This window comes from Suncus etruscus, chromosome 6, assembly GCF_024139225.1.
Source record: "Suncus etruscus isolate mSunEtr1 chromosome 6, mSunEtr1.pri.cur, whole genome shotgun sequence".
Taxonomy (NCBI): Eukaryota; Metazoa; Chordata; class Mammalia; order Eulipotyphla; family Soricidae; genus Suncus; species Suncus etruscus.
Genome location: NC_064853.1, coordinates 100,881,444 through 101,169,801, shown reverse-complemented (window position 1 = coordinate 101,169,801; position 288,358 = coordinate 100,881,444). Strand labels below are relative to the sequence as shown.

Sequence of the window (288,358 nt, the reverse complement as noted above, 5' to 3'; positions counted from 1 at the left end):
GGCCTGTAGAGCCTGGTGCATATTCCTGATGAACATATATTGCAGGAATAACAGAACAAATAAATGGCAGAAAAGAAGATATGTGGGTCAGACAGACTTTATAGGAATTTCAAACTCAACCACATGTTTAGATACAACAATAATTTCCACCAATACTGGTTACCATTGAACACTCACACAGTGTTTGAAACATTGTACCGGGGCTGGGCGGTGGCGCTGGAGGTAAGGTGCCTGCCTTACCTGCGCTAGCCTAGGAGACGGACCGCGGTTCGATCCCCCGGCGTCCCATATGGTCCCCCAAGCCAGGAGCGACTTCTGAGCGCATAGCCAGGAGTAACCCCTGAGCGTTACCGGGTGTGGCCCAAAAACCAAAAAAAAAAAAAAAAAAAAGAAACATTGTACCAGAGATTCATATAACTTGTTTAATGTAAGTTAATAAAATGACACCTACAAATGCCAAGAGGTACTTTTAAACTGTTGAAAAAAACTATTGTGAAAAAACTGATATTTGGAGAGTTTAGATAACCAACACCCAAAAATTCACACAAATTTTTAAATGGTGCTCACCACTTATAAATGGTGATCTCAATGTATGGATGCTTTCCTCCCATCAAACTGTCATCAAGCATTTTCTTTCACTAGGAAATATTTTTTTCTTCCACTTTTTGGCATCAATATCTATAGTATTCAAAATACCACTTCTAGAAATCTCTTTATCTTTTTCTCATTTTTTAATGTGAAAAGAGTGTTTCATGCTATGCTTAGGAGTCTATAAAGTTCCAGGAATCAAACTCAGAGTTCCCAGATGCAAAGCATGTGCAGTTTTTGTTTGTTTGTTTGTGTTATTTTTTGAGACATCTCCTTGGCACCTATTAACCCTTTTCTAACACAAAAAAACTAACAGGGTCCCAAGCCCCCTGTAAATTTGGAATGTATTGAATTGACAAGAGCGACAATATGACAGAAGAGATTTGGAAAATGGCAGAGACTGGCTCTACAGTATGAATAAGAATCAGTATCAAGAGAAAGAGAAAGAAAATTATTCACAACAGTCAGAATCCAGAAACAACCCAAGTGCCCAACAACAGAGAAGTTAATAAAGAAACTATGGTATTTCTACACAATGGAATACTATGCAGCTGTTAGGAAAAATGAAGTCATGAAATATGCTTATACATGGATAGACTTGAAGAGTATTATGCTGAATGAAATGAGTCAAAGGAGACGGACAGACAGAGAATGATTTCACATATTTGTGGAATATAAAACTAACCTACCTAATATAAGAATATTACCCAATTACAATAGAAATGAGGGGAGATGAATTACAGTTAGAATACAGAAGAGATAACTATGACAACAATAGTTATAAATGATCACTCTAGACAAGAATTGGATGCTCACTTAGTTCAGGGGAACAAGATCCCCCCCCCCATACCAGGCGGGTCTTCAGGGCCATGCCTGGTTAATCGGGCCCTAGGGAGAGGGGGTGAGAAATTCCTCCCTATGCATCCAAAAACAGCAGAGGCTCGGCTGGGCTCAGAACACTCCGCATGCCAGGATTTCTGGTGCCTTTGACTGGTATGTTGAGGGCTCTGGGCAGGACAGCTAGCCATAGGCCCCCTGGGCTGACCACTTAGTCCAGGGGAACAGATCCCCCCCCACACCAGGCGGGTCTTCAGGGCCACGCCTGGTTAATCGGGCCCTGGGGGGAGGGGTGAGAAATTCCTCCCTATGCATCCAAAAACTACAGAACTGCGGGGGGGGGCATGAGCCCCCGCGTGTACTTCATTCATTGAGAGTATGTTTTGCATATCTAGAATGTTTTATTTTTTTTATTCTGCCCTTTCACACACCCCTACAAAGCTCTCTTTTACTCCTTAACTCTCTAACCCCCCCAAACGTCACTAACCTACATTACTCTTTTTAACTTCAGTAGTGTACAATACTAATCACAGACCAAACCATGCATTGTGTGTAACAACCCCAAACTGTTTCAAGACACATAAAATGGACACGTATTTCTTTAGAATATTTTGTGTTTTTTCTCTGACAACTATAATTCTTACTAAATGTTGTCTTATACAATGACGATTCTAACCACTTTTTATCTTCTCTTTTTGAGCTGTTTAACAAGGAATTTTGGTGAAAGAGTCTCCCAGTTTAATGCTTATGATTGAACCATATCATGGGAATTGTTGGAATTGTTCCTATGGCCCCCATATGCGCCAATAACACCACGTGGCATTGCTCCTTTTTTGCATAGGCACATTAAAATGGGAAAATACTATACATACAAATAAGATCCTATCTAATAGAGATTGGAACACACAAATCTTGTAGTGCAAGGGGACCTTACACCCTGAACATTGACCTGGCACAGACCTCAGAAGAAAGGGCATTTTCCATTCACCCCTGAACCAGGGAAGCCATCCACGAAACATCCAGGCTTGTCTATAACATCACCTGGAAGTAATCCTCTACCACGGAAGACCCTACACTGCTCATACATCAACCTGCTCAAAATAGACTTCCCTTAACACTGAGAAGACTTAACAACAACAACGACCTGCTTACAGGGCAGGGCTCCCTGCATTGCCCTTTGATTGTGAGGTGAAACGAGAGGACGCTCCACATCCTGACTTCAATGTAGGATATGCAGATTCCAGGATCTTTAATACAGAAACATGATACCAACAACAGAGTCTGTGTGAAAAATAAAAGTGTGTTGGCACTACAGACGATGTCTTGGATTGGACGATCTAGCTTGCCTGGAGCTTAGAGAGTTGGTCTTGTGCCAGGAAACTTCAGGGGTCGGGTCTCTTTGTATTTAGGCCAAGGTTATTTCTTTCCATGTCCCTCATATTTTGATGGGCCTATGCAAACAACAATTGCCACTCTAACACCATTTTACTGTGCTCCTTTGACTCTAATCCTTAAAAAGAACCCACTTAAAATTTGAGGTTAACTTAAGCTAATATGCATGTATATGGAAATTAAAAAAATACTATGCCTGTAATGTTTAAGGAGTTATGTAAGTTTTATGGCTCTAGATTGCCTTGTATGCTGTTAAGAAATATTATAATGTGTTACAATCTGGGGACTTGAGGGACAAAGTAATTGTACATGGATTCTGTCTTATTTATCTTAATGTTCTTTGGTTCTTTGGCTGAAATTTCAAAGTTAAGATATCATCAAGGGGACTTCTGAGAATTATGTTATGGGTGATTGTCCTTTCACTGTAACTTTACCTTGTCCTCTTTCTTTGCATCCTTGTTCTCATAATTAAAAATAAAAAAATTAAAAAAAAAAGAATTGGATGCTAAAAGGAGGTAAAGTTATATGCATGATAGAATAATTGTACTCATTTGTGGAATTGATAAAAATAGTATGATGATAATACCAAAGACAATAGAGATGAGGGTCAAGAGGACTGATCCATGGTTGGAAGTTTGCCACTAAGAGTATGGAGCATAGTTAGGGCAGAGAAGGGACCACCATGATAATGATACTTGGAAATGTTCACTCTGTGCAAGAACAAGGTGCTAAAAGGAGGTAAAAATAATATGCATGTAACAATACTTGAGTAACAATACTGCTGTATTGTTCAGTAACAGTACTGCAAGCCACAGTTTTTAAAAGGGGAAAAGGAAGAAAGAGGGAGAGGGAAAAGGAGAGGGAAAGAGAGGGAGAGAGAGAGAGAGAGAGAGAGAGAGAGAGAGAGAGAGAGAGAGAGAGAGAGAGAGAAGAGAAATGTCTGTCATAAAGGCAAGCTGGGGGTGAGACAGCAGGGAGGACAGGAAGCAAACTGGGGACATTGGTGGTAGGAAATGTGCACTGGTGAAAGGATAGGTATTGGACATTGTATGACTGAAACTCAATCATAAACAACTGTGTAATTTCATTTAATGGTAACCCAATTAAAATTTTTATTTTAAAAAATGTTATATATATGATAGATTTTCAGTAACAGTATTGCAAACCACTGTCTATAAGGAAAATAGGTAAGAGAGAGAAATAAAAAGTGAGAGAAGAAAAGTGCTGCCATAAAGGCAGACTGAGCTGGGGGCTAGAATAAGAGAAAAATTAGGGAAATTGGTGGCTGGAAATGAACACTGGTGAAGGGACAGGTATTGAAACATTGTGTGCCTGAAACTCAACTCTCAACAACTTTTTAACTGTATTTCACAGTGATTAAATTCAAAAAAATTTAAAGATATTTAAGGATTTAAGGACTCCCCAACTTTTTAATTAATGTCTATACCAAAAGTCACTTCACTAACTTCAGATATGTATCAGGTAATATAGTCCAAAGCCCCTTGGCTCCATGTGACCCTAGCAGCTTCATGGCCTTCTAACTGTCTTTCATTCTTGCAAAGAAGTTGCTTACCATCTTCTTTTGTTATGTTTGGGTCTTGGCATCTGTTTATATGAAGTCACTACCCTTATGACCACAACTATAATTTGTATTGGTTTCTCCTGGGGCAGGCCTGACCCTGGACTGTAGGTTGGAATAAAGGGCTACCTACAAGACATGGCTGCATTTTTGCTATAGAAATAAAATACTTTGTTAAATTAACAAATCATAACAATTCATCTCAAATTATTACACATAACAATTTATTATAAAATTTAGAGCAAGATTTGAAAAACATATTTATTATCTCTTTATTAATAATTATTTACTAAATATAATCTTGGCACTTCTCATAGCTTAAACTAGAACTCACCTCTTTTTTTTTTTCATTTTGAGCTACACCTGGCAGTGTTCAGTGCTTACTCTTGGTTCTGGCTCAGGAATTACTCCGGGCAATGCATATGGGATGCCTGGAATTAAATTTAGGCCAGCTGCATGCAAGAGAAGTGTCCTACCTACTGTACTATTATTCCTGCTCTCTCTTTTTTTTCTTAGAGTTTAAATCTTTTGGAGTTGGCATTGGCTATTTTTTACTTTGGAACATTAGAGATTTGTAGCACCAACAAATATTTCACTTGGTTTTCTCTCCGGCTTTTCACAATGGTGGCGGCTGTCTTCACACAGATTATAAGTGAGAAGGTGCCCTGCTGGAGTCTTAGCATTCTAATTAACAGTCTTGCTGCCTAATCACTCTGTTCATCTGCATGAGAGACTGACCTTCTACACCACACCATTTGCCAACAGCCAAGAAAAGAAAGTGATTATATAATGTTCATTGTGTAGAACACACATACATACACACACATATGCGCGCGTGTGCGCGCGCACACACACACACACACACACACACACACACACACAGACACGTACGAAGGGGATGACTTGATACAAAGAAGGCCTTTGTTCAGGAATCAGTCCTTCAGTCTCAGTCAACCATTATCTTACTTTCTTGTTTTTTGAATGACAAAAGACCTTCAACTCACTACAATCCTCAGTCTACTTAAATAGAAGTAATATTTTTAAGCCAAGATTGAGAGAAGCTTTTTTACAATACTTTATTTTAGTAAGTTGTCAGATCTAAAGCTAAAACTATTCCTATGTACAAAAATAGAATTCAAAATTTGTACCTCATGGGAATCGTCTCTGTCTGAGTTTTATGAAGAAAAGTTGCTCTTACAACAAAATCAGAATCACAGGGAATGCCAAATGCTGACTGGTAAATGAGTGGAGTGCTGGAGTTGAGAAACATCATTTTGCAACCATCAGGGCCAAGATAGGTTCAAGCAAGAATCTTCAATAGTTGCTAAATCTGGAGGGAAATGTTGACAAGGAGCAGAATATTTGTACGGTCTTAAAAAATATCTTTACAGGTGGGTGAACAAAATTAGCATCACCAATAACAGGCAGATGGACTTGTGTGCCTCCAGATGTGCTTCCATCTGAGGATTATGCCTGGAATATATAACCTGAATCTAATTCTCAGGAAATGTCAGAAAAATCCAAAATTAAGAGTATTTTTTAATTGAAACCTTCAAAATGCCAATGTTTTCAAAGACAAATAAAAGCTATGGAAATGATCCAGATTAAATAAAGCCAAAAAGACTTAACTAAATGCACTCTCTGATCCTACATTAGATCCAACACTAGAGTAGGCCAGCTGAAAAGTTAGGTTATAGGAGATAGATTAATTTAGTATTCAATATTAAACTTAGTAGAATTGATAATATATGTAGCTAAGAAGCTCTATTACTCTTGGGAAATAGACAACAAAGACTTTAGAGATCGGTAAGAGGCCATATATTTACAACATCTATTCAAATTGTTGAGAAAAAAAATTCTGGGTATGTGTTTATGTTCTAACAATCAAACAAATCTATTAACTTCACACTGGAAAATATGAGGAAAGAGTTTAAGAAAATTATGAATTCTGTTCTTATTATTCAGATTTACTATAAATTTTAAATGAAAATGAAAATTTAGAAACTATGAAAGAGAGGGAAGTGATATATAAGTGGTGTTATAAGAGAAAACTCCATTTCAGAAAGAATAAACATTTCTATGCACAATCCACTTCAAGTTTGGGGTTTTGGGGAGGGTTGGGGGTTTTTTTTGTTTGTTTGTTTTGGTTTTTGGTTTGGGGGCCACACCCAGTGGTGCTCAGGTAAGGTTACTGCCCTCAGAAATCTCTCCTGGCAGGCTCAGGGGATTCTAGGGGGACTAGAAAGATGCTGGAGATCAAATCCAGGCTTGCCACATGCAAGGCAATAAATAACCCTACCCCAATGTGCTATCGCTCTGGCCTCCACTCCAAGTCTTTAAACCCTGCTTTCCACTCAGCCCTCACTCCTCTGAGAGAAGACCACTATTAATTACCTCAGTAACATGTTGCTCTCCCTATCATTTTTCTTTTGGTCCAGGTGAATAAGGGTGAAACCATTTTCTCAGGATCTTTATCTTTGAAAAACCTATGGGAAAAGAAAACAAAAAGGATTGAAAACACAGTACCAAAACAGGCAAAGTTACAGGCAAATTTTTCATCTTTAGATTAACAAGTGCCTGACAAAATTATTTACCAGTGCCATTTACTGGATTCAACTAAATTCACCTACTTATATGACTTGCTCAGAACTAATGTGCAGTCTTCTACTTTTCTCAGCAAGCTTTGGACCTACATTGCTAGTGACCATGTGACTTTTATGACCAATGCCATCAACCAGAACACTTCCTGCCTTATATAAATGACCTATCTTTTCCCTAATAGCTGGTGTGCTCACCAGTGATTAGTAATAAGGTGCAGATCCTCAAGCTGCACCTCTTGTTCACCTCTTGTTCACTCACAAGAGCAAATTCAATGTCATAGTGGCTTAATGTAAATAGATGAGAATTTTACCCAAACTCATGAATAGTGCAAAACTGACCTACTACTAAGTTTAATTAATTATAGTTCTATTTTATGAGATAAATCTGAAAATGATTGAATAATATCTAGTGTTTAATTAAAATATTTATTCTTTAATTTTTCAAAAATTAATGATCAATGAGAAATTACCTCACACAGGTGAAAATGGTCTATATCAAAAGGAACCAGAATTGTGCTAGTGGGATGGATGCTTTAAAAAAAAAATGAAGAAGAATGTTGATTTTCTGTTTGTGGAATTATAAACTGCTTCAGCATCTGTGAAAAATAATATGAAAATTTTTCAAAAAATTTTAAATATGTCCTTGGCATGTATGTATTCCAACAACACAAAAACTTATGCATACCTATATTATATCATTATATAATATTATATATAATCACATGTAATATAAATATATAACAGACACTTATTATATATATAAATATATTTGAATATATTATGTGTATTATATAATTTATTTATATATGTTATATATAATTTATAATAAATTTATGGTTTGTAATTATATGTAATGTTTTATATATTATTATAGTACTATTTACAATAACCATGATCTGAAAACAATCCATATACCTAATAACAAATGAATTAATAAATTGTGGTATATATACACAATAGAGTAGTACTCAGCTGTAAGAGACAAAGAAATCTTGAATTTTGCCACAACACAGATCGATCCTGTGGGGGTTATGCTAAGTAAACTAAATAAATCAGAAGGAGAAAACAAATACCAGTTTATCTCACTCCTATGTGGAATATAAACAAACAGATCAAGTGAATAGACAATATCAAATAGAGAAAATAAGAAACCTTAGATTCTGTAAACAGAACTGAATTGGTCTAGGGATAGCAAGTGATTGGGAAGGGTCCTATTGACATTAGTGGGGCAATATTTTCACTTTGGTTGTAAGAATTATATGGAATTTTGTACCCCTAAGCATAAATATTTACACTCTTGTAAACCATAACTACATTAATGTGTTGCAAGCAGTCAACCTGGGTTCAATCCCCAGTACCTGACATGGTCACAAAAACCATGCCAGGAGTAATCAATCCCTGAGTGCAGAACTAGCAGTAAATCCTGACCACCTTTGTGTGTATCCCAAACAAATACATCAGAGTATCTATAGAACCAATAAGTTCCTATATTTTTTATTTATTTTAATAGATACATTTTTATTTCTTTTTTAATTAAATTCTTTATTTAAACACCATGATTGCAAGCATGATTGTAGTTGGTTTCCAGTCATAAACAGAATACCCCCTTCACCAGTAAACATTCTCATCACCAATGTCCCCCTCCCTCCTTCCCAACCCTACCTGTATTTGAGTTAGGCATTCTACTTCTCTCACTCATTAAGATTGTCATGATAATTGTTAGTGTAGGTATTTCCCCAACTGCACCACTAATCTTTGTGGTGAGCTTCATATTGTGCCAGAGATATACATTTACAAAGTTGTTTGTGATTGAGTTTCAGTCATACAAAGCACAACACCCTTCACCAGTGCACATCTCTCTCTCCCTCTTTCTCCCTCTCTCCCTCTCTCTCTCTCTCTTTCTCTCTCTCTCTCTCTCTCTCTCTCTCTTTCTCTCTCTCTCTCAGGTTCCTGTTTATTGTCTATGAAAGAACACACAAGAACACACAATCATTGGCAGCACAGAGATAATAGAAATACTCAGGATCACTGGCCAATCCTGTGTCATGCATCATCTCTGTCCTCTTGTCCTGGTGCTTTTAAGGACATTCTATGGTTCATTAATTGCCCCATTTCCACTGCCATACTCTCACTATTTATATCTATTCCTTCACCTCAACACCAAGACCACAGCAAAAAATGGCAAATGTTTTACTCATATACACAACAATAAAATGAAAGCTATACAGTCCCAAACCTCATTAAGCAGATGCCTCATTCTCAGATACTGATTTAATATTATTCTCAATCCTAGGTCCTTCAATACAACTCATGCTCTAGTTTTTTTTTATCTTTATGTCTAGCTTGAACTTAAACTAGTGATAGTATATTTAATATTATCTCCACTAAAACTTAAATGGCATATTTTCAAAAATATGCTGCTAAAATTTTATGGACCCATACACAACACTTTCTAAATAGCTAAAGCGAAGCTGAGATAAAAGATCAGAAGCATTGCAGTCCCTGGCTTCAAACTATACTATAAAGCAATAGTAACCAGAACAGAATGGTAGTAGAATAAAGGCAGACTTTTAGATGAATAGAATAGAACTGAGACCCTAGAAGTAAACCCCCCAGATGTATGGGCAGTTAATTAACAAGAAAAAGATGCTACATGCATCAAGTTGAGCCTTTTCAACAAGTACTGTTGGGAAAATTAGATAGTCATATGCCAAATATATAAAATCAAAACCCAATCTCAACACCATACACAAATGTTCCTTCAATGGTTTTATAAACTTTGATAGTAGACTAAAAACTTTTTGAATGCGTTGAGGAGATCATAGGCAGAAATCTCTAGGCAATCAACCTCACAGTTGCTTTCAGTGAGTCTGCTCTACTAGCAAAGAAAACAAAAGTAAATTTACTCACATTATAACCTAAGAAAAACGTTTCTAGGTTAGCAGAGTTGCTAAATCAGCAGTATCCACATCTCCAGGAATTTGTTAGCAAAATTTTTGACACTACACAGATTCACTGATTCAGGCACTCTCTACTGAACCTAAAACATGAATGTCAATAAACCCACTGGATAATTCAGGTGTTTACTAAAGCGTTAGACCCACTCTTCTGGACAGAGAGGAACCTCAGCTCTAAGACAAGTTGGTTTCTACAATGTCCCTTCCCACCCCCACTTCCATGATATTAAATTCTTGATTTATTCTTAAGTAGTAGATAAATCTTTTCTGATCCCTCTCCACACAGACAGTTTACTATGTCTCACTCTTAATTGGTACCCACTCCTAAGTTGGCTGGTTTGGTAAAAAAAAGTCCCAATATGTATGTTCAAGCAGAAAACGGAAATCCCACTTCTTAGCTGAAGAATCCCAGTATATGGACAACCCTGCCTTTAACAGAACACACCACAGTGTCACCATGGGGATTTGATTTCCAATTTATTGTTCCTTGTATATTCAGCTTCCTTGAAACATTGTCGGGAGAAAGAGTGCTTGTCATGTCAAGATAGGGATGTGTTGGCCCCTGGATGAATGATCTTATAATATCATCAACATTTTACTGAGTGTTGAGCATCATTGAGCATGACATTTACCATATCATTAGGGCTTATATTAAATGTATCTTGCTTATCAAATATCCACCCCTCTTATATAAACTAACTTTGTTTACTCACACCTCCACCTATATGATCAGCATGGTCAGGGAACAGGTATATTTAATACTCTATGTGCTGAGTGTACTATGCTAGGAAGTCCATGTGTGAGCAGTGAGTACCACTCTGAGACTCAGAAGTAGAATCCTGTGACCTTAATCAATAGAGCTCTAGGATTGTCCTTTATCAGAAATAAAATAAGGAAGTGCTAAATATGTCATATATCCTGGTGTGAATGGTACAGAGGCCAAACATGTGATTCTATCATCCATGCTCAACCTAAATACATTTCTAGAAACAGAGAAATAAATCTCTCACACTGTCTTCCTTTCTGCAACAGAGGGGAGAAATCAAGAAAAACTTAACAGAAAACCCAGAGCTAAGTTTTTAGAAACCAAATTAAAATTGTTGGGTATTTTTGTTGGAACATCTCTACCTTTGAAATCTAATTTCTTGCAACTTTCCATATAGGATCCTGTGTTGTATTATTTATAAGAAAATAATATTCTGCCTTCCCTTGACAGCATTTCCTGACAGCAGAAACCACTGCAGCTATGGAGTAACAGAATGATTTTGGTAATGTTTCCATAGCTACCTTGCTTCAAAGAGAGGTTTATTTTGTTTTAAAGTCTACTGACCTAGTCATATCCTTATTTGAAGTATTTTCTATCTAATCCCTTGTCTACCTATTATTGTCTAATGTTTTTGTGGTTCCTATATTTAAGGAGGTCCTAGTTGCATAAATATATGGTAATCAGGTCCTACAGTTTAGATATAACAATCTAATGGATTTTTTTCCTCCTTTTTTTTTTTTTTAATTCTTTTCAGATGCAATGTGAATTCCGTGCCGTTCCTGCCCTTGCAATGCTGGAAAATGTTTCCAAGGTTTTTGAAGGTAAAGTCTGTTTAAGATACTCTGGTGCCCTCTCGTGGTCTCTTCTGTAACAAGTTCTAGTAGACCATTTGTTTTTGCAATCCCTCAAAATACCATTGCTAATTGACATTGGTAGACTTATATGGCTATCTTTTGCTCCTTTCAAGAATGAAAATCTGTCAAGATAAACAAACAACATCATCTAGGTGGCAATGCAATCCTGAACATTACAAAAATATTAAAAAACTCAGAGGCCTCTTACTAAAGAATAATACTTAAGGAGTATAATTCCTTAGAAAGGGACCAAGGACATATATCAAAGGAAGGTGACACACCAAACAAATCTCAGAGGGACTTTAATAAAGAAAACCACTGAAAGGGGCTATGGGCTTTGCCTCAACAGAACACTGTCTCCACTCAAAAATGAGAGCAAAGAACAGATATTACTAATCACTGTTAACTTAGGCATTCGTGCTGAGTGAGAAGTTAAGGCCAAACAATCAATAAAATTTCAGTTGATACAAAGCACTGACATTTTATTTAATAAACATGACAGGAACAATATAAAATATGATTGCAGCATTGTTCATTAGGACTTTCCATAATGGTACATGTCTATTGATGCTACCCAATGCAATATCCACTAACTATTTGGGCTAAGGAGAACTTGAAAAGTGTGCAATTGAACTGAGATGTGTGAGCCCAGCCACTTCTTCTAGTCAAGGAGTTCCACCACAACACTTAAAAAATTGCAGCAGGGGCCATAGCAGTGGCGCAGCGATAGGGCATTTGGTTTGCACGTGGCTGACCTAGGACAGACCCGCAATTCGATCCCCCAGCATCCCATATGGTCCCCCAAGCCAGGATCGATTGCTGAGCACAGAGCCAGGAGTAGCCTCTGAGCATCAAAGGGTGTGGCCCAATTCCCTCCCCCCCAAATTGCAGCACACTACTATGGTCACAATGGGAAAACAATGCAGAAAACCACCACACCTTGTAACTGAAGATTAAAACCTCTTAACAAGATGGGAATGAAAGGAACTTTTTTCAATATAGTCAAGGCCACTTAACACAAGCCAATGACAAATATTAAGTTAAATGGGAGAAAATTAAAAGCCTTTCCTCTAAGATATGGTATAAGACAAGGTTGCCCCTTTTGCTATTTCTATTCAACATATATGGAAATACTTGGCATAGCAATCAGGCAAGAAGATATCAAGAGCATTCAGATAGGAAAGAAAGAAATCAAGCACACTCTGCAGATGACATGATGCTATATTTAAAAAATCCTAAAGACTACTAAAAAGCTTCTTGAAACAATAAATATGTATATAAAGTGGAGGCTACAAAATTTAAATGCAAAAATCCATAACTTTTTAAATATACAAATAATGAAAGAGAAAAAAGAGACATTTAAAAAACAATTCCATTCATTGTATTACATACAATCTAAGTGTTTAAAAGGGAAAAAATGAAGAGAGAAATAGAGAATCTTGGATTACACAGACTTCGATAGCCACTGGCCAGCCATAAGAGGGCTCAGGAATCAGTTAGGAGAGACCCCTTGTAACTGCCATTTAGTGGCAGTTTCCCTGCAAGTATATAAGTTCCTGACTGGAGTGTAGATGCTGACCGTTTTTCCTTGACTGATTCACTGGATGGTTGCTGCCAGCCTACAGGAAAAACTGTTGATTGGACTCACTATTTCTGTTGCACTGTTGCTTCTCCTGCTTTTCCCTTTCCTCTGGCCCTCTCTCTGACTCTCACCTTGGATCCAATCTTAGCTCTCTCCCTTTCCCAGCCTAGGGGTTGACAGTCCTGGCTTCCCTACGTTGCCTGTTCCCCTATTAAACCTGGTCTCCAAAATACCTTTTTCTTGTCAAGGTTATGACTTGGCCTTGACAGAGAGAGAGGAAAAAGAATGTATGACCCAGAAACAGAAAGGGGAGAGAGCATGGGGGAAGGTGAGAGGAAAACTGGGGATATTGGTGACTAAAAATGTGCACTGGTGAAGGTTTTATTGTACATTGTATGGCTGTAACTCAATCATGAACAACTTTATCTGTGGGGGGGAAAAAGCTGTATTATGAACAGCCTTGTGAGGAAGGCGGTCCCTTTGTCTGTGAAGTCAGGTGGGAGGAATCTGGCCCTGCTGTGAAATTACCAATTGGGAGAGACTGTGCGTGTCATCTGTGCATGTTTCTCTACTGTTCTGTGTCCTGAACCTCTCCTGAGTGGGCCGAGAAGGGCCCAGCAAAATTGCTCTCCTTGAATTGCCCAGGCCAAAAAGCCAAGGAAGACTGAGTTCGTGAGTGAAAACCTGCTATCAGCGATAACTTGCAGAAAGGCAGATCCTCTGTCTGTGACATCAGCCCCGTGGAATCTGCCCCTTCTGTGTGATTACCAATTAGGAGAAACTGTGCATGTCGCCTGTGCATGTTTCTCTATTGTTCTGTGTCCTGAACCTCTCCTGAGTGGGCCGAGAAGGACCCAGCAAAATCGCTCTCCTAGAGGTTCCTTTTTGCTTCACAGCCACACACTCTTTCTAACAAATGACCCCACCACAACATGCAGAAAAAGTAACACTACAAGCATGACAATGGGAAACCTTGCAGGCAAACACCATGCTCAGAGAATGAAGATGATAGCTCTGATGACCCAAAAAATACCAACCATCTGACTAACCTCTCAGATAAGGAGTTTAGAATAGAAATATGGAGGATCCTCATGGAAATCAAGGAAAACATAGCTCTAGCTGAACAGAACACAAAGACAGAAATCAGAAAACTCCAAATTGAAATAACAGATCTGAAAAACACAGTAGAGATACTCCTCGCTTAATGGCCCACCTGTTTGGCATTTTTCACGCTTACAACCATCTCTTCACCATTATTTATTTTATTTTAAATATTCTTTTTCCATATTGTACACTCTACAGTACAGTACTGTGGTTTTTGGTGCTATAAAAATGGTTGTAAATTATACAACCTATGCAAATTAAAACAAGAGGAAGTATTCAGTTTGATCTTTCTCATGATTTTACTTATTCAGAATACTGTATTTAAAGTACTATGTATATATTGTACTACTATGCATATACTGTATACAGTACATGCAATTCCTCATTTAACAACCAATTCGCTTAACGACCAAGTCTTTGAAATGGAACTTGGTCGTTAAGTGAGGACTATCTGTAGCTCAACTGAAAAGCTCAATAGAAAGCCTCTCCAGCAGGGTAACTGTAGCTGAGGAAAGAATCAGTGAACTAGAAGATTAAATGCCAAACAACTCTATACAGCAGAAGAGATTGGAAAAGAAATTTAAAGCAAATGATCATACAATGGAAAAAGTACTCAAAGAATGTGAATAGATGAAAATAGAAGTCTTTGATAAACTCAACAAAAATGACATAAGGATCATAGGAGTCCCAGAGGCCCAGGAAGAGGATCCACAGGAAGAATCAACAGTCAAAGTCATCATCACAGAGAAAATCCCAGAGCTAAAGACTGCAGGCAATCAAATCCTGCATGCCAGAGGAGTACCAACTGAAAGAGACCCGAAGAAAGAAAAACACCCCAAGACACATCCTAGTCACAATGACAAAGCCTATAGATAGAGACAAAATACTAAAAGCAGCAAGATCAAAAAGGGAAATTACATTAAAAGGAGATTTACAGCAGACATGTCACAAGAAACTCTCAAGGCCAGAAGTGAGATATTGTGACAAGATTGAATGAAATGTAGGCTTTACCTAGAATACTGCACCCAGTCCAACTCACATTCAGGTTTGAAGGAAGATTACATAGCTTCATGGACAATCAACAGCTCAGAAACTTTACAAATGCAAAACCAGCCTTAAAGGAAAAACTGAAAGGTCTACTTTAAGACAAGACAGACCACTAGACATGCCAAACTTATACACAAAGATGACATTAAATCCCATGATAATCATCTCCCTCAATGTCAATAGACTAAATGCACCCGTTAAGAAACACAGAATGGCTAAAAGGATCAAAAATATGAAACCAACCTTCTGCTGCCTACAAAAAAACACAGCTGAATAGTCAGAACAAACATAGACTCAAAATCAAAGGCTGGAGGAAAATCATCCAAGCAAACAACACCCTTAAAAAAGCTGGGGTGTGGGCCCGGAGAGATAGCACAGTGGCGTTTGCCTTGCAAGCAGCCAATCCAGGACCAAAGGTGGTTGGTTCAAATCCCGGTGTCCCATATGGTCCCCCGTGCCTGCCAGGAGCTATTTCTGAGCAGACAGCCAGGAGTAACCCCTGAGCACCGCCGGGTGTGACCCAAAAACCAAAAAAAAAAAAAAAAAAAAAAAAAAAAAAAAAAAAAAGCTGGGGTGGCCATATTAATATTTGATGACAGTTTCAGAAAAGTTGTAAGGGACAAAGATGGACACTTTGTGCTAATCAGGGTATATGTGCAACAGGAAAAAAATCATGCTACAAAACATATATGCACCCAATGAGAGACCAGAAAATTATCCAATACAATTATTAACAAATTTGAAAAAGGACATCAATAATAACACAATAATTGTGGGAGACCTCAACATGGCCCTGTCAACACTTGATAAGTCAACCAGACTGAAACCCAACAAAAATATACTAGCTCTGAAAAGAGAAATAGAAGAAAGAGGCCTAGTAGATATATATAGGACACTCCATCTGGATACACCTGGATACACATTCTTCTCCAACATACATGGGTCATTCTCCAAGATAGACCACATGCTGGCACATAAAACATATCTCCAATCAAGAGGATAAAAATTTTGCAGACTACCTTTACTGACCACAAGGCTCTGAAATTAGATGTGAACTACAAAGGGACACAGAAGAAGAACGTTAACAAATGGAAATTAAACAGCCTGCTACTGAACAAACAGTGGGTCCGAGATGAAATCAAGAGGAAATCAAAACTATTTTGGAAACAAATGACAATAGAGACACAATTGTCAGAATCTATGGGACACAGCAAAAGCAGTACTGACAGAAAAATTTATAGCTTTGCAAGCACACATTTGGAAGGAAGAAGAGGCATACCTCAATAGCCTAATAACACAGCTCATAAAATTAGGAAATGATCAACAAAACGAACCAAAAATAGGGAGACAGAAGGAAATAACAAAGCTTAGAGCAGAAATCAATGAAGTGGAAACCCAAAAAACAATCCAAAACATCAACAAAAGCAGAAGTTGATTCTTTGAAAAACTAAACAAGATTGATAGACCATTGGCAAAACTCAATAGAAAGAGAGAAAGAGAGATAAATTTGATAACCCATATTAGAAAGGAAAAGTGAGAGATTACTACAGATATTGCATAGATTCAAAGAATAATCAGAGACTACTTTGAGAAACTCTATGCCACCAAATATGAGACTCTGGAAGAAATGGATAAATTCTTGGACTCCTATAACCATCCACAGTTGAATAAGGAAGATGTAGCATATCTAAACACCCCCATCACCATTGAGGAATAAGCTGGAGTACTCAGAGAATGTTCCCCAGACATACAATCACCTAATTTTTGATAAAGGAGCAAGAAATCCTAATTGGAGCAAGGATAGCCTCTTCAATAGGTGGTGTTGGCACAACTGGTTAGCCACCTGCAAAAAAGCAAACTCAAACCCCAAGCTAACACCATGTACAAAGGTAAAATCCAAGTGGATTAAAGACCTTGATATCAGACCTGAAACCATAAGGTATATAGAACAACTTGTAGGTAAAACACTTCATGACATTGAGACTAAAGGCATCTTTAAGGAGAAAACAGCACTCTCCAAACAAATGAAAGCAGAGGTAAACAGATGTAATATATTAAGCTGAGAAGCTTCTGCACCTTAGTGCCCAGGATATAAGAGCCACCCACTGAGTAGGAGAAACTATTCACTCAATACTCATCAAATAAGGGGCTAATATCCAAAATATACAAGGCACTGACAGAACTTTACAAGAACAAAACATCTAATCTCGTCCAAAAAAATAGGAGAAGTAAACAGACACTTTGATAATGAAGAAATACAAATGGCCAAAAGGTACATGAAAAAATACTCCACAACACTAATCATCAGGGAAATGCAAACCAAAACAACTAGGAGGTACCATCTCATGCTACAGAGATTGGCGCATATCACAAAGAATGAGAACAAGCAGTGCTGGGGGGATGTGGAGAAAAAGGAACTCTTATTCACTGCTGGTAGTAATGCCATCTAGTCCAGCCTTTATGAAAGCGATATGGGGATTCCTCCAAAACCTGGAAATTGAGTTCCCAGATGATCCAGCTATACCACTCCTAGGGATATACCCTAGGAACACAAAAATACAATACAAAATCCCTTCTTTACACCTATATTCATTGAAGTGCTATTTACAGTAGCCAGAGTCTGTAAACAACTAAAATGCCCTTCAACAGATGAATGGCTAAAGAAACTGTGGTACATATACACAATGGAATATTATGCAGCCATCAGGAGAGATGAAGTCATGGAATTCTCCTATACATGGATGTACATGGAATCTATTATGCTAATTTAAATAAGTCAGAGGGAGAGAGATAGACACAGATAGATATTCATCTGTGGGTTTTAAAAAAAAATAAAAGACATTTTTACAATAATCCTCAGAGACAAAGAGAGGAGGTCTGGAAGGGCCAGCTCATGACATGAAGCTCACCACAAAGAGTGATGAGTGCAGTTAGAGAAATAACTACACTGAGAACTATCATAACAATGTGAATGAATGAGGGAAGTGGAAATCCTGTCTAGAGTACAGGTGGGAGTAGGGTAGGGAGGAAGGATATTTGGAACATTGGTAGTAGCAATGTTGCATCATTGAAAGGGGGTGCTCTTTATATGACTGAAACCCAACTACAATCATATTTGTAATCAAGGTGCTTAAATAAAGATATTAATATAAAAAAGAAGAGCCTTGTATCCAATGTGTTTAAATAAAATAAATTTTACATTTTAAATTTTTCTAAAAATAATTAAATGTAAGTGTGACTAGTAAAACAGAGAAATTAAATTTCTAATTTTATTTCATTTTAATTCACCTAAATTCAAATATCCACTAGTGACTACTATATTATATATATACAACCCTTGGAAGACAGAGAAGACTAGAACATAGATAACTTACAAATGCTTACAATATAAGCATTTTGTGTATAGGAAAGAATAAATAAGTTCCTTAGTGCAAGGTATAAATAGAAAGGAGAAGAAAAATGTTCCTAATATTGGAGCTAAGACTTGAAAAATGTATTCATGTGATGGCCGCCATTGGTGAGGAGAGCATTTCAAGTGACAAGTGCAGCACTAGCTAAGGCCTAAAAGTAGAAAACCGAGGTAGAGGTCTGAATCATAGCACATCAGTAGGGTGTTTGCCTTGCACGTAGCCAACCTGGGTTTGATTCCTGGCATCCCATATGGTCCCCCAGGTCAGACAGTGGCAATTTCTGGGTGCAGGTTCATGAGTAACCCCTGAGTGGCTCCAGGTGTGGCCAAAAAAAAACAAAAACAAAAACAAAAAGCCAAAATAAATGTTCAAGGAACAGAGGTGTAGAATACATATGACTGCAAAGAACATTAGAGACATAGATTGGAGTAAATTAGAATATGAAGCTATGAAGATTTTGAAAGGTAGTTTAATTAAAACCAATAGTCAAAGAACATGTAACTAGTCCCTCAATGAAAGAGGCTAGAAGTGAAATTCAGACCCTGTTCTAATTCTATGGGCCTTGTGTTGAAGGGGCCAAAAGCTTTGCCATTGAAACGCTATTGACATCAGAGTCTATTAGGCCAATTAATTCAATGGTTGCCTTGGAGCAGAGGCTTTAGTCAGAGTGCCAATTGGAAATGGTTGTAACAGTTAGTCCTGAGAAACAGGGATGTTGATGAGGAAGAGAAGCTAGGTAAGTCTCCCCCACATGATGCCTCACAGAACTAGCAATTGTAAACTTAGTGAAATCTAAGATTAACTTCATTATATGCTAAGACTCAGTCATCCAAAAATCAAAGGGAATTCTATGATAGCTTGAATTATTTCTTGCATTTAATACATCTGCTCTATGTCATACCCTGGCACCCTGTAAAAGACATTCTCTTTCCATTTCCTCAGTTCTCACACCTCTCTCTAGAATGCCTAGAAATTTCCATCTCAAAATTCCTTCCTCTTGTCTCCAGATTTCTCTCCATTCCCAGGCTTTACAATGTGTTCTAAAGCACTAGCTCCCTTCCTCCTGTGAGAGCAAAATCAGGGCACACAAGGTAAGAACAAATTATATGGCAGGGAATTTATATAGATTCAACTCCACCCCTCAAAATGACTACTCCATAAACAAATGTATACCATAGACATTTCAAAGAGATGTTTCCATCCCTCCTCTTCCCTTCCCCTAATCCCTTAACTTGTAATATTTTCAGGATAGATATGCTTTGACCAGTGCACTGCAGGAGCTAGGAGTTTGTCAAGAATGCAAATTTATGAGACCCTCACTCCCAACTGGCAAAGGCCTGTCAATATTAATTTACTCTCCCCTCTCTACAAGGGTCTTGTATGAGGCATTATTTCTTAATCTCTTGACCATTGTGGCTCACAAGGAAAATGAGAGGATTTGAGGTCATGAACACCAGGACAAAGGAGAGAAGAGTGTACCTGGCAAGAAGCAGTCATAAGACTTTCCTGTTTGCCTTAATAAAAGTACAAAGAGAGACCATCTCCTAAGACTCAAATGCTGGGTTCTATCTCAGCCACATTGGGGCTCAAAACAAATGCCAGAGTGAGACACTTAAATGACTGCCCAGTCTTGCAGCAGGCCCATTATGCCATATAAGAAGCACAGGAAAGGGAAACAATTTCTAGTTCAGACTCTAAACTACCTCCAAGGTGGGAACCAAGGGAGTCCTTAAATATGGATATTATAATCTACTTCTTTCCCTAAATGTGAGCTGAGTTGAGGATTTTTTCCAGGGCACCTTGATCATTTTCTTTTCTTTTCTTTTTTTAACCTCACTCCCCCTGATCATTTTCTGCTTCTGCATTCAGTTTGGGAGTCTCTTGTCTATATAAGGTCTTTTGATCCCATTTCATGGTAATTACTAATCTGACCTCCCTTTCTCTTAACAGAAGTATGACATCATTATCCTGGCTAAACCTGCTCCCCTTAATTCTCCTGTTGCTTAGCAAGGTGCTACTGATGTGCTTTTCTAGTTAAAACACAGCAAAACTGACCTCTTTATCATGATTGTATGTTTATGAATCCTACATGGAAACTGAAGCTATCTTCCTCTTTGTCACATATTCAAAAGCAGATTAACAGACAGTGCTGCTCAGAAAACCCTCACAAAGAAGATGACATCTCTGCCTTTCTGCCAGCTCGACCTTAATTGATTCCTAATGTGTTATACTTTGTTATTACTCTTTTCTAATGTTTTCTTCTACTGTTCACAGATTAGAATGCTTTTTGAAGTACCAAATGTATAAAAGCTTTCAGTCACATTTTTACAGATTTCTAACTGATCAGCTCATATAGTCTTCCTGCCAGTAAAGTTTTGATATTTGAGATCTGTGACTCACTAGGAGGCATATGTTTGAGAACCATTACTCTTTTATACCTGTGGAGGTGTTGTCAAGTGAGTATAATGTAATTATATGGTTGAATAAAATGTATTATATTAAGTTTATTAATTCAATTATTAAAAGTTTCTAAAGGAGTTTTCTAAGACTGTATATTTTATCTATAAAACTTTAAAATCTAGGGGTCAGAGCGGAGGTGCAAGCGATAAGGCATCTGCCTTGCCTCGCTAACCTAGGACAGACCGCAGTTCGATCCCCCAGCGACCCATATGGTCCTCCAAGCCAGGAGCAATTTCTGAGTGCATAGCCAGGAGTAACCCCTGAGTGTAACTGGGTGTGCTCCCCCAACAAAATCCTTTAAAATCTATTGTGTAGTTAAAACATGTTTTTATAATTTTGACATGTGATTGAATAGTTTGAGGATATGTTATTAGCTACATCTTAAGTTTTAAATTGTTATTCCTAATGAATCTTTCTTTTATCACTACATGGAAACACTATGCAATATATATAATAACACTTTTAATAATATGCATTTCTCAAACATTTTGATTTTTTATATAATCACTTAATTTAAACACTGTGGTTACAAAATTGGTCATGGTTGAGTTTCAGTAATAAAATGTACGGGACACTTCACCAGTGTATATTTCCTGCCACCAATATCCCCAGTTTCCTCCACTCCCACACATCCCCACCTGCCTCTAGGGCAGGCATTTTACTTCTCTCTCCCTCTCTCTTCCCCTCTCTTCCCCTCTCTTCCTCTCTCTTCCCCTCTCTCTCTCTCTCCTCTCTCTCTCTCTTCTCTCTCTCTCTTCTCTCTCTCTCTTCTCTCTCTCTCTCTCTTCCCTCCAATACTGTGATTTGCACTATTTCTAATGAAGAGGTTCCATGCATATCACTTTATCCCCTTTCAGCATTCAGTTCAGATCAGTCCATAGTGATCAGTTCAACTATCATTGTCACAGTGATACCCAGCTTACCACCCTACCTGCATTCATAACTCTGTGGCAAGCTTCCTATCATGAACTGGTCCTCCTGATCCTCATCTCTATTGTCTTCGGATATTATTACCATGCTGTCTTATATCCCACAAATAAGCGAGATTATTCTATGTCTATCCCTCTCTCTTTGAATTATTTCACTAAGCATAATGACTTTTGTATACATTCAACATATTTTGATTTGTCTAACCTTTTGTTCTGGGCGTTGGGAGGGATCATGAATGGTACTCGGGAGTCCTAGAGCCCTTCCGAACTACTCAGCCAACCTCGGCAGCAGGTCAATACAGAGTCCCCAGGATGTGGTGCTGCTTGAGCCCTGTTGTACTAGACCATCTTGGTGGTGTTCAGGGACTCCAGGCTTTTACAGTAATACATTAGGGAGAAACCATGTGGTACAAAGGATCAAAATGGAGTTGATCAAATGTAATGCACACATCTTTACTATATTTTTTATTATTTCAACATTTTTACTATCCTTGTATTTCAGATTTGTCTCTTATACACAGATATCTCTCTTTTTTTTTTTTTTTTTTTTTTGGTTTTTGGGCCACAGCCGGTGACACTCAGGGGTTATTCCTGGCTATGTGCTCAGAAATAGCTCCTGGCTTGAAGGACCATATGGGATGCCAGAGATCAAACACAGGTCCATATTGGGTAGCTGCTTGCAAGGCAAATGCCCTACTGCTGTGCTATCTCTTTGGCCTCTATTTATTTTTTTTAATTTTAACAATTAACAGTACCTTGAGCAAATTTTGTACATTTACACTTATTGTGGTTACTGATAATACTATTTTATCTTCATCATTTTTGTACTTCTACTTGTTCTAATTTTTCTATAAAATTTTTCTTCTTTTTTCTTTTATTGAATTGTCTCACTTAGTATCTATTTTCCTTTTACTACTTTATAATTTCTAGATTTTGTTTTTGTTTTTTCTTTTATTTTCTACCCAATTTTTGTCAAAAAATTAGCCATTTGGAGGCCAGAGCAATATCATAGTGGGGAGGGAGTTTGCCTTGCATGTGGCTGACCCAGTTCTATTCTCAGCTACCTATATGGTCCCCCAAGCTTGCCGGTAGTAATTTCTGAGCCCAGAGCCAGGAGAAACCTCTGAACACTACCGGGTGTGGCCCCAAAACTAAACTAAACAAAATAAATTAGTCATTTTATTGAGGTTTACAATACTGCTAATTATACTTTACTTACATACATCATTCCAATTCAACATTCATCACCAGAGTGTCCACTTCCTTTCGCCAATGTCCCAGGGACCCTTTCCACCCATGTTAGATCAGTTCCATAAACTAAACCTCTAGTTCTGATTAATTTGGCCATTCACTATTCCTTTACGATGTTTCTTTATAGTCCACATATGAGAGACGTTTTTTCAAATTTATTGTGGAGTGATGACACAATATATGTTGATACAAATGAGATTATTAAAGCTAAATTCTTGAAGTTTCTCCAAACTGTAAATTAATAGTAAATTTATAAAATTTTCAAGAATAGTATATTTTTGTTTTGTGAGTATATAGATTTTTTAAATAATAGCATTCATAAGTCCTAGTATTTTTTGTTTTGTTTTGTTTTTGGGTCAAACCCGGCAGTACTCTGGCTCTATGCTCAGAAATCGCCCTTGGCATAGGGGAACCCTATGGGATACCGGGATTAGAACCACCATCCTTCTGCATGAAAAGCAAACACCTTACCTCCATGCTATCTCTCAAGCCCCTCCTAGTACATTTTAAATTTAATCTGAAATAGATAAATCTGAAAAAAATATATTATTTAGTAAGAGTGAAAACAGAATAATTAAGAAAATTTTAAATGAAAATCTGAATAGGCCCATAAAAGTATTATAGTGTGTTTTATCCTAAAAGTGAAATAGTAGCTTTATGTTGGAAAATATTATATTTTAGATAATGTGTAAGCATCTGCATTAATAAGTAAAAGATTATAATAAAAATCTCTATAGGTGTAAAAAAAACCTGAATAGACATAGAACATTCAATATAAATGAAACATTAATTTAATATTGCAAAAAGTATAAACTTTAGCAAGCTAGGAATAAACAGACCTTTCTTAACCATGTAGAGGGCAACCAGAAGTACCATGAGTTGATGATTTAATGGCAAATTGCTGAGAAGTTTGTCTTGTCTTTTGAAGAAGCGCCTTTAACACTTCTTGCAAACTAGTCTCAAGGCTATGAAATCCCTAAGCTGTTGCCTGTCCATGAAGTTCTGTTTCATTCCTTAAAATCCTAAGAAATTGATTAGAGGTGACTCTTGCAGCATTCAATCACTACAAAGCTTTGGTCAAGAAAGATTACTACAATTGTGGTAATATGACTTTGTGGGTGCCCTTTAGGTGCCTGTAGCTATTTAGAGAATGTGGGAAAATAGAAAATTGTGTTTACTATGCCCATCACCAACATTTTCTTTCGTGTAAAGAGCTTGGAACCAATTAAATAATTAAAATTGACAAAGATAATCAATGTTTATCAAGTGATATCTATAGGTCATACTCATGCTATGCCTTTTCCATGCTTATACTCAACTTCCCAATGAAGTCAAAACTTCTCATTATTCTCAGCTTAAACAATTAGAAACTATGACAGAAAGACTAAGAAACTTACCCAACATGGCATAACAAAAAATGATTAACTCTTAACTGCTTAATTGTGTACTTTTGGAGGGAGGGGAGAAGGGAGTCAAACCCTGCAGTGCTGGGGGCTTACTCTGTTCAGGGATCACTGGGTCCTGACTCTGTGCACAGGGTCGCTGTGGGCTTGGGGGATTACATGGGGCGCTTTTTGCAAGTTAGTGCCTTAACCACTATACTATTTCTTTCACTGCTGCTTAAGTGTGTTGTTTTAACCTCTGTGCTCTGTTGTCCACTTTTACTCTAAACTTTTCTTTTTTTTTTTTTTTTTTTGGTTTTGGTTTTTGGTTCACACTCGGCAGCGCTCAGGGGTTACTCCTGGCTCTATGATCAGAAATCGCTCCAGGCATGTCCAGGGGACCATATGGGATGCCGGGATTCGAACCACCGTCCTTCTGCATGCAAGGCAAATGCCTTACCTTCATGCTATCTCTTCAGCCCTCTTCTTTCATTCTACCACTTTCCTCTTTTATTTTTCTCACTTTTATATTTTTCCACAGGGTTAAAATAAGTCCTCTTAGCTGACTTGTATGAAAAAGAAAGACTAAACTTGAAATTTAGATCACTAGACTGGGATGTGTACTCTATGTTAATATGTTTGTAAGTTGGAGATAATGGTTTTTCTCATAAATATTAAATGAGTACACTGTGTTAGGTATTGGAGGTACATCAGTGAACAGTAATAATTATTTGCCAGCAATTGTGAGAGGTACTACAAAAGGAAATACAGAGTACTCTCCATTCCTAGAGGGAGTTTAGAATTTGCCATTGTATGTGAGAAAAATATATACTTGAAGATCATTTTTATTTATGCAATATTTTATGTAATTTATGTAATAAATTTATTTTTATATAATAAATTATAAATAAAATACATAAATAAATATATGTAATATTTTATTTGCTTATACTTATGTGGTAATTCTATTTTTTAGTTTTTTATTAAATAACTGTGAGATACTGGAGAGGGAGGCTGCAGCTAGACCCAGACGATCCCACATGACAGGATTCCTGCTCCTCTCTTACAGGTATGGCTGGGAATCTGGGCAGACAGCTGGCCAATGGCCTCCTGGGCTGACCACTTAGTCCAAGAGACCGAGATCCCCTCATGCCATACTGGTCTTCAGGGCCATGTCTGGCAACTGGACTCTGGGGGGAGGGGGGAGGAGGGAAACTCCAATCCCATGCTTTTTCAAAGTGGAGAGGAAGACTGCAGCTGGACCCAGAAGATCCCACATGCCAGGATTCCTGCTCCTCTTCTACTGGCATGGCTGGGAATCTGGACAGACAGCTGGCCAAAGGCCTCCAGGACTGACCAGTTAGTCCTGGAGACTGAGAGCCCCCCACGCCAGGTTGGCTTTCAAGGCAAGGTCTGGCATCTGAGCTCTGGGGGTATGGGGAGGGGCAAACCCCTCCCCCATGCTTTTTCATACTGGAGAGGGAGGCTGAAGCTGGACCCAGACGATCCCACATGACAGGATACCTGCTCCTCTCCTATGGGTATGGCTGGGAATCTGGGCAGACAGCTGGCCAATGGCCTCCTGGGTTGACCACTTAGTCCAGGCAACCGAGATCCCCCCCCCATGCCAAACTGGTCTTCAGGGCCAGGTCTGGCAACTGGACTCTGAGGAGAGGGGGGAGGAAGGAAACTCCTCCCATATTCGTACTGGACCCCTTGCAGTGGTGTCTTTTCTTACTAATACTCATTTTTATAACTGCACAGTGCAAATGCATTCGTGTGACAAATATACTTTTTAAGCATTATCAAAAAATGTTCTTTATTCTAGATGGTTCCTAGGAAAGGGAACAGAATACCAAAGATTTGGATGATAACACCCAAATAGATCTTTAAAGTCAGTCTTTATGGACGTGACGTACTGACTCCAAGCCGAAATCACAAACAATTCATATGTATATATTGTATATAGCCCCTGTCATGTATTGCCTCTCCCCTATTCCTGTGTCTCTTCTATCCCCTCATCTCCCAATCCTGATCCATTATCTTCCCCTAATTTAACCCTCTTTACCTTCAGTTCTTAACTTGGTAGGCACCAAGATTGACCTCCTGGACCCAGAGAGATAGCACAGTGGCGTTTGCCTTGCAAGCAGCCGATCCAGGACCAAAGGTGATTGGTTTGAATCCCAGTGTCCCATATGGTCCCCTGTGCCTGCCAGGAGCTATTTCTGAGCAGACAGCCAGGAGTAACCCCTGAGCACCGCCAGGTGTGGGCCAAAAAACAATATATATATGTATGTATGTATGTATGTATGTATATATATATATATATTAACCTTTTGCCCCAACAGACCACCTTTCAGCTCCTCAGTGAAAGACACCCTCTGGGTTCCCATTCTCATGCCTTGGCAAAGAACTACAACCAGCACGCCTGATGACTCGTGCTTGATGGCCCCTCTCACCTCCACCAAATCGTGGACTGTTGCACGATACAGGAATTGGCCTCAGCAAAACTCCCAGCTCAAAGACACTATATGGTCTCGTAATGCAGCAAAGCATCTCTCAAACTCAATTCCAAGGCCTGTGAATCAAAAAGTTCCTTGGCTTTTACTCCCCACAAGAATATATCATAAGACTTAATTGGGAGTCTTATATTGCCTATAGAAGCTCAATACCTGTATAACAATACATCTTAAGATGTGTATTCCTAAATATACAAGTAGCCTCCTCCACCACTTCTTTTATTTGAACACTTTTTCTTTTTAACTCAGTTTTACTTATTTGTTCTATTTTAATATATACACTTTTTCTCTATCCTTACCATTTTTGGTGCTGCTTGGTACAAAAAGCCTTGACTGGGATAAAAGCTCAGAACAAAAGCAGACGACAGAGACTGTGTGTTCAGCCTGTCATCCTTACCCAGAATAGCACCAGCAACACAGTATGATACCATACGTTTTTGCATGGGCACAGACACAAGATCTTATTTTCTAGGGATAAGAACTCACTTTTTATAGCAGAAGGGTGCCCTCCCATCCTGAACATGTGTCATGTGGATACAACCAGTCCACAGGAGATTGGACAGTATTAGTCCAATCCGAAACCCCGATGTAGAAATGATACAGCTCCGGGCAACACCACCAGGAACTAAGCTCCATTGGGAGATTTATAACACTACTCTGACACCAACTTGTGCCAGTTTTGATATGACAATGAGAAAAGAAAATCTTGACCTAAGACCAGGCTGTCCTATCACATCACCTAACACTAAATGGAAATCAGAAGAGATATCGTCTTTTGAACTGTGAAAAATAAGAGCACCAATAACAGAAAACTGACTTTGACAACCGTGACTGAACAGAACCTACCTTAGGACTAATAAGGAAAACCCTACCCTAGGCTGTAGCCCAGGACACATAAACAACAACAACAAGATGTCTTATTGTAGAGGTCCAACTTGGACAACAGAGACTGAGCTGAACCTTTGTATCCATAATATCCTAGGCTTCGGCTTAGGGACTGAAAAAAAAAAAAAAACAGGGAGCAAGTGTTACAGAAAACTGAACACAACAACAATGATGGATAGGAACCTAGAACCTAGAGTCTCTATCCGGTCACCTGGACCTTTGGGTGACCTAGAGCAGCCTACCCCTCTGAGCCCCGGAGTGAACCTGGGACTCCCCAAGGGCTGAGGGCAGCTACTGGGTGGGTTTGGCTGCAGGAATTTTTTTCTGCTGAGGCTTGGAGGGAGCGGAGCTCCATTGACTCCAAATTAGGTGAGGGAGGATAGCGAACTAGGCTCAACAGTGCCAGCAACCATTGTGGTCAAGAGCAGAACTGCACCGGCTGACAGGAATAAGGAGAAGGAAATTGACAAGACCCACTGAAGGAAGGCTGACCTCTAGGTAGCAAAGTGGGGGAGAAAGAGCTAAGCTCAACAGCGCCCTCCACCATTGTGGACAGAAGAGGACCTGCACTAGTAGACAACAAAAGGGAAAAGCAACAGATTAGGCCACATAAAGAGCACAGGAGGAGCCAAACCTCAGCGAGCTCACCTAACAGCCCCCTCTAGAACCACCCTCAGGGAGGGGACCCATCCCCATGCCACAGGGGACCAAAGCAGGCTGAATTTAGAAAGCACAGCACTCCAAACCACACCAATAAATGCAAAAAAATATGGGTAAATCAAGGAGAACCCTAATATCTGGATATACAGAGACAAACCCTAGCAAGTTTCCAAGTCCACCAAAATGCACAGATCCATGGAAAGGAGACCTAAAAGCAGCCATGAGGAAGGAAATGCAAGAATTGATAAAAGAAATGAAAGAAATGCTAGCTACCGAGTATAAGAAATCTATGGATGAACAAATCAGCCAAATTAAAGAAGAAATGTTAAAGAACATGAGAGGTTCCATACAAAAAGACTTGAAGGAATTAAAAGACAAAGTAACAAGCCTTACGAGCAGAAACAGAGTTGGAGAAGCACATTGAGGAACTTGAAGGAAAACTGCAAACAAAAAATGATCAAGAAACCAACAAAGAAATAAAAGGAAAAGCACTGGAAGGAAAAGTCCAGTATCTAATGAACAAGGACAAAAGAAACAATCTAAGAATTGTGGGTATATCAGAAGGGAAGGAAATAGGAAAAAGAGAAGAACAAGTAGTCAGGGAAATAATAGCAGAGAACTTTCCCACCCTCTGGAAAGAAACTTCAGTGCAAATTCAGGAAGTGAAAAGAGTCCCTAATAAAATAGACCCTAATAAACCAACACCAAGACATATAGTAATCCAAATGGCAAAAAAACAGAGAAAGAGAAACTCCTCAAAGCAATAAGGCAGAAAAAAACCTCAAGTACAAAGGAAAGGACATAAGAATCAAACCAGATCTCCCATTTGAAATAATTCAAGCAAGAAGACGTGGAATGACATATTTAAACGACTGAATGAAAGAAATTTTCAACCTAGAGTCCAATACCCAGCAAAACTATCATTCATATGGGAGGGCAGACTAAAAACATTCTCAAAAAAGAACAAACTTGAACTATTTGTGCAAACAAAGCTGATCCTAGACAACCTACTCAGAGACGAATTACACAATCCATCCCCTGATTGTAACAACAACCACTCAACACAACACAACTGCACAATAGTCCTCTCTCTCAATAATCTCCCTAAATGTTAATGGACTAAACTCTCCAATTAAAAGACACATAGTAGAGAACTGGATTAGAAAAAAAAACCGGACTTCTGCTGTCTGCAAGAAACATGCCTACAACTACAGGATAAGCACAGGCTTAGAATAAAAGAATGGAAATTAATTATTCAGGCCAATGGAAAACAAAAAAGAGCAGGGACAGCCATTCTTATATCAGACCAAATTGCATTCAACCTCAAGAAAATGATCAGAGACAAAGAGGATCACTACTTACTGATCAGGGGAACACTAGATCAAGAGATACTAACCCTGGTCAATATTTATGCACCTAATGTAGAGCCAGCAAAATATGAGAGGCAACTGCTCTCAAATCTGGAGAAACACATGAGGGGAAATGTGATAATAATATGAGATCTCAATACTCCACTACCACTGGACAGATTCACCAAACAGAAAAATAACAAAGAAATAAGAGCCCTAAATGAAAAATTAGAAGATCTAGGGCTAATAGACTTATATAGGACCCTCCATCCCCAGAAAGCAGAATACACATTCTTCTCAAGCCCACATGGAACCTTCTCCAGAATAGACCACATTCTAGGATACAATTCGAACCTTTATAAGACCACAAATGTAAGGATCATTAGAAGTACCCTATCAGATCACTATGCAACAGAGGTCAAAATTGACTTCAAGAAGAAGCAATGGAGAAAAACTAATACCTGGAGATTAAACAACATGCTGCTCAACAACATAAACAAATGGGACTACATCAAACTAAAAAGCTTCTGCATGGCAAAAGAAACCCTACTTAACACAAGAAGACAGTTAACAGAATGGGAAAAAATCTTTTCACTCGACATATCAGATAAAGGGCTGATATCTAGAACATACAAAACACTCAGAAAGCTGAGCCCCCCAAAACCAAACAAAGCCATTAAAAATGGGAAGAGAAAATGAATAGACACTTTCTGAGGAAGACAGAAGGATGGCCAACAAACACATGAAAACATGCTCACCTTCACTCATCATCAGGGAGATCCAAATCAAGACAACAATGAGAGACCACCTTACACTAGTGAGGATGGCTCACATCAAAAATAATGGGAACAACCTCTGTTGGTGGGGATGCAGTATGAAGGCACTCTCATCCACTGCTGGTGAGAATGCCCCCTAGTCCAACACCTATGAAGAACAGTCTGGAGAGTGCTCAAAGAACTCAGAACTGAGCTGCCATTTGACCCAGCAATTGCTCTTCTAGGTATATACCCCCAAGTTGGAAGGACATTCATTCCAAAATACGTGTGCACCCCACTATTTATCGCAGCACTCAGTATAATAGCCAAGTCTTGGAACCAACCTAGATGTCCAACAACAATGAATGGATCATTAAGATGTGGTATTTATACACAATGGAATACTACATGGCAGTCAGAAATGATACAATCACAGACTTTGCAGCAACATGGATGGACCTAGAACATATTATGTTAAATGAAGTAAGGCAGAAGACTAAAAATAAACACAGAATGATAGCACTATTCTGAAGCACCTAGAACATACACCTTATATACAACTAATACTCAACAATCAAATAACAGGGTAGAAACTCCAAACACAGTAATACTCAATGTATACTCGGGAGCAGTGCCCAAAATACATGAAAAAGGAACAACACAAACATTTAACTACACATTATACCACAAAGAAACCAGCAACTGTAGAAACAGCAGCATAGAGAGAACAGGTAAGTAATCAGCCTTCTACTACAAAGGCCCATAATAATCCCTTAGGGATCTTATACAGGATCACAGGTAAAGTATACCATGGGAAATCACTGACTCCAAAGAAAACATCCCATAACACTATGTTTTAATGCCTTAATCTTACTATATTTAAAATAACCTCTCAGCTTTTCTGTCCACAGGCGTTCTTGGATACAAAGGGTGGACAAACTAAGATGGCATCTCAGGGCTCAGTCACACGAGATACCATACCCAGCTTGCACTATGAGAATGTCCCGAGAAAACTTTTTAACATACACTTTATCTCTAGGTTATACCTTCTTTTAGGATTTGAAGCATGTGACAAGTGAGACCATCGAAGCAGCAACTGACATACAGACTTATACTAAAGGCCCTACTCATCGAAAACATTCAAGCAAACTAGCATTACCTTGCTATTTTCTCCTCTCTTCTCACTACTTTCTTTTTTCTTTTTCTTTTCTTCTCTTTTCTTTTCTTCTTTTCCCTTCTCCCTTTCTTTCTAATGTATTTTCTCTTTTTTTCTTTCCTACCCCTTCCATAAACTTTCCCTTTCCCCCCTTTGGAAATCCAACGATCCCTTCACCCCTCAATCCCATCCAGACATCCCACTGTATTAAAACTCTTCACCCTTAGTTCTTAATCCATTAGGCATCAAGACTGACCTCCTACCGCAACAAACCAGTACCCAGCACCCAAGCAAAGGGACACCCAGTCAAACCCACACCTTGCCCCCCCGCAAGAAAAGGCAACCAACTCCCCTCCGGACTCATGTTGAACGGCCCTCCCTACCAAATCCCCCTACCGTGGACTGTTACTTGAAACCAGACTTTGCTCTTAAAAGTATCCGCAATGCAAGAACTCTTACAAGACCTCCCTGCCGCAAATCCTTTGCCAATCTCAAGAAGGTCAGGGGGCGTGATGGAAAGGTGCCTGGGAACACACACACCACAGCAAAATCCTAAAAGACAATGGGGAAATCTATACTTCCAACATAAGTATAAGACCGGTATTGCACCACCTCTTTACCTGCTTTTCCTCAAAAATAAGGTAGTCTCATGCATCACATGGTTCCTTCAATTATTTTGTTAATTCATTTTTTAAATGTTTGTTCTACATATACATATGTGAGCACATATACTTTTATTCCTATTTTTATCTTGTTTGGATGTATGACTTGTTTCTATTTTCTTCTCTGTCCACCCCCAAATGCACCGACAATATAAAGTAGCACCATTTCTCCCTGCAAAGGCACACTAAAAAAAGGGGGAAATCTTACATATAAAAAAGAGCTCTTATCTACTAGAGATAAGAACTCATATTTGTTTACAATACAGGGATACCTCCCACCTTGAAAATATGTCACGCAGACCCAACTTAGACCTCAGGTGATTAGACACCATCTGTCCAGCCTTGAATCCTGGATCGCAGACATAGAATTGACACAGTTCTTCACAACAGCTACAGGAAACAAATCCCATCTGGGACATCCTTAATACCACTGGGCCACCAACAAGTGCCAACTCTAATATGATATCCTGACAACAAAGTAAACGGGAACAACTTGACATAAGAACAGGTTATCCTACCTCACCAGCTAACGATAAGACAAATCAAACTTGTCACCCTTTGGTCGGTCCAAAAGCCAAGATGGCGATTTACAGATGACTGGCTGCTAGAACCATGACTGGACTGAATATATATTGAGACCAATAAAAAAGCCCTAGTCTAGGGTTTGAACTACAACCCGCACAACAACCATGATCCCCAGTTCCAAAGGTCTGGCAGAGACAATTGCAATGGAATGGGGCTCCTGGAAACACAATGAAAGACGCTATCCTAGGTTCCATCCTAGAATCAGAGCAAAGACCAAGACCACCAACCACAGAAGATGGACTAAAATGACACTGAGGGAACAGAACTAGAACCACAAAGAAAGACTTCATCATAAATCCCACTCCTTGGACCTGTGCAGATACTGAGATCTCGAGATACAGAGGTCTGATTTCATCACCCAGGACAGAGCAGAAGTTTTCCAAACACCATGAAAGCACCACCGGTAGAGTAAATGAACCTGAACGGAGTCTATAGTTAATCCCGTGACAATATACTCCAAGGGTGGAGAAACCCCATAATGCTTAGGCCAAGTGAAATCCTTTTCGAATGACCCCAATATTTACTGTGTCAGTGCAGGAGGGGAAAAAAGGCAAAAAGCACAAAACATTTTTTATCTTTTATATATTATTTTTTCTTCATTTATTATTATCATTATTTTTATTTTTATTTACCTATCTACTTTTTGTCAATTTCTTTGTTTCAGTGTTGTTATTGAAGTTGTCCCCATTTATATTTATATTGGTTTTCTCCTTCTTTTCTTTTCTTTCTTTGGGTACTCTGCCATGTTTTTTATATCAAGACCATAGCTTTTTTTTTTTTGTGGTGCCTATTGTTATCACTGGAGTGCTCATTGGATATTTGACACTTCTTTTTATACTGTTGGGGTGTTTCACCTCCTTTTTCTCCTTTATCTCTCAAACCGACGATGAGAGCCTCTAGAAGGATTCCGCCCATTTTCAGCGTATTAGACTTTTACCTCAGTTTATTACTTTTCTCTTCTTCAAATAAAGCCACATAACTTGAACAATGTAGTCCTTCCTCCCAGTTAAAGGGGGAAATAAGGGAGGCACCAAGACCAAGACTACTAAGTAGTAAGCTAGGTACAGAAGGGACCACATATTCTCATAGCCCCAGGGGTGAGGGAGGAGGATATGGGAGGTAGGACAAACACGGAGGTGTAGGGAGGACAAATCGGTGATGGGAACCCCCCTGATTTTATGTAAATATGTACCTATAATATTATTGTCAACAATATGTAAACCACTACGATAAAAATAAAAATTATATTAAAAAAACCCATAGATGAGTGAGACTATTCTGTGACTATCTATCCCCCCTCTGACTTATTTCACTCAGCATGATAGATTCCATGTACAACCATGTATTGGAAAATTTCATGACTTCATTTTTCCTGACGACTGCATAATATTCCATTGTGTATATGTAACACAGTTTCTTTAGCCATTCATCTGTTGAAGGGCATCTTGGTTGTCTACAGAGCCTGGCTATTGTGAATAGTACTGCAATAAATGTAGATGTAGGAAGGGATTTTTGTATTGTATTCTTGTGTTCCTGGGGTATATCCCTTGAAGTGGAATAGGTAGGTCAAATGGGACCTCAATTTCCAGATTTTGGAGGAATCTCCATATTGCTTTCCATAGAAGTTGGACTAGACGACATTCCCACCAGCAGTGGATAAGAGTTCCTTTTTCTCCACATCCCTGCCAGCACTGATTGTTCTCATTCTTTGTGATGTGTGCAATCTCTGTGGTGTTAGATGGTATCTCATCATTGTTTTGATTTGCATCTCCCTGATGATTAGTAAGAGGAGCATTTTTATGTGCCTTTTGGCCATTTAATTTCTTTTTTTATCAAACTACATTTCTTCTCCCCCATTTTTTGATGGGATTAGATGTTTTTTTCTTGTAAAATTCTGTCAGTGCCCTGTATGTTTTGGATATTAGCCCTTTATCTAATGGATATTGGTGAACAATTTCTCCCACTTGGTGGGTGACTCTTGTATTCTGGGCACTATTTTTTTTGAGGTGCAGAAGCTTCTCAGATTAATGTATTCCCATTTGTTTATCTCTGTTTCCAATTGTTTGGAAAGTGCAGTTTCCTCCCTGAAGATGCCTTTAGTCTCAATGTCATGGACTGTTTTACCTACATGTTGCTCTATATACCTTATGGTATCAGGTCTGATATCAAGGTCTTTAATTCACTTGGATTTTACCTTTTTACATGGTGTTAACTGGGGGTCTATGTTCGCTTTTTTGCAAGTGGCTAACCAGTTCTGCCAGCATCATTGTTTGAAGAGGTTTCCCCTACTCCACTTAAGATTTCTTGCTCCTTTGTCAAAAATTAGGTGCTTGTATGTCTGTGAAACGTTCTCTGATAACTCAAGCCTATTCCACTGATCTGAGGGTCTGTCTTTATTCCAATACCATGCTGTTTTGATAACTATTGCTTTATAGTACAGTTTGAAGTTGGGGAAAGTAATGCCTCCCATATTCCTTTTCATTAGGAGTGCTTTAGCTATTCGAGGGTGTTTATTGTTCCAGATGAACTTCTTAAGTGTTTGATCCACTTCTTTGAAGAATGTCATGGGTATCTTTAGAGGGATCGCATTAAATCTGTATAATGTTTTGGAGAGTATTGCCATTTTAATGATGTTAATCCTGCCAATCCATGAGCAGGGTATGTGTTTCCATTTCCATGTGTCTTCTCTTATTTATTGAAGCAGGGCTTTGTAGTTTTCTTTGTATAGGTCCTTCACGTCTTTGGTCAAGTTGACTCCAAGATATTTGAGTTTGTGTGGCACAAGTGTGAATGGGATTGCCTTCTTAACGTCCATCTCTTCCCTATCATTATTGGTGTGTAAAAAGGCTTTTGATTTCTGTGTGTTAATTTTGTAGCCTGCCACCTTGCTAAATGCATCTATTGTTTCTAGAAGCTTTTTGGTAGAGTCTTTAGGGTTTTCTACGTAGAGTATCATGTCATCTGCAAACAGTGAGAGTTTGTCTTCTCCTTTCCTATCTGAATTTCCTTGATATCTTTTTCTTGCCTGATCGCTATAGCAAGTACTTCCAGTACTATGTTGAAGAGGAGTGGTGTGAGCGGACACCCTTGTCTTGCACCAGAATTAGCGAAAAGGCTTTTAGTTTTTCTCCATTGAGGATCATATTTGCCATTGGCTTGTGGTAGATGGCTTCAACTAGATTGAGAAAGGTTCCTTTCATTCCCATCTTGCTGAGAGTTTTGATCAAGAATGGGTGTTGGACCTTATCAAATGCTTTCTCTGCATCTATTGATATGATCATGTGATTTTTATTTTTCTTGTTGTTGATGTTGTGTATGATGTTGATAGATTTATGGATGTTAAACCATCCTTGCATTCCTGGGATGAAACCTACTTGGTCATAGTGTATGATTTTCTTTTTTTCTCTCTCTTTTTTTATTTAACCAACTTTATTACATACATGATTCTATTTGGGTTTCAGTCATGTAGAGAACACCACCCATCACCAGTGCAACATTCCCATCACCAATGTCCCAAATCTCCCTCCTCCCCACCCAACCCCCACCTGTACTCTAGACAGGCTTTCTAGTTCCCTTGTACATTCTCATTATTAGGATAGTTCAAAACGTAGTTATTTCTCTAATTAAGCTCACCCCTGTTTGTGGTGAGCTTCATGAGGTGAACTGTAACTTCCAGCTGTTTTCTCTTTTGTGTCTGAAAATTATTATTGCGGCAGACCTCTGCATGTGCCAGCGGCCTCTTGGCCCAGCCTAGGGTAGGGGGGCCCGGACCTGGGTCACCCGACCCCCCTCTCCCCCTTTCCTCCGGATCTCCAGGTGGGTTCCTGGAAGGAGCTGATGGGGCACCCTGGGTTTTCCCCACTTAGGGGGTGGAGTTTGATCTGGGGGGTGGCAGATAGGTGCTCAGCTATTCTCAGGCTGTCACTGGCAATTTCATACCAGTCTACATTTTGCAAACCGCCCCCGCGTGAACATATGCTCCTCCCAACCATCAGTACCCCAGATTTACCCTTCTTAACTTCAGTAACACAGAGTTCTATTCTCTGACCAAAGACATATAGTAGATCTAACAAATCCCAGAACTATTTATAAGGACACAAATTGCACACATATATCTTTTGAATTTTTTATGGGTATTTTCTTTAACTGATGTAACTCTCTATATATTCTTCTACCATGATGTTTCTATCCACTTTTCATCTTGTCTTTTCTTTGTAAGCTGTTCAGTAAGGATTGTTGGTGGAACTGTCCCTCAGTTTGATGCCTATGATTGAACTATGTCATGGAAATTGCTGGTCTTGTTCCTATTGCCTCCAGATGCACCAATAACGCTTCATGGCATTGATCCTTGTTTGCATAGACACATTAAAATGGGAAAACACTATACATACAGATAAGTTCTTATCTAATAAATCTCAGTACAATGTACCTTACACCCTGAACATTGATATAACGACCTGGCACAGGCCTCAGAAGAATGGGCATCCTCCATTCACGCCGGAACCAGGCAAGCTATCTACGAAACATCCAAGGTCTTTTATAGCAACAGCTGGAAGCAGTCCTCTACCAGGAAAGACACTACCAAGGGTCTGACATCGACCTCCTAAAAAGAGACTTCCGTTTACACTGAGAAGACCTGCTCTACAGGTCATGGTTCTCTCTAGTGCCCCTCAAGTGTGAGGTGAAACGAGAGGAAGCTATGCACCATCCTGACTGCAATATGGGATATGCAGACTCCAGGATCTTTAATACAGAAGCATGATACCAACAACAGAGACTATGTGAGGAATGGAGGTGTATTGCCACTACAGACGATGACTTGAATTGGACAAACTAGTTTGCCTGGAGCCTAGAGTCAGTCCTGTGCCAGGAAACTTCAGGGGTAGGGTCTCCTTGTATTTAGACCATAATTTGTCTTTCCATGTCCCTTATGTTTTGGTGGGCCTATGCAAACAAATGCCACTTTAATACCGTTTTTTACTATGTTCCCTTGACTCCAATCCTTAAGAAAAACAACCCACTAAAACTTTTGAGGTTAACTTAAACTAGTAAGCATGTGCATGGAACTAGAGAAATGTACTTTGCCCTCAATGTTTAAAGAGTTACATAAGTCTAATGTCTTTAGATTATATTGTGTGCTGCTAAGAAATAGTATGTACTACAACTGGGGATTTGAGGGACAAAGTAATTGTATTGTACATGGGTTCAGTTTTGTTTTTCTTAATGTTCTTTGGCCGAAAGTTCAAGGCTGGGATATTATCGTTGGGACTACCGAGAATTCTGTTTATGGGTGATTGGGCTTCCACTGTAACTTTACCCTGTCCTCTTTCTTTGCATCTTTGTTGTTATAATTAAAATAATAAAAAAAAGAAAATTATTATTGCAAGAATGTCTTTCATTTTTCTTAAAACCCATAGATGAGTGAGACCATTCTGAGTCTCTCTCTCTGTCTCTCTCTCTGTCTCTCTCTCTGTCTCTGTCTCTCTCTCTCTCTCTCTCTGACTTATTTCACTCAGCTTATTTCATTTCTGCTTTTGTTGATCTTTCGGATTGTTTTTTGGGTTTCCACTTCATTGATTTCCGCTTTCAGTTTTGTTATTTCCTTCTGTCTTTCTATTTTTCGTTCCTTTTGTTGGTCATTTTCTAATTTTGTGAGGTGCGTCATTAAGTTATTCAGGTATGCCCCTTCTTCTTTTCTAATGTGTGCTTGCAAAGCTATATTTTCCTCTCAGGACGGCTTTTGCTGTGTCTCATAGATTCTGGCAGTTTGTGTCTTCATTATCATTTGTTTCCAGAAAAGTTTTGATTTCCTTTTTTATTTCAGCCTGGAACCACTGGTTGTTCAATAGCAGACTGTTTAATTTCCAATTGTTAAAGTTTTTCTTCTGTGTTCCTTTGTAGTTCACATCTAATTTCAGAGCCTTATGATCAGCAAAGGTAGCCTGCAAGATTTCTATCCTCTTGATTTTATGAAGGTATGTTTTATGTGTCAGCATGTGGTCTATCCTGGAGAGTGACCCATGCACACTGGAGAAGAATGTGTATCCAGGTTTTTGGGGGTGGAGTGTCCTATATATATCTACTAGTCCTCTTTCTTCAATTTCTCTTCTCAGAGCTAGTATGTTTTTCTTGGGTTTCATCTTGTTGATCTATTAAGTGTTGACAGGGCCATGTTGAGGTCTCCCACAATTATTGTATTATTATTGATGTCTTCTTTGAGATTTGTCAATAATTGTATTAGATAGTTTGCTGGTCTCAATGGGTGCATATATGTTTAATAGTCTGATTTCTTCTTGTTGTACATATCCCTTTATTAGTACAAAGTGTCCATCTTTGTCCCTTACCACTTTTCTGAGTATAAAGTTGGTGTCATCAGATATTAATATGGCCACCCCAGCTTTTTTAAGGGTGTTGTTTGCTTGTATGATTTTCCTCCAGCCGTTGATTTTGAGTCTAAGTTTGTTCTGATTATTCAGGTGTGTTTCTTGTAGGCAGCAAAAGGTTGGATTTATCTTTTTGACCCAGTTTGCCACTCTGTGTCTTTTAATTGGTGAATTTAGTTCATTGACATTGAGGCTGATGATTGTCATAGAATTTAATGTCATCTTTGTAGATAAGTTTGCTGTGTTTGTTGGTCTCTCTTGTCTTAAAGTAGACCTTTCAGTATTTCCTTTAAGGCTGGTTTTTCATCTGTGAAGTTTCTGAGCTGTTGTTTATCCAGGAAGCTATGTATCCTTCCTTCAAACCTGAACGTGAGTTGGGCTGGGTGTAGTATTCTCTGTGAGGCATCCATTTCATTCAGTCTTGTCACAATATCCCACCACTCTCTTCTGACCTTAAGAGTTTCTTGTGGCATGTCTGCTGTGAGTTTTAAGAATGTTCCTTTGAATATAATTTCCCTTTTTGATCTTGCTGCTTTCAGTATTTTATCTCTATCTGTGGGGTTTGTCATTGTAACGAGGATGTGTCTTGGGGTGTTTTGTCGGGTCTCTTTTAGCTGATACTCTTCAGGCATGCAGGAATTAATTGCATGTAGTGTTTAACTCTGGGAGTATCTCTTTGATGATGTCTTTCACACTTGATTCTTCCTGGGGATCTCCTACCTGGGTTCTGGGACTCTAATGATTCTTATATTGTTTCTGTTGAGTTTATCAAAGACTTTTATTTTCATCTGTTCACATTCCTTGAGTACTTTTTCCATTGCCTGATCGCTTGTCTTGGGGTTCCTTTCCAATTTCTTCTGCTGTGTTGAGTTTTTCTGCATCTCATCTTCCAGCACATTGATTCTGTCCTCAGCTGCTGTTAACCTGTTGGAGAGGCCATCCACTGAGTTGTTCAGTTGAGCTACCGTGTTTTTCAGATCTGTTATTTCAGTTTGGAGTTTTCTGATTTCTGTCTTTGTGTGTTCTGTTCAGATATATGCTTTCTTTGAGTTTTATGAACATCTTCCATATTTCTATTCTAAGCTCCTTATCCGAGAGGTTAATCAGATGGTTGAAATTTTTTGGGTCATCCGAACTATTGTCTCCATTCTTTGTGCATGGTGTTTGCCTGCGAGGTTTCCCCATTGTCAATTTAGCCATTCATTTGTTGAAGGGCATCTTGGTTGTTTCCAAAGTCTGGCTATTGTAAATAGCACAGCAATGAATATAGGTGTGAGGAAGGGATTTTTGTATTGTATTTTTGTGTTCCTAGGGTATATCCCTAGGAGTGGTATAGCTGGATCATATGGGAACTCAATTTTCAGGTTTAGGAGGAATCTCCATATCGCTTTCCATAAAGGTTGGACTAGACAGTATTCCTACTAGCAGTGAAAAGAGAGTTCCTTTTTTTCCACATCCCCACCAGCACTGCTTGTTCTCATTCTTTGTGATATGCGTCAATCTCTGTAGTATGAGATGGTACCTCCTAGTTGTTTTGATTTGCATCTCCCTAATGATTAGTGATGTGGAGCATTTTCTCATGTGCCTTTTGGCCATTTGTATTTCTTCCTTATCAAAGTGTCTGTTCATTTCTTCTCCCCATTTTTTTGACGAGATTAGATGGGTTTTTTTTTTTTGTAAAGTTCTGTCAGTGCCTTGTATATTTTGGAAATTAGCCCCTTATCTGATGGGTATTGGGTGAATATTTTCTCCCACTCAGTAGGTGGCTCTTGTATCCTAGACACTATTTCCTTTGAGGTGCAGAAGCTTCTCAGCTTAATATATTCCCATCTGCTTATCTCTGCTTCTACTTGTTCGAAGAGTGTTATTTCCTCTTTAAAGATGACTTTAGTCTCAATGTCATGGACTGTTTTACATATGTGTTGTTCTAGATACCTTATGGTAGAAGGTCTGATATCAAGGTCTTTAATCCATTTGGATTTTACCTTTGTACATGGTGTTAGCTGGTGGTCTGAGTTTGCTTTTTTGCAAGTGGCTAGCCAGTTGTCCCAACACCACTTGTTGAAGAGGCTTTCCTTGCTCCATTTAGAATTTCTTGTTCCTTTATCAAAAATTAGGTGATTGTGTGTCTGGGGAACATTCTCTGAGTACTTAATAGGAGTAATTTCTGATTGCAGAGCCAAGAGCAAGACTTTAGTTCTGCTGGATATGCCCCCACTCCAAAGAAATTTGAATGAGAAGGATTGGAACATATACACAAAGGAATACTATTTGGCACTGAGAAAAAGGGATATCTTGCCATTTGCAACAGAATGGTTAACACTTGAAGGCATTTTTCTAAATGAAGTAAGTCAGAGAAATACCAACACTACATCACTACACCACTAAATTTAGAGTGGACTCTAAAAAAGCTGAACTGGAAAGATAGTAAGAGGTTAAGTTCCCCATACAAGCATCTCAACTAAAAGAATGTATAAGCACCATGGACAGTAGTATAATGCTCTGGTGAGAACTCATTTGAACACAAGTAAAGGAGTTCAAATTATAGGCAAGCACTATATCCAAATATGTAAGCACCACAACCAGGCTTGGGTGAAAGCCCCAATAATTGCAACAACATAAAGCAGGTGGATGAAAGGAAAAATAAATCAAAGGTAAAAAGCACTTATGTGTGAGTTATATCTTCTTTCATATGTGGGCTATAAACAATCATAGTAAAGTAATAACAAATAGCCAAAGGCAACAGAGCCTGAGACTTGGTCTATAGAACTAACAATATTGTAGTGGAAGCACTGCATCTCCAGCCTCCGCTGATCAGAAGCCCCCTCCATCTGGCTAAGGTAAGCTGGGTGCGAAGCCCCCCTATAAGCATCATCACCCCACACTTGGGGACCCTACCTTAGTGGGGGTGAAATGCCAGGAATCTAAGGGAAGGTTTTAAACCAGACCACGTGCCCCTCTCCAACCTGCCTCCACCATGTCTCCAGCCACTGCTAGTCTGAGGCCCATACTCCTGTTCAGGAAAGGTTAGTGGGATCTGTACATGCACACTGTGGCCATAGTCCTGCTACCCCAACAGACATCGCTGACACTTCAGTTTATACCAGACAGTCCTAGGCAAATCAGGCCCAACTTCTTTCTCCCTTAGAAAATATATAACCTTGGAAACTAAACAGATCACTACTGAACAACCAGTGGGTCAGAGATGAATTCAAAAAGGAAATCAAGACATTTCTGAAAACAAATGACAATGAAGACACAAATTGTCAGAATTTATGGGACACAACAAAAGCAGTACTAAGAGAAAAATTTATAGCCTTGCAAGCACACATCAGAAAAGAAGAGGGGGCCTATATAAAAAACAATGGCACAGCATTTACCATTAGAAAATGATCAACAAAAGGAACCAAAAATAGGTAGGCAGAAGAAAATAGCAAAGCTTAGAGAAGAAATCAATGAAATGGAAATCCAAAGAACAATCGAAAGATCAACAAAAGCAGAAGTTGGTTCTTTAAAAAATAAAAAAGATTGATAAACCACTAGCAAAACTGACAAATAAACAGAGAGAGATAAATCTAATAAACTGGATTAGGAATTAAAAAGGGGAGATCACCACAGAAACTGTGGAGATTCAAAGGATAATTAGAAACTACTTTGAGAAACTCTATGCCACAAAACATGAAAACCTGGAAGAAATGGATAAATTCTTGGATGTCTATAATCTTCCATGGTTAAACCAGGATGATCTAGCATATCTAAACAGACCCATCACTACAGAGAAAATTAAAATGGTCAGCAAGAATCTTCCCAAAAACAAAAGCCTGGGCCCAGATGGTTTTACTAATGAATTCTTTCAAACCTTTCAAGAGGAACTACAACCAATCCTCTTCAGGCTCTTTCATAAAATTGAAAAATCATAAATACTCCCAAATAGTTTTTATGAAGTTAACATCACCTTAATACCAAAACCAGACAGAGATGCTGCAAAAAAAGAAAACTACAGACCAAATATCCCTGATGAACACAGATGCAAAGATCGTCAACAAAATTCTGGCAAATAGGATCTAATGCCTCATCAAGAAGGTCATACATCACGACCAAGTGGGATTCATTCCAGAAATGCAAGACTGGTTTAACATCCATAAATTAATCAACATAATACATCATATCAAAAAAAAAAGAAAAAGAAAAACCACATGATCATATCAATAGATGTAGAGAAAGTATTTAATAAGGTCCAAGAACCATTCTTGATAAAAACTCATCATGATGGGAATGGAAGGAACTTTTCTCAAAATAGTCAAGGCTATCAACCACAAGCCAATGGCAAATATTATTTTCAATGGAGAAAAATTAAAAGCCTTTCCTATAAAATCTGGTACAGGACAAGGCTGCCCTCTCTCACCACTACTATTCAACATAGTGCTGGAAGTTCTTGCCATAGCAATTAGACAAGAAAAAGATATCAAGGGCATCCAGATAGGAAAGAAAGAAGTCAAGCTCTCACTGTTTGCAGATGACATGATACTATACTAGGAAAACCCTAAAGACTCTACCAAAAAGCTTCTAGAAACAATAGCTCATATAGCAAACTGGCAGGCTACAAAATTAATACACAAAAATCAATGGCTTTCTTATACACTAATAATGATAGAGAAGAAATGGAGAATAAAAACAATCCCATTCACATTTGTGCCCACAAACTCAAATTTCTTGAAGTCAACTTAACTAAAGAGGTAGACTTATACAAAGAAAACTTCAAAACCCAGCTTCAAGAAATAAGAGAGGACACTAGGAAACAGAAACACATACCCTGCTCATGGACTGGCAGGATTAACATCATTAAAATGCCAATACTCCCCAAAGCATTGACATATTTAATGCAACCTCTCTAAAGATACCATGACATTCTTCAAAGAAGTGGATCAAAACTCCTGAAATTCATCTGGAACAATAAAAACTGCAAATAGCTAGAGCAATCCTTGGGAAAAGGAATATGGGAGGTATTACTTTCCCCAATTTAAATTGTATCATGAAGCTATCATCATTAAAACAGCATAATATTGGAATAAAGACAAACCCTTAGATCAGTGGAATAGTCTAGAGTATTCAGAAAATGCTCCCTAGATATACAATCAATTAATCTTTGATAAAGGGGCAATAAGTGCAAAAGGGAACAAAGAAAGCCTCTTCAACAAGTGGAGTTGGGACAACTGACCAGCACTTAAAAAAAAAAAAAAAAAAGAACTCAAATCTCCTTTTAACACTCCTCCCTGCACAAAGGTCAAATGCAAATGGATTAAAGATCTTGATATCAGACCCTGAAATCATAAAGCATATAGAACAATATGCAAGTAAAACACTCTAGGACATTGAAACTAAAGACATCTTCAAGGAAGAAACAGCACTCTCCAAACAAGTTGAAGCAAAGATAAACAAATGGGACTATATTAAGCTAAGAAATCTTTTCACTTCAAATAAAATAATGCCTAGGATATGAAAGCCACCCACAGAATGGGAGAAACTATTCACCCTGTACCCATCAGATAAGGGGTTAATAACTAGGATATACAAGATATTGACAGAACTGAACAAGATAACATCTAATCCCATCAAAAATGAGAAGAAATGAACAACTTCTCAAAGAAGAAATACAAATGGCCAAGACACATGAAGAAATGCTCCACATCACTAACATCAGGGAGATGCAAATCAAAACAACAATGAGGTACCATCTCACACCACAGACTGACACACATCACAAAGAGCATGAACTATCAGTGCTGGTGGGGATATGGGGAAAAAGGAACTCTCATTCTCTGCTGGTGGTAATGCTGTCTAGTCCAGCCCTTATGGAAAACAATATGGAGATTCCTCAAAAAACTGGAAATTGTATTTGATTCAGCTTTACAACTTGTAGGGATATACCCTAGGCACTCAAAAACTCAATATAAAAATCCCTTCCTCACACCTATATTTATAGCGGCACAATTTACAATAGCCGTACTCTAAAAACAACCAAAATGCCCTTCAACAGATGAATAGCTAAAGAAACTGTGGTATATATACACAATAAAATATTATGCAGCCGTCAGGAGAGAAGAAATCATGAAATCCTCTTATACATGGATGTACATGAAATCTATTATGCACAGTAAAATAAGTCAGAGGGAAAGAGTTAGACATAGAATAGGCTCACTCATTTATGTGTTTTAAAAAAAATTAAAGACTTTGATATAATTCCCAGAGATTAGGGCCAGAAGGACTGGCTCTAGATATGAAGCTCACCACAAAGAGTGGTGAGTGCAAGTAGAGAAATAACTATGCTGAGAACTATCACAACAATGTCATTGAGTGAGGGATGTAGAAAGCCTGTCTCAAATACAGGCGGGGGGGTGAGGGAGGGAGGAGATGGGAGCATTGGTGGTGGGAATGTTGCATTGGTGAAGGGGGGGGTGTTCATTTATGAGTGAAACCCAACTACAATTATGTTTGTGATCACAGTGTTTAAATAACGATATTATTATATAAAAATAAATAAGAAAAAGAAAATATATAGGCCTAAAACCAAAAGAAAAAACAAACAAACTAGTCTGCAACATCTGTACCATACTTGGGTAACCTTGCTTACATAGACTAAATAAACCTAAAACAGATCTACCTCCAACCACCCCCCTATACAATTAAAGAGACCACTTCTTTCAAAATACCCTGGAACCCAAGCACTCCAACCCACCCTATGCAAAGAGCAATGGGGAAACTAATGGAGAAAACAGCAGCTGGGAATATGGAGAGAAATCCTATTAGATGTCCAAGTACTTCAAAATTAAACTTCATAAATGAGAACCTAAAATTAGTATTTAATGGCTTAACAATAGAATTCAAAGAAAAACTAACAAAAAATTAAGAAATTCGTAGATGAACCATATATCCAATTCAAAGAAGAACTCTATCAGAAGATGAGAGTCCATATAAATGAAAATAAGGGAATGAAAAAACATGCTAAGAATCCACAGTAGCAGAATTGTAAACAAAGATAATCACATGTATAAACTTGAAGACAAAATGCAAGCCAGCAACAACAAAGTCAATAAATAAATGAGAGACAAAACATTGAAAAAAATGTAAGATACTGAATGAACAAAGACAAAATAAATAAGCTACGACTTAAGGAATACCAGAAGTGGAGGAAAAATGGAAAGGAAAAGAACAAGTAGTGAGGGAAATAATAGCAGAAAATTTCCCAATCTCTGGAAAGAGTCTGCTGTACAAATCCAAGAGACTAAAATAGTTCCAAATAAAATAGACCCTAATATATCAACACCAAGACATATAGTAATCCAAACGGCAAAATAAAAAGAGGGATGAAGGAAAGAAACTTCCAACCTAGCATTCACTACCCAGAAAAACTCTCATTTACATGGGAGGGAAAACTAAAAATATTCTCAGATAAAAAAAGACCTTTCAATATTTGCATTAATCAAACTGACTCTAAATGAACTACTCAGAGATCAACTACACAACCCAAACATCCAATTGTAGCAAGAACAATCCTACACAATATAACAGCACAATAACGCTTTCTGTCAATCAGGACACCAGAAGATAAGCACCAGAAGCTGTCAACAATCTGGACAATCTGTCAATAATCTTTCAATAAGCTGTACTCCAGGATCTGATTTTTTGAAAGAATAAACAAGATAGACAAACCACTGGCAAGACTCACAAGGAAAATAAAGGGGGAAACACTCAAATAAATTACAAATGAAAGAGTAGAGATTACAACGGAACTTCAATAAATACAACACATCATGAGAGCCTATTATGAACAACTGTACCCAGTTAAGCTAGAAAAAACAAAAACAAAAAAATGGACAAATTCCTGGAAAAATATCATCTCCAGAGACTTAATATGGAGGAAGTACAAAGCCTAAACAGGTCAATCACATGTAAGGAAATTAAAACAGAAATTAAGAAACTCTCCAAGAAACTCTCAAACACTCAGAAAAGAATTATTACCGTTGATCCTTAGACTTCCAAAAAATTGAAAAGACAGGTATCCCCTCTAATTCCTTTAATGAGGCTAATATCACACTCATTCCCAAAGCTTACTAAGATACCACCAAGAAAGAAAACTACAGATCAATCTCACTAATAAACATGAATGCAAAAATCCTTAAAAATATCTTAGCAATGGGGCCGGGAAGGTGGCGCTAGAGCTAAGGTGTCTGCCTTACAAGCGCTAGCCAAGGAACGGACCGCGGTTCGATCCCCTGGCGTCCCATATGGTCCCCCCAAGCCAGGGGTGATTTCTGAGCACATAGCCAGGAGTAACCCCTGAGCGTCAAACGGGTGTGGCCCAAAAACCAAAAAAAAAAAAAAAAATATCTTAGCAAATCAAATCCAACAGCACATCAAAAATATCATTCATCATAATCAAATGGGCTTCATCCCAGGGATCCAAGAATGGTTCAACATACTCAAATCAATCAACATCATATACCACATCAACAAAAAGAAAAAAAAAACCACATCAATTGATTCAGAGAAGGCATTGAACAAAATCCAACACCCATCCATGATAAAAAAAAAAAAACACTCAGCAAAATAGGGCTGGAAGAAACCTTCCCCCAAGATAGCTACAGCTATTCATAAGAAGCCCACAGCCAACATTATCCTTAATGGGAAAAAACTGAAAGCATTTTCCACTAAGGTCAGGCACTAGGCAAGGCTGTCCACTGTCTCCTTTCTTATTCAACATAGAATTAGAAGTTCTAGCAGTAGCAATCAGACAAGAGAAGGGAACCAGAGTAATTTTAATAGGGAAAGAGAAAGTCAAACTATCTCTATTTGCAAATGATATGATGATATACATAGAAAGCCCTAAAGAGTTCACAGAAAAACTCCTGGAAACAATAAGCCAATACAGCAAAGTGGCCGGCTACAAAGTCAATACACAAAAGACAATAGCATTGCCTCCCCTTTTTTTTTTTTGGCTGAAGAACACTTTTAATCAATTTGATCTGACACACTAAAATCTTGTGTATAGAAAGAAGTACTTATCTGATAGGGGTAAGAACTCATGAATTTTATAATGCAGGGGCACCATCCACCCTGAACAATCCTTATGGGAACTTGACTTCGACCCCATGTGATCGAACATTGACCACCCAACCCCAATCCCCAGACCTCAACCTTAGAACTGGCACCGTTCCCTGCACCAGCACCAGGAATCAAACTCCCCCCAGAAAGACCTTAATACTGGCTCTGGCACTAGTGTTCCAGGGTAGATTCGTATGACACCCTGACAACAAGGAAGCAGCAACAACTTGATCTAAGGGTAGGTTTCCCTACTTCACCAACCAGCTGTGATATGAAATCGGAAGATGCTCCATCCTAGGATCTGTGCAAAAAAAACAAGATCTCTAATTACAGAAGACTGACTATGACAACCTCAACTGAGCAGAACTTTTCCCGGGACTATAAGAAAGACTGTGGGGTTTGACAACTAACATGCCCAGAGCCTATAATCAGTCTCATGACAATATGCTTCAAGGGTAAAGACACCTGTATTTCTTAGGCCAAGTAAATTTTCTTTCTAATTTCCCCAACATTTACTGAGCCTATGCCAAAAAGAAAATAAAGTACTTGCCCCCCTTTTATTCTTTTTTCTTTTTCTTTCTTGGTTTATTTTTAATTTTTTTATATTTATAGCTTCTATATAAGGGCCTCTGCCTTTTTCCCCTATACTTCCCATATTGTTTAATCAAGCTATTGTTATTGTCAATAGACATGCAGGTAAATAAAATAGATTTTTACTTGTATTAACAATACTTAAAATATATTTGAGATACCTAAACTTAACTCATAATATGGTTTTATGTACAAGTCTGCTTGGCAATTGAATAGCCTTAGAATGAGAATCTTACTTTTTTTTGGTATTCTAGGACTTCAGTGTAGAAATTTTTAATTAGTATCTTTATTTAAGCACCATAATTACAAACATGTTTGTAGTTGGGTTTCAGTTATAAAAAGGATGCCCCCCTCCTTCACCAGTGCAACATTCCCAACAACAACATCATCTCCCTCTTCCCCAACCCCCTGCCTGTATTTGAGATAGGCATTCTATTTCTCTCACTCACTACCATTGTAATGATAGGTGTCAGTGTAGTTATTTCTGTAACTGAATTCACCACTCTTTGTGGTAAGCTTCATACCGTGGACCAGTCCTTCCAGCTCTCATCTCTATTGTCTCTGTGTATTATTACAATAATGTCTTTTTTTTTTTCTTAAATCCCACAGATGAATGAACCATTGAATATGAATTATCTGGTTCTGCCTCACATTTATATGTCTCCCTACAAACTGAGTAAAGGAAAAAATAAAGTGGATGGAACCCAGGGGCCAAATGGTCCCAGAAGCATAGAGTGGAAATAAAAAATGGTCAGCCCTAAATACCCAAACCAATGTCAACGATAGTAGAACCAAGAGACCCAAACTATAACAAGCTATACACAAAATGAACCTGTTACACTAGCAGTCTTGAGGGCTATGGGTGGAGGTATGGAATTCATGCTGGGAACTATGGTGGAAGAAGGTCAACACTGGTGGTGGGAATGGCCCTAATTCACTGCCGCCATGTTACTAAAAAATACAATTGTGAAAAACTTGTAAAAAAAAATTTTAGAGGATATCACTGAGTGGTAACTGGGATGTCTGGGGGGGGGGCAGGGTAGCTGGCCTGAACCTTAGAGCAGGAATAATATGGGACCCCCAAGCCAGGCCTTTACAGTAAGGCCAGGAAGCCGGGTCCCTGGGGGTATGGGGGAAGGGAACAAGTGCATAAATCGGGCTAGGCTGGCGACTTACTCCTCAGACCCCAGATACCAGAATATCACCATTCCTCTCACAACTAATAACTGGGATGTCTCTGTGAGGGAAGGGAGGAGGAGTTGGCAGACAGGACCCCTGTACTGAACCCTAGAGCAGAGATATGTAGCCCCTCCCACGGCCATAAACAGGGCTGTGCAGCTGACCTCCTTGTACTGTGGTCCTTTCTCATCAGTCCTCATTTCTCAAAACTGTACTTAGTTTACCATGATACCACAATGCTCATAATTTTAGATTGTTCCTAGGAAAAGAAACATAATGCCCAAGACTCGCTGGATAATACTCCATGTGCTTAACTCCTCACAAAGCAGAACATCCTTCCCACCCCAACCAGAAGTCAACCAGCCCCCAAACTGAAAAGATAGATTCCTTGAAGGAGAAAAACCGACACTCACCTGCTATTGATTCCCTCGGATGGCCCCTCGCCCTTCACCTCCCTTCACCATGGACTTTTGCTTGCTACCAGATTCCATGGCTGAGAAGCCCTGTGCTTGAGGATACTTCCTGATATGTGACTGCTGGGAGCCATCTTCTCTAAACTTCAAAAACCAACTCACAGGTTGAAGCTGAGTTCTGGATCTTACTCCTTCCCTGTCTATTTCAAAAGACTTAAAAAGGACATACAGATCTCCTTTGAATATCTCTTTACTTACATTCCTTCAATAAGCATATCCGTGGCTGAATATCTTCTCATGTAGTGACAAGTTCCCCCATCCCGGGATCTGTTTAGTACAGAATTCTAGTAGAAAAGTCTTTGTCTAGAGGCCATGTAAGAAAATGTTATGAGAATTGTTGTTCTTGATACACCCACATGCACCAGTAATACCTTGTGGCATTCTTCCTTTTTACATAGGTACATTAAAATGGGAAATGATTACACATGCAAACAAGTTCTTATCTAATAGAGATGGGAGCACAACATTTTCTTTTCTTTTTTTTTTATCATTTTTTTTCTTTTTTTTTTTAATTTCTTTTTTTATTTTAATTATGACAACAAAGATGTAAAGAAGAGGACAGGGTAAAGTTACAGTGGAAGCCCAATCACCCATAAACAGAATTCTCGGTAGTCCCATCGATATCCCAGCCTTGAACTTTCAGCCAAAGAGCATTAATAAAAACAAAACTGAACCCATGTACAATACAATTCCTTGTCCCTCAAATCCCCAGTTGTAGTACATACTATTTCTTAGCAGCACACAATATAATCTAAAGACATTATACTTATGTAGCTCCTTACACATTGAGGGCACAGTACATTTCTCTAGTTCCATGTACATACAAACTAGTTTAAGTTAACCTCGAAAGTTTTAGTGGCTTGTTTTTCTTAAGAATTAGAGTCAAGGGAGCATAGTAAAAAATGGTATTAAAGTGGCATTTGTTTGCATAGGCCCATCAAAACATAAGGGACATGGAAAGACAAATTATGGTCTAAATACAAGGAGACCCTACCCCTGAAGTTTCCTGGCACAGGACTGACTCTAGGCTCCAGGCGAATTAGTTTGTCCAATTCGAGTCATCGTCTGTAGTGGCAATACACCTCCATTCCTCACATAGTCTCTGTTGTTGGTATCATGCTTCTGTATTAAAGATCCTGGAGTCTGCATATCCCATATTGCAGTCAGGATGGTGCATAGCTTCCTCTCGTTTCACCTCACACTTAAGGGGCACTAGAGAGAACCATGTCCTATAGAGCAGGTCATTGATGTTGTCAAGTCTTCTCAGTGTAAACGGAAGTCTCTTTTTAGGGGGTCGATGTCAGACCCTTGATAGTGTCTTTCCTGGTAGAAGACTGCTTCCAGCTGTTGCTGTAAAAGACCTTGGATGTTTCGTAGATAGCTTGCCTGGTTCCGGCGTGAATGGAGGATGCCCATTCTTCTGATGCCTGTGCCAGGTCATTATATCAATGTTCAGGGTGTAAGGTACATTGTACTGAGATTTATTAGATAAGAACTTATCTGTATGTATGGTGTTTTCCCATTTTAATGTGTCTATGCAAACAAGGATCAATGCCATGGGGCGTTATTGGTGCATCTGGAGGCAATAGGAACAAGACCAGCAATTTCCATGACATAGTTCAATCATAGGCATCAAACTGAGGGACAGTTCCACCAACAATCCTTACTGTACAGCTTACAAAGAATAGACAAGATGAAAAGTGAATAGAAACATCATGGTAGAAGAATATATAGAGAGTTACATCAGTTAAAGAAAATACCCATAAAAAATTCAAAAGATATATGTGTTCAATTTGTGTCCTTCTAAATAGTTCTGTGATTTGTTAGATATACTGTATGTCTTAGGTCAGAGATTAGAACTATGTGTTACTGAAGTTAAGAAGGGTAAATCTGGGGTAGTGATGGTTGGAAGGAGCATATGTTCACGCGGGGGCACTAGCCCCCGCGCGGTTTGCAAAATGTAGACTGGTATGAAATTACCAGTGACAGACTGAGTATAGCTGAGCAGCTATCTGCCACCCAACAGATCGAACTCTACCCCCTAAGCCCCACCCTAGGCCAGTGTCCCAGCCCGGCCTGGGAGTGGGGAAAACCCAGGGTGCCCCGTCAGCTCCTCCCAGAAACCCACCTGGAGATCCGGAGGAATGGGGGAGAGGGGGGTCGGGTGACCCAAGTCCGGGCCCCCCTGACCCTAGGCCGGACAAAAAGGCCGCTGGCCCATGGGGGGCCTGCCAGCTGCCCGTCCGGGCCGGCTGAAAATCCTGGGAGCACAACATTTTCAACTGCAGTGGGACCTTACCCCCTGAACTCCTGGCATAGTGACTTGGCTTAGACTTTAGCTGATTGGACATTGACCATCCACCCCTGAACCGTGAATATCACCTGTGGAAACAAACATGGTTTCCTACAACATTACCAGGAATAAGAACTCTTAACAAGGAAGGCTCCACTACCATCAGGGCACTGACTTACTCCAAAGATGGTACTTATGACTCCATGACAACCTAGGAGCAGCAACAGTCGGCTTTTAGGGCAGGATTCTCCGCAATGCTACCTAATGGTGAGACCAAACCAGAAGATGCTGTACACCACATAGCCTTCAACATAGGACCTGTACAGAAACCAGGATCTATAACTACAGAAATCTGACTGCAACAACTATGATGGTGAAGAACTGTTTCTGGGATCACAGAGAATGTCTAAGGGGTCGGACAACTTAGTAGGCTTGGAGCCCAAAGTTGGTCTTATGCCTAAATATTTCAGGGGTAAGATTTCCCAATTTTTAGGCCAAAGGTTTCTTTTTCCAATTTCTCCCACATTTTGCTATGCCTATGCAGACAAAAACAACTGCCACACACACACACATACACACACACACACACACAACTTTCTTTTCTTCTAGTCCATCTACTACCTTAAAGAAAGAGCATACTAAAGCGTCTCCTATTGTATTAAAGACTTTATTGGTGATACAATAATTGTCACAAATATAACTACTAATGAACTCTCTTCTTTTTCTAATTCTTCTTATTTTAGATCTCCTATTTTCTTTATATTTTTTATAACTTTGCTTCCTGTCATCCTGAAACAATGTATTATGATCAGTTACATCAACTGATGCTTTTTATTTTAATAAATTAATTTAAAAAATTTTAAATACAGAAACCATGGGGGAAAAATTTTAAATACATTTCAAAGCAGAGAAAATATAGTGGAAGGTTAAATAAAGGGGAAGGTTACACTAAGCAGAGTTGACAGTTTGGTACAGGGTGTGGTGTTGACACATTGTACACATGAGACTACCAAATTTTAGATTACGGTACCTACATTTTAAAAATACTAAAAAAAAAAAACATTCTCACTAAAGGGCTAGAGATTTAGGAACTTATTCACTCACAGATTCTGGCAAGATTAACTCACAAAAGCTTAGGCACTATGATGCACACAGCCAACTCTGGTCTAATTCCTAACCATGTGTGTTGTTCCCTTGGCACTGCTGAGAATTTCTCTGAATAGAGTCAGGATTAATCCCTGAGCACTGCCAGGTGTGACTGAGCATCCCTCAAGATTTCTCCCCAAAATGTTAAAGTTATGAGGTGATGTGTTAACTATGTTTATCATTTAATCTTTTTGTTTGTTTGTTGGGGGGGACACATCTGGCAGTACTTTGGGCTTACTACTCACTCTGCTCAGGGATCATTCTTGGCAATGCTTCAGGGATCATGTGTAGTGCCAGGGCTAGAACGGTGTCAGTCATATACAAGGCCTATTTACTCTACATCTCCAGGCCATCTATGTTATCATCTTTGCAATATCTATGTGTATCAAGTAATCATATATATACCTTAAACATAGCTGTGTTTATTTTAATAAATTAAATTTTATTTCAATAAAGCTAAAAAATAAGCTACTAGATGGTAATATAATCAAAATTGGCTCCATTTAAAAGGAAAGTGGTAGACTGGGGCTGGAGTGATAGCACAGCAGGTAGGGCATTTGCTTGCTGACCCAGATTTGATCCCTGACATCCCATATGGTCCCCTAAGCCTGCCAGGAGTACTTTCTGAGCACAGAGTCAGGAGTAATCCCTGGGCACCACCAGATGTGGACCAAAAACAAACAAACAAACAAACAAAAAGAGTGGTAGAATTCAGAGTATGAGACTAGAGATGTATCTTCAAGGATTTTTTTAAGTAGACATTGTACTTTTTAATATTTTAATAAGATAAGCATTTATTCAGCATTCATTGAATATTTTTGTATCTACTAGATGTTGTGTTAAATACAAAGAAAAAAGATTTATGTTCTTTCCTTCAGTGAGCACACATCTGGATAGGAGAAGCGAATGCATGTATTGAGTAATGAGTGATAAGGGAAGAATTGCTGAGGGAGAACAGAGGAGCTCCCACCTGGAGTGACAGGCCTCTATAGAGGTCTGAGCTGAGTCACATCTTCTAGAAGGAATTACTCAGCTGGTTAAATTCAAGGAAACACATATTACCTCCAATCACATATAATAGTAGGCTGGAGCAGTGACAGTCTATAAGAATATAGGTAGATTCTCTATCACGCTGAATGAAATAAGTCAGAGGGAGAGAGATAGACACAGAATAGTCTCACTCATCTATGGGTTTTAAGAAAAATAATAGACATTTTTGCAACAATCCCCAGAGACAAAGAGAGGAGGGCTGGAACTTCCAGCTCACTTCATGAAGCTCACCACAAAGAGTAATGAGTGCAGTTAGAGAAATAACTACACTGAGAACTATCCTAATCATGTGAATGAATGAGGGAACTGGAAAGCCTGTCTAGGGGGTAGGGTGGGTGGGGTGGAGGGATATTTGGAACATTGGTGGTGGGAATGTTGCACTGGTGAAGGGGGGTGTTCTTTACATGACTGAAACCTAATCACAATCATGTTTGTAATCAAGGTGTTTAAATATATTATTTTAAAAAAAGAATATAGATAGATTCCTTCAACAGTCCAAAGACCACACATCCTTTCTCTTCTAGAGAAACCACAGAGGGAGAACACAAGATGGCAGTGGTGCAATGGAGTGTACAAATCAGGAAGCCTTGAGGCATCAGACAGGAAGTGCAAATTCTAATATAAGTGGATAGGAAAAGGGATACACTTGCCCAGAGAAGGATTAAAAGTGGCAAGACCTTCATAGAGAAAAGGCAGCAATATGTATCAAAGGCCCTAAAAATGTCCATAGTCTTTGATCTACAAATTTATCTTTTAGAAATTGTGCTCAGGTATCATTCAGGCTTAGGGGACCATATGTGGTGTCAAGGATAGAACCCAGGTCTGCTGCATGCATGGTAACCACTGAACCATCTCTCCTGCCCCTGGATATTGATCTTAAGTGGAGTTTTCACCCAAGGGAGTTTATAGGAAGTAAAGCCCCCAACACTATTATTTTCAAATATCTAAAGACTGGAAACAAGCCAACTAATGGTGAGATGTACTGTGGAACAGCAGAATGGCAGCTAGACGTTTATAATCTTGTTCTTGAAGAGCATTTAATAATAAAGAAAAATATTATGAGGTGGTATTACATACAAAATATAGGAAGTGAAATTACATATATGGTATGACTCACATTATTAAAAATTATTATTTATGAAGTGTCTGTGAGAATAAAAAGGACTAGAAGAAGAAACATCAGTAGTTGTTGAACTACATGAAGGTTTGGAGGCAGGGTTGGAAACATTTTTTTGAGACACATCTGATCATATATGGGAATTATTAAGTGCTGTGGATCAAAGTCAGAGCTCCTGCTTGTAAAGCATGCACTTCAGTCCTTTGGGCTATTTCCTTAGCCTTTGATTTCATTCTTTAATTTTTCTCTCTATATTTAAATTTTAATCCTATATATGCCCTACTATTATCAGAGAAAAATAATAAATGTTACAAAAGAAAATGCTAACGGGGACTTTTTAAAGACAGGTCAGTGTTGACTTTTTTTAATTCACTAAGGTTTTCAAAATAGTTTTCAAACTTCAGACTATGACTAGATATGGCTCTTTAAAAGAAATCACTGAAGAGCCTTTTAAACTAGGAACTCAGAATGCTTAAGGGAACAAGCTGCTATTTTAAGGGATTAGTGATTAAGTCACCTGCTGGGAACAGGTGTCAGCTTAGTAGAGAATGACATGCTCCCTCCCCTACCCCCAGGACCCCAGGACCTCCCATTGCCCTACCACCTTTTCTGCTCCACTACAGGACTTTGAAGAATGGGAAATTGGCAGGGGTTTTGACCTTGATTGGCAACCTGCAAATATAACTGTTATGCCTTTTCTCTATGCCCAAGCAATAAGAGGGTTTGCGGGTGGAGGGCAAAGTCAACCCACTCAGTTTAGTAGATAATCTCAGAATACTAGGTGAAGTCCACACAAAGAACATCTTCTCTCTCTCTCTCTTTTTGTTTAGTCCTCACCATTTTTTTCTCACCAAGTTAATCTTTTTTTTTCCAGCAATCATGTCCCTGAGAACAATATACTTGAAACCTAGCTTGTATCTCCTATTTTCCCTTCCCCTTTGTGTGCTGTTGGGCTCTATAGCATTTGAACAGCATTATCTAGCTGGAGGCAACAACAGCAATATCCAATATATTTATATTCCCTTGGTTTTTGTCATCTGAAAACACTACAGGTCTCCAACTTCTTGCTCCAAACAAAGTTTTGAAAAGCCTTTTTCTTGTCTTTAACTTGCTTTTCCCCACAAGCTTTGGCTTGTTGGGAGCTTTACCCTTCCTGATAGTCTTTGCACAGCTATGACAGGCCTGGGCCAGCCACTGGTTGCCACTGCACAGCATCTCTGACAATTCAGGTTTACCTCACTGTGTAAAAATGGTGAGGGCATTTTGTTTGTGTCTCAGATTCTACATCAAGCTGAGCAGATGTGGATACTGCCTCTAACCTGTGTACTGGTTTTGCTGCTAAAAGTAGCTCTAGTTTATTATTTGTTTTGAGCTACAGTGGTCCCTAAGATAACCACGATATGGTTTAATTAACCCAATCTCTCACTTGTTTTCCAATTTGAGTAGGAATCTCTCAATCAGTTAGGTGTTTCCTGTCAAACAGGTCTTCCCAGGTTTAGTGCAGAGTAACCATAATCTCTGCCTGAAGTGCTTGTATCAAAAGTCATAATCAAAGCATGTAGTTAGTACCCATGAGTAGCCAATACTTCCATTTTCCTTCCTGTAATTCACCTTTCAATGGAAGGTGGTAAGTCCATGACCTCCTTTATTCTTAGCTTTCTAAAGGTGTTGGAAGCCAGTAAAGAGCTATATGGCAGCCTTCTTCTCCAGGGCCTTTTCCTTTACATGGAAATCTACAGATGTGAGTATATAGCTCAAAGAACTGAAAAGCAGGGGTGGGTTCAGCCACATCCTGCTTGCCTGTGTGCTCCACCTCTGCCTGTATCAGGTTACCAAATTAGTCACCAGCCTCCATGATTCACACTGGGAAGAGCAGTCTTCTTGACTTCCATTGCTACAGTGTCCTTCAGAGCAAGGTAATGAGCTGGAGTGAAAAGCTGCCTCTTTGGCCCCAGGTACATGTAGTTGCCTCTCCAGCAGCTCCTCCACTGGATCATTGTTTGCTCAAGTTTCTGGAAACTGGCTTAACTCTTCTCTTAAAACAGTAGTCTAGCTCTCTGTCTGGCAGTGGTCTTCCCCACAGTCTAAGCATACTTTCTCCTTTCTAGGATAGGGGGAGCCTTTCACCTTCTCTACAAACAGGGAGAGCCCATGGTGTGTTTGTAGCAGGTACAGTAAGCCCTGGGACGTTCTGCCACAATTCTCAAGGCTTTTGGAGTTGCTGTGGCGAGAGTCCCTTGTGGCACTCCCTGTGAAAATGTGCTGGTTCGTCAGATAGTTCTCTGGAAATCTTCAAAGCTTTCCTATGAAAGCACCTGTAAAATAGATTTACTCGGCATAAATCAACTGCCTTTCACTGTTAATAATTAACTTTGGCAACTTCTCAAGTTTAAATATTTAAGAAGCAACAAACTCAAAAGACACATAGGCAGCTACTCACACACAGGTCATGATTTCTCCACCCAGTGCTTCCCACCCCACTTGCTAGATGGTTCCTATAACCAGGCCCTTGGTAGGGGTTCTGAGTGCTTCCAACTCCTCCCAATTAGGAACTTAGGATCTGTTGGTTTTTCTCACTGCTAAGAGTGTTTTTGGGACCTTAAAATCAAGAAACTCAACTAGCTGCACACTCAACCCATTTCCCGTAACTTCACCTAGGGATATCAGTCAGATTAAGTAAATAAGAATAAAGAATTTGTTAGATTTGAATTTATGGGGAGGAAGGGGAGGAAAAAAAAAACATCTTTTGGGGGGGGGGGGCTCACACCCGGCAGCGCTCAGGGGTTACTACTGGCTCTATGCTTAGAAATCACGCTTGGCAGGCTTGGGGGACCATGTGGGATGCTGAGATTTGAACCATCGTCCTTCTGCCTGCAAGGCAAACACACTACCTCCAGGCTATCTCTCTGGCCCCAGAAACATTTTTTTTAATCTGACCTATCAGTAGCCTTTTCCTGGTACTTTCTGGGGGAAGTAGGAGTGGAGGAAACATAATGTCCAAGACTTTCTCATAAACAGAAAGAGAAAATAAAGAGAAATTTCTAATGTGAATAATATTCAAAAACACTTTTTTGATTTTGTTTTGATTTAGGGTTACACCCAACTATGTTCAGTGATCACTCCTGGCAGAGTTTAAGGAATGATATATGTGTGGGGGACCAAATCTGGGTCAGCTACGTGCCTTACTTACTATCCTAGCTCTCCAGCTCACAAATTACTTATTTTTTTGCAGTGGGTGTCATAGTCAAAGGCCCAGTCTTCCCTTTGCAATACAGTCTTATCAAAAGTCCCTCCCTGTAATCAGTATGCAGTAGTTTTTGGGGGGAGGGTGATAAGCAGAGTAAAAATATTTGTGGTTAAAAACTTTCTGAAGATGTGCAGAGGAAATAATTGTGCACCAACCACTATATTTTTAATGCTGTTGAACAGCACACTTAAAATGGCTCAAATAGTACCGTATAATGCTGTGTATATTCTTTTTTGTTTTGTTTTTGTTTTGGGCCCTCACCCAGGCAGTACTCAGGGCTTACTCCTGGCTCTGAGCTCAAGGATTGCTCCTGGTGATGCTTCAGGGGACCATAGAAGAGAGAGATAGAACTCAGGCTGACAACAAGCAAGGCAAGCATCCTACCCACTGTATTATCTCTACAGACTATTTTGTGCATATTATAAAATTTTGTGTATATATATAAAAATTTCCAGGGAGAGAACAAAGTCTGTATTATCAAATAATAGATTAAAGAGTTGGGATCTGTCAGCCTCTGCTAACAACAGCTTCAGGAGAAAAAAACCCACAACTACTAGGTGCTATCCTAGAAAGTTAAAGGTCCTCTGGGAGAAATTCGGTAAACATCTCTCAAACTTCATTGGCTCCAGTTAGATCCTATGCCCAATCTTGACCCAATGACTGACAAGGGGATGTCCTATTAGTCCAATCAAGCTCAGCTGTGGAACTGAGGGCCTATCTCTATTAAGTTATAGATGGGTGATAGAAAAGCAGTGGAGAGATGGTATGGAAATTAAAGTGGACTATTAAGAAGCAGAATTGGGAAGTGGAGGAGGCATTGGGTAAAGAATCCCAGTATCTGGTACTTGGAGGTGGAGCTGAAGTGCTCTGCCTGGCCTCTTCAGGATGAGAGCTGCTCACAGGGAGAAACCAAAGCTGTCTTCCTTCCCTTTGCAAAATTAAAAGAGTCTCTTCTCATCAAGCAGCTGAATTCAATTCACCTCTTCAAATCTGACTCATATGTATTCTAGATCTTTCTAATTATCCCTATCCTTGTCTCAGTCCCCTTGGAGCCAGTTTTGCCCGGATATTTCCTGGTGGCCCCTATATAAAACATTTCTTCTGTAAGGAATGGGTCTTCCCTTTCTAAAATAAAACACCTGCTAGGCTGATGTGGTAATGAAGGAAGCCTCTTTTAACTCCAAAAATAGAAAAAATGTTATTAAATTGATTGGATAGACACTAAACATTTGGAGTAAAATATGAGACAAAATTATATAGAGTTGGAAGAAACCTAAAATAAATATGGAAAACCAAAATGTTATCACCCACCCAGAAGCAATAAAATACAGTGGAAAATAGGGTTTGGTGCAAAAGGAAAGAGGTTCTAAAAAAAAGTTTTGAAACCCCAGAGAAATTTGTTCAAGTGTCTCTAATCCAGCAGAGAGTCTTTCTAAAATAAGAAGTGAACACTCAGCTTCCCTAAGGGAAAGATGGAACTTTTCTAGTAATATTTGAGTTTAAGTTTACAGGTGCAGAAATGGAAGGGGGTCTGGAAATGTAGTTAAAGTTGTCATGCTGTGCAACAAACACAACAGATGTGAGTGAGTTAACACTGTGGAGAACTTGATACCTTACCCCCTCCATAGCAAATATGCCACACATCCTTTAAATACATTTGTATGTTTAAAATTCCATTTTTAGAGTGTCTATAATATGGTGATATGTACCTTTTACTTAGTAAAATGTATGAATCATTTCATCAACAAACATTTCTCAACCTACTCTAGATCAGGAACTGCATTGATAAGTATGTATCAAAAATGTAGTATTATAAATATTTTAAAACTATCTGAGGGAGGAATATACTCCTTAAATAAATCTATAGCAATGCCTTGAGATTAGTTTTTACTTGATAGTTTCTTTCCTTGTTTACTTAGTCATAAAACAGTTTGAAATTTTAAGGTTTTAGCGAAATTGTACCAACAACAAAGCAATATCTCAAAGAAATCTTACCAACAACAAAGCAATATCTCAAAGTAATTGTAAAATAATAAAGAAGAAAGGAAACTAGGAAAAGAATAGAAATGTTTTTAGTTGAGTGTTCTTTCTCGTTATTGAATAAGAATAAGATAAATAATATAAATTCCATGTCATTCATTTTCACTCATAAAAAATATATATTATAAAAATCCAGTTCTGTCTACTGATCAGTTGGATAAGATGCTGTTTTATTTCCATATTACTTAAATTGAGAATTATTTTACAAATGTAAATTGGCTTCTTATGCTATCTAATCTTTACTTATAAATAAAATGCTACATTTTACTGTTTTGTAACCTTTCACAAATTAAATTTCACATTATCAAATTTAATCAATGTGAATTATAATTGTGTTGTCTAAGAAAATGATTTGATTGAAGTTAGATTTTGAAAAAGTAGCCATAAATTAAATGACATTATTTTTATTTTTTTATTTTTTGACATTAGTTTTAAATGGACTTACTCCATCATGGATTTTATTATGCCACTAAATTAATAGTACATATAGAAATTACACATGGTGAGTATAATCATTTTATTTAATTATATTTCATCATTGCCAATACACAATGGCCATACCTGTCTTAATATAACAAACCTTTTTTAAATGCTATTTTGAATCAATCCCAGATTGACTCAATTGTGTGATCTTGATGCAATGTATTATTTGTTTTGTTTGAGGGCCATATCCAGTGGATCTCATAGCTTATTCTTGGAAGTCTCAGTAGACCATGTGCAGTTCCAGGGACTCAACCAGGGTTAACTGTGTGCAAGACAGAAGAAAATAATGCCCACAGGTACGTCCCAGATAGTTTGTCCAGCCTGATACAACAGTGACATTCTACAAAGGAGGGGGGCAGATTTTCCTTTTTGCATAAACTAAAACATCCCAACGACAGCCCCACACCCTCCAACAGTAAGGGCCCAGCTCTATGATTTGATATTATCCAACTTCCAGGCCACCAAATTTGTTTTAGATCATAATCCTGAACCTTAATATCCTGTAGTATCAGCTCAGTAGTATAGCAGGAAATATGATTGGAAAGTTACATTATTTCCTATCTGCTTCAGTAAGCCTAACCAGTAGTACAGAATGCTCAATTAGCACCACACCACAGCACAGTAAATCCTTATACACTGACTTTAGCAAAATATAGAGAGATATAACAATCATTTCAAATTGACCTGTGTTGATCTAAGATTTTTTTTTGGTTTTTGGGGTCAAACCCATTTGATACTCAGGGGTTACTCCTGGATAAGCACTCAGAAATTGCCCCTGGCTTGGGGGGACCATATGGGACGCCGGGGGATCAAACCGAGGTTCTTCCTTGGCTAGCGCTTGCAAGGCAGACACCTTACCTCTAGCACCACCTCACTGGCCCCTAAGATTTTATCATTCTAAATGACTTTGTGTTGTAACAAATATATGAAGTAAGTTTGTTTGTGCCTGCATAGAGGCAGACTATGGTATTGAATGGGTGACTGGGATACTGATGAAGCTGAAAGGTCACACTGGTGGTGGATTGGTGTTTGGACATTTAATGCCTATATTGTGAACAACTTGATATATCATGGTGTTATAATAAAAGTTAGGGAACATTTGTGCAAGGAAAGCACCTTAACCATCTCTCTGCTTCCTGGAACAAAACCAAGTCAGAAAAAAAAGCATGCATATGTGTGACAATTGGGTGGGTACTTGAAACCAGAATAAAATTGTGCTTCTTGGTCCTTTTGGTAACAGACAAGTTTACTGCTATCCCTATATCTTTAAATATCCCCCTTTTTTTTCAGGGTGTGATAGTGGTTGGGTCACACCTGGGGTGCTCAGGATTTACTCCAGGCTCTGTGTTCATGGGCTATCCTGGCAGGGCTCAAGGAACCATATTAGATTCCTGAGGTTGGCTGTGTAGGTAGGCAAGCACCCTATTCCCTGTAATACCACTCTGGTCCCTTTAAGTGTATTTCTAAGTCTGTGCATTCCTGTGTTCATTGAAGCATTTTTCACAGTAGCCAAGAGTTGAAAACAATATTTATGATTATCAATAGATAATTAAATGAATGTAAATGATATATACATAATGGAATAGTATTTAGTTGGGTTTTCTTTAGAAAATGAAATCCTATCATGTAAAAAAAACATGCACAAACTTAGAGAATAAGATGCTTATTGAATTAAATCAGACAAAACAAAAACCATCTGATCTTACTTTTATGTGGTATAAAGAAAGCCCAAATAAATGGATAAACTAAATAAAACAAAAATAAAAATTTTAATTGTAAGACTAGTTAGAGGTTAGGGAAGGGGGAAGGGCAGTGGACAAATATGATGAAACAAAGCCTGTTGTGTGGTGAAAAATAGAACTAAACTTTTAGTGGTGAATTTAATGTGGTGTATATTTTTATTTATGTCCACCTAAAACTTATAATAATGTAAAGCAATGTTTGTATTTAATAAAAATAAATATTCTGAGACTTACCACTGGTATCTGGGAATACAATATGACAAGAATCAGAACACTGGAAGCAAAATCTCCTATCTCAGTAGCCTGAAAGGAGAGAAAATTGCAATCTGATGGAGGCTGTAGTTGGATTACTCAAGGATTGGATTTTATCCTCATTTTGACATATTGTTAGTAAAGTGATGAAAGGGGATCAACAGAGAGTTGCTGGAAATAAAGGGACTGTACACACCACCTTGGTTATGTGTTGCCACATATTTAGTTCAAATCATAGGTAAAACTTGCACGGTCTCAATGATCTTAGACATCTTGGACTCTGGATGCAAATAACTAATATTTGCATCTTTCCCCTTTAATACAGACCCCTCCTCTGCTCTCTCAAGTTACCCTCTTCTTCATTTTCTGGCTATTGGTAATCCTATAGGAAGGTTAATTTTTCTCAGGATTTGATTGGTAGTGGGATATAGAAGAAAAAGTAAATTTTTTCATTTAAAATACCTGGATTTGTATTTCATTTCATCACACTTCAATTTAGGAAAGTTACCTACCTTCTTAATTTCCTCATTGACAAAGTGACATAATAATAATATGGGAGCAATGATAAAATATTAGCAGCTATGAGACAAAAGAGTCCATTCTCCATTGCTTTCCCGCCTACTGGCTGATTGATAGTAGTTTCTGTGAGACAGAGAAAGAGACTTTTCTCAGTTTGTTTTGGCTCCTAAATGTTTTTTCTTATAAAAATTCTGGTGATTTTTAAATATTAAAAATAAAATCAAAAAATTATAAATATTTAATGAATTTCAGAATTAAAATTTTTTTTATTTTTGATTTTTGGGTCACACCCAACAGTGCTCAGGGGGTTACTCCTGGCTCTACACTCAGAAATCACACCTGGCAGGCACAGGGGTCATATGGGATGCCGGATTTCAACCACCGTCCTTCTGCATGCAAGGCAAAGGCCTTACCTCCATGCTATTTCTCTGGCCCCTAGAAGTTCTTTTCAATGCATAATTATATTGATAAAAAAAAACAAAAAGAAATCACTTTTATTTAAATTCCTGCTGTAATAAAACTAACATTCTTGCTATTCTCATTTGTATTCTCTTCCAGCTAAACTACAGATAATTTTTCTGTCATTCCTTTAAAATTTTTATTAATAAGTTGACTAGGATCATGTTAACCTTATGTAAGCTCTTTGAAACCAAGGCCTTTTAGGGAAGCAAAGATTTTTGTAAGCAAATGTCTGCTTACAAAATATTATTCCCAAACACATATAAGTATCCTTCCCTGCAAATGAAGCTTCAAATGATATTTAACATCCATGTTCTAGAGAGGAGAGGGAGAGAGGAGCTGAGAAATAACACTGAGTGACTTTACTTGAAAGTCACTATGAAAGTCACTATGTTTGCTATGAATTCTCCCTGTAAAAAGACTCAGAGGCAGGAGCTATATCTGTAAGCACCTGTGTGTGCCTGGTCATAAGACAACATGATACACTCTGCTCCTCTTTGTATCAGGCAATCAAAGAACTTGAACATTTGGGAGACTTGCAGAAAACCCTTGAAAAACTGTGCCTTGAAGAAAAAAAGAGTCTAGAATAACCAGTAGAGTAGTGGTCTTATGGGAAACCCCTTACATATGTGTTTGAACGTTGCATACAAGGGCTGTCATATGCAAAGGTTGTTACTAACCCAGTAGCTATGCTCCCTTCTTCACAGCTGACTGAACAACAGATTTGTTCTGACAGTCATGTTCCCATAACCCATGGATGAATCATGTTTGATATAACACCATCATAGCCATTGCAGTTGGCCTGGTGGTAAACATGACTCAGTTTTGACCAATGACTCTTTATAGAGAAGTCAGCTAGAGGAATTTCTAGAGGGGAAAATTGTCTAGTTTTATGGCCAGAAAAATAATATAATGGATAAGGTTTGATCCACATACGAGAGTATGTTCCTTCGATTAGAATCTCAGACTTGGTATGTTGTGTGCCTTTGGTTAGAGATAACATTTCTTTGGCTTCTGTACTCTTCTTGCTTAAGGAAGTTAACTGCTATAAGCCTGACTTTGCTGTGAACTTACGTGCAGCCATGACAGTTTTAAGGTAGAAAGACTAGGCCCAGAAGAACAGCCAGTTCTTGGAACCAGACCCTAGGAGTAAACACCAGAAAATACATCCATTTAAGGCTAAACAGCAGCTGACAATCAGCCAGATGATAACTGCATCCTGAGTGCAGCAATGGACAGATAGCTAGATGACACTGCACCCTGGATCTGGGGGCACACAGCCCACCAAGCCATCTGTCTGATACTACATTTAAACTACAACCAATCCTATTCCAATCTTCTACTAAGGATCAATAATTTTAAAAGGTCAATACCCAGAGGCGGGGATCCCCTAAACTAATCCCTAGGTACTCCTTTAAATTTGGCCTGTGAGACATTCTCTGGGTCCTTATTTCTTAGGAAATATTGGGCTCCAGCATGATAGAATAAACTCTATTGTATTTATATTACTTCCTCTCTCCCTGGCGGTCTTTGGGGTGGCAGATCCTAAATTCCAAACTAAACACCTCAAGCACTACCAAGTGTGATTGCTTGGAGTAATCCCTGAGAAAATGACAAATAAATGAATAAATAAATAAAACAAACAAACCGTTGTGAGAAGAGAGCTGTTTTGCTGCTCTTCTTTCTTATTTGCCTTTAATCTAGTGGTATTGGACTACTTAGAGTTGTGCTTCTTCAAAATGTACATTCCCACGGCCAGAGCAATTCATGTTGCAAGAGAAAATATGAAGAAAAAGCCAAAATTCTTGTTGATTTTGCTTTGTGTGCTAATGCTCTACACTTAAGCTAATGCAACACACCTAGAAGAGCCTTTTTCTGAGCTAATAATGGAAGAGAGCTAAATATCCTTATCACTTCAACCATTGTTACTTCAGTTCTTATTACTTACAGATAAAAGGGTTTCTAACCCATAGGGCACTAAAAATTAAAAAAAAAAGCTGGGCATTGTAAATTGGTTTATTCCTGATTGAATACCTGTGAGGCAAAAGATGTCACTAGAAGCTAAAGGACAAGCAAGAATCTGCATTAACATATAAAATATGTACTAATATGAATGTGACCTTCCTCAATCTCATGGACAGAGTCCTAGACATACTCAAGTTATAGCTACAAATTATTTTTCCTCTTCAAACCACTTTGCTTTGAGAACTAACATTTTTAAATATACTGTTTTCCCTCTTAGATAGTGCATTTGTCAATGTTATGTCTTGTATTCCTAAATTTTACATATTTTTGTCATATGAGCCCAACTCTCTTCTTGTTAAATCTACTCCTATGTACTTTGTGTTTAGGACTCTCATCTTTCCCAAGATGAGTTCCCTGGGAATCTTTCTTCTGAACCCTTTCATCCCACAATTTTCCTAAATAATGCCACCTCACCCTGCCTTTTCTCCAACTTCTCCTTCAAGCTGATCTTTATCCTTCCAAATATACTTAACTTTCCAGGTACATAGACTTTTACTTAGGCTGTATTTTGGAGGTAACAGAACTCTGATTGACAGAAAAAGGTAACATTTAGAATTCAGTGAGCTTGAGGTTAAAACATGTCATGTCGGCAATTGCTAAACAACAGAACATCAGATTAGGTCAAGAATTTGTGAAATATTTGTGCCAAGTGAAATGTCAAAGCCCAAAGTGTGTAAAAGAAAAAATTCTCTGTGCTAGTAAAAATGTCATTCTGTCTTACAGCAAGTAATTTATCCCACTCTGTCTTTATTGCTGTTCTTGTTCCAAACGTGCTAATGTTACCACTAAATAATTGAAATTAATATCAGTGGTTATGGGTAAAAACTAAAGAACTAATTTAGAATCATTCAACTTGGGCTCATTTTGAAAATGAAACTTGTTAACCAGCCTTTTAAATAAGCCCAAACCTGATGTACCGTTTGATTTAAAGCATTAATACCGCAGCCATAATTTGTTCTGTTAATTTTTGTGGTACATAAAAAGAAGGGCACAAAAATAGTAAAGAATATGCCTATTCAAATTGCTATACCAAAGAAATTCCAAACAAGACAGAAAAGCTATGTAAATGATTACTAAATCCAGGTAGCCCTCCAAAAAATGAATTCCAATAGCTTATTTAGTTGATTATTAAATGAAACTCTATAATGTTCATTACTATTTTCCTACTGGTTTTAAGTTCTAAATTGGCAGAACTTCCCAGAACATGGCTCTTCTCCATGGCATTTGCTTCTCAGAGAGCAGCTTTCTGTTGCACAGCCAACAATGGGAAAATGATTCTTCTTGATGCTACAGCTGCCTACTTAATAAACTAAAATGCTTCTCTATAGGTCACAGGGCCAGGACTAGGGTGAGCCAACCAAAGTGCCCTTGTTCTCAGGGCCACCTGCATTCACATGGTCTGAAAAGTGAGCTTCCTTATAGGTAAATACCTCATTTTCCTCCACCTTGTCCTAGCCATGGTAGGCAGTATTGCTGCCCTTGGAATCAAAGAAAAGAATCTAGAGAAAAAGGACTCTATAAACTGCTGGTCATATGATAACTGAATTTCTACTCAATTATATTAATTTCATAACTAACTTTTTACACTATGAATTTAAATACTAAATGAGAAAAAGAAATCTCACAAAAGGATCCAATTAGTGACTCAAAATGGGCCAAAAAGTATGAAATAATCATATGGGAACATTATGATTCAGATGTGGGACTTCAAGATTTTATATTTTTAGTTCAACATTATTACAAAGAGAGATAGATTGAAAGAAATTGCAAGGAGAATGACAAATAATCCAGAAATCCAATTGGCTAAGTTTGTGTTGTAGATATTTTACAGTAACAATGCTCTAGTGTTCAATGTTCAGGACACACACCCCTCAATAGAATCAGGGCATGGGAACAAAGTATTAGTCATCTAATGGCTATAAATGACCATGTAAAGAAGACAAAAAGGAAGGATGTCAATGGTAGTAACATTTCACCCAGGCCAAGGAAAAGTCCTGCCTCTCCCCAGCATATTCTGTGTGTCTATAAACTCAATAAATAAATTGTGTACACCCTGTGCTCAGAAAGCTCTGTTCGCATTTCTTTTCAAGTGAATTTTTAAAAGCAGAGCTTCCTGTCATCTCCAAAGTATGCTCTCTCGCTCGCCCCCCCAACCCATCTATCTTTCTATCTCTGTGTCTGTCTCTCTCTCTCAATTCCCATCACAGTTCATCGCATTCACATTACTATATTTACAATAATGATCCAGGGTCACCCCACAAATGCCTTTGCCTTAGATGCTCCACACGTACCTCTCCAACTTGATCAATTTATTCTCAAATATCTACATGGCTCTCTGTTTAATATCAATGCCTAAATATCAATGCTTAACTAGACTGGCATGCAGAAGTATCCATGACTACTCTATTTAAAATAATACTTCTCCATCATTTTCTATGTCCTCAGCCTATAGTAATTTTCTTTAACCAGCTACAAGTTTTTTCTCTCCCCCAAGCAAAAATGGGAGACTGGACTAGCACAGAGAATGAGAAACAGTGTGGAACTCTCCCTCTGCACTGTTTCTTTATAATCCCACTGGCAATGCTGATCTATAAATGAGGTTTCCATTTCAACTCCATCTCCCTTCCAGATCCCATCACTGCTATGAAAACAAAGAATTCCAACACCACAGCCACAACACCACCTGCTAACCCAGATTCATAACAGAAATATTCTTCAAGAAACCAGGGCAAAAAAAGAGATGGAATTCCTCAAAGAAAGTGTCAGCTCTCCAGATCAAATTTAAAGACAGAATGAGAGAAAGTAACAGACAAATAAAAGAACCATCACAACAAAACCCAGAATATTTCAACTGGACACAGAGAAGCAAGCAAAATTAAAATATTATTTTAAAAGACTACAATGAACATAAGGAGTACTTCACCTAAGAGATTGAATATATTTTTTAAATTACAAATAAAGAGAGTGAATTTGGATGCTCAAGAGCACATTCTAGGACTGAGAAATGGCTACATAAAGTTCCTGCCTTGCAAGAGGGAAGCCACAAATTCAATGCCTAGTGCTATTCATATGAGCTGAGCTCAATCTTTGGCAGCTCTGCTGTTCCAGTTCTCAAAACCACAGCAATTTCTAGCTGCTACACCACAGCCAGGCATATATAAGCACACCAACTAAAAGCCTACAATCACCCATTAGTTGCATCACTACTGAAAATGTGTGCAAGCATCATGACAATGAATATGATCCTAGTGATCGTTGCAGAAACCCACTGCTAGTACTATATTCAGAATGTGCATGATGATCACAAACAGAGATATTAATATGAATGTGACCTTCCTCAATCCCCATTGGCTGTGAAGCATAAAGACAATCAAGATACAGCTAAAATTATTTTTCTTCTCAAAATACTTAATTTTGAGAAGAACTGAATCACTTATTATCAGGGAAATATAGATCAAACCACAATGAAATATCAGCTCACATTTGTGATAATGGTCTATGGAAACAAGTATTGGCTAAAAGGTAGAGAACAAAAACTCTGGTACAATGTTGATGTAGAATGACGGATGCTTAATGAAAATGTATATGATTCTTTAAAAATTGAAAAATGGGGATCCGGGGCCGGGCGGTGGCGCAAGAGGTAAGGTGCCTGCCTTGCCTGCGCTAGCCTTGGACGGACCGCGGTTCGATCCCCCGGTGTCCCATATGGTCCCCCAAGCCAGGAGCGACTTCTGAGCACATAGCCAGGAGTAACCCCTGAGCGTTACCGGGTGTGGCCCAAAAACCAAAAAAAAAAAAGAAAAGAAAAGAAAAATGGGGATCCATGAAAATAGTACAGAGTAGGGTGTTTGCCTTGCAAGCAGTTGACCCAGGTTCAATACCCAGAGCTCCATATTCATTGAGCCCAGAGTCATTGAGCACTATCAGGAGTGATCCCCAAGTACAAAGCAAGGAATAAGCCCTGAACACTCAGTCATGACCTAATATTTTTTATTTTAATGGAAATTCCATCTAATTTAGTAGCTAACACAATGGATTTTTATCTTGTTTAATTCATTTAAATTTCAGTCGGGTTCTATGAAACTAGTGAGGCTATAAGATCAAGCATATAAAACAACTGACCAAGTAACATACCCTTTTGAACAGTGGCCAGGTTTCCCATATGTCCTTGATATGAAGACTCATGCTTGCTCAGCTCCCCATATTAAAGGAGACTCTCCACTTTTTATACCTTTTGAATATAAAATAGAAACCTCATGGTATTCTATTATTGCAACAAATTACCACAAACTTCAGAAATTAAGCCAATAAATATTTATTGTTTCAGTGTCTATGATCAAAGTACAAAGAATATTGTTCAACTGGGTTCTCTACTTAGTGTAAGAAGAACTACATTTCATTTTGGAGCTTCTGGGAAAGAACTCTTGTTAAGGTTCTTGAGCCCCATTCCAATGTAGATAGGAGTGGAGGTTTCCCCCAGCAATCAATTCTCAAATGTCAGCAGTTTTCAGGAATTTAATTCAGCTCTGATGCTATCAACCCAGAGATCAGATTCCATGGGTTCAGAGCTCAGTCTCCCAAGACCACTCTACTTCAGATGCCAGTCGCATGCCCTGTGTTTCTGACTAACCAGGTACCTATCAAACATTTCCATTACTCTCTCTTTCACTTTCATTAATATTCTACAAGGGATCATAGAACTCAGGAAATATATTAACTAAATCACCAATTAGGTACAAAGGATATAACTCATAACAGCGAGGTGGAAGCAATGAAAAGGGCAATGTGGAAAAAAAAGGACACAGAGTTTCCACACCTTCTCAAGATACCACTGACTCCAAATTTTCATGGGCTCATCAACCAGGAAACTCCCCCCAAATATCTATTTTTGGACTTTTGTGGAATCTTCGTTACATAGGAATGAATGAATAAATATATGTTATTGGCAATTAAATGCAAACTTTTACCAATTCTCTGCATTTCCACTTCCCACTCCTGCCCTGCTCTAGGAAATCAGGATGTGGGAATAAAAATATCACCTTCTAATTCTGGCATCTAGCCATAAATGTTTCACAAAAGGTACCTCATTTACTCTCTATACTAGTTATTTCAAGCCTTTGGGAAACTGTAAGTCAGGAACTGTAAATAAATCCCCAGCTGCATATAATACATATATTTCAGTCATCTAAACAATGATCAAATATTTCTTTGCAAATTAAAATATCACAACCCACTTCCAGGCTTGTTCAAGTTACTAATAGCATTCAATTCCCTGCTTTCATAAAACTGAGGTCTTTACTTTCCTTTTAGTTGTCAGCTGGGGGCTACCTTAACTCTACAGGACCCCAGATGACCCCACTGTCATGAGCCAAACAACAGAAAATAATATCTTCTTAGGTTTGAACTGTCTCTACTTTCCTTTTCTGCCTTCGGTTAGCATGGATTCACATAACCCACTCTGATAATCTTTCTCAAGATCACTTCTACAAAGCTTCTTTCGCCAATTAATAAAGCATTATCAAAGAAGAAATATTAGGAAATAAAAATCTTGGACTCAGAACTTTGCCTATCACAACCAAAAAGGAAAAGGTATAGGAAATCATTAAACAACAACTTGTAGGGGCCAGAATGGTGGTGCAAGCGGAAGGGCATCTGCCTTGCATACACTAATCTATGTTAGACCACGGTTCGATCCCCCAGTGTCCCATATAGTCCCACAAGCCAGGAGCGATTTCTGAGTGCATAGCCAGGAGTAACCCCTGAGAGTCACCGTGTGTACCCTCCCCTAAAAATAACACAAAACGTGTAATTTTTTGAACAGGAAACAAACAAAAAAAGGATTTGTTGGACAATAGAAATTAAGGGTAAAATTCTACCAACAACTTTCTCTCCATAAAGTTGAGTTACTTCTTAAAAGATGTTGGCCAAGAATCTAGAAGCAACCCAGGTGCCCAAACACAGATAAGTGGCTAAAAAAATATAGTATATCTACACAATGGAATACTATGCAGCCATTAGAAAAAAAAATGAAGTCATGAAATTTGCTTGCACATGGCAGGACATGGAGCTTATTGTGCTAAGTGAAATGAGTCAAAGGGAGAGGGATAAACAGAATAATCTCACTCATCTGTGGGATCTAAGGAAAATAAAAGACAGTGTGGGGATAATATCCAGTGACAATAGAGATGAGGATGACTGAGGACCAGTCCTTTGTAGGAAGCTTGCCACAAAGTGCAGAGAGTGCAGTTAGAGATGAGTCTACTATGAAAGGAACATGCATGGTATTATTAACAGCTTTATTAACAGCAAGTAGTATAAACCACGGTGTCAAAAAGAAAAGAGAAGGAGAGAATGTGAGAGAGAGGGGGGGGGGCGTAAAATGCCTGCCCCAGAGACAGGTGGGAGAGGGTGGATGTGAGGGAAGAGGCATCAGGGATGGTGAGAGGGAAATTGTTGATACTTGTGGTGGAAATGAGCACTGGTGAAGGTTGTTGAACATTGTATAATTGTAACTTAATGGTGAACTACTTTGCCTGTGTGGAGTGGAACTGTATTTTGAATACCCTTATAACCACGGTATTTTGATTTTTTTTTAAATATTTTTATAAAGAGGCCAGAGAGATAGCACAGTGGTAGGGCGTTTGCCTTGCATGCAGCTGACCCAGGACAGATGATGGTCTAAATCCTGGCATCCCATATGGTCTCCGGAACCTGCCAGGAGCGATTTCTGAGCACAGAGCCAGGAGTAAGCCCTGAGCACCACCAGGTGTGACCAAAAAACAAACAAACAAAAACATTTAAATAAAGAATTGTTAAAGGTAACAAAAATAATAAAATGTTATTGACATATATACATATATATGTGTGTATATATATATATATATATATATATATATATATATATATATATATATATTTGGCCATGTATAGCCATCCCTGATTTCTATCAAGGAGCTCCAACAATTCTAATTACACTTCTTGGAGGCTCTAACTCTTCAGACAAGAAGCTGCCAACAAAGAGAAGAGAGCAGCTAGGATACCTGAAGGTCCTTTTCCATGGCAGCACAACCTACAGCAGTTTCCCAGGGTTTTTCTGGTTTAGCCAGTGCTGTTAGATATTAAGTCAGGATAAGGACAATGCAACCTGGAGGCTGTTAATTAATGAGCAAGCCTAGGATGCAAAGGAAGCTGCTCAGCCCCAGTTAGCAAATTTCAATGAGAAATAAAGTGAATGGAAAAATACCTCCTTCTAATTAGTTGAATAAAGACACAAAATTTCAAGTCCAAACAAAGAGGTGCTTTGTATTTGTCCCCTGCCTGGGAAAAGAAAGGAAAATATCTGGGAGGAATTCAGAGAGAAAGTGAGTTGAGTGAGAGCCAGTTGTTACCTGCAAAACAAGTTGATAATTTTTTTTTCAAGAATAAATGTACAAAGTCCTAGAAGAGAAGCTGCCCATTTAGTATTGTTACCTGGCAGCCCAAGTCTATCCACGTAATGCTCTTCATTCAGCCCATTGTATCCAGAACTACATAAAATGTTAGTTAAGCCCCTTTGCAGACTCTGGATGCTGTTTTTTGCTTGTTACATTTGGGGGTCATACCCAAGGGTGTCAGGGCTTACTCCTAACTAGACTCCAGTGGTGTGAATTAAACCCAAGCCAGCTCCATGCAAAGCAAGTACCTTACTGGTGTATGGATGCTGTGTTTTGACTGTAAATAGCAATAAAAATAGAGAGGCAAAGAAGATCATTTTGTTTTGTTTTGTTTTGGGGGCCACACCCGGTGACACTCAGGCTATGTGCTCAGAAATCGCTACTGGCTTGGGGGACCATATGGGACTCTGGGGGGTCAAACTGTGGTCCGTCCTAGGTTAGCATGTGCAAGACAAACGCTCTACCACTTGCGCCACCACTCCGGCCCCCAAAGAAAATCTTCTATCTCACTGCTCCCACTACTCCCAGAAGTTCTTTCAGACATATTTCATATTTTAATAGCTAGTGAAGCTGAGGATAAGGCCCAGGCCAAGGGTTGGCAAGGGGGTAGTTTAAAAAGCAAACAAACCTCTCCTTAAAAAATAAGGGGGTCAGAATGATAGCATAATGGGTAAAGCACTTGCCTTGCATGTGGCTGACCTGGGTTTGATCCCTGTCATCTCCCATGGTCTCTGAGCTCACCAGCAGAGATTCCTGAGGGAAAAGCCTAGAGTAACCCCTGACCACCACCAGGTGTGGCCCAAAAACAAAAACTAAAACTAAAATAGGAGACCCATAATAGGGAAAAAGAAGAAAATAAGAGAAAAGGAGAAAAGCAGTACAGTAGGAATGTAGTGTCTTAAAGGTGGCAAAAGAGGCAACAAAAGATTTCTTAAGAAGAGGATTCTGAGTTAATGCTACCATCCACATGTAGTGCAGAACTATCACAGCAGCAGACGTTCTATAGCACATTGTTAACTGCTGCAAGTGGAATTTTCAGATAAAACCATGGAAACGGAGAGGGATCCTATGATTAGGTCCAATTGATATGAAAAGGTACTCAACCAAAGCTGGGAATCAGAGCAGCAGAGACTGAAGAAAGCCCAAGTTCACAGAACTGCATAAACTTTAGGAAGGCTCTATGCTTTGGCCACTATGGGAAGGAGCCAGTCACAACAGACACATGGGGCAGAGTGACACTAGTTGACATCTGCGCCACAAAATGATTACATCGATCACTGTCAGTTTGTATGTATCTTGCTGCTTTTCCTGTCTTGATTTCAAATTGTTCCTCAAAGTATGAGCTTGCAATTTTTCCCTCTCAGCCAAGTTCCTATGCATATTTAAATTCCCAGTAACTGATCTGCCCAGTACAAAATTGGGAAAGATGTACTAACCAAGAAAAACAATATTTGGAAGATGTGTTCTGCCATGACTAAGACTCTTGGAAGTTTATTTCATGGTCACCAGCTCAAGTTGAGTTGGTCAAAGCGTTTAGGTACTGAATTTTTATTTTTCCTAACACTGAGACTTCTATGGCTGAGGTCCAAGCATATGAGGGGACACCAAGAATGAGGTTGTGTGACTATGGCAGAAAGGCATATGACATGCACAGGGAGGTCCTAGCAATATGGATTAAGAAAGCTACTCATGAATGTTGTAAACCATTAAGATTCAGAAACTCAGGCCCAAAGAAGAATGAATGTGCCCCTCCTCATTCCCATATCCCATTGCAAAAGGAGACTTCTGTGGAACAAATAAAGGTCATGATAAGCATATGGTGAGAAGGTCTAGAGAGATAGTATACCAGGTAAGGTGCTTGCCTTGCATGCTGCTGACCAAGGTTCAATCCATGCACCCCACACGGAACCCCAAGTCCACCAGAATCATCCCTGAGCACAAAGCCAGGAGTAAACATTGAGTACTGCCAGATATGGCCCCAAGCCCTTCACCAAAATGAGCATGAAAGACCACAAAAAGTTTCAAGTTCTTCCCCTTGATGACACTCTAGCAACAGATGTTTGTCTGCATAGAAAGTCTCAAGAAGGGGCCGGAGAGATAGCATGGAGGTAAGGCATTTGCCTTTCATGCAGGAGGTCATCGGTTCGAATCCCGGCGCCCCATATGGTCCCCCGTGCCTGCCAGGAGCAATTTCTGAGCCTGGAGCCAGGAAAAACCCCTGAGCGCTGCCGGGTGTGACCCAAAAAATCCAAAAAAAAAAAAAAAGAAAGTCTCAAGAAGAGCCTAGTTTGTAAACATTCTATAGAATTAACTTTGCTGAGATGAAATAACTATGTATCAAAACCACAGGAATCAACACTATTGTAAGCATGTGACCCAAAACATAATAAGAAAAAAATTAAGAATTTTTCTAAGAAGGCGAGGTGCAGAAAAATGAAGGAGACCTTGGCTCATTTGTGGAGGGAATAATAAAAATGGTGATGGGGGGGAGACGGAGAGATAGCATGGAGGTAGGGCTTTGCCTTGCATGCTGAAGGACAGTGGTTCGAATTCTGACATCCCATATGGTCCCCCGAGCCTGCCAGGAGCGATTTCTGAGTGTAGAGATAGGAATAACGCCTGAGCACTGCTGGGTATGACCCAAAAACAAACAAACAAAAAAAAGGTAATGGGGGCCAGAGAGGTGGCACAATCAGTAAGGTGTCTGCCTTGCAAGCACTAGCCTAGGACGGTTTCCTATGTGGTTCCCCAAGCCTAGGACGGACCAAGATCCGATCCCCCGGCTTCCCATATGGTTCCCCAGGCCAGGAGCAATTTCTAAGCACATAGCTAGGAGTTACCCCAGAGTGTCACCAGGTGTGGCCCAAAAACCAAAAAAAAAAAAAAAAAATGGTGATGGGGTTGGAATTGGAACATTGTCTGAAACTCTGTTATCAATAGCTTTATAGGCCCTATGAATATTTTTTTAATTTTAAACTAATTTTACAGAAACAAGTGGGGTAAATTTCTCATATTGAGGGTTGACCGTGTCTCAACTTAGGAGATATGGATAGAGTTGGTCACCTACCTTTCAGCTTCTCAACTGCAGATGTGTACTCTCAACTCTCTCCCCTCTGAATAAACTCACATTATTTCTAGGAGTGGTTCTTTTTTTTTCTCTCCCTATATGTTTCCTAAATAAAGATATTTTATTTTATCATTCAACTTCTTCCTGAAATTCTTTTCTAAAAGAAAGTAGAACAATAAACCTGGAAACTAGCAAGTGGGTGGAAGTCAGTGGAGGCCAAGACGCACTTCTCCTTTCCAGCAAAGTTATCCTTCCCTCCAACCTGAGACCTCAATTTCAAAGAACTCAGTTGGTAGAGACCTTGTAAAGTTTGAGAACATACATGATCCTGGTGGGTACAACAGGAAGGTGGCAATACTCTCCTATTTTTGAGGCTACTACCTCCTTCACTCCCCTTTTCACTTAAGTCACCAATTATCATTAGGTAAGTCATGACTCAAGTATCCTTTAACACCCATAAGACCTAATTCTTTTGGCAGAGCCATTTTTCCCACTTAAATCATCACCATCAAAAGAATATTTGGGCTATTTTTTAGAATTGGTACCCAGAAATATTTCCCTTGCAGACTTGAGAGCAATTTTTAGATTCAGGCCAACCATTCTACCATCTTTACATCATGCTAAAGCACAAAATCTTACAGTCCTGTTACAGCTCGTTGGGATCCTGAGAGAAGCCTAACATAGGAAACCAAATTATAATGGCAGGCAGTCCCTGACCTAAAATACCACCTAGCACCCTCTCTTTGTAGATTTAGAAACCCTTTATGCTAGAGGCCCAGACATACTCTCCAGAATACTTATTTCTGCTTCACTACTGCCACTGTTTGCCTCATTCTGAATGCTAGGCCATTTATTTACCACCATTTCTATCCTCCCCTTGGCTTATTCAAAGTTATAAGCCATGAGTTGAAGGGCAACAAGTAGAGCCTCTCAACAAATGGGTGTCAACAGAGTGAGAATCACTATGTAGGAAAGTGACTGAATGAAGCACAGAAAATTAAGTATCTGCTCAAGAAACAGACCTAACAAGATCAAGGCATATTTGTACATCTGGCTGACATCTAAGTACAAGATCTTCAATCTCCTATACCATCTGGAATGCCACTGACATGGAAACCAGACATAAAATGGCTAGGAAGGAGCTAGTTATCTCCAAGAGGACAACTAAAGGGAATCTGGTACCTTTCTTGCAGAATTAAAAACAGCCAAAAAAATATTATGACAAAATCTCAGTGATTTATGGGATACAGACTAACTGATCTATAACCTTTTTGTATAAAGATTGACATTCACTAGCTTTGATTATCTGTAATAGCAAAAACTAATGATACTTCATTCATTCATTCCTAGATCATTTACTAGAAATATAATGTATGATGAATTCAGAATTATGTGCAAGGAAACAAAGATAAGTATGACAAGGACACCAATATTATCCTATATGTATGCATGTTTCCTCTCTATATACCAACTCCCCCAGAAGACTTCTCTGCTGACGACAATAAAAAAAAAAGATTGAAGGAAGTAAAGGGAGACCAAATAATAAAGAATTGAACCAGAAATGACTAGAGGAAGTGGTGTAAAAAATAAAAAGACAGGGAAAGAGAGATAGTAGAGGGAGAGGGACCTTGTCTTGCATGCAGCTAGCTGACCCCAGTTTGATTCCCAGCACCAAATAGTATCCCTTGAACACTGCCAGGAGTGGTCTCTTAGCACCACACCAGGAGTAAACATTGAGTACCACTAAATGTGCCCCCCTCATTTTTAATAGCATGACAAAGAATAAATGTGTGCAACTAGAAATAAGATAATTAAAAATTGGGAGCAAATGGGTTAATCAGTGCTATCAGGAAAATGGCAGTAAGTGAAAATAGCACTCTGTGTGTGTGTGTGTGTGTGTGTGTGTGTGTGTGTGTGTGTACAATATTGACATTTGTGCCATTGGTTCCTTGGAGACTTTGTCCATATCTTTGCAATTGGAATTGTGTCTTACTATTATATGCCACACAATAACAAAGCCAGATAATCTGACTTTGGACTTGAGAGGATTACAAAGTCAGACACAGTCCTTCCTTTAAATGCTCAGTCAAATTGAGAGAACCGACATCTTGTGTGCAGCAACACAGGGAAAGTGTGTGTGCTTTGTCAGTCTTATAGAGGGTGGAGGGGTGGCCAATTAGGGAGAGGTTACCTACTTAACCTCTAGCAATATAAGAGTTCGAAAGGCCAGTGGAATTTAGGAGATTCCTTTTGCAATCATTTACCAGAACTACCCATGCCTCAGTCCTGTATAAGAAGCAAAATCTTTACATTCCCTACTCAAACTGATCACAATTTCATAACCTCTAGAGGTCACCTGATTGACAGGAAGCAAAACAGTGGGCTTCCTTTCTTTGTTTGACCAAGAGCTCCTTGGGCTGAGCTTGTCCTTTCCACTCCAATATTAACTAACAACAAGAAAACGAACATAGGAGATGTCAGCATAAAAATTCTGTAGCAAATCATGTAAACATAGGAGGGAAAAACAGAGGAAATGGTAAATGAAGCCTGAAATGATATAAGTGAGACACAAAGCCAGCCCCCAGCAGCTGCAATATCATGGTGTAGGTTTGCATTAAGTTTGTTACCCCTAGGCAAAGGGAGGACTTTGAGTTTCCAAGCTGGGCTGAAGTAATAACTAAAGTGGTTAGTGCCAGCCAAGTGACTCACTCTCAAACCTGTTTAATATGAAACAACATAGGCAACTGAATATAGCCTCAGGGAGATCAGCTGCTAACCAGCTCAGATTATAGCTGCAATCCTTCCAATGCAGCCATTTAAAGTCTCTGCACATGTCTTTAGAGGCACACCATACCATATAGGAAAGGGACTGTGCAAATAGAAAGATCAGAGTTCAGGTTACCATCTCCTGGCAGTTCAGCATAAAATGTCATGTCAATGTCATCCGAAAAATGAGACATGTCTTGTCCATAAAAAGGATAAACACTGTCCTTGCAGTCATTTATGAATCCAATAAGAAGTACACCAGGTATCATTACACACTGGTATTGTAAGTTTCCTTTTATACTTCCATTGTACTATGAGGAATTTCTTTAAATAGAAAGAATGAGGAAATAAGCATAAGATTTTGTTTCCTACTTTAATATTAACAGCATTGGAAGTACCAGTCCAGCTATTTATTGTGCACTTTTGTTAGCTAGGCAGTAAATTGGAGTCTTCTCACCAAGGCGAGAGTTTCCCTCTTCAGTGTCAGCGAGGCAGGCTCTATGATTTTCTGCAAGAACTTTAAAAGGATCCATGCTGGGGAAAGTTATGGAGCTATTTCTCCCATCTACAATTATGTGTCTTAGAAAATAAATAAAAGGTTTTTTCCAGTGTAAGAGTGGGACATTGTCACTGTCTAAAAAATTAAAAATTAAGATAACTTTTTTAATTTTATTTAAACACTATGGTTTACCAGTGTCTTAATAAACATCTTTTTTTAAAAAAGGAAAAGAAAATATTGGTGGGGAGGTCAGAGCAGTGGCACAGGTGGTAGGGAGTTTGCCTTGCATGTGCTAATCCCCCCATTTCTCATATGGTCCCCCAAGCCAGGAGTGATTTATGAGCACATAGCCAAGAGTAACCACTGAGTGTCACCAGTTGTGCCCTCCCCCCAAAAAAGAAAATAGTGGTGGGGGCAGCAAGTAAAACCAATAGGGTAGATTCAAATTATGAAAGTTAAAGAAGTAGAGAGTGTTGGATGGAAAAACTGAATGTAGATGAGAGCTCTTGCCTGCATAGTAAGAAGTTCAAGCTTTGCTCAAATTAACTTTATAGACTTATTATTTACTGATAAAAATAGTAATGTATGTTTATCTACTTTTTTTTTTTTTGGTGGTTTTTGGGTCACACCCGGCAGTGCTCAGGGGTTTTTCCTGGCTCTGTGCTCAGAAACTGCTCCTGGCAGGCACAGGGGACCATATGGGACGCCGGGATTCGAACCGATGACCTTCTGCATGAAAGGTAAACGCCTTACCTCCATGCCATCTCTCCAGCCCCTGTTTATCTACTTTTAATTCCCTCTTATGCTTCTCTGAGGAAGACCAACAGGCACATAAAAAAATGCTCATCATCACTTACTATTAGGGAAATCCAAATCCATATAATAATGAGCTATCTTCTTACCCCAACGAGAATGACACATATAAAAAACACTGGGAACAATCTGTATTGGCAGGGATGTGGTGAAAAAATAACTCTTATCCACTGCTGGTGGGAATCTTTTCTGGTCCAACCCTTGTGGAAAACAGTATAGAGGGTACTCAGTAAACTTAGAATTTAGCTGCTATATGACCCAAAAGTCCCACTTTTGTGTATCTATGCACAGGACAGAAAAATATGCATTCAGAATGATGTATGTATACCATTAATTATTGCAGCACTCAGCACAATAGCTAAGATTTGGAATAAATCTAAATGTCCAATGATAGATGAGTAGATAAGGAAGTAGATAAGGAAGTATAAAGGGCATGATAATGGTAGTGAGTGAAAGAAATAGAATGCCTGTCTGGAAGACAAGCAGGGGGATGGGGGAGGAGGGAGATGGGGGACATTGGAGATGGGGGACATTGGTGATGGAAAAGTTGCACTGGTGAAGAAGGGTGTACTTTTTTTATAACTGAAACCCAACAATGTAATATTACCCCACAGTGTAATATTACTCAGCTATTAGGGATAATAAAATCATGCATTTTCTGTAACATCGATGAAACTGGAAGATATGTTAAATAAGCCAGAAGAAGGATAAACACAAGATGATATCACTTACATGTGGTATTATAATAACTGGATGAACAAATGTTATGACTTAAAGGATTGTTGTACCCAGATCATCCTTGGCCCCACAATACATGGAGGAGAAGGAAGGAAATAAAGTGGAGAGGAGGGGGAAAAACACATTGTATGTCTAAAATTCAACTATGAATAACTTTGTAGATCATGGTGCTTTAATAAAAGAAAGTTAGATTCAATTTTAAGATTCTTTTTAAGATTCTTCCTTATGTAACAAAAACATTACTAAGAAAAAATAAATAAATACCAGAGTGTTTACAAAGTTGTTCATAATACAATTGTTTCAGGCATTCTATGTCCCAACACCATTCCCACCACCAGTGAGACCTTTCCTTCTCCACCATTGTCCCCAGTTTTCCCATGTGTCCCTCCTCCAAGCCTGCCCACTTGGAAGACACAGTAATTTAATTTATATTGGTTGTTACAACAAAATGACTAATAGAAGTCTCAAAAAAAAAAAAGAAAATTATTATATTACATAGTGGGGTCATTAAAGTCATTGCCTGAGGATTTACTTGGCTATTTGTTGCTAGTTGAGTCTTCTGTGTAATTGTTTCTGTTTATTGAGTTTAGATGAGTTCTATACTACTTTCCCATGTAATTTGATGACTGGTCTATCAGTATTTTATTTATTTATTATTTATTAAAACTTTTTATTTCAAGACAAACACCTGGTAATGTTCAGAGCTTTCCTACATTGAAGTCAAATGCCCTAACTGCTATACTATTGCCCCCAATTTATTGTTTGTTTAGGTTTTCTTTGAACACAGGGCCAGGAGTAAGTCCTAAACACTGTCAAGTATGCCCTCCCCCAAAAATAAGTAAAACAAAAACATTTGTTTAGAAGTCATCTTCCTGCTCCTAAACACAGGCTCTATGATTTCATGGCTTTTTCTCTTTACTCTTTAACAACAGATAAGTCCTACAACCATTTTAAGATATAAAAAAAAACCCTCACTTTGACAATTAACTGTACAAATGCTAAAAAGAATCAAAACTTACAACTTAGTGGTAAATCTCCCCTCCCTGGTAGCCTTCAGTAGGTTAAGAAAGGGCATGATAATGGTAGTGAGTGAAAGAAATGAAGGCCTATCTGGAAGACAGGCAGGGGGTAGGAGAGGAGGGAGTTGGGGGACATTGGTGATGGAAATGGAAAAGTTGCACTGGGTGGAAAAGGGTGTACTTTTTTATATCTGAAACCCAACTACAAACATGTTTATAATCATAGTGCTTAAATAAATATATTTTTAAAAATACAGATGGAAAAAAAAGGGCCTGACTTTCCCTGACTTTCTCTACTTCTCTCTGCTCACCAGTCCTTACCTGTGCTTCTTTCTCCCTCAAAGCTTCAGGAAAGGAAGAGACTAACTCACTCTTCACTTTTTCTGGGCCAAAAAATTATAAATAGGGATCTTTCTGGAGTATCTTAATTGGTTCATCAGAGATTCCTTCTCTCCTTAGGCATCTAAAATGTTTGTCCCATCTGAGTAGTAAATGCATGGCTGTTTCTTATTAATTAATAATTTTGTATGCTTTTTACATTTTTTTATTTCTATTTTGTTTGCTTGTGTTTGAGCCATATCTGGTGATGCTCAGGGCTTACTTGTGGCTCTGCACTCAAGAATCACTCAATTCTGGCAGTGCTCAATAATGCTGGGAATCAACTTGGGTCAGTTACATACAAGGCATGCACCTAATCCACTATACTATTTCTCTGACCCTTATTTTTTATTTCTTAATTTTAAAAAAGTACCAGGAGAGAAAATAAGGAAGAAAAATCCTAATTACAGAAAAAAAGAAACATTAGGTAAATTGAAATTTGACTCTTATTACCTCTCTTTCTGACACACATTTTCCTATCAGCATTTTAGTTCTCCTGACCTTAATTTTTGTTCGTTTGTTTTTTGGGTCACATCTGGCAGTGCTCAGGGGTTACTCCTGGTTCTACTCTCAGAAATCGCTCCTGACAGGCTCGGGAGACCACATGGGATGCCGGAATTTGAACCACTGTCCTTCTGCATGCAAGGCAAATGCCCTACCTCCATGCTATCTCTCTGCCCCCTGACCTTAATTTTTTTTATCACCAATAAAGACTTACAAAAAAGTAAAAGTTTATCCCTGGGGCCTGAGCACTGCCAGTTTGGGTTCGATCCCTGGCATCCCATATGGTCCCCAAGACTGCCAGGAGTGATATATGAACATAGAGCCAGGAGTAACCCCTGAGCACTGCCAGGTGTGGCACCAAAACAAAACTTTGTCCCTTGCCCTGTTACTAGTTTCATGATTATTTCTTCTGAATTAGCAGAATGATAGCTCAATGATTTCTAATTTATTTGAGGATAAATGACCCTGGCCAGAATCCAGTCTACTTCCAGTCCCCTGGGAATCAGTCAACAGGACAGAACATCTTTGCTCTTGACCTCTAGAGTGGAAATCAACAATAATTCATCAGCAAGAAAAGCACAGCAAAAGCAGCAGTGTTGCCAAAGGCAGAAAGCACATCTTGTTCTCGAGATGTGCTTTCTTAGAGTCACACTGCACTGCCTGCCTCTCCAGGCATTGAGACTGAAGAGAAAAGATTGTTGTAGAGGCTAAATAGTTGTCCCCACTTTAGTAAAATAATTACATTCATTGTTTAACTCACAATACTGACAACATATTGCTTATACCCTCAAAGGCTCATTTTTTCATATCAAAGTCTTCAATATTGTTCTGTATCAGTAGTTTCTCAATGTTTGCCCTATTTTGTATTCTAAGTTCCTATATGGTATCCTATGGACCACCAGAATATTCGAAGGGGTCACAGATGAAAATTATATTTAGGGGGGGGCACAGCACTAGATCCAAGGTCCAATTTGTAGAGAGTCCATAGGAAGGAAATAGGGTTAGAAGGCAGTCATGGTGATAAGAAGCTGAAAAGCATGCTATAGATGTTGGAGCTGAAGACAGTTTAAAGCTTTTCATTTGGCCTGGCTAGGTCAAGGTATCTTAGAGCAAACAATTTCCCATCATAACAAATTTCAGGATCTTAAGAAGGAAAGATTAACTAGCTATGAGCAGGTCTTGCAGATAAATCAACAAAGCACAGAGGAAAATAGAGTCCAAGTCCTCTGTGACTAAGACTGGTTTTCACAGTTGAGGGATTCTTGCGAAAGCACACTGGGTTGGGAGACAAAAATGTGAGTTGGGGTAACTGAAGGGTGTGAGGTGAAGAGATGGGCATCATCAGTTCCAGGAGTCAAATCTACTCAGATTGGCACCCTGTATTCCCCTCAATCTCCTAAAACTCAGCCCAGGGGATTCCTGAAAAATGAATAGGAAATAATGGTATATGACAGATTTAATTTCTAAAATTAAAATGTGTGCGAGGACCAAAATTGTAGTACAGGGTAGGACATTTTCCTTGCATGTGGCTGACCCAGAAGAGATGTGGGTTTCTATCTCCAGTATCCCATATGGTCACCCAAGCCAGGACCAATTTCTGAGAGAACAGCCAGGAGTAACCCCTAAGTACTGCTGAGTATGGCCCCCCCAAAAAAAAATTTAATAAAAAAATAAAAAATAAAATAAAATATCTCACAGAAGTGGAAGTTCATTGTCATGAACTCAGGTTGCATATTTATTTTCAACAACCCATAATTTAAAATATAACTAATTTTTTTCACAGAAATGGAGGCAATGTACCATAGAAAAATTAGTAGTAACCAGTTTGTTGTCAATTAGACACACAGATATTTTCAATTAACTTTATGGTTGTAAATATCTTGAAATATCTTTTTTGCTCATTACTTTTAACTTATTCCTCTGAATCTATCACTAGATTTTGTCTGTTGACTAAGAATATATCAATATACTACACATTTTAAAATATTTTGACAACTATACTTCAGTAGTTTTCTTTGCAATTCTATGTATTTCATTAATAGAGTTTAGAACATTATTCTAAACAAGAGATCACAGTTTTTATGAGACTGCCAAAGGAATATGTGGGAAGAAAAAGACTAGAATTCTTTCATTAGACAATTTATAAACTAGTTGGAATACACAATATCGAAATCCAAAAACACTGTGCAAAAGGTTTTAGAAAAAAAGGGGGGTCCGGGAATAAAGGCATACATACAGTTCACTATTTCATGTATATTCAAATGAAAATTATTTGGATTCCATTTGAAAGGCATTTAAACTCTGTCTTAAACTCTGGTATGGAAACTAATAATAATAACAAATTTTGTAGACAACCTCCACTTAGCCAAGTTATTAAATTAACATTCTCTATTCCTTCTGTAAAACTGACCACTAGCCCAAAGGCTTTCTGGACACCTATAGTCAATTAATCTCTAATATTCTGGAACTTTCACAACTCAATAATAAGAGCACAAACAACTCAAAATGTGAAAAACACTCAGTAATTCAGTAATTATTAATGCGATGATGATGTCACAGAGTAATCAGAACAATGTACTATTATCAAAGGAGTAACTAATGAAATGTTCTGATCAATAGAACAAAGGAGAGAACCAAAAGACTGTTTTGTTTTGTTTCTTCTTTGTTTGTTTGTCTGTTTTTCATTTTTGGGTCACACCTGGCAGCACTTAGGAGTTACTACTGACTCTATGCTCAGAAATCAATCCTGGCAGGCTCAGGGGACCATATGGGGTGCCGGGATTTGAACCACCGCCCTTCTGCATGCAAGGCAAACACCCTACCTCCATGCTATCTCTCCGACCCCACATTTTGTTTCTTTGTCTGGGGTCAGCAGTGCACAGAGATTACTTCTGGCTCTACACTCACAAGCACCCCACCTGCTGTATATTCATTCCAACCCTAGATAGGATTTGTTGAGAACCACTTTATGTTTGCAGAAAAAAAAAAAGTAGAGAGCATAGGATTTTCCCATATACTATAAACATCTCCCTGGCTATTAATATATAATTGGTATTTTTGTTGTGAGAAAAATAATAAAAATGAATATGTGTTGTTTTTCACAATCTTTTAAAAATGTTTGCTCTCTCTCTCTCTCTTTTGGTTGGGTCACATCTAGCTGTGCAAGGACTTGCTTCTGGCTGTGTACTCAGAGATCACTCCTTATGGTGCTAGGGGCCATATGGGCTGCCAAAGTTCAATTCCAGGTCAGCTATGTGCAAGGCAAGTGCTTTACCCACTGTCCTACCTCTCCAGCCTCATGATCTTGACAGTTTTAGGAACATCGGTCATATATTATTTGGGATAATATACTTGGGACTAGCTGTTGTTATTTTACATTTTTCTTTCAGGCTGATGGCAAAAATAAAAATAGGGGTGATAGACCAGGGATGTAGCTCAGTGGTAAGAGTGCTTGTCTTATATCTGTGTAGTTCTGAGTTCAATCCTTATGACTGAAGAGAAAAAGAAAGGTTTGCATGATAGGTTAAGGGGCAAAAGAGCTAATGTGCCATTTTTATTACAATCTAAAGATCAACATATTATTAACATGATGTATGACTGTCATTGTTGACTTTGATCACCTGATTATGGCAATATTTGTCATATTCCCATTGTAAAGTTCTTTTCTCATTTTCCAGATTACTGTTTGGAAGACAGTCATATGCACAGCTTATATCTAAGGAGAGGGGATTGTGTTCCTGTCTTTAAAGACAAAGTATATGCATCTATTATTTAGAATTCTATATAAAGGATTTGTCTATTCTCACCAATTCATTATTCAATGATTATCTTATTATATATTTATAGATTTTTCTGTATTTTGAACAATAATCTAACACCTTTATTTTATGGTTCTAACACTTAGAGTTCTTCCATTTGCTTACTTTGGCATTCCCCATCAATGTGCGGTTTTTTTTAGCCCTTTGCTTGCATTTGTGGGGTGTGGGGGCTCAACACCTTGTTGAGAACACCTTGTTCTCAGATCTTACTTTACTCCTGGCTGAGGGATCACTACTGACAGGGTTCAGGAGACCATCTGAGGTGCCAGGCAACTAACCTGAGTTGGCTACATGCAAGGCAAGCACTTTATCCAACTATTATTTATTGAACCCCACCCTTTCTTTCTAATACTAGGAAATATCCCATAATTATTTCCTATATTTCCTTACCAATCCCATATACAATTATTTCTCTAAGGAATCCTATTTTATTGGAGAAACCACAATCTGGACTAGTGTATACTTGTTGCCATCAGAATGTCAAATGATTTCTGGCAAACAATGAAAAACAAGTTAGCAGAGAAATATTATTTTTTGTTTGTTTTTGCTTGGCTTTTTTGGGTCACACCCAGCAGCACTCAGGGGTTACTCCTGGCTCTCAGAAATCTCCCCTGGCAGGCACTGGGGATCATATGGGATGCCAGGATTCGAACCACCGTTCTTCCACATGTGCTATCTTTCCGGCCCCGAGAAATATTATTTCAACAATTCATACTATGGAATTGATCATTCATTGACCAAAAATAAGTACGTAAATCACATAAGCCCTAAGCAGCCCCACATCCTTATGCTCTCACATTAAATCGCCAGCCCAGCTGACTGAGAATGACTAGAAGTGGCCCTCATACTCCCTTAGCATTGCTTGGAAAGCTAAAAAGATAAACACATAGAAATTCCTCAATCTAAAACTTTTATATTTTGTTAAATTAAATGATAATAAATCACAGATATAATGTAAAACTGTAAACTTTTAGAGAAGAGAAAAACAGAAGATCTTCAGGATCAAGAAAAGGCACGTGGTTCTAAGTTTTAACACCAAAAGCAAAATCTATTTAAGCTGGCCAAGAGAAACAGTACAGTGGGGAGGAGCTTACATTGCATGTAGCTGATCCAGGTTCAACTCCCAGTCCCAAACATTTCTCTGAACTCTGAGCTCCAAGCTTCACCAGAAGTGATCCCAAAGTGCAGATCCAAGAGTAAGTCCTGAGCACCACTGAGTATGGCCTACAAACAAAACAAATGTATAAAAGGAAAAAAGTGATAAATTGAACATCAAAATTAGAAATTAAAAGTTTTTGTGCTACACACAAGAATTACATAAAGAATAAAAAGTAGAGCCGGAGAGATAGCATGGAGGTAAGGTGTTTGCCTTTCATGCAGGAGGTCATCGGTTCAAATCCTGGCGTCCCATATGGTTCCCCAATCCTGCCAGGAGCAATTTCTGAGCATGGAGCCAGGAATAACCCCTGAGCACTGCCGGGTGTGACCCCCCCCAAAAAAAAAACACAAAAAAAAAAGAATAAAAAGTGATTCTAATTAGCAAAAAATACTAACAAAATATTAATATATCTAGTATATAGAGAAATATCAAATTCCATTGCAAAAAAAGACACAATGTAACCAGAAAATAAGCAAAGCAAGAACATTTTACCAAATGGGATATACAATTAGGAAATAAGAACATGAAAAAAATGTTCTACCTCACTAGCCATTAGAAAACTGAAAAAAAAAATTTTTTTTGTTTTTGTTTTTGGGTCACACCTGGCAGTGCTCAGGGGTTACTCCTGGCTCTGTGCTCAGAAATTGCTTCCAGTAGGCATGAGGGATGATATGGGATGCCACGATTCGAACCACCATTCGTCCTAAATAGGCTGCATGCAAGTCAAATGCCCTACCGCTGTGTTATCTCTCCAGCCCCAAAAAACTGAAATTTTTAAGTACAACTACATATCACTACACAGAAATTGTAACATATTTCTCAAAAAAGTACATATGAATGTTTCTAGTAACTTTTCTTTAATCCCATGCCAAATCTGAAAATAGCTTGGGTATTCTATTACAGATGAATTGACAAAACTATGGTACATCCATACAATTGGATACTACCCAGGGATAAAATTGAAAAAGCTAATGATATACTTGACAATTTTAATGCATATCTATAGAATTATAAAGAAATTGGTGATTACCAAGAGGTGGGACTGGAGGTAAAAGAGGAGAAATTGACTGTAAAGGAGTAGTGGCACAAAGAAATTTCGAAGGATGATGAGAATTTCTGTCTGTTAAATACTGTAAGAGTTACATAACTGCAAGTATATATCAAAGCCTATAAGATTGTGCACTCAAAAGGGAAGATTTTATTGTATATAAATTATGACTCAATCTGGAGGGGTACAGGAGAGTAGACCACACTCAGTAGCACTCAGGGGTTATTCATGGCTGTACTTGGGAAACATGTGGTGCCAAATAAAAAACCTAGGATTTCTGCATGCAAGGCTTGTACTCAGCCCATTGAACTCTCTCTCTTTCTCTGGCCTTTTAAAAATAGTTTTAATTAAAAGTAGATATAAAAAATTGCAAGGTGGGCCTCAGTGTTAGCACAGCAGGTAGGGCATTTGCCTTATACAAGGTCAACTTGGGTTCAATTTCCTGCATTCTTTATGGTCCACTGAGCCTGCTAGGGTAATTTCTGAGTGCAGAGCCTGAGCACTGCCAGGTGTGTCCCCAAAACAAAAACAAAACAAAAGATTACAAGATGACATATACTATACTCAGTACAAATTTACATTGCTTTGCATGTTTTGTTTTGTTTTGTTTGTTTGTTTTGGGGCCACACCCAGTAACGCTCAGGGCTTACTCCTGGCTATGCCCTCAGAAATCGCTCCTGGCTTGGGGACCATATGGGACACAGGGAGATCAAACTTCGGTCTGTCCTAGGTTAGCCCATTCAAGGCAAATGCCCTACCGCTTGCGTCACAACTCCAGCCCCTACTTTGCATGGTTTTTAATTTAATTTTAATATAATCTAGAAATCTCAGAGGACAAATCAGGTTTGTGGTTTATGTAAACTATGTGTCTTAGAGCTTCAATGAAAAGATTCATACTCTAAGAAAAGGTATATAGAGCAAGTGTAGTTGTGTGTTATAAACTAAAAATGTATATGTTTAGTTCTGAACATTTAACTTAAAATATTAAATTATGAATGAAATATATTTATGATTCATCATTTTAGCCAAATTTTTTAGTCACACTTACACAATCTCCAAATAGGTGTGAATTACTCAAGAATTACTCAAACCTAAGGCTTAGCACTTTTTCTGTTGAGTTCAAGAATGTTACTTTTAATCATCATAGCAATTTAAGTGTATTTTGTTTGACAGATGAGGTACTTGAAATGTTAAATGTGTGCCTGTGATTTTCATTTAAAATGTTCAAAAGAATTTAATAGTAGATTCGGGATTTTACTCCAAGATGTGTAAAGTTGAATTGATTATGTTTGTAAACTTGGTTTGCATTTTTCAAAGAAATTTGAGGTAATAAATCTATAACTTTTGAGATATTAGATTTGTAAACAATTTAAGTGCTTTAGGAATATTGGCTTATTAGATCTGTAAGCTTGTTTGTTGAATTCTGAAATGCTTTAGAGAATTAAAATATATTATATTCATAGTTGTAGTCTAAGGTTTAGTTAAGCTAATAATAAACATCAAGGGAACTATATATATAATATTTGTAAGCTAATTTTGAGTTAATACAATACAATAAATCTATAGATAAAATTATAAATTTAAAGTAAAGGAATTTAAATTCCTAAGAAAAACTAGATTTTAAAACTGAATATTTTTAGGTGACTATTCTGTAAATAAAAGTTTACCTCATATGTCAAAAAAAGTCAAAGGTCCCTGAACCTGACCACTGCAGATGGCTCTGATGGCCCCAGGAACAAGGAAGCTACAATTGCACTGCATCACTGTCCCACCTCAAAAGTCTAATTTGATAATGAAACAACTTTTCACATGTTTTAATTCTCACATAAATCATTTCTTTAATCTTTAAATGAAGAAAAAATTTAATACTTTAATCACAGACTTTAATATATGACCCAGAAATTCCAGTTAAACAATCAAGGAAAATAATGATATATAACCATACAAAGATATACTAAAATGATCATAGAAATCCTCTGTTGTTGTTTTATTACTTACTTAATTTTGGTGTTTGGGCCACACCCAGCTGTGCTCAGAGCTTACCCCTGACGTTTAGCTTGGGAATCACCCCTGACTGGCCCTCTATACTATCTCTGACCTCCAGAAACCTTACATGTTTACATAGCCCAAAACTGGAAGTCACTCCAAGTGACCCTGAACAGATGAATGGATAAATAATTTATAGTATAGCCATATAATAGAATATTATTCAGTAACTAAAATGATACACAGATAAGTATAGGATAAAATTTGAAATCATTATGCTGCATATATAAAAAGACACAAAAGATACATATTATTTATGAATCTATTTCTATTAAAAATTTGAAACGGGCCCGGAGAGATAGCACAGTGGCGTTTGCCTTGCAAGCAGCCGATCCAGGACCAAAGGTGGTTGGTTCGAATCCCGGTGTCCCATATGGTCCCCCGTGCCTGCCAAGAGCTGTTTCTGAGCAGACAGCCAGGAGTAACCCCTGAGCAAGGCCGGGTGTGGCCCAAAAACCAAAAAAAAAAAAAAAAAAAAAAAAATTTGAAACAACAAAAAAAATTACCAGTTGCCTATGACTGGGGGGAGGAAGATAAACAGACCTAGAGAGTCACTAACAGAGATGGATGCAGTTTCTTTTTTTTTTTTTTTTTTTTTTTTTGGTTTTTGGGCCACACCCGGTAACGCTCAGGGGTTACTCCTGGCTATGCGCTCAGAAGTTGCTCCTGGCTTGGGGGACCATATGGGACACCGGGGGATCGAACCGCGGTCCGTCCAAGGCTAGCGCAGGCAAGTGACTTTTACATTTCAAATAGGTCCATTTTATGGTATATGTATTACACCTCAAGAAAGCTGGTAAGGAAGGAAGGAGGGAAGGAAGAAGAGAAGGAAAACAAGAGAAAAATCTGGAAGGAAGGGAAGAAGGAAAATAAACATTAGACCTTTCAGAAATCTCAAAAATCACACATTCTTGTGGCAATGAATCAGGATCTCCGTACATCTCTTACACATGTATGTATAAAGACTATACTCTTTGAACTGTGCTGGGGAACCAAGCAACTTCAAAAAGGTAAGGAAAGTGGGTTCTGAGTTCTTGGCAGGAATGAGGGCCTGTAAGAGCAGAGGGTTTTTTCCCCAAAAATAATGAAAATAATGAAACAAAAGTAGAGAAACTCTGAGAATGTAGCAATTTGTTCAATTCACTCAGCCATAGGAGAAAGTAAGTTTAAGGAGGACAAAATTGAATGCAAAGGGACCAATTAGGGGCTGCTACAAACCCACAAAGAGATGCCCTAAAGTACTGTTGACAAAATCAGAGATTAGAGTCAGAGAGGACTGAACACATGTGAAAAGAAATTTAAAAGAAAAATTAGCAGAACTTGGCATTGATTCCTTAGAGATATGAGGAAAAAGGAAAAATTAAGAATTTCTGGCTTACAGTAGGACCAGCTTACCACAAAGAATAAGTGCAGTTAGAGAAATAACTGCACAAACAGCAATCATGACAAGATAGAGCAATACAATGCCTGTCTCCAAGACTGGTAGGCGGCGTGGGAAGAGGGAGGAGGGAAATTGGAGGACATTGGTTGACTGGCAAGAGGTGTGGGAAGAGGGAGAAAGGAAATTGGGGGGTGGGGGGGTGGAGAAATAGCACAGTGGCGTTTGCCTTGCAAGCAGCCAATCCAGGACCAAAGGTGGTTGGTTCGAATCCCGGTGTCCCATATGGTCCCCCGTGACTGCCAGGAGCTATTTTTGAGCAGATAGCCAGGAGTAACCCCTGAGCACTGCCGGGTGTGGCCCAAAAACCAAAAAAAAAAAAAAAAAAAGAAAGAAAGAAAGGAAATGGGGGACCTTGGTTTCGAGAAAGTTGCACTGGTGAAGGAGGTGTGTGCATTTTATGGCTGAAACCCAATTACAAATATGTTTGTAACCATGGTATTTAAATAAGTGTTATTAAAAATTAAAAAAAGGGGCTGGAGAGATAGCACAACAGTATTTGCCTTGCAAGCAGCTGATCCAGGACCTAAGGTGGTTGGTTCAAATCCCGGTGTCCCATATGGTCCCCAGTGCCTGCCAGGAGCTATTTCTGAGCAGATAGCCAGGAGTAACCCCTGAGCACAGCCGGGTGTGACTCCAAAACCAAAAATAAATAAATAAATAAATAAATAAATAAATAAATAAATAAATAAATAAAATAAAAATAAAAACAAAAAACAAAAGAAGAAAGGAAGGAAGGAAGGAAGGAAGGAAGGAAGGAAGGAAGGAAGGAAGGAAGGAAGGAAGGAAGGAAGGAAGGAAGGAAGGAAGGAAGGAAGGAAGGAAGGAAGGAAGGAAGGAAGGAAGGAAGGAAGGAAGGAAGGAAGGAAGGAAGGAAGGAAAGGAAGGAAGGAAGAAAGAGAAAGAAAGAAAGAAAGAAAGAAAGAAAGAAAGAAAGAAAGAAAGAAAGAAAGAAAGAAAGAAAGAGAGAGAGAGAGAGAGAGAGAAGAAAGAAAGAAAGAAAGAAAGAAAGAAAGAAAGAAAGAAAGAAAGAAAGAAAGAAAGAAAGAAAGAAAGAAAGAAAGAAAGAAAGAAAGAAAGAAAGAAAGAAAAAAAGAAAAGAAAAGAAAAGAAAAGAAAAGAAAAGAAAAGAAAAGAAAAGAAAAGAAAAGAAAAGAAAAAAAACCGGTAATCTGGTTTAGGAGCCAGAGCAATAGCACAGCAGGTAGGGCATTTACATTGCACAAGGCCAACCCAGTTCAATCCCCTGAATCCTATATATTTCCGGAGCCTGCCAGGAGTAATTTCTGAGTGTAGAGCCATGAGTAACCCCTAAGCATCACTGTTATGGCCTAAAAACAAACAAACAACAAAAAGAAATTCTAGCTTAAATAATTTAATGGATAATTAAGTCAGACATTAAAGCAACACAGAGGAATAACAAGTTTAGGAGATAGGCGAGGGAGGAGGGAATATTTTGAGTTCTAGACATGCTATTGGCAATCTCATATAATTGTGGTTAACAAAGCATACTTTGTAGAGTTTTGTATGATTTGAGCCTTTTGGTTTATTGAACTTTTATTTTATAGTATAAAATCTGTTCCATCTTTGTAAATATTCAATATCAATATTGGACCACGTGCCCTACAAATAGTAATTAGGTGAAGTTATTTGGGAGAGCTATTCAGTCTTCCGTCACTTTGCTGATTTTCTTTTTATATGTTCTGTCAATGGCTGAGGGAAGGATATTGAACTCTATAATTGTGCATTTGTCTATTTCTACTTTCTCTCTCCTAGTTATACATGTACTTCAAGTTTCTACTAAGTATATAGACAATTAGAGTTACTATTTCCTCTTGATAAATTGACATCCTTTTACTATGAAATGACCTCCTTTAACATTAATAATATTCTTAAATCTTTTTAACTATTTTTCTTTGTACAGTTATCTCTTTCTATCCTCTTTTATTTGTGTTTTTGTATTTAAAGTGCTTTCTTTGTAAGTAATGCACTGCTTTTTTAATCCAACCTATACCTTTTAATTCAAAATATTTAATTCATTTATATTTAATGTGATTATTGATAGTTTTGTTTGCTCTATCATATTATTGTTTCTCTTGCCAGTTTCTATTCTTTTTTTCTATCTTCTCTTTGATTAACTGATATTTTTGTTATTTTATTTTCTTTTAATTATTTCTTTTCCTTCATAGTTTATTGTCAAATTTTAGTAGTTGACAATATCCTAAAGATTTAAATTTTTAATAACTCATTAAATCTATCAAGAGATTTTTTTTTTACCTTTCTTCCTTTGTTTCTTTCTGTTGCACATAAAATTTCTTTTTTTAATATAAATTCTTTTTTTTATGGTTTTTGGGTCACACCCGGCAGTGCTCAGGGGTTATTCCTGGCTCCAGGCTCAGAAATTTCTCCTGGCAGGCACAGGGGACCATATGGGACGCCAGGATTCGAACCAATGACCTCCTGCATGAAAGGCAAATGCCTTACCTCCATGCTATCTCTCTAGCCCTAATATAAATTCTTTATTAAGGAGCCCGGAGAGATAGCACAGCAGCGTTTGCTTTGCAAGCAGCAGATCCAGGACCTAAGGTGGTTGGTTCAAATCCCGGTGTCCCACCTGGTCCCCCGTGCCTGCCAGGGACTATTTCTGAGCAGACAGCCAGGAATAACCCCTGAGCACCGCCGGGTGTGGCCAAAAAAAAAAAAACAACAAAAGAAAAAGTTCTTTATTAAGCACCATGATTACAAATATGATTGTAGTTGGGTTTCAGACATAAACAGAACACCCCCCTTCACCAGTGTAACATTTCCACCACCAATGCCCTCTCTTCCTTCCTCCCATCCCCTGCCTGTATTCGAGACAGGCATTTTACTACAGTTATTTTATTTAAGTTTAGTAAGCTGTTTTTTTTTTTCTTAAAGGATAAGCGTTAAAGAGAAAAATACAGTAGTATCAATATGAGAGTGGATAGGCCCAACAAAATATAGGGAAACAGAAAAAAAAAAAAAACCAACAAAGAAAAACCTTGGCCTAATTACAAGGAGGCATCACCCCTTAAGTTTTCTGGCATAAGACTGACTCTGGGCTCCAGGCATACCAGACTGCCCAACCCCTGAGTCATTCTCCTTGGTCCCAGTGAAACTTTTTCACTCTTTAGCTGTTGGTTAGCTGTCAGGTTCCTGTCGTTAAAGATTCTGGATTCTGTGCATTTCCTTCATTGAAGTTAGTCTGATGTGGAGAATCCTCTAGTTTCACCTCACCATTAGAAGCAGAGAGACCTTCCCTGCAAGCAGGTGGTTGCTGTTGGTAAGTTGTCTGGATGTTAAGAGATTACTCTTTGGAGTAAGTCAATGCCAGAGCAGTGGTAGGGTCTTCCTTGTAGATGTTTGCATCCTGGTAATGTTATAGACAATTGTGGGGTTTTTTTCATAGATGGTATCCATGATTAAAGGGTGTTTGGGCAATGCCCATTTTTCTGAGGCCTGAGCTAAGTCATTATGCCAATGTTCAGGGTATAAGGTCTAACTGCATTACAAAATTTGTGTTCCCATCTCTATTAGATAAGAACTTGTTTGCATATGTAATATTTTCCCATTTTAATGTGCCTATGCAAAAGAGGAACAATGCCACAAGGTATTATTGGTGCATCTGGGGACAAGTCCAACCTTCCCCGTAACTTGGTTCTAACATGAATTCTAAACAGAGAGACTCTTCTACCAAAATTTCTTATTGAACAGATCCCAAAGGGGAAAAACAAACAAACACAAAAACCAGTGGGCAAAATTGTCACTATATGAGGATATTCAAAAAGAATTATAGATGTTAAGGGAATACATCTAAGATATACAAAGGAGATACACATGTCCTTTATAGTGTTGCACATAAAATTTCTTATTTTTCACTACTTGTAAGATTTTTTTTCTCTCCTATCTGGTTTGGGGAACACAACAGTGATGGTCTTAGAATTTGAGGACTACCCTGGTTTGGTGTTCAGGGGTCTTTCTCAGCAATGTGGGGGGACCTAGACAGGTTTCCCACATACAAAACATGCCCTCCATTTGTTGTTGTTGTTGCTGTTGCTTTTAATGTCTTCCAGTTTTTTAACCTATCTCCTTGGCCCTGATTTCGAATACTTTTATTATAATATCCTGTTCATGTGGTTTTCCTTCAGTTTCTTATGAAGTCAGAGTAGATCAATTTTCTTATATGTGTATATACAAAGTTTTCAATTTGGAACGTTTTTGCCATTATTAATTCCAATATTTTTGTCTCTGTTTTGTTTCTTTGGATGTCTCATTTAGATAATATATGTTATACAATTATATAATTTATAATCATAATGTTTTATGTTATATCAAATAATGTATTAATACATTAATTAATGTGTTAATATATTAAACAATATAATTATAGTATATAATGATAATAATTATACATATATTAATGTATAATTAATTATATTATGATTCAATATTTTCATATATTATTTATTTTATTTTATTTATTTATATATACTTATATAAAATTTACATGTTATATAATATATAAATATAATAAATATATTTGTTTATATGAATATAAAAATAAATATATAAACTATATAATATATAAATACATAAATATGTTCATACAAATATATTATACAAAATATATAATATATGCTTATATACTATATATCACATAAATTATAGTAAATATATTATATATTGTAGTGATATAATTTATATTATATATTTATATAAATATAGAAAATAATGTGTTTATATATATTTATATATTTTATATATAATTACAATATAATCATAAATATATATTTATATGATGTACATATTAATATATAACTAATCAATTATCATGATATGCAATGATATATTATATGACATAATATGATACTACATCATTACATACCATTATATATTATATAATATGTTATTGTATACTATATGACAATATATATGTTATATTATGTATGTTACATATCATATATAATACATTGCATGTATATATTATATTATGATTGATAATAATTAAATAATAATATTAATATCTTGACTAATATGTAATTATAATATATAGTTATTATATACTATAATAAATAAGCTCCATTTATATAGTAAATCCCACAGATCAAGTGGCACTATCTTCTTGTTTCTTTTTTCATTTTCTTTCTTTTTGTGTGTGTGTGTTTTGATTTTGTTTTCTTTTGGGTCACACCGGCAGCTCTCAGAGGTTACTCCTGGCTCTACGCTCAGAAATCGCTCCCGGCAGGCACGGGGAACCATATGGGATGCCAGGATTCGAACCACCGTCCTTCTGCATGCAAGGCAAATGCTCTACCTCCATGCTATCTCCGGCCCCTCTTTTTTTATTTTCTTGGAAGGTGTGTGTCCACACCCAGTAGTGCTCAGGAGTTACTCCTGAAAAGCTCAGTGGACCATACAAGATGCTGGGCTTGAATCATGTGCAAAGGCCAGTCAAGTGCAAATGCTCTATCCACTGTACTATCACTCCAGCCCCAACACTGCTTTTAAATATTTTGCCCTATGCATATCAATTTGTCATCAACTTTATCTGATGAAACTTAATTCAACTATTTTTATCTCGAGTTCAATTTGGGTGCTTTTTTTTGGGGGGGGGTCACACCTGGTAGTGCTCAGGGGTTACTCCTGGCTCTATGCTCAGAAATCGCTCCTGGCAGGCTCAGGAGACCATATGGGATGCCAGGATTTGAACCAATGACCTTCTGCATGAAAGGCAAGCACCCTACCTCCATGCTATCTCTCCGGCCCTCTTTTTAATTTCTACATTTTTGCTTAACTTTTGAACATTTGAAATATATATTTAGTAACTGTTTTAATTTCTTTATCTCCTAGTACTAATATTGATGGAAGTTCTGAGTCTGATTTTCCTTGACTTTTTTTTATTATGGATTGCCGTCTATAGACTGTCATTTATCAATTGTCATTTTCCTAAGCCTGGTTGAGCCTCTAGATCTACCACTGTTTTATAAGAAATCCAGCAGTACAACAGCATGCTAACCATCACCACAAGTATGCAATCAGCAAAATACCAGTCAGAAACTCCAGAGGACAAGTTATCAATTTATTCATCGCATAAAGTAAAGGGAAAATAAAAGGTCTGAAACATTTTAGCCAAAAATGCAATGTGAGGACATTACTTGAATCCTGAATTGATTCAGGATTACACATTATATATTTATAGATGTTTAATATAATATGTTAATGAGATATCTATATACTATATAATATAATTAATGTATTAATATTGATGTATTATATTTGTGATACACAATATAAATAGTACAAAAATACAATATTGTATATATTAATATAGACCATATATTAATGTGTAACATATATTAATATTTGATTAATATATTAATACAAAATATGTTATTTTATATGAGATCATATTGAATTACGAATGATTAAGAGAAATTTAAACATTGATGTTAATTAAGAAATCTTAAATAGGGGCCGGTGAGGTGGCGCTAGAGGTAAGGTGTCTGCCTTGCAAGCGCTAGCCAAGGAAGGACCACGGTTCGATCCCCTGGTGTCCCATATGGTCCCCTAAAGCCAGGGGCAATTTCTGAGCGCTTAGCCAGGAGTAACACCTGAGCATCAGACGGGTGTGGCCGGAAAAAATAACAAAACAAGAAATCTTCAATATATTTAAAGAATATTTGGTTTTTTTAATAGACTTTAAGTTTTAGATATACATAATAATATATTTGTGAGTAAAATAATATCTACTTGTGACTTGTTTCAAAATAATCCAGAATAGGATTGGAGCAATAGCACAGCTGTAGGGCATTTGCCTTGCACGCGGCTGCCCTGGACAAGCCTAGGTTTGATCCCTGGTGTCCCATATGGTCCCCCAAGCCAGGAGCGATTTCTGAGCGCATAGCCAAGAGTAACCCCTGAGCGTCACTGGGTGTGGCCCAAAAACCAAAAAATAAAATGAAATTTAAAAAAAACCCAGAATAGAGGGGCAGAAAGACAGAATAGCCAGTAAGGTGCTGTAAACCATGGTTTACAATTAAATTAAATTAAAATTTATAAAAAGAAATGGCTGGGAGAGAGTCCAAGGTCTTGGAATACATCTTTTGCTTTTGAGGCTCTAGGTTTGATCTACTGAGCATCATTTACCATGTAATTTTGGGGATTCTCAAAATAAAACAAAAACAAATTATTACATGTCTTTTTCTGTGAAAATAGGTGCCCCCCCCCCATCAATACATGAAATAGTCAATGAAGTCCAGGGCTGTTCTACCATCCAAACAAATTAAATATTCATTTATTTTCAAATCTTTGTCCTTAATTCTACCTTAAGAATAATAATTGTTTCTTACTCTTTATTTCTCCTTTCTATTTCTTTCTATTCTTACCATCCAAAACAGTCATGATGTCCAATAAAAGGTAGTGAGTTATGGGGCCAGAAGAGATAGCACAGCGGTGTTTGCCTTGCAAGCAGCCGATCCAGGAGTTAAGGTGGTTGGTTTGAATCCCGGCATCCCATATGGTCCCTCGTGCCTGCCAGGAGCTATTTCTGAGCAGATAACCAGAAGTAACCCCTGAGCACAGCCTGGTGTGGCTCCAAAACCAAAAATAAATAAATAAAATAAAATAAATAAAAACAAAAAACAAAAGCAGAAAGAAGGAAGGAAAGGAAGGAAGGAAGGAAGGAAGGAAGGAAGGAAGGAAGGAAGGAAGGAAGAAAGGAAGGAAGGAAGGAAGGAAGGAAGGAAGGAAGGAAGGAAGGAAGGGGAAAGAAAGAAAGAAAGAAAGAAAGAAAGAAAGAAAGAAAGAAAGAAAGAAAGAAAGAAAGAAAGAAAGAAAGAAAGAAAGAAAGAAAGAAAGAAAGAAAGAAAGAAAGAAAGAAAGAAAGAAAGAAACACAAAACAAGGGGCCGGAGAGATAGCATGAAGGTAAGGCGTTTGCCTTTCATGCAGAAGGTCATCAGTTCGAATCCGGCTTCCCATATGGTTCCCCCGTGCCTGCAGGAGCAATTTCTGAGCATGGAGCCAGGAGTTTCCCCTGAGCACTGCCGGGTGTGACCCAAAAACCACACACACACACACAAAAAAAAGAAAAACAAAACAAAACAAAAGGTAGTGAGTTGGCAGCTCTAGTCTCAATTGTCTCAAGTGGTCTTGCATTGTAAAAATTTTACAGATAGGTGTTGAGTCTTTTTATAAGTTCACGTTATACTGAATAACATAAATATAAATATTTATAAATATAAATAACATATATGGCAAAGGAGCCAACAGTGTTGTGTTTTGAAAACAGAGAAAGTAAGACAGAAACAAACAAAAAAAGACCCTCCAGGCAATAAAATTGTCAAGACACGAGGAATTCAGCAGGACTGGCTATGTCAGCAGTCTTGGACTTGTTTTATAGAACTATAAACAACTATGTACTTCCCCTTCTTACGTGTATGTGTTACACTGTGACCTTTGAAAAGTCTTCAGTCCTGGCCTGGCTTTCTCACAGTCCTACTCCAAGTCTCTAATTTAAGATACATGAAAAGACCCTTCTTTGACTCTTCCCAAGGCATGAGGGTATCTCACAGAACTCATTATTTTAGCTGCTCAAGTCGAGAAAGAAATGACCTTGGATAAAACTGTTCATAAGCAGAACCAGTTTGGGCATGATATATATGTATATATATGTATGTATAGATATATATATACTGTGTGTATACACATGCATGCATATATACATGCAGACATACATGCTTCTTTTCTTGAACTATAAACACATAAACTGAACTAACTTGGTCCTGTGCTAGTGGCACAGAGGGAGGACAGACAGTCCAGGTGCCCAGAACCTTCCTCACAGGACAGCTAATCCTGGCCTATTTTTGTCTTTGCATACTTCCCATCCTCAACTCTGACATGCCCTTACTCCTTTGAGACTCAATCTCCTGACTGACTTATTTATTGTTCTTTGCATGCTTATGTATTTCCTGATTTGCCTTTTAACTTAAGAACTTTTGAAACACTCTTCCTAATTACTCCCTAATTCTAGGGGTAAATTTCCAGCTTTCCAATAGCTTCTTGGAAAGCGGAATGAGTAGGAGCAGAGGGACTTAGAGCTCCTGTAGTCATTCTAGACGAAGTCCCTTCCAGCCTGTATCCTACCAGCAAGAGAAGGGAATGGATGTTGTCCTGTCTTCCTTCAGACATTGCCGTGCTGTTAAAGGCAATGTCTGCTTCAAGAATTCCTTACGTTGTGCCACGGTTTTTCTCTGGCTTCTTTTATTTGTAAACGTAAGACAAACGTCTTTGCTTTCAAACCTTGCTGGCTGCTTTCCCGGGGAAAGGGCCCCTGGTGCTGGTGGCCCCGGACCGCGGAATAAGTAAGGCTTGGGGTGTTTTGGCTCCTCGATCTAAGCGGCAAACCGGCGGCCAATCAATCGCAAGCAAGCAAGCAAGCAAGCCAGCCAGCCAGCCAGCCAACCAGCACGACGTTCTAGCAATGGAGATGAGGACGGCTGTCGGGGAAGTACGTGCCGCCGACATTCGCATCCCTCAGACACTGCCGAGCGCTGTTGACGACGCTCCAGCCGAGCCGCCGGGAGGCGGTGGGCGGGGCGGGACCGGGGCTAAGGAGCGGGGCCTAGGCGGAGGGGCGTGGCCACTGTGGGGGCGGAGCTAAGGACCAGCGCGGGGCGGGCTGTGGGCGGGGCCATGCGGGGGCGGGGCGGGCCCGGGGCTGAGGGCCAGCGTTGGGGCGGGGCTGTGGGCGGGGCCAGGCGTAGGGGAGGGCGGGGCCTAGGCTGAGGCCCAGCGCTGGGCGTGGCCGTGGGCGGGGCCATGCGGAGGGGCGGGGCCGGAGGGAATCGCGGGCGCTGGGCGGGTGCGCTCGGCCTCATCTCCTCACGCGCCTCCCTCGCAGCCTCAGTCGGCGCGCCGCGGGGAGTCCCGGCGGCCGGCGCAGTCCGCGAGCCCACGCCGTGGCCGGAGGAGGAGCCGCGGGCGCGAGGTAGGCGCGGGGACGCTCGCCGCGCGGCCGGGCACCCCTGAGTGCCCGCGGGCCGACCCTCGGGCAGCAGCGAGGCGGGGGGCGGCGCGCGGAGGCCGGCGGGCGGGGCCAGAGGCGGGGACCAGGCGGCCAGGCCCGCGGGGCCCGAGCGGCGGAGCTGAGGGAGTCGGGCTGTGGGAGCGGGCCGGGCCGGGCCGGCGGCTCTGGTAGCGTCGCGTCGCGGCCGCCGAGACCGAGGCCGAGGCTGAGGGGAGGGGGCGGGGCCTGGCCGGCCAGTCGGTCCCTCTCGCTTCCGGGGGGCTCCGGGCCTCTCGGGAACTGGCCGGCGAGCCAGCTTGGCCGCGAAGCCCACGGCGACGTGTGGAAGGACGGAGCGTCGCGAGGCGTGGCGTGGCGTGGCGTGGCGTGGTGTGGTGGGCGCGGAGGCTTCTCGCCCTGCCCCGCCTCCCGTCGGCCCTGGCCCCGGGGATGGATGTGCCCCCCCCCCGCCCCCGCCGGGCAGCACCTGCGACCAGGTGAAAGGGGCCCGGCCCCGCCTCGAGGGGCTCCCCTCTGGGCACCTCCCGGCGGAGACCAGCTGGCCCGGCTTGCTGCTGAACCCTCCGCCGCTCACATTGTTCCCCGGCCTGTCACCCTGGGAAAGCTGTCGGAAATTCTACCGCAAATAAAGCAAGAAAGGGTGACTTGCTCTTTGTAGATGGAAGATGGGCTGAGAACACAAAATAAAGATTATTTACATGTCAACCCTCCCCCCCCCCAAAAAAAGAGTGATTTGCACTGCCTTACAAAAATCTCAGATGTGCAAAACATCCCCCCCCCCACCCACCCTCCAACCCATTGGTTGCCAGGCCTTTTTCTTTGTTCTTCATTAGTCTCAGTCCTCAGTTTCTTGTAAACAGCACCCCGGTGCTGCTGAGACCCTGCGAATTGCCATACTAGGTCAGAACATGTGCATCCTGCTCAGTAGGCAGCAGGCCTGTGTTGGATAGAGTGAGAGACGGATTTTCTTTCTTTCTTCCTTTCTTTCTGTCGTAAACCATTAGCAGAGATCTCAGTTTCATTCCTTTCCAGCGTAACTGAGACTTTTAATGAAAGCCTTTTAAAATCCTATAGCCACACCTAATTTATGCATTCAGTTCATTCACAATTGCATCCAAATGGTTCCCCTATCCTCCTTGGCAGACGCACTTACAGTATGAGATACTCGTGAAAAAATGTGGATCTTTTTATACAGTCTGGGAGCTCAGAAATTGAGGTCAGGGAAAACCAAGTTTTTCCTCAAATGTGAAGATTTGGAGAAGTCTTTAACCAGGATTAATCGGGCTGTTGAGTTCCATACTACCTATATCTACTACTTTCCTGAAAATTAACCAGGAAAAGACTTTATTTGGGGTATTTGAGAGATGGTACATGGGTTAGTTTGCACAGCACTGGACTGAATTCACCCCTGGTCCTTCCAACCATTCTCAGAGGTGAAACTGGTGGTCCCCTGTACCCTACCTAGAGTTTAAGCAGCCTTCACATCCTTGGGCCCTTGCACTGAATTCCAGTGGAGTATCAGTGGGAGTGGCCTTGGAGCCCTGAGCAGGGCTTGGAAAGAACAAAAATAAATAAATAAAAGAATTCATTTGTTTTGCTATGTTGTTGCATATTTTAAAATTTTTCTGGCAAAGTGATTTAGTCTTTGTTTCGTTTGTTTTCATTTTGGGCCCAACCCTTAGCGCTCAGGGCTTATTCCTGTCTCTGCATTCAGTTATCTACTCCTGGTGGGGATCAGAGGCCCACATGTGATATCAGAAATGCATCTTGGCTGAATTATTTGCCATAGTTAGTGGCGCCTCCAGCCTCCTTCCATTTTCTTCAAGTCAAACATGTTGGCAATGTAATTTTTTGAAGGGTCAGTATATTAGTTTTGACTCTATTATAAGTATCTGAACCTTAATTTCTAATAGACTAGGAAAGACTTGGTCCAGTGACAGGAGTTAAAATTTTGTGATACACTTAAACTAAAGGACTCAAAGAAATCAAGGACAACATGAAGAGCAAAGAGTATGGCATTGTCCCTTCTACCAGCATAATTTTCTCTTCACTAGTCTCATTCTCAGGATGAGCCCCACTTCTGAAGGGCTTCCTCTACCTGCTGTACTATATCTCCAATCCTAGAGTGATTTTTGTCTTTTCTGACTTTTCGTCTGAATTTAGTTTTAGTGTTTAGCTGAAACCAGCTGCTCCAAGGACAAGTTTGTTTCCATAAGAATAAAGGATATACGGGGGCGGAGCAGTAGTACCAACGGTAGGGCACTTGCCTTGTACGAAGCTGGCCCAGGTTTAATCCCCAGTATCCCACCAGGAGTAACTCCTGAGTGCTGCTAGGTGTGGCCCATAAACAAACAAACAAATTTAATTTAAAATAATGGATATGACTGATTTTGTGTAGAGGGCACCTGTTCAACCATAACTTTGGCTCTTAAACTCTTCAGAGGCTCCGAATTACAATGTAATTGTAATTACCTTTCAGACATAAAGAGCCACTTGGACCCGTTTCCGAAGGAAACTGGGAGCCGCAAAACCATTGCAACATTTAAAACAAATATAACACTGCATATATTGTTTCTTACCTTAATGCTATATACGTCACCAGGTACGGCTGCCTCCATTGGCTCCGCTCCTCAGCTCCGCCTCACTGCTATAGATATAGCGGAGAGAAGCGGAGCTGAGATTAAAGCAGTATTTTTTTTTTCTGACATCGGCTCCGGAGCCGCGGCAAGCCTTCAAAAGAGCCGCATGCGGCTCCGGAGCCGCAGGTTGCCGACACCTGAGTCCTAAGTGGTCATCTGTAATTTGTACCCTTGCCACCTCTCAACTTCTAGCCAAACTTTATTTAATCTCTGACGCCTCTCTTAATCTTCCCTTCGCCCCACCCCCCAAAAAATAATCTCAGAAATAAACTCTAAAAATTCACTTCATTGCCTAGAGTAGATCATATTTACATTATTTTTATCCTTTAAGTTAGAGGTTTTCATCTTTGGCCCCACTGACATTTGGACCAGATAATTCTTTGTTGTGCAGGGCTGTCTGGTGTGTCATAGGATGTTCAACAGCATTTTTCAACCTTTTCTTACAGATACTAGTAGTACACCACCCCTGCAGTTTTGATCGTCAAAATGCTTTAGTCACATAGACACTTCAAGGTGCGACAATCAGAAATGTTTCCGGATATTCCTAGGCATTGTGAACCACTGTACCAATTAAACAACTGCTTTAGCTCCAGTGAGAATCAGTCCATTGTTCTTACTTTCTTTATGTGTCCGTTTTCTACTCTGTCCAGCTTGAAAGTCAGGAGCGTCATTTAACAAACATTACTCTCAGCTAAGCTGATTAAGGTTTGGTACTACAGTGGTATATACAACAAATGGAATTTTTCAGATACTACTGTATAATTAATTATACAATGACTTCATTATAAGTATGATAAAATTTGAAAGTGTTGGTTGCTCTGAACATATTAAGTGGGTCCTGTACTGTTTAGAAACTAGGGAAAGTTTTCTTTGGAAATGCCTTTTAAGGTAAGGCGGATTTTGAAAGATTAATAGAAAGTACTAGATGAAGTTTAGAGATATGAACCCTGTAGAAAGAATGGCTCTTTATGGGAACTCAAAGTCTAGTGTGGCCACAGCCTGGAATGTGATAGAAACAGTATGCTAATACAAAAGGAAACTTAGAAAGTAAGGGAAGGTTATTGTGAGAAGTTTTTGTTTTTTTGTTCTTGTTGCCTAGTGGTTTTGGAGTAGTGGCCCCTTGTAGTGTTAAATAATCCCCTAATCCCAGGCCTGTGCTCAAAGATAGCCTCAGTGATGCTAGGTGCTATGTGGTACCAGCTAGTTCATTAGAATCCCAGTAGGAACTTAAAGTAGTAGAATGCCTAAATCTTACCCATTAAGTTAGGATGTCTACAGCAGGTTCTACCCCTGTCATTTTCCCCATGTCTTTCAAAGGGATAACCTTTTATTTATTAATCTTTTTTAATCATTCTAGACATTTTCTGTGGGCACTTAATCAAATGTGTAATTTTCTTCCTATTGTTTATACAAATGGCAATATATTATATACCTTTTTCAGTCTTTGTGCTTTTAACAATGTCCTAGGAATCTTTCCATTTCAATATATGGTTTACACAGCAGTTAAATAACTGTATTCTGTTGTATGACTACAACACAGATTATCTAACCATGTTATAATGAAAATTTATACTTCCCATTTCTTTATTATAAGCAATACACATGCTAGATCATGTGTTTGGGAATATATTGTAGAATAAATCCCTAAAGGTAGAACTATTGTGTCAAAATGTATACACACATATTTATAAATATTTGTGCTGTTAAAAAAATTAGTTAGAACTGAAATGTGACTCAAATGATGTGCTATCCCTAGGCTGAGTTCCTGTAACTTTCTTCTTCTATGCCATCCCTTCATCCCAGCACCTCTAGGTATGGTCCTGGTAGTCCTACAATACTTTTTTTTAAGTCTGGTTGTATTATACAGAATGACTTAGAAGGAAACAAGAATGAACATGGAAGACAGCTAACTCTAATCAAAGTTAATTCTGCACTGTTAAATGAACTGTTTTTTCCTCATAAAGGAGAAAGATGGGTCATCAATAGTCCAGAGTTCTCACTAGAAACCAATTATGTTGCACCTTAATCTGGAATTTCTCAGCTCTAGAGCTGTTTGAAAATTAATGTTGTTTGAGCCAGTCTAGGGTATAGAGGTTTACTAAGTCTTCTGATAAACTGCAGAAGTGTAAAAAAGATGGTATTGGTGGGGTAGAGCAATAGTACAGTGGTTAGAGCACTTGTCTTGCATGCAGCCAATGGGGGTTGATTCCCCTACACCCCAGGTGGTCCCCTGAGCCCACCAGGAGTGATTTCCAGGAGTAACCCCAGAGCAGTGTGGCCCCAAAACAAACAACAAAAATGGTAACTGGAACCAAGATGGTAGTGGAAGAAATGGAGATGTGAGGCATATTTACAAGACATAATGATAAGATTTGGTGATTGATTTGTTATTGGGGGAGAGAAGAATAAATAAGTTCCCAAATTCATTTTCAGCCAAATGAATAGTAGAGTGGGTACCTGAGATAGAGAATACTGGAAGGATAAATTATTTTGAGATGTTCAAATCACAGTTCACTCTGAAACTGGTGAGACTTTCAAGTGGTGCTGTCACATAAGTATTTAATGATTAAAACTCACAGTGAAGAGCAGTGGGCTAAACCAAGGACACAGATTTTTAGTTGCATATTGAAAGTTTTGAAATATCTGGAGTAGAAGTAACAAATTTGCACCCCACAGCTGAATCTGGCTTACAGATGTTTTATTTTTCCCATCCAGTGATTTTTGTTATTGTTTAATTGTGAGTTGTCAGTAATTAAAAATCTGAAGATTTTTCCATGAAAACACAAATTTTGGGTTTTAAAAAAAGAAATGTGCCACTACTGAGGTGACTTTCAATATGGCAGTAGTTGATTGGAAAAATAACCCAGCTAATCCCATCAGCTTTCTAATTAATCAGAAAACCTTAAAATCTATAAGTAGTCTGCTTTGTCTAGTCCCATTTCTAACCCTGTATATATTTGAATGTGTACTCCCTGCCGTAGGAAGAGACTAGTAGAACAATGATTCTCAATTTTGTTGCATATTGGAAACATTGAATAATTAAAACTAATTTAGGGCCCACACCCAAAATTTTGCTTCCTGTTTAGTTGATCAAAATTGTAGCCTGGGGTACTTTTTAGAGCCTTTCAGTTGATTCTTCTTTTTTTTTTGGTTTTTGGGTCACACCCAGTGACGCTCAGGGGTTACTCCTGGCTATGCGCTCAGAAGTCACTCCTGGCTTGGGGGACCATATGGGACGCCGGGGGATCGAACTGTGGTCCGTCCTAGGCTAGCGCAGGCAAGGCAGGCACCTTACCTTTAGCGCCACCGCCCGGCCCCTCAGTTGATTCTTCTAAGTATTGGAGGCCAAGAGCTACAGATTGAAATTAAGAAAATAAGAGGTCTCAGGTTCAGCATTTCAAAGTTGTATAGAAGAGAGGCTGGAGAGGTAGAACAGTAGGGAAGGTGCTTGAAACTTGCTCATAGCAATCCAGGTTCAATTCCATCACTCCACTTGATTTCCCCCTGCCCAATCTTGCAGGAGCAAGCCCTATGTACAACTGGGGGTGGCTCAAAAGCCAAAACTAAAAGTTGTATAGAGGAGAATAGCCCTCTGAAAGGAGTCAGGTGAACAAAGACCTATAGGGGAATAGCAGTTTGCTTGCAGTTAAGGTTTACTCTTAGTCCAATAATACTTGAATATCTTTTTAATTAGATGAGAGAGGTAAGCTTTATTTTGCATATGTATTTAATAAATATCAGTCATTACTACAGAGATTTATATACACAAAAGCAGGCATTCTGTACTCAGTGATTCACTTTAAAGGATTTTAAGTGAACTATCCTTAATTCTTGTCTTAGATACTTGCTTTGAGATCTCTCTAGTCCAGTTTAAGATATGTCATAAAAAGCAAGGGAAGATACTGTATTTCAAAAAGAAAAATCTGGGGCTTGAGGAATAGTACATCAGGTAGAGTGTTTACCTTGCATACAGTCAACCTTTGTTCAATCTCTGGTATTCTATATGGTTTCCTCAAGCCTTCCAGGAGTAATTTCTGAGAGCAAAGCCAGGAGTAACCACTGAGTGCCACCTAGTGTAGTCCAAAATAAAAATTAAAACAACAACAACAAAGGAATCTATCAAGTAAAGATGTATACTGAAAACAATATGTTGAATTTAGTAAGATGCCATCTTTGATCTCTGTGAGAACTATTTTAGATTAGAAGAGACAGAAACCAAATTAAAATGAGTTGTAAATAAGAAAATGCAAATGGTGACTATTGGAAAGTCTTTAAAGCAGTTTATTCCAAAGAGGTATATATTACTTTTATGTAGTAGTTGCTCTGTCTGAACAGATAGATAGCTTAATGTTTATTACTACCCCACTTCCCATCAGAAAGATCTTGTTTATATTGTTTTATATTTGTTCTTTTCACTGTGCTATATTTTCTAGGACCCTTAAAGACTAATGTTGGTGATTAGTCTCTTGTCTGAATACTATAGAGCTCCTAATGGTCCACAATCATCTGGGCTTCAATGACCTTGACATCATCCTTCCATTTTTGAACAAAGACCAGATTGTTGGCATGTTGAAATGGAATACTTGACTGTATCAGGGAATATGTATCTAGCTACCAGATTCTCAGGAGTAGTTTATGCAGCTGTTTTCTTTTTTTCTTCCTTAGTTAATATTTATAGTTTGGTTTGCATGTTGCATGCTAATGTTTTTCATACTTCAAAATCTTTGTTATTGATGGCAATTTAAAAGTATAAATAAAAGTTAGAGTTCACTCCTGTAGAGTTCAGAGAGAAGAGAACAATGAGCAAATTTTTATTTCCAAGAGGTTATATGAATGGAGTTAATTTAAAGATACTGGGTTAGAGAAACTTTCTAGAAGGATTGTCTTGCAAAAGGTTTTTATTGCCAGCCTGCAATTGGGTCAGAGGTAGATGTAAGAACAATGGTGGAGGGGCCGGGCGGTGGCGCTAAAGGTAAGGTGCCTGCCTTACCTGCGCTAGCCTAGGACGGACCACGGTTCGATCCCCCGGCGTCCCATATGGTCCCCCAAGCCAGGAGCGACTTCTGAGAGCATAGCCAGGAGTAACCCCTGAGCGTCACCGGGTGTGGCCCAAAAACCAAAAAAAAAAAAAAAAAAAAAAGAACAATGGTGGAGGATCCTGAGCACTTTGTAGTGGTGATGTGCAGTACATCAACTTATAATACCTCAATACTATAAATTTTAATATCATTTATTGAAAGAACTGTTTTATCCAGATCTCAGGTCCTGAGTTTTGTCATTTGTGAAATGAAAGTGATTAAAAAAATAGTTGCCTTCCAAAGATGATGTAAGATTGAAAAAATAAAACCTGTATGTGTGCTGACTTTGAACTGTATAAATCATTAACATGTTTATGATTATTATTGTTTTGCCACATAAAGGCTTCATTAGTATATAACCCCCAAAGTTAGTCTTTCAGTAACTACAAAAAGCCTTTCATTCCATTATATAGACAGTTTCATTACATAGCTGGAACGCTGAAATATTTTGTATCCCTGTGTACAGTAATAGGACTCATTACAGTTGAATAGATTATACCTATCCAGAATTAAAATAATATATTTTCTTGTAGACATGTGCTTGGCACATGGTGCTGTTCCTCTAAGATTTATAGTTCTTATATTTTAGCTGTGCAAGTAATAGTAAAGTTTTTAAAATGAAAGAGTTGTCAGTCATAGTAGAAAAATAATGGTAATTCTTTTTTGTTGAACCTTTAACATCTTTACTTTCGGGGACCAAAGAAATAGTACAGTGAGTAGGACCTCAAAGCTGACCCAGGATCTATTGCCATACCATTTGGTTGCCCAAGCACCACCAGGAGTGATTCCTGAGTGCAGAACTGGGACTAATCCCTGAGCACTTCAGGGTGTAACCCAAAAAAACAAACCAACAGGCAACAACAAAACCCTTATATTTTACTGTCAACTTTAAACTTCTAGAACTAAGACTGTTGCCTAACTCAGTGATTTTTTTTTTTACTTCACTTAGCTAACTAAGAAATATTTATTGAGTTATCATGTGCTAGGCTCTGTACCAGATAGATAATAGAGGTGCATTGCTTTTCTGTTTTCTTACTCACTGACTTGGGCCTCCCTTCAGTCCATGCTGATCAGGTCTTTTACTGAAGACCCACATTGCTAAATCTAGTGAATCCATCTTGGTCTTTTACTTAATATTTCAGCAAGATTTTGCATAGTTAATTGTTTCTTTGAAATGCTTTTTTCTTTTATCAATTCAGAATGTTATATTCTCTGGATTTCCTTCTATTTCCTTGGATGTTATTATTTTTACTAACTCTTCATTATCCATTTGAGATCTAAAAATTGGAATAAATCATTTTTTAAACCTTTATTCTTTATCAATTCTATTTTCATGGCATTTCACCCAATCCCATGACTGTAATTAAACTCTCCACAACTACATGTCCAGGAACAACAAATCTTAGTTTCATTTATATTTTCCCTCTGAATCCCATTCTAATATCAAAGATATCTTTATTTGGATGTCTAATATACATTCCAAAATGGCACTGCTTATTTTCTCCTTAAGAACTCTCTTCCTACCATCTATTCTCAATTTCAGTAAATTAGCATCTCCCTGCCTTCAATAGTCAGGATAAAAAAACTTTAGAATCACCCTTAATTCTTCTATCCAATAAACCTCAGCTAACCCTGCTGTCTCCACCTTTAATGTAGAATTAATACTTAGTATCTACTGTTTCCATCTTGACCACACCTTCATTATATCTGGATTTTTACCAGCTTCACACTTTCCAAAGTCTGCTTCTGTCCTTACTCTCCTAGATTCTATTCTCAACACAGTATTGGGAGGAACAAGTTCTCAACTCAGAAACTTACCTAGAAGGCCCTACATAATTAATACTCTCTGACCTCATCTCCTATAATCTTCACTTTGTCGGATTCACTAATAGTTTTGTTCTTGCTCTTAACAAACCAGCTAACTTCCTACTTCAGGACCTTTGAATTCTTGTGAATTATACAAAACTACCTCCTTAATTTTTGTCAGGTCTTTGTGAGAATTTCTTTTCCCCAATAATTTTTCTCTTTCAGTTTCTGCTTTTAAGAGCTCTTGGGAGTCTAGATGTTCCTACTAACCCACATACACCAAAACTGACCAATAAAGCTATTCCTTGCTCCCATTTGAGCATTCATCTTTAAGCTTTCATTTAAATAATCTCTTCAGTTTAAAAAGCAGTTTGAAAACTACTTGTGTGAGATTGAAAACAAAAAGCAGAGGTTAGTGACTATAAATTGATACATTTTTAATTATTAATAGCAAGAAATCACAGCAAGTTCACACTTAAGTTTTAAATCGTAATAGTCTTGAAATGATGTTTTGGATCTTAATAGTCTTGAAATGAAGTCCCAGAATACTTAAAATTTAAATCAAACCATAGTGCCAAGTGTGTCCCAGGTGTTTAATATTTTGCCATCATTCAACACAGTAATATCTTCATAAATGTGGAATTCTATTTTCATGATGTGCCCTTAGTTTGCGAGGGCTAACATGCTAACAGCAATAGCAGGATCCATATACTAAGAGCAGTTAAGGCTTCCCCATACAGAAGAGAAGGAGTGGGGCCGGGCGGTGGCGCTCGAGGTAAGGTGCCTGCCTTACCTGCGCTAGCCTAGGAGACGGACCGCGGTTCGATCCCCCGGCGTCCCATATGGTCCCCCAAGCCAGGAGCGACTTCTGAGCGCATAGCCAGGAGTAACCCCTGAGCGTCACCGGGTGTGGCCCAAAAACCAAAAAAAAAAAAAAAAAAAAGAAGAGAAGGAGTTCGTTCTTCAATGAAATACTTAGACCCTAAAATAAGGGCAAACAGATCGCGTCCTCTAACAGTCTCTGTGGTTCAAAGGTTTTCTTCTGGGTTCATCTTTCTCAGACTGTCTGCAAACTTGGAGTCTTTCCTGAAGGATTTATTCTGGTTCATGTTATTAAAGATTAGACCTATGTCTGTTTCGATTCATGGTTTTAAAAGATAACATACTATTTTTAACTCATCTTTGAACAAATAAATATTATATAAATATTTATTTCCTTTCTGTGCCCTTTTCTCAGATGAGCTAATTTTTTAAATGATAAACAAGTAGAAAATAATGCGATTTAAGATTGCACTGTGAAGAAAATTAAGTAGGGATATAGTCATTATGACCACTGAATTGTTTCAAATTTGTTCCTCTTTTGGTGAGGTGCTGCACACTCATTTGTGATCAGGGATGATTCCTGGCTATGCATTTATAAATTACTCCTGGTAGGGCTTAGGGGAACTGTAAGGGGTGCCTGGATCAAACCTAGGTTGGATTGTTCATGAAAGACAAGTGCCCTACCCATTGTACTACCTTTCCAACTCTTTGTTCCTCTCTCTCTTTTTTAATTTGGAGAAATCTCTAATATATTTTATTACTTTATTTAAACACCCTGGTCTACAAAGTTGTTCATAGTACAGTAGTTTCTGTCATTTGGCGTTCCAACACCAGTCCAATCATCAGTGTAACATTTTCTCTACCTTTCTCTCCCAATTTCCAAGTTACTTTGAAACTGCCCCCTTGGCAGGCACAGTTATGTTCCTCTGATAAATACAATGGTAGTGGATATCCTTGTATTTAGATAAATGTATATTGATATTTTATGGATCATTAAAAATATAATTACATCTAGATTATAATCACATAACAAAATTATAATAGATACTGTCAAATTAGTGCTCTTGGCATACCAAACAAAAATTATAATATAAAATTAGATATGGGAATAATACTTTTTGGCTTTTAATCATAGCTTTATTTTTCTCCTGATTTTTTAATATTTTTATTTAAACACCTTGACTACAAACATAATTGTAGTTGAATTTCATTCATAAAAAGAATACCCCTCTTCACCAGTGCAACATTCCCATCTCCAGTGTCCCCATCTTTCTCTTCCCCGCAACTGTATTTGAGACAGGCTTTCTACTTCCCTCACACATTGACATTGTTATGATATTTGTCAGTGTAGTTCAGTGGTCGGCAACCTTTTGTTCCAACTGAGCCAAATCTCGCCAAAACCACGATTGAAATTTATTTTGAGAGCCACACAGGGCGCGCACTGACAGAGGCTAGGAGCAGAGTCCTGACTCCTGGAGCAGCCCCCCAGCACACAGAAAAGCCAAATTAAAAGTTTCAAGGGCCACATGTGGCTCGCGAGCTGCAGGTTGCCAACAACTGGTGTAGTTATTTCTATAACTGCACTTGGCATTCTTTTGGTGAGCTTCATATCATGAGCTGGTCCTTCCAGCCCTAATCTCTGTTTTCTCTGGGCATTATTACAATAATGTCTTTTATTTATCTTGAAAGCCATAGAAGAGTAATGCTATTCTGTGTCTATTTCTCTTTCTCTGACTTATTTCACTCAGCATAATAGATTCCATGTCCGTCCATGTATAGGAAAATTTCATGACTTCATCTCTCCTGGACGGCTGCATAATATTTCATTGTGTATATGTACCACAGTTTCTTTGGCCATTCATCTGTTGAAGGGAATCTTGTTTGTTTCCAGAGTCTAGCTCTGGGGTCCTCAAACTTTTAAACAGGGAGCCAGTTCACTGTCCTTCAGACTGTTGGAGGGCCAGCTTATAGTAAAAACAAAAATTATGAACAAATTTCTATGCACATTGCATATATCTTATTTAGAAGTGAAGAAACAAAATGGGAATAAATACAATACGTGGCCTGCAGGCCATAGTTTGAAGACCCCTAGCTATTGAAAATAGCGCTACAGTGAATATAGGTATGAGGAAGGCATTTCTTTATTGCGTTTTTGTATTCCTAGTATATATCCCTAGATTGGTATAGCTGGATCATATGGGAGCTTCATTTCCAGTTTTTTGAGGAATCTCCATATTGTTTTCCATAAAGGCTGGACTAGATGACATTTCCTCCAGCAGTAAATGAGTGTTCCTTTCTCTCCACATCCCTGCCAGCACGGATTGTTCTTGTTCTTTGTGATGTGTGCCAGTGTCTGTGGTGTGAGATGGTATCTCGTTGTTTTGATTTATATCTCTCTGATGATTAGTGATACGGAGCATTTTTTCATGTGCCTTTTGGACATTTGTATTTCTTCTTTGAGAAATTGTTCATTTCTTCTCCCCATTTTTTAATGGGATTAGATGGTTTTTTCTTGTTAAGTTCTATCAGTACCTTGTATATCTTCGATATTAACCCCTTATCTGATGGGTATTGAGTGAAAAGTTTCTCCCATTCTGTGGGTAGGTTTTGTATCCTAAGCACTATTTCCTTTGAGGTGTAGAAGCTTCTCAGCTTAATATAGTCCCATCTGTTTATCTCTGCTTCCACTTGTTTGGAGAGTGATGTTTCCTCCTGAAGATGCCTTTAGTCTCAATGTCATGGAGTGCCTTACCTACATGTTTTTCTATATACCTTATAGTTTTGGGTCTGATATCAAGGTCTTTAATTCATTTTTATTTGACCTTTGTTTATGGTGTTAGATGGAGGTCTGAGTTTGTTTTTGTTTTTGTTTTTGTTTTTGTAAGTGGCTGACCAGTTGTGCCAACACCACTTGTTGAAGAGGCTTTCCTTGCTCCATTTTGCATATATTGCCCCTTTATCAAAAATTGATTGTATATCTGGGAAACATTCTCTGAATACTCAAGTTTAGTCCAGTTATCTGGGGATCTGTCTTTATTCTAATACCATGCTGTCTTAATGACTATAGCTTTATAATACAAAATTTAAAGTTGGGGAAAGTGATGCCTCCCATATTCCTTTTCCCAAAGGTTGCACTAGCTGTTCGTGAGTATTTATTGTTCCAAATGAATTTTAAGAGTGTTTGATCCACTTCTTTGAAATATGTCATGGGTACCTTTAGAGGGATTGCATTAAATCTGTACAATGCTTTGGGGAATATTGCTATTTTAATAATGTTAATCCTCCCAATCCATGATCCTATTTGCCATGGTATGTGTTTCCATTTCCTTGTGTTCTCTTTTATGCCTTGAAGCAGTGTTTTGTAGTTTTCTTTGTATAGTCCTTCGCTTCTTTGGTTGACACTAAGGTATTTGAGTTTATGTGGCACTAATGTGAATAGGATTTTTTAATGACCATTTTTTGTCATTATTGTCATTATTGGTGTACAAGAAGGCCATTACATTAAGCATCTGCACCCCAAATAAATAATAATAGGATACAATGTCAGGACACAGGATGGGAGAAATTATTTATTCAACACTCATCTGATAAAGGATTAATATTAAAGATATATAAGGCACTGATAGAACATCCAACTCCATACAAAAAATAGATGAACAGAAACTTATAGGAGAAATACAAATGTCCAGAAAGCACATAAAAATAATGCTCTGTATTCTGATCATCAGGAAAATGAAAATTATAACAATGACATCTCTCTCTTTCTCTCTCTCTCTCACTCTCTCTCTCTCACACACACCACACACACACACACACACACACACACACACACACACAACCAATGCTGGCAAGGATTGGAGAAAAAGGGACTCTCATTGCTGGTGGGAATGTCGACTGGAACAGACCTTCTGGAAAACATATAGAGATTCCTAAAAACATCTAGAAATTGAGCTTCTATTTAAGTCTGCAATTCAACTTCTTGGTATATTCCTCAAAATTGAGACGACATTTGTACCCCTATGTTCCTTGCAGCACTATCCACAAACCTTTCTTTTAGCCCAAACCTAAAAGAACCCCAGTGTCTGAGAATAGATGACTAGATAAAGAAAATATGGGTACATATACATGATAGAAGATAAAGTTATACAGTTTATTGCTACATGGAGGAACCTAGAAAGCATCATGCTAAGTGAAGTTAGTCAGATCAACACAGAATGATCTCTCCAGATGCAGGGCATAAAGAAACATAATATATTAATGAATATCTAAAAATGATCAAAAAAAAAAAAAACGTATCTGGTATTCAGGAGGAAATACGTCCCTTGAGATATCTGGGGATAGGACAAGGAAAAAGGAAGGAAAGGGAAAGGAAATTGTTCAACCAGAGTAGTTAGTGCTGAAAGGTGCTAAAATTTTTTGTATGAAACCCTATCAGTAACAGTATTGTTAACCATAGTGCAAATATTTAAAAACATCTCTTGTAGAATCATACTGGTTGGGAGGGAGACAAAGGGATGGTAGAGTACTGGTGCAGGGAAGTGGACATTGCTGAAGGGATTGATGTTGAAACACTGAATACCTAAGTAACTTTATGATTTCACAGTGACTAAATTTTTGTTAAATCTCGTCCATCACTTAGAGAAATGCAAATTAAAACTATCAGTCACCTCACATAGGCAGTAATATGGTTATGTGAAAAAAATGTAACAGTAACTGGATAGATAATACATTTGGTAGGGCTAACTTGCCTTGTATACTGCTGATCCTGGTTCAATCTCCAGAATTCCATATGGAATTTTATTTAAAAGAGATAATTATGTTGATTTTATTTGCTAACAAATTTTAATCACTATATATTAACAACTATAAGAAAATATACTAAAATTTCTTTTTTTTTTCTTTTTTTTCTTTTGACCATATTGGCTTACATATCTTTCACAGTAAAATTTCAGGTACATATTAACATAGAATCAGGGGGAATTCCTACCACTAAATTTGTCTTCCCTCCATATTCATTTCCATCTTGCATCCCATATTCCCCACCCTCACCCCCCAGGCTGCTAGAACAAGTGGTCCCCTCTGTGTCTAGCTTACTACTTAGTGATCATACATCTGTTTGGTCCTGGTACCCTTCTTTATTTCCCCCTCTATTTGAGAGGCGGAATTAGATAGTTCAAGTTATGTGGTTCTGTTTGAAGAAAAGAAAAGCAATAAAATGGGGTAAAAATCAAATAACCGAAAATGGGTGGAGTCCTTCTAGAGGCTCTCAACCTCAGTTTGAGAGAGGAAAGGAAAAAAGGAATTGAAACACCACAACAATACAAAAAGAAATGTCAAATAAAATATCCAGTAAGCACTACAGCAATAAAGACAAGCACCACATAATAGTCTCGGTTCTGAAATAAAAACATGCCAGAGCCCATAAAGAAGGAAATAGATAAAATGAAATAAAATAAAATTGGAGACATCAACTTCAATATCTACACCAAAACACAAAAGTCAAAAATAAATAAATAGATAAATATATGAGATTATTTGTGCTCTTTTTTTTTCCTGCATAGACACAGTAAATATTGGGGACATTAAAGAGGGAATTCCCTTCACCTAAGAGATACAGGGTTTCTCCACCCTTGATGTACTGTCATGGGATTAACTATAGACTCCTTGCATGTTCATTTTCTCTCCCCTCGGTGCTTTTGTGGTGTATGGAAGACTTCTGCTTTGTCATGGGTGATAAAATCAGACCTCTGTATCTAGAGATCTTGGTGTCTGCACAGGTCAAGGGGTGGTGCTTATGATGAAGTCTTTCTTTGTGGTTCTAGCAGTTCTGTTCCTTCATTGTCATTTTAATTCATCTTCTGTAGTTGGTGGTCTTGCTCTTCGTTATGTTTCCAGATGAACCCGTTCAGTTGTGATTGTCCCGGTGAGACCTCTGGAATTAGCAATCTTGTTTGTTGTACAGATCGTTGACCAAAACCTAGGCTAGGGCTTTTTTCTTGGTCTGGGATACGTGCTGTCCAGTCATGATTGTTTCAGCCAGTCATCTGTAGATAGCGATCTTGGCTTTTGCACAGATCAAAGAGTGGCAAGTCTTCTGATTTTGTCTTATCGTTGGCTGGTGAGGACAACCTGTTCTTAGATCAAGTTGTTCCTATTTCCTCGTTGTCAGGATATCATATTAGACCTGGCACATGTTGGTGTCAGAGCAGTATTAAGGATGGCCCCGAGGGAATTTGGTTCCTGGAGCTATTGTGTAGAACTGTGTCTTTCTATGTCTGGGATTCAGGGTTCAAGGCTGGACAGTTAATGTCTAATCCCCTGGGGTCTAAGTTGGGTCCCCATGACATATATATATATGTACATATATATATATATATGCACACACATATATACACTAAAATTTGTAACTGATATATTCAGAGTAAATCTACTCATCTGCAGCTTTTCATGTAAGAGCTGTCATACTAAGGGCCAGGTGGCACCTTCTGCAGAAACTCATGCAGCCATCACCAACATACTTCCTCTTACCTTATGCTTATATATGAGATGTGGAGAGAAGTTGGGGTAAAGACAGAAACATATGGATATTCAATTAATCCTTCTTATCTGGAATTCTCAAAAGGAAGATTGATGCTCATTTCATTATTTTATTTGATTTTTTATTTTGAGGCCACTCCTAGTGATGCTTAGGGGTTTTCCTAAGCTATGCAAGCAGGAATTACTCCAGACAGTGCACAGAGATTGATATGGGAGAACCCAGGTAGGCTGCATACAAGGCAAGTGTCCAGCCCATTGTACTGTCACTCCAGCCCCTCATACCATCATTTTAAAGTACTTATGGATGATAGATTCTGTGCAGACTTTTAAATCTAATTCAATTACTATGAAAGCATTAAAGATAGTATTGTTCAATGGAATACTACATAGCTGTTAGGAAAAATTAAGTCATAAAATTTTCTTATTCATGGAAGGACATAAAGAATATTATGCTAAGCAAAATGAGTCATAGAGAGGGATAGATATAGAATTATTGTACACATTGTGGAATATAAAAAAGATAGTATGGTATTAATATCCAGAGACAATAGACATGAAGGCCAAGAGGATCAGACCATGGTAGGAAGCTTGCCACAAATAGAAAGGAAGCACAGTTAGAGCAGAGAAGGGACCACTCTGACTATGATAGTTGGACATGATCACTCTTGAACAAGAACTGGGTGCTGAGAGGAGATAGAGGGATATGCATCATACCCCTTCAGTAACAATATTGTAAATCACAGTGACTAAAAGGAAAAAAGGGAAGAGAGAGAAAAATGTCAAAAGAAGCAGGCAGGAGAAAAGGTAGGGGGTGAAGGCAGAAAGACATTGGTGGTGGAAAACTGCACTGGTGAAGAGTGTAGTACATTGTATAACTGAAACTCAAATCATGAACAACTTTGTAACTGTATCTCACGGTGATTTGATTAAAGAATTTTTTTAAGTTAGTGTTGCCTCCATTTCTCTTATGACAAAACTGAGAAGAACACAGTTAAAGAAAAACATTTATTTTACACATACACAAAAATGGATAAACAGTGATTTGATCCCAAGCTTCTCCCTCATCAAAACCTCCCCTATACCATATATGCATTAAGTCTAAACAAGCTCAAATAGTACCAGAATCCCTTACATATTTCCAGATTTTTCTCAACTTCTAGGGAAGAAATAGTCTCAAAATGCTAGTGGACATAAGGAAAAGAAAGGATTAAAAAAATGCCAAAAAGAAGTAGGGATGAAATCTATAGAACACTAAAAGTCATTTTAGCATTATGGACAGAAAGAACAAGTTGTTTGTTTTGCCTTTATTTCTATCTCAATTTTGCTTTTCAGCAAAAAACCTGTTATTACATTTATTGGAGACCCCTGAAATTGTGACATATATAATAGTATCTTTCAAACAAGTTAATGGAGTAAAATATAAAGATAAAATTTTAAAAACCAATGAATAATATTAAATGTTTCCAACTTTTTGAGAATAAAACAATGAGCTTAGCTTGTTCAGAAATTAAACTAAAACATAAATAAAAGTATATAAGTGAAATCATATTCAAATAACATATATAGAAGATATGTCATTAGGCCAAGGACAAAGCTTATTTATTTTTGGAACAAGTGACCTGTGAGATTAAATCAACAGGGGGGAATGGAAATGCAGGTTTTTTAATCTCCTGCAATTGTCAGGGCAAGAAGCAATTAAACTTTAAAGTAAAACATAAATTTGATTTGGAGAAAGCATATATGCAAAGATTCGGTGAGAATCTGAACAAAAGAAACAGGAGTGGTTTCCATTTATTCACAAAATATTATTTACAAATTATAGTACTGTTAACGTTTTTCAGGAAGGTGGATGATGGGATTTGGGTGGTAATCAAGGAAACACATGCAAAGATTAATCAGAAAACCATTGCAGGAAACTAATCCACATATCCCTAACTCAGTGTTTCCTAAAGTGAGTAATATCCACCACCACCCTCAGCCATGGTAATTAAATGATAGGGCATTGGGCTGTTAGTAGTCTCCAGTGCAACTGGGGGAGGGGACACTTTATGTTAATTTATTTCAAACAAGTAGATTTCTAGAGTGTACTGGGTGATTTTTTTTATAAAAGGGGGATAGTAGATCAAGTAAGTTTGGGAATTTCTAATATAGCAGTGCACAACATAAAATAGAAATTAAATAATTTTTCTTAATGCATATACTGTCAAATGCTGTGAAACATACCCAAAATTTAGCTGAGATAGAAAAAAGGAACACAAGTCCCATGGAAGTATTTCCAGGTTTAAAAGAAACATTATTTTCAACTGACAATTGTCACAACTTTTATAGCTATTACCAACTAAACCTAATACTTAGCATTTTGAAGTTTCTTTTGTGGATAAATCTTTGGTATCTTTCTTGGTCTCATTTTCTGCTCTGTTTAATTAAAGATGATTGTGTCTAAATAAGGTTTTACCACAAATAAGATTATTAAAGACCATTAGTTATTTTTGCACTGATCTATTTCTGAGTTGTTCTCTAGCAGTATCCATGAAACACTTCTATGTCTACAAGACAATTTTAGGTAAAAAGTTGTGGACCTTGGACATAACTTGTCAGACTGAGCTGAAAAGTTCAAATCCAGGCTGGGTTTGGATATCTCCTAAGCCTGACTTAGCAACTTCAATAGTCATTAAGTCTCAAATATTTCAGTAGTTATTGACAACCCAGAGAAATTAAAATTTCTTAATTATTTCATAGTCTACATACAGGAAGGTCTGAGGAAATCCTTAATTCCAGCAATTAAGGTCCAGCAATTGTTTGTTATTATTAAAAGCTTATTGGATAGGGAGACATCTTGAAAACCTAGTACATATATAGCAGAGTGCTTACAATAGAAATTTTTTTTCGGGCCACACCCGTTTGATGCTCAGGGGTTACTCCTGGCTAAGTGCTCAGAAATTGCCCCTGGCTTGGGGGGACCATATGGGACACCGGGGGATCGAACCGAACCGTGGTCCTTCCTTGGCTAGCGCTTGCAAGGCAGACACCTTGCCTCTAGCGCCACCTCGCTGGCCCCATACAATAGAATTTTTAATAGACACCTTGGTAGATGTTTGGAAATCCATGAAAGTAGAATGGCTATCTGCCATATTTGCAGGCTATATCACTGAGTAAGATCTGTCACTTCTGTCACATGTCTCTCAATTTTTGGCCTTCTAGTTGGTCTCTTCATTTTTCACTAATTCATCACCACACTGATGTCATTGTCTAAATAGCACAAACAGAGTAAGATAAGCATAGTAAACCATTCTACTCACTAACTTGCTGCAGTGGAAACATTTTAAAGAGGTTTGAAGCTGTATGCTTAAAACACAAAGTATTAAAAATTAAATTACCGGGACCGGAGAGATAGCATGGAGGTAAGGCGTTTGCCTTTCATGCAGAAGGACGGTGGTTCGAATCCCGGCATCCCATATGGTTCCCCATGCCTGTACGGGTTGATTTCTGAGCATAGAGCCAGGAGTAACCCCTAAGCGCTTCCGGGTGTGACCCTAAACCCCAAACACCCCCCCAAAAAATGAAATTACCTCAATAAAAATTAAAGTATACATATAGACGCTGGTGTAGGGTCTTGGATGTGTTAGTGGAGGTGAGGTGAAGTAGATAGATCAAAACCATAAGCATTAAATATCACTGTAAACATGTGACCCTCCCTACAAATATTAAAAAGAAATGTTCATGAAAGGAACAGGGTGGGAATATAGGATGAGGCCTTAGTGGAAGCATACTTACACTAGTGGTGAGAATGGAGCTGGACCACTATTTACCTGAAACTTTAGTGTTAACAAAATTGCAAATCATGTGCCAAATAAAAAACCTAAAATCTGTGGGGTTGAGGTGCTAGAATCGTTCCTGTATGAAAAGCTGCTGATAAGTTTGTCAATCATAGTATCAAAAAATAACAAACCTCAAATATTTAAGTATACTTAAAAATTAAATACATATGATAAAAATAAAACGTCTCAATCCTTAGGCTGGAGAGATGTACAGAGTAAGGTACTTGCCATATAGATGGCTGACCTGAGTTTTATCCCTCACAACAAATATGGTCCCCTTAGTGATACTTAAATGCAGAGCCAGGAGTGAGTCCCAAACATCACAAGGTACTGATCTCAAAACAAAAAAGTTTCAAAGCAACCTATTCTGTTTTGAATAAAACCTAAATTAACCAGGCTGGAGTGATAGTACAGTGGGTAGGGCACTTACCTAGCACACAACTACCCAGGTTCAAACCCTGGCATCTCATATGTTCCCTTTGTATCAGCAGGAGTAGTTCCTGGGTGCAGAGTCAGAAATAATAAAGCCATAAGTGCTTCTGGGTGTGGCCCCAAAATAAAAGTACATTAAAAACTCCTCTATGGTCTAATAGAGCTCCAAACTGTGAAGACTGTCCCACCCCATTTCATCTCCTCCATTCCTCCATCTCACTACTCTTCCTCATTGTTCATTTTCTTTCCTGTACATAACTCATTAATACCTAAAAAATATTTTGGTGTTAACACATTTACTTTATCCACACATTAGAATGTGTACTCTATCAAGTCAAAGGTCTAGTTTGCATTGTTTACCATAGTACTCCAGTACTAGAGCAGTAACTGCCACGAACGAAGTCTTTACTGAGGAAGGGAAAAGAGACAGCAGAAGGAATGCAGTTTACTGTTGAACTATCATTTCTGTTAACTTGGTGCAAGACCTAGATTGGCTGGGGTGGGTAGGGGAAAATCACCGTTTATAACTAATTTGAGGAGGGAATTATTTTTCCTGATAAAAGGTTTAGAATCAACTTTGAACCTATGACTAGCATGACTGGTTTCTCTCACAGCACAGCTTACCCAAACCACTGCCCAGATCTTCCTGACTTGAGCTCCTGGTTGCTGCCAGGTTTACAGGAACTTGATTCACAGGTGCCCCTGGTTATGTGTGAATTTGAATCCCTAGTCACTGTACATGTCTACTCAAACTCGGTGCGACAAGAGCAAGGCACATACACTGAATCTCCCAATTGTCCCAACTAAGTTCACATTGAGGCTAATATGTCGTGGCTCAAACTACAGGCCACTAGCCCTTCCCACTCTCTCTTGGACTATCAGACACAATGGGGAATTGGGAGTTATCACTGACACTAATAGACCAGACAACAGTCTGGAAAGAACTTTAATATAAGAGCTATGCAAGCTACCTGAAGAAGACTCTTAAGAAACAATTATAACAATGATAACTAAAATGAGATCAGTGAAAAAAGAATGTCAAGGAGAAAGTCTGAAAGAAAAAAAAAAAAACCAACAGACTTCATGGAGCTAAAGATGTAGAACCTGTACTAAAAATAACTATAACACAATGGCTCACAACTGAATGAAGATGAAAATTAAAGCATTGAGCTCTCAGTAAAGTAGCAGGTAATAGTGGTTAAAAAAAAAAGAAAGAATTAAAAAACAATCAAGAGTAGGGGGTTGGAGCAATAATACAGCAAGTAGTGCATTTGCCTTGCATGCATCCAACCTGGGTTCGATCCCATGCATCCCATATGGTCCCCCAAGCCTGCCAGGAGCGATTTCTGAGCACAGAGTCAAAGTAACCCTGAGTGCCACCAGGTGTGGCTCAGAAACTAAAAAGCAAAACAAAAAAAAATGCTGCCAAAAATGGAAAAGAGTAAAACTTAATTTATAGAGGGGCCAAAGAGATAGCATGGAGGTGGGCATTTGCCTTGCATGCAGAAGGATGGTGGTTCAAATCCCAGCATCCCATATGGTCCCTCAAGCCTGCCAGGAGTGATTTCTGAGCGTAGAGCCAGAAGTAACCTCTGAGCGCTGCTGGGTGTGACCAAAAAAATTATTTCATGGAGCCAGTATAAGACCAAAACCAGTCAGGTCAGGTATATTAAAATCAAGGAAATTTATAGCACTATCCTAGATAACACAACCACAAAAGCTGTCAGCAAAATATTAGCAAACTGGGGCCAGAACAGTAGTACAGCAGGTAGGGTGCTTGTCAGTTCAGTATGCAGCATTCTATTTGGTCCTTTGAGTCAATCAAGAGTGATTCATGAGTGTAGAGCCAGGAGTAACCCCTGAGCACTACTGGTTGTGGCCAAAAAAGAAAAAAGAAAAAGAAAAGAAAAGAAAAGGGGCCGGGCGGTGGCACTAAAGGTAAGGTGCCTGCCTTGCCTGCGCTAGCCTTGAGCGGACCGCGGTTCGATCCCCCGGTGTCCCATATGGTCCCCCAAGCCAGGAGCAACTTCTGAGCACATAGCCAGGAGTAACCCCTGAGCATTACCGGGTGTGGCCCAAAAACCAAAAAAAAGAAAAGAAAAGAAAAAAAGGCAAACTGAATTCAACCATGTGTTAAAGGATCATATATAAAATATTACTGTGAAAGTTTGTTATTCACTTTTTGGTCACAATAAAAAAAAATTTTTTTTTGGTTTTTGAGTCACACCCATCAGCGCTAAGGGGTTACTCCTGGCCCTATGCTCAGAAATCGCTCCTGGCAGGCTCGGGGGACCATATGGGATGCTGGGATTCAAAACAGTGACCTTCTGCATGCAAGGCAAATGCCTTACTTCCATGCTATCTCTCCGGCCCCACAATAAAAATTATTTAAAAAAAAAAAGATCATATACAATGATCAAGTGGGATTTCTTTCAGGATTCAATGTTGATTTAACATTTTTATATCAGTGCAACATATCACATTGACTAAATGAATTATACAAATTCAATCAGGGCATGCCAAATTCTTCTAGCTCCATAGCTTTTAGACCACACAGCCACAATGATGGCTGTGTAATACTGGACTGGTGGTTAAATTGGAGAAATTAAATTGGAGTTAAACTATTTCCAATGGAAAGGGATTATGACATATTGTCTGTAGGACTGTGAATTGAGGATATTAATAGGGGAAGGGACTTAGGAGGGATCTAGGCACTATGATGGTAGCATGGTATAACACTGAAAATAAAACAGTGGTATTAGTGCCTCGGTAAAAAAAAAAAAAAATGGAATAAGATATAGCAGTAAATTTCCTTGATTGGGGAGGAAAAAACAAGTAATTTTTTTCTGCAAAAAAACTATAGGCCAAATAAATTTAGAAAGCTATGTTCAAGTTGCAACCAGCAAAACCTCTATTCTTTCGAACAATCACCACCAAGGAAGCTATTAAGTCTTTAAAATCACTCTTAGATTTATCCTTGTCTTTCTTCTTTTCCATAAAGCCCACACATTTGTTTCATTTGCTTTTATTTCAAAATATATTCAGAATCTAACTACATCTCCCCATTTCCCTGCAATGCATAACATCATCTTTTACCTTGAATATTCCAGGCAAATTTTGCCACCTTTTTTGTTTCCCTGTTTCTACTCTTGTCTTCTGTGGTATGTTCTCATTATAGCAACTAGAGTGTGCTTGTTTAAAAGTAAAGATAGGTCAGATCATTTCTCTGCTCAAAAGTCTTTCAGTAACTTCTCCTCTCACCAAGTCAGTCTAGTTACTGATGTTCCCAGTCTCCCTAAAACAGTCAAGCTATGCTCATACTTCAGAATCTTTTAATTTGTTGTTTCTTTTACCTTTTTCCCTCTGCCCATCTCTACACACATATCATTAGAGTATTATACTGATTTATTGGAGAGTTGGCTAGTTGGCTTATGGAATAACCCATATCATGAATTTGTTTCCTCATTGTATCAATAAACTTTTGTGTATTATAAACCGTATTGCTTCCTTTTCCTGTTATGTACATTAATTCTAAAGGATAAATTAAAACTAAATATTTGGGGCAAAAATACTATATGTGATTTTTATATTGCATGACATCAAGAGGTGTAAATATCTGATTGTTTTGCCATTAATGATGCTAAATTTAATGTAGTGACCTTCAGATCTCATCATTAAAATTTTACATCTTGGTGGCTGGGATTAAAGTATTCATTCATTACATAGTTGACTCCAGTTGTATCCCCAGTATTACATAATCCCCATCCTCTGAACATAATTGGGTACAGCCTTAAATTGAGTGCTCTTTTGTGACTCAGGTCCTTGCATTTATTAAACCATCATCAGCTCAGTAGGCAGAGATTCACTGAAAGGGGCTCCTAAGCCTTCTGAATACCACCTAGGAAGAATGAACAAATTATTTTACACTTTAACCTTGTGATTCACAAATAACATGAAAAGTAGATTATTTTTAATCTTGTAATTTTGGGGAATATTTTAAATATTGTTAATTCTCTTCTCAAATGAAAATTGTTTGCAGTTCAATATATAAAACAGATAAGAGTAGAGCTATTCTTAGTGGTAATTGCCTTTTATTAACAGCTTTCCAAGGAACTCTGGTAAGCACAATTGTAACTCAGAGTCCATTCAAATGCTTGAAGAAATGAAAACCTAGAAAGGATTCTGAAATCCTAGGTTTCCTATTATCTCCCAGGAAAGGCTCAGTACACTTTCTACTGGAGGATAATTTTGGGAGCTCCCTTGGAAAGTTGTGGTTGTACTTGCAACTAGAACAGCACTTGGTTTTTCCCTGGCTGTTGGCCCACTGTTTTAAATTATCCGAATCTTTTCTTTGACATTGTATCTGTTCTACAGATGTGAGGAATTTAACATTGCTTTATTTTTAGTGTGTGTTAGGTTATGGTCTTTGTTTCCCTTTTGGAAATTCTTCTTCATCCATAAAGAATTTCAGATTCAGACATTATTCATCTTCTGTCTGGACCACTAAAATCTCATGAGCTTCCATACATCTTACCTCTTTTCCACCTTTGGAATATTCAAAATGCTGCCACAGCCAACATCAGTTATATCATTTGATTGCTACATGCTTCTCTTCTGCATGTTACCATATAGCCTCAAGCCACTCCATAGAGAATTGAATTATTAAGTAAATTTGGTACATTCTCTATGTGTGTGTGTAGAAGTACAGTGTTACGTATTTATTTTTAAGAAACATCTTTTCCACCATTCAAAAATACAGGCAATAAACTATAATTTTGTTTTAAAAGGAACTGTTCTAGAAGATCTTCATCATATTCTCCCAGAGACTTCAAGTACCTGTTGAATGACTTAATTTGTTCTCTTTTGTTTTATTTTCTTTTATCCCTAAAGTTTCCATAACACAGAAAACTTTGCTCCCCTTTTTTTCTTTTTGTTTTGGGGCCACACCTGGTAGTACTCTAGGCTTACTCCTGACTTTGCACTCACGAATCACTCCTAGTGGGCTCGGGGAACCATATGGGATGTCAGGGATCAAACCTGGGTTGACTGCATATAAGGCAAGCAAGCAACTTACCCACTGTATTATCACTCCAGCCCTGCTTACTTTTCTTAATGTCCTTTTATATTCTGGTTGCTCAGTATATATTAATGAATAAAGTCTTTTTAATAATTTTTATTGTGACCAATGTGGATTACAAGTCTTTCACAGTTATATTTAAAGTATATGGTGACAGTGAATTAGGACCATTCCCACCACCAGTGTTGTCCTCCCTCCACCCCCATTCCCAGCATCACATACCACCCCTCTTGCCCCCGAACTGCTAGTGTAACAGGTCCCCTTTGTATTGCTTGTTGTAGATTGTGTTATCTTGATTCTATTTTTGTTAACTTTGGGTTTGTTGTTTCGGTTTGATCATTTTTTATTTCCATTCAATGTTCATGCAGTTGTTTGCTCCTAGTATCATCCACTTTTTTTTCCCTCAATTTTTTTTAATGATTTTTGTTTTGTTTCATTTTGGGGCCACACCCGGTGATGCTCAGGGGTTACTCCTGGCTACCCGCTCAGAAATTGCTCCTGGCTTGGGCGGGGGGGTGGGGGGGGGGCTCATATGGGATGTCAGGAATTGAACCGAAGTCCGTCCTGGAGCAGCTGCATGAAAAGCAAACACCCTACCGCTGCATTATCACTCTGGTCCCTCCCCTCAATTTTTGAGGCAGAACAAGATGATTCAAGTTCTGTGGTTCTGTTGGGAAAAAAAGTAAGTTGGGTGGAGCCCATCTAGAGCTATAAATATAGATTTAAAAGAAGAAAAAACCAAACTAAAACAAGCAACGACATAATATATAAAATACAACAGCAACTTAAAAAAGAAAGCAACAAAAAACACCACCAAGAGGGAAAAAAATAAAAGAAAAAAGGAAGCAGGGCTGGTGTGGCGAGGTTTTTTTTTGGGGGGGGGCTTGTTGTTGTTGTTTTGCATAGGCACAGTAAGTGTTGGGGAAATTAGAAAGGGAATTCCCTTGGCCTAGGAAATATAGGATTTCTCTACCCTTGAAGCATACTGTCATGGGAATAACTACAGGCTCTGGATATGCTCATTGTCAAACCTCAAGGCCTTTATGGTGCCAGGAAACATTCTGCTTAGTGTAACTATCAAAATCAGTCCTCTGTAATTAGAGATCTTGGTATTTGCACAGGTCACATGATGATGTCTAGAATAGAGTCTTTCTTTATGGATCCAGAAGTTCTGCTTCATCACGGTTGTTGTAGTCATTCTTTTTTTTTTTTTTTTTTTTTTTTTTTGGTTTTTGGGCCACACCCGGTAACGCTCAGGGGTTACTCCTGGCTATGCGCTCAGAAGTCGCTCCTGGCTTGGGGGACCATATGGGACGCCGGGGGATCGAACCGCGGTCCGTCTCCTAGGCTAGCGCAGGTAAGGCAGGCACCTTACCTCCAGCACCACCGCCCGGCCCCTGTTGTAGTCATTCTTCTGTAATTAGTGATCTTGGTTTTTGTGTAGATCCTTGGAGGGGGAGTGTAGGATAGTCTTTCTTTATGGTTCCAGAAGTTCTGCTTCATCACAGTTGTTGTAGTCATTCTTCTGTAATTACTTACCTTGGTTGTTACACAGACCCAAGGAAGTCTTCTAATTTCATCTTGCCATTAGGTGATGAGGTACAACAACCTGCTCTTAGATCAAGTTGTTGGTGTTTCCTTCTCATCAGGCTTTCATATCAACTTGTCTCAAGTTGAAGCCAGAACAGTATTAGGGACTCCCCGGAGGGTGTTTGATTCTTGATGCTGTTGCAGAGAATTGTGTCGGTTCTACGGTTGGTATTTGGGGCTCGGGGACTGGATGGAGTCTAAGTTGAGTCCCCATGACAAATGTTTAGAGTAGGAGGCACCCTGTATTATAAAATGTATAGGTTCTTATCCCTTGTAGGTAAGAGCTTGTCTTTTTACATAAGATTTCCCCCTTTTTTTAGTATGCCTATGCAAAACGGAACAGTGCCATATTATATTGCTGGTGCATTTGGAGATAAGAATGACAGGCTAGGGGCCGGAGAGATAGCATGGAGGTAAGGCGTTTGCCTTTCATTCAGAAGGTCGGTGGTTCGAATCCCGGCATCCCATATGGTTTCCCATGCCTGCCAGGAGCAATTTCTGAGTGTAGAGCCAGAAGTAACTCCTGAGCACTGCCGGGTGTGACCCAAAAACCAAAAAAAAAAAGAATGACAGGCTAGGGGCCGAAGCAGTAGCACAGCAGTAGGGCACTTGCCTTGCACGTGGCTGACCCAGGACAGACCTCTGTTCAATCCCTCATGTCCCATATGGTCCCCCAAGCCAGGAGCGATTTCTGAGTGCATAGCCAGGAGTAATCCCTGAGATCACTGGGTGTGGCTCCCCACCCCCCCAAAAAAAGAATGACAGGCTATACAGTCTCTGTGCCTGTTTTTGACCTGAACTTTTATCTCAATCAGGACTTTTTCCTCTAGAATTTTGTACCAAGCAGAATCAAAACAAGTGAAATTAAATTAGATCTATATGAAAAAATATAGAATAATAATAAAAATAATAAAAAGGGATGGAGGAGACTACTATACCTTTGGAAATAAACATAGTAAGAAGTATAACTATTGATGTAGTAAACATACAAGGAAAATATAGATAGCCCCATTAAGTCTTTTGAGATACTCTTGTGGGGGGGGGATTGAGATCCAGGGCACATTTTCATCCTCACTGTGGTCTTATTGAAATTGAGAAATGGTTTGCATCAGTAAGGGATCAGGTAGTGTCTGTGAGCTGAGGCTCCTTCTGGAGCTGAATTCAGTAGCATGTAACAGTCCCCATTTGGGGCAGGGAGGAGGGGTAGTAAGAAGAAGGGCCACATAGAATGAGTCATCTGGGATGATGGTTACAGCTTCTTTCCGGGGGCTGAGATGACTGAGAGGAGCTTTGGGAGCTGGGTGGCGGCTTGTTGGGGCAGGAGGGGTTGGTTTCAGTACCTAATTAATTAAGAACTGAGGATAAAGAGTGTTAAATTAGATGGCATTCCCACCAGCAGTGGATAAGAGTTCCTTTCTCTCTACGTCCCCGCCAACACTGCTTGTTCTCATTCTTTGTGATGTGTGCCAATCTCTGGGGTGTGAGGTGGTACCTCATAGTTGTTTTGATTTGCATCTCCCTGATGATTAGTGATGTGGAGCATTTTTTCATGGGTCTTTTGGCCATTTGTATTTCTTCTTTGTCAAAGTGTCTGTCCATTTCTTCTCCCCACTTTTTGATGGGATTAGATGTTTTTTTCTTGTAAAGTTCTGTCAGTGCCTTGTATATTTTGGAGATTAGCCCCTTATCTGATGGGTATTGGGTGAATAGTTTCTCCCACTCAGTGGGGGGCTCTTGTATCCTGGGCGCTATTTCTTTTGAGGTGCAGAAGCTTCTCAGTTTAATATATTCCCATCTGTTAATCTCTGCTTTCATTGCTTGGAGAGTGCAGTTTCCTCCTTGAAGATGCCTTTAGTCTCAATGTCCTGGAGTGTTTTACCTACGTATTGTTCTATATATCTTATGGTTTCAAGTCTGATATCGAGGTCTTTCATCCATTTGGATTTAACCTTCATACATGATGTTAGCTGGGGGTCTAAGTTCAATTTTTTGCAAGTGGCTAGCCAGTTGTGCCAACACCACTTGTTGAAGAGGTTTTCTTTGCTCCATTTAGGGTTTCTTGCTCCTTTATCAAAAATTAGGTGATTGTATGTCTGGGGAACATTCTCTGAGTATTCAAGCCTATTCCAATGATCTGAGGGCCTGTCTTTATTCCAATACCATGTTGTTCTGATAACTATTGCTTTGTAGTACAGTTTAAAGTTGAGGAAAGTAATTCCTCCCATATTCTTTTTCCCAATGATTGCTTTAGCTATGCTAGGGTGTTTATTGTTACAAATGAATTTCAAAAGTGCCTGATCTACTTCTTTGAAGAATGTCATGGGTATCTTTAGAGGGATCACATTAAATCTGTACAATGCTTTGGGGAGTATTGCCATTTTGATGATGTTAATCCTGCCAATCCATGAGCAGGGTATGTGCTTCCATTTCCGCGTGTCCTCTCTTATTTCTTGGAGCAGAGTTTTATAGTTTTCTTTGTATAGGTCCTTCACATATTTAGTCAAGTTGATTCCAAGATATTTGAGTTTGTGTGGCACTATTGTGAATGGGGTTGTTTTCTTAATGTCCATTTCTTCCTTATTACTATTGGTGTATAGGAAGGCCATTGATTTTTGTGTGTTAATTTTGTAGCCTGCCACCTTGCTATATGAGTCTATTGTTTCTAGAAGCTTTTTGGTAGAGTCTTTGGGGTTTTCTAAGTAGAGTATCATGTCATCTGCAAACAGCGAGAGCTTGACTTCTTCCTTTCCTATCTGGATTCCCTTGTGGAAAGCAATATGGAGATTCCTCCAAAAACTGGAAATCGAGCTCTCATACGACCTGCTATACCACTCCTAGGAGTATACCCTCGGAACACAAAAATACAATACAAAAATCCCTTCCTTACACCTATATTCATTGCAGCACTATTTACCATAGCAAGACTCTGGAAACAGCCAAGATACCCTTCAACAGATGAATGGCTAAAGAAACTGTGGTACATATACACAATAGAATATTATGCAGCTGTCAGGAGAGATGAAGTCATGAAATTTTCCTATACATGGATGTACATGGAATCTATTATGCTGAGTGAAATAAGTCAGAGAGAGAGAGAGAAAGATGCAGAATGGTCTCACTCATCTATGGGTTTTAAGAAAAATGAAAGACATTCTTGCAATGATAACTTTCAGACACAAAAGAGAAAAGAGCTGGAAGTTACAGCTCACCTCATGAAGCTCACCACAAACAGGGGTGAGTTTAGTTAGAGAAATAACTACATTTTGAACTATCCTAATAATGAGAATGTACGAGGGAAATAGAAAGCCTGTCTAGAGTACAGGCGGGGGTTGGGTGGGGAAGAGGGAGATTTGGGACATTGGTGATGGGAATGTTGCACTGGTGATGGGTGGTGTTCTTTACATGACTGAAACCCAAACACAATCATGTATGTAATAAAGTTGTTTAAATAAAAAATAAAAATAATAAAATTAAAAAAGAGGGTTAAATGGGGGGGCATAACAGATCAGGATTGGGGGTGCAGGAGAATAGAAGTAGGGAGGAGGCAACAACGGAAACTGGTTTAGAGCAAACAGCTGTTCAATCAACCTCTCACTACAAAGGCCTATAATAATGTTCTAATGTATTTATCCACAGAACCAGGTGCAGAATATGACTGGAAGCCAGGGACTCCTACGGCAGTGCTTACTATCAATATCTAATGCCTTAATTTTATTAAATATAAAATGATTTTTCAGTTTCTTTGTCCACAGTGTTTCTTGGAGACACAGAGTGGACACCCTAATTTTGCAACACGGAGCTCAATCATACTAGACACTATATACAGTGTTCATTATGACAGTGTCTTGATAAAATACTCCAATTTACCCATTTCCTTTTATGTCTTCTATTAGGACCTAACGCATATGACCATTGAGACCACTGGAACAAACAACTTCACACCACAGACTTATGTTACAGGTCCCACTCATAGAGTACACTTATGCAAATTACTATTATCCCTTTTCCTTTTATTTTCTTTTTTCCTTCTTTCCTTCTCTTCTTTCTTCAATTCAAAATATGTTACTATCATACCATAAAGTCCATACTGACCATTTCTTTTTAGGAAAGGAACCTCAATGCACAAGACAGCAGATGAGACACCTCTTATAGTGGGTGTTATATATATATAGTGAGCACTATAAGAGGTGTCTCATCTGCTGTCTTGTGCATTGAGGTTCCTTTCCTAAAAAGAAATGGTCAGTATGGACTTTATGGTATGATAGTAACATATTTTGAATATATATATATATATATATATATATATATATATATATATAAATATAAGGGTAGACACCTCTTATAGTGCCCACTACCATATCATTTAGTACACTATACATGAAAATTGTGCTTATCTTAAAATTCTCCAGCCACAATCTAACCCTGGAAGTTTCATTTAGCAAAGTTCACCTTTGTCATTGCTAAAGCGCCTAGAAATTGGAAAAAACCTTTCCACCATAAGGCACCAGCCCAATTTTTTTTCTTTTTTCTTTTTTTTTTTTTTTACTTATTTCTTCTTTATTTTTTCCTTCTTATCTTTTTTATTTTTTTTCTCAAAATCTATATCTTAGCGATTTATTTCTCTTTTTTATTTGTTTTTTGAGCCACACCCAGTGATGCTCAGGGGTTACTCTTGGCTATGCACTCAGAAATCGTTCTTGGCTTGGAGAATCATATGGGACACCAGGATTGAATCCAGGTCTGTCCTGGGTCAGCCTTGTTCAAGGCAAATGCCCTACCACTGTTCTATCACTCCGGCTTCAATTCACTTATTTCTTAAGTGTTTAGACCCATCCTGTTAGGATCAGGCCTCCAACAACAACTTATGAATAGACCTTTAATGTCTGTCTATAAGTGGGCATGAGTTTATATATAATACATTCCTCTTTGTCTCCCCAACCTATACTGCATACAACCCATGCCTATATATATGTTTGCAGAGGGATATAGAAAAGCCCAAGACTTAGAGAAAATATTGATGTAGTTTTATGAATTATATTAGTTAGTCATAACTGTCTCTTGAACTGGCCTTGTTGATTTCTCTCCTGGACACAGCAGAGATCTTCCTCTTGGACTCTGCTTTGGTTTTGCCCTCCCTGGTAGTTCTCTCTGCAGTGCCGCAGAGGTAAATTCCTGGAATTTAAATTGATCTCTCCTTTCCCTGTGGAAAGCCCTCAGTGTCTCTTGAACGCTTTGTTGCCTCTACTTCCTGGCTCTGGGATAGTTCTCTTCAAATTTAGAATTTAAAAATGCCAAACTCCTGGTAGTTACCATACCTGGCTTTCCATCCCCCTGCCCACAAAGCATGTTCTCTGTTCCCAAAACTACTCCAGGAGTGGGCCAGGCAGTCAGTCTGAATTGCTTTCCTTGATCTACAAATAAGGTATGGCCTTTCTGGCATGCTTACCTGTGAGCTTTGAATTACTAGACTTTATCAAATCAAAATAAAAAGACTTTGAAAAGAGAAATATGCAAATTACTGTTCCTTAAAATACTACCTGCAGACAAAGACTTAGTGTTTTGATTATATAGTAAAGTGGGTTTTTAAAATTAGAAATTCCAAAAAAATGTAAGCCCCAAGTTTTCCTTTAGGAGCATTGGAAAACCAGTAGCTTCACAAGTAATAAGCATCAAAATTAATAAGCATCATCAAATATAAAAAAAATATAAATACAAATAAAATATAGCCTTTTCCTCATTCAGGCCAAGAAAAAAATGTTTGCTTTGTTCATGCCCTATGCACTCAAGTCATTTTTCTGTCCTGGTTTTCTAGTGTTGAAGGCAAAATCCAGTGAGGAAAGTGACTGGACCAGCTTACTGAGCTGGAATGAGGAACTCCTGACTACCTGCCTGGTGCTTTTCCACTCTGCCTCATTTCCTGTTTCTCTACTGGAAGAAAAATAAAAGTAAGTTTTAAAGTATTTTCTGATTTTCATGTGTTTAAATTAGATATGCTGCTGTTATTTCTTGGTTTACTTTTTTTGTGTGTATTTTGTTTTGGGGCCACATCCAGTGACGCTGAGGGGTTACTCCTGGCTCTGCACTCAAAATCACTCCAGGCAGGTTCAGGGGATCATATGGGATGCTGGAAATCAAATCCAAGTATGTCCCGGTTTGGCCATGTACATGGCAAATGCCCTGCCACTGTGCTATCTCTCCGGCCCTCTTGGTAAACCAAAAGTCCTAAACAAAAATTATTGTTTGTCCTTTTATACTCATATATAATTCTTCAAGCATCAGAAAAACTTTCCTTTTAAGAAGTTTTTTAAATGTACTTTTTTAATCATATTTGAAGTTAGCACAATATAAAAAATATTCCAGACTTCTTTTTTATAATACAATTAGTTCTATGGCATGTTTTTGTAGCCCTCTAAATTGTTCTTTGGAATCAGTTTCCATACTGAGTCATCCAAAAAGTGCTTGTTTTCCAGGCAAGCTACTACTTTTATTATTTCTAAATGACTCATTATTTCTGTATCACACACCTTGTGTACTCGGTTAAATAAAAAAAAAAAATTTAAGCACTTTTCCAGTTTTTCTTCTTCTTAGTTTCTAAATGTTTTATCAAAGTGATGTGAATATTCAACCAATTTTCTCTTGCATCTATGATTATGCTCCTTGTTTTCTTACTAAACACTTTAATCAGTTAAGATAACTAGTGTAAGCTCTTTACCTCATAGTCCCACTCCAGATGTTTCCTGAAATATAACACATAAGTGACAATGTAAACATATGTGTGACTCCATTCTCCAGTTTCCATCATTAAACTTAAGTTGTTTAAGGTTCTATTAACTTTCCAGATTTCTCCTTAAAAAGAAACACCTGTAAATAAAAATATAGTACCAATGTTTATTGGGACACAGAATTTTTGGGATTTAGTGTGTTGGAAGTGTAAAAACTCTTTCCTCCCTTGACTTCCTTATCCTATTTAGTTGGTTCTCTTCCTACTCTTTGAAAATGAATTATCTTTCTCCTTCCTTCATTCTTATCCTTGCCCTATGTAGTAATGTCTTTAAAATATTATCCATAATCCTTTTCTTACCCTAGGCCACTCTAGTAATTTTAAAGCCTTTATTTGGTCTTCATTTCCAAATTTTTATTTACAGCTCTTGACTCTTCACTAGCAAGGATATCAGGTTGCATAAATTATCTTCTCCTGGATATTTTACCCCAGCAAACCATCCTTAAGGCTGAATTCAGCTCTCCTATATTCAGCTCTGCCTATATTCCCAACAGTATCACACAATTTATAACTGTGTTCTAGCCTAATGTTCACATCTCTATAAATTATTTTTTGTTTTATTTTTCTTTTGTTTTTGTTTTTGGGTCAATCCCAGTGATGCTGAGGGGTTACACCTGGCTCTGCACTCAGAAATCGCTCCTGGCTTGGGGGACAATATGAGACACCTGGTTTGAACAGCAGTCCGTGGTTAGTGCATGCGAGGCAAATACCCTACCGCTGCGCCACCACTTCAGCCCTCTATAAACTATTTTTAATTGTTCAGGTTGTTGGCAATTATATTCTCATACTTATAGTTTGAAGTAATGTTCAAAAAGACTTAAATATGTCATTTTCTACTCTCTGAGAAGGCCTGCTTCTTAGTCATTTTAAAGTTATTTCTTCCTTACCTTCATTTTTTTAGTAGCATATATATTACAAATAAATTTTTGATTAATATAAAATGGTAAATCTTGGGGTTGGACAGATAGCATGGAGGTAGGGCGTTTTCCTTGCATGCAGGATGTTAGTTCGAATCCAGGCACCCCATATGGTCCCCTGACCCTGCCAGGAGCGATTTCTAAGCATAGAGCCAAGAGTAATCCCTGATAACTGCCAGATGTGATCCACAAAAAAACAAACAAAAAAAGGATAAATCTTTCCTTCCTCATATGAATTTTATTTTTCTCATATAATCTCATCATTAACTCATGTAATTTAAAAATTACATGATTTTTATAAGTATTTGGCAAAATTATAAATAAAATGTGAGATCTCATAAAATTTTCAACAAATTATAAATAAAAACTTTCTCAACATAATATTCACCAAAAATGCTTGCAGCTACTTTTTCTTTAAGATTAGGGATATAGAGCAAAAGAGATAGTTTAAGGTGCTTGTCTGAGCATTACCAGATTGAAAACCAAAACAAAGCCTCTTTAAAGTTACCACTAAGAAAATGGAATGAATGGGGAGTCATGAAATATTATCTGTTTTAAAATCTTTTTTTTGGGGGGGAGAATTTTGGGAATATTTTGTTTTTTGTTTGGGGTCCATACTCAGTAATGCTCAGGGGTTACTCCTAAGCTATGCACTCAGAAATCGCTTCTGGCTTGGGGGGGACCATATGGGATGCTGGGGGATTGAACTGCTTGCAAGGCAGACTCTAGCGCCACCACACTGGCTCCTTTCTTTGGATTTTGGGCCACATCTGGTAATGCTCAGGGGTTTCTCCTGGCTTTGCGCTCAGAAATCGCTCTTGGCTTGGGGGACTGACCATATGGGACTCCAGGGATCGAACCAAGATCCATCCTAGGTCTGATGCGTGCAAGGCAAATAAATGCCTTATCACTGCGACACTACTCTGGCCTCTGATTTAAAATATTAATGGAACTCTTTAGAATTCAATAAGAAACAATCCAGGCTGAAGAGATTGCTCTCTTATACTTTGCATGCTGGATGCCTGGCATTGTATGGTTCCCATTATACCTCTGTAAACATCCCTTGAACACAGAGCCAGGAAGAGTAGTCACTGAGCACTGTCTGTGTGGCCCAAAACAAAAAAAGAGAGAGGGGGCAGAGTGATAGCACAGTGGTAAGGCGTTTGCCTTGCACGTGGCCAACCCCAGACAGACTCCAGTTTGATCCCCCGCATCCTATATGGTCCCCCGAGCCTGCCAGGAGCAATTTCTGAAAGCAGAGCCAGGAGTAACCCCTGAGAGCCACTGAATGTAACTCAAAAACCAAAAACAAACAAACAAACAGAGATCGAGATTTAAAAATGTATACAATAGAGGTTGCCAATAGCATATGAAAAATGTTTAATATCAATATTTATTAGAAAAATGCACAATAGATAATACTGTATGTATATTAGGATGTTTAATATAGAAATTACTGATTATACCAAATTCTGAAAAAGCTGTAGAATGAACTTTATTTCATAATTAGTGCTTGGATGTAAAATAGCCTCTTTAGTACACAGTGAAGCACTTCATAAAGTTACATTTACTATATACCCCACAATGACACTGTTAGGTAATGACACTAGAGAAAAAATAGCATGTCCTTATAAATACCTTGTGAAAAAATATTTACAGTAGTTTAATTTGTAATGACTCCAAATAAAAAAAATGACATGAATATCCTTTAGTAAATTAATACTATAATACAGTCATAGAGTGAAATAGTCAAAAGAACTGAATTTTGATGTATGGCATAAAGGGGAACAATTCATAAAATCATTATCTTAAGTGACAGATGCCAACTTTTAAAGTTGCTTATAATTGTAATAAATAAAACTATCTTTCCATGCATTCCACACTGAAATCACCCATATCTTAATGTGGGATATGTAATTCTTTTACTCCATGGGGTTCCTTCATCTCTCTTCTCTGTCATATTTTCTTAACAAAGCTATTATTTTTCATCCTTTGAGTTTTGTTTTGTTTTGTTTTTACAAATAAAAGCTTTCTTGGAATAACAAAATTAGAATTGCCAGAGCAATAGTACACTGCATGGTCATCAATGCTCAGGTGTGCTTGGGACTTACTCAAAAAAAAATTATGTTTAAGGAAAGCACATTAGTGATAACCAGGGAATATGATGAGTGTGAGTAAATGTGTTCCTACAAAGGGTACTGATGAAGGACATTGGAAATGTTGGGGAATTCTACTTGTAGTAATAATTATTGTGAAGGTTAAAAAATAGTAAATGTGTGTAAAACTGATGAAATCTGAACAAGACCTGAGGTTCAGTTAATAGTACCAGTGTCAATTTCTTAGTTTTGATCATTTGGCATAACTACAATTTCTGAATATCAAAATTAAAATAGAACTTGATTCTTTAATCTATACTTCATTTGTCACATTTAAAGAACCCCCCCCCCCATAATCCCATGTAGCTAATGGCAGCAATATGTCCATGGGGATTAAGATTTCCGTCTTGGGTCCAGAGTGGTGGTGCAACGGTGGGGTGTTTGCCTTGTACACTGCTTACCAAGGGCAGACCGAGGTTCAGTCCCCCATTGCATGCAGCTGACCTAGGACAGACCGAGGTTCGATCCCCCAGGGTCCCATATGGTCCCCCAAGCCAGGAGCGATTTCTGAGTGCAGAACCAAGAGTAACCCCTGAGCATCACCAGGTGTGGCCCAAATAAACCAACAACAAAAGATTTTCGTCTTAATCTATTTCCATCTTAATACTATTTTCATCAGCCAAAAAGTCATTTTTTAATTTTGATCACTATTATTGACAATACTGCTAATGATACAGCATTGCGTCATTCACACCTATACTGTTTCAACATCACACACTCCACTAGAGTCTACCCCCAAACCCTTATTCCTGTCCCCCACCATAGTAAGCTCAGTTCTTTAGACTTGTTCTCAGACTCTGTTGACTTTAACCACTTGTCACTCCCTTACTGTGTTTGTATATATCCCATATATAAAAGAGATTGTACGTACACACACACACACACACACACACACACACACACACACACACACACACACACACACACACACACACACACACACACACACCAACGGGAGAGTAAATTAACCTGAAAGAAGTCTATAGTTAATCCCATGACAGTATGCTTCAAGGGTGGAGAAACCCTGTATCTCTTAGGCCAAGGGAATTCCTTTTCAAATGACCCAATATTTATTGTACCTGTGCAGGAAGGAAGGCAAAAAAAAAACAAACAAAAAAAAAACCATATTTTCTTTTATTTATCTAGTCTTTGTCGATTTCTTTGTTTTGGTGTAGATATTGAAGTTTTTGTCTCCATTTATATTTATTTTTTCTTCCTTTATGTGCTCTGCCATGTTTTTTTATCTCAAGACCATGACTTTTATGTGGTGCTTATCTTTATTGTTGGAGTGCTCACTGGATATTTTATTTGGCACCTCTTTTTCTACTGTTGTGGTGTTTCACCTTCTTTTTCCCCTTCATCTCTCAAACCTAGGATGAGAGCCTCCAGAAGGACTCCGCCCATTTTTGGCATATTTGATTTTTTACCCAGTTTATTACTTTTCTCTTCTTCAAACAAAATCACATAACTTGAACTATCTAGTCCCCCCTCCCAATCAGAGTGGGAAATAAGGCAGGTACCAAGACCAAACAAGTGTAGGACCACTAAGTAGTAAACAGGCACAGAGGGGACCACTTATTCTGGCAGCCCCCCGGGGGTGCGGGAGGAGGATATGGGAGGTAGGACGGGAACGGAGGTGGAGGGAGGATAATTCGGTGATGGGAATTCCCCTGATTTTATGTTAATATGTACCTAAAATATTATTGTCAATGATATGTAAGCCACTATGATTAAAATAAAAATTATATTTACAAAAAAAAACCACCAATGGTATTGATGGCCAATGAAATGGATGCCCTTCTTTATTGCTGTTATCATATATTTTCCATCATTACTGTAAGCATCATTGATATAGTAAAAGCACTTATTCTATCTTTCAACAAGTTATATTGGCTCTGTTTTTTAAATATACTAAGTATTTCAGTATCTTACCTGTTGCTGTCCTGATCTAAGACCCCAGCTTTCTTGTCTGATTTATTGTAGCCATGAATTAGGTACCATTTCTTTTCTTGCTGAACACAGAGAATTACCCATTTAAAATATAAGTCTGGTTATTCCTGTTATTCCTATGTTATTCCTGTTCCCAGTAACCATCAGTTTCCTAGCTCGCACAGAATTAAGGCATTGTTCATACTAAGTCAATGCATGGTTTAGACTGCATGGTTTAGACTCTACCTTTCCCTTCTGACTCATCTCCAACTGTCTTTTTAACTCTGCTTTAGTCACTTTAACTTCATTGTTATTCTTGTAGTAAATCAAGCATGCTATCACCTCAGGGCCTTTTTATTTAGAATTACTTAGCCTGTTTTCTCTCTAAAGTCAATTTTTAGATATCAGTGAGGTCTTTCTAGATTGTTCAGCTTAACACAGTACTCTGCCATTTTCTTCTAACTCTTGCCCAGCTTAATTTTCTTTTTGTAGTTTAGGGACTAGAAAGAAAGATAATATAGTGGGTAGGATGTTTGTCTTGCATATGCCTGGCCCAGGTTTAACTCTAGCATTCCAAATTGCCAGAAATAATTCCTTTTTTTTTTAATAATATTATTTTGACCAAAGTGGATTACAAATCTTTCACAGTAATATTTTAGGTACATAGTGACATTGAATCAGGGGCATTCCCACCACCAATGTTGTCCTCCATTCACCCCTGTTCCCAGCATGCATCCCATATCCCCCTCCTTTGTCCCCCGAGCTACTAGTAGAAGTGGTCCCCTCTGTGTCTAGCTTGTTGTAGCTTGGGTATCGATTCTGTTGTCATTGGCTTTCGATTTGGTGTTTAAGTCTGATCATTTTTTATTTCTACTCAATGTTCATACGACTGTTTGGTCTTGGTACCATTCATTACTTCCCCCTCAATTTGTGAGGCAGAACAAGACGGCTCAAATTATGTAGTTCTGTTTGAAGGAAAGAAAAAGGGGGGGAGGGGGCCGGAGAGACAGCATGGATGTAAGGTGTTTGCTTGCATGCAGAAGGTCGATGGTTTGAATCCCAGCATCCCATATGGTCCCCTGAGCCAGCCAGGAGCGATTTCTTAGCATAGAGCCAGGAGTAACCCCTGAGCGCTGCCGGGTGTGACCCAAAAACAAAAATAAGAAAAGAAAAGGGGGGGGGGGCAAAAATCAAACAAGCAAAAAATGGGAGGAGTCCTTCTAGAGGCTATAAATAACAATTTAAGAGAAGAAAGGGGAAAAGGAAGAAAAACATAACAGCAATAAAAAAAAAAAATCAAAAAATCTGAAAAGCACCACAGCAACCAAACAGTAACCACTGTCCTAAAATAAAAACAAAACAAAACACACACACAAAAAAAAAACAACGATAACAAAAATTAATTTGTGCTTCTTTTTCTTTTTTCTTTCTTTTTTTTTCTTGCACAGTAAATATTGGGGAGATTAGAAAGGGAATTCCCTTGGCCTAATAGATACAGGGTTTCTCCGCCCTTGAAGTATTCTGTTATGGGAATAACTACAGGCTCCATATATGCTCTTTTACTCTCCCCTAGGTCATTTTGTGGTGTCTGGAAATTTTCTGCTCAGTCATGAATGATAAAATCAGGCCTCTGTAACTAGATCTTGGTATTTGCACAGGTCATAGGATGGAGCCTAGGATGGAGTCTTTCTTTACGGTTCTAAAAGTTCTGTCCCATCACTATTGTTTTAATCAGTCTTCTGTAGTTGATGGCCTTGGTTTTTTTCATCCATCCTAGGACAAAGCCTAGGATAGAATCCTTCATTATATTTCCAGAAGTTCTGTTCAGTTGCAGTTGTTAAAGTCAGACCTCTCTAATTAGACTCTAATTTACCTGGGGGCCGCAGGAGGCAAAGTCAGGGTGATCCTTGAGTGCAAAGTCAGTAGTAAGCCTTGAACATTGGGGGGTGTGACCCAAACAACTAAAACAAAACAAAACAAAAAAAGATTTCTCTAGGGCAGGGCCACAAAATGTTGTACGGAGGGCCGCAAATGGCCCGCCGCGAGTTTGAGACCCCTGAATTAGAGATCTTGTTGTTGTACAGATCGCAGGCCAAAGCCTAGATTAGGGTCTTTTTTATTGGTCCCAGGATAAGTTCTGCCCAGTCATGGTTGTCACAGTCAGTCTAGTCAGTCTTCTGTAGTTAGCAATCTTGGCTTTTGCACAAATCAAAGGATGACGTGTCTTCTGATTTCATCTTGTTGTTAGGTGGTAAGGTAAGACAACCTGCTCTTAGATCAAGTTGTTGCCATTTTCTTATTGTTATGATGTCATATCAAAACTGGCACATATTGGTTTCAGAGCAGTATTAAGAATGTCCCAGAGAGAGTTTGGTTCCTAGGGCTGTTGTGGAGAACTGTGTCAGTTCTTGTCTGAGATTAGGGTTTGGGGTTGGACAGTCACTGTCTAATCACATGGAGTCTAAGTTGGAACCCCATGACATATGTTCAAGGTGGGAGTTGCCCCTGTGTCAAATGTATGAGTTTTTATCCCTAGTAGATAAAAGCTTATTTCTACATGTAAAATTTTCCCTTGTTTAGTATGCCTTTGCAAGAAGAAATGGTGCTATATTATATTATTGGTGCATTTAGGGGTGTCAGGCTCCATCATCTCTGTGACCTGGTTTTGACCTGAGCTTTTATCCCAGGCAAGACTTTTTATTGTAGGTTTTTGTACCAAGCAGAACCAAAACAGGTGAAATTAAGGAAGAAAAGAAAACAAAAACAAGACCAAAAAAAGAGAGGAAGAAATAAATAAATGAGTTTAAAAAAGTAATTAAGAGAAAAAAAGTGATGCAGGAAACTACCTAATATTTGGGGATAAACAGATTAAGAGATTGTATTATAGGCGTCTTAAACTTTTAAAGGAAATATAGGCTTCCCCATTGTCTTTTGAGATATTATTGTGGCAGAAATAATTCCTGAATACAGAGCCAGAAGTAAACCCTGAGCATTACCAGGTAGGAACCCCCCCAATTTTTTTTCAGTAATAAATTACCATCTAACTTATATCTTTTTTTATTTGTTGTTTTTTATTGTGGTTTTGTGGTGTGTGTGTGTGTGTGTGGCATACCCAGTGGTACTTAGACTTTAGTCCTGGTTCTGTACTCAGGAATTACTCCTGGCAGTAGTCAGGAGACCCCAGATAGAACCCAGGTCAGCTCCATGCAAAGCAAATGCCTTACTCACTGTACTATCTCTCCTGCCCAGTTAATCTTTTATATTTTTACATATTGGTCTTTTTTCATCTAGATTGTTAATGCTATAAGAACAGGTACTTAATATTATTCACTATGTGTCCCTAATATATAACAAGTGCCTGATACAGAGCACAGCTCACTATTACTGAGTGCATACATTAGTTGAACCTTTTGGGCAAGCAAAGACAATATATTTTAAAAGACTTCAAAAAAAGAATGACTAAGTAAATTTTGTCCACTTGATTGCAAGAGAAAGACTACTTGTGGAAAAGTCTAAAAGGATGGTACCAGAATGGTAATGAAGGTTGATTTTTCTGTCCATAATTTCTAAATACAGAAGTTGTGAAATGAATAATCTTTGATAAGATTATATTGATAGAAGCAAAAAGTTGTTGCAAGTCAGAAGCCAAAAATAAGATCAGAGGTAAATGGAAATATGTTGAAGTCCTGAGAATGAGTCCAAGGAGATGAACTTGCCAAGATGGATAGCATCTTGAATTCTTGAATTGGGAGGATGTAAAGGCTGTCCTAAAATAAATTGGTATTTAAGAGGATGTAAAGTATAAGAAATATCTATTCTGAGGCAGTGATAACAAGGAAGAATTGAAATAATGCTGTCCTAGCTATTTAGGACTACAGCATCTGTTGAAATTAAGGTACTTTAAATATTATCCATCAGTAATGTAAAAAAAAAGAAGGCTTGTTGATGAACTATAAATAAGATATAAAGGAAAAGGAAATAAAAGGATCTATCAGAATTAACAAGTCATGGTTTTAAAAAAATTCACAAAACATTTTCTTTCATTGTTTTCTTTTTATTATAGGTTTCCTGTCATTCACAGAAAAATGGATCATTTAAATCTTTGGAGGACTCAGTTATAATGCTACTATGCTACCGAGATTTATGACAAATTGTTTCTTCACTATCGAACTGCTGAAGAACTAACGGAAGATACTTTTATAAAAAAAAAAATCCTAAAGTGTGATGGTATTACTAAATAAAACTAAAAACTCAATTGTTAAATTATTAGACTTGCTAATAAAAAGCACACATGTGCAATTGCTACTGTATTCTGACAGTTACTAAACCTCAAATTTAGACGGTTCCTTTTGTCAGAAAGTCCTAACAAGAAACCACTGAACATTGTCATCAGATATACTTCCAGCTAAGTGTCAGTAAAATTTACTTGAAACACCTGTTATAAAATTCCAGAATTCACCACTAAGTGGATTTGATATTATGGCAGCAACTTACAGACTTGTGGTTAGTACTGTGAACCACTATAGCAGTGTGATAATAGACCGACGTTTTGAACAAGCTATACATTATTGCACTGGAACCTGTCACACCTTTGCACATGGAGTTAACTGCATTGTAGTACACCATAGTGTTTGTGCAGACCTTCTGCATATCCCTGTGTCTCAGTTTAAAGATGCTGACCTGGACTCTATGTTCCTACCCCATGAAAATGGGTTTTCCTCAGCTGAAGGCGACTATCCCCATCAGGCCCTCATTGGCATACCCAGGATCAGAAAAGGATCTACATTTCAAAATACCGGTAACTTAAAGGATATTGCAGGAGAAGCAATCAGTTTTGCCAGTGGGAAAATAAAAGAATTTTCCCTTGAAAAACTCAAAACCTCTAACCATGCAGTTTACAAAAAGGGAAGGAAAGTTAAGTCTGACTCGTTTAATAGGAGGTCAGTGGATTTTGACTTGCTCTGTGGCCATTATAATAATGATAGTAACTCTCCATCCTTTGGTTTACTTCGGAGTTCTTCAGTTGAGGAAAAGTCGTTGTCCCATAGAAATTCACTTGATTCAAACCTTACTTCAGTTCTTCTTCAGAACATCTCTGAAGAAGATTTAGTCACTCAGATTTTAGAAAAACATAAACTAGATCATTTTTCTCCTGGAACAGACATAAAAATGTGCTTGGACATCTTGCTGAAATGCTCTGAGGATTTGAAAAAATGCACAGACATCATAAAACAGTGCATAAAGAAAAAGTCAGGGAGTAACTTTAATGAAGGAAATAGTAATGATGCTATTTCTAGCCCTGAATCTATCTATATGACTGTAATGACCAGGTTAGCATCATATCTGAAAAAGTTACCATTTGAATTCATGCAATCTGGGAATAATGAGGCAATGGACTTAACAGAACTTGTTAGTAATATGCCTAGTTTACAGCTAACTCCCTTCTCCCCAGTGTTTGGCACTGAACAGCCCCCTAAATATGAAGATGTTGTCCAGCTAACTGCTCCTGATGTAGGAAGATTTCAGGCTCTAGAAATGGAAGATGAAAAGCACAATTCTATAAAATCCATTCCAAACAATTCAGTGAATTCCTTATATAATTTGGAGAAAAATGATCCCAAATCTTTAAAGGATGTCCAGCATCCATCACGGTTATTAACCATGAATCCTTTAGACACTGTTTCTTCTGGTAATGTAATGGAAACCCTTTTTATTGAAGAAGAATCTGATGGTAATAAAGCATTAGATAAAGGAAAAAGGATAGAGTATGGACACAGTCAGGAGCCATTAAAGGTAAATAAAGATAAAGCAGAATTTTCAGATCATCTTAAAAAACATCCTGCCTCAATACAAAATGAAATTGCTAAGAAGATATTTCAGAAACCAGTTGCTAATCTACCTGAGGAAGATCTTACGTCAAAAGTTTCTAACACTGAAGAGGGAGACCAAAAGAATTTTATGAATCCAAACAGTCAAGAAGAAATAGATAAGTTATTAATGGATTTAGAATCTTTTTCACAGAAAATGGAGACTTCTCTAAGAGAGCCTATTGTCAAGGATAAAAGCTCCAACTCTCTTAATAGTCATAGTCCATTACTTCGTCAGAGCCCTGTAGATCTTGAATCTATGTCTAAAATCTCTTCACCGGTAGAAAAAGTCTCACCTTCCTGTCTAACAAGGATTATTGAAACCAACGGACACAAAATAGAAGAAGAGGATCGAGCCCTCTTATTGCGAATTCTAGAAAGTATTGAAGACTTTGCACAAGAACTAGTTGACTGTAAATCAGGTAGAGGAAGCCTCTCACAAGAAAAGGAAATGATGCAGATTCTACAGGAAACTTTGACAACTTCCTCCCAGGCCAATTCAATCTGTAGAAGTCCTCCTGTTGATGATAAAGCTAAAGATACTACAGTGGTTTTGATACAGCAGACCCCAGAAGTGATCAAGGTAAGACCCCAAATTATTGAGTCCAACAAACCCCCAGAGAACAATACCTTAATGATGGCAGAATTTATAAAAAACATTGTTAGTCATTTTTGTCACTCTAAAGTTCTTATTCTATGCCAGGATGGTTTCACTCAGTTCAGTCACTATAAAACAAACTTGAATTAAGCTGATTGATTTCAAGCATTTCCTCCACACTCATCATTTTAGCTCTGTGATCAAAGTTACTTTGCCTTAATACCTTCATCTATAAAAAAAAAAAAGTGGAGATGAAAAGGATCAAGATAACTTACATTCTGATACATTAATGGCAACATGTCATTAATCATAATCATATGAATGTTATAAAATAAGAACACAAAACCTAGATGATATAGCCTGCCACATATATAGGCTATGTGTTGTAGCCTCTTAGGGCTACAGTTATACAATGCATGACAATATTAGTCTTTAACAAGCCTCAATCAATCTATAGATTAGTTATTCCTGCATTCCTATTATTATAAATGCAATATTGGATACAAAAGAGAAGACATTTTTTAACTGGCTTAAAATCTATTGATACAGAAATAATTTTGCTCTAAGCAGTATATAAGTATTTAGACATTACTCTGAAAGTATTGTTAGTACAACTAGATTTTGAAGTCTACCTAGAAACTGCATTGAGTAATTTGCACTGCATTTGAGTAATCCAGAAAGGCAATATTTTTTCATTTGTGTATGTGGTCTAGCTCAATAAGATTATTTTTATTTTATATATCATAATGTGACAAGAGACTGAGCTCCATCTCACTCAGGTTGATGGGTCCTTTTTCCTACGGCTCTCCCATTACCCCTTCTGGAATGTGTGGTTAATGAACTCAGTAAAAAGGGAAGGAAGAGATAATACTTCTAACTTCTTTATCCTACACATGACACACCTTCTTTCTGCTTACAGAGATTTCAAATTAAAGGCCAAAAACCAGGAAAACAGACTATTAGTTGAAAACTATCTCTAGCACATGAATATGCTATATGTATCATGCAAAATGTATGAAGAATTACATGGATACACTAACTGCAGTCTTTAGAAAAGAGAGAATTGAGGAACACAAAATACAGGAAACTCTAATTGAATAAGATTCCATCCCATAATCTGGGTGGTGGGCCTAAATATTTTGTCATTAATTTGCATTTTAATATCTTAAATAGTTATAGAAATCAATTGGATATTAGCAGTAGCACTTATGTGATATGTGGCCAAGTTTTTTTTAATTACATAATATTTTAGCATTCTATTTAGAATTCTCACTGGCTCAATATGCATTGTGATCAGATAAATAATGTTTAAAGGAAAGTTTTATTGGTGAGAAGAGAGCCAGATGAGTAATTTCTACTTTTTTTTTTTTTTTTTTTTTTTGGTGGCTCTTGTTCTCCTGGCACTTTTAGTTACAAATAAAAGTAAAGTTTAAAATAATGCACACTTAACATTACTAAATAATAATTTGAGTCTAGATAGCTTTAAATTCATTAAATTGTTAATCCTCATTAGTTATTTCATTCATTGATTTACAGATGATAATTTTTAGTTCACTTAAGTCAATGTCTTTCATTGAAAAAGGAACTGTGGAATTAATGACAAAAATAAGAAATCTTTTCACTGATGTGCTGGTTAATATTTTGTAAAGGAAAAAAAATACTTCTATGACAATCTTAAAATGATAACAACATAATAGATATAGCAGTTTGTAAAATAAGTCAGACAAAGACATTCTAATACATTATCTCATTTTTTCACAATAAGCCTTTTTTTTAAAGTCATCTTATCTGATTACTCAAAAATCCCCCATAATAGTAATAAATTCTTACTTTAATACAGTTTATTAAATTTTATTGTCTCTGAGGAAAGAAGGAGACACAATTCTAAAAGAGAGGATATGGAAAGTAGAAATGAGAATCTGAAGCCAAGACTAATGCCTCCACATCCCTTCTTTGTGTGCTTTTCTGAGGGTATGGGAGTTCTCTGGGATCACTCGTGGCAGGGTTCTGGAAACCTTATGGGATGCCAAGGATAGAATCTCAGTGGGCTAAATGCAAAGCAAGACCCTGACTTGCTGTTCTGTTGCTCCAGCCCTTAAATGATTTTACAAATGTAATGAATTGTAAATTTAGACAGACTGTTCACATTTTGTACCAAAAAAAAAAATGCCAGTTGTTTTAAGTATTTTAAAGATCCATGTAGAAAGGGTATCACACTAATGTTTATCCTTGAGATTGATTTTGCAATGTTATCTGTCACTAATATTGTAATATATAATTCAAAATAAGTTCTAAAAATGAGCATAATTACTTTCCAAATATAAATGAAGTCCAAAATTATATTGGAAGAGGGAGTTAAATTTTAAAAAAAATCTATGTATACTATGGCTGTGTAGTATAGCATAACAGCGTAACATAGCATAGCAAAGCAAAGCATAGGACAGCACAGCATAGCACAGTATCAAGTTAGGTAATGAGATACCTCCCAGTTTCTTATTTTTCAATATGGTTTTAACTATTTGCAGTCTTTTATGGTTCCATACAAATTTTATTTTGGACTGTTCTAAGTTGTCATTTGATTTTGGATAGGGATAGTATTGAATTTATATAGTAGTTTAGGTAGGATGGTCATTTTAAAATATTAACAATATTAATTCTTCAGTCCAAGAGAGGGAATATTGTTCCATTTTCATTTATATTTTTCTTAAATGTTTTGAATTTTTTATGGTATAGAACTTCCACCTCTTTTGTTAAGTAAATTCCTAGATACTTGATGTTCCTGAACATCATTTTGAATAGTATAGAGTCTTTTACCACTTTCTCCTCTGATTTGTTATTTGTATATAAGAATGCAACCAATTTGAGGGGGTGGGGGAGTATACCTGGCAACATTCAGAAGTTACTTCAGGCTCTGCACACAGAAATCACTCCTTGCGAGCTCTGGAGACCATATGGGATGCCAGGGATAGAACCCGGGTTTGCTGCATTCAAGGCAAACACCCTACCCACTGTGCTATCGCTCCAACCCAGAATGCAACCAATTTTGGGGTTTGTTTTTGGTTTTTGGGTCACACCCAGCAGTGCCCAGGGGTTACTCCTGGCTCTGTGTTCAGAAATCACTTCTGGCAGGCACGGGGGACCACATGGGATTCCGGGATTCAAACCACTGTCTGTCCTGGATTGGCTGCATGTAAGGCAAAGGCCCTACTGCTATGCTATCTCTCTAGCCCAAAGAATGTAATCAATTTTTATGTGTTAATTTTTTTTGTTTGTTTGTTTTTGGGCCACACCCGGCATTGCTCAGGGTTTACTCCTGGCTCTGCACTCGGAAGTTGCTCCTGGAAGGCTTGGGGGACCATATGGGATGCTGGGATTCGAACCAGGTTCCATCGTATGTTGGTCGCATGCAAGGCAAATGCCTTACCACTGTGCTATCGCTCCAGCCCCTTTATATGTTAATATTATAGCCAGCCATTTTAGTCTATTGGTTGTTGTTTCTAGAAGCTTTTTTTTTCTTTTTCATTCTTTAGAATCTTCTGTGTATAATATCTGCAAATGGAAATAATTTGACATCTTTTCAAGTTTGGACCCCTTTGATGTCCTGTTCTTGCCTAATTACTGTTGCTAGGACTTGTAATATAATGTTGAATAAGAATGAAGTAGTGGACATCCTTGCCTTATACTTGATCTCAGTGGGAATGCTTTTATAGCCATCAGGAATAATAATTGGCTGTGGGTGAATTCTCCATTTAAATAATTTTTTTTTGTTTTTTGGGTCACACCTGGCAGCACTCAGGGGTTACTCCTGGCTCTACGCTCAGAAATCGTTCCTGGCAGGCTCAGGGGACCATATGGGATGCCACCCATATGAACCACCGTCCTTCTGCATGCAAGGCAAACACTCTACCTCCATGCTATCTCTCCGGCCCCTTAAAATAAATTTTTGTGTGAAATTATCTTTAACTAGTAAATGAATGTTCAGTATGTACAAAGACTCATAGTGATGAGAAATAGTCCTGTAAGTTTTTAAATAGCTGAGATTGCTCAAATGATCTGAACAAAACTATGAGAATGTCTTGTCAGGGAGGGACTAGTGGATGTGACTGAGATTTCTAAGGGTTTCATAATTTTACAGATAAATGAATTACTGAGGACATATTTTGATACTGGAAGTATTACACTTCTTAAAAACAATTTGGTAATTTATATAACAACTTATACCTTACTTTATATGTTTATCACCACCAGCAGGGATTATAGTTATTCGTGGGCTGTTTTCATCCTCACAACTAATAGCCTTTTAATTTATTTCACATGTTAAAACAATATACCCTAATTCCCTCTGAAAATTATTTTTCATAATTTTAATAAAAGCAAAGGCAAGACTTGCCTCAGTTGAAAAATAGGAGTGAAGGGGGGCTGGTGAGGTAGTGCTAGAGGTAAGGTGTCTGCCTTGCAAGCACTAGCCAAGGAAGGACCGCGGTTCGATCCCCTGCGTCCCATATGGTCCCCCCAAGCCAGGGCAATTTCTGAGCGCTTAGCCAGGAGTAACCCCTGAGCATCAAATGGGTGTGGCCCAAAAAATCAAAAAGGAAGGAAGGAAGGAAGGAAGGAAGGACGGAAGGAAGGAAGGAAGGAAGGAAGGAAGGAAGGAAGGAAGGACGGACGGAAGGAGGGAGGGAGGGAGGGAGGGAGGGAGGGAGGGAGGGAGGGAGAGGGAGGGAGGAAGGAAGGAAGGAAGGAAGGAAGGAAGGAAGGAAGGAAGGAAGGAAGGAAGGAAGGAAGGAAGGAAGGAAGGAAGGAAGGAAGGAAATAGGAGTGAAGGGCCAGATAGTACAGCAGTACACTTGCTTTGTATATAACTGACCCAGGCTGCTTGATCCCTAGTACTGGAAGGAAGGAAGGAAGGAAGGAAGGAAGGAAGGAAGGAAGGAAGGAAGGAAGGAAGGAAGGAAGGAAGGAAGGGAGGGAGGGAGGGAGGGAGGGAGGGAGGGAGGGGAGGAGAGGGAAGGGAAGGGAAGGGAAGGGAAGGGAAGGGAAGGGAAGGAAATAGGAGGGAAGGGAAGGGAAGGGAAGGGAAGGGAAGGGAAGGGAAGGGAAGGGAAGGGAAGGGAAGGGAAGGGAAGGAAATAGGAGGGAAGGCCCAGAGAGATAGTACAGCAGTGCACTTGCTTTGTATATAACTGACCCAGGCTGCTTGATCCCTAGTACAGGAAGGAAGGAAGGAAGGAAGGAAGGAAGGAAGGAAGGAAGGAAGGAAGGAAGGAAGGAAGGAAGGAAGGAAGGAAGGAAGGAAGGAAGGAAGGAAGGAAGGAAGGAAGGAAGGAAGGAAGGAGAGGGAGGGAGGGGGAGGGGAGAGGAGAGGGGAGGGGAGGGGAGGGGAGGGGAGGGGAGGGAAGGGCCAGAGAGAGATAGTACAGCAGTACACTTGCTTTGTATATAACTGACCCAGGCTTGATCCCTAGTACTTTACATGGTTCTCCAGCACTGCCAAGAGTGAACCCTGAGTACATAGACTGGTCTATGGCTTGATACTGCCAGATGTGGCTCCCCAAAAATGCTTAAAATATTTTTAAAAGAAAATAGAGACGTTGGAGCTGGAGCATACAGTGGAAAAGGTGTTTGCCTTGGAATCTGTGGCATCCCATACAGTTCTCTGAGCCCGCTAGGAATAATTCCTGATTGTAGAACCAGAAGTAGCCCCTCAGCACCAACAGGTGTGGTCCCCCAAAAAAGATATGTATATAGGAGTGGAGGGGTGTTTTTAATGAAGGAAGAATTTAAGGTAAATAAAAAATATATATTTTTAAGTTATACTATTTGTCTAATCAAACCTTATAAATTTCTACCAATTGAGGGGGGAATATGAATTACTAAAAAATTTAAATTAATATTTGCAATGTTTAAAATAACTATTAATATCATAAAGAATAAAACTATTATGAAAATATTGCCAAGTTGGGCCTTAGCTGGACATAGTGATAAAAATAACATAAAGTTATACATTGTTGTATGCATAATAGAAGTTGCTATCAACTCAGATATAGTTTCTAAATATCTAAAGTACTCATAATTCTGTACTTATACCATCTGCAGTATATTAGTAATGAATCAGACATAACAGGCCTTTATAAGGCCTTTAGTGTAATAGAGAAATTAATTATATACTATGGTGTAAAAGAGAAAACATGGATTTCATGAGAGATCTGTGAAGTGGTGCAGGAGGACAGAGTAGAGAGCACTCTACTGATGAGCATCCCTCATCAACGAGTTTTTTCTGGAAGATAGAACATGTATTGGATTATAAGGATATAAAGACATACTCATTTTTATATATAAATAAATTATTTAATTGAATCACCATGAGATACACAAAGTTGCTTTTGATTGAGTTTCAGTAATACAATGTACAACACCCTTCACTAGTACACGTTTCCTACCACCATTGTCCTCAGTTTCCCTCCTATCTGTCTCTGGGACAGACATTTTTCATCTCTCTCTAGAGACCATATTCTTAATCAGATATTTTGCACCATTTTAGCTATTGGATTCTCACTGTGCTAATGATGTTAAGGCTAGAGGTTTATTTCTCATGGTGACTTATGCCATTTCCATTCTTTGCCAAGGCATCAAATCTTCCAAGACCTAATAATCCTCTCCATCTACTTTAGTCTTTGATCTCTGAGGACAGTAGTAATACAAGCTAAATTAACATATAGTGAACCCATTATTTCTCTCATATCCATGCTCCTTGGTAGTCTAATTTTAATGTCCAGAGGTGACAAAAATTTGGGTTAGCAGAGTTTTTCTTCCAAGTTAGTTTAAAAGAAACTTCAGGCTGTGTACTTATTATTATGAATTCCAGTAGTAGAATCTATTCTTATATGGTAAAAGGAAAGAAGAGTAAAGATAAGAATGTTTCCCCATCATTTTGTTTTGCATTGTTTTGAGTTTTACAAAAATAATTTTATAGCCTTTTTCTCATTCCCAAGCTTGAAAATGTATGTGATAGCTAGCTCTCAAAACACACCTGATATAAATGAAATATTAACATAAGATAATGCAAGTAAATCCCTCTCAATTAGAAATAAGTAAATCCTTCTCAAGATTCTATGTCTGTACCACTAGTTTTATTGGTCTAGCATTAATAGCCTTTTCTTTTTGTTTTTGTTTTTGGACTACACCTAGCAATACTCAAGAGTTACCCCTGGCTCTTTGCTTAGGGGTCATTCCTGGCAGTGCTCAGGGGCCATATGTGATGCCGGGGAAAACCCAGTTGACCATGTGCAAGGCATGTGCTGTGATTCCATCCCTAAATGGCCTTTTCTTAGATGAATAAGCATAAAAGTTAATTACTAATCGATTGAATGGACTTTTGTAGCTCTGTTTGACCTTTCTCAAAGGAAATTGCCTCTTTGCTTGTGGGTACTTTTTCATGCTCCTGATTTCTCGAGTGGACATAAAAAGAACCTGACATGGGCCAGGAATGTGACCCAGTGGGAGAGTGTTAGATTATCCAAAATAAAGACTTACCCCAGCTTTCTCTCCTTTTCCCCTATCCTTTTTGACTTGTAAAAAGGTCCACTTAGACTAGATTGACTTGATAGGTACTTTTGTCTCTCACTGAACCCTCCACCTCCTGTTTGGGATTTGAGCTGGTCAATAAAGAAAAGTCAGTTTGACTGGCTGGGAACCACGAGGCTTGTGCTTTTCTCCCTTAATATGCCACCCTGCTTCAGACTGCTCACAGGGTAGGAATATGGCATATGGGGCATCAACAGTAGAACACTTGCTATTCATACACAAAGCTTAGCACCATATCCTTCGAGAGATCTGATGTAAGGGCATGCTTGTAGAACATGAAGGTAGTACTTCAGCAAGGTCCACATATCTCACCCAGGTCTCTGACCTCATGTCTCCAGCTTTTAGCACCAAAATACTGCTATTCTAGGAAAGGGTCCGATCACATTTCCCAGTCAGAGGAGAGCATCCCATGAAGCATAAATCATTTTACATTTCTATGGGTAAACATCTTAGATTGTAGACATTTTGAGGGTACCCTCTTATTCTCCATTGTACCCACAATGACCATTACAGTTTATTTAAAAATTATTTCATCCTTTTCTATAAGGAGTACTTAATCATTACAGTGCCCTTTTCCACATGCATTACTTGGAGAAGAATTTCTGACATTTTAATTTCAACAAATTGCTATTTTGTTTGTGTTTATTTTAGTTTTATTTACCTTTTAAATATGTTTTATGAATGCTTCCACCCACCCCCGTAATGCCTCAGAGTCACTGGTGTTGCATCTAGCAGTGTTTGAGGAGTGATGGTGTCATGTAGTATGTGGGAATCCAAATTAGGACTTCAAACATGCTAGGCATATGAACATATCACTGGAGTTTTTGTGTGTGTTTTTTTTGGATTTTTTTGGGTCACACCCAGCGGTGCTCAGGGGTTACTCCTGGCTGGGTGCTCAGAAATAGCTCCTGGCAGGCACGGGGGACCATATGGGACACCAGGATTCGAACCAACCACCTTTGGTCCTGGATCGGCTGCTTGCAAGACAAACGCCGCTGTGCTATCTGTGCTATCTCTCCGGACCCATCACTGGAGTTTTTATCCCTGGTCCATTTTGTCTTTTGTGAGGGTTAGAGTAGCAGGAAATGGGAAGACCCCCAAGAGTATCAGAAATCTTTCAAGATGGGTGGGATTTGAGCTTTTAAAAAATTCACTTTGGGGACAGAGCAATACCACAGTGGTAGGACCTTTGCTTTGCACATGGCCAACCACAGATGGACCCGGGTTCGATTCTGGCATCCCACATGGTCCCCCAAGCCTGCCAGGAGCGATTTGTAAGCACAGAGCTAGTAGTGGCCCTTGGGCACTGCTGGGTGTGACCCAAAAACCAAAATAAATAAATGTTTTATAAATCAGTTTTTCTTTTCTTTATACATCATGGTTACATTGTTCATAATACAGTTGTTTTGTTACTCAAGATAAAGTTGTTCGTGATTGAGTTATAGTCATACAGTGTATTAGTTCACCAGTGCACATTTCCTGCCACTAATGTCCCCAGTTTCCCTCTCACTCTCCCCAATGCCCTCACCCCTTTTTATCTCTGGAGCATACATTTTTCTTCTATTTCTATCACACTTTTTCTCTCCTCACTTTTCCTTTTTTCCCCTTTTAGACACTTTGGCTTACAGTATAGTGTACATTTCCCGCCACCAATGTCCCCATATCCCACCCATTCATCCCCCTTGCTTGATCTGAGGCAGACATTTTACTTCTCTCTTTCTCTCTGTCTCTCTATCTCGCTCTTGCTCTCTCTTTCCCTCCCCCATCTCTCTCTTGCTCTCTCTCCCTCTCTTTTCTTTTTTGATACTGTCATTTACACTATTGCTTAATTAATGGGTAGATAAAAATTTTTAAATAAATATTTTATTCAAGTACCTTGATTATAAACATGAATGTTGTTGGGTTTCAGTCATAAAAAAAATCACCCTTCTTCACCAGTACAACATTCCCATTACCAATGTCCCCAATCTCCCTCCTCTCTCCACCCCCACTCCTCGCCTATATTCCAGATGGGAATTCTACTTCTCCCACTTACTAATATTGTCACCATAGTTGTCAGTGTAGTTATTTCTCTAACTGCATTCACCACTCTTTGTAGTGAGAGTCATATCATGAGCCAGTCCTTCCAGCCCTAATCTCAATTGTCTCTGGGTATTATTACGGTCATGTCTTTTGTTTTTCTTAAAACCCAGAGATGAGTGAGACTATTCTGTGTCTGTCTCTCACCCTCTGACTTATTTCACTCAACTTAATAGATTCCATGTCCATCCCTGTATAGGAAAATTTCATGACTTCATCTCTCCTGATGGCTGCATAATATTCCATTGTGTGCAACAGTTTCTGTAGCCATTCATCTGTTGAAGGGCATCTTGGTTGGTTCAGTCTGGTTATTTTAATTAGCACTGCAATGAATATAGTGTGAGGAAGACATTTTTATATTGTGTTTTTGTGTTCCTAGGGTGGTATAGCTGGATCATATGAGAGCTCAATTTCCAGCTTTTTGATGTTTCTCCATATTGTTTTCCATAAAGGCTGGACTAGATGGCATTCCCACCAGCAATAAATGAAAGTTCCTTTCTCTCCACATCCCCGCCAGCACTGATTGTTTTTGTTCTTTGTGGTGTGTGCCAGTCTCTTTGGCACGAGATGATACTTCATTGTTGTTTTGATTTGCATCTTCCTGATGATGTGGAGCATTTTTTTTCATGTGTCTTTTGGACATTTGTATTTCTTCTTTGAGGAAGTATCCTTTCATTTCTTCTCCCCATTTTTTGATGGGGTTAGATTTTTTTTTCTTGTTAAGTTCTGTCAGTACCTTGTAATTTTATATATTAGCCCCTTTCCTGATGGGTATTGGGTGAATAGTTTCTCCTATTCTGTGGAAGGGTTTTGTATCCTGGGCACTATTTCCTTTGAGGTGCAGAATCTTCTCAGCTAAATATAGTCCCATCTGTTTAACTCTGCTTCAACTTGTTTGGAGAGTGATGTTTCCTCTTTAAAAATGCCTTTACTCTTATTGTCAGGGAGTGTCTTACCTACATGTTGTTCTATATTCCTTATGGTTTCGGATCTGATATCAATCAAGGTCTTTAATTTATTTTGATTTGACCTTTGTGCATGGTGTTAGATGGAGGTCTGAGTTTATTTTTTGCAAGTGGCTGACCAGTTTGCCAACACCACTTGTTAAAGAGGCTTTCTGTGCTCTATTTTGCATTTATTACCACTTTATCAAAAATTAATTGATTGTATATATGGGAACATTCTGAATATGCAAATCTATTCCACTGATCTGAGGGTCTGTCTTTATTTGACTGTCATGCTATTTTAATGACTATTGCTTTGTAATACAATTTAAAGTTGAGGAAAGTGATGCCTCCTATATTCCTTTTCCCAAGGTCTGCTTTAACTATTCGTGGGTGTTTATTGTTCCAAATGAATTTTAGGACTGTTTGATCCACTTTTTTGAAGAATGTCATGGGTATCCTTAGAGGGATTGCGTTGAATCTGTACAATGCTTTGGGAAGTATTGCCATTTTATGATATTAATCCTCCCAATCCATGAGCAGGGTATGTGTCTTCCTGTTTGTGTGTCCTCTTTTATTTCTTTTCTTTTTTTGTTTTTTTTTTGTTTTTGTTTTTGGGTCACACCCGGCAGCGCTCAGGGGTTACTCCTGGCTCTATGCTCAGAAATTGCTCCCGGCAGGCTCGGGGAATCATATGGGATGCCAGGATTCGAACCACCGACCTTCTGCATGCAAGGCAAATGCCTTACCTCCATGCTATCTCTCTGACTCCCTCTTTTATTTATTGAAGCAGGGTTTTGTAGTTTTCTTTCTATAGGTCTGTCATGTCTTTAATTAATTTGACTCTAAGATATTTGAGTTTGTGTGACATTAATGTGAATGGGTTTGTTTTTTTAATGTACATTTCTTTTCTATCATTATTGGTGTACAAGAAGGCAATTGATTTTTGTGTGCTAAGTTAGTAGCCGGCCACTTTGCTATATGAATCTATTGTTTCTAAAAGCTTTTCGGTAGAGTCTTTAGGGTTTTCAAATTTAGTATCATGTCATCTGCAAACAGTGAGAGCTTGACTTCTTCCTTTCCTATCAGGATGCCTTGATATCTTTATCTGCATAATCGCTATGGCAAGTACTTGTAGTACTTTGTTGAATAGGAGTGGTGAGAGAGGGCAGTCTTGTACCAGATTTTAGAGAGAAAACTTTTAGTTTTTCTCCATTGAGAATAATACTTTCCATTGGCTTGTCGTAGATGGCCTTGACTATATTGAGAAAAGTTCCTTCCATTCCCATCTTTTTATTGTTTTGTTTTTGGGGGGCCACATCCAGTGATGCTCAGGGGTTACTCCTGGCTATGCACTCAGAAATCACCCCAGGGTCCAGAGAGATAGGATAGAGGTAAGGCATTTGCCTTGCATGCTGAAGGACGGTGGTTCAAATCCTGTCATCCCATATGGTCCCCCGAGCCTGCCAGGAGCAATTTCTGAGCATAGAGACAGGAGTGACCCCTAACACAATAACCAAAAAAAAAAAAAAGAAGAAGAAGAAAGGAAGAAATCGCCCCTGGCATGGGGGACCATCTGGGACACCAAAGAATCCAACAGTGGTCTGTCCTAGGCTAGCTTGGGCAATGCAGACACCTTACCACTTGCGCCACTGCTCCAGTCCCCCATTCTCATCTTGATGAGTTTTTATCAAGAATGGTTATTGGACCTTATTGAATCCTTTCTCTGCATTTATTAAAATGATCATATGGGTTTTTTTCTTTTTGTTGATATGGTGTATTAAGTTGATTAATTTTTATATGTTAATCCATCCTTGCATTCCTAGAATGAATCCTACTTGGTCAGGTATAGGACCTTCTTGATGAGGTGTTGGATCCTATTTGCCAGAATTTTGTTGAGGATCTTTGCATCTGTGTACATCAGAGATATTGGTCTGTAGTTTTTCTTTTTTAGCAGCATCTCTGTCTGGTTTTGGTATCAAGGTGATGTTAGCTTTATAAAAACTATTTGGGAGTGTTCCTGTTTCTTCAATTTCATGAAAGAGCCCGAAAAGGATTGGTTGTAGTTCCTCTTAAAAGGTTTGAAAGAATTTGTTAATGAGTGCACCTGAGCCTGAGTTTTTGTTTTTGGGAAGACTCTTGATGACCATTTTAATTTCCTCAGTATTCATGGATCTGTATAGATATACTAGAGATCAACCTGGTTTAACCATGGAAGATTTATAAGAGTCCAAGAAATTATCCATTTCTTCCAGGTTCTCATGTTTCGTGGCATAAGTTTCTCAAAGTAGTCTCTGATTACCCTTTGAATATCTGAAGTATCTGTGGTGATCTCCCCCTTTTCATTTCTTTTTGTTTGTTTTTGATTTTTGAGTCACACCCGGCTGCACTTGCACTCAGGGGTTACTCCTGGCTCTACGATCAGAAATTGCTCCTGGCAGGCCCAGGGAACCATATGGGATGCTGCCCCTTTTCATTTCTAATTCAGTTTATTAAGTCTCTCCATTTCTTTGTGAGTTTTGCTAGAAGTTTATCAATCTTGTTTATTTTTTCAAAGAACCAACTTTTGCTTTGGTTGATCTTTTGGATTTTTTATTGAGTTCCATGTCATTGATTTCTGCTCTAAGCTTTATTTCCTTCAGCCTACCTATTTTTGGTTCCGTTTGTTAATCATTTTCTAATTTTATATGCTGTCGTTAAACTTTTTATTTAGGCTCCTTCTTCCTTTCTGATGTGTGCTTGAAAAGCAATAAATTTTCCTCTTGGTTTTGCTTTTGCTGTGTCCCATAAATTCTTTTTGTTTTGTTTTGTTTTGTTTTGTTTTGTTTTTGGGCCACACCCAAAAACATTGCTCAGGGGTTACTCCTGGCTGTCTGCTCAGAAATAGCTCCTGGCAGGCACGGGGACCATATAGGACACCGGGATTCGAACCAACCACCTTTGGTCCTGGATCGGCTGCTTGCAAGGCAAACACCGCTGTGCTATCTCTCCAGGCCCTGTGTCCCATAAATTCTGATAATTTGTTTCTTCATTGTCATTTGTTTCCAGGAATGTTTTTATTTCCTCTTTGATTTCATCTCTGACCCACTGGTTGTTTAATAGTTTAGTAGTTTAATTGTCAGGTGTTAATGTTTTTCTTCATGGACCTTTGTAGCTCACTTCTAATTTCAGTGCCTTATGATCTGAGAAGTCTGTACAATTTCTATCCTCTTGTTTTATGAGCCAGAATGTGGTCTATCCTGGAAAATGACCCATGTGCATTGGAAAAGAATATGTATCTAGTTTTCTGGGAATAGAGTGTCCTATATGTATCTATTAGACCACTTTTTTTCATTTTTCTTTTCAGAGATAGTATATTCTTGTTGGATTTCACCCTCGTTGAGCTATCAAGGGTTAGCAGGGCAGTGTTCAGGTCTTCCACTATCATTGTTGCCATTGATATCTTCTTTCAGATTTGTCAATAATTGTATTAAATGCTTTGCTGGTCCATCATTGGGTGCACTCCTCATTTAGGAGTGTTATTTCTTCCTGTTGTATATATTCTTTAATAAGTACAATATGTCCACCTTTGTCCCTTATAACTTTTCTGAGTCTAAAGTTTGTGTCTTCTAATATTAATATGGCCACTCCATCTTTTTTAAGGGAGTTGTTTGCTTGAATGATTTTCCTCCAGCCTTTGGTTTTAGTCTGTGTTTGTTCTGACTATTCAAATGTGGTTCTTGTAGGCAGCAAAATAATGGATTCAGCTTTTGATCCATTTAGCCACTCTGTGTCTCTTAACAGGTGCATGTAATCCATTGACATTGACAGAGATCATTGTCATGGTATTTAGTGTCATCTTTGTGTAGAAGTTTGGTGTATCTTTTTGATCTATCTTTCTTAAAGTAGACCTTTCAGTTTTCTTTTAAAGCTGGTTTTGAGGGGGCATGCAGATGTACAGTGGTTCGAATTCCGGCATCCCATATGGTCTCACAAGCCTGCCAGGAGCGATTTCTGGATATATAGCCAGGAGTAATCCTTGAATACTGCCAGGTGTGGCCCCCTCCCCCCCCCCCCAAAAAAAAAGCTAGTTGTGAGTCTGTAAAGTTTCTGAGCTGTTATCTGTGAAGCTATGTATATTTCTTTCAAACCTGAAAGTGAGTCTGGCTGAGTGTGATATTCTAGGAGAAGCATTCATTCATTGAGTTTTGTCGCTATATTCCAACACTGTCTTCTTGCCTTGAGGGTTTCTTGTGACAGTTCTGCTGTAAATCTTAAGGGTGCTCCTTTGAATAAAATTTCTTTTTTTGATCTTGCTGTCTCCAATATTCTATCCCTATCTCTTGGATTCATCATTGTGACTAGATGTATCTCTGGTGTTTTTCTTTGGGTATCTTTTAGCTGGTTCTCTTTGGCTTGCGGGATTTGGTTGCATGCAGTCTTTAGCTCTGGTTGTTTCTCTGTAATGATGTCCTTGACTGTTGATTCTTCCTGGAGATTTTCTTCCTTGGTCTCTAGGACTCAAATGATTCTTGTGTTGTTTCTGTTGAGTTTATGAAAGACTTCTATTTTCATCTGTTCACATTCTTTGAGTAATTTTTGTATTGTCTGATCATTTGCTTTAAGGTTCTTTTCCAGTCTGTTCTGTGGTAGGGAGTTGTTTTGCATCTCATCTTCCAGCTCACTGATTCTTTCTTCAGCTGCTGTTACTTTGTTGGAGAGGCTTTCCATTGAGGTTTTCATTTTATCTACTGAGTTTTTCAATCCTGTATTTCAGTTTAAAGTTTTTTGATTTCTATCTTTGTGGTCTGTTCAACTCAATCTATGCTTTGAGTTCTATTTACACCCTCCATTTTTCTACCTTAAACATACTTCTTATCTGAGAGTCCAACTAGGTGGTTGGTACATTTCGGGTTATCAGAGCTTCCATCTCCATCCTCTATGCATGATATTGTCCTGCATTGTTTCCCCCATTGACATGCTTATAGCATGGATTTTACTATGTGTTGTGGTGGGGTTTATTGGCTAGAGAATGTGTGTGGCCGCAGAGTGAACTGAAGCGGCCTTGATCCTCTGGCTCCACCCTTCGTGGCCGGATTCAGCCAGTCTTGTGCAGAGCCCTGAAGAGTTTATTTTCTCTGGGTCCATTCTTGGCTGTGCTGGGACCTGAAGAGATTATGTCTGTTAGGGCCTTTTTTGGCGGCCTCACACAGAAAAGCATGAAACCAAGCAGAGAGCAAAGCATGAAACCAGGCAAGGAGAAAAGCAACAGCCGTTTATGTCTTTTTTTTTTTTTTTGTGCCCAAACACACAGCAGGAATCAGGCTCCACCCTTCATGGGCAGAGCCAGCCTACCTTGTGCAGAGCCCTGAAGAGATTATGTCCGATGGGCCAAGTTTCTTGGCTTGTGCTAGGCTTGGCTATGTCTGCTGGGGTCTTTCTTGGTTGCCTCACGAAGAAAAGCAGGCAGGGAGCAAAGCACTGGCCTTTTATGTCTTTTTGTGCTCAAACACATGGCAGAAACAGGTTATTATTACATTGTAACAAAAATAAAAGAGAAAGAAAAGAGATTTGCTTTTAAAGGAAAGTTCACCAGTACTCATGAACTCTTCATAAATCAGAGTGAGGTGATTTATGGTATTTTCATTTAAAAAAAAAACTCACTTTTTTTTATCTTGATCAGGAATTTATATCTGAGATAATTTTCCATAGAAAAATAGTTTCTTCCTAACATTTCTAACATTTTGGTTTTCTCAAAGTTTCATTATATTGTATAATTAATCTTGTGTTTATTTAAATGAATAGCTATGAAAATAAATACAGCAAAGTAACAGGGCTGGAGATCTAATGCAAATGCATTACAAGGTGATGTATGCTCTTCCACTGAGCCATAACTCCATCCTTACAGGAGAAATGAAGAGCAGAAGCTAATTGAGATTAGTTAAGTGGAGGTCATGTAATAGAGATCCTGTCATATTTCATTCAGAGAATCACATGGGGGGTAGAGTTAAATAGGAAAGCTTTATGTAGCCCAAGCCATGGCACAAATGGTAGGGCATTTGCCTTGTATGCACTAATCTAGGACAGACTGCAGTTCGATCCCCTGGCATCACATGGGATCCCCCAAGCCAGGAGTAACCCCTGAGCATCACCTGGTATGTGTCCCTCCCAAACAAAAAAGAACGCTTTATGAAACAAATAAAATGTGAATTGAATCTGGAGGATTGTTAAAACTATATAATACTAAGTGAACGAGCAGTTTAAGGAAGGGAGAGAAACCTGAAGCCAAAAACCTGAAAGAATGGTTTTATTTTTTGTTTTGTTTCTTTTTTTGTGGGGGGGGGGTCACACCTGGCAGCGCTCAGGGGTTACTCCTGACTCTAAGCTCAGAAATCGCTCCTGGCAGGCTCAGGGGACCATATGGGATGCCGGGATTCGAACCACCATCCTTCTGCATGCAAGGCAAGTGCCCTACCTCCATGCTATCTCTCTGGTCCCAAGAATGATTTTAATTGAAGAGGCATTAAATGATAATTCCCAAGACCTACTTGCACTCTTAACAAACTTCATGTTTTAATTTGAAGGCAAATAATGAAAGTAGAAATGAATATTCTGGGCAAGAAAGTAAAGAATAAAAACTACTCCAACTATAACAGAATTGATACACAATCTATAACAAGCTAGACTCAGAAGGGACCACTTATACTAGCAGCCCGGAGGCATGGTGAGAACAGGGTTGGAGGGAGGACAACATTGGTGGCAGGAATGCCCCTGATTCAATATCATTATGTACCTAAAATACTATGAATGATTTGTAATCCCTTTGGTCAAAATAAAAATTATTAACTAAAAAAAAACTACCTAGCTCCAAGAATAAATTAGTAATACCCATGAAGACAAATGATAAGTATTAGATCAGTAGTTTTTAATTCTAATACTCTCTTAATCATAGTGTATGATGAAAGCTTTTCGGTAATATTTTATATAAGTGGGAATTCCATGACTTGAAAGAAAAACAAATTGTAAACTACAGGTTTAGACATAAGCTCAAAGTACACATTATAAAGTGTCAGAATGTCTGGAAAGGGAATCAAGAGCTATTTAAGTTACAGGAAAAGCAGATACTTTAATTCTCACAAAATTAAACAAAGATCAGAGTTTTGGTTTATTTTGTTTTAATTGTTTGCTAATGGTACTTGGTTATGAACTATTCTTAAAATTATAGTTTCAGAGGCTAGTGAGGTAGTACAATGTATAAGGAGCATTCCTTGTACACAGCTGACCCAGGTTCAACCTTCACCATCCTATATGGTCCCCCAAGCCTGCCAGTAGTAATTCTTGAGCACAGAGCCAGAAGTATACCCTGAGGATCTCTGAATGTGGCCCTAAAACAAATGAACAAAATCATCATTTTGAATTTAAGTCTAGTTTTTTCTTTTCATAAAATATTAAGTAGCAGAATTACAAATGCTCTTCTGGAAACATGTTGTGTGTGGCTTGACACCTTACATACTCTGAGTGTAAAAAATTCACACTCTGAGAAGTCACTATTTTAAGTATGGCTGTAATGTTTCTAACTTTGGTACTCAAACTAGTAGGTGCTTTCTTTCCCAGAATGCTCTGTATTCTGTGCAAGTCAATTTGACTGAAAGCTGCCTACAAGGAACAGCAGGCCTGTTGCAGGCTATATCTCTGACTTGAAAATTATGAGCAAGTATTGGGAGCCAAAGGCTGTATTTGGGAACCAGCTACATGCCAGTACAAGCATGGATTGTGGTCCCTGGAGACTGGGAGAGCACAATGCTTGAACTTAATTTCTGTGGGAGATAAGAAGAAAAAGCACCTTTCTACCTGACAAGACTGACAACTTATTAAATCTGACTCCCTTGAGAAGTGTGCTGGACAGTTACTAAGTAAATCCACTTTTCAAAGATGATGATCAAGGAAGCATCTCTACGAAGGGACCCGGATTTAAGGGGAGAGTTAGCTTTCCTGGCCAGGGGCTGTGATTTTGTTCTCCCATCAAGGTTTAAGAAGCGGCTGAAGTCATTTCAGCAAACACAGGTTTGAAATTGGGTGTTTCTTTTTAAAATGTTTATTAGTAATAAAATCACCAAGTAAACTAACTTGGAAATAATTTTACAGTTCACTTGATATTAGATCAAGGAATTAATCTCTGTCTTCTCTATTAGGCTATTTGCAGAAAGCTATTTGTAGAGATTCCAGCAGGTCTAAAAATAGAGCTGGACCTGGAGATAGTACTCATTTTTTTTTTCTTGTAGAGAGGGAATACAGCTTTAGAGACATTAATTGCAGCATAATAAATATTTTTTCCACTTAGTAAGGAGAATACTAGCATTCCTTAATAGAAATATCTTTGAGAAGTTAGAATTTTTGTACTAAAACTGTTGTTTGCACTTTGACTCAAACTGCAGTAGCATACATATATTATAATGAATTCTTTATAAATATAATTTTGATCCTAGTAAGTTTTTTCCTAAAGAAAACTACTTTTTGGACTAAGGGTGTAACTCAGCAGTAGAGTGCTGCTTGCCTAGCTTGTATGAGGTCCTGGTTTCAGTCCCCAACTCCACACACACAAAGAAAAAGAAACTTTACGTTTGTAGTAGATAATTATATATGAGTTATATAATGTGTAAGTCATTCCTGAATTTCACAAGAATGTCTTTTCTCAGCAAACTATGAGATGTCATTTCTGCCTGTGATGACTATTTTGCAGAGTCTGTGTTTACTTGTTTTACAAGTAAACCAGTACCTTAGAATATAAGCACTCTAACATTGGTATAATACAAATCAGCTATAAATGATGATAAGCTTAACTCATAAAAAAATATATAGTTTCATAATTAATCTTATCCACAGTAATTTTGGGTTATTTGGGTGAGCCATGTGTTTGAAAAAAATAGATCTTCAAAAAATTACAAAATAGCCTTTTCTGGGGCCGGTGAGGTGGCGCTTGAGGTAAGGTGTCTGCCTTGTAAGCGCTAGCCAAGGAAGAACCGCGGTTCGATCCCCCGACGTCCCATATGGTCCCTCCAAGCCAGGGGTGATTTCTGAGCACTTAGCCAGGAGTAACCCCTGAGCATCAAATGGGTGTGGCCTGAAAAACAAAAACAAAAAAAGGATAAAAAAAATAGCCTTTTCTATTGAAAACCCACCCGACTCTTTGTAAGAAATATAGCAAGCATTAGCCCCACAAAGTTACACGGTACAGGAAAAATAAGGATTCTCTGTGTACCTAGGGAAAGCAGCAATGTGAGAAGAGGAGGAGTGGTTATTATGGAAGTCAGACTGTGCCAGCTGTCTATAAAAAGATAAAAAAAACTACAAAGTTTGTGTTGAGCCTTGAATGCATTGAGCCCAACTGCAGATTTATGAGAAAGCTGGACATTAAAAGATGTAAGCATTCTTAACTGGGAGTAGATAAAAAGACAAAGGTCTGAATAATCCAGTTCTAAGCTTTATCTTTTATTATGAAGATATTGAAATCTTATGTTATGTTAAAATCAAGGAAACAGTTGGTTTTTGAGGAGAGAATTTAACTAGCATTGTAAATAAAGTACCCCTGTAGTAAAAATTGTTTAATAAAAAAATTATAAAATATTGAGGAGACATAGATGCACAATAGCATAAGGAATATCATTATAGCATGATATACCTAATATAAGGAAAAATGGAGTAGATAACTGAGATACTTTATCCAGCTTATATTATTTTAATATTGCTCTAACATTTGAACAAACCAATTTCATTCAGAGTAAATAGATACTAAATTTGCTGGTTCATCTGAAAAGTTCATAATTTGTTTTATTCTATAATGTTTGTGAAGGGTCAATTTTATTGACTACATTAAGGTTTAAATAGTGTTTCTTATTGTATTATGTAAGTTCCTACTCCCAGAACTTCAAAATAAATGGACCTTTCTGATTCTTCAAATGTTAATGTTTTGTTAACTATAGAATCAGCAAATTTAGAATTAACTTACCTATCAGTGTATTGTACCATGTTAAGATGTACCTAAGGAAAACAGAATAGTATATAATCAAGTATTTTCCCCATTCAGATAAAAATTGACAGAAAGCAGGGTCTGAACAATAGTGCAGCAGTAGGGTGTTTGCCTTGCACATGGCTGACCCAGGACGAACCTTGGTTTGATCCCCGGTATCCCATATGTTCCCCCCACCAAGCCAGGAGCGATTTCTGAACACATAGCCAGGAATAACCCCTGAGCATCACCAGGTGTGACCCAGAAAACAAAACAAAACAAAAAAAAAAAAAACCTGACAGAAAGCCAGAGGTTGTTCTGACTTTGTCACTTAATTCTTTCAAGGTAAAATCATAAGCTAACATTGAATGCTCTGCTCTAAATCTTTTCTACTAGCCTGTGTTCACTACTATTGGGTTTCATCCCCACTGGCACCAGTGGTCCTACTCCTGTGGCCATAAACTGCATATAGTCTTTTAAGCCCTGCCAGAGTGAACCCTTAATACAGAGCCAAGATTAAGCCCTGACCACCACTAAATGTGTCTCCCAACCACAAATAATAAAAGAAATGTCAGTGATATTTTATTAAATATTAAGGGCCAGACCAGTTATCTTTAATCTTTGGCCTTCTGATTCATTTTTTTAAATAAGTACCTATTTGTGCTTAATTCTATGAAGCTTTTGCTTATTTATATCTAGTAATTTCCCTTATTTCTCAAAATAATTTTCCAAGAAGTGGGGGTTATAATATTTAGTACTGAAGCCCATAAGTCTATCAATTTTTTGAAGTCACAGAGCTAGTAAATTATTAACTACTTTGTCATTTTTGTTTCATATTTCATTCTTTTGCCATTTCATTCTTGACTTTGCATGGGTGACATTCTGATACTACAAAGGCAAAGGCTTGTAATAATCAACTCCTCTTTATTATCTCCAGTAGTATTAACACACATATTCCATTCTAGATGTTAAATAAGATGTTAATACACTAGAAATAGGCCATTATAACAAAAGTAGCAGGTTAAATTATATTCATCTTAAATTTATGTAGGGGAAAAAATCTTATCTCCTTGTAATTCTCAGGCTTTTCAAGTGGAGCTTAATTTTTTATTCTGAATTTAAGCATCATTTTACAAATATATGATTCAGCAGCATGGTGTCTCTTTGAAATTAGTAATGGAGCTGTGAAGCTGGACCTCTCAGCAGGCTGGGGACACCACCTGCCCCTGTCCTCAGAAGACTCCAGAAATCTCAGCCCAGTGAATTTAAAACACTGTTAGGGATCTGGAGATAGTCTAAAGGGCTGCAGCAGATGCCTGGCTGGCATGCAGCATGTGGCCCAAGCACTACCAGGTATAAACCTTGTTTCCCCCAGTTCCACTAGGCTCAAGCAGTCTCATCACTGGGCCCAAGCACTCAATGATCAAGTTTGTAGTACTAGACCAGGTTTCACCAGGCGTAGCCCAATCCCCCTAAGTGTTGCTTGGGAGACAAAACCAAAACAAAACAATACATTTATAGATAGCAGTAGTTTCTTTTTCATATCTCATTAACATACTTTGGAGCTTTCATAGAAAGTTGTATCAGAGAAAATAATTTATTGTTGTATTTCAGCCATATCCTTTGGTGTTTTTAGGGCTTAATCCTGTGCTCAGAAAGACTCAGGACTATGTGGGTTATAAGAAATTGAACTCACTTCTTCTATATGCAAGGCAAGCACCCAACCCATTGTACTATCTCTCTAGCCCTAAGAGAATAAATTAGAACACTGAAGATCTTCATGGAACCATATTTCCTTTTTCTTCTTAGAATCTGAACTAAATTAAGTCTTTGTTGGCAAAAATAACTCCTACCCTTCCCTTTTCAAATAAAAGGGTATGGAAATCATGAAAAGTCTTAATTGCTCCACTGCCCCATTTTGGGGGGCTGTGAGGGACAGACTCAAAGGCTCTTTCTGGCTCTGTTTTCACATGTGACCCCTGGCAGTACTTGGGGTTTAGGAGATCATCAGCAGGATGAAAGGTAAATACCTTAAAATCCCTGTACTGGCTCCCTGACCCTCTGTCCTCACTTTTGTTTTGGGGCCATAAGCAGCAGTGCTCAGGAGTTACTCCTGGCTCTGTACTCAGGAATTACTCCTGATAGTGCTCAGGGGACTATGTAGGATGCCAGGAAACAAACCCAAGTTGGTCATGTGTCTCTGTCCTTTCTTATGTCTCATGGTATGCCATACCAAATCCTATTTAGTAGTAGCAATATAGACTATAATTGAGCTAATTAACTACAAATAAAATTATACTGATGAAATTAGTTACCTTGGGCCCGGAGAGATAGCACAGTAGTGTTTGCCTTGCAAGCAGCTGATCCAGGACCAAAGGTGGTTGGTTCGAATCCTGGTGTCCCATATGGTCCCCCGTGCCTGCCAGGAGCTATTTCTGAGCAGACAGTCAGGAGTAACCCCTGAGCACTGCCGGGTGTGGCCCAAAAACCAAAAAAAAAAAAAAAAATTAATTACCTTGATCTTTGCTTATTAAAGTATAGCAAAAATTATAGAAATGTGATTCTTGGGTCAAAAGTGGCATACCTCAGTCAGAAGAATATAGACAAAATAAAAATAGAAGACATTCTTTTTTTTTTTAAAGAAGACTTTCTAAAACTAAAATGATTTCATTTTTCCTAACTTTCTCTGCATTGGGAACTGGCATTGATTCTACCCAAAGTTTAATTGGAGGTTTAGGACCACCCCTCCTTCAATAGATCTTTATATTTTTTTCTTTGTTTTGGCCACACCCAGTAGTGCTGGAGAGTCACTCCCAGAGTTGCTTAGGACTCTGTACAAAACATGTGCTCTAGCCTTTGAGCCAACTATTTGGCAAGATCTACATATTTTAAAAGAACTTACTATATAGGCCTATTGGAAAAGAGCTACATATTCAGACAAAGAATAGTCTTCAGAAAGAATTTACTAATCCACTTCCTACAGAAGATCCTTAGAGGTGTTCAAACTAACATTGCTCTAAATGTCTGCTACATCACTGATGAGAAAATGTACTGTTGGCATTTTTAGCATAAATCTACAAAAATGAGCATAGTAGGGATAAGCTTTCTCTGAAAACAGGCTTACTGCTTTCTGTGGTTGAGTGAGCTTTTGATCTCTACTGTCTGTAGTTATGGTTTCTTGTATTTATATCCAACTTCCTACTACTGATGATAACTTTCAAGAAATATATGCTCTTTGGAATTTTTGTCTCATAACCACATTTTTTTTCCAGATTCAAAACAAACAAGAGAAGAAACCTGGAATATCACTTTCACCTCCAGCCACCTTTCCAAGTGGTCCTCAGCCTCTATCCCCTGTTCCTCAAGTGAACAGTGTTGTGAATACATCATTGTCCAAAAACATTCCACAATTCTACTTTCCTGAAGGACTCCCAGATACCTGCATTAACTATGAACAAATGCTAAACAAAATTGAAGTTGCTTTCATGAATATTGAAGATCAGAAAGCAGACATTTATGAAATGGGAAAAATTGCAAAGGTAATATATATCTAGTAAATTCTGAGTAATGTCCCCTTCCCTACTAATGCCATCTCATTCTCTATACCACCTCTTTGGTCTCTGTTATTTTTCTCTACCATGTTGAAAAAATTAATCCTGGTTAAAAAAAATAGCTTTGCTTTTATTTCATGGAATTCAAAACACAATTTTTGGTCTTCTAGTCCAACCTCCCATTCAAATACAGGTATCCTCTTGTTAATAGCAATGTTTTCTATAACTAGATGCTCACTACTTCAGCAGTTCAATCATTAAATAGTCTTACTTGTTAGGAAAATTCCCCTTACACTAAATATTAATCTTTCTTGTTCTCACCCACTGATCATAACTTCCTACCCTGAAACCAGACCAGGAACCATTAGGCTAGCTTCCATAACAATTTTACTCAAAAACAAATGTTTTTGCTATTAAGGAGCAAATCTTTGACACGTTTACAGTATATCTGCTCCTAATATAAAATGTTGATTTCCCTAATGCCAGACATGGAACCAGTTGCCAGTTTAACACTATAATTGGACTCAGAAACAAATGGATTTGTCAGTAGGTAGCAAGTTTTTCATATTTTACATTATAAAAGGAAAGACATTAGCACCTACCAGTGCCTTATCTACCGAACTGCATTCACTCAGTAACTGTATTCCATGCCTCAAGCCCCCTCCTAGAACAGTTAATCCTGAACATTACCATCAAATTTTATTTGATTGTACCATTCCCAGTTAAATAGTATCCAGGGACTGCTACCATTTTGTAGCTGTGGGTTTTTTTGTTTGCTTAGTTTTTTATTTTTATCATGAGATATGTTCAGATTTAGCAAAGTTTTCAAGCTATTCTTCAAGAGGCAGATAAAGATTTAGTACACTGAGAATTTTCTGTGAACAAGCAGGAGCCCAAGAGGGAAATTTGAATACCTCGTGGTATTCTGGGATTTTTCTTTCCCTGGTTATGAGAATAATATTTAAGAGTTTTAAAACTTATCTCTGGGGCCGGAGAGATAGCACAGCAATAAGACCAAATGCCTTGCATGCAGCTGACCCGGGAGGGATCCAGTTTGATTCCCAGCATCCCATATGGGCCCCCAGCCTGCCAGGGGCAATTTTGAGTGCAGAGCCAATAGTAATTCCTGAGCGCCACCGGCGTAGCCCAAAAACCAAACAATCAATAAATAAATAAAGTTTAAAAGAAAAATCTTACCTTCTGGATAAAACTCAAATTACTGCTCCCTGAATGAGCCTGACTCACTAGCCCCACTCTGACCCCCTGCCAAAAGCATATCTGCATTTGGTCTTTTTATTTCTCCCCTCCAAAGTGGGCTTCTACTTCTACTAATTCCCATTATCACCTGTCCTGTTAGGCCTATCCCCCATCTTTAGAGAAGTCCTTGAATGTCCCATTCCAGTCATGCTCTGTCCTTTCCAATGACTTTTGTCCCTACTATTATGGATTGTAAATATAGTGATTTTATTTTATGGGAGATAAAAAGGAATTCTTTCATTCTCCCCTACTTCACCCCTCCTATCGTAATATCTTGTTTGTTAATTCTCTAGAATTTCTGTTGGAAATGGACTCTTTCATTCCAGAATTAAGAACTCTTTTTTTTTTTTTTTTTTTTTTTTTTTGGTTTTTGGGCCACACCCAGCAGTGCTCAGGGTTTACTCCTTGCTGTCTGCTCAGAAATAGCTCCTGGCAGGCACGGGGGACCATATGGGACACAGGGATTCGAACCAACCACCTTTGGTGCTGGATTGGCTGCTTGCAAGGCAAACGCCGCTGTGCTATCTCTCCGGGCCCAGAACTCATTTATTTTTACTCTACTTAAGTATAAATGAGGAAACTGAAGTTCTGTAGGTACTTACCTGAAGTCAGAGAATTAGTTCCTGTCAGGAGACAGGTCATCTACCTCCTAACTTTCTGCTTTACTGTTTTATTTTTCTGTTTTATTTTAGGAGGGGCCACACCCAGTGATGCTCAGGGGTTACTCCTGGCTCTGTGCTCAGAAATCGCTCCTGGCTTGGGGGACCATATGGGACCCCAGGGGATCAAACTGTGGTCCATCCTGGGTCAGCCACATGCAAGGCAAATGGCCTATCGCTGTGCCATCACTCCGGCCCCTTTCTGCTGTTTAACTATGCTTTATTTTCCAAATATATGTAAACTCTTGATCAGCATCTACATTTTAAGTTATTTTAGAGCTTACCCAAAGCTTTGGAAGATAGTTGTTGCTTGAACCAAGATGGTACATTAACAAAGTATAGTTAATACGTCTAAGTCTGAAAATTAAAATTCAATAAGGATGAGTCAAATCTACACTACAGATGATGTTAACTGCATAAATGCCTAGTGGGGTGTTTCTAACATGGTAACAATTTGTGTGAGAGAGATGGGTTCTCTCTCTGGTAGACAGTCAAGGAGAAACTGTCTAGAGAGTAAAGGACATGGTAGTTCATCAATATGTGCTGTGCTCACTATCTTGAGAGTCAGTCTAGTGTGAGTTTCTCCCTGTTACAGACCTGCTTACTGCACTATCTTGAATACCTTCCTCCTCTGAATATTCCCAACACTCTGACTAAGGACCCTATTCTCCTTAGACCTTTCTGTTTCCCTGATTTCTAATATTAAACAGATTAAGTGAAAGAAGAGAAAAACACCTCAGGACTCCATATGGTCAAAAAAGATGTAGGGAAAAATAGTCAAATCAGGGAAAAGCTCTATTCTTGCTGGAATGTCAAAAGAAAGAATTAGGGATACCTTCTGTACACAGAACCATGAAATGCCACCAGTATTGAAGCAAAGAAATGTCTGTTAGAAAACAATTTATTTAAGGGCCAGAGCGATGGCACAGTGGTAGGCCATTTGCCTTGCACATGGCTGACCCAGGATGGACCGCAGTTTGATCTCCCGGCATTCCATATGGTCCCCCAAGCCAGGAGTGATTTCTGAGTGCATATCAAGGAGCAACCACTGAGCGTTACCAGGTGTAGCCAAAAAAGAAAAAGAAAGCCATTTATTTAACACTTTATTGATTGTGCCTAACCATTATATGACACAATTACCTGTATAGATAAGCATACCTAATTCTCTAATTGTGCCTGGATTTGAATTCCATTTATGGAATGGAATGGAAATTTGAATTCCATTTATGGATACCAAGCATTTTTATTCATTTCCCTTTAGGTAGCAAGATAGACTGACTTACACCTTTAAAAGATAAAACTTGGGGTCATAGCAATAGCACAGTGGGTAGAATGTTTGCTTTGAACATGGCCGAGCCAGGTTCAATCTGAGCATACCATCTGGTCCGCCAAACCTGCCAGGAGTGATTTCTGAGCACAGAGCCTGGATTAACACCTGAACAATGCCTGGTGTGCTACACACACACACCACACACACACACACACACACACACACACACACACACACACACAAAGAGACACTGTATATCATGATTTCAGAAAATAACATGGATGTGTTTGGGATTATTGAAACATTTTATTGGTTGTTTTTGTCTTTATACTTAGAGCCGTTTATTTTTTAAAAGTTCATTTAAGGCATCGCCGAGCCTGCCAGGAACAATTTCTGAGTGCAGAGCCAGGAGTAACCTCTGAGCACCACCGGGTGTGACCCAAAACAAACAAAAAATAGTTTATTTAATTGTGCTTTCATTTAGCTAATACTCAGCTAATCCATCTTTGACTTAGCTGTGGAAATCTATTAGCACTCACTAAAATTCCTTTTTTTTTTTTTTTTTTTTTTTTTTTGGTTTTGGGGCCACCCGGTGACATTCAGGAGTTACTCTTGGTTCTACACTCAGAAATTGCTCCTGGGTAGGGGACCATATGGGATGCTGGAGATTTAACCAAGTCTATTCTGGATCTGCCATTTGCAAGGCAAACACCCTACCGCTGTGCTATTGCTCCAGCCCCAAATTCTTTATTTCAAATATTCTTTACTATGGAAATTGATCTCCTCTGCTACTAGATGTCAAACCTGTACCTGCAGAACTTTTAAGAGGTGGTCAAGGCTACAGTGGACATCTTTATGTGTTACTATAGTATATGAAGCTATCTGTTGCTGGCTAGAATATGCTGTCTGCTCTTAGTGATGCTTGGGTTTGGTCTGGAAACTGTATTTTTTTTTAAGTACAAAGACAATTCTTAATGAAATCTGATTATTTTGGGAACTTTTACTTATTCATCTTCCACTTCAAAGAGACTTTCAGATTAATGCCCATTTCTAATTAAATAATTGAGTGCATTGTACTTTTTCTTCAGGGCTTTATGTGACAATGGAAAAGAAATGAGTAGAGGGACTAGAACCTGTATAAGAACAGAATCTGAGGAAGAGTAAGAAAACTGGTTTGTAAAGACCAGAGAGTTAAGGTACTTGCCTTGCACATGACATCACCAGTTCCATTGTAGGCACCATATATGGTGCCCTGAACACCTCCAGGAGTGATCCCTGAGCACTAATAATTGTGAACCATCTCCCACAACCCACAAAAAGAAAAGGACATCTCAAAAACTGAATAGACTCATCAAGGGGTTTGTTTTTCTCTCGTTGAAGGAAAAGAATGAAACTTTCTAAACTATACAAAGCCTTTTTGCCCTAGCTCCCCTCAAATTCTGCCTTCTGGCTCATATAACACCATTTTGGCATATGCCTGTGATCCGTCAAGTAGCCTCTGCATAGCTATATTGCCTCCACTAAGGAAAGGAATGCAAAAGCCTATCCTTTTCAATATGGCTATCATGTGAAAACCAAATGAAATAATTGGCATGAGACTTTTAATGGTTTTAGTTTGGTTTTAGGTCACACCTGTCAATGCTCAGGGGTTACTCCTGGCTCTGGACTCAGAAATCACTCCTGGCTATGCTTGAATTATATGGAATGCTGGAGATCGAACCCACGTTGGCCACATTGAAGGCAAATGCCCTGTCCACTCTACTATTGTTCCAGTTCCCTCTAATTAAAAAAAAATTGGCCACTACTGGGGGCTGGAAAAATGAGGAAAAAGCATTTATCTTGTATGCAGCCCACCCAGATTTGATCACTGCCACCACATATGGTTCACTGAGCCCCACCAGGTATGAACCTTGAACCCAGAACCAAAAGTAAGCCCTAAGCACATTCAGATGTGGCCCCAGAAACCAAAAGTGTAAAATAAAATAATCCATTAAGTATATTGAATCTTCTGTTTATATCATTAAGCAGTCTTGCTTTCAAGTTTTCTTTGATCAAGCCACTTTGATTCCCATATACAAACTCTTCTCTCCTAAACCAATTGTAACAGTAGGAGCCCCACAGGACCTGACAGTAAGCACACAGTTCCAGGGAGTATTGTACTTTAGATTGTGCCAGGGTTGAACCTGGAGATTCCTAAGCCCTTACAGTTCTGAAAACTCCATGAGTGACTAATGGCTGAGGCTTGAAGTACTTTAGCAAGTTGGCACTTCTGGTCTTCCTCTAGATTTTCTCTCTGGGACTCTGCATCTTTATTTTCATAGTACAGACTGTTCTTCAGTTCTCCCATTAGTTACCAATATCCTATCACATCTAAGAGCATTTCTTTGGCAACCCATGAAAGGAAAAATTTGGATTGGTGAAAATAGATTTGACACTTTACCAGTAAGAGTATATTAATTGTGAGCTTTGTCCCTTGGCAACCATAATGTAACATAATAAACAAAATCTCTTTGGTTACTAAGCAACAACTTGCCCTCATTTCTGACCCTAGTGTAGGTATGTGACTCTAGACTCTAGACTCAAGAAATCTTCAGTTCCACCCTGCTTACAAAACATGTTTTTGTGTCTTGACCGGAGAGCAACCTCTTATTTTCTGCCTTGTCTTTTGTCCCTCAGCTTGAATCTCACCTTACATCCTCATCCCTTATCACTCAGTCTTGAGTGTTGTCTCAGAATAACTCTATCTAGACAACCCTTATAGGGAATCCTCCAGGCACTGAGGACTTTCACCAGGACAGCTTCACCTGAACCTAATGTCAGTTCATATTTACTTAGTCTCCAAATACAAAGATTTCCTTTGGAGAAGGGAGAAGGTTCAACAGTTCTTAATCATAATTTACCCTAAGAATATATCTAATATCTAATCTCATTCTGACTAATTATATTCAGATTTAGGAATATATTTTAAATGTGTGTTAATAAAAAAGGAAACATTTGTGCTCATCACTTATTAGTGAAATCCAAATCAAGACAACAATGAGATATCATCTTATAACTGTGAAAATTGCATATATCAAAAACAGAAAATAACAATCTGTTTGGGATGGGGTGAAAATGAACTCACCCATTGTTGATTGGAATGTTATCTGGTCCACTCCTTATGGAAAACAGTGTGGAAGGCTCTTAGTAAACTCATAATTGAGCTGCCCTATAGTCCAGTAACTCCATTTTAAGTATCTATCCCCAGGACAGAAAAAAATTCATTCGAAAGGACTTATGCACATCATCGTTCATTGCAGCATGCAGTACAATAAGTAATATTTGGAATCAGTCTAGATAGCCAATGACAGATAAGTGTATCATAAAGAGGTGGTAATCTACTCAATGGTGTATCTACAAAACTAAGTAATGATGAAATCAGGTGATTTTCTGCAACATGGATGAAATTTGGAGATAAAGTTGGTTTTATTTTTTGTTTTGAGGTCACACCTGATGGTGCTCAAGGGTTACTCCTGGCTCTGCACTTAGGATTACTCCTGATGGGCTTTGGAGACCATATATTTAATCCAGATCTGCCACATGAAAGAAAGTACCCTATTCACTGTACTGTCACTCCAGCCTCTGAAAAAATATCTTAACTGAAGTAATGCAACAAGAACGATAAATTCAGGATGAGATCAATTACAATGTGGCATTTAGAACAAATGGATGAGGCCTTAAAAGGGGGATACATAGGTCACTCTTGGTCCCAGAGTATAGGGAGGAGAAAGAAAGTCGAGGAAAGGATGAAAAGAGAAAAATGAGAAGCAACAGGGAAAATGGGTCAAGAGGTGCATTAGTTAAGTAATGTTAATGTTAAGTAATGATAGAGAAGGGTTGGAGAGATAGCACAGCAGTAGGGTGTTTGCCTAGCATGCAGCCAATCCAGGACGGACAGTGGTTCAAACCCCAGCATCCCATATGGTCCCCTGAGCCTGCCAGGAGCGATTTCTGAGCACAGAGCCAGGAGTAAACCCTAAGCATTGCTGGGTATGACCCCCTTCCTTCCCCACCCCCCCAAAAAAAAGGTAATGATAGAGATAAAAATCCAAGCCACATGGGGCCAGAGAGATAGCATGGAGGATAAGGCGTTTGCCTTGCATACAGAAGGACAGTGGTTCAGATCTCGGCATCCCATATGGTCCCCTGAGCCTGCCAGGAACAATTTCTGAGCGTAGAGCCAGGGGGAACCCCTGAATGCTGCCGGGTGTGACCCAAAAACAAACAAAAAAAATCCAAGCCACAGAATTAACAAAACTGAAATCACAGGGCTCAAACTAACAATCAGACTTTAAGAAGTGCCTATCAAGATGGCAGATTGGGTGAGGGGAGCATGGGGGAAACCTGGAACATTGGTGGAGGGAAGTTGACACTGGTGGTGGGATTGGTAATAGAATATAGTATGTCTAAAATTCAACTTTGAATAACTTTATAAATCATAGTGCTTTAATAAAATACTAAAACTTTTTTAAAAAGGAAAAAGAAAGCATTTTCAGTGACTTAAGTGGTGGGGACAGTTTCAGAACACTCTTGGTACCAGAGTATAGTGGTGAGAAAAGAATAAAAGAGTGGAGAATGTGAAATAACAGGATTCAAGGGGCTCAAGTGTATTGGTGGTATTAAGAAAGGAAAGAACTAAATATCCAATCCACTGAGTCATGAAACATTAAATCATGAAACCCAAACTTTTAACAACCAAAGGTGCCTGTTAATGCTGGTGGGCTGGGCAAGAAAGAAGTATGGGATGGACTCCAGGAACATTGGTGGAAGGAGGTTGACACTGGTGGTGGGACTGGTGCTGAAACACCAATATATCTATATCTATCTGTATCTATATCTATATATATACACCAGTATATCTAAAACTTAACTATGAATTACTTTGTAAATCGCAATGCTTTGAATAAAAAGTATACATTAAAACAAAGGAAGCATTTGGAAAAAATGCCTTCAAATATTTATAATCTGCTTTATGGAAAGAACTTTCCCCTTTAAGAAAAAAATCAAGTAAACTTCTTAAATGAGTATAATAGTTTTTTATTAAAAATTAGAAGTTTGTAGGGCGGAGACATAGCTCATTGATAGGGTGTTTGCCTTCATGCGGCTGATCCGGGATGAACCCAGGTTCAATCCCTGGCATCCCATATGGTCCCCCCAAGCCTGCCAGGAGCGATTTCTGAGCACAGAGCCCAGGAATAACCTCTGAGCACTGTTGGGTGTGGTTCCCCAAAAATTAGAAGTTTGGGGGCTAGGACATAATAAAGTGATTAGGTTTTTACCTCACCTGAGTTCAATTCCTGTTACCACTTTGTCCCCTGAAGATTTCTGGATGAAACCCCAGAGGACCCGTTCATTGCATCATTGGATCCTTGCACCAAACTGCCAGCCCCATTCGCTGAGAATGGCTGGTGGGAGGTTTGAACCTCCTAAAAGAGTAGATAAAATTCAGTATCTTTTAAGGCATTATGATTAGTTTATATTCATTTTCAGTTCTCCCTAGAATTTTTATAATATATACACACTTATTTGTGAATATTTCTAATTTAAGTGCTACATTTTGATTTCTATTTGAATTATAATCATTGAAATGGTTTTATTTTCTTAAAGAGTATAGAATTTTCTGTTTCTTCTAGAACCTGGAGCTTAATAACATTGTAAACAAAGGAGAGAAATATAGGTGGTCAAATGTATTAACATCCATTTATCTAGTAATAAAAGTGATTATTTGCCTGCTGAATGAAAGAGCAGGTGTGACTATGGCAGTCTTGTCTCTCTTTTTCTAGAAGGCAGAAAATATATGATGAGAGAGTAGTAGGAAAAGAGACTTGTTCCTTTGAATTATCAAAGTAGAAGAAAGAAGCATCAGTTAGTAAACTGGAAAAATATTAAATAATTTACTTTTTTCTCAAACAAAATTATATATTATAACATAATGTTTCCCCTCTATCCCTCTCAACCTCTACCCCAATTTGGCTGTCTTGAAGGGTAGCAAAGGTATCTTTGTTTGGCATGTTAAGATTGACATTCCTTGGATTACTCTGTATGTGTGTTTTATTTGCAGGTCTGTGGCTGTCCTCTCTACTGGAAAGCTCCCATGTTCAGGGCTGCAGGGGGAGATAGGACAGGATCTGTGTCGGCACAGTCATTCATTGCCATGTGGAGAGAGTAAGTATCTGAGCACTCACTCTGGAGGCATACAAAAAAATTGTATGAACTTCATGACTTGCTTTATATATGTCACTTATTTATTAGTTTACTAATTTTCTCTTGACTGCCTGTAATGCAGTAAGTTCAAGTCAGTAATTCATAACCACTTATACCTATACAAAAATCCTTTCCAGGGCTGGGAGAGAGTACAGTGGGTAGGGCGTTTGCCTTACACTCAGCTAGCTGACCCAGTTCAATTCCCAGCACCTATGTGATTCTCCAAGCTCCACCTGGAGTGATCCTTGAGCACAGAGCCAGAAGTAAGTCATGAACATTTCTGGGTATGACTAAAAAAAAAAAAAGAAGAACACTTGCTACACTCTTTATCTTTTGGTTTTTGGTCACACCCAGTGGTGCTCAGGGGTTACTATTGGCTCTGCACTCAGAAATCACTCCTGGCAGGCTTGGGGTACCATATGGGATGCCGGGAATCGAACCAGGGCCTGTCCTGTGTTAGCTGCATACAAGGCGAACACCCTACTGCTGTGTTATTGCTCCATCCCCTACACTCTTTATCTTATGTCTGTCTAATCAATAAACATTTCTTCAGAAATGCCTCTTTAATAACTATTTGATAATTTTTTAATTTTTTTTTTTGGTTTTGTTTTGGGGCTTAATTCTAGCAGGATTCAGGACCATATGGGGTTCTTTGGATCAACCTGTATCAGCTTTATGGAAGGCAAGCATTCTACATGCTGTACTACCTCTTTTGCCCCTGCACTTTTATAGAGTTATGTTTAATTAAGGTCTTAATATTTATTCTGATAGCAGCGACAAGGAATCAGACTATGTCATGTGAAAAATAGCTTTAAATTTCATATTCAATTTAGAATTTAACTAGTTTATTAAAATCTGCTTTTAAAGTGGGAAAAGCACACTAGTGAAGGTTATACATTGTTTGACTGTAACTTAATCATGAACAACTTTATCTGTGAAAAAAATAGTATAAACAACCTTGTAACCATGGTATTTAAATTAAATATATATATATAAAACTTAAACAAATTACTAAATTCTGCTACTTACTACTTTTGAAAGATTCAGTTAAGAAACAAAAGTATAGTAATTTTATCAAAAATTCCTCATATTAACATCCTGACGTGCTTTCTTAGATCCAAATCCAGTGTTCTTTCCTTTTTTGTAAATTTTCCTTTTAAAATTATTTAGGAGAATGTCATAGTTTGCCTCTTCTCTTTTTTACCTAATTGATCAATCTTCTTTATAAATGGCTTTTTTGTTTTTTGTGGGGGGGGGGGTTGGTTTTTGGATCACTCGGCAGCACTCTGGGGTTAATCCTGGCTCTACACTCAGAAATCGTTCCTGGCAGGCTTGGGGGACCATATGGGATGCCGGGATTCAAACCACTGTTTTGCAAGGCAAACACCTTACCTCCATGCTATCTCTCCAGCCCCCTATATATGTTCTTTTCACCTTTCCTAGGCTAAGTAACTTTCCTGGTAAAAATACTGTAAAATGGCATTCATCTATCATCTTTATTTAAAATAAACCATATAATGCAAAAAAAAAATTCCATTTTAATCCCTTCCTGGCACCTGGAAACCTTAAAAGTGCAATGCTTGAGAGCCAGAAGAAAAGTACAGTAGGTGAGGCACTTGCCTTTCGTGCAACTGACCCAAATTCAACTCCTTACACCACACATGGTACTCCAAGCATCAGCAGGAGGGAACCATGAACACTTGAGCTAAGAGTAAACTGAGTGAGTGGCTGGGTGTGGCCCAACCCCCTTCCCAAAAGGAATATAATGCTTTAAGAACATAGTAGATGATTATTAAGTGAAGTCTCTCTTTCCTTCCCCATCCCAAGTGAGTGTTTTTGTTTCAGCATGTACAGATTCTACGTTAGACCAAACACCTACTAAGAGAAGCACACTTTGGCTGGTCTGGACTGGGTTTCACTGACCTTAAAGCAATGATAGAAATGCTAATGGGAACCAGAGAGAACCTTTTCAAATTCTTTTTAAGTAAAAGCTTATTCATTATCGTACAGCAGACTCTCAAACATTTCATTCTAGCTACTTTTGACAACAGAGATGAAGCAGGGATCCAAATATTGACATAGAAATGGAATTAAGGGTCACCCTTACCTCAGCCACAGCAACAGCTTACTTTTTACCAGATTTCTTAATTCTATCTGTGGCCAAGACCTCTTCCCCAAAACATTTCATGTCTTGGCTTTCAGCTCCTTGATATCTTTTGTTCTTCCTCCTGTGTCTGTGTGAAATCTTTATCTTCCTCATCCATCTCTATGACCTGCTTCCTGGTCATTTTCAAGGGCTTATTCTTGCTGCCTTCGGATTGGACATGATGCCTGTTCCCCATGCCCTAATGAATGGATTTTTTGGTGTAGGGGAGCTTCCAAGTGGTGCTTAGGAGTGACTGGACACCCACCAGTTATTCTCTATGAAGTAGGCCACAGTTCAGTGTAAGGACCCAAAGATGTGCTCATGATTTACATGCAGGAGACCTGGGTTTCCTAAAACTGCATGTTACTTCCAAGCACTTCCGGGGTTGACCCACAAGCACAGTCAGGAGTTGCCCTTGAGCACCCCCCTCAAAAAAAAAAAAGGTTAGGATCACTACTGTCTAGGGGTCATGTACTTGACTATAGTGTACCAATGATCTCACTTGCATTGTAGCACATTGTGGCAGTGCCAGGGATTTAACTGACAGAAAAGGCAGGTACTCTGGCACTGACTGGCAGGCACGCCTGGATCCTTTAAGGTACTCATCCCTGGCAATTCTGGCAGCCTAGACCTGAAGGAAGAAAGTAGAGCCAGAGCAATAGTGTTTGTTTGGCTTGGATTCTCTCTCCTTTCTGTACTTTCTGTACTTCAGGACCTCAACTAGGTGTTCTGTGGTTCGTTCTTCTTTTTGTCATCATTCAAATCAGCATAAAAGATTAGCAGAATTCAAGAACTTGAAGAGAAAACTGAACAGTTTGAAATACTGAGGGAAACAAGTAATCTGTTTTATAACAAACTAAAGGAAGAGAAAAAAGCTACAGTTGCTTATAATGTCATTTTTTAATCTGTTTATTTGGGGGGCTAGATGAGGGAATTTGGAGCCATACCCAGCAGTGTTTAGGGCTTACTCCTGGCTCTGTGCTCAGGGGTCACTTCTGGCATAATTCAGGGGACCACTGTATTTATGAATTTAAGACTAACTATAACACAGGAAAACAGCATCCAACTTGGTTTACTGGCATTTAACTGAATAATTTTAAGAAGTGTAACCTCCAGTTTATATGTAACTCCATATCATCTGTCTATGGGCTAGACAGTTATGTTGGTGGAAAGAAGCAGCAGCAGCCACAATAGCTGTACTCTTATTTTTATATCAAAGGAAAAGATACTTATGCAAAAGGCAAAATGGAAAAAGGACATGAAGCACAGGTCTTCATTTTAGGTCACTACAAGAAACTATATATGAAGTTATTAGTATGCACAACTGTCCCTGTCTTTTTCCATTAAAAATGCCTGTCGTGGGGCTGGTGAGGTGGCGCTAGAGGTAAGGTGTCTGCCTTGCAAGTACTAGCCAAGGAACGGACCTCAATTTGATCCCCCGTTGTCCCATATGGTCCCCCCAAGCTAGGGGCGATTTTTGAGCGCGTAGCCAGGAGTAACCCCTGACCATCAAACGGGTGTGGCCCAAAAAAAATAATGCCTGTCTTGGGGCCAGAGCAATAGCACAGCAATAGACCATTTGCCTTGCACACAGCTGCCCAGGATAGACTTGGGTATGATCCCCGGCATCCCAGAAGCGATTTCTAAGCAAATAGTCTGGAGTAACCCCTGAGCATCACTGGGTGTGGCCCAAAAACCAAAATTTAAAAAAAGCCTGTCTCAGGCCAGAGAGATAGCATTGAGATAAGGCATTTGCCTTGCATGCAGAAGGTCATCGGTTCGAATCCCGGCATCCCATATGGTCCCTCGAACCTGCCAGGAGCGATATCTGACCATTGAGCCAGGAATAACCCTTGAGCGCTGCCAGATGTGACCCAAAAAAAAAAAGCCTGTCTCGAATATAGGTGGGGGGGAGGGGGATATGAGCGTATTGGTGATGGAAATATTGCACTGGTGAAGGGGGGTGTTCTTTTTATGACTGAAACCCAAATACAATCATGTTTTGCAATCATGGTATTTAAATAAAGATATTATTTTTAAAAAATAAAATAAAAATGTTTTCTAGATATAGTAATTTTAGGGCCATATATTACAAAGACTTGAGCGCCCTCTGGTGACAACTACTCATAGCGCCCTTAAAATACAATTTAATGACCTGAACCCCTAAAGCCTAAACACTAGAGCAAGCCTTGCTCACTGCTGAACTGGGTTCTATCCCTGGCATCCTATATGGTCCTCTCCCCCCCAAGGCTCAACAGGAGTAGTTTCTGAGAAGAGCCAAGAGTAACCCCTGAGCACTGCTGGGTATGGGTGTGACCCCCCAAAAACCAAATCAAGATACTTTTTAAAAGAGCCAGGGTAAGGGGCCAGAGAGATAGCATGGAGGTAGGGTGTTTGCCTTACATGCAGAAGGACGGTGGTTCGAATCCCTGCATCCCATATGGTCCCCTGAGCCTGCCAGGAGCAATTTCTGTGCGTAGAGCCAGGAGTAATCCCTGAGCGCTGCTGGGTGTGACCCAAAAAACAAAAAACCAGCCAGGGTAAGAAAGATACATAAGATAACATAATGATTAAATATAAATTTAATGATTTGAGTTACCACACTTGAAGGGAACATATTTCTTTTTGTTTGTTTGTTTTTTGGTTTTTTTTGTTTTGTTTTTGGGCCACACCCGGCGGTGCTAAGGGGTTACTCCTGGCTATCTGCTCAGAAATCGCTCCTGGCAGGCACGGGGGACCATATGGGACACTGGGATTCGAACCAACCACCTTTGGTCCTGGATCGGCTGCTTGCAAGGCAAACGCCGCTGTGCTATCTCTCCGGGCCCGGGAACATATTTCTTGAAGGGAACATATGAGGTTGCTAAGATCAAATCTGGGTCTCCTGTGTAAGGCAAGTGCCATATCCACTGTACTTTTTCACACACACACACACACACACACACACACACTTCCTTTTCTGCTGTCCATTTCCTGTCTATATTCTGAAATCTGTTTTATTTACAGCCAGGACATTTTTTAAGTTTTTCAGATACAGTCATTTCAGGCATTGTATGTTCAAACACCAATCTCTCCAACAGGTGAGATTCAATTCATCAGTGTCCCCAATTTTCCACCTACCACCATAGCCTGCTTCCTTGCAAGCACAAATAAATTTACTTCATCTTGTTTGTTACAACACAAAAGCAAACAGAATTATCAAAACTTATATCAACAAGGGTCGGTTTGAAGTAATTGTTATACCTCTCCCAGGTGTTACTAAAGTCAAAGTTTCAGTATTTTTTTTTTTTTTTTTGGTTTTTGGGCCACACCCGGTAACGCTCAGGGGCTACTCCTGGCTATGTGCTCAGAAGTTGCTCCTGGCTTGGGGGACCATATGGGACACCGGGGGATCGAACCGCGGTCCATCCAAGGCTAGCGCAGGCAAGGCAGGCACCTTACCTTTAGCGCCACCGCCCGGCCCCAAAGTTTCAGTATTTTTACGGACCTATGATTGGTGCCATAGTTGAGCCTTCTCTGTATTACTGTTTAGGCACACTGAGCTTAGTAAATTACTATGTAACTTTCCTATCAGATTTTGTGTGATACACAAATTTTTTCCTGTCATATTTTGTGTGGTAGGCTGACACTACTATGAAATTTTGAAGTGTCAAATGATTGCTTGCAGCCATGCAGTCCAGGATTTATAGATCTAAAGTAATTTAGTGGGTTTGGCAGTTTGATCAAGTTAAGTGCCAGAGCTGGGTCATTTGTGTCAGAAGGTACAGGGTGTGGTGCTGGGCTACTGTGGTTCATGCAGAAAAGGGGAATCACCTTCAGCAAATCTGAGAATTCACAGAGCTGTCAGACCAGACTCCCTGAGAAGAATTGGTGGCCATTATTTTCTTTTGAAGGTTGGTAGAGGAGCCGGGCCATTTTTCTTCTGGGAAGACTGGCAGGACATTTTATTTTTAAGTGAAATATTAAAATTTACTTTTTAATTTATTAAAAGAAAAATGTATCACATAGTTGACATAACTGATAGTAATATGTTTGTTTCAAGATGGCAGAAAGTGAAGTTATTAAAAAATAGAAGGGGCCAGAATGGTGGCTCAAGCCTTAAAGCATCTGCCTTGAGCGCGCTAGCCTAGGACTGACCAGCGTCCCATATGGTTCCCCCAAGCCAGGAGCAATTTCTGAGCACATAGCCAGGAGTAACCCCTGAGCATTACCAGGTGTGGCCCAAAAACAAACAAAAAAAATAGAAAGAAAATAGAGAAATTAAAAAAAAAAGATGGAAATAGAGGGGAGAGAGTTCATTAGCAGTTATATTTGTGGAAATTATTGTATCACCAATAAAGTCGTTTCAATAGCCAAAGGTTTAGTATTCTCCTCCTTTTTTCCCTTTAGATATAGGAGATAAAAAAAAAAAAAAAGAAAAAAGGTGTGTGTGTGTGTGTGTGTGTGTGTGTGTGTGTGTGTGTGTGTGATGTCGTTTGCATAGGCAGAGTAAAATACGGAAGGAATTGGGAAGACCTTTTGCCTAAAAAATAGGGAGAACTTACCCCCGAAGTATTTTGGCATAAGACCAACTCAAGGCTCTAGGCATATTAGGTTGTCCAACCCCATAGTCATTCTCAGTGGTCAGCTCTTCACTTGAACAGTTGTTGCTGTCAGGTAACTGTAGTTATAGATCCTGGTCTCTGTATAGGTCCTATGTCAAAGTCTGGGTGGTGTGTAGTGTCTTCTGGTTCCATCTCACCATCAGTTAGCATTGCAGAGAATCCTGCCCTAAAAGCACACTACTGCTATTGCTCAGTTGTCAGGGTGACATAAGAACTATCTTTGGAGTAAGTCAATGCCATGGTGGTAGCGGGAGCTTCTTTGGTAGAAGTTAGGTTCCTGATGCTGATGTAGGAAACCATGTTTGATTCCGTAGGTTGTATCCATGGTTCAGGGGTGAATAGTCAATGTCTAATCAACTGGAGTCTGGCAGGACATTTTTTGTTTGTTTGTTTTTTGGGCCACAGCTGGTGACGCTCAGAATACTCCGAGCTGTGTGCTCAGAAATTGTTCCTGACTTGGGGGACCATATGGGATGCTGAGGTATCGAACCAAAGTCCATCCTAGGCTAGCACGGGCAAGGTTTACCGCTTGCACCACCGTTCCGGCCCCATGCAGGATATTTATTTTTATTTAAATAAAGTAATCTTTAGGAATAAAAAAATAGAGGCCGGAGAGATAGCATGGAAGTAGAACTTTTGCCTTGCATGCAGAAGGATGGTGGTTCAAATCTCGGCATCCCATATGGTCCCCAGAGCGTACAGGAGTGATTTCTGATTGTAGAGCTAGGAGGAACCCCTGAGCACTGCCGGGTGTGACCCAAAACCCCCCCAAAAAAAAGAATAAAAAAATAGTGGTGGGGCCAGAGATATAGCATGGTGTTTGCCTTTCATGCAGAAGGTTATTGGTTCGAATCCCCTACACCTGCCAGGAGCGATTTCTGAGCATAGAGCCAGGAGTAACCCCTGAGCGCTGCCAGGTATTACCCAAAAACCAAAAAAAAAAAAAAAAAAAAAAATAGTAACTATTCCAAATGAGATGTTGTAATGAGGATGCAATATGCCCCAAAATTTGACTTAATATAAAAACAATGAAAATAATGTATCTCAATTTATGTTAACTAAATTCTTTTGGAAATACTTTACTATGTGAAATACATTAGAATTAGTTTTACCTGTTTAAATTTTTATTTTTTTTTATAAGGGATATGCGCCTCAGTGCAGAGGGATCCAGGGACCACCTGGAATATAGGTGTTGGTGTTTGCTAGGCAAGCACTTTAACTTTCATACTATCCCCATACCACCACCCCCATTTCTTATCTGAATATCAAAATAATAGTGGTCCTGAGGCCCCTGAGCATTGCTTGGGAGGTCCCCCCAAATAAAAATGATAACCTGATAAATATGTTCCAATTCTTCCTGGAATGATTCACAAAATAGTATCACAGTTTTATGATGTAAAGATGAGGGACGGGGGACCTGGGATGCCGCTCAAGTAGTTTTTTATTTTATTTGTTGGTTTTAAATTTGGAGTTCCACTCAGTGGTATTCAGAGCATAGTTGCAGCTGTGTTAAGGGGTCACTCATGATGGGTATTTGTGCACTTAATGTAGTGCTAGCCAGGGATGGCAAACAAGTTTGAGTCAAGTGAGAGTCAGAGAGCCACACCACGCAGTGACCTGCCAAAACAGACAAACACTCACACAAAAGCATATAATTTTAGCAATAATATATTAAACACATATTGCATTTTGGCATTTTGAGTGAGGATAAAAATCCTGTTCACCATCCCTGGCTAGACACTGAACTGCGGTTGGCCATATGTAAGATATGGATTAATGGGGCCGGAGTGATAGCATAGCAGTAGGGCGTTTACCTGGACAGACTCTGGTTCTATTCCTAGCCTTCCAGGAGAGACTTCTGAGCACAGAGCCAAGAGTAACATCTGAATGCTGCCAGGTGTGATTTAAAAGAATAAAATTAAAAAAAAGCAGAAAAACCACCAAGATATGGGTTAAGGCCTTAACCCTCTATAGCCCCACATAATACTAATTTTAAAATAGCAGAACATTTTTAAGGGGAAAATTTCCTTTGCTCAACAGCCTCTTCATAAGAGTTCCTAGAGATATGTAGTAAAGCTCCTCTCAAACTTTAATATCCATTGCTTCTCTTATTTCTCCATGTAAAAATGTAATTTGTCAATTAATAAGATATTATTTTGGGGGGACCCACGCAGGGGGAAAAATAAGATATTATTTTGTCTTAAGAGCTTTAGAAGGTAAATATAGCTATGTTTACCTTCTGTAACCAGTTTTCATGACATTTTTTCTTTTTCTCCTACATAAATTTTCCTAGCCACTTCCATTAATCATATTTTTTCTCTTTTCATGCTTCTAATAACAAAAGGCCATCCCTGATTTGACTTTTTCTTCTAATACTTATCAGTCATATCTCTGTGTGGTTTTGAATTTTTAGTGCTATCTTTATCTATAAAAGTGATTCTTGGAGCAAGAGAGATAGTACACAGGCAGCGTGCTTGCCTTTATGATGCAGGCCCAGGCATGATCTTCAGCATCCCATATGACTTCCCGAGTATAAAGCCAGGAGTGACCCTGACCACTCCCAGGTATGATCCAAAAACCAAAGGACAAAAAATGATTCCTTCCCAAGATCTCCCTTACTGTTGTGATCATGCCACTATTTTCTAATCTTAAGAGGTGATTTTCATAAATACCATTGCACTGATGGTTTTCTGAAATGTATATTTATTTAACTTCAGCATGCAGAAGAAATAAGTGTAAAGATCCTATTATAGATTTAATAATCAAAACCTTTCAGATATATGCTAAACTGCAATCTGTTGAACTGCAAACATTCTTGAAATATCTATATGAAAGTACTGTGGTGATTGCTAAGAGAGAGTCATAACTTTGCTTTCCAGAGCAAAAAATTAAATAGTACTAAGTTCAGAAAGAAATTTCATTGCTGGAAGACTTTTTTAAAAAGAGATGGGCTATCTGGGAAGGATATGTAGCATTCAAATGCAAAGTAAACATTTATATTTTTATGATTTTTTTTTTATTGCTAGGGGACAGTAGAACATGAGAGATGGAGCAGAGGTATTTGACATACTCAGAATAGGTTCAGGCCCCTTCTAGATACAAGTTTTGTCTAGCAAAGTAGTGAAATTAGGTAAAAAGACAAGTATGCACTTAATTATATAAGCCTCTTAGGGGAAAATGGAGGCTCCCACACAGTAGCCAGGGGACTAAAGAGCTTCTCACAGCTGTGCATTTCTAGGAGTTCAATATTAAATTATGTGCTTTCTCAGGTCCACTGATAGTGATGGGCCACCCAGTAGAGCTCAGGACAATACTTGGCAATGCTGGACATGTGGAAACATGCAGACAAGGCATTATACAAAGAGCAAGGCTTGTACTCGATCCCTTTAAGTGGTCTCCTTAGCCCCCAACGTAGGCATTTAGGCTTATATGTAAATGATATGGAACTACTGCAAATAGAAAAATAAGAAAAATGTGCCAGAGTGATAGCACAGCAGGTTAGGTGCTTGCTTTGCATGAGACTGACCTAGGTTCAATCTCCAGCATCCCATATGGTTTCCTGAGCCCACCAAGAATAACCCCTGAGTGTGGCCCAAAAACCAAAATTAATTAATTAATTAAAAATAAGAAAAATTATATAATCAGGAGCTATTTTAATCTCAAAACTTGGCACACAACTAGCATTCAATAAATTAAGAAGGAAAACAAGGAAAAAAGAAAGAAAAATTAGTTCAGTTTTCTAAACTCTGGGCCAGAGTGATAATACAGCAGGTAAGACACTTGTCTTGCACACACCTACCCTAGGTTTTATACCAAGTACACCATGTAGTCCCCCAAATCCAGTTAGGAGTGATTTTAGAGCACCCTGAGAAAACACACATACACACATACACAAACACACTCGCGCGCATACATGCACTACAAAAATTTCCAAACCCAAATAACTCAAGAAAGAATCACCAGTAGCAAAAATAGCTTTCTATGAAAAGGACTGATATTGAGAAGATTTTTAATTCATTTTGGGAGCTGAGGATAGCTCAAAGGGTTTATGCACACTGTTTGCATGTGGAAAGTCTGGGTTTGATCCCTGGTGTCAAATGGTCCTTGAGCAACACGCCAGATGTGGTCTTAAAGTCAAAAAATTAATTTAAAATCATGTTATATATAAGTTTAAAATAAGAAATATAAAATTTTTTTGTTTTGTTTTTCGGGCCACACCCATTTTGATGCTCAGGGGTTACTCCTGGCTACGCGCTCAGAAATTGCCTCTGGCTTGGGGGGACCATATGGGATGCCAGGGGATCGAACCGTGTTCCTTCCTTGGCTAGAGCTTGCAAGGCAGACACACCTTACCTCTAGCGCCACCTCGCGGCCACAGAAATATAAAATTTTTTAAATTTAAATTTTTTAATTTAAAATCCTGTCATAAATAGCAACTTTATTCTTTTTTATGTTTTTATGGATTCCTTTTATATATTTTCTTTGCCTGGTTGCTTCTCCCCACCATTCAATCTTGCTACAGTTCATCAAAACTTTAGTGAGACTGGGGCCAGAAACATAGCATGGAGGTAGGGCATTTGCCTTGCAGAAGTACGGTGGTTTGAATCCTGGCATCCCATATGGTCCCCCAAGCCTGCCAGGAGCAATTTCTGAGCATAGAGCCAGGAGTAACCCCTGAGTGCTGCTGGGTGTGCCCCCCAAAAAATATAAATAAATAAATAAATAAATAAATAAATAAATAAATAAATAAATAAATAAATAAATAAATAACAAAAAAAAACTTGAGTGAAATTGAACATCCTTGCCTTGTTCCAGGTCTTTTTCGCTGGTTGCCTCTATGAACTCAACCCCAGAAATATCACAAAAATGATATATCATCTTATTTCTGTTTTGTTTTTGCTATTCCTGTTACTAGTTTGTACCCAAGGGTGAGTAGAAGGTCAGGTCAGGTCAGGCTACTTCCACATTGCCACTAAGTTTTTGTTGAAATTTCCCTTCAACAAAATCAAGAACAATAAGAATTCCTTTTTGGAGGGTGGGGCAGACAGTGGAGGCTGATGTTCAGGCCCAGGACCTGCAAAACATGAACATTGAAATACAGCTTTGGCCACCAGATTTCCTTTTTTAAATCATTGAAAAGACAGCATGAGAGTTTTGATCAAAAAGCATCAGATAAGATGTAAATGGACAACTATTGATGTTTTGGTCCATTATTTCCCAGAGTGGGGGATTTTATGCCCCATTCCTAGAGTTGCTAGAATAATGGGGAGAGGAAAGTAGTAACATCAGATGCAAATAGGATGGTAGTCCACATCAGTTTGGGAGCCTCTGTAGTAGTTGTTCACAGAAGCCAATTATACTAATAATTGTTTTTATTTTAGGTTGCTGAATAACCATCATGATGATGCCTCTAAGTTTATTTGTCTTCTAGCAAAACCTAGCTGCTGCTTTTTAGAACAGGAGGATTTTATCCCTTTACTTCAGGTAATTTTCATTTCCTTGGAATAAATTTATTTTTAGTTTCAGAAATTCTTAGAATGTCTTCATCTATATCAATTGAGCTACATAAATCTAGAGATCATATTTCTAGAAGAATCACTTTGGGGGGGGGGGTTGGGGCCACACCCAGCAGCGCTCAGGGGTTACTCCTGGCTATCTGCTCAGAAATAGCTCCTGGCAGGCACGGGGTACCATATGGGGCGCCGGGATTTGAACCAACCACCTTAGGTCCTGGATTGGCTGCTTGCAAGGCAAACGCACTGTGCTATCTCTCCGGCCCCAGAAGAATCACTTTTAAGATTGTTTTAGCAACACAGTCCCTTTGTTAAATAAATCTCTTAACACAGAATCTATCTGTGGGACAGGACAAATGCAAACTCTCACCAAAACAGAAAGTAGCTACTCAGCATCTCCCTTGCCCATCAAAACAACCACTGAAGCATAGTTGACCTAAGTGCCCTTGTTACCATGAAAAAGGACAGAAAAGGCTCCTATGCTGCCCATATCCATGTGTTACTGACAAGCCCACGTGTTGTTGCAAGTACTGGATGCCTTCTTGAGATATAGACTTTCCAACTTTAATGCTGGAGTGTAAAACTGTTCTCTCCTCTCTGGAGCAACCTTTGTTGTCTTTAGACCATGTAACTTCCCCTTATCTCTTTTTTTTTTAACCTCCGTTTTTTCCCCCAATAAACTTGTTTAAAAAATAAAAAAGAAAGAGAGCCTGAATGGGTAGCACGGTGGTAGGGAGTTTGTCTTGCACACAGCTCACCCAGGACGGAAGCGGGTTCAATTTCCGGCACCCAGCCAGGAGCGATTTCTGAGCGCCGAGCCAGGAGTAACCCCTGAGCACCACCACTGGGTGTGGTTCCAAAAAAAGAAAGGAAGAGGGGCCTGACACAGTGGTAGTACTTCTTGCATGTAGCTGACCTGGGACTGACCTAGGAATCCCCAGCATCCCATATGGCCCCCCAAGACTGCCAGGAGCAATTTCTGGGCACTGAGCCAGAAATAACCCTGGAGCACCACCGGGTATAGCCCAAAATGCTCCTCAAAAAAAAGAAAATGAGAAGGTGGGTGGGTGGGAGGGAAGGAAGAGGGCATCATGGAGGTTGAGAGGGAAGCCAGGGACATTGGTGGCTGAAATGCACACTGGTGAATGTTGTGCATTGTATGATTGTAACTCAATCTTAAACAACTTTATTTGTGTGGGGGGAGGGGAGGAACTATTATGAACAACCTTGTAACCACGATGTTTGAAAAAAAAATTAAAAAAAAAAAAAAAAAAAAACAGAAAGAGAGCTCACTTGGGGACAGTTTTTATGGAACTATTTATTTCTGGCTCTTCCAATGCCCAAAAGGTACATATCATGATATGGTCTGTTTTTACTCTAGAATTCTTTTTAATTTCGTGTCTAAATGTCTAATGTCACAAATTCCTTGAAGCTTATTAAGCTCTGCCTTTTCTAGCTGTTGAATACACATCATTGTTTCAGTAAAACCTGTTAACTACTAGTTAGGACATCCTAAAAAAAAAAAACCCCAGGAAATACATAACACAGTAGCTATGTATTTTTAAATGTCTTTATAATTTTTATTGAAATTTATCATTAAATGTTATTGTATTTTATGTAACATGCACGCATGTTCCAAAACATAATTTATAGGTTGTTAACATATGGTTGGCTGTGAGAAGGCCATCTGTAGGAAATCTTAGTAAGATTTTTATGACTTTTCTGTAAGATTATAAAATTATTTTCAAATAAAAAGTAAAAGAAGTTATTCTAGCAGCCCTGGGAGTGAGGGAAGAGGATATGGGAGGTAGGATAAAAACGAAGGTGTAGGGAGGACAAATTGGTGATGGGAATCCCCCCCTGATTTTATGTAAATATGTACCTAAAATATTATTGTCAACAATATGTAAGCCACTATGATCAAAATAAAATTATATTTAAAAAAAAATGAAACCAAAAAAAAAAAAGTAAAAAGAAGTATTATTGGTTCTAGAGTGTATTGGCAGGTATGTGTAGCTGAATCTCTAAGGAAGAAAAACAGTATAGCAAATAATCTGTTTGTTGTTTACTTGCCAGTTAATAGATTATATCTATGTTGACATTGCTATTGTCTCTGGTTGTTAAATTAACACTAATTTAATTTAATCAACACAGTTTTCTTTTTTTTTTTTTTTTTTTTTTGGGGGGGCCACACCCGGCGGTGCTCAGGGGTTATTCCTGGCTGTCTGCTCAGAAATAGCTCCTGGCAGGCACGGGGGACCATATGGGACACCGGGATTCGAACCAACCACCTTTGGTCCTGGATCGGCTGCTTGCAAGGCAAACGCCGTTGTGCTATCTCTCCGGGCCCTCAACACAGTTTTCTGACTCATTCAATTCTACTAGAAAATAAAAACGATATTTCCAAGTTTAATATTCTGATAATCTTCCATGTTATCAAATTTTAGAATAAGATACTAAATTGAGAACAGATCCACATAATTAATGGACTTTAACTGGCTAAAACAACTTGTCATAGGCATCAAATGACAGTATTTAGCACAAATTTAGCATGAAAACAAGTCTTAAAATTTTTTCATGTTTCTAAGGATGTTATGTTGTGATACATATTTATGCCTTATGTTTCTTGTCAGTTTTTTTTTTGTTTTTGTTTTTGTTTTTGGTTTTTGGGCTACACCCTGTGACGCTCAGGGGTTACTCCTGGCTATGCGCTCAGAAGTTGCTCCTGGCAACATATGGGGACCATATGGGACGCCGGGGGATCGAACCGCGGTCCGTCCTAGGCTAGCGCAGGCAAGGCAGGCACCTTACCTCCAGCGCCACCGCCCGGCCCCTCTTGTCAGTTTTATGTATCTTCCATTCTATGTAAACTTCACTTTTATAGTCTCTATCAAGGTCTGTGGGATAAGGAGTCAGAACAATAGTACAGTGGATAGAGTTTTTGCCTTGCATGTTCAACTAACTTGGGCTCAATCCCCAGTATCCCGTTTGGTCCCTCAAATCAAGTAGGAATAATTCCTGGGTGCAGAGCCGGAAGTAACCCTTGAGCAATGCCGGGTATGGCCCCAGAACAAACAGAAAGATCTTTGGGATAAGATTCCCAACGAGCTTTGATATGTTAGAATTAAAGTATTTGCCTCTAATTGATTCACAAGTCATCAAGTATGTAGCTCAATTTAAATTTTAACTTTTTATTGAAGTATACTATGCACAGTAAAGGCACATATAAATAAGGATACTTGTCATAAAACTTGAATTTAATAAAATATTAAATTTTAAGTAAATTAGTGTTTTAGAATAGCAAATTTTCTAAACTATAGTTTACTCAAAAGAAAATATTATTCATACTTACCTGGCAGGGCCGATTCCATCATCACAAAGGTGGTTTCCCCAGAGTGAGGCTCGCCAATTGCACTACGGGCATGCTGACCCCTGCGATTTCCCCAAACGTGGGAAACTCGACTACGTAATTTATGGTAGTGGGGGACTGTGTGCGCTTTCTCCCCCAGAAAGAATTTAAAAAAAAAAGAAAAGAAAGTATTATTCAGGCATTATTGTTTTATTGGGCTTTTATATTTATTAAGTTTGGTTTTGATCTTATTTTAGGATGTGGTAGATACACACCCTGGACTCACGTTCCTGAAAGATGCTCCAGAATTCCATTCCCGATACATCACCACGGTATGTTATCCTCTTTTGTTTTTTGTTTTTGTTTGTTTGTTTTTGGATCACACCCAGTGACACTCAGGGATTACTCCTGAGACCATATCGGACACCAGGAATTGAACCCAGGTCGGTCCTGGGTCAGTTGCATACAAGGCAAAGGACCTACCGCTGTGCTACACTCTGACCCTAGGTTGTCCTCTTTTATCTTAATACCTACCTAAGTTCCATTTCTGTCACTGTATATTACACATACAGATCTTTATGTAAAAGGTAATAGGAGGTCAAGAGACAGCACAGCCAAAAAAGCATTTGCTTTGCATGCAGCCAACCCTGGTTTGATCCCCAGCATCCCATATGGTCCCCCAAGCCTGAGTAGTTTCTTTTTTTTTTGCTTTTTTTTTTTTTTTTTTTTTTTTGCTTTTTGGGTCTCACCCAAGCAGCACTCAGGGGTTATTCCTGGCTCTATGCTCAGAAATCACTCCTGGCAGGCTCAGGGGACCATATGGGATGCCAGGGTTCGAACTACCGACCTTCTGCATGCAAGGCAAACTCCTTACCTCCATGCTATCTCTCCAGCCCCAACCAACTCAAGTTTAATCCCCAGCTCTGCCTGTGCTCCCAAAGACCACCAGGATCCTTGAGGACAGAATCAAGAGGATGCCTGGAGCACCATGGGATGTGGCACAGAAACAACAAAAATAACTTTGTAACTTTATATTTAATATAGGCCATGAGGTGGTGCTAAAGGTAAGGTGTCTGCCTTACAAGCGCTAGCCAAGGAAGGACCGTGGTTGGATCCCCCAGCATCCCATATGGTCCCCCCAAGCCAGGGGCAATTTCTGAGTGCTTAGCCAGGAGTAACCCCTGAGCATCAAACGAATGTGGCTGGAAAAAAACAAAAACAAACAAAAAATATACATATATTTATATTGGATCTCACTGTTCTCTAAAACTAAAACTAAAAATATACATATATTTATATTGGATCTCACTGTTCTCTAAAACTATTCTTGTTCCCACAAGAATCCTGTCACCCTCATTTCTCACCTACATTATTACTTTTGATTAGTCTCACTATTTGTAACCTCACTGCCTTCCAGTCTAGTCTCCACAAAGCAAAGTAATCATGTGAAAATATAAGTCAAATCATGTCACTCCTCTCCTCAAGCCCTCCAGCTGTTCCCATTCGCTCCATATAGAAACACATTCTGGGTGTTTGTCTTGCACACAGCTGACCCAAGTTCTATTCTTGGCATCCCCTATCCCCCTCCCAATCCTCCAGGAGTGAGTCCTGAGCAAAGAAAGAGCCAGGAATACCCTGAGCACCACTGGGTGTGGCACCCTTTCTCCTTCACCTCCCCCCCCCCAAAAAAAACATATCCTGGAAAATATCACAGAAGTTAACCATACCTGCTTTATATGCACCCAACCCTGGCTCAATCCCCTCCCAAGTACCATCAGTTGTAGCCCTTGGAGAACCCAAAGCACTACTGGCACCACCTGCCCTGAGCAGCACCACAGTCTCAGATCCTCATTTTGAGCTGTCTATCCCAGTTGGCAGGATACTACCAAGCCCTAGATCCCTGAGCACTGCATGGGAGCCCTTGTTCAACCTCATCCCCCAAAAAATATCCTTGCCATCAGTCTTCATAATCTTGGAATAACTTCATAGTCCCTGTGTTCTCATCGTGCCTCTTATTTCCCTGTCCTAAGTCCTCCTCGGTTTTACCCAGAGTGGCCTATTCACTTTTCCTGGACAGACCAAACCCACATCTGCCTCAGGCCCTTTGTTTTTCTTTCCTCTTCCTGGAATGTCCTTCCTTGAGTTTGCCAGTGAAAAGACTCTTCCCTAATTGGCACATGCTGACTTTCAAGGAGAAGGGCTCACAACAGTCTGTAATGAGACTGAAAATATTTATTTGTGATATTAGTGCTGGAGTAAAAATATGTCCATGGCTTGCTCATCTGGTGCTTCCACTCCATATCTAGATTGGTCTGAATCCATCACTTCAGGCTGAAATATCAGAATTTTAATTATTGAGAACAAAGTACTGGGATTTCCCAAGAAAACTGAACTGTAATGGAGACTGTTCATCACTATTAGCTTAATCCTTCTACCCTAGGAAAAATGAATTTAAGTCAAAATTCTGCAAAAAGATCATATCTCCTCTCCTTTCTCCTCTCCTCTCCTCTCTCTCTCTCTCTCTCTCTCTCTCTCTCTCTCTCTCTCTCTCTCTCTCTCTCTCTCTCTCTCTCTCTCTCTCTCTCTCTCCCCCTCTCCCTCTCTCTCTCTCCCTTCTCCCCCACACCCCCGCTGCATCCAAGGCTAGCACTGTAACTGCTATACTATCTCTTTGTTCTAGAACATCTCTTTTTAATTCCTGTATTCTCATTTTATTCAAAATTTTGATAAAAGATCATATCTCCTCTCTTCCCTTTCTCTCTCCTCTCTCTCCTCTCTCCCCTCTCCTTTTCTCTCTCTCTCCCCTCTCCTCTCTCTCCCCTCTCTCTCACTCACTCCCTCCCTCCCTCCCTTCTCTGCATCCAAGACAAGCACTGTAACTACTATACTATCTCTTTGTTCCAGGACATCTCTTTTTAATTCCTGTATTCTCATTTTATTCAGTTATCAAAAACTAGCCAGGGCCAAACATAGTACAGTGTGTAGGGCACTTATCTTGCCCACGACTGACTTGGGTTCAATCCTGGCTCTTTGTGTGATCCCCCAAGCCCACCAGGAGTGGTCCCTGAGCACCACCAGGGTAGAAAAAAAACACAAAACTATCTTTTAGATCCACCAAATACCTCTATTTATTTATAGTTATCTATAATCATAAATTAGAGATTTCCAATGTAATAAAGAAAAAGAAAGAAAAGTGGTTTATGATTCTAATTGTCTAGGTTGATGAGCTTTTTGGTTGAAAGATTGTCAAATTTCATTCCTCACACTGGCCATTAAAATTATAACTATTGTTTATTTTCAACTTTATTTGGGTTTTTTGGGTTTTTTTGTTGTTGTTGCTGTTTTGGTCACACCCGGCAGTGCTCAGGGGCTACTCTTGGTCCTACGCTCAGAAATCGCTCCTGGCAGGCTCAGGCGACCATATGGTATCCCGGGATTCGAACCACCGCCCTTCTGCATGCAAGGCAAACGCCCTACCGCTGTGCTATCTCTCCAGCCCCTTTGCTTGGTATTTTTTTCTTTTTCTTTTTCTTTTTTTTTTTTTTTGTTGGCCCGTACGGGGAATATTTGGTATTTTTAATGATTCATTTCTTCACCTGAAAGGGAGAGAGCAAAATAGAAAAATACAGCCCTAAAGTAGAAACAGAATCTACATGTTCTCGCCACTAGATGGAGCCCCTCCCCTGAGAATCTAAAATGCTGAAACCATAATCTATAAACCAACCAATGTGTTGATTGATATAGAACCACTGAATAAGGATATATAGATGAAGAAAACGGAATACATGTACTTTTAAAAATTAGTATTAGATAAGTAGATTAGCAGAGAATAAAAATAGAAAATGTAGCATTAAAATATTTGCAAAATTTGTTAATTCTGGACTGGAACAATAGTGGATTGGGCATTTGCCTTGCATGTGGATGGTTTGATACCCAGCATCCAGTATGGTCCCCCAAGCCTGACAGGAGTAATTTCTGAGCACAGACCCAGGAGTAGCCCCTGAGCATTGCTAGGTGTAGTTCCCCTCCCCAAATTTTATAATTCTGTCAGAAAAAATATAAAAACAATAAAACAAGTAAAAATACAAAATGATTTTGCAGTTTTACGTAGAAAGTACTTTCAAGTATGATATGAAATTTTTACTATAACTATAAAATTCAAATAAATAGGAAACAGACTTTAAGGTAACTTTATAGTCAAAATCAGCTTAGACAAAACTACTGTACACTAATTGTTATAGTACTCTATATTGAGAGCTACAGAGGTGCTACAGAGATTAGAGCTCTTGCCTCACATGCATCAAACTTGGGTTTGCTCTCTGAAGCCCCAAGCATCACCAAGGAGACCCTGGTGGTTCTCTATTGTGCCCAAATAGCACCATAACCTTTGGCATTTGCACTAAACTACAATCCCCACTGGTAGCTGAGGATCACCAGGAGTGCTCCAGATCCCTGAGCACACTGCTAGAGAGACCCAATATGTGTGTACATACATATATATTGACATATACATACAATATACTTTAATTGAGAGAAGGCATATGGTTAAATGATATCCTAATCTTTTACACATATTATTTCTATGTTCAAAATGCTCCAACTTTTCCTAGCAGATGCTGCCAAAGTAATGCTGAGAATACAATATTAAGATGCATTTGCTAGGGCCTTGGATGTGTCTTACCAGTACAACATATGTTTTGTGTGTGTGAGGCCTGGGTTCAATTCCAAGAAACACCGAAAAAAAATTGTACTTACCTTTCTAAATACTGTGGTGAGAAGAAAATTTTCACTGCTTTGTACAATCAAGGCTTCATAGGGCTAGTTTTTGGAAAATCATACTTATGAAAGAATTTCCATCTAAGGGTATGTTCTTTTGTTGTTGTTTTTTTTTTTTTTTTTGAAGGGGGGTATATTGGCCACACTAGACAGTGCTCAAGGATGACTCTGTGCTCAGGGATCACTCCTGGTGGGGCTCATGGGAGTTGGGCTGCATTCAGAGGGGCTTCGGGTTATTTTGGAAGGAGGATGGGAGCTTGGGAGTCAGCGAAGAGTGGGTACTCAGAGACCAGACACACTCAAGGGCAGCTGGACTCGAATCCATCTATTCAAGATTTTCATTCATATTTAAGCAGAAAACTATCAGTGGCAGGCTCTTATGGTATGTTAAGCATTACATAGATTATAGGCGCAGGGTTGAACTTGGTACAAACACTGGTACAAACTGCCACCTGTACATTCTAAACATTTTGGTATTTTCCACAAATTCTTTGTTCTGTAGTCATTAGTTTCACTACTCTAAACAGAAACCATAGAACTCATTCTTTCCGTTAATCATATCTTCACTAACACCTCATTAAGATTTACCATTAATCAACAGAATCATCTATTGAAATTTAACTAAGGTTGCTACAAAATGACCTAAAAGACTAAAACATTCTTGTGGTGTTAAATCTATTGATTAATGACTATTATGTAAATACTTTTCAGCATAGGACAGGCAGGACGTGATTCAGTATTTTTTAACTTTAAGAGGCAAGGATAAAACAGTTTTCCATGGATGAGGCCGGAGAGATAGCAGTAGGGCGTTGGCCTTGCAAGCAACCTATCCAGGACAAATGGTGGTTCAAATCCTGGCATCCATATGGTCCCCTGTGCTTGCCAGGAGCTATTTCTGAGCACAGAGCCAGGAGTAACCCCTGAGTGCTGAGTAACCTGAGCCAGGTGTGACCCAAAAAAATTAAAAGTTTTCCATATACTCATAATGTACATCACTAAGTAACTAGCCAAGTATTATTGTAAATTCTTCCAGGCCAAAAAAATATGGCTCTGTCTCCTTTGTCACCTGAGATATCTCTTGCCCAAACTTTATTATTTCTATCCCCATCTGAGACTTCTCTCTCACACACATCATTATTTTTAGAATGCTGCACTCCTCAGTATGGCCAAGGGTAGGGATGACTTACTCTGGAGCTCCTGTCACTCGGGGGCAGCATTTGGCACAGGATTGGGATGGGACTGGGAGCAGTGCAGTGCCACCTCTATCACCCTCTGCTCCTCAAGCCCTTAAAGCATTTTTCTGTACTGTGATCCTTGCTCTACATTCTGGGATGAAATAAAACAAGTTAGTGTCTTCAGCCTAGCAGTCACCAATTCTAACCATGAGTAATATTAAATCCTAGTCTTAACTTTCTTTTTATTTTTGTTTGGGGGCCACACCCTGCAGTGCTCAAGTGTTACTCCTGGCTCTTCACTCAGAAATTACTCCTGACAACCTCTGGGGACTATATGGGATGCCGGCATAAAACCCAGGTCAGCCATGTGCCAGGCAAATGTCCTACCCACTGTGCTATGGTTCCAGCCCATTACTTTTCATCAATACTAAACTTTGCTACACTCGTAGTAGCTTTAACAATATTTCTGAATAAAGTTAGCGTTTCATGTTTTAATATTGTGTACATTTTACATTCAATCTGCCTATAAATTATAGACAAATACCAATTAGAGATATTTCTTTGAGTAGTCATCTATCTGTTTCTCAAAACTTTATTTGGGGTAGTTTTGGTTTGTTTGTTTTTAGGCCATATCCAGCAGTGGTCAGTGTTTATTTCTGATTGTGCTGGGGAGACCATATGTGTTGTTGGGTAATTGAACGCACATCAGCTGCATGCAAGGCAAATGCCTTCTGCACTATACTACCTCTTCAGCCTACATCTGTTATTCAGAACTTTGAATAGTTATTTGTTGATGAATATTAAATCCTTAGCAATCCAAGGTAATGCAAAAGTACTCATAGTTTTCAGCCTTCATTATTTTATCAATTAATTATTAGCCAGCACCAGATATAAGATACATAGATGACATGGATAAATAATAGATTGATGGTTGATGGGTATGTGGATAGATGGATGGATGGATGGATGAATAGAAAGTACCCTATGAGGCAGAGATGCAAGGCAAAATAGACCTAGTTCTGAGGCCAGAGAGATAGTGCAGTGGGTAGGGCACTTGTCTCCATACAATCAAAATGGCTTCTATCCCTGGTATCCCATATGCCCCCTGAGCCTGTCAGGAGTAATTTATTTTTCTTTTTTTCCCTAGCCTCCTCGTTCTCTTTTTTTTTCTTCTCTTTTTCTTCTTCCTTTTCCTCTTCTTCCTCTTTTTTCCTCCTCTTCCTCTTTTTTCCTCCTCTCCCTTTTCCTCTTCTTCCTCTTCTTTTTCCTCCTCTTTTTCCTCTTCTCCTCTTCTTCTTCCTCTTCTTTTTTCATATTTTTCTTCTCCTTCTTCCTCTTTCTCTTCTTCCTCTTCTCTTCCTCCAACTCCTTTTACTATTCTCTTTCTGGGTCTCTGGGAATCCAATGATTCCTATGTTGTTTCTGTTGAGTTTATTAAAGACTTCTATTTTCCTGTTCACATTCGTTGAGTAGCTTATCCATTGTCTGATCATTTGCTTTAAGGTTTTGTTCCAATCTCCTCTGTATAGAGTTCTGTATCTCATCCTCCAGCTCACTGACCCTGTCCTCAGCTATTGTTACTCCGTTGGAGAGGCTTTTCATTGAGGTTTTCATTTCATCTGAGTTTTTCAGACCTGTTATTTGAGTACGAAGTTTTCTGATTTCTATCTTCACATCCTCTTGATTCTTACTTTTGTTTCATTCAACTCGATCTATTCTTTCTTTGAGCTCCATGAACAACCTCCATATTTCTTCTCTAAACACCTTATCTGAGAGGATACCTAGCTGGTTGGTACTTTTCAGGTCATCAGAGCTGCCATCTTCATTCTCTGTACTTGGGGTTGTCCTGCATTGTTTCCCCATTGCCAAACTTGTAGTATGGTTTTTACTATGTGCTGTGGTTGGGTTCATGGGTTAGAAGATGCATGCAGCCCTGCTCACCTGGCTCCACCCGTATTAGGTGGGACAGCTTACCAGGTTTGAGCCCTGAAGAGATTATGTTGGCTGGTGTCTTCTTGGCTGCCTCATGCAGAACAGCCTTTTTTTGTTTTGTTTTGTTGTTGTTTTGTTTTTTGCTTTTTGGGCCACACCCTGCAATGTTCAGGGGTTACTTCTGGTTGTGTGTTCAAATATAGCTCCTGGCTTGGGGGACCATATGGGACGCCAGGGGATAGAACTGGGGGTCCGTCCTAGATTGTCCTAGTGGCCACATACCACTGTGCTATCGCTCTGGCCCCTGTAAGGAGTAATTTCTAAGTGCAGAGTCAGAAGTAACCCCTGAGCACAGCTGTTAACATTACTTGGTTGTAGAGCCTTGCATATATGAGGCCCTGGGTTCAATCCCCAGCACTGCAAATAAATCTTAGAATATAACCATAGGATGAGCAGAATGGCTTAGATGTCAAGAGAAGCACAGAAAGTAGAACTCTATCCCAGGTCCTGCTCTGGTGTTTCCAGTAAATTGTGGCTTCAGTGAGTCAGAAAGAATTAGCACTGATAAAGTGAGGAATGATGGGCAGTAGAAGTATGTATCTTCATGCTAAAGCATTTCTTTCCCAGTATTGTGATGGTTTGGTTTGATTTTGGGGTCATATCTGGTGGTGCTCAGGGGTTACTCATGGTGATACTTAGGGGGCCATATATCAGTGATCCAAGAGTCAAACAAACATTGACTGGGTGCAAGGGAATTTCCTTAACCCCTATATTGTCTCTGGCCCCAATTCCTCTATTCTTTAAGAATCACTCTGCTAAAAAAATCCAGAAGCAGAATGGGAACTTAGTCCTTCATTAAGCCTACCAAAAAAAAAAAATTAAATTATCTTATACTTCTGCTTCCTTTGGGGGATGGTAGGTGTGGAAGGGAGATGTGCAGAGAACATTTATAGCTAAGTGAAATAAATGGTAATAACAACCCCAAATGATAGGGAAAGCACTGTGTAGCATTCTACATTCAAAATTACAGCTTGTCAGGGCTGGAGAGATATCATGGAGGAAAGGTGTTTGCCTTGCATGCAGAAGGATGGTTTTTCGAATTCCGGCATCCCTTGTGGTCCCCCAAGCCTGCCAGGAGTGATTTCTGAGCATGGAGCCAGCCACCCTGAGCACTGCTGGGTGTGACCCAAAAACAAAACAAAAAATTACAGCTTGTCTTCCTTCTCATCCTTCCCTGCCCCAGCACACTTGTCTCTTCAGTCCTGGACACATTGCTTCACATCCCTTCTTCTGACCTACCCAAGGTCCTTCCCATAATTTCATATCTATTAAGCTCATTAAAATGCTATGAGAGGAGCCAGAGCAATAGCACAGCTATAGGGTGTTTGCCTTACACGCACCCAGAACAGACCTGGGTTCAATCCCTGGAGTCCCATATGGTCATCGGAGCCAGGAGCAATTTCTGAGCACATAGCCAGGAGTAACCCCGAGCATCACCAGCTGTGGCCCCCACAAAAAAAAAAAAAAAAAAAAATATATATATATATATATATATATATATATATATATATACTAAAAGAAAAGTTGCTCATGCCTTCTTATATTTAAGTTCATAGAAAGAATTAGAAGACACTTAAAATCTAACCAGGCTAATGCTCTTTGACATCAGACGACTTTTGTAACTATTCTTCTGAGCCATTGATTAAGCCAGTCCAGTATACACTTCTCACTTTATTTGCCTTTCTCAAACATCCAACCCAATAAGCACTACATGAATCAGTCAGGTACTACTGTAAGAAAGATGACAGATGAAGCTGAAATATGCAGGTGTATGTCAGATTTTTTTTTACTTTCGGGAAAATTTTTGGATGTAGATAGATGTAAAATTATAGATTATTAAAACATAGTATTAGGGGGGCCTGAGAGATAGCATGGAGGTAAGGCGTTTGCCTTTCATGCAGGAGGTTATTGGTTCGAATCCCAGTGTCCCATATGGTCCCCCGTGCCTGCCAGGAGCAATTTCTGAGCCTGGAGCCAGGAATAACCCCTGAGCACTGTCGGGTGTGACCCAAAAACCACAAAAAAAAAAACAAAAAAAAAAAAAACATAGTATTAGGGCTACAGGGGTCTCAAATTCGCGGCCCGCAGGCCATTTGTGGCCCTCCATACAACACTTTGTGGCCCTGCCCTAGAGGAATTTTTTTTGTTTTGTTTTAAGTTGTTTGGGTCACACCCCCCAATGTTCCAAGGATTACTACTGACTTTGCACTTAAGGATTACCCCGACTTTGCCTCCTGCGGCCCCAAGGTAAATTGAGTTTGAGACCCCTGGGCTAGAGCAATAGTATAGTGGGCATGGTGCTTGCCTTTTATGAAGCTTACCTGGGTTCAATCCCCAGCACCACATATGGTCCTGAGTTTTCCAGGTGTGATCCCTGAGTGCAGAGCAGGTGTAAGACCTAAGCACCAGGAGGGGAAGGGAACCAAAAAAAAAAAGACCTGAGCACCACCAAGTATGGCCCCCAAAAATAAAACATGGTGTTTAAGTTTTACTAGAAGTTCTACCAAGCATAATCATAAAGACAAAACTTTGCTTGATTTAATATATACTCGTAGATTAAAAATAGGTAATTAATCAATCTTTATTTTTTCCTTTGATTTTTATTTTCCGTTTGAATTAGGTTATTCAGAGAATATTCTACACAGTCAACAGATCTTGGAGTGGAAAAATTACTTCAACAGAAATAAGGAAAAGCAACTTTTTGCAAGTATGCACATTTTTGGAATTTACCTGTAATGAGTAATTTAAATTGTATTCTTTTTATAATTATTTAACATAGTGGTTACAAAATTGTTCATTTTTGTTTAAACTTTATTGATTGGTTTCTGAGCCACACCCAGCAGCGCTGGCTCTGCACTCAGAAATCGACCCAGCAGGTCAGGGACCCACATGGGATGCTGGAAATCGAACTGAGTCCCTCCCAGGTCGGCCACATGCAAGGCAAACACCCTACTGCTATACTATCTCTCTAGCCCCACGAAACTGTTCATGATTGAATTTCAGTCATACAATGTACACCAGCCTTCACCAGTGTAATTTCCTGCCACCAGTATCCCGTTTCCTCTCACCCTCTCCTCACACCTTCCCCCCCCCCCCCCGTGACTACCTCTGATGCAGGTATTTTACTTCTATCTATCTCTATCTCTCTCTCTCCTCTCTCTCTCTCTCACCTCTCTCCTCTCTCCCCGTTTGGTCAGCCGTGTGTAAGGCAAACACCCTACCACCACCCTATCGCTCCGGCCCGTCTCTCTCCTTTTTGGCACTGTGGTTTGCACTATTGCTAATGAAGGGGTATCATGCTTATTACTTTATCCCCTCTTAGCACCCAGTTCTTGTCCAGAGTAATCAATTCCAACTATCATTGTCACAGTAGACCAGTGCTTCTCAATTATTTTCTGTCATGCCCCCCTAGGAACAAAACATTTTTTGCACCCCCCACGCGATTATTAATAGTATCTTTATTTAAAAAAAAAAAACTTTAACCTGCAAAACAAAAATATATAAAATAATTTGAGCTGATTTTTTAACCAGAGGTGATGTCTGGATGAATGGCTACAATGAGCACGTTTTGCAATGCTTAGATTTTCAAAGCATAGTTTGAAGCAGGACACAGCAGCGCTCAGCTCCAGAGAAACACAGAGACCACTGGATGTGGCCCAGAAACCAAAACAAAGAAATGTTTCTGAAATACAACCAAATAATCCTTCTATTCATATCATTTCAGACTCTGGCTCTTTTGGAAGAAGAGGAAGATATAAACCAAATCACAGATTACTTCTCCTATGAACATTTCTATGTCATTTATTGTAAATTCTGGGAGCTAGACAGTGACCACGACCTCTACATCAGTCAGGATGATCTCGCTCATTACAATGATCAGGGTGAGTGATTCTATGGTGAATAAGACAGAACCGGAGAGATAGCATGGAGGTAGGGCATTTGCCTTGCATGCTGAAGGACAGTGGTTCGAATCCTGGCATCCCATATGGTCCCCTGAGCCTGCCAGGAGCGATTTCTGAGCGGAGAGCCAGGAATAACCCCTGAGCGCTGCTGGTTGTGACCTAAAAACCAAAACAAACCAACAAACAAAAAAGACAGACCATTGTGAAGAAAGCAAGAGTGATATCAATGTCCCCACTCATTACAGGAATCACTATGTCTTAAGTTTTTATCTGATCTAAGTAAGTTCTCTGTAAGAGCCAGTAACATTTTAAATTTATTTTAATTCTTCTCTTTACCATTGTTATTGAGGTACTATGATTTACAATACTGTTTTTTGTTTGTTTTTGTTTTTTTGTTTTGTTTTTGGACCACATCTGGCAGAGCTCAGGGGTTACTCCTGGCTATCTGCTCAAAAATAGCTCCTGGCAGGCACGGGGGACCATATGGAACTCTGGGATTCGAACCAACCACCGTAGGTCCTGAATCAGCTGCTTGCAAGGCAAATGCCGCTGTGCTATCTCTTGGGCCCCATAATACTTTCTTGCATGCATCATTACAACACCACCATTACCAGAGTGCCCACTTCCCTCTACCAGTGGCCCAAGGTCCTCTCTGAGCCATCCCCACTCCCAGGTAAAAATGCTTTTGAGGGCCAATACTTATTTTAATTATCTTTATTTAAACACCGTGATTACAACTATGATTGTAGTTGTATGATTACAGTCATGTAAAGAACACCTCCCTTCACCAGTGCAAGATTACCACCACCAGTTTCCCAGATCTCCCTCCTCCCCACCCCATCCACACCTGTACTTGAGACAGGCTTTCTACTTCCCTCATTTATTCATTGTTATAATAGTTTTCTTTTTTTTTTTTTTTGGTTTTTGGCCCACACCCGGCGGTGCTCAGGGGTTACTCCTGGCTGTCTGCTCAGAAATAGCTCCTGGCAGGCACAGGGGACCATATGGGACACCGGGATTCGAACCAACCACCTTTGGTCCTGGATCGGCTGCCTGCAAGGCAAACGCCACTGTGCTATCTCTCCAGGCCCGTTATAATAGTTTTCAATGTAATTGTTGCTCTAACTGCACTCATCACTCTATGTGGTGAGCTTCATGTCATGAGCTGCACCTACATGGGTAAATGGGGGGAAATAATGGTTGGGACTGAGGCAGTAAAGATTAGAAATGAGCTTTGTAGGGCAGTATCAAGGTCACAATACAAGATGAATATTATACATATATAAACTATATGCATATAACACTATCAATATATTTTGTACGCACAGGGGCACTAGCCCCCGCGTGGTTTTGGAAATGGAGACCAAGGAGAAAAAATTTCCAGTGACTGTCCCAACATGAACCAGTGCTATAACGGCCCGCCCTCCCAAAGCACATTCCCATTAGTATAGGGAGAGGGAAGGGGAAAGCCTGATGACCCCTATAGAGTCCACCTGGACCAGCGCCCAGGGGAAGGCCTGGAGTCCAGGGGAGAAAGAGGGGGATGGCTGGGGGCCTGCCAAGCCTCCCAGCACTCCCCAGGCTAGGGAAAAGGCCTCCAGCATGGGGCCTCCCCCAAACCCCATACCTGGCAAGAGCTGGCCTCCAGAATCAGAGAGGAATTCGGAAGCCAGATACCTGCCCACCCTCCTCCCCATGCACCTCCCCCCTGGAGTACAGAGGTGGGGGGAAGCCTGAGGACCCCTAAGAGTCCACCTGAACCCACTTCTGGCCATCTGGGCCAGCACCCAGGGAAGGCCTGGAGTCCAGGGGAGAAAGAGGGGGACAGGGCCCAGAGAGATAGCACAGCAGGTTTGCCTTGCAAGCAGCCGATCCAGGACCAAAGGTGGTTGGTTCTAATCCAGAACCAAAGGTGGTTGGTTCGAATCCTGGTGTCCCATATGGTCCCCCGTGCCTGCCAGGAGCTATTTCTGAGCAGACAGCCAGGAGTCACCCCTGAGCACCGCTGGGTGTGGCCCAAAAACCAAAAAAGAAAAGATCAAGAACTGGGGCCGGAGATAGCATGGAGGTAAGGTGTTTGCCTTGCATGCAGAAGGACAGTGATTCGAATCCCGGCGTCCCATATGGTCCAGAGCCTGCCAGGAGCGATTTCTGAGTGTAGAGCCAGGAGGAAGCACTGAGCACTGTGACTCAAAAACCAAAAAAAAAAAAAAAAAAAAAATCAAGAACCATATAAAGTGGAGCTGAATAGGCAGGAGTGATAGCACAGCGGGTAGGGCATTTGCCTTGCACATTGCCGACCCTGGGTTTGATCCCAGCATCCCATGTGGTCCCGCAAGCCTGCCAGGAGTGATTTCTGAGCACAGAGCCAGGAGTAACCCGAGTGCCGCTGGGTGTCCCCCCCCCCCCAAAAAAAAAGTGAGGCCAGAGATAGCACAGCAGGTAAGACACTTTCCTTGCACACAGCCAACCTGAGTTTGATCCCTCGCATCCCATATGGTCCCATATGGTCCTCTGAACATGCCAGGAATAAACTCTGACAAAGCCAGGTGTAACCCCTGACCACCACAGGATGTGGCCTAAAAACTAAAAAAAAAAATCATAAAAAGTTTATTTGAAAGACATATATTACACTATAAATTCCCACTTTGCTGTATTTATATAAAACCAAAAGGAGAGACTAGACAGAGCAATTGCCTTACACATAGCCAAACTTTCCCCCCTTTTGCACCTGTTGAGGCATACTTGGAGGTGCTCTGGAAATATGCAGTGCCAGGAGTTAATCCAGAACTCCCATATGCACAGTATACACTACTTTTTTGAACCATCTCCTTGGTTCTATTTTCTCTGCTTTAAATAATACTTCATTTATTTTTAACATTATATACTATATCGTGTTGTATCTATACTTACATTTCTATCTTTGGGGGGCCACACCCAGTGACACTCAGGGGTTACTCCTGGCTATGCACTCAGAAATCGTTCCTGGCTTGGGGGACCATATGGGACGTGGGGGGATCGAACTGGGTCAGACACGTGCAAGGTAAGCGCCTTACCACTGTGCCACTGCTCTGGCACCATGTTTCTGTTATCTTATGTATCCTTTATAAAATTCTATTAAGAGAACATTCTCCATTGTTTTTACTTCAGTTACCTTCTATTAGGATTGGTTCACACTTGAATTTAATGCTAGGATAAAATTTGTCTTGTTTTAGAGGAAATATTTTGTATTGGATAATAAGATCAATACAAATTCAGTATATCTTGGACTTATTTGTCTCAATAGTTCAAAACTATTTGGCATTCAATCCTATAAATATAACCTACTGTCATTCATTTACCTGTTCTTGTATTAAATGCTGGATGAATGGATGGATTGATTCGGCTATCTCAGATCCTTTATAAAAATAAATAAATAAATAAATAAATAAATAAATAAATAAATAAATAAATAAAAAAGAATTTTAGTCACTGGAGTGATAGTACAGCAGGTAGGGCATTTGCTTTGCACGTGGCCAACTTGTGCTTAATCTCCAGAACCATATGGTTCCCCAAGGACTACCAGGAGTAATTCCTGAGCTAACAGCCAGGATTAACCCAAGCATTGCCAGGTGTCCCCCCCCCCCAAGATTATAGATTAAGAGTTTAACTCATAACATTCTTATTGTAGCAGGTTATTGATGTTTTAAGCTTTTAACTACTAAAGACAATTTGCCAAAAATAATCCATTTTGGAGGAGCATATTTCTAACTGTGCTTTCTGATTTATATTTAGCTTCTTCAAATAGAATCATTGAAAGGATATTTTCTGGGGCAGTAACAAGGTAAGAAAAAGCATCTGAGTTTAAAAGTGAATAGTAAGTAGGGAGGTCAGAGAGATAGCACAGCGGTAGGGTGTTTGCCTTGCAAGCAGCTGACCCAGGACCAACAGTGGTTCGAATCCCGGCATCCCATATGGTTCCCTGTGCCTTCGAGGAGCGATTTCTGAGTGCAGAGCCAGGAGTACACCCTGAGTAACCGCCAGGTGTGACCCAAAAACCAAAAAAAAAAGTGAATAAGTAATACTGAAATAATCTCATCTTGCAAACTATAATTTTTACAGCACCATGGGCTAGATATTATCTTCCAAGGCATATAGTCAGTGTTTCATTTGATAGTTATTATTTGATATGGCTATTAGTATTATATTTAAATTCAGAAACCAGCATTTGATCTCAATAACTATTTTCATTCAAATTAGAAGATACTTTTCCTCAAATCTGAAAATGTCTTCCAGTTGCACAGTGGAGGTCTTTAAAATAAGATACATAATAAAAGGGATTGCCCTTTATTAGGTTTTCAGCATATTTTATTTCATTTCTGAATAAATAATACTTTATTTCTTAGTCTGTTGAACTTATCTGAATAATGTTATGGAAAATTTTATATAACCAAGTGTTTGGTTTTTTTTCTTTTAGGGGAAAAACAGTACAGAAAGAGGGAAGAATGAGCTATGCAGATTTTGTTTGGTTTCTGATCTCTGAGGAAGACAAACGAAACCCCACCAGGTATGAATTCTAAGCTTCCAAGCTTCCTTGGCTAAGAGGTTAAATCAGTTAACAAAGTCTGTAGAAAGATCAATTTAACCAAAGGCTTCCAGGACTAAGTCTCTGCCCTCTTAAAGCTTTCAATAGGAGAGGAAACTGGCACTCAATGCATAGTCCAGGCATATAGAGAAGCACTATTAGTGTCAGAATACAGATTCTAAGGTGCTGGCGAGGCACCGCAGATGGTCCTCATTTGCCAGGAATGTATAACCCTCTCCCTCTACAAAAGTGCTGTTGGCCCAGAAGTTGAAGTGACCTATGCATTAAGCCTGCAGAATAAGGAGAACTGTCCACCTTTTTTATGGAATGTGTTAATGATTCTTCTATGACCTTTAGAGTCTAGTAGCAAATGGTGAAAGTGAGAAGAACAAATTATGAATAATGGTATACAAGATCACCTCACTTGCCTCTTGCTCTCCACAGTAGTCTGAAACATCTTGACCTGTAACTGGGAGTTTATACATCTTTCTTCTTTTACCTCTAGTCTGTCTCAGATAAACTCAAAATCTAGATTCCTCTCTTTTTATTCCCAGCATGTTGTAACACATAGTTTGCACTCAGAACCAAGGGGGAGAGAGGTTGCAGTCTTTGGTGCTACGTGATCATATGTTGACGCAGTCTACTTGTTTATTCAAGAAGTTTCCTAAATGTTGGGTATATACTTTGGAAGTCATTAGAGATAGAAAAATAATATTCCTTAGTACAAGTTTTTTTATACTTAAGAAACATGGATAAACAGACAGAAATCAGTTTTAAGCGGGCTGGAGAGATAGTATATTTGCCTTGCCCACGGCCAGTGTGGGTTTAATCCCCGGCATCCCATTTCATCCCCAACCCTGCCAGGAGTGATCCCTGAACACAGATTAAACAGTAAACCCTGGACGTGGCCAAAAAATAAATCCCAAAAATTAGTTTTAATACTTTAGAATTCTAAAACTCAGAAAAAGACACTATTCAAAATGTATTTACAGAGGATTGGAGAGATAGTGCCATGGGTAGGATACTTGCTTTGCATGTGATCAATCAGGATTCAACCCCTGACACCCCATCTGATCCCCAAGCCCACCCTGAGTGTAGAGACAAGTAGAAGCCCTAAACAGTGCTAGGTATGGCCACCAAAATATGAATACACTGTGTAGCCTTTTTATTATAGAGAATTAGAGAGATCTTTACATGAGGCATTTATGTTCCACTGAATTAAAAATGTTTTTTTTTGGTTTTTGGTTTTGGGGTCACATCAGGTGATGCTCAGAAGTTACTCCTGGCTCTGCACTCAGAAATAACTCCTGGCAGTGCTCAGGTAACCAAATGGGATGCCAGGGATCGAACACAGGTCAGCCGCATGCAAGGCCTTAACCATTGTGCTAGTTCTCCAGCCCAAATCTTAAATGTGAATAGTCCAAATTTTCATGTAATAATGAATTACAATTCAACTGTATTTTTTTCTGTAAAATAAATCACAAAAAAAGTATTACTAGGTTAAAATATAGACATTTTAGGACCACTTATGAAAATCGTAAAAATATTATATTGTACTCCAGAAAAACTGTTTATATCTTTATCAGAAATGTAGTGAGCATATTTTCTTGAACTCTTCCTAGCACTGTTTCTCTTGAAATATTTTCCAGTTTAGGGGCCAGAGCAATAGTACAGTGATAGGTTATTTGCTTTGCATGCAGACAACCTGAGACAGACTCAGGTTCAATCCCCAGCACCCCATATGGTCCCCCGAGCCTGCCAGGAGCGATTTCTGAGCGCAGAGCCAGAAGTAACTCCTGAGCACTACCAGATGTGGTCCCAAAACCAAAATAAATAAAAATATTTTCCAATTTGGTAAATTAAAAATCAGTATCACAAGACTGGAATAATAGAGTACAGCAGGGAGGGCACTTTCCTTGCATGCGGCAGACCCAGGTTCACTCCCCAACATTCCATATGGTATGACATACTAACAGGAGTAATTCCTGAGTGCAGAGCCAAGATTAAGTCTTGAGAATTGCTGAATGTGACTGAAAAACAAAAACAAATCAGTTTCTCTTTATTTTGCATTTCTTTAATAATAGAGTGAAGTTTTAGAATATTTTTCTGGCCATTATTATTTCATTTTTGGTGATTAAACATTCCATCAAAAGACATTTTTTTCGGGTCTGGAGAGATAGCATGGAGGTAAGGCATTTGCCTTTCAAGTAGAAGGTCATTGGTTCAAATCCCAGCATCCCTTATGGTCCCCCGAGCCTGCCAGGAGCGATTTCTGAGCATGGAGCCAGGAGTAACCCCTGAGCGCTGCCGGGTGTGACCCAAAAACAAACAACAAAAAAAGACAGATTTTTGAAAATTAGTTCTTTTCTGTCTCCATAATACACATCAAAGATTCAGTGACCAAAAAACGGAAGGGGCCTAGAAATATGTTTTAATGGTACAGTGCCTGCACTATATGAGTATGGAGTATAAGCCCAGTGATCCTACTTTTGGGATTCTCATCTCCGTAACAGATGTGTATTCTCTGACATACTGCAGCCAAGCATAATAGCATTGCAACCAAGTATGCAAGCATTGCAACCTAAATGGAGCAAGCAATAGCCAAAAGTGAAATCCCCTAGAAAGACCACATGGGGGTAGAACCATAGTACAATGAGGAGAGAACTTGCCTTTCATACTGCCAACCTGATTTGGAGCCCTGGAACTACATATGGTCCTCTGAACCCCACTAGAAATTATCTCTAAAGGAAAAGCCAGGAGTAAATCAGACTGACCACAATTAACAGCAACAAGTGGGGAATTTTTAAGTATGTTGTTTTTAAATATATTGACTGGTTTTGGAAACTAACTCCAAGCAAAACAATACATAACAAAACCAATTTGACCACAGGCTTGTTGAATAAAAACTTATAATCAAGAGTTAAATTTGAGGGCCAGCGAGATAGCAAAGCGGTATGGCATTTGCCTTGCATGCAGCTGATCCAGGATAGACCTGGGTTCGATCCCTGGCGTTCCATATAGTCCCCCAATCCAGGAGAGATTTCTGAGCACATAGCCAGGAATAACCCCTGAGCATCACCGGATGTGGCTAAAAAACAAAAACAAAAAAAGTTGTTTGGACTACATATCTCTGTTCAGGAAAATCTCTAACTTCTAAATAAAGACTCTCAATACTTAAAAAGAGCACACCCACTCGTATTTTCCGGTGTATAAGACGCTTTTGAAACAAAAAAAAAGTCAACCGAAAATTGGGGGTCGTCTTATACACCGATAAACGAAAATTGTCTGAATATTGCCACAAAACGAATTTTCCAACTCGATTCTGCACCAATCACTGCTCGGACCGCCTCTCTAACTCAGCCAATCTAAGAGCAGGCTTTTTATGCATGCAAATTAGACAATGTTCTGGACCAGAATCTACACTGTCAAAAGCCTGCTCAAATTGGCCAGAGTCAGAGAGGAAGTCTATGACAGCAGAACCTTTGAACCTTTGCTTGTTGTGATTGGCTCACTGTGTACATACAGTTGCAGCACAGGAACGTTCTGTCTGATACAGCGAGTATAGGCCTAAACCTATGTTTTAACTGAAAAATTAGGGGGTCGTCTTATATGCTGGCAAATACAGTATATACACCAAATAGTTTACCTAACTTTATACTTCAAGGAATGAGGAAAAAAACTGTATCTTAAATTTTTATAAATAATAAAAATTAGAGTAGAACTAAATGAAAAATATAAGCCAGAAAAAATATCAAAACTTTTTTTTTTTTTTTTGGTTTTTGGTTTTTGGGTCACACCCGGCAGTGCTGAGGGGTTACTCCTGGCTCCACACTCAGAAATCACCCCTAGCAGGCTCAGGGGACCATATGGGATGCTGGGATTTGAACCAATGACCTTCTGCATGAAAGGCAAATGCCTTACCTCCATGCTATCTCTCCGGTCCCATTTTTGTCAAATATAAACAAAATTGATGGTGCTGAAAAGAGAGCACAGCAGTAGGGCAGTTTGCTTTGCATGCGGCCAAAACAGGATAGACCCCAGTTCAATTCCCCACATCCCATATGGTCCCCCAAGCCTGCCAAAATGACTTCTGAGCTTAGAGCCAGGAGGAACATGTGTGACCAGGTGTAACCAAAAAAAAAAAAATCAAATATAAACAAAATTGATAAGCCAGTGATACACGTGATTTTCAGCCTTTTACATGTGATTCAATGGCACGCTACATTGAGCTAGAATATAGGAGGGACAAATTTTAAGTAAAAGAGGATATTTATGCTGATACCATATAAATACAAAGGGTCATAAGAGATCACTATAAACATTTACCTAAATGAAATTGGATATCCTAGAGAATTGGGAAATGCATAGGCTTCACAACTAAACCTATTAAAGATTTAATTTTGGGGGCCGGAGAGATAGCATGGAGGTAAGGCGTTTGCCTTTCATGCAGGAGGTCATTGGTTCGAATCCCCAGCACCCCATATGGTCCCCTGTGCCTGCCAGGAGCAATTTCTGAGCCTGGAGCCAGAAATAACCCCTGAGCACTGCCGGGTGTGACCCAAAATCCACAAAAAAAAAAAAAAAAAGATTTAATTTTGAATAGAAATTTTGAACAGACTATTAATGAATGAGAAATTGAAGAAATAATCAAAAAACTCCTAAAACAGAAAGGTCTACCAGATGGCTTTTCCAATCACTTCTATAAAACCAATTAAAGAATAAATGCCAGTATTCACACTAACTTTTTAGACTAGCATTATCCTCATACCAAAGGCCGACTAGAGTCAACAGAGAAATCCTAAAAATACTAACGAATTTAACTTAACAGAATATGAAAATGATACACACTGTGATTAACTTGACACAGGAAGCAAGGTTGGTTGAACTTTTGCAAATCATTAATGTAATATTTAACATTAACAGAATAATGGATAAAATTATAGTGTCTTCTAGCACAAAAGAACCTTAGTGGACTAGAATACATGGTCTGTGTACAGAGAAGTTCTGGATTCAACCCAGCACCTCCAACAATTCTGTATATGCAAAAAAATATCTGATCAGTGCTCTTTTATGATTGACTTGCAGTATAGAAGAAATGTACCTCAATATAATAAGTCACCTGATAATGTTAAGAGCTGAGAGTCTTGAAGGTGAAAAAGGGAAAGCTTTTCAATTCTATTATTAGTAAAAGAATGCCCATTCTTCCTACTTTGTTCAACTAGATGTCGTAGCCTTAACTGGGCAAGGAAAGGAAAATGTAAAATTACCTGTTTCCAGCTTAAATATACTCATATATAGAAACCCTCTAGACCACAAGCCTTACAATTAATACACTTAATAGTGTCAGTATACAAAATCAATATACAAATCTCAGTTGTATTTTTATAAACTTAATAGTGAAATGACTGGAAAAAATTAGACAATCCCATTTATGATAACAGCAGATAAAGAATTTGGTAGGTTTAACCAAGCAGATACACTGACAAGCAAGCAGGTAAGGTGCATGCTTTGCATGACTTCAACCCAGGTTTGATACCCAACATCCTATATGGTCCTCCAACCACCACCAAGAGTAATTTCTGAACCAGGAGTAATCCCTAAGCACTGCTGTGTGTGGCCCAAAACAAACAAAAAACTTCTAATGAGAAAAATGGATCAAATAGGATGTCAAAAAAAAAAGTTAGATGAAGGGATATTACTTAGTGGCAGAATGTAACTTGCAAACATGAAGTCCTAGGTTCAATCCCTGGCACAAAAAAAAAAAAAAAAAAAAAAAAAAGAGACCCTCCTACTTCAGCCTCTCCCAGACCTGATAAGCAAAAGAAAAAAAAATTTATAATATCAGAATGTTGATTTAATTATCAAAATGTTAGAAAGGGGGCCTGGAGCAATAGCACAGTGGATAGAGTGTTTGCCTTACTTGCAGCCAACCCAGGTTTGATCCCAGCATCCCATATGGTCTCTGAGCCTGCCAGGAGTATTTCTGGGTGCACAGCGAGGAATACCCGAGTGCTGCCAGATGTGGCCCAAAAACAAAAATCAAAACCAAAAAAAAAAAAAAAAGTTGTTAGAAAAGATATATAAAAGGTGAAAGTATATCATTAAAAGAGCCAAAACTTCACAGGCAGTTCTTTAAAAATGTGTAAGAAGGGTATAAAAGCATCTTATCTGAAAATGAAAAGATAAAAACCAATAGTAAGATGGTGAAATTAATTGGTTCTAAGAAAGGGAAAACAGAAGGAAGAACGTCAGCTATTTTGTTCTGATTTTGTAAAATATGTCTAAGTCTGAAGCATACATGTTTGTAACTGTTAAGAAGCACATACTATGATAAAACTGAGTGAATAAAGGACCTTACATCCGCAACAACTCTCCTTTCTCTCCTCCCATTCTTTCATATCTCTAAATTTCTTTCAAAAAAAACTATTTTGCTGAGCCAAATAAATAGTATATCAGGTAGGGTATTTAGCCACCCTGTGTTCAATCCCTTGTGGTCCCCAAGCACTGTCAGAAGTAATTCCTGAGTGCAACACCGGGTGTGGCCCCAAGAATTTTATTTATTTTGCTTCAAAAAGAAGGAAAAAAGAACCTTGCTAATAAATGTCCTTATCTCTTAGCATTGAATACTGGTTCCGCTGCATGGATGTAGATGGAGACGGTGTGCTCTCCATGTATGAGCTGGAGTACTTCTATGAGGAGCAGTGTGAACGGATGGAAGCCATGGGGATTGAGCCGCTGCCATTCCATGACCTGCTGTGCCAGATGCTTGATCTAGTGAAACCAGCCAGTGATGGTGAGATTAAGTCTAAATGGCATTTGGACTATTCTCACTATATAACAGAACATAATCCTGAATTGTAACTTTTAGTTTTCCAAAACAGAAACATTTATGTCTTTTCTTTATTATTTTTTGCCTATTTTATGTCTATTCTTTACTATTCGCAGGCTATTTTATGTCTTTTCTTTACTATTTGCAGAAATTTATGGGAAATCCTGTTTAAGAAATTGGGACTTTTTAGGGGCAGGAGAGAGAGCACAGCCGTGTTTGCCTTGCAAGCAGCGGATATAAGGTGGTTGGTTCGGCGTCCCATATGGTCCCCTGTGCCTGCCAGGAGCTATTTCTGAGCAGATAGCCAGGAATAACCCCTGAGCACAGCCGGGTGTGGCCCCAAAACAAAAACAAAAGAAATTGGGACTTTTGAGGCTGAAGAGATAGTACAGGCATTAAGGCACTTACTTGCCTTCCAAGCCTGACCATAGTTAGAATCTGGGCATGGCACCATTCCTGAGAACCACCAGGGGTCACTCCTGACCTCACATCCAGAAATAGGGGCCAGACCAATAGCACAGCAGTAGGGCATTTGCCTTGCACAAAGCTGACCCAGGATGGTAGTTCGAATCCCAGCATCCCATATGGTTACCTGACCCTGCCGGGGACTATTTCTGAGTGCAGAGCCAGGAGTAACCCCTCAGCAGTGCTGGGTGTGACCCAAAAACAAGAAAAGAACAATAGCCCCGAAATGGGAGCCCCATAACATAGCACATAGTAGGTGTGCGATAGCACAGCAGGTAGGGTTTTTGTGTGCCCCCCCAAAAAAAATTAAATCAAAATATAGCCTCTGAGCAAGTACAAGTGTGGCCCAAAACATCTCTCTCTCATACACACACACAGGTGTGGCCCAAAACATATCATACACACGCTGGGATTTTTCTAAATAGAGAAAGCAGATTCAGGAGTACTAGCTCTGAGATAGACTGATTGCTTGATAGTTTCCTTTTCAGGTGATGAAAATATTAGGAATTCCTTAATGGTAATGGCTGTATAATATGAGTATAAATGTCACTTAAAAGTTAATTCTAGGGGCCAGAGAGATAGCATGGAGGTAAGGCATTTGCCTTTCATGTAGGTCATCGGTTCGAATCCTGGCGTCCCATATGGTCCCCCGTGCCTGCCAGGAGCAATTTCTGAGCCTGGAGCCAGGAATAACCCCTGAGCACTGCCTGGTGTGACCCAAAAACCACAAAAAAAAAAAAGTTAATTCTAGCCAGTGTGGTGGCGCTAGAGGTAAGGTGCCTGCCTTGCCTGTGCTAGCCTAGGAGGGACCTAGGTTTGATCTCCCGGCGTCCCATATGGTCCCCCAAGCCAGGCGCAATTTCTGAGCTCATAGCCAGGAGTAACCCCTGAGCGTCACCGAGTGTGGCCCAAAAACTTAAAAAAAAAAAAAAAAAAAGTTAATTCTAGGGGCTGGAGAGATAGCATGGACGTAGGGCGTTTGCCTTAATATAAAAGAACAGTGGTTAGAATCCCGGCATTTCATATAGTCCCCCGAGCCTGCCAGAAGCAATTTCTGGGAATAGAGCCAGGAGGAACCCCTGAGCGCTGCCGGGTGTGACCCAACCCCCACCCAAAGTTAATTCTACACTTTAGGGTCAGAGAGATAGTACAGTGAGTAGGTGCCTTGCACATTGTAAACCTGTTTATCCTCAGCACCCCATATGGTCCCTGGAACCTTAACAAGAGTGAATCCTGAGCGCAGAGCTAAGAGGAAGTCCTAAACCAGGTGTCCCAAACCCAAAAAAAAAAAGTTTTTAATATAAACTTTTTTTTTGGTTTTTGGGTCACACCCGGCGGTGCTCAGGGGTTACTCCTGGCTGTCTGCTCAGAAATAGCTCCTGGCAGGCACGGGGGACCATATGGGACACCGGGATTCGAACCAACCACCTTAGGTCCTGGATCGGCTGCTTGCAAGGCAAACACCGCTGTGCTCTCTCTCCAGGCCCTAAACTTTTAGAAGAAAGTAAAACTTTGGGCGCTGGAAAGTACAGAAAGTAAGGCACATTCTTGCACATTGGTAACCTAGATGTCCATACCTGACATCTCATAATAATCCCCCAAGCACACCAGGACTAATTCCTGAGCACCACTGGGTATGGCCCAAATACTGAAAAAGAAAACCTTTATAATGAACATATACTCTTAAACTTCCAGTTTTATTTTTACTTACCAAAGTAAAACTTGGGAGAAACTTACTATATTTCTTCATTTTTATGTAGGCAAAATAACACTACGAGACTTGAAGAGATGCAGAATGGCTCACATCTTTTATGACACTTTCTTCAATTTGGAGAAGTACTTAGACCATGAACAGAGAGATCCCTTTGCAGTCCAGAAGGTAACTGTATGGTTTTTTTTGTGTGTGTTTTCTTTTTTGTTTTTGGGCCACATCCGGCGGTGCTCAGGGGTTACTCCTGGCTATCTGCTCAGAAATAGCTCCTGGCAGGCACGGGGGACCATATGGGACACCGGGATTCGAACCAACCACCTTTGGTCTTGGATCGGCTGCTTGCAAGGCAAACGCCTCTGTGCTATCTCTCCGGGCCCTAACTGTATGGTTTTAACTTTATGTTTAAAAGCTAAAATATTTGGAGCTGTATTATGTATAGTTGGATATTTTAAAAGATTTGGTGTCATCAGGGACTGGAGCGATAGCACAGAGGTAGGGTGTTGGCCTTGCACGCAGCCAATCCAGGATGGATTGAAAATTTGGGTTACTTTGACTTTAGCATCTTTTCTTTTTTTCTTTGGCCACACCTGGTGATGCTCAGGGGTTACTCCTAGCTATGTGCTCAGAAATAGTTTCTGACTTGGGGGACCATTTAGGACACCGGGGATCAAACCCAGATCCATCCTGGGTCAGCCGTGTGCAAGGCCAAATGCCCTATTGCTGTGCTATAGCTCCGGCTCTGACTTTAGCATCTTTTAATGTTTGTTTTTTGGGTCACACCCAGCAGCAGCAGCGCTCAGGGGTTCCTCCTGGCTCTACGCTCAGGAATGTTGCACTGGTGAAGGGGGGTGTTCTTTACATGACTGAAACCTAATCACAATCATATTTGTAATCAAGATGTTTAAATCAATAAAAAATATACTAAAAAAAATCACTCCTGGCAGGGGACCATATGGGATGTCGGGACTCAAACCACTGTCCTTCTGCATGCAAGGCAAATGCCTTACCTCCATGTTATCTCTCCGGCCCTTTAGCATCTTTTTTAACATGTCAAGATGTAACATTTTAAACAGGTTTTTTTTTCCCCCAGTAATATATAGTTTGCGATCTTATATTTTGTAATTTTCTTTCCTTCAGGATGTTGAAAATGACGGGCCTGAGCCCTCTGACTGGGATCGATTTGCCTCTGAGGAGTATGAAACTCTTGTTGCAGAGGAGTCTGCCCAAACACAACTCCAGGAGGGGTGAGTGTGTCTGCCTGGGCTTGTTGGACAGTCTAACAGGGTTACCAGAATTTCAGAAGTATTAAAACCACCTTAAAAAACCTACGCTGCGAGTTAGATGATTCAGTATAGAAGACTTACCTTGCATATATGAGGCCCTCAGTTCCATTCCTGACCCCATCTGGACTCCAATTTTTTCACTGAAATTGACCCCCAATTAGCAAGTCAGGAGTAACAACACCCAAGCACTTGCCAGGCATGATCCAAAAAAAATTTTTTTAGTAGGCTAGAAACTTAAGGAATAGTTCAAAGGGATGAAATATATACTGCGCATGTTGGAGTTCTGGTTCAATTGCTCGCATCACATGGTTACTGAGCACCAAGCTAGGAATATCCCCAGCCCCCTGCCCATATAGCACCACTCCAAAAAAGGGAAGGAAAAACAAGGCTAGTAATTCTCTGGGTTTGAAATCATTAAGTGATTTGGGCCAGAACAGTAAAGCAGGTAAGGTGCTTGCCTTGCACACAGCCAACCCAGGTTCAGTCCCTGGGATTCCATATGGTCCGAGTACCATCAGGAGTGATTCCTGAGTGTAGAGCCAGAGGTAATCTCTGAGCAGCACTGGGGGTAGTCAAAAGCAAAACAGGAGATGGGAGGAAGAAGCAAGAGCAGAGTACTATGCAGTACTCCATAGTGAAATGGATAAGTAGATACATAAAAACAAAAACACTCAGGGGCAGCAGTGGTGGCCCTAGAGGTAAGGCCTCTCTCTCTTGCAAGCGCTAGCCTAGGACCGACCACGGTTCGATCCCCCGGCGTCCCAAAATGTCCCCCAAGCCAGGAGCGATTTCTGAGCGCATGGCCAGGAATAACCCAAGCATCACCGGATGTGGCCCAAAAAAAAAAAAAAAAAAAAGAGAGAAAAACTCAGCAGTATCACCCTATGAGACTCACTACAACATTAAGAACACATCAGAATAAGTCTATGCACTCTATTTAGGAAAGTAGGACACTATAGTACTCATGAAGCAAGACAAGCCAGATAACTTGGAAATGAAAATAATTTTTCAATGAAAAACACAGCTAGTGAGTGGACTTAATAGTAGAATGGGCACAGCTGAAATTTTTTGATTAGTATATTAACTGTGATATAAAGATAAAGAAATTCTCAGACAGGGCAGTAAAAATAATAACCAATTAATTCCCAAAAATGTTAGCTATTTAAACAATAGTATTCTTTGGGAAAAGATCAGAAATATTTTCCAGATCAGGTATTATTTTAGACTTTGCAGGTTTCTATGGCAACTACTTAGCCCAGCCATTGTAATCTAAAAGCAGCCTTACGTAAAAGGTGAGCAAATAAATATAACTATATCCCAACAAAATTTGAAGACATAATTATTAAATGCATATCATTCCATATTACAAAATTCTTTTGACTTTTTTCCAAGTTTAAAAGTGCCACAGGTAAATTAATTTGAGAACTCAAAATGTACAATACTGGAATGGTTAAACCGTATATCTGTGTCATTATGCAAATTTGATTTCTGCTTCCCTTGTTGCTTGCCAGAGTCACACATACTTAGAAGTGCACCAGAGATCACTCTTAGTAGTGGTGCTCACCAGGGTGCACACTTGACAGCATCACATACTTGGTTGTGCTGCTGGAATCATACCCAGTGAAGTGGGGCAGCCCCTGGGATCAAAGTTTTGACCAATAGGTACACTTGCTTTGCATGTGGCCTCCCGAGGTTCAATCCCCAGCAAAATCCCATATGGTTCCCCAAGCCCACCAGGAGTTATTTCTGAGCAGAGCCAGAAATAACCCAAGCATCAAAAAAAAACAAACTTGTGGCCTCTCACCTGACAGGGAAGTGCTTTGCCAGTGAGGTATCCCTGGAGCCCTCTGCAAATATTTAAATTTGAGGAGAATATTAACTGGTTGACTGTGCTGATGAATTACAAGGTATTTTTCTCTGTATTGTCCTAAAGATCTTATCACACATTAATAAGAAGTTACTTTACTCCTTTATCTGTTAACAGAGGTATATGTGTCACTGAAGATGTTGAAAATAAAAATCTTCACCTAAAATCTACCGAGACAGCCTATCGTGTTATTTTGAATATATCATTCTAGCAGATCATTTGTTTTACAAAAATGTAATTCATACTAGTGTTTTGTAACCTACTTTAAGGGAAAAAGAGAAGCATCTATATCCTTAGACAGTATAAAAAGAAACTGACAGCAGTTAATGACCTTAAGCAAGGCTTTTTCACTTGATAGTGCTCAGACCATCAGTAACCAAGGAAGAGTCAGAATGACAAAGGTCTGCAGTCAGATGAAGAGGAGTGAGGAAGATGCAGAGATCAGCCCTATTGAAATTCGACCAGTGTGTCTGGATGCTTCTGCTAGACACCTGGCTGTCTTCTCATGTTGTGAGTGATAAGATAATGACATGTGGGTTAGGTCTCAGGGGAGAAGACCTCCAACAGCCACCGTTTGTAGAAAGTAATAGAAGATCAACAAAGGAAAGGTCCCTTTGCAGAATTTAATTGGTCATGGTCAAGATAAAACCAAACTTAATATTCCAAGGATTATTAAAGTTAGGGCTTCATTCAAGAAGAAACGGGTATTAGAATGAATCTAACCACCAACCAGAAATCACCAGACTAAAGGGAGAACAGAATAGTGCCAGAGAAAGAACACTCATGTTCTAGCTGCCACTTATCAGCTGAACAAGTTATCTGACTCTAAAGGTTCAATTTCAGAAGATAGAGCAAATGCCTTCCCAAGTGGTTGTGTAAATCAATAAACACGGACCCCAGTTTGAATTCTGGTATCCATATAGTCGTCCCCCAAGCGACTTCTGAGCGCAGAGCCAGGATTTCTGAGTGCTGCCGGGTGTGGTTAAAAGAAAAAAGCACAGAACAATACTAAATATATTCAATCCTTGCTCTGCCACTTAGTAACAGTGTAATCCAGACATATAGCCTCAATATTCTCTATACAGCGAAGATATTACCTGCTACACCATGCACCTTTTTGTTTTGTTTGTTGTTTTTGGGTCACACTCAGCAGCGCTCAGAGGTTACTCCTGGCTCTATGCTCAGAGATTGCTCCTGGCATGCTCAGGAGACCATATGGGATGCCGGGATTCGAACTACCAACCTTCTGCATGCAAGGCATGTCTTATCTCCATGCTATTTCTCTGGCCCCCATCACTTTTAAGGATATAAATAAAATGTGTGTGGTATCTTTATATTATATATGTAGGCATGTGCCAATGTTGCCAATAAACAGACCTTATTGAAGTCATTTCTCCATGCTGGCTATATTGCATAGCCTTTCTGAACAAGAATTTAGTCTCTGACTACCTACTTTGTTCTCTGTATTTCCAGGACTGCACATCACAGAGCATAGGAAATACCTGTTACATGAACTGTGCCTTTTTGCTGAGTAATTTAACACAATTTAGTTTATAGATGCCCAAAACAGGATTGTTTTAGAATATGGGCTTCTCAAGGGCAGCACCAGAGAGACTAGTAGGAAGACCTTCAGCATGTGCTTACTGAGGAACAAAGGCAGAATAGTCCAGCAGTTTCCCTTACTAAAAGGTAAACTACAGGAGCTGACAACTTGACTCCTGAGGGTCATAACCAGCCAGGGAGAATGCACAAAGGGCTGGAGCACAAGCTTGCATGTTCAAGCCCAGATTCAATTCCCAGCACAACACGGGTGTGAGGTTGTATTGTGAATTGTCACATGAATAAAAAAAAGTGATTATAGCATACACATTGGTTTATAATTTAACTAAAACAATGATAAGTGGTGTTTGGTCAGTAGCCAGAATAAAACAAAGTCAATCAATTTAAATAAATGTGTCATCTACATAAAGATAACTGTATATTAAATTTCTAGTTGGCATTCACAAGTTGTCTACAAAAACTTAAAAATTCCACATAAATTTTTTAAAATAGAGTACTAAAGAATACTCCAGGGGGCCAGAGCAGTGGCACAAGCAATAGGATATCTACCTTGCACGCACTAACCTAGGATGGACCGCAGTTCGATTCCCCAGAGTTCCATATGGTCCCTCAAACCAGCCCCTACTCCATCCCACCACAAAAAATTGGGCCAGAGAACTAGTACAGCAAGTAGGGGATGTGACAGCTGACCTGTTTGGTTCTCAGCACCACATATGGTCCCCCCCCCCTTGAGAAGTGATGATCCCTTAATGCAGCCAGGATTAAGCCATATGCATTAAGTAGCAAAAAAAATTTAAAAATACAATTTATGCAGTCAGAAATATGGTACAGCTGTGCTAGGGTACTTGTCTTGTACATAGATGTGCCCCTCCCCCAATCTTTTGCTAGATTAGTGAAAGTGCAAGAATAGAAGCCTAGAGATAAAGGAAGCCATTAGATCCTAGCTTAAATAAAGGTGGGAATTGGGAACACTTTAAATGACACCTCATTGGGCCGGAGAGATAGCAATGGAGGTAAGGCGTTTGCCTTTCATGCACATCATTGGTTTGAATCCCGGCATCCCATACAATCCCCCGTACCTGCCAGGAGCAATTTCTGAGCATGGAGCCAGGAGTGACCCCTCAGTGCTGCCGGGTATGACCCAAAACCAAAAATAAATAAATGACACCTCATATTAAAAAGTGAGCACAAGTGGGCTGGAGCGATAGCACAGCAGATAGCACAGCAGTTAGGATATCTGCCTTGCATACAGCAGACCCAGGTTCAATCCCAGGATCTCATATGGTTCTCCAAGCCTACTAGGAGTAATTTCTGAGCACAGAGCCAGAAGTAACCTCTGAGCAGCACCACTGAGTGTGACCAAAAAAATAAAGTTAGAACAAGTCAACCAAAGGGGGAAGGACACTGCAGGCCATTGAGAACTGTACAATGGGGGCCAGAGAGATGGCATGGAGGTAAGGCCTTGCATGCAGGACAGTGGTTCGAATCCTGGCATCCCATATGGTCCCGAGACTACCAGGAATGATTTCTGAGCATAGAGCTAGGAGTAACCCGAGCGCCACTGGTTGTGACCAAAATGAGAAATGTGTACAACAACATAGGTACTAAGAATAAGAACATAACCCATCTGACAAAGTAAGATGTATGGCAAGTGAAGGCAAGGAAACTCATCAGAAAACTTGGATTTAGTGAGAGAAGTAGGATGACTGTCTCAAATACAGGCTGGGGGTAGGGGAGGAAAAAGGGGAGGGGGGGCATTGGTGGTGGAAATGTTGCACTGGTGAAGGGTTGTTCTTTTTTGTAACTGAAACCCAACTACAAACATGTTTGTATTTTGAAAAAAAAAAAAAAACTGGATTTAATTAATCCAAGCAAGCATGGTAGTAATGGGAAAGAGTAGGCAAGACTATATACCTCTGTAGTCTAAGAGGCTGGTCTGATTTGAAGGAAGAAGGGATAAATAAATAGGCTTCTGGCCTTGAGTGGATAGGTGATAGTGATATTCACTAAAATATTAAAGAACCAGCAATGTAGAAAACACAAGTTCAGGTTTGTATATAGCAGAGCTGGCATAAAGGAAAAACCAATAGGCAGCTGCATACATGTTCTCTAGCTTAGGGGTTTTGGGGAAGGGGCTACAACAGGTAGGTACTTGCCTTGCAAGTGGTTGAACCAGGCTCCATTCTTGGTTTCCCATATGGTCCCCCAAGCCTGCCAGAGGTGATTCCTGACCACAGAGCCAGAATTAACCCGTTGTCCTCTGGGTATGGCTCATAAAAAAACAGAGAAGGGTTGTTGAGCTGGAGCTACAGTGTAGCTTGCCTTGCACACAGCTGAACCAGTGAACCAGGTTACATGTCAGGCTTACCATGTGCCCCCCCCAAGCCCACCAAGAATGATTGCTGAATCAGAATAAGCCAGCGGAACCATCAAGTGTGGCTCAAAAACAAACCAACACACAGTCTGTACCTCAAGATTTAGAACCTTGACAAGGGAACAAGTAGGACTCAAGAGAAAGATAAGGAAGCCAGGAAGGTGGCGCTAGAGGTAAGGTGTTTGCCTTGCAAGCGCTAGCTAGTAGGATGGACCACGGTTGGATCACCCGGCGTCCCATATGGTCCCCCCAAGCCAGGAGCGACTTCTGAGCGCATAGCCAGGAGTAACCCCTGAGCATCAAACGGGGGTGGCCCAAAAACAAGAGAGAGGGAGAGGGAGAGGGGGGGAGGGGGGAGAGAGAGAAAGAGAGAGAGAGAGAAAGAGAGAGAGAGAGAGAGAGAGAGAGAGAGAGAGAGAGAGAGAGAGAGAGAGAGAGAGAGAGAGAGAGAGAGAAACTGCTCAGAAAAATACAAAATAACTTAGTTCAAGGCCAAAGAGATAGCATATTTGAATCCTGGCATCCCATATGGTCCCCCAAGCCTATCAGGAGTGATTTCTCAGCATAGAGTCAGGAGGAACCCGAGCACTGCTGGGTCTGACCCAAAAACAAAAACAAAAACCAAGTAACTTAGTTCAACCCTAGGAAGCACTGACATTGAAGGAGAACAAGAGTTAATTTTATATTGAGTTAATTCTGTTAACTAGGTGCTATCTCAAACATACTAAGTTTTGAAGCCTGGAACCACCCTATTTTGACAATTATGCCTTTAGGTATCTATGTATTGGGCAGGGGAGATGAATATGACAATTATGCCTTTAGGTATCTATGTATTGGGCAGGGGAGATGAATAAAATCATTCCCAGTTGAAATCAAAGTCTCTAGAGTACTGACAAGAGATTCTAGGAGCTGGGGAAGTATCTAAAAGGACAGAGGCAAAGAGCACATGGGAAGCCTGTATTTTCAGCACTCATATATAACCTCCAAAACTAATTTAAGAAGTCTAGCAGCCATCACTCATCCCCAGGTGGTTAAAATATTTTTGTCCCCTCTATCTAAATAGACCCCTGAGGTAGTCTGGAGGATATAAATGAATATATTACAGTATCTCTAAAGAAGAGCAAGCAGAGAGAATTTGCTGTGTAATTTGACTAAAAATTGGAAGGAAAATTAGAAACAAGCATTACTCTGCCTTCTCTACATCTGCACATTAAAATGTACCCGGGGGTCATGGGAACCCAACTTGAATTGAGCCAAGTGTTTTCAGGATTAAAGACTCATCAGTGAATTCATTTCAGAACTCACTTTAGGGCCCTCGCACCATCTCTAAAACTTAGTGTCACACATAATGCTCACAAATTCACATCCCCACCAGTGATTCAGGAAAGCTTGACACAACATTTTCAACCAGTGTGTCTGGTTGGGGGGTGGGGAGCCCACAAACCCAGTGGTGTCCAGTACCTACTCCAGGCTCTGCTCTGGAACTACCAGCCTCTTGAGTTAGTACTCTGGTCAAATTTTTTGAACAGGGTGGATGATACGTTTTCTAAGCAATTGTCATTTAACTCCACAGAATATTCTAGCAAACCAGTCTTCAGTCTTGAAGTTGTAGTATAGACTTATTTTTCTGCGTTCAAATTCTGGCTAGAAATCAGTAATTCACTTTTTCTTTCTTTTAGCTCCTTTGAAGATTATGAAACAGAAGAAACTGCCTCTCTCTCTGAATTTGGAAACAAAAGCAATAAAATAGCAACTTCAAGTGTTTCAGAGAAATGTGGAAAGCTTCAGTCAGTAGATGAAGAGTAGCTGGCCAGTGTCAACATATAATTTTTTTTCTTGTGGAGGTACTGCAACTTGCATATTGCTGGAAGCTTTGGTTTCGGCAAGTGTGCATCTGTACTACAAACTGTAAAATGTTGTTAAATGCTAAGTTTGGATACTGTTTGAGAGATTCTTCCATTTTGGATACTGTTTGAGAGATTCTTCCATTTTGCCTCAACCATAACAAGCTTTTTCTTGAAATCAGTTAGAATGTACTTCACCTACCAAAATCTTTAAATAATCTTCAAATCTTCAACCCTAGATGTACCAAGATCTCTTGAAGACACCCCCAAGCAGTTCTCTGCAGAGAAATGGCAGCTGCCTTTGCTGCCCAGCAATCCTGAGGCCCCACAAGACTCCTGTGGAGCTAAGAGACATCTTCATTTGCAGAAAACTGAGTCAAGTAATTCTGGAACTTAAAAAAGGGCCTTCAGAAAAGACTTAATAAAAGCACTGCCAAAACATCTCAGAGACTTCCTTTAATTTTATGTGTACTGGAGTTCAAAGATCTGGAACTTACTTGGTTTAATGTAGTTTCACAATGACCTGCCAAACTGCTAGTCCCTTTACAACCTCAGGTATTGTAACCACTGGGCCTTCCACAACCTTGCTGCAAGCTCTGAATGATAAGAAAAACAAGTATAGAAGTTGACTAATACTTAAATTTCTTTAACTCAGTTAGCACTAATCTCTAGTTGATACCCCAGCCATACTTCCTATCAGAATGCCTACTTGTTTAAACGTTATAAGAAAATTCTTATTAAACCTTTATCACTGAACGTTAAAATTAACCCAGTAATTGTAAACTAAACATACTTACTTCATGCTGAAATAAACTTATTCAAAATATTCTGTTCTGCTCATAATTTATAATTGAAGAAAACTGTGAGGCTACTTAAAAGAAACTCATGTTTAGTTGTAAATGGGTTTCTTATAAAAGTCTCCATTTTCCAGAAATCTATAATGCAACCAAATCCTATATTACCCTTGGAAATAAGCTATTATTTAGGAAAGATATTTCTGATTATGCAAGAAACCAACCTAAAAAACTTTACTTTATTTACCCTTATTTCTTTTTAACCACAAGTCCTAAATGTCAGAATAGCTTCCTTCATGACCTCACTTGATACCCTTGCTGGTGTGAAGGCCAAACACTGAAATAATCAAATCTTGAGCTATGTTAGATAGAAAAGAGAAAATACTATCATATATTGATAAAGGCAATACTAGCAATTCAGTATCCTCCCAATTTCCTGTCACTGCCTTCATGATCAAAATGTTAACTCTTTATAGAAAGTGATTAACTATTAAAACTAGTAAGAAATAAAAGCTTAAAAAGTGACTAAATGTCTAACCTACATGAAAGCACATAAATACTCCAGTAAATTATACAGGGCTAACAGTATTTGTGTAGTACATGACATTTACCAGGTACCTGACCAAGAAAGAAAAGCTGTTTATTTTCAAAAAGTTTTAAAAATGTTTTTAAAAAGTCACATATAGGGTTGGAAATCAGTACAGTGATTACAGTCTTGTCTTGTACAAGGTCAACTTGGGTTCCATCCCCAGCATCCTATAAGTCCCAAAGCCCACCAGGAGTGATTCCTGCATGCAGAACTATGAGTAAAACCCACCAGATATGACCCCAAAACCAAAAAATAAAAGGAGTCACATATAAATTAAGGATCTTGTTATTCCTAATTATTTCTAACTCGGTAAAAATTAAAACTAAAATTCAATTTGTCTACCTTTCTTTACTGTCAGGCTTTTTAATTTTAAACCTTTTCTTTTCATTAAAGTATTCCCTCTTTTACTTTGCTCAGTATTTCACTTCCAACTTCTCATAAAGTACAGCTACCAGTGTCATTCCATCTAAAATAAGCCTAGTTTGATTTAATCTAAAAGTATCTCTAGACTTAATGTGTCATTGTATTCTTAGCAAGAAATATTAAGAAATCTGAATTCTAAAGAACTAAGATAGTAAAATACTAGATTTTTATGGTAAAGATCATACTGAATGTAATTAGTACTGTCCAGATGGAAAGTTCAAGTTGTTCAAATATCCCAGCTCACTTGCTTAGTTAACAGCTATCATGCATGATCTTAATGCTATTCTATGAAAAGTGACTTTAAGGGGCCGGAGAGATAGCATGGAGGTAAGGCTTTTGCCTTTCATGCAGGTCATTGGTTTGAATCCAGGCCTCCCATGTGGTCCCGAACCTGTCAGGAGCAATTTCTGAGCGTGGAGCCAGGAGTAACCCCTGAGCGCTGCTGGGTGTGACCCAAAAACCAAAAACAAAAAAAGAAAAGTGACTTTCATAGAATAACAATTACCAAGGTAAACAACCCATAAAATTCTGTGTATTATCCCTTTCTTACCTATGACTATACATTGTTAAAGGTGTTTATAAAACTCGATTGATCATATAAGGTAAGTCATTTGATCAACTTTTGGAAATGTTAAGTGTGTTGTTTGGGTGAAAAATGCATGACTTAACTTTTTATTTTTCCCTTATTTTCAAAACAATAAAGACAAGTAATCAAATATGGATTACTTTTACTCAAATAATTGTCTTTAGTTTTAATCACACTTGCAACTAATTTTTGAAGGAAAAATCTTAAACAAGCTTTGAGTTTTAAAGAGGATGTAGGGCTGAAATGAATAAGTGCTCAACAGTTTGCTTTGCATGGGATGCCTGGGTTTGATCCCCAATACCACATGATCCCAAGCACCAATGGGAATGAACTCCAAAATTAAAAATACTCACTTTGAACCATGGGGAAGCTATAGAGATAGATCTGGAAATTATTTACTTTAGGACCAATATTTGGGAGGGGACTCAGGAGAATTGATGTATTATATCCAAAATGGTTTTCTTGTTGTTGGGGTTTTGTTTGTTTTTGTATTTTGCTTTTGGGTCACACCCAGTGATGCTCAGGGGTTATCCTGACTCTACGGTCAGAATCGCTCCTAGCTAGGGGGACCACATGGGATACCGAGGGATCAAACTAAACTCCATCCTAAATCAGCCCCTGCAAGGCAAACTCCCGACCACTGTACCATCTCCTCCGGCCCCCTTAATGTATTCTTTTAAAAAGAATGTGTAGTTGTTAAGAGTACCAAAAGTAAGTATGCAAAGGCTCAAGGGGCTGGAATACATGCTTTACAAGCCTAGTTTCAATGCCCAGTACCTTCAATACCCCAAACAAGGTATGCTTCCTTATGCCCATAAAAAGAAATAAATGGCTCAGTGGAAAAGCACATGCTATGTACTGGTATGCCTGAGCCTGGAGTTTAATCCCCATCAGAGAAATTGGGGGATAGAGAGTTAAGAGAGAAGGGAAAAGGAAATGGGTGAGGGAAGAGAGAAAAGCACTGAAAAGGAATTATCCTAGAACCATACATACTACAACTGGGAAGAAATGAAGCTAACCAAAAAAGAACTCTTTAAAAAAACTTCTATCACTTGGGGCAAGAGCAACAGCACAGCAGTAGGGCATTTGCCATGCACGTGGCTGACCCAGGGTGGACCTGGGTTCGATCCTCAGCATCCCCTACGGTCCTCCAAGCTAGGAGCAATTTCTGAGCGCATAGCCAGGTATAATCCCTGAGTGTCGCGGGTGTGGCCCCCCCAAAAAAACCTCTATCACTTGAGGGCCAGGGCAACAGTGCAGTAAGGGCCTTGAATGTAGCTGACCCAAGTTCAATTCACCCCATTTCGTCCACAGAGCACCACCACGTATAACCTCAGAATTCTCTAGAGCCAGGAGTGACCCCTGAGCACAGACAGCATAGTGACCTCCACCCATCCCTACCTACCCCCCAAAAACCTCTACCACTTAAAATAATCATTTGAATTCAAAAGGTTAATGATGATGTCATATTAAATGTTGTGTTACCATTTTGGTGGTTCCAAATCCTAAGGAAATCCAGTCACTTCTGTAATAAAAATGCACTGATCTGTACTCCTACATAATTCATGGTATAAGAAAAAACAATGCAAATATCAAAGCACTATAATTAGTTATTACTCTTCCCAAATATAAATATAAGCATTCTAAGCATGCTTTCCCAAACTCCTAAGTATTCTACAACATAGAATTAAAAAACTAACATTTATTGATAGATTTAAAGTTATAATACAGATTTCCAAAAAAGGTGGCAGTGAGAATACCAGCATAAAAAAGAGAAACGTGTGCTAAAAACAACCTGAATTCATCATTGCAATATTACATAAGAATCAAGGCCCTCACATACTGATTTTCACTTTGTCTATATTGCCAACCTCCCATGCATCATCAAAACACAATTCTAAAATCATCAAACTGGGGAAGCAATAAAGTACCTTGTGAATTTTAAGACTGGTAGGAAAGTTTGGGAGATATGCAAAATATACCTAATCATGTTTACAATCTTATTTCTAATCACTTTTCAAGTGATTCTTAGTGAATAAAGAACAGATTTACAAATTTATATAGCAGGGTATCTGGGTTCAACACAAAACTATTACAAACTTGAGGCGAATACATATTTCAGAAGACTGTTAACACTTAAGAGGAATTAAAATTCAAAAACTTTGAAAGCAAATAAAGACAAGACAACTAAGAAGCATTTTCCACCATTTACTCTTGTTATCAAAAATAGTTCAACTCTTCTTGCAAAACAAAAACAAAATAGTACATACTGGACACATACATCACATTTTTCTTCCTATGGCTTTAGCCCACCCCCACCCCACCAAAAAGACCAAAAGAAAAAAAAGTTCAATAAAAAAGCCCAACAACAACAAAAACAACTCTACCTGACCACATTTCACAGAAAATGACACCAATATACACTACAAAACAAAAGGAGGTGTCATCTGCTCTGTGTCCAACGGTTTCTTCTCCGTGTCTTGTATTAGGCGAGTAACCATCATTGAACATGCTGTGTGCCAAATCAAAACATAACTTCAACATATGCCAGGTCTCATGAGAGATGGTGAACGTAGTAGAAATTGTAATTTTCCAGCAGTATTTTTCTTTAAATAAGCACTGTCAAAGCAGCAACTCTTAAGGTCATTTTTTTTTACAACCTAGTCAGTCCTTGTTTTGTGTGGACTGTGCTCTTTCAAGCAACTGACTAGATTTCCCTTCAACAAAATGTGACTCACTTGTCTTCCCCATAGGAAGAAATGCACTGAAATTGAAACATAGTTTGTGCTTTACATGCAAAAAAGCATTCTAAAGAAATTCTTTGTAGCTTCAAGCCTACCCAAATGCACAAGACATTCATGAAGACATTAGGCCTCTATTTTTCAAAAAAGCCTTCTTATAGCACCCTAAAAAAATTAAGGGGAGCATATTCAAAATAAAGTGGCAAATTAATCAAGAAAGAAAAAAATCTAAGTGAACAATGGCAATATGTATAATGCATAAATCTGGATACATTTGGGGCATTATTCCAAAATAATTTTAAATCCCAATTTTTCTCCTTTTTTGTGGTTTTTAGGTCACACCCAGCAGTGCTCAGGGGTTATTCCTGGTTCCATGCTCAGAAATTGCTCCTGGCAGGCACGGGGGACCATATGGGACGCCAGGATTCGAACCGATGACCTTCTGCATGAAGGGCAAACGCCTTACCTCCATGCTATCTCTCCGCCCCTAAATCCCAATTTCTAATTAAAACAATTTAATAATTGTCATCTATAGTCTAAATTACCTTCAGAATAAAACTGCTCTTCTCCACTTCATTTATTAGAACATTGCTCACAGTGAAGGATTTCAAATTTTCCCCTAGAAATAAGTCAAGACTTAACTCATCTAGAAGAGTTCTGTAGCATGAACAGCTAAAACATTTGCAGCCTGACAAGAATTTCAGTCTGTTCACTTTTAAGAGATTTCTTCAACATTCTAATGAGAGGCAAATTTTCTTTCATAATACTGCTGATTTAAGAACTGCTACATACACCAGTAGCCAATTTTCATGATCAGAAATGGTATTATGTCAGCACAAAGGTTGAGCTGGACACAACAGCTTTTCAACAGGAAAAACATCAATGGCATCTGAAGGCAGCACTGAGTTTCCAAAACAGTAAATGGAAAGTAATGGTTACTTTTCCACAAAACTTAGCACAATCTTTATGGACTGACTAGGTACCACTTCTTACATTTAATCATAAACTTTGATTATGCACAAAGCATGACCATAAACAATGAGGTTAATGTTCTTTTCCTTGCCAAAGTTCATTTTGTATAAATCAGTTGCATCAGCATTTGTTCTCAAACTATGAGGTTCTGTAAGAACTAAAGACATATAGTTGTAGGGTTACTCCTCCATTATCTGCAAACTATTTCCCCGACACTAACACATATAACTTAGCAATGAAAACACTTGATACAAGTGATCTATATGCAGGAGCTCCGGCAAGTTAAACCAACAAAACCATAGCTGCCGTAGAACTGTAGCTATTCTCCCTACCAGAAGTAGGTTTAAAGACCCACTGATTTAACAGTCGAATCTCATGTCTATAGCTTCATCCAAACTTTTGTCGTCATGTGTACTGGCAGCTAAAAATGTCGTTACTGGGGACCCTGTGACGTTAATTACACTGGTGCTGGTACTAGCATTGCGCACAGCAATACTAGTCACATTAATGCCCAAAGTGAGCCTGGTCTGCTCCAAGGCTTTTTCTGGCACAGCAAATGCCTCCAGCTTCTTCTCCCCATTGGCCATATAGGAGTTTTGGCAGCCACGACATATACAATCTAAGCAGGCTTTGCGATTAGAGTAACAAGGGCAGCGTTGGCCGCGGCAAGTAAGAACACTTGGATTTTGAGTAGCACGCCCACATTTACACCCTTTCTTTTCCTGGGGTTTTTTGTACACAGTCTTGGTAGGACTTCCTGGCATAAAATGATGACTGGGAATCTTCTCCTTTACTGTTTTATCTTTTTTAAGAATACCTGGCTTGGTTTTAGAGTGAGATTTCTTAGATCCATGTTCATGACTCTTTTTCATGCTTTTAGTAGATAAAAGTACAGTTTTGCTGATCTTGGGCGTTGTGCCTCCATTGGGAACAGTTGCTATAGGCTGAAGAGAGATTTTGCTCTCACGTTTCACTGTCACAGGAGCAGATGCCCCCAATGTTGGGCCTCTAATAATAGTAGAAATTGGAAGTGGCTGAACCTTCTCACTGTCACTTTCTGATCTGGATCGTTTTCTATTTAATTTTGCTACCTTCGGTGTTGCTGCTGTACATGATAACCCATGAAGTGCAGGGCTGGTGGACATAAAAACATTATGGCTAAGAGACTGAGAAGAAAGCTGCAGAAAAGGTCCATTGGATACAGTGGCTTCCAAATTGGGCTGCAAATTGGGACAACAAACTTCTGTATTTGAAACAGTTTCTAAACTCCGGAGTACTTCCTCCACACTCAGTAAAAGAGAGTCACCAGGTTTTATATCTTCACTGAAACTGCAAATATCAATGCCTGTAGAGCACAAGTCAGTGGCTACTGTATCACAGACAGGTGGCAGGCTATCAGACAGATCCTCAGTTTTTATGTCAACAGTATTACATACATCAATTGTATTTGAATGTTCAGGTGAAGGAATATTTATACCAAATCTATCTATTGAGAGACCATTGTAAGTAGGCAAACCATTGATAACAGAACTGCCAATAGCAATGCTGAGGGTGCTTTCTGATATTGGAGATAAACTCGCTTGAGGATCAGTTGTGGGTTCTGAGGTTGAAGGTAGAGGGGAATGTGTCAAACACAAAGTAAAAGATGAATCTGAGGGTTTTTCTGTCTCCTCGCAAAACAATGATCCATCATTAAGTAAAGCCAAAATATCAGAAGAGCAGTCGACCGCTTCTATTATATCCCGTGCCAATGTAGTCTGTGTTATATATTCACATAGTTTTTTGTAGCAATTCACTAGGATGCTTAGCTGCTTATTTTCTTCAAACTGCTCATAGTCTTTGCACCAACTACAGGAAGGTTTCATCATCATTTTCTTGCCTTTACAAGTTTTGCAGACATAGTGTTGGCAGGTAGAGTTGGTGGGTGCAATGGGATCTTGTAGCAAATGTCCTAAGAAGAAAAAGGAAAGCAAAAATTTGTATGAAATAAATTTAATTTTAAATTACTAAAGATGGGATAATTAATTTATAAAAAACTTAGGTGGGTTAAATTCATCAAGCCAAATTACAAAAAATAATTATCTTACAGCAAACAGAAATTTATTCAGTAGCTCATTTTGCTTCCATGCCATGTTCCTTATTCCTTTATATAAGTCAAAATCTTTCTGTTTCTTCCCCAAAGTAGTTACATTAAGGCACATTTCCATTTTTTTCCTTTCTTTTTTCTTTATTTGGATTTTGGGTCATACCCCGCAACACTCAGGGTTTACTCCTGGCTTTGAGTTCAGAAATCACTCTGGGCAAGCTCAGGGACCATATAGGATGCCAGGAATCAAACCAAGGGTCAACCGTGTACAAAGTATGCCCTACCACTGTGCTATCACTCTGGGCCCCTTGTCCCATTTCATTTTCTTACTATCTTCTCTAAAGTCTCAAAAAGTTCAGCAGTCAACAAAGGCATAAAATAGGCTCAAAACCTTTTGGTATTGTATTACAACTTAATACAATGTAATTATAAAACATATTAAAATCATTAATTTGTGTTAGTCGGGGCCAGAGAGAGAGCATGGAGAGAGGGCATTTGCCTTGCATACAGAAGGACGGTGGTTCAAATCCCAGCATCCCGTATGGTCCCCCGAGGAACTTCTGAGCATAGACCCAGGAGTAACCCCTGAGCAATACTGGGTGTGACCCAAAAACAAACACAAAAAAAGATTTGTTAGTCACTATGGAAAAAAAAAGGTATCAGCAAGAGAGACTTAGTCCCCGTTATCAGAAAGTTTGAGAACATTATATAGTACAAATACATCAAGAAAAAAATTACAACTGAACCATTTTACTGCATATACTAATAATATATTAAAGAAAATGACCAAAATATAATTACAGTAAGAAAAGACCATGGTTCATTAAAAAAAATAGAATATACGATCCTATCTAATAGAGATTAGAATACACAAATCTTGTAGTGCAAAGGGACCTTACACCCTGAACATTGACATAATGACCTGGCACAGGCCTCAGAAGAAAGGGCATTTTCCATTCACTCCTGAACCAGGGAAGCCATCCACGAAACATCCAGGTTTGTCTATAACATCACCTGGAAGCAATCCTCTACCACGGAAGACCCTACCACTGCTCAGACATTGACCTGCTCAAGAGACTTTCCTTAACACTGAGAAGACTTAACAACGACCTGCTTACAGGACAGGGCTTCCTGCATTGCCCTTTAATGGTGAGGTGAAACGAGAGGATGCTCCACATCCTGACTTCAATGTAGGATATGCAGATTCCAGGATCTTTAATACAGAAACATGATACCAACAACAGAGACTGTGAAAAGTGTGTTGGCACTACAGACAATGTCTTGGATTGGACGATCTAACTTGCCTGGAGCCTAGAGTTGGTCTTATGCCAGGAAACTTCAGGGGTAGGGTCTCTTTGTATTTAGGCCAAGGTTATTCCTTTCCATGCCCCTCATATTTTGGTGGGCCTACGCAAACAACAATTGCCACTCTAACACCGTTTTTACTGTGCTCCTTTGACTCTAATCCTTAAAAAAAAAAAAAAAAACCACCTAAAATTTGAGGTTAACTTAAGCTAATATGCATGTACATGAGTTACGTAAGTTTTATGGCTTTAGATTGTCTTGTGTGGGGTTAAGAAATATTATAATGTGTTACAATCTGGGGACTTGAGGGACAAAGTAATTGTACATGGATTCTGTTTTATTTATCTTAATGTTCTTTGGCTGAAAGTTCAAAGTTAACATATCAGCAAGGGGACTTCTTCTGAGAATTATATTACGGGTGATTGTCCTTCCACTGTAACTTTACCTTGTCCTCTTTTTCTCTGCATCTTTGTTCTCATAATTAAAAATAAAAAAATTAAAAGAAATAGAATATACAACTCAAATATCTACCCTACAGAAAATCAGAATATATTAACTATGGAAAAATTTCTTTTTAAAAGTCTTGTGGGTTTTTTTTTTTTTAAAGCATTAGGAATCTCACCAGAGTCCCACACATTTTGAGACAAGAGCTCTACTGTTATAAATTCTTTTTCTTTTTTAAATTGGCTTTATATACCAGGGAAGTAGCTCAAGTGATAGTCCACATGCCTGACATCTGGGAAACCCTGAGTTTTTCAATCCTTGACATCAAATGGCCCTCAAGCACCTAAAGGAGTGGCCTCTATTTTTTTAAAAATGAAACATCCTCGAATTCGTTCCCCATACGGGCCACCAAAAAAATAAATAAAAATGAAACATTCTTTTAAAAAACAGCATAATACTGGACTCAAATTCTTCTGACAGGATACGAAGTCTGTGGTCATAAACCATTAGTAATAAAAAATAAAAAACCTCCAATTTGACATCTCCCAAATGATAAGTAGTCTACATATACAATCAGCAAAGAGATTCTGGTTTACCAATCAAGATAAATGGCTCAAAGTAATTAACCCAAAACACCTATTTTCTTGTATATATCAAATGATTGCTTTTGCTCTGGGACACACCCAGCAGTGCACAGAACTTATTCCTGGCTCTACGCTGAGGACTTACTCATGGCAGTGCTGAAAGATCATGTGAGGTATATCTTTTCTTTTTTTTTCTTTTTTTTTTGGTTTTTGGGCCACACCCAGCGATGCTCAGGGGTTACTCCTGGCTGTCTGCTCAGAAATAGCTCCTGACAGGCACGGGGGACCATATGGGACACCGGGATTCGAACCAACCACCTTTGGTCCTGAATCGGCTGCTTGCACGGCAAACACCGCTGTGCTATCTCTCCGGGAGGTAAAAAAAAAAAAAAAAAAAAAAAAGATCATGTGAGGTGCCTGGGGTTGAACTCAGGTAAACAGTATGCAAAGCAAGCACCCTACCTGTCTGTACTATTCTCCAGTCCTGTATCACATAATTTGTCAAGCATAGATGAGAAGGCAGTTCCAGCAATAGACAAGTGGTATCTACAAACCCTCTCCATTAAAAATCAACTGGAGTGTAAGTTGTACAATATAGTTACAGGGATTAGAATGCACACCTGATATATGCCCAACCCATGTCCAATCCCTGGTACTATATGACCTTCTAAGTATCAACTGTGATCCTGAAAGTCCCTAGTACTGCAGATCCGAGCAGTACTCCTAGCATTGAAGCACAAACCTAGCTGGCTGAGTACTTCTATGAGCAGCCCCTAGGTCTCATTACCACTTGGGAGCCATCCCATCCCCACGTAAACTAAACTATAAAAACCTGGAAAGTTTTAATAAAAAGAATTATCCCTATGATTAAATACATTAAACCATCCATCCTACAATTTGTAACTAAAAACCTGATGAATTTCAGGTAAGAATAAAGGAAATTTGTGATGAAGTCTGGAGCTACCCAATCCTTTCCTATCTCTCCCAGCTCTCTCAACTAGTAACTTTTGTGGTGAAAAAATTTATTGCAGTACATCATGGTGTTATCATGGTGATAATACAAGTTTTAATCATTGGAAATGACTTCTCAGGGTTCAAATTCAGCAGGGCTAGAACATTAGCACAGAGGTAGGGCATTTGGCTTTGCAAGCGGCTGACCCAGGATGGACCTCGGTTTGGGAGGCATCCCATATGGTCTCCCAGCCAGGCGCGATTTCTGAGAGCATGGTCAGGAGTAACCCAAGTGTCACCGGGTGTCACCCAAAATTTTAAAAAAAACGGGGCCTCAGGGGACAGAATGATAGTACAGTTGATAGGGTCTTTTTGCAAATGGCTGACTCGGGTTAACTCCCCAGCATCCCATATACAGTGTTTCCCTGAAAATAAGACCTACTTACAGGTTTCCCTCTGGGTGAAATATAAGCCAAACCCGAAAATAAGAGCCCCCTAGGCTGTCTCAGAATGAAAATTAATTTACCATAAACTAGTTGCTAAGGGCAGTTGGCCATCCCCAACTATCATACTACCATACCATATACAGGTAATAAATTTCCTTTATTTACATTTAACAGTAAATGTGTACCGTATTCTTCTTCATGGAAAAGTAAGACATCCCCTGAAAATAAGACCTTAGCAGGGGTCCTCAAACTTTTTAAACAGGGGGCCAGTTCACTGTCCCTTAGACCATTGGAGGGTCTGACTATAGTAAAAACAAAACTTATGAACGAATTCTTATGCACACTGCATAGATCTTATTTTGCAATGAAGAAACAAAACAGATACAAATACAATATGTGGCCTGCGGGCCATAGTTTGAGGACCACTGCTCAGAGCATCTTTGGGAGCAAAAATTAATGTAAAACACTTCCTGTTTTCAGGGAAACAGGTTAGTCCCCCAAACCTGCCATGAGTGATTCCTGATTGCAAAGCTAGAAATAACCTCTAAAATAACCCCAAATCAAAAATAAATAAAGGAGCCAGAGAGATAGTACAGGGGATAAGGCCTTGCTTACCCAAATGGGTTCTATTCTCAGCAAGATACATGGTCACTGAGCCCTGCCTGCTAGGAGTGATCTCTGAGCACAGAGCCAGGCAAGGCCTGAGCCCTACCCACATGTGATCCCAAAGCAAAAGAAAAAAAAAAAAAAACCAGATTATAAAGGATAAGGAAAATAAGTAAAAGGATTAGAGTACATTCTTCACATGTGTGAGTCTAAATGAACCCAGTCACATTAGGGACCCCAACACCACTAGAATGTCAAATTGTTTTTGTTTATTTTTGAACCATACCTAGTTATACTCAGAGATCATTCTAGAATCTGTACTTGGTGTCAGGGATTAAGCATCTTAGCTGTGGTACTATTCCTCCAGCCTGTAGATTTTTTTTTTTTGGCTTTTGGTTTTGGGGCCACACCCGGCGATGCTTAGGGGTTACTCCTGACTGCTCAGATATAGCTCCTGGCAGGCACGGGGGGACCATATGGAACACCGGGATTCAAACCAACCACCTTTGGTCCTGGATCAGCTGCTTGCAAGGCAAACACCGCTGTGCTATCTCTCCGGGCCCAGATTCTTAAAATCTTAAAAGTTTTAAATTAAAGTTTTAAATTCACTGCTGAATTAAAACGATGTACTTTTTTGCCAGAATTTATATCCAAATGGCCTTATTTTATTGATCTTCTAATTTATCTATACTCACATATAAGATAGAAAAAGAATGAGTGAGAGAGCTTTACTAACTACAAAAAAAAATTATGTTGCAAGTCAAGTCACACTGGTCTGAAGCTTCTGGCTTCAACACAAAATAAAAATAATAAAACCTTTAATTGAAAGGTGCCAAGATGTACAGTATCTTGGAAAGTTACTCTCAAATGCTGAAGACAGAAACCTTCAATAATCTTTATCAGGAACATAGTTGTGGATTCTTCACTCCACCGCAAGGACAAGATTTTTTTTTGGCCACACCCGGCGATGCTCAGGGGTTACTCCTGGCTGTCTGCTCAGAAATAGCTCCTGGCAGGCACGGGGGACCATATGGGATTCGAACCAACCACCTTAGGTCCTGGATCGGCTGCTTGCAAGGCAAACACCATTGTGCTATCTCTCCGAGCCCAAGGACAAGACTTTTATAAAAACTCAATTTAGGGCCAAAGAGATAGTACAGCGATAAAGCACTTGCCTTGCATGTGGCCAATCAATCCCTGGCACCACATATGACCCAGAAGTAGCCCATATACAACCCCCTAAAAAAAGGGAAAACCTCAATTCAACTGTTTTTATTTTTAAATGTTTCTATTCTCAGGCCAGAGCAATAGATAGCACAGTAGGTATGGGCCTTTGCCATGCTTGTGGATGACCCAGATTTGATCCCTGGATTCCATTTGGTTCCCCAAGCCTGCTATGAGTAATTTATGAGCGCAAATCCAGGAGTTACTCCTAAGCTACTGCTACCAAAAATGTGTGTGGCAAAAGAGTTTCTATTCTCAGGGGCCGGCGAGGTGGCACTAGAGGTAAGGTGTCTGCCTTGTAAGCGCTAGCTAAGGAAGGACCGTGGTTCGATCCCCGATGTCCCGTATGGTTCCCCCAAGCGCTTAGCCAGGAGTAACCACAGAGCATCAAACGGGTGTGGCCGAAAAACCAAAAAAAAAAACAAAAAAAAAAACAAGGGTTTCTATTCTCTAAGATGACCAACAAAAATTATCATCATTTAAATTTTCTCAAATTAAGATACTGAACATATTTCATCTCAAGAGAAGGGTGAGAATACTTCAAAAAACGTAGTCAAAATATGACAATAGAAACACTTTTTTTTTTGTTGTTTTTTTCTGAGGGGTCACACCCAGTAGTGCTCAGTGGTTACTCCTGGCTCTACGCTCTGAAATCATTCCTGGCAGGCTCAGGGGACCATATGGATGCCAGGATTTGAACCACTGTCCTGTATGCAAGACAAACACCCTACCCTCCATGCTCTCTCCGGCCCCAATAGAAACACTTTTGATAAAAGAAGGGGCAAAGAGATCAATTAAATAAAGGGTTTTCTTTCAAAAAGTTTGAGGGCTGGAAAAACAGTACAGAGGTCAAGTCATTCACATTGCATGCAGTCTACCCCGTTCACTTCCAGGAATCACGAATGAAACCTAAGCCTTGTCAGAGTGATCCCTGACCAGATTACAGAATAAGCCCCTGAGCACCAACAGATATGGGTACAAAACCTCCTAAAAAGTTTAAGGTATATTCCTTTTCATTCCCCAAATACATCGAATGATGATTACTTCATGTTTGGCACTAAACAAATTAACCATGTAACCCAGTGTTTCTCAAATAGTGGGATGCACGCTCCGTAAAGGGGGGCGCGTTTGACCTCGGCAAGCACTGTCATAACAAGCTAAGCCCTTGTTTATGTCTCTGTATGTCTCTGGAGCTGGGAGTTGCTGTGTGCTGCTTCAAACCCCGCTTCGAAAAGCTATGCATTGCAAAACGTGCTTATTGTAGCCATTCATCCAGACATCACCTCTGATTAAAAAATCAGCTCAAATTATTTTATATATTTTTGTTTTGCAAGTTAAAGTTTTTTTAATAAAGATACTATTTAGAGTCGCGTGGGGGGGGGGCGCAAAAAATGTTTTCTTCTTCCTAGGGGAGAATGACAGAAAATAATTGAAGCACTGATGTAACCTAAGGTGTACATGATTCTATCCTACCTGGATAATTTTCAAATAAAAAAAGCATCAAGTTCTTTGAAGTTTAGAAAATCTGTCACAAAATAAAAAAATTTAAGTCCACCAGTGTCTAGAAGTCAAATACCGGGGTTAAAGTCTTAGGAGAGCTGGGGCCGGAGAGATAGCATGGAGAGATAGCAGATAAGGGCGTTTGCCTTGTCTGCAGAAGGATGGTGGTTCGAATCCAGGCATCCTACATGGTCCCCCAAGCCTGCCAGGAGCTATTTCTGAGCGTAAAGCCAAGAGGAACTTCTGAGCACAGCTGGATGTGACCCAAAAACCAAAAAAAAAATAAAAAATAAGTCTTAAGAGAGCAAAATGCTATGGCTTAAAGTTTACTGGGGTGCTCTTAAGAGATTATAATTTGTGAAAAAGTAAAGGTAAAAGTACTTTCATTGTACAAATGAAAAATATGTACACATTAAAACAGGGTTAAAATGAGCTGGGTTCCATAAGTGATGTTTTAGAATCACATATTCATGCGTTAACAAGATAGCTCAAAAGGCACGCTTTGAGAGCAAGGATGACCAAGGTTAATTCCAGCACTGCATGGTCCCTAACATCTGAATAGCCCCTGAACACTGCTAGATACTAGCCAAAAAATACTTTTCATACACAAAATTGATTTTTTTTTCAGTGCCCGAGAAGTGGTTGAAAATCTGCCTTATAATATGTAGATAATTTTGTGTAGGTACAATCAGGTGCTCTAAGTGCATAACCCCTAAAAGCATCACCGACAGTATTAAAAAGGCAAGAAATTAGCCAAAGTAATAGGGCGAGCAGGTAGGACATTTATTATGTGTGTGGCTAACTCAGGCTAAATTCCTAGCATCCCATATGGGTCCCCCTAAACACAGTGCTCAGTAGTTCAAGTACAAAGACAAGACTGACTAACCAGTCAACTCTAGTGTATACTCCATTCTTATGGTATAAGAATAACAATGCTAAATCTGTTTTTGTTTCGTTTTGTTTTGGGGGGGGCCACAACCATTTGACGTTCAGGGGTTACTCCTGGCTATGCGCTCAGAAACTGCCCCTGGCTTGGGGGGATCATATGGGATGCCGGGGGATCAATCAAACGGGGGATCAATCAAACCGCAGTCCATCCTACGCTAGCGCTTGCAAGGTAGACACCTTACCTCTAGCATCACCTTCCCTCACCTTCCCCCACCTTCCCCATCCCAACAATGCTAAATCCGATATGTAATCCATTCTGCATAGATTCAATCTGACAACTTATCAAGGAAAGTATGAAAAAAGGGGCCAGAGAGATAGCATGGAGGTAAGGCGGTTTGCCTTGTCTGCAGAGGGACAGTGGTTCGAATCCCGGCATCCCATATGGTCCCCTGAGCCTGCCAGGAGTGATCTTTTTTTTTTTTTGGGGGGGGGGGCCACACCCGTTTGATGCTCAGGGGTTACTCCTGGCTATTCGCTCAGAAATCGCCCCGGCTTGGGGGGACCATATGGGACGCCGGGGGATCGAACTGTGGTCCGTCCTATGCTAGGGCTTGCAAGGCAGACACCTTACCTCTAGCGCCACCTTCCAGCCCCCAAGAGTGATTTCTGAGCATAGAGCCAGGAGGAATCCCTGAGCACTGCCCAGGTGTGACCCAAAAAGCAAAACAAAACAAAACAGAAAAGTATGAAAAGAATATACTTCTACTGTGTGTGTGTGTGTATGTGTGTGTGTGTGTGTGTGTGTGTGTGTGTGTGTGTGTGTGTGTGTATATATATTTTTTTTTGGTTTTTGGGCCACACCCAGTGACATTCAGGGGTTACTCCTGGCTATGCGCTCAGAAATCGCTCCTGGCTCAAAGGGACCATATGGGACGCCAGAGATCAAACAGGTCCATCCTGGGTCAGCTGCATGCAAGGCAAACGCCCTACCGCTTCACTATTGCTCTGGCCCCTCTTATTGTATATTTTTTAAAAATCTGACATGGGCAGGGCCGGAGAGATAACATGGAAGTAAGACATTTGCCTTGCATGCAGAAGGACGGTGGTTCGAATCCCAGCATCCCATATGGTCCCTGAGCTTGCCAGGAGCTATTTCTGAGCATAGAGCCAGGAGTAAACAAACCCTGAGCACTGCTGGGTATGTCCCAAAAAAAAAACAAAACAAAAAACAAAAAAATAAAATCTGACAGGGCTGGGAGAATTTTTTTTAATAGTCTGTTTAGTGGCTTTATTGGCTACAAAACATGGTAGCCTCATTACATTACTATCAGGAAGAAAATACAGGGTGCTTAGTCAGGCACAAATGTTTATAGCCAAAAAATCCTAACTTTAAGGAAATATTCATCTAGATCTAAATTTCTCAAACTGGTACTGCACTGAATCAGAGGACTTGCTTTAATATTTTTTGGTAAGTCATTCCAAGTACATCATCTAACACTCAATAAATTCAAGCATTAACATAGCCAAATAAAATTTATGGGTACTTTCTTTTTTTTTTTTTATAGGAAACCTATTTCACATCAGAACTATTCCAAGACAGCATGATTCTAGTTTGGGGCTTAGTATTAGAATCATCTAGTACTCCAAAACTGACTCAGTATCGAGTATAGATACTGCTTGCTACCTAAAAAATGTGATTTCTTTTTTTTTTTTTTTTTTTTTTTTGGTTTTTTGGGTCATACCCAGCGATGCTCAGGGGTTACTCCTGGCAAGCACGGGGGCCAACATGAGATACAGCATTTGGGATTCAAACCACTGTTTATTCGAATCAGCTGTGTGCAAGGCAAACGCTGTGCTATCTCTCCGGCCCCAGAAAACGTGAATTTAATCTCTGAGGAAGCAGCTAGCCATACCTTTAGTGAGGCTCAGGGGTTACTTCCAGCAGTGCTGGGGAAATCATGTGCATCCGCTTTTTGAGAAATTTCCTAAAAGTCTTCCCAAAAAGCTGGGAAAGAAGCTCAGCAGTCAGGGATGAGGTAAGAATTTGAACCCCATCAAGCACTACATAGCATCAAGAGCACCACCAGGTGTAATTCCAGAGTCTTACAGCAGGGTGTATATCCTTGGAAGAGGATGAGAGAGCAATTAAGACTCCTGGAGACGCAGAGATGCATATTAAAGGTTGTAACAGAAGGCCTGGAGCGATGGTGCTGACCCAAGACAGACCTTGGTTAAATTCCCCAACATCCATATGGTCCCCCAAGCCAGGAGGGATTTCTGAGTGCATAGCCAGAAGTAACCCGAGCATTACTGGATGTGGCCCAAAAATCAATAAATAAGTGGAATAAAAAAATAAAGGTTGGGCCCGGAGAGATAGCAGAGGCGTTTGCCTTGCAAGCAGCCAATCCAGGACCAAAGGTGGTTGGTTCGAATCCCGGTGTCCCATATGGTCCCCCGTGCCTGCCAGGAGCTATTTCTGAGCAGACAGCCAGAAGTAACCCTTGAGCACCGCCGGGTATGACCCAAAAACCAAAAAAAATAAAAAAATAAAAAAATAAAGGTTATAATAGAGGGGCTGGAGAGAGAGAGAGAGCTCATACTTTGCATACTGAAGCAAGACAGTTATTATTTCTTTTTTTTTTTTTTTTTTTTTTTTTTTGGTTTTTGGGCCACACCCGGCAGTGCTCAGGGGTTACTCCTGGCTGTCTGCTCAGAAATAGATCCTGGCAGGCACGGGGGACCATATGGGACACTGGGATTCGAACCAACCACCTTTGGTCCTGGATCGGCTGCTTGCAAGGCCGTTGTGCTATCTCTCTGGGCCCAAGACAGTTTTTTTTTTTTTTTTCGGGCCACACCTGTTTGATGCTCAGGGGTTACTCCTGGCTTCGCGCTCAGAAATTGCCGCTGGCTTGAGGGGACCATATGGGATGCCGGGGGATTGAACCGCGGTCCTTCCTTGGCTAGCGCTTGCAAGGCAGACACCTTACCTCTAGCGCCACCTCGCCGGCCCCAAGACAAGTTATTATTAAGTCCACTGACACACCTCAGTCCCCAGAGCACTTCAGCTCCCATAAGCAACTTCCATGCACTGAGTAAAGAGAAGCCCCTGAGCTCTAACCAAGTATGGCTCAACAAACAAAAATTATACTAGAAAGTTCATTTTAATAAAACATGAAAAAGGGCTAGGAAGAGAGTTCAAATAGTAAAGAAGATGTACAAGGTCCTGATTTCAATCATGGTCATCAAAGACCCCACTGGTGGACTCCAAATACCACAAAACCCAGACACTGCAGGGTATGGCTTTCTTTGTTATGTGTGACACCTTGTTTAATTTCAATGATGTAATAAAATACATTGTAGAGACATTTACTTTTAAATAATCTTTACCAGTTTTTAGTTTTAGGCCATATGTAGCAGCACTCATAGGTATGACTGGCTATGCTTCCTACTGATGGTAAAACTCAGGCCTCCCCCAACTCAGTCTTTTGAGTTATTCTCTTCAATCTAAATGACCTATCTCGCTTATTATAAATTCATAATTAAAGTTGTAGACTAAAACAGAATATTCTATTTTGTCCCCACCCCAGATACATTATTTTTTTTTTTTTTTTTTTGGTTTTTGGTTTTTGGGCCACATCCGGTGATGCTCAGGGGTTACTCCTGGCTATGCGCTCCTGGCTTAGGGGACCATCTGGGACACCAGGGGATGGAACCGCAGTCTGTCCTAGGCTAGTGCAGGCAAGGCAGGCACCTTACCTCTAGCACCACCGCCCGGCCCCAGATACATTATTCTAAAGACACTGTTATTTAGAATCCTTAAAAACTATGGAGACTTAAAAAAAAAAAATTTAAGGAGACTGGAGAGATAGCATAGCGGTAGGGTGTTTGCCTTGCACACGGCTGACCTGGGATAGACTATATGTAAGGCAAACACTCTGTCCATCATTGTGCCATTACTCCAGCCCCTATTTTTATTTTTAAAATTCTTTTTTTTGGGGCTGGAGAGATAGCATGGAGGTAAGGCATTTGCCTTTCATGCAGGAGGTCATCGGTTCGAATCCCAGCGCCCCATATGGTCCCCTGTGCCTGCCAGGAGCAATTTCTGAGCCTGGAGCCAGAAATAACCCCTGAGCACTGCCGGGTGTGACCCAAAAAACCACAAAAAAAAAAAATTAAAATTCTTTTTTTTTTTTTTGGATTTTGGGCCACACCTGGCGGTGCTCAGGGGTTACTCCTGGCTGGCTGCTCAGAAATAGCTCCTGGCAGGCACGGGGGACCATATGGGACGCCGGGATTCGAACCAACCACCTTAGGTCCTGGATCGGCTGCTTGCAAGGCAAACACCGCTGTGCTATCTCTCCGGGCCCAAAATATAATTCTTAAATTACCGTGAGATACAATTACAAAGTTGTTCATGTCTAAGTTTCAGTCAGACCTATCCTATCACCAGTGCATATTTCCAGCAATGACCCTGCTTCCTTTGACAAAAAGGATGAAATCCAACTACAACTTAATAGAACTGATGAGTGTCATGCTGAGTGAAGTCAAAAACAAGAGATGGGCCCAAAGAGATAGCACAGCAGTGTTTGCCTTGCAAGCAGATGATCCAGGACCTAAGGTGGTTGGTTCGATTCCCGGTGTCCCATATGGTCCCCCGTGCCTGCCAGGAGCTATTTCTGAGCAGACAGCCAGGAGTAACCCCTGAGCACCGCCGGGTGTGACCCAAAATCCAAAAAAAAAAAAAAAATAGATACCAAATGACCTCACTCATAAGGAAATGAAAAAAATGACCAATGATAACAGATTCTGAGAGTCCGCTTAGTGGGGAGAGGAGCAGAGGATCTAGAGAATGGTAGGATATTGATATTCTGGAGATGACTGTAGCATAGCAACATGCTATTCCTGAAATAAAATATTTTAAATTTATGGCACCTAAATTTTTAAAAGTCAAAAATAAGATCTAGAGCGGTAGTACGGTGGCTTGGATGCTTGACTTGCAGGTTGCCAACCAGGATTCAATCCCCAGCAACCTATATGGTTCTGGAACATGACCAGAAGTGATCACATTTTTTTTTTCTCCTAAGGCCACACCCGACAGCACTCGGGGTAACTCCTGGCAGAATAGGAGACCAGATGGGATGCTGGGAATCAAATCCGGGTTGGTCACATGTCAGGCAAACACCCTACCAGCCGAACTATGGCTCTGGCACCCTGGAGATTGACCAGGAGTGATCTCTTAAGTACAGAGCCAGAAACAATATCTGAGCAACACCAGTGTGATCTCAAAACAAAAAACAAAGTTTAATTTTTTTGCTTAATTTTTAAATTAAAAAATGTTTAATTTTGTTACAGATGAAAGAGTGGCTTCAAATTAGTATTTGCAAATACAAAAATGTAAATAAACATTGTCCTCTAAAAGACCATTCTACTGCATATTATTTATTTTCTTTTTAAAAAAACCTTCTAATATGGGTTTGATTTATTTCTAGCATCTCAAAGATACATTATTAAGGGTCGAAGCAATGGCACAGAGGGTTGGATGCTTGCCTTTCAAGAAGACAAACCTGAATTCAATCCCTTGCGTCCCATATGGTCCTTTTTCCTTCAGCCAAGAGTGATACCTGAGTGCGGAGCCAGAAGTAACCCTGAGCATTGCCGGGTGCAGCCCAAAATCAAACACAAAAATACATTATTATATGTAAAAGGAATAATTTTCCCATAAGAATATTTTCCAGGGCCAAAACAATAGTGTAAAGCAGGTAGGGTGTTTTGCTTTGTATGTGGCCAACCTGGGTTTGATCCCCAGCATTCCTTCTGGTACCCTGAGCATCATCAGGAGTAATTCCTGCATGAAGAGCCAGAAGTAATCCTTGAGCACTGTGGCAAAAAAATAAAAGTTTTTTCCAAGTGAAGGACCAAGATTATTACAAAATAAATACAGAATGTGATGAAATTCACTTCTTCCCAATGGCTCCCAAAAACTTTGCATTCCTCTTCAGTTGGTTAGACTTATAGGACTTTTTCTCTCTATTTCCTGCTACTGAGTTCTTTTTGTTTTGTTTTGGGGCCACACCCAGCAGCACTGAGGGGTTTCTCCAGACTCTGCCTTCAGAAACTACTCCTGGCAGGTTCGGGGGCCATATGGGATGCTGGGAACTGAACCCAGGTCTGTCCCTGGTTGGCCACATGCAAGGTAAACACCCTACTACTGTGCTATGGCTCTAGCCCACATTTTGCTTTCTTACTTAAAACGCTCAGAGTGTGATTGGAAAATTCCTAAACTCCTTTCAAGAGGGGATTAAAATGTAGAATACAAGGGTCTAGATTGAGATCTTATTTCAGTCTACCGTGATAAACTAGGAATTTAACAAGTCCTTTGGTGACTTTTATGAACATGCACAATTAAACTTAATGTACAGAGCACATCCCAAATCACATGTATATGGGTAGCATCAAGGCTACCCATTACAAAAAGACTCCAAGTAATTACTATAAAGCAAGGCTCATTACAGATAAACTTGACTAGATGCACATGTCAATTGTCCTTATCCCTTATGCCTTGCTGAAAATACCATGGGGCTGGAGAGATAGAATGGAGGTAAGGCATTTGCCTTTCATGCAGAAGGTTATCAGTTCGAATTCCGGCATCCCATATGGTCCCCTGTGCCTGCCAGGAGCAATTTCTGAGCATGGAGCCAGGAGTATCCCCTGAACACTGCCTGAACACTGTGACCCAAAAACCACAAAAAAAAAAAAAAAAAAAACGAAAAGAAAATACCCACTATCTTCATTATTTTTCCAGCTCAAGCCTCTCACCTTAAATCGACTGAAACAATTTTTCTCCAGTCTTTCTACAGTCCAATATTTTTAATATGAATCATTTACTAAAACTATTAAATTTTTTTTATTTTATAGATAAGGTGTATAGACAAAAATCTCTCTTTTCATCGCTCTAGGTATTAATAATGCATGAATACTTCCACAAATACAATTTATTTTGCATAAATATAAAATATTAAAGGGGAAAACTGTAAAATTACTTTTCTTAAGAAAAGCAGTCAAGGGGCCGGAGCGGTAGTGCAAGTGATAAGGCATCTGCCTTGCACACGCTAGCTAGGACGAACTGCGATTCGATCCCCCGAAGTCCCATATGGTCCTCCAAGGAAGGAGTGATTTCTGATTTCTCAGCGCATAGCCAGGAGTAACCCTCCCAAGCATCACTGGGTGCGGTGGGGGGGAGGGGGGGCGGCAGTCAAGGGGCCAGAGAGATAGCACATCGGTAGGGCATTTGCTTTGCAGGGTGGGTCAAATCCTGGCTTCCCATATGGTCCCCCAAGCCTGCCAGGGGCAATTTCTGAGCAAAGCCAGGAGTAACCCAACCCCAAGTGCTGCCAGGTGTGGTCCAAAAAACAATAAAGGGGGGCAGTCAAGTATGTATTATTTGAAATAAAAGTATGTCTGCCAAATTACTAGCTAAATAGCCTATTATATATGAATACTCCCCAAAGAACTCTTCCAAGATCAGAAAGAATCAATGAACTTAAATCCCAGCTTTAATATCAACCAAGTTTGCTTAAACTGATTCAGTTCCTCAAAAACAAATTATATACAAGAAAAAAATCTGTTTATAATTGCTGAAATTTTAATGTGCAATAAAGTGTGCTTTATTATGGTATTTGAGATCTGGTATAACAATTTTAACAGCACTTATTCAATAATTGCTGGTTTCCCAAAAGACTAAACAACATATGGGTAAAGATGATGTGTCTTTTCATCTTTCTATTCTAGCACTTTACAAGCAGTTAATAAAAATTTAAGTATGGTTCAGAGATTTAGTACAGGACTAATGTGCTCGCCTTACACACAGTTTTGATCCCTGGCATCTCACATGGTCCCTGAGCACTGCCAGGATTGGTTCCTGAGTGCAAGACTAGGAGTTCACAGGGTATAATCCAAAAACAAAACTAAATAAATAAATAAATAAATAAATGAATGAATGAATGAATGAATAAATAAATAAAAGCCTAAGTATTATAACAAGTTTTCAAGATGAAAAATTATTTGGGCTGGAGCACTGCTGGGTGTGACCCAAAAACCGAAAAAATAAAATAAAATAGAGTATAGAACATATCACAGCGGTAGGGAGTTTGCCTCGCATGCAGCCGACCCAGGTTCAATTCCCGGTTCGATTCCTGGCATCCTATATGGTCCCCAGAGCCTGGGTCCCCCCCACCCCCAGCCTCCTGGTCCACAGGAGCGATTTCTGAGCAGAGCCAGGAATAATCCTTGAGCATCACTGAGTTTGTCCCTCCCCTCCCCACCCCACCCCAGCCAAAATAAAGACTGTAAAACAGTACAAATATATTGGAAATATAGAAAACAACATGGAGATTCTCAAAAAGACAAAAATAGAACTACCTGGGACAGAGAGATAGGGCATTTGCCTTGCACGTGGCTGACCTAGGTCGAACCTAGGCTCCATCCTGGGCATTCCATATAGTCCCCCAATGCCAGGAGTGATTTCTGAGTGCATAGCCAGTACAATGCACACTCTCCACTGGGTGTGGCCCAAAAACCAAGAAAAATAAATAAAACTACCATAGGATCCAGTAATCCCACTCTCCGGTGAAATAGTCAAATGAATTAAAAACAGTCTATATTTTTCTTTTTTCCTTTTTTTTTTTATTTTTTTTTTTTTTGGGTTTTTTTTGGTCACATCCGGTGGTGCTCAGTAGTTTACTCCTGGCTCTTCACTCAGAAATCCCTCCTGGCAGGTCTGGGGACCATATGGGATGCAGGGATTCAAACTACCTACCTTCTGTCCTGGATCAGCGGCATGCAAAGCAAACACCCTACTGCTGTGCTATCTCTCCAGCCCCTAAAAGCAGTCTTAATGAGTTCTTCATATGCCTATGTTCATAGCAACAGAATTCACAATAACCAACCTAAATGTTAACTGTGTGACTAAATAAAATGCGGCCTACACATACAGTAAACTGTTATTCAACCTTCAAAGAAACAATAAACGTGGATGAACTAAATAAGCACCAATCATAAGAAAACAATTTCTGATTTCGCTTATTAGGTATCCAAAGTAGTTTTATATATAAACACAAACTGGAACAATGATTCCCAGAACTGAGTAAAAATATCTGAAAATCGGGCCAGAGCAATAGTACAAGTAGGGCATTTGCCTTGTAGGCAGCTGTCCCAAGTTCAAGTTCCATCACAAGCATCCTATATACAGTCCCCAAGCACTGCCAGAAGTGATTCTTGGATGCAGAGCCAGGAGCAACCTAGAGCACTCCTGGATGTTGCCCAAAACACAACAACAACAAAATCTGAAAACCTGTTTCACAAAAATATACTTAATACTTCTGAACTACACAATTAAATATGGTGAAATGGTCAATTCAAGAAAAATTAAAATGAGGACCAAAGTTATAATAGGAGGGAGGTACTTGCCCCTATGCAGTTTTGGATACCCAACACCAACCTCACCACAGATGGTCTCTCTAAGCATCACAGGAAGAGACCACCCCTAGAACAGCAGAAAATGTCTAAACACCTACCCAAAATAATCAAATGAATTCAACTTAAAGAAAAATTAATGTAAGACATTAATACAACTCTATAAATGATTATTTAAATGACCTTTTAGTCTACACCTAAGATATGTGATTTGGGACCAGTTATAATACAATGGGTAGGGTGCTTGTCTTTCAAGCAGCCAACCTGGATTCATTCAATCCCTGTCACCCAGGCTTAAATCCTGAGCATCACCAGCTGCAACCCAAATATTACAAGTAAAAAAAAAAGTTAAAGTGTTACTCCAGGCTATCTGCTCAAGTTCTATTTCAGAGAGACCTTGATATTTATAAATTGCTCATTCATGGGACAGAGAGATAGCACAGCGGTAAGGCGTTTGCCTTGCATGCATGACGGTGGTTCGAATTCCGGCATCCCATAAGGTCCCCCGAGCCTGCCAGGAGTGATTTCTGAGTGTAGAGCCAGAAGTAACCTGAGTGCTGCCGGGTGTGACTCAAAAATCAAAAAAAAAAAAAAAAAAAATGCTCATTCACCAAGTTTTCTGCTAAAAATGAAAAACAGAGGCCAGATAGCACATGCACCAGTATTGTATTTGCCTTGCACACTGCTGACCCAGGACCAACCGGGGTTCAACCCAGCATCCTATATGGTCCCCACTAAGACAGCCAGGAGTGATTTCTGAACAGAGCCAGGTATAATCCCTGAGTGCCATCAGGTGTGGCCCAAAATATGAAGAAACAAAAAACAAAAAAAGTTCTAGAACTAGGGCCCAGAAAGATAGCACAGCAGCGTTTGCCTTGCAAGCAGCCGATCCAGGACCTAAGGTGGTTGGTTCGAATCCCGGTGTCCCATATGGTCCCCCGTGCCTGCCAGGAGCTATTTCTGAGCAGACAGCCAGGAGGAGTAACCCCTGAGCACCACCAGGTGTGGCCTGAAAACCAAAAAAAAAAAAGAAAAATTCTACAACATGAAGAGATTCGTAAGACTATCTCCACTAATTCCCAATGAGTCCACTGACAATGACAAATTCAGAAAAGAAATTAAGTCCTTCATAAAGCTAAATCTATTTCATTTTAAGAGATCTGAATGCACAAAATTCTACTCTGAAACTGCCCCCAACATTTTTAGGCTTTTAGGCAACACCCTAAAAAAATTTAGGATAAATTATTTAGGATTTTTTAGGATAAAAATAAAGCTATGGGGGGCTGGAGCGGTGGCACAGTAGTCGGGCATTTGTCTTGCAGGCAGATGACCTAGGATGGGACTGCAGTTTGATCCCCCAGAGTCCCATATGGTATTAGAATCCAGGAGCAATTTCTAAACACATAGCATAGCATCACCCAGTGTGGCCCAAAAACATAAATAAATAAATAAATAAATAAATAAATAAATAAATAAATAAATAAATAAATAAATAAATAAATCTAGGATCAAATGAGGTATGTACACGTGATAATGAACTCAGGTCTGCTCCAGACAATACAAACACCCTATCCAATATATCCCTGGCCCCTAAATTTTTCCTTTTGGGAATTCCATTTATTAATGTGTGCTAAACTAGTTAACTGTCAAGCAGGGCTACAGGCACCCAACCACATATGTCAAGAGTAGCAGCAATAAGAAGTTAAGATTTTGGGGGGTTTGCCTTGCATGCAGAAGGATGGTGGTTTGAATCCCGGCCTGCCAGGAGCGATTTCTGAGCGTGGAGCCAGGAGTGACCCCTGAACACTGCAGGGTGTGATTCAAAAACCAAAAAATAAAAATAAAAATAAAAGAAATGAGATTTTGAGCTGGAGTGGTAGGCCCCAAGATTTTAAGATTCTTTTTTTTTTTTTTTTTTTGGTGGTTTTTGGGTCACACCCGGCAGTGCTCAGGGAAAACTCCTGGCTCCATGCTCAGAAATTGCTCCTGGCAGGCACAGGGAACCATATGGGCCGCCGGATTCAAACTGATGACCTCCTGCATGAAAGGTAAACGCCTTACCTCCATGCTATCTCTCGGCCCCGATTTTAAGATTCTTAATAAAAACCAAAAATTGTTAGCCAAAGTAGACTTATCTCAGCCCCTTTCCATTTGCAGCATCTCTAACTCATTCCACTTCAGCAAGTTCCATAAACAAAAGTTCCATAAACAAAATCTCCAGCTAATTACGATTTAATAGAGGTCATATGGGTCACAACAAATTCAAGCCTTTCTTTCCTAGACTAATTAGAACACCAAAAAAAAAAAAACATATGGCAATTCTAATATACAACACTTCAAATACCTACTTTTTTTCCACTTAACATTCCCCTTCCACCTAACAGGATTTAGTTCTACATTTCCAACCTAATCATTTGAGACTTTGAAGTTATGGGAAAAAACTAAAGTGACAACAAAAGAACTTTAAATTCCTAGGACAAAAGTCATCAAGTCTCAAGCTATTAAAAGAAATGAAATTTTACTTCCTATTAAATGATAAATATTAAGTTCAACATTTAGAACAAGGACAAAAAATAACATAAAAATAGTATTGCCGAGGCCGGCGAGGTGGCGCTAGAGGTTAGGTGTCTGCCTTGCAAGCGCTAGCCAAGGAAAGATCGCAACCCGAGTCCCATATGGTCCCCCCAAGCCAGGGGCAATTTCTAAGCGCTTAGCCAGGAGTAACCCCTGAGCATCAAATGGGTGTGGCCTGAAAAACCAAAAAAATAAATAAATAAATAGTATTGCCTTGATCATAGCTTCAGTGGCCTTGAAACTAGAACAGTAAATCTCTGTAACCAGGTTTTAGTATACAAAGCAATAGGGAAAAAAGAAACCGGGCAATCAACTAATTAACATTTCAAAGAACAATGAAAACAAAACCTGTAGTTCCAGTGAATAATCTAGGCCTAACAGTAACTGACCATACCCAAGAGTGGTTTCTTCAGTCCCAAAGGTAATGGAGTATTAAGTACATAATAAATACCAGACACTAAATTAAACTTGTTCTAGAGTTCAAAAGCCCCATCCGCTTCCCCTCTCCCCTTTCGACCTCTCCACCCCACCCCAATAATCCTTGTATGGGGATGAAACAAAAGCACAGCCTTAAATGCAGCCAAACCAGGTTAGATTCTCAGCATCCCATTTCTCAGCATAGAGCCAGGAGTAACCTCTAAGCACCTCTGGGTATGACCCAAAAAACAAAATTTATAAATAATTAAAGCCCACCTTTTTTTAGAAAGTTAGATTTAAACTCCCCCACATTTCGTAAATAAAGAAAACTGAGGCTGTTTGCACCCACAGAAATGGAAAAACCGGGGCCAGATAGCATGGAGGCAAGGCATTTGCCTTGCCTGCAGAAGGTCGGTGGTTCGAGTCCTGGCATCCTATATGGTCCCTGAGCCTGCCTTTCTCAAACTCCTTCACCTACACCAGATAGGAAAAGGTGGTTCAGAAGGAACACAAAAACAGTTTTTCTCTAAGATATCAGAAAATCATACAATATTAAAACCGCACTGAAATAGTGGGAAAAAGGTTTAGAAAGAAGTTCAAGGATAGAACGTTTTGTTGGAGTGAACAAAGAGACTTTTTGGAGGGAGGCAAGCCCAGATAATACATTAGTGAATATAGAAAGAAATGTTCATCTGGGGCAGAAGAAACTTCAAAAAACAAAGGTAAAGAGGAAGTAGAAGGTACGTGTTTAAAAAGGCAAACCACATCAATCAGACTTAAGCAGATAATTATGCAAAAAAAAAAAAAAAAAAACAGTTGAGGGCCCAGAGAGATAGCACAGCAGCGTTTGCTTTGCAAGCAGCCGATCTAGGACCAAAGGCGGTTGGTTCGAATCCCGGTGTCCCATATGGCCCCCCATGCCTGCCAGGAGCTATTTCTGAGCAGACAGCCAGGAGTAACCCCTGAGCAATGCCGGGTGTGGCCCAAAAACCAAAAAAAAAAAAAAAAAACAGTTGAACACCAGACTTAAAAGTCTAAAACTGAGAGAGAGCATGGGGGTAAGGTGTTTGCCTCGCATGCAGAAGTACCGTGGTTTAAATCCCAGCATCCCATATGGTCGGTCCTCCGTGCCTGCCAGGAATGATTTCTGAATGTAGAGCCAGGAGTAACCCTGAGCACTGCCAGGTGTGACCCAAATATCAAAAAAAAAAAAAAAAAAAAAAAAAAAGTCTAAGACTGGTCAGATATTGGAGAACCTGTTGAAACAAACACCCTATTTGCCAATACCAAGAAAATTAAATTACTTTTACATATTTACTACCTTCATGAAATAACACTGCATATGCCCTATTAACTTGAGTTTATGGTTTCCAACTAAGGCTAAGATTGTACCTGATATAAAGGTTTCTGATAAGAACTTCCAATTACAAGAATCTATAAGACTGCCATTTCCACTGTAAAGGAGAGACTAAGTCTCACTACCTGCCAGATCTTCAGGTACTATCATAATGACATCTCTACTACTGTTCTAAAGGGGCAGGATGGGCAGCCTTATGCTTTCCCACTCCCCTAGCACAACAGTATACCCCCACCCATAGGAAGGTTCTTATGTTCACGGATGTGGCCCAGTGAGTACATAATTTACATATGAGGCCTGGGTTGGAGTCCCTGCACTGCATGGTCAAAAGAAAAAAAGTCCATCAAAAAGCAAATTATAACAATTCCATTTCCTGTCAGAAAAATGTCAAAAACTCTGGAAACCTAAGAAAAAAAAAAACGGGGCCGGGCGGTGGCGCTGGAGGTAAGGTGCCTGCCTTGCCTGCGCTAGCCTAGGATGGACCGCGGTTCGATCCCCCGGCGTCCCATATGGTCCCCCAAGAAGCCAGGAGCAACTTCTGAGCGCATAGCCAGGAGTAACCCCTGAGCGTCACAGGGTGTGGCCCAAAAACCAAAAAAAAAAAAAAAAAACACTCCATAAAAAGGGGAGTGAGGGGTCCCGGAGAGACAGCACAGCGGTGTTTGCCTTGCAAGCAGCCGATCCAGGACCAAAGGTGGTTGGTTCGAATCCCGGTGTCCCATATGGCCCCCCATGCCTGCCAGGAGCTATTTCTGAGCAGACAGCCAGGAGTAACCCCTGAGCACCGCCGGGTGTCGCCCAAAAAACAAAACAAAACAAAAAAAAAAGGTGGGGGGAGTAAGGGTTGAAGAGAGAGCTCAATTACCTGGGTTCCATTTCCAGTAAAGCATTGGTTATGGCCCTCAATAACCACTACCCCATCCCCACCCTGCATCTCCAGAGCTCAGATCCAATCCTGGCGGACCCCAGAGAATCCAATATAACCCAAACAATGTGACCTCCCCAAAATGGAGGTGGTGGGAATAGGGTAAAATCAAAATCATACAAATCCTCTTACATCTGTAAACGATGAGGTGAAAAAAAAATCTCTGAATCTTGACCAATGGTCGCGTTTTAACACATTAAGAAACAAATTAAGAAATTAAGTGTTGGGGCAGGCAGTGGCGCTAGAGGTAAGGTGCCTGCCTTGCCTGCGCTAGCCTTGGAAGGATCGAGGTTCGATCCCCCGACGACCGCCAGGAGCGACTTCTGAGCGCATAGCCAGGAGTAACCCCTGAGCATCACCAGGTGTGGCCCAAAAACCAAAAAAAAAAAAAAAAAAAAAAAGAGAAAGAAAGAAAGAAATTAAGTGTTGCCCACTTTGCAGGAAAACCCTCACATCACTCATAATACCTCCTGAAGGAACTCTGGGAACAATCCACAGCATGAAATGGGGGTGAACTACAGAAGAGTGTGACCCAAAAACCAAAGGGGTGGAAGAAACCAAGCTCTAAGTTTGGTGATTTACCCTGGGCCAACTCAATATCGGTGCTGTCAGCAGCCACAGCGGCACTCCATTATTTATTAACTCAATTGCTTAAACGATTAGGATTAAGTACCTAGTGTGCAAAAAGAAAAAAGCCACAACCTAAATCCTGTGACAAACCTTCAGTGTCAAAATTATACAGAAAATCTTGGCTGAATCTGAAATGACCCAAGGGCCAGAGATGTGGTTAGAGCATCAGCCTTAGCCATGCCTGTGCGAGAAACCACAGGGTTGAAACCCAGCACCTCAGGTGGGCTTAGTCAGTTCAGGTATTTTGGGGTAGAGGGACCGTGCTAGTTAGTTACTCTAACCGTCAGTTTAAAGCACTTTTTTATGGGGCCGGTGAGGTGGCGCTAGAGGTAAGGTGTCTGCCTTGCAAGTGCTAGCCAAGAAAGGACCACGGTTAGCCAGGAGTAACCCCGGAGCATCAAACGGGTGTGGCCCGAAAAACCAAAAAAAAAAAAAAAAAAAGGCATTTTTTTATCAGGCAGTTTGGCCCATCTTCAACTCCCAAAATAACTTCTTAGTATCCTGCAGCACAAATAAACGTCTTTGGGACCAAAACATGTAAAGGAATAACCTACACCAAATCGCGTAATAAAAATCACAAAACAAGGAAGAACAATCCCACCGTCGTCACGGTTCACCCGTCAGTCAAAATTATTAGCGTAAGAACCTGGGAGCCCGGGGAAAGTGGCCCCCCACACATGGCACCAATCTGGGGAAACGCAAACATCCCACACGGGACGTGCTTAACCAGTTTTAACCTTCAGTAGTATCCACTGAGCTCCTGCAGCAAAGACTGTGGGGTTGGGTGTGGAGGGAGGCAACTCCTAAGAAGGCTGCCGGGGGGGACACAGGCCGTGGAGGTACACTAGGGCCCCGCGGAGGGAGGCAGAGCGGAAAGGGCCCCGCAGAGCGCGGAAGCGGCGGGGCGGAGTTCGGGGGGCGGAGCTGGGGTGGGGCGGGGCGGGACGGGGAGGGACGGCCTAAGGCGCCGGGGATCGAACTGGGCTCGGGGAAGCGTGCAAGGCGTGCGTGCGTGAGTGCGTTCGAACCCCGTGCGATCTCCCCGGCTCCACGAGGAGAAAGATTTTAGCTAGCACGCTGGGGGGGGATAAAAAACAAACCCTACTGGGGGTAAAAAAAAAAAAAAAAAAAAAAGCGAATGAAAGCGAAAAAGCAGCACAAGCGTTCACACACTGCGGCGGGAGCCTGCGGCCGTTCGAAACGGTTGCAAAGGCACCGCCGTCCTCCCCGGAGCGCCCAAGGTCTCGCAGCGGCGCCCGGGGAACAAAAGCCTGCGACTCGACTGCGCCGACCCGGCCCGTTAGGCGGCTAGGTCGCTCGCTCGCTCGCTGACTAGCTAGCAGCACGGAGGGGCCGGGGCCGGGAAAAGGGGAACAATCGCGCCCGGGTGGGTGGGGGGCCTCACCGCAGACGCAGCACGACAGCGACTGTCGGAAGTAAGGCAGCAGCCGGTTGATCTCAGTGAAGGCCTTGGGGTCCCCGGGGTCGTAGTTGAGCACGAGGCGGCTCGCGGAAATGTAGAGGGCTGTGGCATTCACGGGGTTCATCGCCGACGCTGCGACGCCGCCGGCTGCAGGTGGCGGAGAAGGGAGCCCGGCTCCGGCGCGGCCCGCGGGACAAAGGGGGAGCGGCCGCCGGTCGGGGCGGCGAGTGCGGGGCGGGCGGCGGGCCCGAAGCCGCGCGAGTCTGCGGCGCCGAGGCGGAGGCGACGACCCTGCCGCGCATGGGGCCGGAGCGGGCCCCGCTCCGTGCCTGGGTGGCCGAGGGTGCCAGGGGAAGCCGGGCCGGAGACGGGGGCGCTGCGGGCGTCGGGCGCGTGGGCTGGCTCGGTCTAGCCGCGCGGCCTGGGCGCGAGCTGCATCCCGGGCCGCGGAGGCGCCTCGTCGCGTCGGGTCGGGTCGGGTCGCGTCGGGTGGGTGCGGCAGGCCCGGCCTCCCTCGCTCGCTCACTCCATCGGCGTCTGGCGGCCAAGGGCGACGGGTCGGGGCGACGCTGGCGGCCGCGTCCGAGACCTAGAGCCCGCGGTGGCCGCGGCGGAGGCGGCTGGTGCTGCAGCGGCGGGCGGAGGCCGGCGCCGCGCTCTCCATAGCGGCCGCGGGGGCCCGCGGGCACGCGCTCCGCTCGGCGCTTCCTTTCCCTTCCCTTCCCTTCCCTTCCCTTCCCCGAGGTGGCGAGGCGCGGCGCGGCGCGGTGTGGGGCGTCGAGGCGAGGCGAGGCGCGGCGCGGCGCCCGCGGGGGGCGGGAGGCGCGGGGGAGGCGGGAGCGAGCTGAGCTGGGCTGAGCCGGGCCGGGCCGGAGCGGACCGGGCTGGGCTGCGCTGGGCTGGGCCTCCGCGGCGGCCTCGCTCTTCGCTCGCTCCGAGGTCACCACAGGCACAAGCGCCGCCCCCTCTTCGCCGCGCGCGGACACACGGACACACGCACTCGGCGGGGCAGCGGCCGCCGCCCACGGCGCCGCGAGGAAGCGGGGCTCACGCCGGCCCGACAGGCCCCGCCGCCGCCGCCGCCGCCCAGCACCCACGGCCAGGCCGCAACGCAGCCGCAGCCGCAGCCCCTCCCCCGCCTCGCCTCGCCGCCCGCGCCCGGCTCCTCCACGCGCTCGAGCTCTCAGCTCGCAGGGCCCGGGCTGGTGCGGCCGCCGCGGGTCCCCCCACCGTGGGCGAGGCGGCCCCTCAGGCCCTGCCGGAGACGACGACCGTTACCCAACGGGCAAAGCCACTGTCATCCCCGAGCCTCCCCCGCCGCTGTCGTCGCCGGCGCTTGAGCGCATGCGCAGAGCGCGCTCTCGCCCTTCCCCCCCGCGCTCTCCTTTCCCTGCGCTTCCCTTCCCTTCCCTTTCCCCTGGCTTCTCTCTCGGAGCCCCCTCCCTCCCCTCTCCCTTCCTCCACGCCCTCCCGGAGCCGCCGAGTGAGCGGCTCGCCACGCATGCGTACGCGCGATCCCGCGCCGCCGCCGCCGCCGCCGCCGCCGCCTGACGCCCTGACGCGTGCGCTGTGACCGCCCACCTAGAACCCCGGATAAACACCTCCATGGGCTCACGCCAGCCCCTCCCACTGCCAACCCAGCTCGGCCGCGCTGCGCCGCTCTGCGCATGCCTGGCTCTCCCCTCGCGACTTCCGGGACCGAGCGTGCGCTGCCCTTCCCCCTCCTGCGGTCCCGGGCCTCTGGTTTAGGCTTCGGGACTCAGGTGAGGGACGTGCTCAGACCACCTGGCCGTCCCAGGTGGACGTACGCTCTACCGTGAGCGTGAGGCCAAGCACCGCCGCGCTTTCTCGGAGCCCGGAGGCGCGGAAGGAGGAAGTCAGCCCCGCCCCGCGGAGCTCGGTCCGACCCCGACCAGGCCGCGCGCGGACGGAGCCGCCGCCCACGGAGCCCGGCGAGCCCCGGGAAGCAGCCTGGCCCACGTGGCGGCGTTTGGCGTGAGGCCGCGGCCCGGTGCGCCAATCGCTAAGCGGTGCCCGCCCGTGCGGCCCGGCCTTCCGGTCGCCGCCTTTCACCCCAGACGCTAGATCTCTGGGGAACCTTGTTTTAGGAAGCTGCACCTCGGAGGTTCAAAGTCCCTCCCTCCCGGGACTTGGACGCTGACAAACACCCCGCGCCTTTCTTTGCCTGGGGCTTTCGCCAGGGGTCCGAGGACCCAGTTGAAAACCATTTGAGGCGCGCCCGGTTCCCTGCGTGCTTCTTCCCGAGAGCACAAATGGAAACAAAGCCTAGGTGACAGCTGTTGCAGAAGACACCGAAGCTCTTCGCGCGTTTTTTTTTTTGTTTGTTTGTTTGTTTTTGTTTTTTTTTTGCACTGCAGATTTTGCTTCACATTTTTGCAAAGTGTGTAGATCTTGTGTGGAGTTAGTACGCGTTCGTTTAGGTATCTACTTACTACTTGACTGAGTAGGAATGAATAGATAGAAATCATGGGTACCCCGTAAACTAATAATATGTTTCCTACCTTATCAGAACTGGTTTTCGAGGCAAAGCAGACTAACAGCACACACGTATTAAGCACTGAGAAGCCAACTTCTGCCTCATTTGTAGAGCACATGCCTTGTATGCATGAGTCCTGAGTTCCTTCCTGACCACAAGAAAATACGTAAGACGTAGGTCCCTGGGTTCAATTCGTACACTGCCAAAAAATATATATAAAATAAGGAGAAAAAAATGTAAATTCCTAACTTTGCTAATTTCTAGCAAAGCAGAAATTAATGCTCTTGGGGAAAATATTTGGTCATCTTGTTTCTGGAACAAGAGATATTCAAAAATTCACTGTTTTAAAGTTCCATCCCCTCCTCCCTCCTGCAGATCATGTTAAAGCTCACATTCAAATATAACTTGTAATATGCAGTTCTATTTTTATCCCAGACTCTTAAGATCTCCCACAGCACATAGGTTTTTCTCCCCCCAGAGGAGACACACTGAGAATAAAATAATCACTGTTTTCCACTTGGACAGCATAAATTAGCAGTCACCCTAGGCAAGTGATTACTTGCAGGGCTTTAACATTGCTGATTTTCTCATAACTGATTTTTTTTAATCTGTGAGATTTAAAAAAGATGAGATGTTCACAGCCCAAATTAAGATGAATTGTGTGTGTGTGTGTGTGTGTGTGTGTGTGTGTGTGTGTGTGTGTGTGTGTGTGTGTGTGTGAAAGAAACTCTTAAGGCTCTCTGTGTGCTTGAATCAATAATGTGGAAGAAATCAAATCTCAAATGATCATTTTAAGAGTCTTTTTCATATTTCATGTTTTATTAAATTGCTAGACCTAACAGAATTACAGGTGCCACTTTAGGGTTGGAGAGAGATTTTAAAGAACTTGAGTTCCTGCCTGGAAAACACTGAACCCCATGCTGCTTGACCTCTTGAACTCTGATCTTAAGTATCCAATCAGTACCACATCACCCACCTAAAGCACTGAACTGTAAGCCACTTAGGCAGGTGTCACTAAAATGGCCTCCAGAGGCCCTGAGGACTGCTTGGGTGACCCTATTTTTTTCAATTCATTTGTTTCTGTCTTGTGGATTTCTTTTTGATTTTGAATTAAAGCTCCCTTTTCTGTCCTCCCAACATTTCCAAATTCTTCTATCTCTTCACTGTTTGGCAATTACTGGTGTAACCCAGTCTTCTCCCCATTAAACTATACTAAATCAGACTTTCTCTTTGGCTATTTTGTTTTGTGTGGAGGCCACATCAAGTGATGTTCAGTGGTTACTCTGAGTTCGCTGGAGTTGAAGGTTTTCCAGCCTGGTAAACAATCTCCATTCCTCTTTGATTTATACCTTTATTCCTGTCATATGGACCAACATAAAATAAAGATGAGTGGCTAGAAATCCCATAGAATAAATAAACCTCTCCCCCGTAAATGCATAAAAAGGATGAACAAGGGACTGAAGCCATAGTATAGCTGATAGAGTGATTACCTTGCCCTAGGTCAACACAGCTTCGACCTCCAGTATCCCATATGGTCCCCAGAGCACCAACAGGAAGATTTCCTGAGTGCAAAGCTAGGAGTAACCTCTGATCACCATTAAGTGTATCCCAAACCGCATCACCCAATAAGGCATGAATAAATGTTCACTTTTCCTCTATTAAGTTGTTCTGCTTTGGTGGGGGTTGTTGGAGTCATACCAGGTAGTGCTCCGGGGACCACATGATGCATGGGTACAAGCTGCTTAATTTTTGTACTACCTCTCCAGCCTTATCTATGCACATTTAAAGACAGTTTTTCAGGGGTCAGAGATACGGCATGGAGGTAAGGCGTTTGCTGTGCATTCAGAAGGACAGTGGTTCGAATCCTGGCATCCCATATGGTCCCCCGAGCCTGCCAGGAGCAATTTCTGAGCATAGAGCTGGGAGAAACCCCTGAGTATTGCTTGTGACCCAAAAACCAAAAAAAAAAAAAAATAAAGACAGTTTTTCTTCTAGCTTGGGTTTTATGGGTCAAAAATCTTGGAGCATAGTCCCAATACTAAAATTATAAAGTCAGAACTGTGAATTGATCTACTCAGAATAATCAACAATGTTTATCAATTGTCTTTGGAGACAATGAAGACAAAGTGAAAGTATTATAGTTATGCTTTCAAAGAACAGAAAAGATTCTGGAAATAAGAGGGACTTTCTGAAGTCTCTTTACAAAATTGTGAAATAGTTGTCTGTCTTCCTTCCCCTAATCTTTCACTCTTCTTCCTTTGCCCCCTTCTTGCTTTTAATTTTCCAGCTATACTCTAGAGATAATGTTCCCTTATCCTCTATTTGAGGTTGCATTTTCCCTGACTGCCTGATACCCCCATTTCATTGCTTTCACCATATAGCAAACATCTGTTATGGTTCCAGTTACATACTTCCCCACAAACTGAAATCCTCAGATGATTAGATTAGAAGGTCCTAAGGCCCTTAGGAGACATAGGATCATTAATCCTTTAATGATAATATTTATTATTAAATCTATTTAATTTATTTACCTCATCATTGATAATCTAAAAAGTAGAGCCCTCCTGAATAGAATTAGTGTTTTATAAAAGAGACCCCAGAGAGTTCTCTCCACTTTCTCTTCCATGTGAGGGTACAACAAGAAATCAGCTGTTCTCAGTCCAGTCAGCTGTTCATCGCTGTGGCTCTGCTGGCACAGCTGTCTCAGTCTTCCAATAACCAGATCAGTAAAAAATAAATGTTTGTTGTTAAATCTCCTATATATGGCAGCCCAAATGAAGACACCATTCCTCCCAAATATTAGCAAATGCTTCATCTATTGTCATTATAGAAAGAAATACATCCAATAAACCTCAATCTATGAAGGAAGAAATATTTATTTAAACATAATCCTTCAATTTTCAGAGCCTGGCCAGAGGAAATACTCTCCACAGGTAGCAGTAAACCAAATGGAATTAAACTAGCCTGAATGCAGACCAATGCGTATATTCTTTCCTGGCCATTCTTCTGTGGGGCCACACTTCTCTTAATTTCTACTTTTTAGCTGTGGTCATATCTTTTCCTGGTTCTATCCAGGAATCTTCAGTTCTGAAGTCCTTGATAGAACTATTTCCCTTTGTATGTCAATTCCTGTTGAGATTTTGGTTGGGCTTTAACTGTGAGTGCTTGAAGTTTATTCCTGGCTCTGCATTCAGGTATCACTCATGGTGGTGCTTAGAGGATCAGTGTGCAGGGATTAAACCTGGGTCAGCTGAATGCAAGACAAGCTCCCTACCTGTAGTACTATCTCTCTAGCCCTCCATTTGGTATTTTTATGACACTTATGAAATCAATACATTTATGTAGACATTTTATCTAAAACCATTTATTTAGTAAGTCAGCCTATTTATTTTATAACTCAGATATTAAAATTGCCTTTGCTATTTTCATCCCTAACTATTGCCAAAACAAAGCATCTTACATTATTGGTCATTCTCCTAGCATGGTACCAGATACTTATTATGGTACCCTCAAAATGTTACTGTTTTTATTCCCCAAGACACTTCCAACACTATTCAAATGCCTATTAAATTTGTCCATTCACTTATGAAACTAACATTTATTGCCAGTTATATGCCAGGCATTCAGAATACAAAAATGAATAATTCAACAGTTTCCAGTCCTCAAAGAGTTCACAGTCTTGTTGGAGTGGCAGTTATGTACACAGCTAATTTATAATTCAGAGTGGTAAAGATTTAGGGATGCTCTCAATGCAAATCTAAAATGTCTTAGCAGATACTTCTGTTATATTATGAGTTAAACAAGCTTGTGTAGGCTTTACTGAGAAAATAACTGCAATTATTCATAGCATTGTTTCTAAAAGAAAATGTGTTTTGCATTCCAAACAGTTCATTTAAAATTGAATTTTTGGAACACAGCCCAATGTCCCTGAGGTCTATTTCTTCATTATCTATTTTCCCTGTCTGTAGATAATTTCTATCTCTTTACTGCTCCCACCTGTTCCACATAGCCTCTGGTACTACCTGAGGGTTGTGTAGTCTTAGAGTCAACGAATTTCCTCTCCATTGCTCAGCACTACACAACTGAGTCCTCTGTTGAGGAATGTAAGACTCAAATCCCAGTTCTAAATCTGACACTTTCACATTGCTGTTAGTGAAGATAGTAGAGAAAAATCTGTCAAGTGGGTAATGACTATTTGGAATTGCGGGGGGGGGGGGGGACGCTTAGGAATGAATACAAAAAGGCAGCATCTCTTTATCAGGAGTGACCAGAACACAGATCTAGGACTAACCCTGAGCACTGACAGATGTGATCCAAATCCCCACCCCACCCCCAACCCCAAAGGAGCCTTAAAGACCTCTAAATACACTCTGGGCAATAAAGTGTTACAAATGGAATAGGGGAAATGGCTCAGAAGGTTAAAGAGCTTGTTTTGCATGTAGGACACTAAATGGCCCCAGCATCACAGAGAATGTGCCCCCAAATACTACATCACTTTGAGTAGGCCCCAGCAAGGCCAGTATGGTCACAAAGTGTTTTAATAAAACTTATGGGGAGGGGGCTGGAGCAATAGCACAGGTGTTTGCCTTGCATGCAGCCAATCCAGGATGGACCTTGGTTGGATCCCTGGTGTTTCATATGGGCCCCCAAGCCAGGAGTGATTTCTGAGCACATAGCCAGGAGTAACCACTGAGCATCACCAGGTGTGACCCAAAAAACCAAAAACCAAAACAAAAAAAACAAAAACCTTATTTTTGTTTGTTTCTGGGCCACACTAGGTTGCAGTGCTCAGGGGTTACTCCTGGCTCTGCACTCAGGAATTATACCAGGCAGGCTCAGGGCACAATATGGGATGCTTGGGAGAGAACCCTGATCCACCGCATACAAGGCAAGCACCCTATGCTCTGTAATATTTCTCCAGCCCCTAATAAAACATTTTAAAATGTAGTAACAACAGAATCTTAAAAATGTTATCTATGGTTTGGAGGCAGAGGGACAAGATTAGAAGCTGAAAGACCAGTTAAGATGCTACTGCACTATTTCATCTAAAAATTTAACAAGTAGGGCCTAAGAGATAACATGGAGGTGGGACGTTTGCCTTTCGTGCAAAAGGACGGTGGTTGGAATCCCGGCATCCAATATGGTCCCCCAAGCCTGTCGGGAGCAATTTCTGAACGTGGAGCCAAGAGTAACCCCTGAGCGCTGCCAGGTGTGACCCAAAAACAAAAAATAATAAATAAATAAATAAATAAATAAATAAATAAATAAATAAATAAATAAATAAATAACAAGTCACAGTTTAAGGTCAGACCTTGCACCTTGCATCTAAGCAAAAATGAAGTTAAGACACTTACTTGCGGGGCCGGGCGGTGGCGCTAAAGGTAAGGTGCCTGCCTTGCCTGCGCTATCCTTGGACGGACCGCGGTTCAATCCCCCGGTGTCCCATATGGTCCCCCAAGCCAGGAGCAACTTCTGAGCACATAGCCAGGAGTAACCCCTGAACATTACCGGGTGTGGCCCAAAAATAAAAAATAAAAAAAAGACACTTACTTGCACGGGGGCCGGGTGGTGGCGCTGGAGGTAAGGTGCCTGCCTTGCCTGCGCTAGCCTAGGACGGACCACGGTTCGACCCCCCGGCGCCCCATATGGTCCCCCAAGAAGCCAGGAGCAACTTCTGAGCGCATAGCCAGGAGTAACCCCTGAGCGTCACAGGGTGTGGCCCAAAAACCAAAAAAAAAAAAAAAAAAAGACACTTACTTGCCTTGCTTATGTCCAACCTGGATTTGATCTTAAGCATCCCATATGGTCTCCCAAGCCTTCCAGGGGTGATTTCTGAGAGCAGAGCCAGGAATAAGCCCTGAGCACCACTGGGTGGGGTCCAAAAACAACAACAACAAAAAAAAAGTGCTCATGAGATGGTATTTATTTCACATTTAAAATGTTTCTGTTGCTGGGGCCAGAGAGATACCATGGAGGTATGGCATTTGCCTGCATGCAGGACAGTAGTTGGAGTCCTGGCATCCCATATGGTCCCCAAGCCTGCCAGGAGCGATTTCTGAGTGTGGAGCCAAGAGTAACCCCTGAGCACTGCTGGGTATGATCCAAAAAAAAAAAAAAAATAAGTTTCTGGTTTCTGTTGTTAGGGTTACATGTTTAGAGCCCTAGACTGGTTTTACTTTTTGTGTACCTTATAGCACTGTGGAACTGTGGAGCTAAGCACCGCCAGGAGTGATCCCTGAATAGAGAAAGTAAGGCCTGAGCACCACTAGGTATGACCTGAAAGCACAAGCTAAACAATATAAAATGAGGAGCCAGAGCAATAATACAGTGGGTAGGCTGTTTGCCTTGTATGCCACTGACCTGGATTTGATCCCCAGCACTCATGTGATCTTCTGAGCTGCCAGGAGGGATCCCTGAATGCAGAGCCAGGAATAAGACCTGATCACCACTGGGTGGGGCCCAAGAAAATATGAAAGAACCATAAAGAGTCCAAAGCTTTTTTTCCTGTAACAACACCCAGATTAACTTTTCTGTATGCAGAAGTCCGAGCCAGGATAGTTTGGAAGAAGTCCTATTATAAAACCAACTTTGTAAATGCATAAGAGGTTCATTCTCCACCCTGGAGATTGACCTTCATCACAACCAGATTTTTTTCCACTCTGGGGAAGCCATTGTTCTCTCTCTCTCTCTCTCTCTCTCTCTCTCTCTCTCTCTCTCTCTCTCTCTCTCTCTCTCTCTCTCTCTCTCTCTCTCTCTTTCTTTCTCTCTCTCCCTCTTTTCTCACTCCCCCTCCCTCTCTCTCCTTTCTCTTTCTCTCCCTCTCTTTCTCTCTTTCTGTCTCTCCCCCTCCCACTTCCTTACCTCATCATATTTCCCTAAGCAAATTTCTTTAAATAAAATTAATTTATTTCTAAAAAGAAAGGAATAAGGGTAGAAAAGGAAGGGTAGAAGAAGAAAGTAGATGGGCCTAAATGCAGGGAGGTGAGAAAAGAGCCATGACAGGAAGACCCATTCTTCTGGTGCCACATTCTGCTGTAAAATCACAAACATTTTAAATATTCTAAATTTAAACCTAGCCTATTATGTTGCTTTGAAAATATATGTGAAAGTAAGGGATAAATACATAATATTCACAACTTTGCTCATTTGATTTATAATTCATAAATATTTAGACATGTGATATGTAGGCCACCATTTGTACTCTTGCCCTAGGCCCTGAAAATGACTGAGACAATTATAGGCCCATATGGGAAGAGCTGCCGTTCTCACACTGATAGCTGTTGTCACTGCTACTCTGGCTAACAGTAATTGGCAAATTGAAGTTCTAAATGGCAAGCATCCAAATGCAGTGTCTCTTGGGGTTTTGGTGTTCACTTCACTGTACAGTGTCCTGAGATGTAATATTTTATGGCTTGAGCTCTCTAGTCCTCTTCAGTTCATACTCTTAGAACTCTACCCCATAGCTTAGTCAACAATGGTGTTTCTCTGGGTAATTTATGGGAAGTGAGAAAGAGGCAGCAGCCTAGAGAAGGAAATCTATTGCTTTCACTCTGTTACTCAGGGAAGCCTGGGAGATTTTAGGACCTGGAAAAGTTTTCTATGAGTTCTTTCACAGTATAGACCTCATGTCCCCCAAGCCCCACTAAACAGCTGTCAAAATGCATCTGAAGACCACTACTTGTTCTTCATGGTGTTGGGAGACGATTGCTGCTACTGGGTTTCTCAGACTATTATGGACTCAGGCTAGAACAAGAAATTGCTCTTTGAATAAAAGAAAAAAATCAGTCCTAGACCTAACTAGTCCTACACCTTCAGATCCATCATTTTGCCCTCACAGAAAAGGGTTTTAGGAGTAGATGAACAGTGAAATAAAAACAGCTTTTATTAGATATTTTGAGGAAGAGGAGGGAGAGAAAGTAACATGTTCAAAGGAGAACGTGAGCTTTTCCAGAGGTGAAGAGAGCTGAAAGTACACATTTCAAGAAGGGAAACATGGATGGCATGCATGCAGGAAATACATGCCCAGCAGCATGGGCAGCATCACCTGGCAAGACATGTACAGTCTTCCTTAGTCCATGTTAGTTTATATACTTCTCCCAAACTTCCCCCAAGCCTTTCTATCTAGATAAGACTCTGTTGCCATGGCATTGTGAAAAAGTGTCTGAAACTTTTAATGGTTCTCTTCAATGTCCTTATCACAGCCCTTTGTGCCTACTGGAGCTTCTCTCAGAAGTGGTCAAGGCTTGTTTGGGTCTGAGCTGGCATCAGTTAAAAATCTTATCAGTGGGGCTGGAGTGGTGGCACAAGAGGTAGGGCATCTGCCTTGATTGTGCTAACCTAGGACGGATCGCAGTTTGATCCCCTGGCGTCCCATATGGTCCCCCAAGCCAGGAGCGATTTCTGAGTGCATAACCAGGAGTAACCCCGAAGCGCCACTGGGTGTGGCCCAAAAACCAAAGGAAAAAAAAATTCTTATCAGGCCTTAGTTCCTGTATTCACAAAGTGGTCCCAGGCAATAATGCTGTCAGGTTAGGATTTCTTCAAATCCTGTTTCAATTTTATTACATCCCAATAATTCATTGAGATGTAATAATTTATTATATATGTCACATATTACATAACTTACTATGTAACAATAATTTATTCTCCCTCCTCCCCACATCCTCAACTACCTGCCTGCGTGATTTAGCTTCTTACTGCTCAATCCTCTTACCAGGTGAGGCTCCCTAAAGTGAGAAATTACCAAAAATGACTCAATCCCAGCTACTTTCCTCAGGTAGTATCTAACCAGAAGCATCTTTCCACTGAAAAATGGTGGAGAACAGAAAACTCCATAGTCCATTCTCTTTCCTTGATTGACATCTTTCCTTTCCTTTGATCAGTTGAAATACCATCCCTATGAATATGCTCACTCGGAAAATCAGGTTTTTTTTTCCGTATCCTTCTCTATCTTCACCTCACGATGTACTAGTAATGGCATAACCATGCTGGAAGGTGTTAAAAAACCTTCATGAAGGCCAGGAAAATAGGATAAGAGGTTAGATTTGAATCCTCAGCTTCACATATGGTCCCTGGAACACCACCAGGAGAACCAGAAGTAAGCCCTGAGTACTGCTGAGTATGACCCCTAAACAAAACAGTAAAAACATTTTTTACCATTACCTACAAGATTAGACTCTGACTCGCCATCTCTGGAACCTCACCCCCACTTCTTTTTTTATATCAACTAAGAAGAGGGAGATGATTAAGTGGTGATTAGCAGGTTCATCTTTGTTGTCTCTTGTTCTGAGAAAGATGGCTACAAAAATTAGGTTCCTCAGTTTCCTTGTCTCCTACTCTGGATCCTATCCCCTAAGTCTGGAAAGGAAAAGAGAAAGGCAAAATACTAACCAATATATCAACCTCCTTTACCAAGTCTTTCTCCTTTTATTCCTTGACCCTGAAAAATGTTATCATTCATCATCTTTTCTTCTAAAACTTTCTTCCTCCATTGTTATGTGAATCATTGAATCATTGCTATCTATTTTCTGTGTGTTCTCTCTTTTTTTTTTTTTTTTTTTTTTTTTGGTTTTTAGGTCACACCTGGCATTGCTCAGAGGTTACTCCTGGCTCTACACTCAGAAATCACTCCTGGCAGGCTCAGGAAACCCTATGGGATGCCGGGATTTGAACCACCGACCTTCTGGGTGCAAGGCAAATCCCCTACCTCCATGCTATCTTTCCAGCCCCGTGTGTTCTCTTTTTCATCTGTAATTTAGTTCCAACCATTTCAATTTTATATTAAATATATTCCTAAATTGGGACCAGAGGGATAGTATATAAAGTAAGACACTGTTTTGCATTTGGCTGATCCAAGTTCAATTCCTAGCATCAGAAATGGTATGTTGCCCAAAATAAAATGATTTCTTTTATATTCAAAATGGTTATTGTGGAGGCAAGAGAGCTATCACAGAGGGTAAGATGCTTTCCTTGCCCACATTCGACCTTGATTTGATATCCAGCACTATATATGGTCCCCCAACCCTGCCAGAATTTGTCCCTGAACACAAAATCAGAAGAAATCTCTTGAGTTCTAGAAGGTGTAAATCAAACACCAAAATAATAAACAAATAAATTAGTTATTATCTCACATATCAGATTGTAATTTTTTAAATACATTTATTTTTTGCTTTTGTTTTGGCACACCCAGTGATGCTCAGAGGTTACTTCCAATGTCACACTCCAGAATTACTCCTGGTGGTGCTCAGGGGATATGTGATGCTAGGGATCAAACCCAGATTGGTCATGTGCAAGACAGGGTACCCCTGTACTATCTCTCTGGACCCTGTTTTATTTTTTGAATGATAAGAGTTATTAGATGAATGGATCTAGACCTCAGTTCTTAGCCTTTTTTCATTTAGATTTTTACTCTAGCAACCTATTAATTCCCATTGACTAAACTTTCCATTATACATTTTTTGTTTTGTTTTGCAGCCACACCTGGCTGTATTCAGGGATGTGGCCTCCAAACAAAACTGGCTTGAACAGATGAATGGCTAAAGAAACTGTGGTACATAAACACAATAGAATATTATGTAGCTGTCAAGAGAGATAAAGTTATGAACTTTTTCTATACATGGATGCACATGGAAATTATTATGCTGAGTGAAATAAGTTAGAGGGAGAGAGAAACAGAATAATCTCACTCATCTATGTGTTTTAAGAAGAATAAAAGACATTATTGTAATAATGCCCAAAGACAATAGAGATGAAGGCCAGAAGGACCAACTCAGGATATGAAGCTCACCATAAAAATTGGTGAGTACAATTAGAGAAATAACTACATTAACAATTACCACGACAGTGTTAATGAGTGAGAGTAGAATGCCTGTTTGGAATATAGGCAAAGGGTGGGGGAGGATGGAAATGGGGGCATTGGTGGTGGGAATGTTGCACTGATGAAGGGGGGTGTTCTTTTTTGTTTGTTTGTTTTTGGGCCACACTCGTTGACATTCAAGGGTTACTCCTGGCTATGCGCTCAGAAATCGCTCCTGGCTTGGGGGACCATATGGGATGCCAGGGGATCAAACTAGGCTAGCGCTTGCAAGGCAAACACCTTACCTCTAGCGCCACCGCTCCAGCCCCAAGGGTGTTCTTTTTATTTTATTTTATTTTATTTTATTTTATTAGTTTTTGGGTCACACCTGGCAGCGTTCAGGGGTTCCTCCTGGCTCTATGCTCAGAAATCATTCCTAGCAAACTCGGGGGACTATATGAAATGCCAGGATTTGAACCACTGTTCTCCTGCATGCAAGGCAAACACCTTGCCTCCTTTCTATCTCTCCGGCCCCAAAGATATTATTATTAAAAAAAAAAAAACTGGTTTGGTACTTAATACAAGGCCACACCTGTACCTTGCATGCAGTCAACCTTGTTCAATTTCTGGTATCAATCCTGGGTTTTTGAAGCATCACCAAAAATAACCCTTGAGCACAGAACACGAAGTAGCCTTGGCACACCAATAGGTGTGACGACAAATAAGGCAATAGCAAATTGCAATGGGAATCTGAATTAGAGGCATTATATAGCCAAAAGGAGAAGCGTTGCTTTGCAGGTGTTTTTACACCTCCTTATTCACAGAATACAATGTTTCTTTCCCTTGTGCCTGAAGAGCACAGAGAGTATTTTTCAAAAAGAGAAAAGTTTGCAGTCAGCCAATACATTTTTGTTCAAAATATTATTTTGTAGCCTCCAGCACAAATCGGCTTATTACTTTTACTTGAATCCACTTATAAGAGGTACTTAATTCCATTTATATGAGCTACTTAGAATAGTTAAGCACATAAAAACAAAAAGTATGATGATGTTGCTGAAGGCTTGGGTAAGAAAGAGAAAAAAAGATTAATATTAAAGAGGTAGTTTCAGTTTAACAAGATGAAAAGAGTTATAGTGGTGGGCTGCATATCCATGTGAATGAATCCCTCTAAACTAATTGAATCCCACAGCACTGGCGTGGTAGGGTGTTTGTTTGCCTTGCATGCCTTATATGATCTGAGTTCAATCCCAGCACCACATACGGTCTCCTGAGACCATCCTGGAGTGATTCCTGAGTATAAAGTTGGGAGCACACCCTGATCATCACTGGAAGTGGCTCCTGCCTCCCCCACAAAAAAACACACAGAAATAATAAATTAAATTCCACCAAACACTTAAAACTTGTGAATTGCTAAATGTGATGTATATTTATCACAATAAAAATGTAAAATGTAGGGGGCTGGAGTAATAGCCTAGCAGTAAGACGTTTACCTTGCATGTGGCCAACCCAGGATCTTCATCAACTTTCTTGGTCTAATTGTCACCGAACTGAAACTCACACCAAGTTCCTGTACCATTCCACCACAAAATAGCTCTGTTAACTCCCCTTTTCCCCTAGGATCACCATAATTCTTATTGCATATAGGAATTAGTTTTGTTACTTGTTTATCAGTTTTGCCAATTTGTTTGTTTTAGTTATAGTCCACATCCAGTAAAGCCATCTGACAATTACCTTTCACTCTCTTCCTTATTTAATCACAATCACTTCAAGTTCCATGTATTTTATACCAAAGGCAGTTTTATTTTAATGGCAGAATAAATCCAAAAGAGACAGCATCCTTATCTAGTCGTCAGTTGATAAGCATATAGATTCCATGTTTTGACTGTTGTAAATATTATTACTATGAAAATAAGGCTGCAAATGTCCTTTTAACTTAGTGTTTTTACGTACTTTGGCTGAATGCTGAGAAAGATATTGCTGAATCATATGATTTTTTTTATTTTGGAGTTTACTTGGGAGCCTCCAAGGTATTTGGGGGCTACTCCTGGCTTTCTGCTCAGAGGACACTACAATTGAACATTGTAGCATCCAATGGATCATGCACTGCCAGAGATCAACCTCAGACTTCCTGCTTACAAAGGCATGCACTCATTAAGCTTTCTCTTAGCACCTCTATTTACAAACAAAAATCCCTATACTTGTGGCCAGAGACATAGTGCAGCGGTAGGGCATTTGCCTTGCACGCGCTGCTGACCTAGGACAGATCATGGTTCAATTCCCTGGGGTCCCATATGGACTCCCAATCTAGGAGCCATTTCTGAGCTCATAGCCAGGAGTAACCCCTGAGCATCACCAAGTGTGTTCCCCCCCCCAAAAAAAAACTATACTATTTATCATAGAGTTTTCACTCATCAGTAGTGTTCCAGAGTTTCTTCTTTGCCACATTCCTACCAACCTTCTGATCAGTCTTTTTTTATGTAGGCCAATCTTGTAGGTATGAATTTTGTTGCTGTTGTTGTTGTTTTTGGTTTTTTGGGCCATAACCGGCGATGCTCAGGGGTTACTCCTGGCTGTCTGCTCAGAAATAGCTCCTGGCAGGCACTGGGGACCATATGGGACACCGGGATTCGAACCAACCACCTTTGGTCCTGGATTGGCTGCTTGCAAGGCAAACGCCACTGTGCTATCTCCGGGCCCTTCTGTTTTTTGTTTTTTTTTTTAAGATCTCATACGTGTGGGGACCTGAGAGATAGCATGCAGGCAAAATTGTGGCCTCTATCAAATAATTTGGCTCAGAAATTCCAGCACCAAAGATTACTAAGAAAACCCCTTTCCTGGATATATATAACCCTAAAAGCAAAGACAATGTTTTCTCTTTTTCAAATATGTCCTTGCAGCTGAAGTTCCTGGTAAACAAGGGCAGACCCTAGGCTATTTGTTCTGCTCAGAAAATAGGAAAACACATTTTAGGAGGTTTGGTTTCTTCCTTTGCTTGACCCCAAAAACAATGGAGCCCAGCTCAGGAAGATCAAATTTCTAGATCAGGGGTCTTCAAACTACGGCCCACAGAGGAGTCTGATCCGGCCCGCCAGCAATGAGCGCTGTTTGGTTGCCAAGATACCTGCCAGCATATACAATCAGTGTCACGGTCACTCAGTGTCATTCTCAGGGATGACATCAACCACCTCCGCACAGGGCATGTTGTGTGCTGGGAGGGTGGGCATGAGGGCGGTGTTGAGAGGGACACTGATGCGCCCTTGCGCCTGGCGCTTGGCACACGCATTGCTGATGACGTCACTGGAGGGAGCCGGATGCCGAGTGGTGAGGAGTACCATATGTGGGTGACTATATGATGTAAAAAGGTGCCTGCTCCACCCCCAGGCAACATGGTGTCTGTGTGCTGTGCCTGCCTGTCAGTGAGGTTTTCCTCCACTCCCCCCACTGCCAAAGGTCAATCAAAAGTGCCATAGGAATAAATTTTTGCCAGATGGGGATTCTGCCCTATTGGGCTGTGGGTGACTCATATGAAAATTCTCCTTTGGGGGTGGTGAGGCGGTCAGTGCTGAAATCAAAGTTAGGGGGTGGGCGGTGGTTGGGAAGTTAGGGGTTTGGTGCTGAATTGCCCATGTGGAAAATTAGGGGTTCGATGCTGAAGCATTTGAAAGGTGTTACATTGAAAATTTTATATGCATTTTGCAATTCCTTTTAAGTGTTTACATGCTGATTCTGAACATATCAATTTGGGCATTATATAGGGAGATATAACTGAACTATCAGGGACTGAGCTGGTCTACTTAGAAAAGCCTGCAAGGGGTAAGTGTTCACATCAGGGACTAATGGGGGTTCATACACAGTGTGTATATATACACATTTGTATTTCACTAATATCAGTTTGGAATCCCTAGGAAACAATGATTCAAGAAAAAGAAAAATTGATGGTGAGTGTAGGATATTCAAAGAACAGTGGACTTACGATTACTTTTTTATGCCGTACAAAGAAAAAGCTGTGTGTCTGATATGCCAGAATATAGTTGCTGTGTTCAAGGAATACAATTTGCGACGCCTCTATCAAACTCAACAAAAGGATAAATATGATTGTTTGGTTGGAGAAGTGAGAAAAGATAAAATATTACAACTGAAACATACACTGATGACTCAGCAAAATACTTTTGTGAAGCAGAAGCAGTTAAATACTTCCTCACTGCGGGCAAGTTTTCAAGTTGCCAAGCTAATAGTGCTCTATGACAAATCATTTGTGGAGGGAGAATTTGTTAAAGAATGCCTTATTTCTGTTGCCAAAGAGATGTGTCCAGAGAAGGCCGATTTATTTAGTACAGTGAGCCTTTCAGGAGCTACAATGACACGAAGGATTGAAGAAATGGGAGACAATTTGCTGCACCATTTGCAAAACTCTGCAAAGAAACTTTGCTATTTTTCCTTGGCACTCGACGAAAGCAATGATGTTCATGATTCTGCCCAACTTCTCATTTATATGCGTGGAACAAATGAGTATTTTAAAGTCATAGAAGAGCTTGCTGCACTGCAAAGTATCAAAGGTACAACCACAGGAGTGGATATATTTGAAAAGGTTTGCCAAACTGTGAATGGTTTGGAGCTGGACTGGGTTAAATTAGTCAGTGTAACAACTGATGGTGCTCCTAGCATGGTGGGGTCTAAGAGAGGAGTGATTTCTCACATTACACAAGAGATGGGCAAACATAACCATCCTCATCCAATTGCCATACACTGCCTCATCCACCAACAAGCGCTGTGTTGTAAATCACTGAAGTGGGACTCTGTTATGAAAATTGTGGTATCTTGTGTTAATTACATTAGAACTCATGCACTGAACCACAGACAATTTCATGAATTTCTATCTGAGATAAATGTTGCCCATGAAGATGTTCTGTACCACACAGAAGTCCGTTGGCTGAGTAGAGGGAGAGTTTTGAAACGTTTCTATGACTTACTTCCGCAGATTACAGCTTTTCTACTTTCAAAAAACCAAGAAGTACCAGAGCTCAATGATGCAGAATGGAAATGGCACCTTGCCTTTCTGACAGATATAACAGAGCTACTCAACAGTTTCAATCTGCAACTTCAAGGCAAGGGGAAGCTCATCTGTGATATGGCATCGCATGTGAAAGCATTTGAAGTAAAATTAGGCCTTCTCATCAAACAAGTACAGGAGGAAAACTTCAGTCATCTCCCAACAACTCAAAACCTGTCAGCGGACAAACCATTGGTTGCATTCCCAAAGGAAACATGTCTGGCTTCACTAGAATTGTTGCAAAAGGGGTTTCAATTTAGATTCAAAGAGCTTCATCTCCATGAACAGGACATACAGCTTTTTCGTAACCCATTTTCTGTTGAGATTGAAAATGTCCTTACAATTTAGCAAATGGAACTGGCTGAACTGCAGAATTGTGACTCTCTGAAAGATGCATTTAAGTCAAGTAACCTTTTGAATTTCTATGCATCTCTCCCCTCTGAGACATATCCAAATATCAGGAACCATGCACTCAAAATGGTAACCATCTTTGGTAGCACTTATGCCTGTGAATAGACTTTTTCAAGAAAGAAACATCTGCAATCTCCAACCAGATCAAGATTAACTGATGCCCACTTGCATCACTTGTTACGGCTGGCAGTGACATATATAGAACCGGACATTGACCATCTCATTAGCCAAAAGCAGGCCCACAGTTCCCATTGAAATACTGGTGCGTGATCTGTTTATTTATAAATGGTTTTCATTTTATTTATGTAAGATATGTGTAGTGTGAGTAGGAATTAGTAGCTCATATAGTCCGGCCCTCCAGCTCTCTAAGGGACCTTAATCCAGTCCCCACTTTAAAAAGTTTGAAGACCCCTGTTCTAGATATTTCTTACCTCCTCCTAACCCTTGTTTTGCATTTGAGGTTGGTTGTTATAAGCTTCCCTGAGTGTTACCTTTTCTTTTACAATTAACCTTGCCTTGTTATTGTAAACATCCTTCTCTGCACCTGGGACTGGCTTACCCCTATAAAAACCCGTTTGGAAAATAAACTTGTCGCACTCCTGCCAGAAAACTTGTAGATCCCACATACTCTGTGTGGTTTCATTTATTTCATATTTCATATTTTTCCATATGCTGGCATGGGCAACCTACTCTCCCTGAAGTGAATTCATTGAAATCCCACTAGTGCTGTAAGACAGAAGCCACTTGCAGCAGATGATAAGGATTGAATCCAGATGGGCCAAATGTAAGGAAAGAGCCTTACTCAATATTTCTCCTTTAATTGTGGTTCTAAATTATGGTCCTTAGAAACATCAGCATTACTGAAGCACTTGTAAATGCAAATTCTTTCATGCATTGCCGCATTTATTGAATAGGAAACTCAGGAAGTGATCTCAGACTCTGTATTTTAACAGAGCATAAAATCCTCTCTTTAGGGGTGGAGCAATAGCAGAGCAGTAGGGTGTTTGCGTTGCACACAACTGACCCAGGACAGATCTGGGTTACATCCCTGGCATTCCATATGGTCCTCAGAGCCAGGAGCAATTTTTGAGCACATAGCCAGGAATAATCCCTGAGCGTCACAGGGTGTGGCCCAGAAAAAAACAAACAAAAAAATCCTCTAATTATGATATACATAGAAATATGAGTCCCTATTCCACAGTATGATTTTTAATTGTATTGTAATAGTTGAAGACATATCAATAGCAATGCTTCAGTTAAATGTCCTGATATTGATAGACATGGAAACGTTAAATTTTACTATTTAAATAGCACTCTAGTATTATTGGTGCACTTAAAATTTGATGTCTCTGGGGTAGGAGAGATGGCACAGCGGTAGGGCATTTGCCTTGCATGTAGAAGGACAGTGGTTCGAATCCCAGCATCCCATATGGTCCCGTGAGCCTGCCAGGGTAATTCCTGAGCATAGAGCCAGGAGGAACCCCTGAGCGCTGCCGGGTGTGACCCAAAAACAAAAACAAAACAAAAAAAATTGATGTCTCTATGGGAGAAAAGTAAACTTTTATTTAATTTAGGTAATTATATTTAGTGTTTTAACATAGATCTTTGCCTCTTGACCTTTTTTTTTTTGGTTTTTGGTTTTTGAGCCACACCCGGCGGTTCTCAGAGGTTACTCCTGGCTGTCTGCTCAGAAATAGCTCCTGGCAGCAAGCACGGGGGACCATATGGGACACCGGAATTCGAACCAACCTTGGTCCTGAATCCACAGCTGTGCTATCTCTCCGGACCCGCCTCTTGACCTTCTTGACCTCAAGCTCTTTTTAGAAAAGGTGAAAGACTTATGCAATTTATTTATTTATTTATTTATTTATTTATTTATTTATTTATTTATTTATTTATTTATTTATTTTTGGTTTTTGGGTCACACCTGGCAGCGCTCAGGGGTTCCTCCTGACTCTATGCTCAGAAATTGCTCCTGGCAGGCTCGGACCATATGGGATGCCAGGATTCGAACCTCCGTCCTTCTGCATGCAAGGCAAACGCCTTACCTCCATGCTATCTCTCCGGCCCCAGACTTATGCAATTTTTTTTTTTCAGGGGAGAACGCGAATGCAGTCCCCCACTACCACAAATTATGCAGTCGAGTTTCCCACATTTGGGGAAATCACAGGAGTCAGCACATTCGGAGTGCAATGGATAAGCCTCACCCTGGGAAAACTACCTTCGTGATCATGGTATCTCCCCTGCCAGGTAAGTATGAGACTTATGCAATTAAAAAAAAAAAAGCACCTTTTTTTTGTTTTTTGTTTTTTTTTTGGGGGGGAGGGTCACATCCGGCAGCGCTCAGGTGTTACTCCTGGCTCTATGCTCAGAAATCACTCCTGGCAGGCTCGGGAGACCATATGGAATGCCGGGATTCGAACCACCGTCCTTCCGCGTCTAAGGCAAATGCCTAGCCACTGTGCTATCTCTCCGGCCCCTAAAAAACTTAAAGAAAATGCATCACATAGTTGAATTAACTGATCATAATACATTTGTTTTAAGATAAGGGAAAGCAAAGTTATTGAAAAATAGAAAGAAAAATTACAAAATAAATGGAAAAAAAGAAAAAGTTCAGTAGCAAGTATATTTGTGAAAATTATTGATCTAGAAGATAATTAAATGTGGGAGAAAGTATGAAAGAAAAGTTGCAGCACTATTAGGCAAGTTCAGATAATGCTGACTTGTAGCATAGGTTAATTGTACTGAGAATTTCTCTAAAGCATAGTTGTTTTTGTTTGTTTGCTTGCTTTTTGGGTCACACCTGCAGTGCTCAGGTTGCTCCTGGCTCAATGCTCAGAAAGTGCTCCTGGGGCCGGCGAGGTGGCGCTAGAGGTAAGCGCTAGCCAAGGAAAGATCGCGACCGCGGTT

At 39.7% G+C, this 288,358-nt stretch overlaps 2 protein-coding genes and 2 non-coding genes across 4 annotated transcripts; 2 read left to right on the top strand and 2 right to left on the bottom strand.

Moving 5' to 3' along the window:
• The first annotated feature begins 137,762 nt into the window (after positions 1-137,762).
• Positions 137,763-233,820, top strand: PPP2R3A (protein phosphatase 2 regulatory subunit B''alpha). The gene is made up of 14 exons (XM_049775921.1): positions 137,763-137,927; positions 147,829-150,215; positions 174,095-174,361; positions 183,660-183,763; positions 195,934-196,036; positions 199,672-199,746; positions 209,978-210,064; positions 211,082-211,238; positions 215,034-215,082; positions 215,716-215,805; positions 222,441-222,616; positions 224,878-224,996; positions 225,966-226,072; positions 233,592-233,820. Exons 2-14 carry the CDS (start codon positions 148,245-148,247, stop codon positions 233,716-233,718), a joined length of 3,432 nt encoding a protein of 1,143 aa, XP_049631878.1. The 5' UTR covers positions 137,763-137,927; positions 147,829-148,244; the 3' UTR covers positions 233,719-233,820.
• On the top strand, positions 199,410-199,573 carry LOC126012721 (U1 spliceosomal RNA). Its single transcript, XR_007497134.1, has one exon. It is a non-coding gene; the product is annotated as a U1 spliceosomal RNA (small nuclear RNA).
• Positions 233,821-239,690: 5,870 nt separating the features above from the next.
• Positions 239,691-267,018, bottom strand: MSL2 (MSL complex subunit 2). Its single transcript, XM_049775971.1, has 2 exons — positions 266,678-267,018; positions 239,691-241,812 (listed from the first exon to the last, which is right to left on the bottom strand). The coding sequence occupies exons 1-2, from the start codon at positions 266,817-266,819 to the stop codon at positions 240,221-240,223; spliced, it is 1,734 nt and encodes a 577-aa protein (XP_049631928.1). The 5' UTR covers positions 266,820-267,018; the 3' UTR covers positions 239,691-240,220.
• A 20,524-nt stretch (positions 267,019-287,542) lies between these two features.
• LOC126012365 (U1 spliceosomal RNA) lies at positions 287,543-287,706 on the bottom strand. Its single transcript, XR_007496870.1, has one exon. It is a non-coding gene; the product is annotated as a U1 spliceosomal RNA (small nuclear RNA).
• Between the last annotated feature and the right edge of the window lie 652 nt (positions 287,707-288,358).

Excerpts from the sequence above, each read along its gene's own strand:
- PPP2R3A (XM_049775921.1), top strand. The coding sequence starts at position 148,245 with ATGGCAGCAACTTACAGACTTGTGGTTAGTACTGTGAACCACTATAGC. Across the intron at positions 150,216-174,094 it reads AGACCCCAGAAGTGATCAAG|ATTCAAAACAAACAAGAGAA; the intron begins GTAAGACCCCAA and ends TTTTTTTTCCAG. Across the intron at positions 215,806-222,440 it reads GACAAACGAAACCCCACCAG|CATTGAATACTGGTTCCGCT; the intron begins GTATGAATTCTA and ends CTTATCTCTTAG.
- MSL2 (XM_049775971.1), bottom strand. The coding sequence starts at position 266,819 with ATGAACCCCGTGAATGCCACAGCCCTCTACATTTCCGCGAGCCGCCTC. Across the intron at positions 241,813-266,677 it reads GCTGTCGTGCTGCGTCTGCG|GACATTTGCTACAAGATCCC; the intron begins GTGAGGCCCCCC and ends TTTTCTTCTTAG.